A 285,614-nucleotide genomic window follows, 5' to 3' on the forward strand; every position below is an offset into this window, starting at 1 on the left:
AAAAAGCGCCGTCGTGTCAAATGATTTAAAACCTTTCAAATCTTATCAAAAACCACTGACGTTTTTATATAATGCACTCCCGCTCATTTCCCCCCCCCCCGCCATCGTCCACATTCATTTCCCTCCATTTGCACTGATGTGAAACCCGTGACTGCTGTGTGTCCACAGCGCTAGGGAGGACTGAGATAAAACGCCGTCGCCACCACCTATAGTCCCTCGCTATCCATCATGTGACAGATCTGATAAATGGAGAGCGAGGCTGCAGTGCTCCCCCTTCTTCTCCCAGTAGGTTTTATTTATTTATTTATTTCTGTGGCTGGGCGTCTCAAGCGGTGACATGTTGTGAAGCGGCGCCTATTAGAGCAAACATCAGTCACCGCAGCGGGGAGACGCCTTCAACATCAACAACATGACAACTGACTTCAATGCGGGGGGAAAAAAACTGCCACATCTTTGTGTGTGAGTGTGCGTGTGTGTATGTGAGAGAGAGAGAGGGAGAGAGTGAGAGAGAGCAAGAAAGACAGAGAGACAGGGGTGGTATGAATGTTTCCCTTCCGCTCCTCTTTTTTTTTTTTTTCTTAAAGGTTAAGTGTGTAATACTTGGAGAGTTTGAAGAAGAAACAGCGACATCAAGTGGTTATATTTTAGATTGCAGCGTTTCTCAGTGTTCCTTCCCCCCTCCAAAGCTTGACAGCAAGCTACCCTGGTCTGCGCACCCAAACCTATATATATATATATATATATGTATTAATGGGCAGTTTGTTCTGCTGTTACCAACACAAACCATACAACAGAACTTGGCTAATTGGTGGTTGGAAGTGGCAGTTTTAATGTGATAGCTTCTCTTTTCAGGCTGTGAACCACATCAGGTGAATTAAACATCATGGGCAATGCGTTGACTTAAATTCTCACTCGCGGTTCAGCGTTTGTTTTCGTCAGATATCTAACTGAATTTGCTGCTTTGGTCTAATAACCACGTCCAAGTTAAATCATAAGCTATTATCTTAACAATAGCCAGAGGCAGAGAGGCCGCGCTCTAACTACTCCCAGGCGTCTTGTTTACGCTGCTTCACAGAGAGCAATTACCTAGCAGGGCCTTTTTTTCTCCCACAACAGCCCGCTTGGCTTCCTTTGACTGATAAAAGTCATTGGAAGAAAACCACCAGGAAGCCAACGAAAAATGGGATTCATTTTTTTATTTTTTTTTAAGAAGGAGAGACTGAAATTTATTTTGTGATTGTTTTAATATAAACCAAAATGTGGTTTGGCCAGGCTGCAGCAGCGATAGGAACACACAGCTCCATTTGATCAGAGTTCAGTCCATATACGGACTTGTTTTTTTGTTCATGCTTTTCTGTTAATATAAGCAATGATGACTAAGGCGCGATGCGTGATGCGCGATGTGCTCACATCAAACTCGCATTTGAGGGGCACGTTTTCAGAGATGGCTTTTTGTGCGAGATACATGAAAATGGATCCTTGAGGGACTGTTTACAGCAGAGCCGTATTTCACCCATGGACGACTCACATCTTTGTGGTTTCCACCTCTGGTGACAATCTCTGATGCCACGTGGCTGTGGACAATAACAGCGGCCACAACAGGGGACAAGCATACAGCAGGGGTCACAGTGCCAACGCAGTGCCCACGGGCACCGTGTCACCTCGAGGGACCACAAGAGTCGCCGCGAGCCTGTTCTAAAAATACTAAAAATATAACTATTCTGCTGCTATTCTGTTGGAATCACACTTGCATTTATGTGCATTCGAAAAGGATATCTTAAAAAATAAAATGATATGTATTTTATTATGCATGAAGTCTTGAGAAGTTTAGGCGAACTCTGTGAACTCTGATTAATAGAAATAAAGTCTTGAATATTGATGTTATCTGTATCCAACCTTGTTAAGTCATTGTTGATAATCATGGTCAGAAATGAATGTCTTCACACAGACGAGTATCATTAATAATAAAATATAACTAAGGGCAAACTGAGAAAATGTGTTATTTCGGAAGAGTGCAGCACACTGCTTGCCCTTCATATGGATCGGTATCCATGAAGTAGCTCTCAGGTTCGAAAAGGTTGGTGACTCCTGTCATACGGTATTCTATTATCATGAACCGGTATCCAAAATTTCCGAAAGGTGTGATGGATATTCCAGCAGAGTTATCGACTGTAATGACTCGCTGTAGCAAAATCAGCATGACACGCTGTGACACAGCAGCCTATGTTTGCAATAGCTGTTTGTTCCAGTTATTTTTGACACTACAGTACAAAAAAAAAAGGATATGCAGGATGACTCAGCACAATTTGGCTAAAAACACACAAGATTAACACATCAGCCAAATTATTCGGACGTATTTTAACTTTTTTTTTTAAACCTTTTCTTTTATTGTAAAGTGTCTTTGAGGACTTCGAAAAGCGCTCTATAAATAAAATGTGTTATAATTCTTAGCATTATTATCGTGAATCCTACTGTGTCGAGCCAAACCAGACTGTTTTAGATGAAACCACACGAGGAGTATGGAAACGGTTGTGTGTTTTATTCAACTGCTTCTTTCTTCTTAGAAATAAGAAAAACTTCTGGTATGTGGCCACGTGACGCGTTGTTTCTATTGGATGGAATTCCTTCCATCCATTCAAGTTCAAAATGGTTGTGTGGAGGAGAAACTGTCAACAAAACCTGCGTCCACAAAGAGCTAAAAGCGTACGAAGAGTCATGGTGTAACTTTGCTCTAAACATCCAATATAATAGAGCCTTACTTGGACTCATCTATGGACAATTAAGGAGCAGAAGAATACAATGGAGCCGCGCTGAAAAAACCTCAGCTGCAGTCCCAGTAATACGATGAAGATATAGTCATCAAATGCTTCGCTGTTTTAAGAAATATGGGTTTGATGGGAGGCGTGTAATTGCATCTTCCACTTTCAACAACACACTAAGGCTTTATTGAAAAAAAAGAGGCAAATTTGAAGCCGCAAGCAAGTGCTGCATAAAATCAATTTTGCATCACCAATCTCCATTAAATCCTCCATCAAATCAATCTCACTCCGAGTCGCTCGCTGACTAAAGAACAGAGCAGGACCCTCCTAAGACCCAGATTTAATTACAATGCCCTCCAGTCTCACCAGTGCTGTTGGCTCCTCTCCTCCCCAGCAAGCTCCATCCCGGAGGCAGCGGAAGATGGTGGAGGGCCAGCGCCAGACTATCGTCCAGGCGCTCGCACTCCTGCAAGGGAATCTGACACTCGTCCAACAGCAGCGCCCTGTCCAGGCCGTCGGACCGGCCTGCCGTGCTCACCTGCGCAGAGGGTGATTACAGAGACGAGTCAAGTTTCTATGGAGGAGGAGGAGGAGGAGGAGGAGGAGGATGAGTAGGAGGAGGTGGAGGAGGAGGAGGAGGACTCGGGGCTTAGTTTACTGGAAGCATTCGCTTTAAGACGCTCAGCATAAGAGCATTACCCCAAATGCCTGAAATGTAAAATGTGGGAAGTACACTTCCACAAGCACTTATCACAACAGAGCACAATTTGGGATTCTACCATGTTGACAAAAACAAAGCATACTTGGGCTTAAAGAGAAGGAAGAAAAAAAAAAAAGCGTGAGCGCTATTACGTTCTCTCTGTCAAAAACCAATTCTACCCTGAGTTCCTGTCACATGGTTTTCCTGGGGATAAAAAAAAAAAAAAAAAAAAAGGCTGTGACACATCACACCTAGTTAACATGTCAACAGCCACCATCCTTTATCTAAATCGCTGCAACGGCCGTGACCATTTTATTTTTCTTCTCCATCACGGCCGGTTAAAAACCTCCTCCGGCGTCGTCTCGCTCACCAGGAACTGGGCCATGTCGAAAGCCAAATCCTGGACAAAGCTGAATCGATGTTCTGCCAACGAAGCCACGCGACCCAAGCTGGACTTTTGGTCTTCGGGGTCCCCGGGGACATCTCTGCTGACCGCACACAAGGTGACCGACACAACCTCACAGCAGTCGTGGGCTGCAAGATGACAAAGCACAGAGAAAGAGAGTCAAGCAACTGAAAGCAGAGGGGAGAGGATGAGTATAATCCTCTGCCTTTTTAACCGTGTCAAACAGAAGACTGACATCCAGCCTCTGTCAAACCCTGCCATGTGATAACGGCGAGGATGTTTCCTAGGTTGTTCTTTTTTTTTTTACTTTATAATTTACATAATTGTGCACCGACAGCTTCCGCTTGACTCGGGGACAGTGTTGTTGGGATTACTCCATAAAAGTAATCCAACTACTGATTAATGATTACTCTTTTAAAAATGTCATCTAATTACTTCTTTAACTACTTTGTTTCATAAGTAATCAATTACTAATTAGTTTAAAAAAAAAAAAAAAGATAAAGTAACAGTTGTGAACATCTTGTTTCCTGCACATAACGTACAGTGAACCACAATTTTCTTAGATTTAGACGAGATGAACTCAAAATAATGTTTGTATTTCCAGCAAACACAATCGCTATTTTTTTTTTTTTTCCTTTTGCCGCCGCCGTGCTTGTTTTGGTGCGTCGTGACACATCGATGACGTTTGCATGCACGGCTGCATCATCAGTCTGCGACGTCATTGTTTTCGGTTGCTTTTCTACATTTCAGACATTTTGTGGATAATAAGATATTCTAAGCTTGCAAAATATTTCGGAAAAGTAATGGAATCGTTACTTGATAAAGTACCAGTTTTACCACAGTAATCCTGTTACATTTCATGATCACGAAAAAAGTAGTTTAATTACAGTAGTGGATTACTTAGTAATAGATTACTCTGCAACACGGCTTGAGGATAACTGCAGTCTCACAACAAAACTGACTGACTTAGACGCTCAGTCAGCACTTTTCTTCCTCACACTGACTGAAAAAGGCGGCTGCTAAGGTTAGCGAGTTGCGATGCAAATGGTTGTTCATTTCAATGGATCTGAAAAGATGGACCACGCTTGATGAGATACAGTAAGTTGAGTACAAGTCAGTAACTCTTAATTCAGTGAGACTAACTCAGTAACATTTGACAACACAGAGCATTTAGCAACACTTTCAGGATAATATTATGTATTAAAGGGGGGGGGGGGTTGAAAACTGCTGAAGACACTCAAGACAGTAAAGGCTGATATACAGATATACACATCCAATGTTTTCTTTTTAATGTGCAGCTTGTGAAAGCTGCTCACACTCACAGAGATCGTTGCGTGTCAACAAGAGCAAATTGTGTCTGCGTCCATAATATTAAATCGCTACAATACTGGGAGGACAGGCACAGTTGATTTCATCACAATTAGTAAATTAAGGCCTAGAAATAATGTCTTTATGATGAAACGCATCACAGTTTGTTTCACTAATAAGTATTCAGGAGCAAGAAGAGGAAAAAAAAAAAATGACCCACCAGGAAATTAATTAGAAAATGATGCAGAGGAATTTTAAGCTGTCACAACAAAACAAGAGGACGGCGGTCCGCACACGGCTGATGTCACAACACAGCTAAAGGGGGAATAAAAGGCTCTTGCATGGCTGCCTTGTAAATGCATACAGTGCTGACATCCCAGCCTCTAATTTGCACCACATTACACGGCCTTCTGCATCAATTTAATTTCCCGCCAAAGTGCCAAGTCATTCGCAAAGGGGATGCAGGACGCCTTGTCATTCCACTTGGTGAAAACAAATCAAGTGGATGTGACCCTCGATAGCACCCGCTGCTGCCGGGGAACAACACACCGTATCTGATGTTATTCATGCAATTTTTTATTTTTTTTTCACTTGCTCTGTTTGTATTTTTTAGGGCTGCAAATAAAAAATAAGCCAGCTGGTACTGTGAGAATTAAAGTTTTACAGCAAAATCCACAATGTTTGCTACTATTTGGACAAACACAAGAATGAGGCAGTAAAATGTTTCCGAATAAGAAATTGCTATTCAGAGAGCGCAGGCTGGCAGAAATGAAAGAATGTTCCAGCGACGAGCATACGGTGCAATCATGTTCTTTTTTTGGCTCAGGAACGACCCTCATTAAAGAGATTGTCAATCTGCACATGTCAGAGGGCATTGTGGTAATGGTAGCCATCACAATGTGCTAACTGTACCCGAGACCTCTCCTCAATTAGGCGAAAAATATATAGGTGCATATTTATGCAGTCAGCCAAAATCAGTTGGAAAAATATGAAAATTCATCACAATGCTGTCCTTCAGAAGGCTCCCTCACTGAAAGGAAAAGGTCACCCGACATTGAAATTTTACTAATTGACCATGCAACAATGTCAATGGAGGCTTAGCTCAAATAACCCTTTGGGAGTCCCACAGAGTGAAACAATTGAATTCTGCAATGGGACAATGGACTGCAATGTAAAACGGCAGCAGAAGAGGGAAGGCAACCTGCCGCAGAGCTTGTGAGGTGTCATGCAAGCATCCGGACAACTCGGTGGTCCAAAAATTGCTCTGTAACTGCGAGGTTAGGAACCACGTCTCCCGCCTAAAGATCCACCGTAGCCTCCAAGCAAGGAGGTCCATGATGAAATAGAATAAAATGTGTGGGTTTTTTTTTTAATTATTATTATTTTTATTTATTTATTTTTTAAATACTCCTGGGACACTTGACATCAAGTTAAACTCGACCGCTACCGAGGTTCACATGCCCCCTGAAGTGGCTGTTGTATGGGCCATTGACATAGACGGAGAGAGCTGGCTATGCAAAATTTAAATTCACACTGATCTTTTGTTCATGTGTGAATGTGGCTACTGACTAGGACTTAACAGTGGGTGAAAATCACAGTTTCCAGTTAAATTGGACAGCAAACTTCTCTAAAAAAAAAACTGCTGCATGACGCATACAGGAAGGTGGTTTTGCGCTTCGCTGTTGCACTGAAGAAGACATTCAATTAAAACCAGTCTGTTGTGTGGCGCCTTACTGTATCAGTGAGGATCAAAACCCACTTCAGAAGGACGCGAGTGTTGCTGGCTTTTTGTTTCGTTAGTTACTTTGTAGCCGTGCAAGCTGTTTTTTGAAAATATTTGCAGTGTTTTTTTTCCGTTGCTTTCTCGTCGTCACCGTGGCCGTTCATCTGTGAAACCCCAGAAGGGTTATGTGGATTAGAAAGACGGCGGAGAACATCCAGCGGCATGGCGCTGAGTGAACTACCCCTTTAAAATCAGACAACAGACTCGTCCGCGAGCATTTTCCCAGGCTGCCAGAGAATTCCATCCGACGACCTTCTGCCTGGTCACAGGACTCACAGGTCCTCCTGAGCTCTGCTCGCACTTACTGGAGGGCTCACTGAGGCGGAGCTAATCAGGTCGTAGAAGAAAACGCCTCTTCTGATCCCCCACCATGGCCTGGTGGACCTCTGCGGAGGGATGGCTTTAACTGGGCCCAGCTCTTAACAACACAGCTGAAACTGTTACATTTTCTTTTTTTCCTTGCGAGGAATGCAGACTTTTAAGGAAATCAGCAAGGTAAACATCCCATAAATCTCTCCGGCTAACGTTTTCCTCAAGACTTCCCCCAAATATTATTCTACCACTGCAGTTTTTCTTGGGCTTTAGCGGCCTTTTATCACTTCACAGTGACCTTTCACCCCTTATTTCCACGCCGCCTGTTGTTCCACATCCAGATCGCAGCGAGTATCGCTCCGACCGTGGCGCTCGGAAATACGTTGGGATGTTCTCTGGGGGAAGTGATGAATGTGCTGGGCTCTTGGGTGGGGGAGTAGGAGGGGGGCATAGGGCGATTCCTCTTTTTCACAAATCACAACATTAGTTTCAAAACCAGGAACGTTGGCAGCAGAGGATAAATTGTTTATTGCCCTCTTCAACAGCTGTGGCCCGTGCGAGCGCAGAATAACACCGGCGTCTTATCAGAGTAATGAGACAGTCGAACATGCCAGCACGCTTTAGCACCCCGTTGAGTTAATGTGGGAGGCTGTAGGGGATTAATCAATATTTCGGAGGGCCTGCTGGGGTGCATTCTCTCTTTCTGTGCTTATTTCCACGCCCGGCCTATTTAGTTTTTCATAACCAAACCCTTTTGATGCCATTTTAAAGGTGCCAAATGATGGAAAAGCCACATTGGCAGTGTCTTGTGTCAGTAATATGTGTCTGTACTGTCAGTAGGCAGTCTTTGTTTGCTCCACTTGAAAAAGAAATACATGCACACTTCAAGAAAATCCACCCTTTGTGACGTCACAGAGGTTGTTGATGATGCTCCCAGGTTACTAACAGCACATCCAGCCAGGTGTTTATTCCACCCCTCAAGACCAGTCCATGTGAGAGATCTGGCCAAGTACCTGTTTGGACATGGGAGCATAAGCTGAGTACTTCTGCTGGAGGCTGTAAACAGAGGGCTAAATAAGCTGTTTTCAGGAGATCGACCTCCTTTTTGGAGTATTTAATTGTGCACCATTGGAAAAATCATGTTGCTGGGTCTTTGAGTGGACGTGAACTGAAGTTTCAGTTGAAGCAGTTTTCCCACATCTCTCTCCAGGCGACGCTCGTTAGAGCCGCAGGGATTTGTGAATTGATTTGGCTCACCGGGACAGAGTGCATGCAAGGTGTCATGGTCGGTCCTTAGTGTGCTGGTCAGGTGCCTCTGTGTGCTGCCAGCAAACAGCAGGAAGTAGTCCACGCCCTCGTCGTCTGGCGCTTCATCGGTGAGCTGCACTGTGATAACACACCACCCCTGTAAACACAGAGCGAGGAGAGAGAGAGAGAGAGAGCGAGAGAGAGGGAGAGAGAGAGAGGGAGGGAGAGACACAGAGGGAGAGAGACAGAGAGAGAGAGAGAGAGAGAGAGAGAGAGAGGGAGAGAGACAGAGGGAGAGAGACAGAGAGAGAGACAGAGAGAGAGAGGGAGAGAGAGAGAGAGAGACAGAGGGAGAGAGACAGAGGGAGAGAGACAGAGGGAGAGAGAGAGAGAGAGAGGGAGAGAGAGAGACAGAGGGAGAGAGACAGAGAGAGAGACAGAGAGAGAGAGACAGAGAGAGAGAGGGAGAGAGAGAGACAGAGAGAGACAGAGGGAGAGGGACAGAGGGAAAGAGACAGAGGGAGAGATTGTGAAGGTAAATTCATTTTTTAAAAGTTAACATGACTTCCCCTGATGGAAAGTGGACGGCATAATGAGGTGCAGCAACTCTAATTGCATTACCTATGATTTGCTAATGCAAAACCTCACATGATTTCCTTCCTCTGACTGGCAAGACCACCAGATTACTACAGAAGTTGGAGTGAGACAGAGAAAATTTTCTCAGCTAATTTTTTTTTTTTGTGCACCATTACATGCAGGAGTTTATTTTGTTTGCTTGTTTGTTTAAAAAAAAAAAAAAACGTCTCTTAAAGCCGAAAGGCAGAATTTAATAAAGCTGGCGCGCTTCAAGTGGCTGCGTTACAATGCAAGATTTCTCGTCAAACTGCTGCAGCGATCCTCTCGACTACATTTCGTGTGGTTTAATTTCGTTGCTCCTGCTCTGAAACACTGAGGCTGTGAAGTCATGTGCAGGAGAGGGAAGGAGGGGGGGGTTCCCTCCGCCCCACCCCGCTCTCGTTCTCTCTCTCTCTCCGCTGAATCCTTTATTCGAACCAGCGGCGCGCTGCTGCCAGTGATTTCTGTCTCAGAGAACATTTGAAATGCCGCCTGTCTCCCGTCTCCGGCGGTTTAAAGTCTGGCATGCAAATGACATTTATTCTCAGCGCCTCCGCGCCGGAGACGGAAATCAGCTGCTTGTCATGCCAGCCGACTGTCTCAACACCTGAGCGGACCCGAGCCCCGCTCCGCCTGCGCCTACACTTGCCCGTATCAGCAGAAAAGAAGTTAAATGTTGTATTTCTGAGCGCAGCTACACGATTTAAAATCTTGTTTCAAGTCTTTGGTTGTGGAAATATATTTCCCCGCTGCTTTTTGGGAGGGAGGGGGCGAGGGAGATTGAACATTGTACACTGAGAAACAGCTTTTATGTGACAACTGACATGACTTGCAAATCTTTTAGTCTGAGTCAAATGTTGACGCATGAGTTGCGCTCGAGTTAAATTCTGCTCTGACGGCAAAATACAAGGAGGAAAGAAAGAGAGAGAGAGTGCTTCTCATGTTTATTTTTTCCTACATTATGTTCAAAAAAAATGTTTTTAAAAACTTTTAAAAGAAAATGTATATCGTGAGAGCAATTGGGGGGGGGGGGGATCAAGATTTTAAATGCGAGCATCAGACGGGAGTGCATGCTAACAACAAGAGCTAAAGAGCCCCCACCCCTCTCCACTCTCGCATGTGTGACGGACTTCCCCCCCGACTTTTCCGCAAACTGCTCGAGACAGGAGGAGTTGGAGTGGTGGGCGGCCGAGTTCCTGAAAACTGAACGCAGTGGAGGAGGGGGGGGGGGAGAGAAACATGGCAGTGTGACGCCAGTCTGGTGGTTACGTCACAAAACCTCTGCGGTGCGGTTACTGCCGCGGCCCCGCGGCTCAACAAAACTTTAGCCATGACAACGTTTAACGCAGAAAGGATTTAGGGAATTGAATGCAATTTCTCCTGTGGGTGAAAATGTTTCACTGATTTCTTAAGAACAACATTTGGAAAAAAAAAAAAAAAAAAAAAGGTTGACACCAGTCGTAAACTGCAGTTCTTCAGTTCCTTTTCATCGGACGCGCTAGCGGAGAGCAGCGAGCAGCGCCGACCGAACCTCGTCAGAGTCTGTAGAAACAAACCCGAACAATTACGCTAATGCGTCAAGAGTTTATACCGGTCATAAAAAAAAGGAATGTGGGAATGTTGCACCTAAATAAATCAAGCGGTATCATTAACACACAAAGAGTGAGGCGGCAGCCCGAAGCTGGAGCACAGGGGCGAGCCACCAACGCTTTTTGCCAAGTCAGCGAACGCGGCCGCCAGGTTTTAGACCGCAAGAAGGAAGGCGGTGGAGGAGGAGGAGGAGGAGGAGGAGGAGCAAAGAAAACAAACGTAGTAAAGGAGGAGGAAACATGATTAACAGCGAGGCTCCGGTGCCGGCAGCTTGGACTCGTCTTGCGTCTCCACTCGGTGTCAAGGTTGCTCCTTATGGACGGGGTGGAGACGATGATTGCAAGCCATCGCTATGTCAATGCCTTCAACCTGGAGGCCAATACATTGTGCGAATCAAAGGCCACTCGCGTTGATTGATATTGTGTAGAGCAGCGGTGCTCAACTGGTGGAGCCTCAGGACACACACGAAGTTGCAACTCAAATGTATTTATTTCTATCATGTCGAGTAAATAAATTATTGAAATTGTTGAATTGAATTGCGTGTGTTGCAAAATAAATGCCCAACATTTTCTCTAAAAAATGTATATACATATTAAAATCTCACTCAAACTGCCCACTCAAGCCCAATCAAAACAGCTCCGTGACCCACTTTCGGGTCACGGCCCGCCAGTTGGAAAACCCTGCTGGAGAGGCTCTCAAGCAACAGAAGTCTTTTCCCAGTCATGGCTAATACTCAAACTGGCACAGATCGTATTTCGGCAGCACATAACCAACCAACTGCAGAAATACTGCAGAGGACATTAATCTTTAACGGCAGCCTTGCAGCGCCACGGAAACGGAAGAAGAAGGCGTCACATTCGGTGGCAATAAAGCAAGTTGTTTTTAGCACTGGAGAGCGCAGCTGAGCACAGCACGTAAACCAAAACAAAGAGGCTTTGCGCTCTTGACTGGCCCTCTGGCAGGTCCGTCCCTGATAGTGGTCCCCTTGGAAACATGGCATGGTGATAAGGGCTGGGAACAGAAGGTAAGCCTCCAGATTTAGAGTCATAGCCAGCGTAGTTTTAGCTAAAGCAGTCATTCATTTGAAGTTCTTGCTGTTTGCGCGCATTTTCTGAAGTTGCGGCACGTTTGTCCACAGTAGGGGCGGTTGCGTCTCGCTGTTTGAGATGGTGGTAGGGAAACTTTTCCAGTGGGTTAGAGGGGGAGGGGATAAGGTAAACCTTGTGGGCGTGGCCCCATATGATGGGACGCTCCACTCCAGAAGATAAGACCACGAGAACCTCACATATCATTTTTTTTATTGCCTTTAAGGAGGTTCGGAAAAAAGAAACAGTGACATCAAGTGGTGACATTTTAGATTGCAGCGTCTTTCATTCTCTCTCCCCCTCCCAAGCTTGCCCGTGAGCTAGGATGGCCTACCCACACAAACCTGGATATGCCATTCTAAGGTCAAGAAAAAACCAAATAACTCTTATGTACTGCGAGTACAGACTTTAGTTAAAGTATTTAAGGGCAGCATATTAAGCTTTTACCGATAGAAAAATCACAAATAAAGCCATATATTACAAACTTTAACAAAGGAAATAAGCCAATATGCGAACACGTTTACAAAAATGAAATATATTATACAAAAGGACATCCAAGGAATAATAGTAGATAAAGCCTTCATTACTCACTGGTGCACTTTCTCAGGTACACCTTCTTCCTACTGGCTACCTAATACAGTGACCGGTGGGTGTAATGACCGTGTGCGCGCGTGCGTGCGTGGAGCTGTCGTGCACTTTATCCGCAGACTGTAGTTGTACTCGGTGGTTATTTGAGTTAATGTTGCCTTCTATGGTCGCCAACCAGTCTGCCCATTCGAACCTCTGACCTCTCACGTCAACATGGCATTTTCGTCATCATCATGGCACAAAACTGCTAATCGCTGGATATTTACTCTTATGAAAATCTCAGCAGAGCAGCACTGTGGAAACTCAACAATGTTGCTGTTCAAAATCAGTTAAATCCATTTTCTTCCCAATTCTGATGCTCACACACAATGTTTTCTACCCCACGAGTTACTCCCACGTGATTGGCTAATTACACATTTGTACATTGTACCTAATGAAGTAGCTGGTGAAAGGCTGTAGGCTTTTCTGCATTTCAGACCTTTTCTTACTCAAAAAAAAGCAGCAGAAAAAACTAAGCAGAAGAACTCATTGAAGCAATGTACCAAGAAGGTACACTGCCACAGATTATTTTCCTCTTTGCCAATATGCCAATACTCCCGTGACAATAAAAAGCTGTTCACGGCTCATTGTGCAGCCTTGTCTGCAGAGACAAGCGCTGCGCTGTGGCTGGAGCGTTGGAGGGCAACAACGCCGCGTCGTTCGAGGACAGACTGAGGAGGAGGAGGGCGGGGAAGGAGGGGCGGGGGGGGGGGGGGGGAATAAAATGGCCATATTGTTCAAAGTGAGCTGCTTTCCGCTGGGGGACCGCAGCTTGTTGACACCGAGATGGAGGAATAATGGGATGCTTCATTCCGTCCAACCTCACCGCCTCACCTCCCGCTCTCCGGCGATCCAGTCTGCTTGGGGCGTGGCCGCCAAAGAGGGGGGCGGTGGGGCACCGGGGGAGCGCTCGACAGTCAGGGTTAAAGGTGCCGCCTCCCAGGCCTGTAAAGCAGTGGCCTCGGGGCATTGGATCATACAAGGGAGGCGGCGGCGGCTAAGCTAGTTGACAGCAGCGAGGCTAACCGACAGCCTTGGGGACTGACGAGCCTGTGTTTGGCTCAGCGCTTGCTGAGCGATGCGGAGTGGGGTGTGTGTGTGTGTGGGGGGGGGGTGTTCAAAGACAGCCACACAGGCCAGAGGCCACAGGAAGAGAAACAGCCTGCAGTCACCATCCGAAAGCTGAGGGTTGCAGGGGGTTTGCAGGGGGTTTGCCTTAACAAGCAACGCAGAGGCAGCGAGGGGCCCGAATGAGTTGTGCATGTGAGGAAGCCAGCAGGCACCATATACTCTCTCCATTAAAAAAAAACATCTTTCATCCCGCCGCTCGGATTGGAAATGAGGCCTTGGGGTGGGGGGGGGGGGGGGGGGGGGTTGCTACCTCGGTGGATGTGCGGGGCCGCGCTCGGCAAGAGAATGAAAATGTGCCGGTGCGGAATGAGTTTGACGCCGTTGCCACCGACAGAGGAGAGGTGAAAAGGGAGCGAGGCCCCGGCTTCCTCCGTCGCACCACTTGCAGTCACAATATCAACCCGCTACCTTTTCCACGCCACGGCCTCCCCAAGCAGCATTAGCTTCTGGCCGGGGACCCCCTTCCAAAACCAACAGACGATGATGCAAAATATATAAAGAAACACTAACTTTCTAGAAATGTCTTTTTAACATTCTTTGCTATTATATCATTGTTACATTTTTTTAGAGTAAGAATACTATCAAGTAACACGTTGATAATCATTGACACTTTTCTGTATGGCTTACTTAATGTGTGCTGCCCCGCATTTTCTCACTTAAGTTGGCCACTTTTTTGCAGCAGTGTCGCAGTGTTGATAAATGGCAGAACCCAGCACGTCACACACACACAACGCTGTGGAAGATGTGCTTGACTGGCAGGCAATTATATTTCATAATAAAATGATTAAACAATAATTAGATTGTATGTAATAATAATAATAATAATTGAAAGATAATCTCAAAGATTATTTATTTGCTTTTTTATTTATTATTTATCTTCTCTCCAATTTTCTGCACCAACACTCTGATGCCAAAAAATGACATTGCATCATAAAAGCATCAAATGAAAAAAATCCAGCGACCCAAAATCGCGTGAACGCTCCCTGTGCTATTTTAAGGCAGCGCGCCAAATGACTTTTTCCGCGAGCCACATTTTCTTCTTCTTTTGTAGCGTCCAATTGCAAACAGATGGCAAAAAACAATAAAGGTGACGATTTATCACACATAAAACCAATACACAATTTTCACCCTCGCTCAGAACATATGAGCTGATTCGAGAGTGGGCTGGGGGGGGGTACCAATGTAAGCTAACCAGTACGCTAACGCCGCCGTGCCAACTCCGCTGCGTCAGCGCCACTGTGTCGCTCGCTGGGGGCGTGAAGTGTCTGTTTTGAATGCACAAATAGCACGCCGCGTTCTCCAACGCCCGGGCGCTCAAAACATTAAATATTTAGCACATAAGTAGGCGTTTTGGGACAAACCTTGCCTTCTTTTTTTTCTTTTTGCTAAATTTGGTGGATTTTTTTTGGTTTTCACCTCTGCGAAGCAACAAAAGAGGGCAAATCTGGAGAGCGGAAGCGACCGGCCACCGAGTCAGACCACTTGCAGCTCTTTAAGAGGCAAATGCGCCGGCAGGGGGTGGGTGGAGGTGGAGAAAGAAAGATGTGAAACATCTGCGGGGGACGGAGGAAGGGGAAAGGCAGCTGCACGGCACACACGGCCTCCGCTGCAGAGGCACGCACTGCAAGGGAGGAAGAGCGCAGCCCGAGAGCAGCGTCTCATTAGGACGACTTCAATGCAAAGCAGAGCGACAACTGGCACCAACCTGCATCGCTGCAACTAGGAAGCGCACATCGAAACTTGGTGACAGCTCATACACACATATATATATGCACGCACGCACGCACGCACGCACGCACTCACACGCACGCGCACGCACGCACGCACGTCAGCCACATCATCTGATTGTGCTCCCTGCTGCTAATGAGTGCTCAGCGGTGCGACCTGCTGGGGTATTGACCTGCTAATCATGGAGCTTCAACAGGCAACAGGCAATGTCAAAAGAACAGCTGGAGGCTAAGAGCCATACCTCCCTTAGAGACACACACACACACACACACACACACACACACACACACACACACACACACACACACACACACACACACACACTTTGATTCTGCCGGCCCATGTGTGAGTAAAAGCCACATGTTGCAGCAGCACACTGGGGCTGTTCCATTCAGGTTAAGTGCTCCCTGATTTCTAGCTTTCTTTTTCCTTTAGGTGGAAGGTTTAAACCTCCTTTATTTTTAACCTCAGATGCAGTTTCGGCAAGAGCTGATTTCAAAACACGGACTCCCGACCGAAGGCGGCTCGAGTTAAATATTGAAATCCTCGCGTCCGAGATTCTGTAGTTGTTCGTTTTTTTTTTTCTCCCTCGCCCATTAAATGAAGCAGGTTTCATAACCCACACTCAGTCTGGTTGCATGGAAACTGAAATATCAACAGCACACAAACAGAGCGTGGACAACACTCAGATTTTATGTTCCATGTATAGACGCTGTGATAAAAGCTAAAGGTTTATTCATGCTCCTTCCTGGCAGTGTGACTCACCCTAGCCGAGATCTACGCATACTTTTTATTCATACAGAGGTTTTTTTTCCTACCACTCAAAATACATCCATGCATTTCTGAAACTGTGCAACAATCTCATAAGGATCTTTTAATCGGATGTATGGGCACTTCAAGTAAAAACACAATTTGAAAATCAATGGGAAGAATTTGAATTCTTTGTGTCAGTTTGACATTACCGGCCTGTTTGACACCTACATACGATGGGAAAGAGAGTAAATACATGAGTATAGGTGAGTGAGTGACTGGCTGCTGAGTGAAAAACAAATTCATAGGAAACAAGTAGTGCTGAGTACCATTAAAAAAAATTTAAAAAAAATAGACGATTCCGGTACCTTGGTTTGGAGACTGGTTCCAAAACGCTACTTTTTTTATACCAGCTGTCAAAAATATGCTGCCATTACAGCACAAAATCAATATTCTCCATTTTACTGGCAATTCATATGAGGACTTCCTCCACATCCAGTTTGTTGTATTCCCGTGTTTTTTTGTTTTGTTTTGGGGTTTTTTTTAATTTGCCTTTCATGAAGTGGAGCAACGCTTCGGACTTCAGCAAAGACGCTAATTTTCACTCTATCGTATACAAAAGCTCTCCAGCATCTTTCCTTCAAGCCTTCATCATGTGAAAGCCGAACGCCAGCGACTTTAGATCTTGACTCACATATGCCAAATGATTAATGGCTCGCAGACGCCAAGGTTAATTTTCCTGGATGTCAGAATTTGGCACCGAAGAATGACACATTTTTCAATATAAGAGAAAATCAAAGCATTTCCGTCAGTGTCACAAATGTGTTGAAGTTCTGCATCCGGCCTCAGACAAAAAAAATGAAAAGAAAATATTTTGCAACCTGTATAAATAGAAATATTTGAATTGACTTTTTGTAAGTACACAACTCTTGCACATCTGCAACATCTGGAAGCTATTCCTCCTCATTTCGTTGCACGTTTCTGCATTCCCTGGGCTGCAATAGTAAAGCTTTGCAGCGGAGGGACCTGCGCGAGTCTCAACACAGCGAACTTCACCAGCTGGTTATGAATGGCTGAATCACGATCACTCGTTACCGACGTTGCACTTTACCGCAGGTTCTATGCAGGCGTACTGAATAAATCTCATCTAAGACTTTTGTAAGAAGAAGTCTGCATTGTGTTTACTCGCATGATTCCGGTGCAACAGCATGAAAGGCCTGTCGCGCACAGCGAAAAAAACAATGGTATTGAAATGTATATAGGAAATCCAGTCAACCAGAAGGAGGTAAAAAAAAAAAAAAAAAAAAGCACCAGAAAATAAATGTTACCACAAATCAACTCATAGTGAGAACTCAGCTTATGACCTGATGTGAAAGATGAAATATGACCGAAATGTGTCCGTCGGTCCCTTGCTATTGGCTGTTTTACAGCTCCGGGAGAACAGAAAAATGCACCAAGCACGGTGGCCTAACAAAGTCCACACATTCTTCAACAGACAAAAGGGCCGCCGCCATTCCCCGCATCCGCGCTTTCCCTGCAACTTGGGATGGTCGCATTGCGGAGAGGGCGCGGATTCCATCGCCGCAGCTGCCTGCGCGTCCACAGTCGCGTGTCCGCCGGCGCTACAACAACAAACCCCTACCTGCTCGCTTAATTGCGCCGCGGCCTGGAAGACATTGTGTCTCCCAAAAGGCCAAGAATGTAAACAGCGTGTTGACTCGCAGTCGACGCGGCCGACTCGCTCATCGGGTTCAGGGAAGACGACACGTTTTTCCACAATCTATCCCTCTGTCAAACAAATGATGTCACAACTTTCTCCAACTCGGCTCTCTGAAAGTGAAAAATAAATAAATAAATAAAAAAGCCTGGCCACACATGCTTGTTTCCTCATCTGAAGGAGCGCTTGGCTCCGAGAAGTACTGCGCGGCCTTGACTTTTACCTGAATACTTTTATGGCGGTCCAATATTTACAAACAGCAATCTAGACTAGCTAACTAGCAGAGTGCACCTGAATGTTCATTTAATAAAATGTGAGTCAGTCACTTCCATGAGATGTGGAACTGCTCTTTTAAGAGTCCAAATTCTGATTTGTACCAAGGCCTGCATTCCTGGAGGCCTGGTTCCTCTGAAGCATGACGCTAACCAATCATCAGAAATAAGGTTGTCTGGCTAGTTTGTGTGTGTATGTGGGTGTGCTTTAAAAACACACACACACACATTCATCTGATTCCCTGTGTCTGCCTCACCTGGTTGTCAGTGCTGACCGGTACTTCCTCACATTACCAAAATAAAATGCCCAAAGAATTGCCATGTTGGGGAAACTCTTTGACCCGAGCATGTGCTTGTGGTGTGCTCCCACTGCGATGTACCTAAATGTGACATTTTTGCACACTGCCCGACATTTTAACCACGCAATGATGCAGCCGTCTAATTTGAAGCATGTCTTTACTTCCTGTTTCGATTGTTCCTCTCTTTTTTAAAAGAAAGTAGACGACAAAGAAGAGGCCCAATTGCGAAAAACTTTGTCCCTCCCCGGAAGCGCAAGAAACACGCCAAGCTCACAGAATTCCAGTCGTCCTCGGAAGGTGCAGGTCGGTCGTCTTCCGAGCCGTGTGCAACAAACCGTTGCCCTCGCAGCCGTGAACCAATGGAACAAACTGGAGTTTGCGCTCGGCCGCCGCGTCCCAAAAACCAACGGCGAGACTGCCCCTGCGGTTTGCTTTTTAGGGGGGGTGGGGGGGTACCGTTCGCATGAGAGCGGGCCGCGATGACGACAGGCAATATGAGCCGGCGGGGGGGGGGGGGGGGGCTCTGGGTTTACAGGTCCCGCCCTGACCCGCATTAACAAGATTTAGAAGCCGGCGAGATAACCTCGGCGGGGCGGCCGCCACAGTCTGCCCGACACGGTGGGTAATTCAGTAATCTGAGAGTGGCTCGGCATCTCACTGCACCTCCTCCACCTGAATCACCTCTCCTGGGCTGCGCCGGTGGAGCGGACCACCCAGGTGACTAGCGCCAAAAGAATTCCTGCAGCCAAGGAGACTCGGAGGAGACCCCCGAAATGCGTTGAAATTAATCTCGGGGGGGGGGGATAAATAGAATTCTACTGCGTCGGAGCAAAATATTTGTGGAGATCCCCCCACAACAAAAGGGGGGGGGGGCAGTTGAGGTCGGAGTTTGCTCGGAGAGAACTGCAGCGCCGTGTCGGGACGCCGTGACACAACGAGCAAGAGCGGACGTGCGAGACACGCCTGCCTGCCATCCAGTAATGTCCCCCCGCTGAAAATGTGCGGCCCATTATGAAAGAAAATGCGAAAACATCGCTGTGGGCTGTTGTGCAACCCAAGTGGCATCAAATAAGAATGGGAAAGAGACGTGCCCCCCCCACCCCGGTTGGAGGGTTATTAAACAGTCTGGAATTAAGAGCGGAGACGTATTTTCCCACAGCAACGGTTCAAATTCCCCATCGACGCATCAGGCTGAATTTCAGCTGAAGAGCAGCCGAGATGTTTCCAGGGGGATCTGCGTCCTCATGACTTGATTTGATTCGACTTTTATGCAGCATCCAGAGTGGCTTTGATAACATGCTAACTGCACAAACACCAGTGTTGGGCTTTGTTACAGCCTCCTCCATTAGCTCAGGGCATGCGGACCAGTGACTCTGACACTTGTATCCTACGCTCAGTGCAGGCTTGCCAAAAACTTTCACTGAAGCTGAACGTAAAGACTTGACTGTTCTTGGGCGCAATGTGCACAATTTACTAGAGGTGGCAGACTGGAGTCACTGTGACTTGGCTAGAGTTAGTTAGACTCAAGTCGCACATTTGAGGACTTGACGCTTGGCTAACACTGATAAAACATTCGACTTGACTTTGACTTGGCCTTCATGACTTGAGACTTCCCTTAGGCTTGAGACAACAGAGGACTCGAGAGGACTTGACTTCTTTAAAACTAAATATTTGCAATTTTTTGCGACTTTTTTTAGATTCCGTTAGAAAATGTGTTTTATTTTGAAACATGATTGGGTGATTTTACAGTGACGCTGTGAAGAAGAGAACAGCGGTAATGAAGGTCAAATTTTTGCAGCTCAAAAATCAGTCACACAACAACCACAACTTCCAACTTCATCCGTCACTACAAAACCCACGAAGAAAGGTTAAGCTACGTGAATGCACCTTCTTAGCTAACTGGTACGGCTGTTAGAAAGCTAACGTTTGCTAATACTAACATAGCTTAAGGTTAATGTGGCTAGAAAGCTAGGGAAGGTATGTCTGCTCAATAAAATGCGCAAACCAATCGCTAACTTACTGGCTGGTCAAATTGGTCAAACATTAGCCAGAAAGCTAACGTTTGCTGATATAGATGCGAATATTAAGCAATGTTAAGTTTAAGATATGCATCAACATAACATCATATAAAGCAATTTACGCTTAATGTGGAAACTGGGGTAGATGATCAGATTTTTGTATGACTTGACTTGTGACTTGCTTGACCCGAGCAATGACTTGACTTGACTTGCTTGTTTCTCACCACAGTGACTTGGGACTTGCTTGAGACTTGCACATGTGTGATTTGCTCCCACCTCTGCCATTTACAATGGACTCATCTCATATCGTCCATCCATCAGTCCATTTTCCTTTGGAAGGTTGGCTCTGTGATCAGCTGGTGGCACATCTACACTCTGCGCTTTAATTACCAGCTCCAGTACTGGCTTGGACAAGAAAAAATAGCAGCCGAGCAGGAACCACAACCTGACTGAGCACCGGTACTTTGTATCAGATGCTCCAGACCGGTGTTGGGCCAGAATTTGGCACCAAGTCAGCACCAATTAGGCCAATTTCGCCATGTTTAAAACAACTGCGGAGCGATATTATATACCCAACAGACGCGTGGTACAAACAAACAGTGGACCGATGTGGAGAACCAGACCAGCGATGTTGATCCGGGTCAGTTTTCTTTTCTCAAATACGATGTGCCATCAGTGTTGCGCCAGGTAATGCAGCACAGACATGGGACCAGCGGTCAGGGGAGGGTTAACTAAAAACAAACGACAACAAAATGACACTTCCTCTTCTTGTTCTTCCTCTATTTAGAGTTGTCGCCCTCGGACGATAAGGAACAATTGCGACAACGCTTCTACGGATCTGCTTCAGTAACTGGGGAGGTCGGACGAAGGCCAAACTAAAAATTGCTTCTTTTAAACAACTTACGCAGATCTAGTTTATTCCCATCTTTGCCGATGTGTTTTGTTCCATAGTATTAGTTTGGTTAACATATATGCACTGAAAGACATATGCGTCGTCTGCAATCTACAGGTGCTTACTTCTATGAAGATTTTTTTAGATTTAAACATTCTGGTGAAAAAGGGGCCGCGCTCCGTCAAAACACATCGTTAGATGTTTTCGGATTGAACTGCAGGGGACGGCAAGAGCGTGGGTGGGCCGGTTTGAACAGGTGAAGCAAGAGATTGAAACCGTCGGGGTTGGCTGTTTGAACCGACGCCACCAAACCAAAGGGAGAGTTGAACATTTTACGAGTCTCTCTTTTCTTTTCCAACTACTTTCCCTGAGACTCGTTGTTCACGTTTGGTATGTGTTAGCGCGTCTTACAGTAAATAAAGAGGGCCGAAACACTGGCCAATTTGCACTTGCGCGCGCGCACACACACACACACACACACACACACACACACACACACACACACACACACACACACACACACACACACACACACACACACACACACACACACACACACACACTCAGTTATTCCAGTTAATTGGACCAGCGCTCGGAATGAACTCAAGTGACTTCAAACAGACCACCTTAGATCACATGAGATAATCTGCTTCCATTTACATCATGTCACTCACAGCTGAAAGAACTACACACAGGCAGGGCCTGCTTCTGTTTAATAGGTCCGACCGGCCACCCTCCTGGAATACGCGCAGGCCCTGCGATGAGGTCTGATAAAAATGGAGTGAGTGACGAAGAGGTGAAGAACAGAGACGCAGAAGCCCAATTACTTCTCTCTGCTTTGTCCCCAACACTTGGCCCTTGGACGTGAGATAAGCGCGGCAATGGTTGAGGTCTACTCGCATGAAATGGGGTGGTTTCTACAAGAATGCAGACAGCGTACAAGGAGACACATTTTTGGGGCCATTAAAATAATGAAATGTGATGCAAATTGTATAATGAGTTCGCAAAATATTAGGCTAGCGCAGCTTGTTGGGAATATTTCCGTAATAACTTGACATAACCTGAGTCCCTGTTAAAGCACAGAATGAAAGAAACTTGTATCTTGTGATGGCATAATTGCTTTGGGGGCGACACGGTGGCGCAGTGGTTAGCGCTGCCGCCTCGCAGCAAGAAAGTCATGGGTTCGATTCCGGCGCCCGGGCCTGGGACCTTTCTGTGTGGAGTTTGCATGTTCTCCCTGTGTCTGCGTGGGTTCTCTCCGGGTTCTCCGGCTTCCTCCCACACTCCAAAAACATGCATGTGAGGTCAATTGAACACTCTAAATTGTCCGTAGGTGTGCATGCGAGTGTGAATGGTTGTTTGTCTCTATGTGGCCCTGCGACGAACTGGCGACTTGTCCAGGGTGTCACCCTGCCTCCGCCCTAAGAAAGCTGGGAGAGGCTCCAGCAGACCCCCGTGACCCTGAATAGGAATAAGCAGGTATAGAAGATGGATGGATGGATGGATAATTGTTTTGGGGCAGGATGGATCTCGACAGTCCACTCCAGCCCTCTAATGCAAGCGTGAATACACAAAACAGAAGGTTGCAGCTCTGCAGTAGGAATAAGGAGCGAGACTGTGCACACAGGAGAGAAGGCCTTGCGTGAATAAAGATACTTACATATAGTGGAGCTTGCTGTGGATTGAGTTTCATATCCCTGGACACTGAGAAAGGGAAAAGACAAAGGGGAAATGTTAGAGTTTTGCAATATGCTCAAATGCTCAGATGATGTGCGGAATCAGATTCTTTTTTTTTTTTTTGTTAATTCCACTGAGTGAAATTAGATGTAAACAACAAAGTAACATATTAGAACATAGTTAATATTTTAGTTATGTAGAGCAATCTGGGTAACAATTGAAACTCGGGCACTCGACACTTTGGCGAGCTTTTAGCCCCGTTTTATTCCCGACCAGCTCCTGTGTGAAATATCCCCAGAGCTTCCAGCTGAGGGCTTCAAAACTGTTGGCTGCTGTAATTACAAGATCACGCGTGATCAGCATGCCAAGAATCTCTCTAATCATGAGCGCGACTTGGAAAGCGCAACAGTGAAAGTGCAAACGTGAGAGTCTAAAAGAAAAGGATGCAAAGGGAACCGCTTGTGCTTGAGCGAGGTTGCTGGCCCGACGGCGGCGGGCTGATGAACGCTGCGCCCTCAGCGTCTCCTCCTCGTTTCTCCTCTCCGGGGAAATCGAGCGCTCGCCCCTGACGCTCCAGCAGCCCGCGATGTCTGCATGAGTATCATCTGATGCTACCGGTGAAATAGTTAACGGACAGAGGGGCCTCGGCGCATGAACTGTGGCTTGCAGTGGCACTTGGGGAGAAATGCAGTTTGGTGTTAATTTTGACAGCAAAATTTGATTTAGTTATACAACTAATAACTAAATATATTTGACTTTTGACTAAATTGTTATTTAGTTTTAGTCATCATTTAATCATCTCAATCGTTTTAGTTTTAGTCTAGTTTTAGTTGACTGAATATCATAATCATTTTAGTCGAGATAGATTTGGTCAATTCCTGATATCTTGGTGCCGCAGTGTTTGATTTTCTTCCATATCAAATGTAAAGTGCGTCTGTGTGTACGCACTACGTAACTTCCTGACAATGTTGCTCCGACTGGTTTTCTTCCCAAACTCCTCCTGCAACTTTCCGAATCGTCAGGTACTTCGAAGAGAAAAAAAAAGGTAGTTGACGATCACAACGGCAAGTTTCCCGTCAAACAAAATTAGCACTGTTTGAATAGAGCCGCGTGGTTAGCGTGCCGTGCCGGAGCCTTTTCCATTGAAAACTCACCCCCGTGAGCCCCAAGATGTGATGTCTTCTGTTGGATTCAGACCACAGTTGAACACCTTCCAAATTCAACCAAACTTCTTTTTATGCTCAGACAACGCGTGCAAAAATAGCAACAAGTCGGCCATGAGGGACTACGACAAGAAGCGGGCGTTATTCTCACAGATGTCAAAAAAAATTAGGTTGAACCTCTCTGGGCAAGCGGTGGTTCCAAATAAAAGTCTTTAGGATTATTATTTAACGGTGATGACTACAGTTGCAGTTACTAGTACAAGTAGACAAGTGGCCGGGGGAAGCACGTAGCATCAGGTCGGTGTTTCTTTAAAGAATCTCGGGAGTGAAACGATCTTCCCTAAACAACACACTGGCTGGCGCTGGCCAACGGGTGTCGCGGCACCGCCGGCTTCAGAGCACGGTTGCTGACAAGGTGACAGTTAAGCTGGACCCTGGCAGGCGTCCCGACCCTCTGTGTGAAGTTAATAGTGCATGAGTAGGCCAACAGAACACACACACACACACACACACACACACACACACACACACACACACACACACACACACACACACACACACACACACACACACACACACACACACTTTTCACCAAACCACGGTCTGCATGGTCTGCATTTGTGCTTGCATACTTATCAACAGCAACAATGATATTAAAAAAAAAAAAAATCCTGACTCTGTGCGGCTTTATCCATTCCAGCGGGAGGAGGAGACAAGGTTTTCAGCACCACAGCACACCATTTTTCTTCTCCCCTTACTGGGGTTTATCCTGGGAAGATCAGTGGCAGGATTTACCGGCTCATGTTCACGTTTGATTCCCCACTCCAAGTCTGAGAGGCAACGGCCCTAAAGCTGATTTCTGGGCACAAGGTCAAAAGCGCAAGGTGTGTAATTACATTCAAACAAACACCTCACGGCTACGGACTTTAGGCCCAATGGGTCGGAAACCTTAATGTTCGGCTACCGGGGAGAGACACTGGCGTAGATACGCACCAACCAGAGCGGAGAACTGTTTGGGTTTTTTGTTTTTTTTCGAGAGCCGGTGCTGTGCTCAGTTATTTGGAGAGACAATTTTCTTTTGTCTGCTGTTCCCTGGCACTAAAACAAGTCTTTGCTGCCGGCCCCGGCGGTCAGCGGTGCATTAATCACATGAACCCCCACAGCAGGGGAGGCAGCGACAAAAGGCCGGGACCTAATGAGTTCAGCAGAAAACACCCCAGAGAGTCAGCGGTGGAGCGGATGGAGCGCTGATGCACACCGAGGCAGATTCACCCTCCGCAGCCCCAGTTCAAACATTTCTTTCCCCTTTTCTGCTAAATAAATAGTTTCCAGCTAGAATTAGGCGGATCAGGTTGGGGGATAATCAGTGGCTCTAATAATACACTGGAGTCTAATCCTCTTGCCTTCAGTGCACTGGGCCAGGAACCAGCCTTGTTCACCACAAGCACAACTTTGACTGATAAGACTAGCACATAATGTACCCAACAGGTTTTGCTGCCTCTTTTTACGTTTGTGCAATTGCCATTCGCAGATGCTGTCGCTACTCCTTGGTGCAAGAACAGGGCGTTGTGAGTGATAAAAAAAAAAAAAAAGGGGATCTACAGTGTTGACTGTTCCTGCTTCTGCGGCTTTTCTATCACACGGCATCTTTTTGACAATCACTCGGCGTTAAACATTGCGCAAGTGCTATGCGTCGCGCCGTGTGTCGTTACGTTCCCCGTTTTTGCTGCAGAGGAACAAGATGGCGACATTGACCCGTGCCGTGGCTTCCGTGCCCTCCCTCAGGATTTCTATGCCCTCGTGTCTGTCTCGAATACTGCAGGTCAGACAGTGAAAACAAGTGTGTGTACATCAACAGATGTCTTGACTCAAGCAGAGTTTTTCTTAAAGATGAAAGCACCTCGTCAAAGAGCGAGTTACTTCAAATAAGCCTCATACATTTGTGACTGAAAACCAATGTGCAGGTAAAGCCGCACACTGGTAAAAGCTTGTATAGGTAATTCATTAATAACAAGTTTTTATTGTTCAGTGTATCTTGAGCTTATTCTTGGAGCCACTGAGAATAGAGATTCAGTTTAAAAGTTTCTATCTTGAAAAAAACAACAACACATATTTGTGTTATTGGAGTACAACTTCATTTTTGGTAACTTCCTGGGAGAAAAGAGCAGCTAGCCCGAGGTGTCTTTGTGCAATTTTTGTTTGTGTAACAACATTATTTCTGGTACAGCCTCAGCATGAATCAATGTTACCTTTTGTCCTAAGTTTAGCGGTAGTAGTTTTGTTTACATCATTGGAATAAGTTGAGAATAGGTTGAATTAAGAATCATTAGAACAGGGAATCAGTTTTGAATCGAATCGTGACTTCGAGAGTCGAAATGGAATCGCAATACAATATCCCACTACATTTTGGTCTAATTAAAAAATATCTCGTTTCAATTATTGACACACGTGTAGTTCCACGTGAAAAAAACAAAACAAAGACATTCACAATGTTTAACAAATACAAAGCAGTCTTTAAAGGCGTGAGCTCGAGTGCGTGTCATATCGTTGGGTCGTAATCAGCGGTGATAATCAAGGTCCCTGTTTGGCTCTCATGTTTACTTCATGGCAAATAAGAACTGAAACTGATAAATGCCCGTGTCTCCATCAAAGTCATTTGAGCCACCGATGGATGTGAATTACAGCCTTTCCCACTGGGGACTGAAGCCAGATGGTGGTGGGTGTCACATTTTTGTCGAGTGTAAAAGGCTTATTACAGGTTTTCAGACCTCATTGACTGTTGCCGAGTGCCAACTGTTGTAAAGCACGTCAGTTTGGTTAAACGTCGAGATGAAAAGGTTACGAGCCATGCGAAGCCACAGATTTGAGAATTAAGGGCCTGCACTCATCAACAGACACAATTCTGTCATAACTCAAAAAGATTAAGTTAGAAAAGCTTGTATTGAGCCAATTGCCTCCACGGTTGTCCAGTGTGAATGTATGTGGAAGACCATACGGAGCAAAGCGTTTTCCAATAGTGACTATCTGCAGCTTCTTTCAAACAGTACAACACTGGTTGCACAAAACTGTGGCTGCAAAAGGATATAGTCGTTCCGAAAGCGATACCTGAACGCAGCGTGACAGACAGTGCATATGTCAGGTGACCATTGTGACGGTACTGCTGAGGAGAAACCAGAAACCAAATACTGAACGACCTGCATAAGACGGAAACATACAAAAAATCCCACACTGGCCTCGCGCTGAACAAAGGCAGAGGGTAAATAAACGATTCTAATGCCGATATTGAATTTCACTTCAGAGGGACTTCCCCGCATGCGTGTGAGGTCAGGCAGCCCAGGTTGAAAGGTTTCCGCGTTCATTATTCATTTAAAGGTGTGTCTTCATCAAATGACACGTCTTAAAGAAAGTGACATTACCAATAAAGAACTGTCAAAAAAGGGTACTTTTTTTGATGCATTCATTCTGACGCTCAGAGTTTGTCATCATACAGCATATAAACAACCAGCCCTTAAGTACGTGGCATGATTCCATAGTGGAAACAATATTATTTTATAAAATATCCTGGGAGGATAGCAGGCCCCTGTGTGGTCCAAGGTGCCAGACAGAACGCTCAGCCTGGGAGGGGCTCGCATGAAGGAATTACCATGTGATGATGAAATTCATTATCAAGATTATCATCTTTTGATTTCTAGTGGGAGGGAGGGAGGGATGCATCGACCTTTAATGCAGCAAATTGAATCTTAGGAATTTTCCATGTTTTTTGGCTAAAAATCCAACAGTGAACCATGTTTCCCCGTTGGAAGCAGAAAAAAAAAAAAAAACTTGTGTGTGAAACAACATCTCCGAAACTCACCCTACGGCCACCCGACACCTGCTTTGAGAGATTACACAACCCATTAACTCCGGCTAAAACAGTGGGTGCACTCAGCCATTAGTCCAACTCCTTCAAGTCTCCATTATGGTACAAACTGCCTTTGAACTGAAAGAGAGAGAGAAATTTCTTCCGCCGTGGCAGCGAGGCCACAGAGAGCCAAAGCTTAAGCCACATTCAAGAGCACGGTCCTCACAAATGGACCAATAAATCAAAGGACGAAAAGCCCCTCAGTGCTGGGATAGGAGTGGAGATACGCCAAGTCAATGTTGTGAATGGACCTGTTATGACTTCACAGGTCCCCTGGCTATCAGTATAAGCCATAATGGCCATGTGACTGCAGCGTGAATGGGAGACTGAAGGGGATTAGCTTCACAACTCATTAATCAGACCGTCTCCTCCATCCTTCCCAGTCATCGGCTGAGGATTCTCCAAGACGGCCACATGCGCTGAGAAGACGGGATTACGGCGCGTTAGCCGATTCAAAAACAAGGCACTGCCTGTTGGACCGTTGTCGCCTTTGTCTGCGATAGCACAGCAACCCGTGGCCCCCCAACACTCACGCGCAGTCGGAAGAATTGGCAATTTTCGCACCGATTCAGCGAAAAACAAAACACCCATAAACAGAGTAAGACGAGAGAAGGTGAGGACTTGAATAGGTGGGAGGCAAGAGCGTGCGACGGGGGAAACTACAAGGCACCAAACAAAATAATCTCTCTGTATTTAATTGCCATACATCGTTTTAAATACTTCAAAGGGAACGCTTTGCGTGGAAAAGCACAGAGTATCACACAAGGAACTAATCATTTGGTTCCAAGGTGGTGGACAGCTGGTGGTTAAGAGGTTTTAATCTGAATTGTTTAAGTGAGCAGCACTCCATGAGAGCCTTCCTGGGGTGAGGGGGGCACCTCAGACTTTAAACTGCTAAGGCTGGATTCATAGCAAATCCTGCACTCGACAAAGCCATGACCCACTATGTCGGGGCTGCTGCGGTCAAGAAGCAGAGCTGCGCTCCATCTATTAGTGGCAGAAATGGGTTTTTATGTAAGAGTTTGCAAACATTTAAAAATGAGGCGTCCTTGATCAGCCTTTGTCAGAAAAGCGAGCGATTATTGTCCATCCTCAAAATCAGAGGCAGTGGCCCAGAGCACTGAGGAGCACCACGTCAGTATAAAAAAAAAAAAAAAAAAAAACTCCACTTGGGACACAGCAACTAAAATGAATGATGAAAAGCCCAATGCAAAAAATAACAAACACTAGGGCATGAGTATTCCGATCGGAGGAAGAGACTTACGTCTCATTCAAGAACCTTATTTGGACGCATGTCTCCGCTCAGATGCTCACTGGGCCAAACGCGTCGTTTGAATTGTGTATACAATGTCGCAATGTACAATTTACCCAGAGCACCGCATTACTCTTCTTTATTCCCCCCCTTTTGTTTTTTGTTTTTGTATTTATATGTCTGGGTAGTGCATTTCTCCTGGGTGAGGCACAAGCCCACTGTTAATTATCTTTCAAAGAACGTTGATGAAACTGCAAGTTATGGGGACAACAACAGCAGCCTCAGGCATCTTCGTCGCAAACCTTTCGGTGCTTGCAGATGCAGATGCAGATGCAGTCAAGGACATGGACATGACTTGAAGACAGAGACAGAGACGCAACTCGATGATAGCAGTCAAGGCTGAGCCAAAGCCCGAGAGAGGATGGAAGGACCTCGGCTGTGCCCTCACCAGTGCAAACTGAACGAGGATGCTTGCTGCTATCTGCCTGATTTGATATGCACCGTATTAACCTCCGCGCAATGGCAACGTACACACTGTCCAATGGGAGGCTTCCGCACAACACAGGCCAGCATGTTAGTACGCGTCACAATAGTAGGTTGAGGTGTTCAGTTCCCGTTTCTCCTCGTGATAACCGTGCCTGACTCTCAAACTGTACATTGTGGCCCCCGCATCTTGTTTTATTATTTAACCGGCTTTGTTTGAAACGGCTGTCGAGACAAAGATTAAATAAAAAACAGACGTCTTGGGAACAAGGGGCGAGATTGCCCAATCTGTCCAAATACTTCCATGAAAATGTCTGACTCACGCTGCCGGCAGCTACGGGCGCTCGATGGCCATATTAGTCAATTCTACGAGGACTTTGTCACCGGGTTTCCTTGAGAGAATGCAACGACGCGGCGCCGCGGCCATCAGAGGTGACGCATCTGGTGACTGAGAACGGGCCGAAGCGCCGCACGGGTTTGATGTTTAACTCGGACGTTTGCTTAACCTCCCGAGCCTTCGTCGCTGGTTAGCCGCTAGTCACTGGGCCATGACGGCGACGGGTCAAACGCTGAACGCTCCGCCCCCCCCACGGCGCAAAAAACCCTCCGGCGAGAGCAAAGTGCGACTGCTGAGTGCCGCTGGAAGCCCCGTCTGCGTCTTCTCTCATCTCTCCTGGGCTTGCGGCTAATTCGGTCCGAGCGACGTCACCTCCTCGACTCGGACACGGCGTGTTGACTGCCATTGGAGATAGTCGCAGCCGTTTGATTTAATCAAACCTGGCGATTGTCTCCGCGGACAGATACGAGGCCCGCGGCGGTGACGCGACCTCACCCCCGCCGCACAAAAGGCGCCTCTGTGCGCAGGCTTGCACACAAAACGGGCGGCCGACAACGGGGGCCGGGGGGGGATGAAAGGTCTCCTCAGTGTTTGGTGACAGTTATTACCCTCTCCACTGAAACCAAATACCTGAGGGCCCAGATAGCATTATCTTATTGTGAGGCGCACTGGGGGGGGTGGGGGGGGGGGCTGGCCTGTAATCAGGCTCTGGGCCTTGATCGGCGCTCCTCCCCCCGGCTTGATACCGACCTCCTCGCCCCCCGCCCCCCCCGTGGTGTTGCGTCGCTCCGCCGGTGACATCGCGGGAATAAAGGTTTTGGAATCCGTGATTACTCCGGTACGTTAGAATGCTGGTACAGTGCACATTGGGACATAGAGTGCATGTAATTGCTCAGCAGGAAAACCCAAAAGAGGGTAAAGAATTTGTTGTTGTGGCTACATTTACATGCAAAAATATGCAAGCGGTGGCGGGACAGAATCTCCTCCTACACGGGAGGAAAATGTCTGAAAAATAACAGGCAGCGATAATGGAGCCCCACCCCCCACCTGAAAAGAGACAGTATTTAACTCTTTGACTTTGGCATCAGGAAAGGCCTCAGCAAATGGAACAGAGCTGAAACTCCGTCATATTAAACTCTGTATAAATATTGTTGCATTCTCGCTAAAAATACTGCACTGCCCCTCAACTAGAATGTATTAGTATGTGGCCATGGCAGCAGAGATCGTGTGCCTATGTTATCACAACCTCATTCTCATGCATCATCTCTTTACATGGATTAGGAGGCTCGCCAAAAGTCCAAATAAGATCACCTGATCTACCGTATCTTTGCTTCTTTGTGCCGATTATGTAACTGAAGAATTGATAACCAATTGAATGAAGGCATTTTGCACTTTCTGGTCTGTTTTTATGTAATTATTTGTCATCGGACTGTGTTATTGTTTATGACACTCCCTCTCTTCATTTAATACACAGCTGACCTAGCCAGCACTCGCTTGACTGCTTTTCAGCTTTTATGTTCCTTGGGTGTGTTGTGTCCACAGATTTGCTCAGAATACAGCACGTAAAACAGACAAAAACTACAAATTGAAAGTGCAGCAGGATGATATAACCACGTATTTTCAGTCATGACTGAGATTTATCCAGATCAGGAAGAAATTAGTCGCTGCGAACAGTATCTTTCCTACTTGGGTGAAGGTATATAAGTTACAACAATAATGTTGTCTAAGGATTTTTTTTTTTTTTTTTTTTAATCAAAACCCAGTACAAGGATGAGGTAAAAACAAAGAAAATGGCTTTGCCAGGGCCAACAACATTGTCATGGTTTCCTGATTCCGAAACCGTTTTTTTACACCGTGGATACGTTCAAAATATATTACAAAACACCAACAGGACAATTTCTTGCAATCCAGTTCAATTGCTTTTGGCAGTCCAATCTTTCAAAAAGTGTTTTCTTACATCACAACTAATGTGACTGATTGGAAAAAGCAGCAAGCGGTAAAAAAAATAATAATCTTGATCAATCTAGTATTTTAAAGTCAGCAATGCACATCTGCTCATTGAGCCACGGTGTGTTAAATAAAGTGGCGATGACAGAAGGCGACGAGGTGCTGAGTAGCATACACAAGGGGAGACATCAGAGTTTTAGAAAAGGAAAGTGGCTGTTAGGCGCATTTGGAAGGTAAGAGGTTTAGCAAGTAGAATCCTAAGCGACGCAAACCTCCGTCTCACAGCAGGCCTGCTCAGATTAGCATTAGCCACGTCTGGTGTAGCTGATGGATGTTGCTGGGTTATGTCTTAAATGAACAATGCTTTGGCGTACACCTGTAGATAGTGACAACATAGCGCAGAGTTCCCTTGTTTGTGAAGCTAACATGAGCAGGTTCCATTCAACAGAAAACTCTAAATTACCCAGGACTATATAAATGTTTTTTCTATATTTAGTGAGTGGTCTAAGGGTGACCTCTCTCATGACTCCTTCAGACCACTCTCCATGTCTAATGAACTGCTTGAATACAGCCAGTTCTGAAGATCTCCGTGACTAAAACAATTGCAGCATTTTCTTTTTTTGGGGTGGGGTGGGGGAGTGCAAAATCCCAACGATGTGCATGAGACGCTCACTTCTCCATCAGGTTTCACACTCACCGCTTGAGAAATACCCGCCCACAGAATGTCCTTTCGGTACACCTAAACGCAATCAATGAAATACATCACTCCACAGCAACGGCTGACAATCATGCTTTGGCTCAAGACCAGTACTTGTAATGGTCATAGGGGTCTCGGTTAACTTCAGACTTTTCCACAAGCCTTATATCACAAGCTGGAGGCGTGAAAACATGGACATTTAAGTGTTACTGAGACAATAACTGATCTGTGGCTTTGACAAATGCTCAGCAAAAAAGCACAAGTCATAAAAAATGGAAATTGGCTCTAGATTGATGGCAAAGTAATCAAGGTTTGGCTAACTCCGAAAAATAATGAATTACTAACCCTCACAGCAATTCTGAGGTACTTTCATTTTGTGCTACTTTTCAATTTTACTTCCCGCGCACTGCTTCTTCAATTCAGTTCGTTTGGGGTCATTCATTTTTGACCTGTAGTGTTTCAAGGCTATTAAGCAAAGTGTGGAACAAATCATCAGGTGCAAAAAAAGTAGGGTGAGCTAAATTCTCATATAAATGGGATACGAATGGTTTGAGGTTTTAAGAGTCGACGTGATGCAACTGAACGCTGCACGGTTGAACTATTCCACTTCTGCAACCTGCAAAGCAAACAATCAAACCACACAGGCCGCCATCGGAAGAAACCTTACCCACAGTGTATCACTAGCGGCTCAGGTGCACGTTGCAGTCAAGTTAGGTCCATCAGAGCATGTTTTTACCCCGGGGGACGGTCTCCTGGAGCAGGCAAGCACTCATCACGCTGATTACACTAAGCTAAATACAGCTTTGTGCTAACACAGACAGGAGGCAGATCAAAGCGCTGATGTCAGAACTGAGAGGCGGAGCCTACCGGCCACAGGTTATATGTCTGCTGGCTGGCACACCTATCCTGCCACAGCTTTGTGCACACACCCTGACTGGTTCATTTGGGCCACGCGCAGATCCCGGGGGCTCAGTCTGTTAATCTGACCCATGAACTGCGTCAACAGCTTATGAACATTAACTATTTAATTAATTACAAATGCCAGAAGCCATAGCATATATGACATAATATTATTACTATGTGACAGTGACAAGTGCATATGTATTGATTGCAACTGTCTGGTGGAGGAAGAACAATCACATAATTTGTTTTAGTGGAGTAGGATTGTAATTTGTAGATGAAAAGACTAAATATAGACTAAATAATAACAGTGTGGCACTGCAACACTGGATTTCTTAAGAAATAAATAACTTGGTGCCTTATATTTAACAATTTGCCCCCGTTACTTAGTAGTGGAGATGCAATTATTCCACTTTTAAAATGTTCTCGTTTTTAGTTATGAGCCCCGACATTTGGACTGGTTCAAGTGTGCTGCAACACATCCAAGCCTCCAGGATTTCCACGAAGATTCCAATTCGAGTCCTGCCCCATCTGACTTTGGCTCTGCACACTGGGGGACACTGGCATCTCTCACACTAACCATTTTCATTCTCTTCAGTCTCTTCATTTTGGTGGAGGGGAGGGGTGCACTGATGGGGCTTTGCAGCGTGTTTAAAACACTCTTCACCCTGGCAGAAAACATCAGCCGCCAACAGCAGCCAGGACACTGGAAATTGGAAGTTGTCAAATGCCCAGCTGCATTTGTCACATTTCTGCTTTAAATTTGTCTTCCAGGATTTCAGCAGACTGGGACTCAATGGCCGTCTCTTGATACCTGCCTTTTACATCTACCTCACCGCCACACTGCGTGTGGCTGGATTACAGATGTAGGCGGGGAACGACGTCCAACTAAGCAGGCTGAGATCTTATTTCAGAATGTATAGGGAAGAGGACTTTCTCCAAACATCACTAAGCCCATCAGTAAATACCTCAGCTGGTGTGTGTGTGCCCCATCCATCCTGACAATCCAGTTTCTATTTGCATTGCTTTATTTGAGCTCACCCCCAGTCTTCTATTTGTCTTGTCTTTGTTTGCGGGCATGCTGGCAGACAAAGGTTTATTTCTGTTTTATGCGTTTAAACGGCATCGTTCCTGCAGTGATGTGCGAGGCTAACCACTCGTGGAGAACACGTTCACACACAATGGATTATCACACGATCCCGCCAGAGCAGACTTTAAACAGAAATATTCCATAATGCAGGAGTCATATTCAAACGCCGGTGTTTTCCATTTTGAAATGAATCCATTCATCCAAATGACAATCATTTTGAAAAAAAAAATAAAAAATCAGAAGAAACCTGTATGATTTTGAGAAATGCTATGTTAGTTTTTAGTCATAGTCTAGCATCTGCATTATTGACTATTCATCTGGATTTTTAAATACATTTCTGTGAAATATTCTGATGGCTATTTTCTCAAACACAAAGTGGCTTTTCAAAAAAAAAAAGAAATTCAAAATCTATTTTCATTGTTCAAACGGACCAAAGCCGACAGACTTAATTATCAAAAATCACAATGAACAAAAAAGCTGCATATCGTTGAAATTTCCTGTTTTAGAGTTTTGAATCCAATGTGAAATTGTATTTTATATATCTGGTGATTTTGTTTCCCCTTAATAAGCATTTAGATGATGTGCATGTATTTGTGCGATAATTCAGGCGCTATTCTTGGAACATTATCAGACACTTTCCAAGACAGGCCACCCCGGCACTGGTTGCACTGATTGTCTGTAAATCCACTATCTTATCGTCTCCCCGCACAGTGTCTGAGGAGAGCGCTGGGAGCAGTCAGCACATGCGAAAGGCACTAAAGAACTCTCAGCAGGATAAAGTTTCTCTGCAGAAAGATGTGGTGGCACCACAGGCGCAGCAACAATTAACAACAAAGTCTGCTTGAGTGAGGAGAGACAGCACCCTGGGGCACAACATTTGTACACACTGCAGAGATGGCTGCGGTGGTGGAACAGTGAGTTTGGCTGATGTTTGGTGCGCCACGAGGATTGGGGTTGCATCTAGTCTTAACAAAGCGCTAAGTCAAGGCTTTACTGGGAATACCAGGAGGGAATTCGGCAGGCGAATCTCCCAGGTAAACAACGCCGTGCTGGAGGGACAACACGACGTCAGGAACTGGTACCTGGAAGGCTTCCCCTAATGCGTTCGTTTTATGCTAAATGCAGTGTAATTACAAGGCTGACACTGTGCATATCCTCCATCATCACTAAATTAGGGGGTTTGCAAGGTAGAGAAATTGGCGAGGTTCAGCTTGGAGCCAGCACAATCCTCAAGGTAATTTACAATACTTATGGGCTGGACCAACTACTCTTTTATTTGTCTTTGAGCACGGCCAAAGTGAAATGTATGGCTGGGAGTGCCAAGACAAGGTTTTTGGAAGAACGATGTGAAAAGTAGGATGGCCCCTCCCACTGCAACCCTGATGATTCACTACGTGGCCCAAGAAAACTAATGACAAGCATTTTGAACCCTTTCACACGTCTATGTAACATAACTACGTTCAACCATTTCACCATACAGCCCATTGTTAATGCTCCTTTATATGTTTCACTGTAAACTATTTATTGGTTATACAATTTAAACGCATTTTTGATTGTTTACACCACCTTGAATAAAATAAATAACACTATGCACATTGATCCTAGAGGTAGACACCCCGCACAAAGGAAAGGGAATAAACTAACCAATCAGTTATCTATAACCTGTGTGGCATAAACCAAACCACAAAAGGTAAATCACCTGAGTGCTGGCAACACACAAAGGTATTATTAGGCACTGCTGGCAGTGTTTTTCTGACAGCTTCTTGCATTTCTTTCCCCTATGTGAACAAAATGTTGGATACACAGTAGAAACTCTTCTTGCCTCCTGGTTGGAGAAGCAGAAGCAACCATGGGCACCACATTGCATCAACATGCTGAATTTCTGGAAGACTGCTCTTGCTAATCAAAAGCACTTCCTGCCTTACCACATGCATCTTGCACTGTAGCCTCGCAGGAAAGTCATGTCAAGGTGTCAGCCTGAGAAACCCAGGCATTGAAGAGTCACATATGCAATTTTACAGTCATGAAATGGCTAAACTACATTCACTTGCCAGGGTACTGGACTACCTCCCTACTGAACAACCAGAACACAAGCTGCCAGTCAAAACACAAGAAGACAAGCCCCCGGTGGAGGCACTCCCCCACAGACAGCAGTACTGCTGCCAGAACAGGAAACCATATCAAACGTCCTTTAGAAGTTTATAAAATCAAAGTTAAAACACAATAAACTGTTTCTGTGAGTCAGCATTTCAGAACAGGGACACTTCCCCCATTTACATATAAAGGAGTTACTTTATGAGCCCCTGTCCCCCCCACCCTGTTTCTCTTAAAGGGAGCACCATCTACGGATACAAGGTAGGTAGATGAGTTACAGGAACCTTAGCATGACACACAGAGTCAACACACTGACTGTAGAAATCCTGTTCAATGACACTGAACCAAATGGATGCTTGTCACTGCATGAGTCAAAACAGGTGATTACGAGAAGAGCAGGCGCTGCGTGAAGAGGAGTTTCAACAACTGTCCGGCCTTTGCGATCCACACACTGATCACATCGCACGTGAGACGTGCCTGCCATGGAATGAAACAGGCCTCACATCCACACACCCTCCCAACTGGAATTTGTCAGAACGATCTCACATCACTGGCTAAAACTTGCGAGACAACGATATGCAGTGGCCAGATTTGAGCCATATTCTGGATAGGCAAGGAAGCCTTGACAAAATTTCAACACAATGGATGGTTCGCACTAGAAATCTTTTCATCAGCTGCCTGTAGCATCCTCGTGTATGCCTCCTAAGTTATTTTAATAAAGGCTTGTAATGCTTGAAGAGTTTGAACTGCCTAGCAGAGAGTTCAATGCAATATATGTTAATTCAGGGTTGGTGCCACCAAATGAATTTCAACTCTATTTATTTTAAGTGACAGGTTAACTAAGTTTATGAAGCTAAGCAACTTTACAGCATGATTGAGGAAGACACTGTGACTGCGACATCCACTCTGACCCATTAAGAGTCAATCATACATTCTTTTATGGTCTTTCTTAGTCTGGTCAACAACAAGCAACAAACAAACAACACGACTGTTGTTGTTAAAATACACTTTGTTTTGAAACAACACACAGGCACAATCTAGTTTGCTTACTTTATCTCAATAGTCAATGTACCGAGAAGAAATAACTCACACCATGAGCAGACAACATAAACAAATTCTACTGGTCCAAAGTCCCATCCGGCAAATTCACTGGAGAGCTTTACACACAGCAGCCAGTTGCAAGTGGGAAACAGTCCAAGAAATGCCAGAAATGAAAAAGATGTGACTTTAGAGTAGACCTCTGAGTGTGTTATTACATGGGAAAGCAGAAGGCAGGCATGTTTATACGCCCAGCCCTTTGAACATGAAGTGGGTGAGGTCAACCCAGTGTAAATTAATTAGTAGGCCATTTCTTTTTTTCAACTTTGTGACCATATTCTCTCATCAGCAGAACTGAACCGAGGTAAAATAATGCATTAACATTGCAACCAGTGATTTTAACTTGCTATTTACTCAAAAGGACTGTTGCGCATCAATGGCCAATATTTAACATTTACAGTGATCTGTTGGTATAAAATAGATATTTTAATTAGATTATTTCTTGAAAAAAATATACAATGTTGTGTTTTTTAGTTTCCAATATTAACTTCTTTTTTGTGTGTGTGTGTGTGTGTGTGTGTGTGTGTGTGTGTGTGTGTGTGTGTGTGTGTGTGTTAGAAATTGTGGATCCACTTGCAGGGTGGCGGCCATATTGGCCCTCCACTTATGTACAGTAACCCAGACTGCGAATCGGTTTTAGTGATTTCACACTGACATCAAAGTTGTGGGACCAGGGAACATGGATAACATCATCACTCTCTTACACAGTAACATTGTCACATGTGAGACAATGGGCCCATAAAACCAAAGTAATTACACAAGTAACGTCGGACATAAAGCCACAATGCTGCAAGGTTTTTGTTTTTTGTTTGTTTGTGTGTTTGTTTGACAATTTTAACAATGACTGCCTCCAGAATGTGGTGGGTGGAACTGACTCATCATGCAGAGCTATTTTGTTCAGACTTAATTACAAGCCCCGTTTCCGGTTTGACTTTTGACATGACCACCGGGCATGCCCTAAAGTTAGATAGGCTACTGTCTTTTTTCAAACTAAAGGTCAGGCTCTATTAACATGACGCAGTCTTGCTCGTGTTATTTATAGGCACCACCATTCATTTTTAACACCTCATCGAGCTGAGGAACTTCTGGTTGAGTTCCTCTTGTGGTCTGAACGTTGCCCTTTACAAAGCTAACTATAGACTTTACGGGCTACTCCGCGGACTTTTTGTGTTTTGTGTGTGGCTAAGCTATCATTTTACATTTGTATAGGACAGCTGAGGTCCTGGCTAGCCGTGTCGCCGAGTTCACAGAAACGTGAGAAGTCCGCACACCGGCCCCTGTAGGCTGGGACAGAGGATGTCATGGCTACCGGTCAACAAGTTCCGACGTTGCGTTCAACGGCCATTAAGCAACTTTCTTCGCGAGCGGTGTTAAACATGTAGGGTGGGAAAGTGGCGTATTTTCTTCGAGTGAACAGAACATAGAGGCAACGTGATGCGTGACTCCTCTTACCTCAGGCAGAAGCAGCTCGGAGTGAAGAAGCGTCAGTTTGGGGAAGCATAATCCTGCTAATGGGGTTTAGAAAAGCTGAGAAAGTTAGTCCAGACAGCGGCGGCGGACTGTCGTTCTTAAAGTGTAGTAAAGTTTGGCGTTGACGAGTGGCTCCAACGGGCAGTGGTGAAGAACACGAGCGAACTAACTGCACTTTCTTCCAGTTGTTGCTGTATCCCAGGACAACTCGGTGGGCGGAGTCTGCGTGTGGCTCAACAGTCCCGTGTTTCCGGAGCTTCGCTTTAAAGTTAACTTTTATAACGAAACAATGGCTCTGCTTCTGTCACAGAGAGGGGCAGCCGAGTTGTTATAACGTTGTGTCATTTGTTCGGGTTTATTTGTTTGTCATGCGTTGGTCCAAAGCAGTTTCTGAGTTTTAAGTCGCTGCTTCGCAGCAGGACGAAGTTAACTCAATGTTCTATCGTGTTCCTGTATGACTTTCAGAATAAAAAACGGCGTCATTTTCGCGTGCGCAACAGGGATCACGAAATCGTACTACTCCTTAGAGTAAAATCTCTTGAGAATTAAAGTTACGCTAATTGGAAATCAGACACAGCCTGATCGTCAGTCACAGAGTCATTGTGTTTATGGCCATTTAAGCCAAGTCACGATTTTGCCACAATGTCACACGATTACTGTGAAACGACGCTAGATTAGCAACACCGTAGTCTGTTAGCTTTTTAGTTTAGGTTATTTTATTTTGAAGGTTACACAAATCTTTAAATCGATTCAACGTGTCGTTCAGATTTAGTCAAGACTCAGCAAAGTGGCATTGTGTCTGGCTAAACACCCATTTAATCCTCTCTTTGGCTTTACATTAGACCGGTGATGATTAGTGCTTCATTTGTTCATGTTGTCTTACGGTTCAAACGTGAATGTGGGTCTCATGTTGTGGGTCAAGAGGCTAAAACGGTTTATAAAATGTTCACAAAGTAACGTGCTCAACAACCTGGGCTTCGGGTGTTGCTAACACTAAATGCTTATTGTGATCCGCTTGTGGTTCTGTTTTTAATAAGTTGACATCTGTAAGTATTTTTGTCAAAGCCAAAAAAAAAAAAAAAAAACAGTCTCTTTTGGTTTAAACCGCCCTCTGCTGGTTTTGAAGGCCTCGTGCAATTAACCTTGTGAGTAGGGCGTTCTCTTGAGATCTCATTTCAATAGCAGGTCATATTTAATTCAACCTTCATTAAAAGAAATTCCTTCAATTTACATCCAATTCCAGTGCATCATATGCTGAGCTGGTGCATGTTGTGTCGGGTGCAAAAATGATTTGCTTACTTTTTCTGAAAAATCTCACTTGTATATTTGGGGGCTGAGAGAATCAAAATCATATTCACATGCTCCCATAAATATTGAAACTCCTTACTTTAGCAGGAAAAATGTTCCCTGTTGATGTTGTTCTCATACTTACAAGGATGGATGGAGTATTTGGATAGAACTTCCTCTCCTTTGTGTTTCTGTACACAAGGTTGTGCGTGTGCAAAGAAAGCAGGATCCCTGACAATGGAGTGCCATTTTTTGCTATTCATTATTTGCAGTACAGAATCAATATATTCCCATTTTTACATAAGGCATGTCACACACACAAGACAATGATGTATCATTCAGCAAACATCCTGTGAATGACTGAACACAGCTTTTACTTTGTTGCTGTGAGACATGGGGGGGGGTTCTCAGTGTTTCTTTTGGTTGAGCCTGGTGAGACAGTAAGCCGGCACATCCGGGGTGAAATGATAATGATGTCAGAACAGCTCCCGGGGCAAAGGAAGTGCAGGGCTTCAATGAAAGAGAGAGGATGCCTTGATTATAGCACATTCAGAGAGATTTCAACTGTCTTCTGATCATTTTAAGAGGCAGTCCGGAGGCCACGCTGCTAGTCACTTCTACAAAATTTACCAATGAAAATCTAAATGGGCATCTGTCGGTGCTCGTTGCCGGCATTTAGTCTGTTTCAGCCCAGTGTCAGCATTTTGAATCTGCTATTATGGATATTAAAGTGACTACAGCATTGTGAATGGGAATGAATAAAGTATTCTAAAACTGCAGGCTCAAAGCAGTTAGTTTCATTCTGTCTATTTTTTTTTACCTTTTACTTCAGAATGCTAAGATTATGCAATTATTAGTTGCATTGGTAATCAGGAAATGCCATCAGCGGTTCCCGTCCGTCTGTGTCAGCAGCAGATGGAGTTGCATTCTTAGTTTGGCATGGTGCTTCATATCAAATGCCTTTTCTCGTACAACGTTTGCATCAGTGTAGTGTAGTTTATTGTAGTGAGTATACTCTGGCGCCCCCAAACCTGTATACTGTGATTCCCCCCCCACATACACACACACACAGACATATCTGTCCGGCCACAGCTACTTCAAGACAACAACAACAACAACAACAACAACAGTTTCAGCAATCAAGTGCAAAAAGTGGTGCAAACACAAATAACTACTCTTAAGCGGCGCTGAAGCAACAGCCGATACTCTATAACAGATCAGAACGTGATACATCCTTTTAATCAAAATTTTAAACGGGAAATTGAAAGTTTGGTCAAATAATAACATACTGAAACGTACCTTTGCACATTTCCTAGTGGTTGTGCGGTCATTTGCAAACGCTTCTAGTGGTTATATGGCGTATGCCTGCGTATTACATAGACTACACCACTGCTTTGCAATTATCCAGGCTTTGGGACCTACGCAAGAAGTGACACTCAAGGAGCGCCCCCTTTAGGCAGCAGTTTTGGTCACAGCTAGGTCAAGGTCACAATTTTAAGCGCATGCTTTACTGATAAGCGTTATCCATGGTATGTATATGAATAGCCAATTTCAAAAAATTAGATCAAACCAACCAACCGTTTGTTCTCAAGCCAGTTAGCTGGCAAAACAATTAGGCCAATAGCGTCGCTATATTAATATCACATGTTATGTATGAGTCATCACCAGCCTCAAGACGCTCAGAAGCTTCCAGATTGTGGGTTAACAGGAGAACTAGCAGGGAAATGTTCTCCACCACTTTTCTGGTGAATTACTGCGCTAACAAGAAGTCTTAGCTCAAGCACGTCAAAAAAAACATAACGGATCGTAAAATTATAATTCAGCAGATCTACACAAAGTACAATTTACAGCTGAATCCTTCAAGTCTAGTCTAATCTTAAGTGTGTCCCTGATCAGTCAAAATATGAGAAATATCAGACAGATCCCAAACTCAGTAAATAATAACTATTAGTTCTACATTCTGGGCTAGAAATATGGAAGCATGATATGGCCACCTCCTTACACATGGGCCTGCTCTTCATAGAAATATAAATACTTATCAGTTGTGAGTGAAACGGTCATTTATATTTAGTGGCATTATCTTATCAAAACCATACACATGTGTTTGTTGTATTTTATTTACATAGATCCCGACTTGCTCATCTATTGAGCCTTTAATGGCTGAAGAAACATTGAAAGTACACAATAACATCTTTGAATTTAGTCAAACAAAATGTGGGGGGAAAAAGTTTATATAAACACACCATACCCTTCCACTACCATTAAAGTATCATATAGATGTGCAATAAAACAAACTACATTACTGTCCCTATTGTATCCGCAGTCTGTTAAAAAAAAAAAAAAACATAAAAGAGAGAGAAAAAGATAAAAGCCGCCATCAGGCACCTCATCAAACACTCACCCACGGTGTTACAAACACACCAGGTGTATATGTTTTCCATCCCCGGTCTGTGAAATTGAACCACTGAAAGGTTGTTTGGGGGCCCAGCGGGGAGCCCGGCCGCCCTCCCATCACAGGCGCGTGAGCTCTGAGCCCTGTGCCTCTGCTCCACCTGCACCTAGCCGAGGGTTAGATAAATGGCAGGTGGTATAGAAAAGAGTCTCCATTCAGCAGCACGCTGAGCCGCACTTAGACACATTATTGCAGTCTGGGGGAGGACTGGAGGGACGTGGTGAGAATGTGAGAGCAGGGCTGCTGTGGAGACTGCCAGAACATGAGCGGGACAAGGGACAACAAGCGTGACACAAAGACGAACATAGCGGCCTTTGTGCTGCGATAAAAAGGAGGTTTGTAAGTTGGAGGGCTTGGATGGTAGAGATAGAAATGGGGTGGGGGGGATTGAGCCAGAGTAAACACTTGGATGGAGAGACACGGGGGAAAAAAACACACACAAGTTGCAGGGGGGCGGGGGGGGGAGGAGGCATATCATTTGACTGAAGTGCCTTTTGAGTGTTGCATATAGTGTCTCACAGTTCGGCGGAAGCCTGCTAACACTCCACAGTGCCAGCCACATTCCTTCCCTCTTAGTCTGGCCATGAGGGGTTTGTTGTTGTTGTGTTTGTTCAGCTCAAACTGCAATGAAAAACTTTTACAACCCTCAAAGGGAACTTGTGGTCAAATGCTCAAAACAGAAACCAAAAATTTAATTTTCAACGCTGGTTTGTTTGTCACAGTCGTATTGTTTTTGGTTTTTCAGTATAATTTCATCAATCAATCAATCAATCAATCTATCTATCTATCTATCTATCTATCTATCTATCATTTAATGAAAAATGGAGCTCTGCTTGCTTATTTATCTAGAAAACAACGTATTTGGCCCTCCGTCAACATTCTCCTTGTAACGCTGATGCTTTGGACCTTCCACATGCTTGGATTGAGACAAAAACAAGGTGGTCTCAGGGGGCAGGAGGCAGGAGGAACACCTGCCTGTGGGTGTTGTCACTCATTTGGGGGAAGCCATCAGCGCTCTTTGTGGCATTAAAAAGAGATTATTTTTGGATCTGTTTTTTAGTGGCCACTTCAGGAAAAGTGCAGGCTGAATTGATGAAATTAAAGACTATTTTAATTCCTGGGAGAGTTCATTGACAGGGTAGATATATGTATGTATCTGTACAGTATAATATAGTCGGAGAAACTTGGAAGATTTACATATTTTTGAGGAATGAATTTATGAGTGAAATAGATACTTTTGGGACCAACTTTGACCATCAGTAATCATTGAAAAACCTAAGAGAAATCCTTTCAGTATTAAAAATGACTCATTCAAATCAGTTGTGGATCCCTTTGAATTTTCTATTATGATTACGGTCCAATATTATTTTTTCCCAGTTGGGGGTAACAAGTTTTGTTTTGTTTTTTTTAAATGTGTTTAAAAAAAAAAAGAAGAAAAAGTTCAGTTTATTAGCAATCAGACAGCTCCGGACACAGACAAATATCAGCATCCAATTTAGAGTTTTGTTTTTAATCGACTCTTTCTTCTGTTTGCTGGCCAGAGAGAGCTGGGGGAAATATCTTGCTCTTCAGCTTTGAAAACCCAACTATCATAACCAGGAAACTCTGGGGATAAAACAAAATAAAACAGAATTTGGAGATTATAAACCTAGAATGTATAGTGTACGCACACAAGTGGAAATCACATGACAGTTGTATGTGTAGTTACTGTACAATCTAAACTAGACATCACATGTATTGTACAGTTTAATTAAAGTTTATTAAATAAAGTAAGTTCACAAAGTAATAAAAAAAAAAAGTTTCAGTATTTCAAAATTCCCTGACTGTCTCACTTAAAACATTTGACTTGGCATCGAATCTCAGAGAACACGCAGATGTGTTCAGCGCTATAGAGCTGTTTGCCTGTCTGTATCATGGCACATGCCATCCACAGTTTATCTAAGCAGAGCTCTACATACAACCCCGCAGGTACGACAACTCTGCCAGCATCGCACACAAATGCCTGCTTTGGATGTGTACCTTTGAATCGTCTGCCTGCTGTTTGATGTAATTGCAGTCCTGCTGCATGCTGCCGTCGCTGTTACTGCTGCTGTCATTCAGGTGGTCGGATTAGGCTACAACCAACACTGCCTTTCTACATTCCACAGTGGGTGCGCTTCTATTCAAAGGTATATAAAGCTGTGGAATTAAATTTACATTTGAGTCTAGTGTCAAATACGGTAAAAAAAACAACAACAAAAACAAACAAACAAACAAACAAACAAACAGCAAAACTATTTAAAAAGCAATTAAAAGTATGCTCTGAGGAACATGAACAGTTTTCCCACTGGAAGGCAAGGGTGAATGAATCTGACCCTGGATGAAGACTAAAAAATAAAAAATAAAATCTAACAAACAAACTAGCTTTATGCTAATGATTGGGGTCACAGTTAAAGAAAGGAAAATAATGAGAGCAAATAAAATTAAGTAAGTTTTCTTTAACTGCAAAAGCAAGGACCAGTGCGTTCATGTCATGGTCATTGTAGAAAAGGTATTGAAGGCATAACACAAGTCTTTAATTGCAGCTAACCTGGGTTAAAAAAAAAAAAAAAAAAGTTTAACATATTCATAAATCATAATAAAAAAAAATGTATTTTTAAGAATCAACTTTTTTCGGCATTAATTTATTCATCACATTTTGAGCTTTATTTTTCTGAAGACAGCAGCCTGGCTGGTGAAAGATGACAATTACAGTCCGACCTTTTTTCTTTTATGAAAAAAAGAAAGAAAAGTTCAATAGTTCCTGTTTTGTCCACAAGATGTCAGTGTCCATATCCGGGGTCCAGTTGATCCCATCAGCGGGGATTTAAGAATCTAAACACACCACAATACCAATCACTGTTACACTCTGGGCAGGAGGTGAGTGAGTGTGTTCGTGTTCCTTTATGACAGTTGTTGAGCTTTCTTCAAACCCCAAAACATTTTTCTTGGAGTCATTTTGGTGCAAGTGCGTCTTTGTTCATTTCTTTGATTTATCTGCCATTTTAGGTCATACTTCATCCGTTTTTGTGTCTTTTCTGATTACTTGACTCTACTTGTAGGGCTCCACACATCCACACAGGCAAGGATGACCAGCAGAAACAAAGTCAGGGGTCCGACCAAACAAGGAGGATTTAGGGACGTCTGGTCCACACCGCCTCCCGCCTGCCTCCCGCCCGCCCCGCCTCCTCCGTCGTCTACTTCCATTCACTAAAGCCTGGCAGATTAACTCCCTCAGATCTGTCTTCTCTAATTAGGAGCAAACAGGAGGCAGAGCAATTTTACAAAGATGAATCAAAAGAGGCCTCACATATATCGATGATCATGTGCCTGTCTGCAATGTACGGTCAATAAGTTTGCACTATTGGAGTTTGCATTCACAGCGAACAGCTATGATGCTCCCAAACTGCTTACAAAAAGAAAATCCGCCAAAAATTCAATCTTGAAACAAAACAAAAACAGCTGGCAGAAGAAAAATAACACAAGTCTCTGTTGCGGTAATTGCACCAGCAGGGTTTCTCTTGCCATTTCTCCTCTGCCTTGTTATCTTTAACTTATTTCTGCCCACATAGAGCCACTGAGGCACTTAAAATAGAGGGAAAGAGAAGTGAAAATGGAGAAGGTGATACAGAATGCCCCAAGGGGCAAGGAACAATATTTCAGATAAATTGGACAGAAAGCAAACAACGCCGACACTTTGCAAGTGTTCAGCGCTTGGCAGGTGTTTTCATTCCTGCTGTCATGCTATGTCAAGCAAGGCAGAGAATAAAATGATGTTTTTTGTGACCTGGACCAGTCTAGAGTATGTTTTAGGGTCAGGTCAGATCTGCAGGAGGATCTTTGAGAGTTAAACCACCTTCAGTTGTGTCTAGTTGGATCATAGAGAGAATGCATGATTCTGCCCTTGCAAGATATTTGCTTGCCGGATGTTTGCATGGCACGCTTTTGCGGCGCCGCCCACTCGCCACTGCAGGGATTGTGTGTTGGCCCCTCCCTCTGCTCTGACGCAGGCCAACATCAACTGTAATCCCAAAGTGTTTGTCAGAGGACGAAGTTCCGCCGCTGAAGGGCAGAGGCATCGGGGCGAATCGTGCGTTTGCAGCCAAACATTAAATCTCCCACACAGTGAGACCCACATCGGCGTGACTGTTTGTCTCTGTGTCACTTTCTGTTCTTTATAGTTAATAGGATGCCGAATCTATTTGTTGGGCCCAGAGGCTGGATTATTCAGATAGAGAGGCGACGCCATGGCAGTTATAAACAGCAGCGTGCGATTGGTGGAGCGCACTTCTGGATGGACGGGTGGGGGAAGCCAAGGGCGGGGCTTGGAGGAGGGGTTAAATACAGACTGGTGAAGACGGAGACTACGGGGGCTAAATTTAGCCAATGGCTCTGCTGGGGTGGAGCTAATCCTCTTTGCACTCGAATTATCTGGCCTTCGGATTAGAGAGCTTTGCCTCTATGCAAGACATCTACTCTCTATAATGATGTCCCATAGCAGACCGCACCAAGTCCCCTGGCAGGGGTGGATGAGTCGGTAGACTAGCTGCCAGAGTACAAACTCCAGGACAGAACTTAATGGTCCAGAATCAATCATTTGATAATTTCGCCAAGTGGCCACCATATTAAGGTAATGCCACTGAGGAGTCATTAATCAAAGTTTGCTGTGTGAAGGGGATTAAAACCATCCAACTGCAACCAAAGCAGGATGTAATTCAGCCAAATGCAAAATAGAAAAAAAGAAAAGAAACCTTATTTATTTACGTGAACGCAGAGATTTGTAATCCGGCATTCAGATGGAACACCTGCTACACTATTTGCATTTATTTAATATATCCACTGAGAAATGCATGAGGAAACTTTATGGGTAAAGGAGTCACCATGTGTCAGCCCACCATGGTTTGCCACAGTGCTCCAACGACTAGGCAACTGTCATGCTGAAGCCACGCTGGAGTTTGTTTTACATACTTTAACTGTGAATACGCCGTCTGGTTCTGATAAAACCCCTGCCTTTGCATTATCTATGCTAATCTAATTAGTTGAAGCCTTTATTTACCGTTGGAAAGCATTTCTTAGCATCTTAGCAGTTGCTTCTTGCTTTTCACCTTTGTATCCAGAAAGGAAACTAGAAAGAAATAGGTTGTTGTAACTTACGCTCTCTAAGACTGGTTGTCAACAATGATGAAACATAAGCAGGCTGAGGTGCAAACTTGCACTCCAATGAGATGATCTGAAGCGGACTTGTGCATCTACTATGTCATTTTATTCTGATTCTGTTTCTTAAGAAAACATATTTTCTCATAAAATTACTGAAAAAGAACTTTGCGGAAAAACGCACAGACACTAGAAGGCCACCCCTGGCTCGAAGCCATCACATGATTGGTTTGTGTAGAAAAGTTATAAACACTCTCCATCATCCGAACAATATCTTTTTGCGTTGTTCGTACGTTCGCCACAGGAAGCAGCTGCGCTGGGACAGTGTTTATGATTATTCACCCACAGCAGACAGACAGACGGTCCCATCTGCACCGCCAGGCCTCCCTCCCTCCCCGCTTTGTGGAAAGAAAAATATTTTTTATTTGTTGCCGCCATTTTTCAAAATGAGCATATCTGGAGTGATTCTGAATGGTTGAGCAGCTGAGAGTTGATGCTTCACTCGGGGCGGCAGCAGCAATCACAGCCCTTTTGCTTGCAGCACGCAGGGGTTGATTTTCTGCTGGTGTAACTGCAGCCAGCCCTCGTCCAAATGTGCCACCGCAAGGTTTTCATGTTAAAAGCTAAAAAATAATAACAATAAAATAAAGATGCCCACTACAGGAGAACTCTTGACAGTGATCGCCGACCACCGAAGGTCCAGATGAACAGGTGCTGTGCTCAAGTGTTCTTCTTCCACATGAGAACGCGGCTCCTCTGATGTGGTGGGCTGCTCTTCTGGCAGCTGACACTGACGCCCTCCCTCCCTCCGCGACTTGCTGGGAAGATAAGTATGTCAAGTGATCAAGAGTATCACATGCACATTAAAATGAATAAATAAATAAATAAATAAACCCTTCAGCGTATCCAGAGTTTGCACTCTGGCCTGTTGCTTTTCACGCAGGCAGGAACAGGACCGTACCACCAGGTCGGGCGTGGCGGGGGAGCGGGGTTGTTTCCTGCAGGGATGAGGCCTGATGAGGGAGGGGTGGTTGGGGGGGATCGTGAGGTTGGATCTTAATCCCACTGCCTTGGTTGTGGCACGGCCTCGGGATAAACTGACATGTCGGCTTTGGATATATGAAAATGCTACCTGGACTGTTGTAAAAAAAAAAAAGATTCTTCCAATATTCACATGCACCATTTGTTTTGGGCCGGTCTTGACTGAGGGAATGCCAACTCTGGTAAGAAAACCTTTGATTTTGATGAGATTTTTGCTATTTAATCTGCTGTCAAATGACAAAGGAATTGGGAGCTGACCGGACTCTGGAAAAAAAATATATGTATTTTCCAGCACTGATTTTTTCATGGTTTCTCTTCTAACCATTGGCCTAACATCTAAATGGGGCAAGGTTTCTTCTCAGCTATTAGTTTTCTCATTTATCACATTGAATTTTAATATTTTTAATGAAGCTGTCAATTTACTGAAGGTGACTAAAGGCATGAGAAAGGTGACTGTCCTTTCACTTGGTATGAAAATGCACGCACCATTCTGTCAGCTGTGTGCAATGGCAGTGTTTAGCGTATGTGGCTGCAAGGTTATTGCTGCTGCATGATGTACACAAGGTGTGTGAAATACTGTAGCAGCTCTTGCTTTTTTTGGGGGGGGGGGGGGGGAACTAAGTATTGACTATTTCACCTCGAAAGCATGCTGCTTTGCAATAGGTTAGAAGGTGAACTGCCAGCACAAATGAAAGAGAGCTGTCATTGACCTCTCGAGCTTACACAGGAGCTGGAAATCAGAAGGATCGTACAGTTCTGGAAGGTCACAATTTCTACTGACATCCCTTGTGATTACAATGTAGCAATGCAGGTGCTATTGCTGCTTCAACAGTTAAATGTTATATCAGGGGTCTCTGTGCCATTCAATGTGTTGAAAGACAGCAGAAAAGTGCAGGCATTATCCAGGGAATCGGGCCAAAGTTTAAAACTCTGAGCAAGCCGCAGAGGCCAGTGCAGCAGAGACACAAATGGACATTTTAAACCGTAAGAAAGGTCACTTGTCAACGTCGGACAGCTGTTTTGTAAAAGCCGCCGCAGAGGCCTCTGACGCTCACATTGATTCGGGAAGGCGGCCCGTGACCTCCTCACATTCGGCACCGGCAACAAACGCTGATGCGAGTCACACTTGGCTAGTCTGTTTTCATTACGGGGGTAAGAAGGTTGAAGACGATGCACTGTAAAACATCCACGGTGATCGATAAGTGACCGACGGGGGAGAAGGAAGGGCGGCTGAGGGGAAAAGAGAGACGCGGGCTGAGTGTTATGTAAGTGCCAGCTGTGAGGGTGAGAGCGCTGCAGCGGGATGATGAAAGCAACGCTCCCTGTCAGACACACAGAGCACCCGTCCTCAGGTCTTATGACTTGATCCCATGTGCAATTTCCTCCGTCCCGACGACAAACACCAACAGGAAAGAAATGAAAGATGAAATCACATGAAACAAAGCATCACTTTTGTCTTTTTGAAAACCCACACTTCTCTCACTCCTTCCACAACCGCCACACTCCTTAATCCAGCGGCACCATTGGTCACCTCTGTGGTTTACGTGCCGAAACAATGACGTGAGGCACCAAATGGGGGCAAAATGGAAAAAAAAAAAAATGCATTCTTAATCTGGATTACGTTACTGTGTTCATCATCCTGGATTCAAACCAAAGCAAACCAAGCATCCATTTGAAAAGAGATTTTTGATTATAGGGAGGAAAATGTATGAGGCTGCTCTACTTCTGTTCCCTGCAGAGAACATACGTCCCAAAAAGAAGAGAGTTCAGAGGTCACATTCATTTGGCTTCCTTTCCATTAAAACTATCCAAGCCAAATGGAAATTTCTCTGAAGATGACAATCCACTAAAACGTTTTAAATATTGCAATTTTAGTGTTGAAACATAATTTCCCACAACACCTGTAGTGGATTCTGTACTGCAGAGGATTTTAGTCGATCAACATTTCATTTGCTTCCGAATTTGGCAGTGGGAAAAGGTCGGAGCTCTTGGGAGAAACATTTTGGCAACACGCAATGTTTCTTCTGGTAAAAAAAAAAAAAAATGACACTGTGTTATGGCTGATTAAAGAAGTGCAAATTACTCCTCCAACATTTGAACTCCTTGACTCACTCACCTTTTTGCGTTGACTTTCTTTTCTCTTGTGGGAGCTACGTTAAGTCCTGCCTGGTGGTTTCCTCAGTGATTTGAACTTCCTGCTCGAGGCGAACTTGCTCCTGTATGACCACTATCTCACAGGAGGATAATGTTAGCAAAGTTAGCATGATGTTATTCTACTTTTTTGACATTTGCTGCTATCTTTCTGTCATTTTGTACTGTTTGCTTTTCCTGCCATCCATTTTCTTTGTGAACAGCTTGTTGAAATTTAATGAAGGAACTACAAACTGATATTTTACAAGTGATGGACAGAATTTGAAAAATGTGCACATTTTACAGCTTGACAATGAGGAAGGAATAATTTGCAGAAGATGTGTTTTATATGGACTTTTCTGATTTAAAACACCAACATTTCTTATCGCTAAACTACAGATGGTACACGCAGCTTCACGCTAATGGCTCCTTGATTTTCTTAGAAAACGTGCTTGCCTTCCATCATGCCAATAACCCCTGAGACAGACGGTACAAAACGCTAGAGCATAATGCTGAGTGTATATTTCTGTTTTGCTGTCCCGGCCCCTGGTGACTTTAAAACCTTGTGTTGTGTGACTGTGTCACTGTTGCTTCAGCGGTGTGTGATGGATCAAAATGGCGTTGGAGCATGTGAGCGGCGAGACGATGAGATTATCTGGCTGTGTGGAAGGACACGCAGCCTACAGGGAGAGACTCCTCTTGCCTAATGGCACCAGACAAGAATGATATGCTACACTTGCGTCTGTGCGTCCTTTTCGGGGCAGAAATAAATAACACTGGATTCATTAGATTGACATTGAGGGAGCTAAAGACGCGACAGCGAGAAGATGGTGTGCAGGGGTGGATATCAGAAAGGAGATTGCGGTGGCTTGCTTTTCTTTACGTGATGTGTTCGAGGCATAGCATGGTTCGTCTCAAAGTTTTTGCCAACCTTTTCAGTTACAAAACAAATCTTGATGTTCCCTTAGAGTTTCTTTTTGTTCAGAAGTGCTTTAAGTTTGCAAGACATTCCCAGACCAACTGTCCTACAAGTGCATTCTTGTCATGCTGATCTAAGTTTTTGTGATGTTCTTCTGTCGTTCCCATTCAGGTCCGGCATGCAGAACCTTGCAAATCAGGGAAGACAGTAGTCCTCTCCTGCAACCATTGAGGCCTTAACTCACGCACAGAGGCTCAATAGAACACTGAGCTTCACCACCGAACCTGCAGCTGAGCTTTGACACCTGAAATCCCGGCACAACTCACGGCTCCTTCAGAGGATTATGCCATTATAGCCGACAAGTTGAGCTCCTTCAGAGTACGACGACTACAGAGCAAAGTCAGTCCTGCTCCCCCTTGCGCTCGGCAGCAACCATGAATGACCCCTACCAGAACAACGTGAACCAGCAGATGACAGAGGGTGGAGAGTACACCTACACCCAGGACGGAGGAGGTCAGGATGGCTACCCCTACCAGACAGACTACCCTCCGCAAGAGGAGGACGCCCGCAGCGACGACACAGAGGGCGCGGACGCAGACGATCAGATGTATGAGGGCGAGTACCAGGGCATCCCCCACCCCGATGAGATCAAGGAGGCGCGCCGCGCCGCCCGCCTAGAGGCCAAGAGGAAAGCGCGAATGGCCGCCCAGCAGGAGGATGAAGAGGAGAACCTGCCGGATCAGTATGAGGCCATCATGGAGGACTGCGGCCACGGACGCTTCCAGTGGATGCTGTTCCTGGTGCTGGGCCTGGCGCTGATGGCCGACGGCGTGGATAGCTTCGTGGTGGGATTTGTGATGCCGAGCGCAGAGAAAGACATGTGCATATCCAACGCCGACAAAGGCCTGATGGGTAAGTGAGGGGGAAGGGCCGGGGAACACGAGCCGAGGTTTCTGGTCAAGCTTTCTTTCGGGCCGCAGATAGGGTTGCCACCTCATAGACTTTCAAATCCGGGACATCTCGGGGGGGGGGATCTCTCAAGTCAGTCGACGGGGGGGCGGAGGCGTCCCCTAAATATTCGGGACAAAGTGAAGTGCATCCCGTATCAGTTCATTACGGGACAAGTTTTTTAGTTGCCAAATACGGGGTAATCGCGTATTTTACGGGAGGGTTGGCAACCCTGTCTAGACCACAGACAGAAATCAAATGAGGTTTTGTCATTTTCCCTAAAAAACGGGACAAATTGTGTCCCGAGAGAGATTTTATTTTTCCCGGGACAGGTGGTGAAAAAAGAGAACAATTCTGGGGAAAAACGGGACGGGTGGCAACCCTAGCCGCGAGGTGCGACTCCGCTGTGGAAAAGCAGAGTGTGACGATCCAGAAAATGAGCGTGAAAAAGCGGACACTTGCCGCTGCACACTTGTAGCCTTGCCAGGGTGGTGCGATGGGGTAACACAAGTGTTCACTGGCTGGCCGAAGTTGTCACAGCAGTGTTTCATGTCTTTTTGTAAGTTGCTAAATTAAAAAATAAATAAATAGAGGAAGGCAATTTGATTTGGAACAGCACCGTCAAGGTTGGAGTTGTAGCACACTTTAGAATAACTGTACTGTGCCGACAGAGCTGCAAAAAGTGGGACACACAACTTTAAATGCAAGATTTGATTTTCCCATCAAATATCTCTAAATATGAATTGCAGCCACAAGCAAAAGCTTTTAATTCTTAATTACTGAATTGTAACGGCGCAAATAAAGCAAGGCCAAATTCATTTCAACATTGCTAGCAGCGTTGCATGTATTGTACCGAGGCCAGAATGCTGCACACGAGAGAATTTCTAGCCAAACGCTAACCTTGCTAGCAGGCAAACTGAGGTTTACAATGAGCTTGGTGTTCTTTGGACACAATCTCAAGACAGAAATTTGAATGTATCCAAATGAGACCAACTGTCATGAAGCAATGCAGCCTGCTCAAAACTGCTAAAGTCTGATTTGGCAAATAGATCACAGCGTCTGAGAAGCCTACGAGAGCTTGCTTAATATGAACTAATCACCAGTGTTGTTCCACGAGTTCCCATCTCCCCTCACAGAGGAACAACTCATCACTGAAATGATCTTCTGTTGCGCTTGGTTGGTGTCCTAATGGGACACGGTTTCACACCAATGCACTGGACAGAAATCTCCCCCCGTCTCTGGGACAAATTATAGTAAAAAGCTCAGATCTGCCCGGGCAGATGCAAAACATAACTAACTTTGTCTGCAATAAGGGAATATGGGTTCGATGTGAGGCACCAGACTGAGTCAGTGAACTGTGAGCCTTGGCACGGCTACTGAAGGGTCTGGAAGATGACTTTCGGGACAGCACGCCACATGTTGTCTAATCGTTTAATAGTGTTAGATGCCCAAGAGAGACACAATGACTTGAAAGTCGCCCAAAAACAAAAAGCTGCTGTCGCTAAATTACCCGTAAAATCCACATCTTGCAAAATATTGAACCCCGGCCGTAAACAGAGCCAAAAACAAAATAGTGGCATTAGTATGCAACAGAGGGGCGAACTCACTGGAAAAAAAAACATACCTGGAAAAATCTTCGCTCCCCCACTTCTTGAGCAGCCTTCACCTTATTTCCCAGGTCTCGTGTGAAACCAGACGCCTTGGCAGATTGCACATCGCTCATTTCATCCTAACAACAGGCTCCTGGGATGAGGCTCTGCGAGAGATGGATGAGGGAACCTGTCTGCGATTGTATTCCGAGTGTGTTCCCGGGCTAATATGGAGCATGTTGCGGCAGTCAGAGAGCCCGGTGGCCTGCAGCGCACCGAGCAGAGCTGTCAGATACGCTTCAGGCCTCTGACAGCCTGGCGGTAGCAGGGAGGAAGGCCTGGCGAAAATGAACTCACAGCGACGGTGCGGAGTGGGAAGTGGGATCATTGGCTGAGAATGTGAAGTAGACCTGGAGAATGATTCTATCGGATTCGTGCTCATGCATCGCTTCTGCAGACTGCAGGGCAGCACAAATGTGTTTAATCCTAACCTCTTTGTCCGGGACACCAGGCAGACTCCCAAAACTGTTATTTGCAAGTGGAGGATGAATGTTGTGTTAACTCTGATGATGCCATTACTGTTTAATGTATAGAAAACAATAGGGAGGCGCTGGGAGACACAATGCTGAGGACAAAGAAGGGAAAGTTGTTTTGCTGTTTTCTGGTTTTACATATTTGGCTTAATTTGTTTCAACATCCTTAAGAAACTGAGCTATTTTTGTTTCTTCGCTGCAGCAGCTCTTTTATTGGCATCTTACCCTTTTTTTTATAGGATCTAAGACGCTTTCCCCCCTTTCCATTTCTCCTCAAGTAAAATAAAAGCAGTTGTACTGCTTATGCCAAGCACCCTTTTGACCAAAATGAAGGGTTGAGGAGCTTGTTATGGATGGATATTCTTACCCAATCTCATCCTGACAAGCACTGTCCTGTAATATCACCTCTTGGCTCTAGGGGCCACAATAAAAACAGCTGTATGTGTGTCTAAATAAAGAAGGTCATGTTTCTACCACGGCCAAAACAGGACAAACAGCAGAACATGCTACTAGAAAACAGGCTAGAATACATTTTCAACTCTCGCTTTTTCTCAATAAATGACACAATTCCCTGTAAAAATGTAACTTGGGCTAAATGATTGACTGGAAATGCACAGGCAACACAAGAAGATGCAGGGAAACTACATCATGAAAGTCTGTTTATAGCCAATTTTAGTTTATATCACTAAACTAGCTAGCAAGCTATGATGCCAAAATGCAATTTCTAAGCTAACGAGAAGGGACAGTTTTCACCATGAATGCTTGTCAGCTTAGACTCAAAGAGCTCCCCAATAAATTCAGCCATCATTCGACATTTTTGAATGCAGTTTGTGTAAATGCTGGTCTCTCCGATTCTGGTTAATCCAGACTGTACGTTGTGCTCGAAGAAGAGCGATGCACAGCTAACAGCTGAAGCATTCTGCATTCTCAACAGCACGCGTAAAATGGAACACACCACGAGTCTTTATATTTCCGTGAATATTTTAACAAGATGCGGCTTTAACACCAAATCAACCTAGCGTTATTAAATGAGTTCGTTATGTTTTGACTCTATTAGCTACGCTGCAGTCGCACAAGGGGAAAGACTAGATTAGCATTTGCTCACACGTGGCATATGTTCAGGGACTCTCATAGTCTCCATTATCTGGAAAAGTTTATTTATTAACACCCTTTGCACAGTTCAAATTGAAGAGAACTCTCCCCTTCCAGAGACGCCCAAGGACACTGAAGCAGGCAGGCAGGAGCTTGTTGCTGGAGGGCTTGATCCCAGGCCTACACCTGAAGGACGGCCTCTCTTAATCACAAGGCCACCGTGTCAAACCTGTCAATGTTTATTTCCCAGACATAAACACGTCCTTAAGAGGCAACGGGGGCGCGATGATGCCGGGTGACATGTTCCCTCGACTCCTCCCCGCCTCCTCCCGCTGCACGCCGGGCGCGCACTCTCTCGTGAATGGGTGCGGCCTGTGCGAGCTTGGCGTGTGGAGCGCGCCGACCATTTGGAGCGCCGCGTAATCCACAGGGACGGTGCACACTGCGGCTCCACATGCTGTTAAGCTGCTTACTCCCGCTGTAATTAGGGCTGTGTGTAGTAAAAACACAGGGCAGGCAGGAGGTATGCGCCCAGTGGTTTTGCACAACACGGACGAGGAGGTCGGGGCCGCGGGGTTGCAGGTTAGCATCCCGATGATGAAAGCGGGGCGGGTTATTACTTTTGCCCACTGACTCACGGAGAATGCACAGAGTAATCATCATAATGCAAAGGACTGGCGTGTCACACGCCAACGAAGGAAGAAGGAAAAAGTGACTGGGCCTTCTGCCTGGTGCAAGATGTCTGACTCCCACCATGAAAATGGCAAACAAGAAAGCCGTGATAGCAGAAAAAAAAAAAAAAGCGTGTGAGAGAGGGAGAGAGAGAGGGAGAGAGAGAATAAAAAAAAAAAAAGAAAAAGTCGACAGGAGCACTGCATGTGAGAAAAGCTGAAAACCAAAGTTAAAAATACAGAAAATTGAGGAAGCGATGGAGACTTGGCCGCCTTGAAAATCATCGTGACCTTTATTTCACAGTCTTTCCTGGGAAGAAATGGTATTACCAGTCGAGATGATGATCAGAGCATGCAGGGAGAGATACGTCTCACCTCGAAAACATCAGAAAATGCACTCAAAGCTCACCTAATACAAGGGTAAAGGCTGCCCCCTAGTGGCCATAAAGTGTTTCGTTCCCTTTCCAATTCCTGTTTTCTTAGTTCCTCCTCGCGTGCAGTGGCTCTGATGTGCCAATGTGCGTAGTTGCTGGTTAACGACAGCTGTTTGTGTGTGTGCCCGCAGGTCTGCTGGTGTATGTGGCCATGATGGTCGGTGCGCTGGTGTGGGGGGGCCTGTGCGACAAGATGGGCCGGAGGAAGTGTCTCATCTACGTCCTCACCATCGACCTGATCTTCTCCTTCCTGTCCTGCTTCGCTCAGGGATATGGCTTCTTCCTCTTCTTCCGGTTCTGCTCCGGTTTTGGGTGAGACGAACTTTGGCGCCCAAAGTCACGTTATTCATGAGATGTCAAAAGACTCCAGCGGGAATGAGGTTTGATGAGTGGCATAAATCTTTAGCAGCAGCCTGAAGACTAAGGAAAAAGCTTGAAAAGTCCTTTTTTTTTTTTTTTTTTAAATAAAAAAAATAAATACTCCAGGCTACTGGTGGACTATTGCCTTATCATCAGAGTTTTTTTTTTTTTTTTTTTGAACAGTTGCAATTAAACAAGCGAACAGTTTTCCGTGTCAGGTTTTAATTTGAGTTTTACTGCAGGCCCCCTGCTGTCGTGAGCACCTCAGCGCTGTGCTGCAGATTGATTTTGTATTTTCCAGAGACACATTTCCTTTGATAACGATTGCACTGTGACTGCAATATTGATATCAAGGCACTATTTTTTTCCCCTTTGTTTGTTTGTTTAGTTCATTTCTGCCGCCAAGAAAAAAATCCACATCACGCACAAAATTAACACTTTTAAAATTGTTTGTTTTGTTTTTTTTGGTTAAGAATCGTGGCTGTTCTCTTGGCTTCAAAACACAAAAACTAATATGAATCTATTGCTATTTTGTCATCTGATGTTTAGAGAGGGGGTTAGATCTAGCTAGCTAGCTAGCAAGCAAGCTATCTATCGATCGATCCATCTAGCTAGCTAGCTAGCTAGCTATCTGTAAGTATGTAAATGAAGAATATTACTAGGAACCTAAAGGTACCTTTTTGTTGATTACTTTCTTTGTTTGGCCATTGACTTGTTGTTTGCCAGTATTGGTGGGTCCATCCCCATCGTCTACACCTACTTCACCGAGTTCCTGCAGATGGATAAACGAGGAGAACATCTCAGTTGGCTCTGCATGTTTTGGATGTTGGGAGGCTTGTACGCTTCCTTCACCGCCTGGGGCATCATCCCTCACTATGGTAACACACACATGCACACGCACACGGACACACGCCCAAGCACACACACTGTTCTGCATAACCAGACAGAAGAAGAAAAAAACTTGCACTTTGATTTCATTAAACTTGTAAGAAACCAAAGAGTTTGTATTGAACTATGGGAAAATCTTGCCACTGTGACGGTAATGTAATTCTTTGTGAAGTGGAGTTTATTTGAACTACACAAATATGGAAATATGTTTGAATTCTTTAAAGATCCCATTTATGCCATATTATCCAAATTTTCAGATCTTTATTTTTCATCCTAGATGCCTGTGGAGCAGCTTTTCATATTAAAATTACCCATAAAAATTCCACAGATCTACAGGAAACTGCATATTTAGCCCTCATGTTCCCATTTGAACTTCCGCATGAATACCGATACCGTTCAAGATACTTTTTTTAACCAATAAAACATGTCAAATAATGAATATTTTAACAAATATTTTAGATTATATTCTGCTTTTTTCCTCTATGAAGTGCAGAACATGCATCGTTCTGATTTTGGCTCCCGTCTGCTCAGTCAAGTCACTGCATGACAAAAGAGCAAAGCAGGCGGAAGGGGAGGAGCAGATTGTGCAATGCAAGATTGGAGAGGACTCTTGTTTTCCCGGACGTATAGTAGCTATTCGCTGATTAAAACAAGAACTGATGCCATCCCGCCAGTATAGAGCTGATACCCTGACCAATGTTGAGATTGATGTTATCAAAATCTGGACTGATCCTTCCACCACTGGCAGAAGTGTTAGCTTTATAGGATAGGTACTTGTGAAGAGTGAATGTGCTTTGACATGTCAAAAGCGGGCTGGTGTCCAGACCTGTGTTCTAGGAGCTGTGCGCATTTTCAAATGTGAGGTGAGGAAAAGACATTGAGAATGGAAGAATGGTATTTTTGGTTCTTTCATTGGCAGACTAGAGACATAAGTCATTGCTAGAAAGCAGTTGTAAAGTATATTTTGAATTGTATCTTTGTATTACAAGTTATATGGTACACGTAATAACTGTACAAGACACATAAAAAAAAAAAAAAAAAAATCATAACTAAAGCTAAAGAAAAAGGCCTGACATAAAGTGACTTGAACTTTGCTGTATGCCGCTTAAATGGGTTAAGTCTTAACACTCTGCGTTCTATCTGACTTTTCAGGCTGGGGTTTTGCCATCGGCTCAGAGTTCCAGATGCACAGCTGGAGGTTGTTCATATTCGTATGCCTGTTTCCTGCTCTGGCCGCACTTGTCGGACTCGTCTTCATGCCCGAGAGTCCTCGGTTCCTGCTGGAGGTTAGATCCTTGATCAAGAACTCCCAGTGCTGAAACACGCACCATGATGCTGCTGGATCGTTTTCCAACCACCGCTGAGACACACTCAAAAATATGGCCTCGGTTTGAAGCGCAAAACAATCCCACTGTCTGATTGGTTAAAAAAGTTGAGTCGCCATCCACCGTAGTAACATCCTACTGCTGGGTAAACATAGCAAAGGGCTGCCAAGGCGCCACCAGGGCAGCACACATCCCCATTTCAATACATTGTTAAACCGACATGAGGAGTCACACGCCCCCACAATTCTTCCTCTCTGTCTGACACGGAGCAAGAAGACCTCAAGGTTACTGCATCTGGCTGCATGTGCAAACTATAAATCCCTGAGAGGCTTGTGTTCTTTTTTTTTTCTTTTTTTTTTTTCTATCAGAGTGCCCGACACGATGAGGCGTGGATGATCCTGCGGCAAGTTCACGACACCAACTGGAAGGCCAAGGGGGAGCCGGAAAGAGTCTTCACAGTAATTATTATTCTAATCTGCCCAACACATGCAACTATAGAGGCAATCACACCCGACGACCAAACACTGTAAAATATCAACGGACACAACCAGAGCCTGGTCCTGCAGGCAGGGGAGACCTGCGTACCAAAGTCCCTCTTTCTGAAATACATGGAAATAACTGATTGCAGTGCTATTGTTGCATAAACACACACTGCAGCAAAGAAGCATATAGAGTTTAACATAAGCTTTTTAGTAGGCCCCTGCATCTTAGCTCCAAAAATTCAAGGAAGCAGATTTCATTGCATTTTTGTTCACCTCTAATCATCCCTGTGTAGGATTATAAGGCACTTTACTGTACACTGGCATTACGGGTAGAATAGAAAGATTTGCTATGAATCACGTTTCAGGTCAGAGTCGTCCTTGTCTGCCATTTTAAAGGCGTTTAGTTTTGTGTTGCGGCCTATGTGGAAAATGCTTTTAGGGCCCATGGGATTTTTTTGCTTCAGTACCTCGTGTGGCCACTGGGAAAAATCGGCCCGCCACCATATTGCCAGACCGGTATCCAGTTCTTATAGCACGTCCGTCAATCAATCAAGGGCAGCAACAAAAAAAAGCGGGAACAGGAAGTAAAGCACAGAGAATATACGTAGAGACAGGAGAGTCAAAAATAATACAGGACACACTAAACAACAGAACATATGACAGAAAGCTCTGAAGATTAAACTAAACTTTGGATAATGTTTGAAACGAGGACTAACTTGGTGCTCCCGCCTCTGTTTGAAGGTGACCAACATTAAGACTCCGCAAACTCAGGAAGACGAGTTCATCGAGATTCAGAGCGACACTGGGACGGCCTTCCAGCGCTGGACGGTCAGACACATGACCATGCTGCAGCAGGTCAGCGCACAAGTTTTTTTTCTCAATGTAGCAAAGTAGAGCAATGTAGAATTGAAACGTACAACAGATTTGCTTTTGTTCTGTTTTTTGTTAAAGTTCTTGTAACCATTGGAAATGTTCTCGCTCTGTGTTTCTCTCAGGTGATGGCCAACGTGATGTCGCTGTCAGCCCCAGAGCTCCGACTGCAAGGCCTCCTACTGGTTATTGTCTGGTTCTGCTTGGCCTTCAGGTAACAGCAGTAATATTTAGACTGTTGAAATTCAAAGGAGGAGGGAATCAAGCAAATATATTGATGTACTTTCTGATAAACAACAGACAATGTTTAAAGAACTTCTGGAATTAAACACTTTTTACATTAAATTAAAACCAGTACCATAATTAGCAATATTCTTTCCGACCACTAGATGGTGGTAAGAAAGACCCAGGCCTCTGAAGTTTTGCTTTCTCATCAGTAACCAGGAAAAATAGAGGCAATAGCGGAAGGCCATCGTCGTTTCCATGTCATTTTAACCGGAGCCGATTTCTTTGTGCCTTCCTCAGTTACCACGGACTGGGCGTGTGGTTCCCAGACATGATCAAGTACATGCAGTACGAGGAGTACGAGTCCAAAGTACGAGTGTTCCACCGGGAACGAGTGGAGCGTTTCCACTTCAACTTCTCCCTGGTCAATCAGGTCCACCGCGAGGGGGAGTACATTCACGACAAGTACGTCTCATCGGCAGGTCGGTGTTCGGCGATCAGCGCCACGTGACGCCGGTGGGGCTGACGTGAATTTCTTTGCATTCAGGTTTGCCAACATCGAGATAAAATCCGTCAAGTTCGAGAACTCCCTGTTCGAGAACTGTTACTTTGAGGACATCAAGTCGACAAACACCTTCTTTGAGAACTGCACCATCAAAAACACCGTCTTTTACAACACAGGTGAGATGAAAGAGAAGTAATAACTTTCCCTTTTCTCGTAACATCCCTCCAGTTTCCACATCTGTAAAGAGAATATTAATGGTATAAAATATATATTAAAGCCTTGACGCTGCCCTAGAACAATCAGCGTTTACAATATTTATCCTCCAGCAGTTGGAGGAAGTAAATCATCTTTGCCAAGATTACAAAATATAAAAAACATGGAGCCAGCCTTCATTGCCTTCATGTTCTCTGCAGACCTCTGGCAGGAGAAATTCAAAAATTGCCAGATGGAGAACACCACCTTCCTCCACCCGAAGAAAGGCTGCCATCTGAACTTCCAGGAGGAGAACGACATTGTCATCTACATGGTGTCTTTCCTGGGGAGTTTAGCTGTGCTGCCTGGCAACATCATCTCAGCGCTGTTCATGGATAAAATAGGGAGAATCAGAATAATAGGTGGGATCCCAAGTACAAGTGTCGGAAGTGTCGGAATCTCTGCAGAACTAGATTCATTTCTCTTTGCCTTGTCATCGTCTTTGTTTTCCTAGGCGGTTCTATGTTGGCATCGTCCGCCTGCACTTTCCTGTTGCTGCTCAGTTTCAGCCAAGGCGCCGTAATATGTTGGCAGTGTCTCTTCTACGGCGCCAGTGTGGCGGCCTGGAATGGTCTGGAGGTCATTTCTGTGGAACTGTACCCCTCGTCCAAAAGGTACAGTGAACTAATTCAAGGTTCAAGTTTGCACTCGTCAGTCTGCATAAACACCCCAAAAAGATTCTAATAAATGCATACATATTTGAATTTTTTGTGTATATTATATCTTATTATTTTATATTTTATACACTATTTGTCTCTGTAATGGTAGGAACTACATAACATCACTTTGTCATACGAATAGATGGAACATTTTTGAAAAGAAATTATGCTGTGTCCTTCCAAATAGCACATTTATATGCTGAGAACTCTTTTAAACGTTTACATTAATATGTAGATATGCAGTGTCCACATTCACTGAATATAGAGTTTATTGAGCGTCCTCTCAATAGCCGACAAGGGAGCCAAGCCGGATCTCAAAATATTCCAACCGTTGCTCTGTCTTCTCTTATTATAGTTATTTTTACCCCTGTGTTTAAATGTGCTTCAAGAGATAGCGGCTTGCAAGCGCACCTTCTCTGTGGGAGCGTTCACGTCAGCAATCAGAAGTCAGGATGGATGTTAATGCCACAGCTGAACTCAGTCATGACAGCAGTCTTTTCCTGCCAGCACACTCTGGCCTCTTGCTGCTTTTTTGTGCAAATAAATTATTACCATTGCAAGTATTTTTGCTCTTTCTTGAAAAAGCGAGAGAGAGAAAAATGACAAGAAAGAAATGAGAGAGAGAGAGAAATGACAAGAAAAATGACTGAAAACTCATACTTTTCACAAAGTATGAGTTTCACAAAGCCTGTGTGCAAAACCTTGTGCTGAACTCTCTTCCTCCCTGCGGACCTTTGCAGAGGCACGGCGTTCGGCATCCTCAACGGCGTCAGCAAGCTTGCCGCCATCATCGCCAGCTTCATCTTCGCCGCCTTCATCGGCGTCACCAAGATCATCCCCATCTTCCTGGCCTTTGCCGCGCTGGTCTGCGGAGGCCTGGTGGCGCTCAAGCTGCCCGAAACGCGGGAGAAAATCCTCTCCTGAGAAGCCAAACTGCCTCCAGGCCACGGCCATGGTTATAGTGAGGACGTGGGTGCTTACTTGGGGGTAAGGGGGTGCGGGGGGGGGGGGGGGGGGGGGGGAGGAGGAAGGTGGGAGAAGGTGGGAGAAGGTGGGAGAAGAGACCATGACGTAATAGCTGGGATTTCATGTCTAACCATGGTTGTGTGATACAGTAAAAAAAAAAAAAAAAAAAAAAAAATCATTGAGAAAAACCCGTCTGGTGGCCTATGTGAACGTCTGTAAACTCCCCAGGCTGCCCAACATTTATGTCACATCCTAGAGTTAAATTAATGTCTGTTTATTTCCATCTTCCTAATTAATCCTCTTTTTTTCCAACACACACACACACACACACACACACACACACACACTGTTGCACCACAGCAGCAATTGTTTTGTCTGAGGTTTGTGTTTAAAGAAAGAGTACTAACGAGGTGAAAATGTGTCTGTGCTTGAGAGGTGATGTAGTTCCTGTGACCGTGTTGTTGTTGCTTTTAGTTTATTCCCTAACGGAGGAGAGAGGATTTAAAAAAAAAAAAAAATTAAAAAAGACTGTCGAAAAACTTGGATTGGATTCCACTCCTGTTGTGTTCACACGTGGAGGCGCTGCAGAGAAAGCCCCCGTTTCCAGTCTGTCTCTATTTACTCTGCACCGACCTGTGTGTTGTCGTCTCTAGCTCTCCCATCTCGCTGCACATCAATCCCAGACTGACTGTTTCATTAAATATCTCTTCATGTGATTAAATCTCCCACACTTTTTTTTTTCTTTCTCGTCTGGCCGATCCAACCCCGACAAAACTGAGCGACAGCTTCCCTTCCCGCGTTTGTTGAGACGTTATGTCCGTTCTTAGCGCCGTGTTGTGTGATGACATAGACTCAGTTCGTACCCGTCGCATCTTGCCATGACAGTGTGTGAGGATGTGATCCGTTTGTTTTGTTGACTTGTTTTAATTTTTTTTTTTTTTTTCTAAAAGAAAAAAGAGAGAAAGATTCAAAACTGTGAGTTTCGGTGTTTTGATATGACGCTCTTATTTCAACGTTCTGCTGAGGAACAGTTTTACAGAACCTGCTGCATTTCTCTGTGTCAAGAGGAGTGCGTTGCTTTTTTTTCCAGTTTGATTGACGTGTGTGTGTGTGCGTGCGTGCGTGTGTGTGCGCGTGTGCGCATGTGTGAATGTGTACCTGTGTGAGTCCATTATCTAAATGTCGAAGTTTAATGAAGTCTGACTAGAAACACTGTATTTGTGGTTGTACATACAGTAGGCCTGTGTATATTAGCTGTAACATTGACTTGAATAAATATGAGGGCTGATGATCCTGTTAACAAGAGATGCAAAGTGTGAAAAGGATATTAAATAATGAATTTTGGTCAAAACCCACAACCTTTTCGTTTTGTTTGTTTTTCCCCCCCCCCGGAGATTTGTTCAAATCATTTGGTGACCTACACAGAACTTTAATATTCAGGTTCAGAAAAATGAACCTGTTGTTGTGATGAACTTTGTCAGATGTTATTCTTCAAATGAAACAAGATTTCTTCTCTCAAGATGCCATCTGGCTGATAAAGTGCAGTCTGACAGAACTCGAAAATCAAAAAAAATAATATGCAACGAGATAACAAAACCAAACCAAAGACGAAGCTAAAAAGCAGATAGAACTACAAAGGGGGAAAACATCCCTGTTCACAACAACGGTGTGATAAAAAGTATCTCCTTCCACATGAGACAAGAAGGCCCTGAGTCATAGGTGTCAAACTCTGGCCACGAGGCAATACAAAATCACTACTGGAGCGGCGGGCCCACCAGTATTATACATGTACTGCTAATACTACAAATACCAGAATGCTCTGCTGGTATTTTGGCAGTGAGCGATCCTCTGTCCGTGTTAAGCCGCCGGTCTTCCATTTTTCCCAACCGTGGCTTCATTTCTCCAACTCAGCTTCGCATATGATGCGGCGTCGCGCACCGTCGCGCTCTCATTTGCGGCTAAACAGGCTGGTCGTGGCAAAGCGTCACTCAGTATTCAATCATTTGCGGTTGTGAAATAATCACCAACCCCGAGCATCTATAATAGTTGACACAGTCCGTGTTGCTCCATGACCCTCATGCTATGTAATACTGCCAGCTCTGTGACACCTTCTTCCCTGACAGCATCCTTCACACCATCCACACGCGCTGCCATGGCTACGAAAAACACGTTCGAGCGCAACGTCTGCAGCCACAAGTGCAAGAGCAGGTGCAATTTGGCTTGCCACGTGCCCCGCGGGCTTTGTTTTGCCCTTTCACTGCAATTTATTGGTCTCATACTCGGCCGAATAGCCTGGCCTCTGAAAGTCCAGCAAAAACACCAAATATTCGCGTGGCTCTGCTTCGTATTGTGAGTGTTTATGTGTATTGCAATAAGTTAAATCAGCGTTGTAAAGAAGTTCCCCTTGTACTCTTAATCCATCACAGACAGTACCTGCATAAAGAAATTAGTAGAGTATTATAACTGACTGCTAAAAAAAAAAATTGTCAAATTGTCAGAGGTCAGTGATTCTGACAATCTCATTCCCTTTAGAAGAGGCTTCAGAGAGCTTATCTTAAGCTTTCTACCTTTTGAAAGTTGCCACAAGCCGCGATGGGGAAAATGACATGATATCTGGTGACCGAGCCTCGGCAGTTTGGGTCGTCCAAACACAGGCTGTTGGCAGGGGAGCTGAGAGAGTCCAGGTAACTCCTCTCAATCACAATCACCTCATCCTGTCTGAATTGCAGTTCACTGAGGGCGAAGGCAGGGTGACACCCCCGGACAAGTCGCCAGTTCATCGCCGGGCCACATAAACAACACAAACAACCATTCACACACACATGCACACCTACGGACATTTTAGAGTGTTCAGTTGACCTCACATGCGTGTTTTTGGAGTGTGGGAGGAAGCCGGAGAACCCGGGGAGAACCCACGCAGACACGGGGAGAACATGCAAATTCCACACAGAAAGGTCCCAGGCCCGGAATCGAACCCACGACCTTCTTGCTGTGAGGCGGCAGCGCTAACCACTACATGTAGCCAGGAGCTGGAAATAGACGCGGTAACGCAAATGTCCCTCTACTAACCACTAGATGGTGCTGTAAAAGCGCTGTGGTTTTGCTCAGTGTGTTGTCTTGACAAGCGGTGAACCTTCAGAGGCGTAACATGCTGGCAGAAGATACTACGAAGACAGTTAGCAGCGAGCAATACTGTAGTTTGCCTTGAGGAATCCTGATGAAGGATGATGACACATTTATACCAGTTGCTGGTTCACTGGTTGAGCTCGAGCAGTAATCTTAAAGGTGAAAGAAGCAGAATCATGTTTACTTTTTGCATCTATTCAAAAGAAACAAGTTCCTGAGCAACCTCTGCATTCTTTGAACAATAGTAAATAAAATAAGTCTCATTCCAGTAATCTCTGGCTTCACGTCATGTGTGCTCACAGTAAAACAAGGGGAAACTTACTGGAATAATTAAAAAATATTAAGGTTACGTTTTTAGGCGATTATTTTGTAGCCGCTGCAGCCTCGCCGTCAAGGCCATTGATAAGGGAATATCCACCTCGTCGTGGCACAGGGTACCTACAGTGGTAGTCATCACAGCAGTAATAGGTGCACGAGCTGGAGCAACGTCGTAGCACTATTGTCGCAGCACGAGTAATAATAACCTGGGACATGTGGAAGGATTCAAGCGAAGCAGAGAGTTTACAAGTCTGATTAGTTTCAGATGGACAAGATGGCACGAGTGTCCTTGCACTAAACAGTGCTTCAAAGATGTTTTAGTTTTGCCCAGTGATTGTTTTGATTGAGCGCTGAGACGTAACGTGAAAACTTATGAAGGCATGCGTGACAGTGAGTTTGTTTGATAGTCATAAATAAGAGGGCTAATAGAATGAAATAGAAATAGAAGAGTCTGATCTTATGTGTTAAAATGAATTAATTTCTTATTTTCTGTAAGACCAGGTTAGAAAAAAAGGGACCTGTGACTGCAGTCTCCTACAGCAAAGCCTTTTTATTTATTTATATTTGTTATTAAACCTTTCAACTGCTGACCAGCCCTTTCTTTGGAACTGTATCTGTTCTGGTGAAAGCCAGAGTTCTGACTGCCTCAGGGCCCGTTTACACAAAGACGGCTTTCTCTGAAAACAGTTAAAAGAACACGGCGTTTTTGTTGGAGCCTTGATTGTTGACTGGATGCAGCTGCTGAGGCTCGACACAACTGTCAGCAATACAGCAACACACACACTCACGTATATTTTTCTGTGGACATTCATTCACTTTCCATTATTTTCTACACCCTGACCCAAAACCTTAGCTTAATTCTAACCGCAGTGAATCCAAACCCAACAGTAATCCAATTCATTTCATATCTTAACTCTAAACTGAAAAGTGTAGAATGAGGACGAGTCAGAATGTCTTTATTTATTTTTTTTTAACAAGAATGTCCACCCTCTGCTGTTGAGGATGTCTGTAACATGTTGTTTATGTGTTGTGATACTGAGACTATGCACGAACCACTGAGTCATCTATTAAAATTTGGACTGGACTCAAAGTCTACAAATCATGAGAAAATGGACCTTTTTGTTGCAATGTATGAATTTTTTTTTTATTATTTACAACTTCAAAATGTTTAATTTCAATTTCTAGAAAGTCTGTGGTGAGGAGATTAAACTGATGTTCCTCCCTTCCTTTTTCCTGGTGGAAGTAAAGCACATTGGAAACCAAGTGACAGACCGACAACGAAAACTTGTGAATAGAAAAGAATAGAAAAGAATAGAATGCCTTTATTAATCCCACACTGGGGAAATTTGCATAATTGCAGCAACGATATAGTGCAAAGAGAATGAAAATTATATTAAGAAAATAAATAAATAAATAAATAACAAAATACAATAAAATAATTATAAAGGAAAAAAGGAAGAAAAAAAAGTTATATCATTGTACTGTGAAAGATGTCGGGATTATTTTTGCTCCATTATACAAAACAAGTGATGACGATGACTACACGCACACTCACAGTGTGTTTGCTGCTGGGCTCGATGTGAAGGGGAGCTCTGAATATCGCTGTTCCTGTGTCAGTGGCAGCTGCGAGGGCGGGAGGAGGAGGGCCTTGTAAAAACACGGCAGCACACAAGTGTGAGCAGGAGCCTGCAGTAGGAGGATGAGTTTGTTTTTGCCGAGGTGTGAAAAGTCGTCCCCTGATCCGTCCACCAGGCAGATCTGCCTGTCAAACTGCAGGGCAGCGGACCGGAGAAAGCGTATCGCCTCCTGAAACTACGAGCCACGGCGAGCCACGGGGACACCAGTCACATTAACTTGTTCAACGCTTCCTTGTTCCAGAAGTACACTAAACTTGAATGGACTCGGTCCAGGTCGCACTCTGCCGGTGTCACTCACCACAATTAGGGGAAAATTCACTGTCCAACTCCGGCTGACCCCTCGACTCGCAGCTACGCTTCACACGTTGGGTGCAGAATTCGTCCCCCTCACCTGGCAGCCCTCTGCTGACAGCTCCACGCTCCCACACACCAAAATAAACACACATGCAAACACACGCCGAAGGTCTCAGCAGAACCAGGGTCACACATTCATCCCCGTGCTGCTCCGGGCAGATCATCATTTTAACCTCTACGACCTCTCCAGACTTTATCACATCTGTTTTTCGAGGCATGGACTTGAAAAAAAAAAAAAAGATTACCTTAAACATATGAAGGACCATCATAGGTTTTCAATCAAGTGAATGAGCCATGTGATGTTGTGCCTCCAGTGAACATGACTGGTTAATTAAACTGTTATATGTTGAAGATGAGACGTTTTTTGAGTGTTAGTGTTTAGCGTTTACATTACCCCTAGAATTGCGCAAAAACATAAATATCGCAATAAAAAAACTGGTCATGGAATCACCTAAACATCGACGTATCGATATAGAGGTATCACAACAGTGCAATGGAAAAACCTTTTTTCGCATTTACACGTCTCCGGACGTGAAGTCCGAGGTCACGTGACCAGTTCACTTCAAGTGAAAATGTCACGTTACGTTCAGACGGAGGAGGAGACGGAATGTTTTTTACAAGGAATCTAAGAGAAAAATATAACAACCATTCTTGACAGCAAACAACGTAAACAAGCAAAACGGAATTCTCGAATTACGACTTATGCGCTTTACACCATTCATTGGAAAGACCTGCAAATCGCAATTGTACTTGGACAAAATTTTTGAATTATCGCTTTTATTTTGCGAAAAAATTGAAATGGAAACACAGCCAGTGTCCTCATTTGTCGTCAAAAGCAGTTTCATCTCTCATTCAATGGCATCCTCACACCTTTAGAATCCAGTAAGATGATTGTGGAGTCTTTCAGGCACATTAAAAACACATTAAAAACTGTTTTGAGTGTCGGAAACTGTTTTACAGAATCACATTTAGCATAAACATCTTTCTTCAAGTGGTTTATTTTGAAGTTGCTTTTCATGTTCATCTCCAAAGCTGTTTTTTGCATTTAAAGCCCTTCACAGATGGTCCCCATGTTACCTAACTGACCTCTTGAATTTGCAACTCCAACATCAAAATATCTCCTATCATATCTCCTATTTCTGACTCCAGGGCTTGAAAGATTTTCTCTGTCATTGGTGCCAGAATGTGAAAACACATTGTCCTTATTATATATACTCTACATAACTGTCTAATGCGGCTTCCCGCGCCCATAGATACATCATCATCGTGTTCAAATAGTTTGTTTTTTTTAAAATTCCAACTCCAATTCCAAAAATTTTGGGTTGCACCTCTTGCTGAAACCGAGGCTTTGTGTGGGAAAAATCGGAACGTTTGGAAGGAAACAGAAACAAGGTCAGCTTGAATAGAATAGAATAGGATTATTTTCATTGTGACATGCATGATGAAACTTAAAAAAGTGATGAAACGACATCTGGCTGTGAGTTCTGTCAGTAACAGTAAAGAGGTATTGCAAGATACTGGATTGTGACATCACTAAAGTTGCGATTTCAAGAGCTGTTTTTTTTGTGTGTTTTTTTTTTTAGCCTGCACTTTCAGAAAATTGGAGACAACAAAATAATTAAAAGAGGGACTTTTCCCTTTGTAATCACTGACAGGCTGGAAGCTTTTTGAGTCATCATCCTTGTCAGGCAGTTTATGTCAGGCAGCAATAAACAGGAAAATTAGGTCGCTGGCTTATTTCAAAGGAAAATAGTAAACAAAAACACTTCTAAGGCTTTGAGCAGCACTCAATGGAGCCTTTCAAAGAGAGACACTGCTGGGAAACAAGAGTATGGTGACAATATTGGACTTTCCACCCAATCATACTGTGCCTCCCCCTCTCCTCATTCCTTCAGTAGTTTCAAATATTACCCCCATTTGAATCTAAATGTATAAGCAGAGTATTTACAGACTGTATGTATCTGTGCTTTGGTCATTGGGAGAAGTCTGTGACTCTGAAGGACTTGGTAAACATGGCTTCCTTCTCCAGGGAACTGAGAACTAGAGAAATACTGCCAGGACACCAAAGAGCACTTTCGGTCCATGAAGTGCCACTGCGAGGGTTGCCCAGAAGATTTTCAGCACACCAATGGGCCATTAATGATTTGACTTTAAATAAAACTTTAAAACCAGAGGGAGCCAAAATATCATCTCATCTTCTTGGGTTTTTTAATCCACTATCAGAAGATTTAAAGAAAGAGAAAAGCTGAACATTTTAGCTACCACAATCTTCCAGCCTTCTTCGCCTTCATTTCTAACAATATCTCTTCAAGCGTGTGCATCTCCTTTCATCTTTTCCCCACTTTTCTTTTTTGCTGACTCTATCAGACCACGGTGCCCTAACCCAAACCCCCCCCCCCCCAGTGGGGTGCCGTTGACTCTCTCTGACTTTATTTGCCTCCAAGCACAGGGTTCCAAGCGGAGGTCACGGCCAGATTGATGGACTTAAGAGGCCACAGACAGGTGGCAGGCGGCCCGGCCTCAGAGCAACCCACCCAGAGGTGCCAAAGTGCTGGCCAGACTCCCGCAGCCTCACCTTTGGTTGGACGCCGGGGCTGCACGCTGGGTTCAGGCCCAGTTCGCCCTGCCCTCCACCTGACACGGCTCAGCTCGCACCGTCACGCTGCTGAGGGTCTCACTTTATTCATCCCAAGCTGGTTCCAAAACTCAGATTTGAAGTGCAGCCACACAAACGTAGCTGCTTTTATGTCTCAGCTGGTTGTCCCAACAGCGATTGGATTTTCTTTTTTCTTTCAGTCATTTGCGTTGCTGCGAGCCAGTTTCTTGGTCTGGGAGGATAATAAACCTTGATGCTGAGCCAACGGAGCAGTTTTATCAAGACCAGCCTGAGCTGGTTGTTATTATTTCAGTTCCTGGTATTTCTGTTGGAGCCTTTCAGCAGAAGAATTTAAAAGATATGCCTAAAATCTTTCATTTTTGGACAAAGAGGCATGGAACAATGACAAAAGCAGATGATTTAAACAGTACGGATGTAAAAGAAGCTTGTCTTGGACAAAGTGCAGTTTTCAGCATCTGTTTTGCAGCTATAATGTACCGCTGTACTGTAGTTGTAGTTTCCCTTAGTTAAAAAAAAAAAAAAAAGTCTTTCAATTTGATAATTTCAACCTTTTTGAATTTGATCATTTCAACCTTTTCAAGGGAATTTGTCAGGGGAAATTGTTTTCCTAGAGGTTAAAGATTCCATGTAGACGAAAACAAGAGTTTGGGGCCTTGTGGCTCAGTTCAATTCTAATTTTTCTCAAAAAATAATCACCACTTAATATGTGACGTCATTCGAAAATCATTCCCTGTTCCCTCAACCAAACTTTTCCACGTGTTGACCTCAAGAGTCCGAGAAAGTGCGGAGTCCCCAGTGCTCCGGGGAGACAGGCCGAGTGAGGCTGGGACAGCGTTTCCCCGCATTCCCCCGGTTCTCACAGCCGAGGTGTGAAGTGACGCCTCCAGACTCATCAGCTCTCATCCGTGTGAAAGCGTCACACCTCCACTTTAATGGGATAATGCAGGTCATTACGCTTCATTAAAGAGAGGATTCAGCGTTTAGCAGATTTACATCTTGGCCTGGGCCGAGCGAGGCTGCCGGTCCGCGGTGACACGCAGCGGCGGAGGCAGTTAGAGAAGGCCGCGGTGGCGGCCGAGTCATGGGCCGTTGCCATCACGCCTCATTGGCTGCGACTGTAAAATGATTATGTTGGAGAAAAGAGGTGGGATATTAAGTGGTGGGGAGTGGGGGAGGTGCTCGCCGAATGATGGAAGCGGGTTCAAGGTTGGAGCAAGGGGAGAAAATAAGTTTCAAAAGAAATCATTGATAAAACACGAGTAATAACATAATAACCTAGTAATAACCTCATGAATAACAACAAGCAGAGAAAAAGTTTTTTTTCGTTTTTTTATTTCATAATTCACAATTTAATTTTGTATACTAATCGCAATTCTTTCAGGATGTTTCATAATGTCATGGTGTTTATCAGGTTGTTTTTTTTATCAAATAAATGCTGCTAATTGGATGGAGGGGAACTCTGACACCAACACACACTTGGTGATTCACAGATCACCCACTTCTGTACTGAGCTTTTCATCTTTCTAGTGCAAAAGTGTCTTCACGCTGACAAGTTTCTGGAAAATGCACTGTATTACGTACAGGCGCACACGCGCACACGCGCACACACACACACACACACACACACAAACACACACTTTGCACCCTGAACACTCAATATCCGCTAGCAAGCAAACAGGCTGTCCGCTGTGTCTACACATATCAAATCAGCCATTAAACGAAAGCAGTTGCCCTGTCATGTGGTTTCGTTTTAAACTTTGATGAATTGCTGAGTTTTACTGCACGTTGTTCATTTTCGGTCAAAAAGGTGGAAGAGGAGGAAGCGGTGTACTGTATACTATAATAATTGTACTCTGATATATTGTAATATATGGTATTAGTTGGTATAATACTATAATGTTAATATATAGTATTTGGAATATTATTTAGTGTATTAGTGTTTAGTGTCATTTATGGTGTCTATATATAGTATTAATGTAGTGCATGTGCATAATATCCGCAGTATATAATACGTAAAATCTGCTAATATAGTGGTGTAATATGAATATGATTGTCGTAATGTGGTTAATGATGGTGTTTTAATAGCTGCATATAATATCTTGTTTTAATACATTTTGATGAAGACTGCAATGAGATGCATGTGAAAGGTGATGTGAATAGGGGCAGGTTTGAATAACTTTTTTACTTCTTCCTGCTCCTTTTCGAGCACGTTTAAGTTTATGGATATTTGTTTTCCTTTGAGTGTTTTTTTCTTATTTTATTGACGGTATTTGTGTTTTCTTTTTATTTATGCTCCAATAAAGAATTCAATCAATCAATCAATCAAAGTGGTTGCAGTGAGCCATAGTGCATCACTCCATCAGTGTACAGTGTACGGGGTTGGGATCAGCGGTCACGATGAACGCTGAACTGACAGAGGCGAGGAGGCGGAAACAATATCAGGATTTAATCGTGATATTTAGAAAGATGATGGGAGTCTTAAGTCAATCAGGGCTCCACTCTGCAGGCATCGCACAGTCGGTGGTGTTATGCTTCTGCGGTTGCTCTTCTTGTGCCTTTGGCGAGAGAAAGTAGGCCCTTCAAAACAAAGCGTGCTCCCTACACACATGCAGAATGCATCACGACTTGTTTGTTGCACACAGGCACAAAAAGCCAAAAAAGCAAAATCTGTTTGTTTTTCTGAGCAGGAGTCAAAATTCACACGTCGACTCATGTAGCTGAACTTTTCCCAGACAAAGAAGAAGAGGTACAGAGACAGGGTCCCTGGGCGGGGACTCAGTGTGTTTGTGTGTGTGTGTGTGTGTGTGTGTGTGTGTGCTCCAGGCCCCTCAGTTTTAGACAGTGATGGTTTGTGAGAATCTGCAGAGGTGTCACTTCACACCTCTGCGGCCCGGCCTGGACTTATAAAAGCGGCGCAGCAGAGCCAGGCAGCAGTCACAGCCTTCGCAGCCTCAGTCTGAGCTCCTTCCCAAACACCATGGATACCTCCTCGGTCCCTTTGCTCAACTACAACCTGCAGTACCAGTGGTACTCCGACTCGGACCTGTCCAGCGTCTCCTCTCCGGAGACCCTCTCCCCGGTCCACTCCATGGACTCCAGCCTCTCTCCTTCCTACCAGCAGCTGCCGCCGTCCACCCCCAAGGCTCCCAAGATCGCTCGCTCCCAGGGCCTCAAGTCGCCGTCGCGGCGGTCTCGCAAGACGGGCCGGGCCAACCGGATCCGCAGCAAGCAGAGGGAGAGCGCCAGCGAGAAGGAGAAGCTGAGGATGAGGGACCTGACCAAGGCTCTGCACCACCTCAGGTCCTACCTGCCGCCCTCGGTGGCCCCCGCCGGACAGACGCTGACCAAGATCGAGACCCTGCGCCTCACCATCCGCTACATCTCCAACCTGTCGGCCCAGCTGGGCCTCAGCGAGGAGGCGCTCTTCCAGAGGCAGGGAGACACGTCGGCCAGCGACGCCTCCTCGCCGGATATCGGCCACTACCTGCAACGGGGGCCCCCTTCTGGCCAGGAGTCGGCGCTGCAGGGCCAGAGCTTGGAGCAGAGCCTCTACGTCAGCCAGTGCCACAGCCAGGACGCCGCGCTGCACTCTGGGAGCTGCGCCTTTGGAATGGAGCCGTGCATTCAGGACCCTCACGCAGACGTGAGCTTCGGAACGATCCTGCAGTCGCCTCCAGCAGCACAGTCGTCCTGCCAGGTAAAGCATACGTCACTTTCCGCCTTGCGAAGCAGCAAACATGCTCGCAAATTCTGTTCATACATTATTTTTTTTAATGTAATTCTAATTTCTTGTCTATTCTCTCTGACATAGATGTGTGGCCAGGACTTCTGTGTACCGCTGGTTTCCACAGACTACTGGGGCTAAACCAGTCACTGCTGCTGCTGCTGCTGCTGCTGCCGCTGCTGCCGCCGCTGCCGCTGCTGCTGCGTCGTCACCGTCCAACAACAACAGACACAAACTCTGTTCTTACTGCCTGAACGTGAAGCAAGTTATTTATTTGAAAGAAAAAGGTTGCCCGGCATTTTTTCTTTTATTTATTTCCTTTTGTGAAATGTTTCCTGTACATATTGATATGTCCGCCGATTATTTTTATATGTCTTTATACCATTATTTATAATAAAATATTGAGAAATGAATCACAAGGTGTCCTCATTCAAGGGGCCATTAGGCACAGAGCTCATTCCAGCATCACTCACGCGCTAGGGTTTGAAAACTGAGGCTCATTGTGTGATTCAGTGCCCCCTGCTGGTCTTTAAGTCAAAAAGCATCAATGTCACGTGAACTGATTCTGTCAGAGCTCTTATGGCTGTAAGAAGATGGAGATTCCAGGGCCACGAAAAAGGTGGCATGCGCATTATAGTTGGACTAAGGGCAAACAGAGACTTGCTCAACTACAAAGTGGGAAGATTATACTAGTTTGTGTTTGTTTGTTTGTTTGTTTGTTTGTTTGTCCACTCTGGCAATTATAATTTAGCAGTCATGGGATGACCTTAAAATGAGTGGCAGATTAATTCTACAAAGGTAGAGTTTAGAAGCAACGGGTACGAACCTGACAGGCCGGTTCAAGATCTACCTTTTCCACTGATTTATTTCTTTGTCAATAATGCAGAGTTTTTGGGGGTGTTGGAAGACCGGAGAGAAGGACAGGAATTGACCAAAGGAAAACAAGAAATAGGCCATGAATCACACACAAACAGGAACTACCTCTTGAGTGATTTTATCATATATTTATGAATGAGTGATGAGTGATATTCTGGCCATGACTGGACTGAGGGAGGGATAGGATAGTGAAAAAGAGAGTGGAAGAGGGATGGCAAGAGGGGGGAGAGAGGGATAGAGAGAGCAACTGGCAACAATATTCAAGTATTGTGATATTAATTGATATTAATTTGCGTAGTCACTTATCCAATAATGAACTAATTCAAGTGATAAACAGATTAACTCATCAATAAAAAGAATAAGATAATTAACTTTCGAGTCTTATTCATTTGATCATTTGCAGAATAGTGAGAAGACGAGATAAATTGATACACATGTATGATTATGGACACAACACTTTTATTGTCATTTACATACAGTACACACTGTATATATCAGTTTGCATTGTTTTTTTTGCCCAATTGCATTTCATTGCCTTGTACTTTGACCTACTAAGTGATGACAATCACATCAAATCTGACAACTATTATTATCGTTATAGGGGAATATGGATGGAATTTAGCGGCAAGCTAACTCAGGGTATATTTACATGTTCAGAGTACTCTGTATTGTGAACATGTCCACGAATGTAAACTCATTCATTCATTCATTCATCTTCTATACCCGCTTATTCCTATTTCAGGGTCACGGGCTCTGCTGGAGCCTCTCCCAGCTGTCTTAGGGCGGAGGCAGGGTGACACCCTGGACAAGTCGCCAGTTCATCGCAGGGCCGAATGTAAACTGTCCCGTCTAAATAAACAATAAACCGAAACTGAAACTCAAAAATTGAAGTCTGCTAAACTGTGTAAATGAATCAGGCCACCAATGTTTTTTTTTTTTTTTTATGTCCACAGCAAATTATTGCCAGTTGTGACAACAAACTAACATTTAAAGACGAAGAAGCATCTACAGAAAAATAATGCGTATTATAATATTGAAAGCATGATAACGCACCACGCTTTCACTTCCTGCTTCCCAACGCAGTTTATCTAAATGTGTGTTTATTTAGTGCTCCTCTGTCAATGTGGCTTTGCAAACACACGGAGCTCCTTTGGCACCGCTGAGTCTAGACTCAGATGTAAGAACCTTCCCTTCCCGTTTTCTCACCTACAGCCCTAATTACCTGTCGGAGGCTTTAATATTCATAGAGGAGTGTGGATCAGCATGGCGGCCAGGACGGCCGGGGCAGTGAGTGTTTGGTTTGCTGCATACACGCCGTTCATTTGAAATGCTAACAGAGAGCCTTAATAGAGCGTCTCGTGCCTTTCATCAGAGAACAGCTAATAAACTCTGCAGGCCCCAACGTGTTGGTGATGAAAGGGTTAGCGCTGCCGTGCCGATTATTCACTCATTACATTTGAGCAAACACTGTGGGAGCTAATGTGGATTAGAGAGCGTGTATCGTGTGTGTCATCAGACCCAGAGGTGGAGGAAGAGGGCAGGCAGCAGCAGGGAGCATGCAGGGGGGCAAAGTTCGAAATCAGTCAATACTTGATTCGCTCAAACCAAATCAGCATCTTTCACCAAGTTGAAATAATTCAAACAAACTTTGGTTAAGCCCAATTTATAATGTGCTGAATGCTTTCCAGCACCATGATTATATCATATATCAATAACATTTTTTTTTTAGGTCAAACATGTTATTGTTAACATTTGACCCTTTATTAAGTGTTAAGTCCTGAATGTGCTCAGGAATTGGGATCAATGATATATTTTTGTCTGGCCTCGTCGTTTTATTTGACAATGTTTCTGACTGTTCAACTTCCTGTTTAGTGTCTAGATTGACTCAGATTAATTTTATTTTCTTCTTCTTCTTCTTCTTCTTCTTCTTCTTCTTCTTCTTCTTCTTCTTCTTGTTTTTCTTCTTCTTCTTCTTCTTCACCAACTTCAGCGACTACTGTTTCAGCCCGACCAAGATTGGTAGCAAGTGCTGCGTGTGCTGCCTGTATGTATGTTTTTCTTATTCCCGCAGAATTCCCATCCTCACGTTCCATACATAGATTGTTTTTTCCAACACACTTCAGCTGGTGGAGGAATGCGTGAGGGCGGTTCACGCGCCACACTCATGCGCGTCACCTCAGGAGTCAGATGTGACGCGGTGGTTTGTGGGAACGTTGTCCAGCACTCGCATCCACGGGCAGCGTCCCACCACTGCAGTCTCTCTATCCTGCAAGAGCAGGTGCCAAATACTGTTACAATAAACAGGCAGCGTCGCGGAGCTTTTCCCTGACATATTGACAGTTCGATGCGCCGTTTCCCCCTGAACCAATATCCGGTGTTTCAACACAGTTATCGGCATATTGGGCTCAGTCTCCCACTGCGCATCAGGCTTCCCAGGCTGCCGAGGTCCACCGCTGACCAAACAGGACGAGGTGTAAACTCCTCACACCTCCCAGCTGGCCCGGCACACTTCTCCAGGGCTCAGTGGGATGGGGGGGGGGACAGGGGGGACAGGGGGGACAGGAAGAAACACACTCAGCTGCAAGACCAACTTTGATCATCATCGTTACTTATTTGTGATTATTTTTAAACCGGACTTCTTCCAGGAGAATGCGGTTCCGTAAAAACGAAAAAATAACAGCTGCCTTTGAAATGCATTTCACAGTAAGAGCTTCTTTTCTTCTGGAGGCTCCTTCGGGGAAATATGGTAGCACCTGGAACCCCTTGATCACCATCATGGACTCATTGGACATTGTGCCTGATGATGCAGATGTCTGACTCCTTATGACTTGCAGTGTAACGACTAGCCAATCATCCACTTTGGTTTTTGTGTTGTGTTATTTATGGTTTGTTATTTCCTGTTTTGTTAAGGGTTTCCTTCCTCTACGTTGCTATTCCACTTTTTTATTTCTTTGTTATCCAGCATTGTTTATCTCTTATGATTTTTATGTTGATATGTACTGTATACATACATACATACATATATATATATATATATATATATATATATACATATATATATATATATATATATATATATATATATATATATATATATATATATATATATATATATATATATATACATATATATATGGTTTGTTCATCTCTGACTTAAGACAGGTGGGCCCAGAGTACGCTGTCCTCATTGTGTTACTGTCGATGCTCAATAAAAGATATTTGAAAAAAAAAAAAGAGCTGCTTCGGTCTAATCTGCCAGGTTTCACTGGCCGTGACAGGGTCTTGTTCCCGGGCGACAGCAGCCGTGTGGCTCTCCGTCCACTTTATGGCGTCACACCTCGTGCAGGAGCGGCCCAGTTTCCCAGGAGACCCCCCGGCCTGGGTGTCAGCTCCTGCTCCTACCGCTTCTCAGGACCAGAGGCGGCCGCCGGAGGTGCAACCTCGCACCTCTGGCCACATATATGGAGCGGCCTCTCCAGTCCTCCTCACTGTCCTAGCGACCCGCCTCACCGCTACAAGTGAGCACATCCGACTCTCGCAGCCCCTCAGAATCCGACCGCAGCCATGGAGGTTCCCTGCTTTTCTCTTCCGCTCCAGGACGACTCCTTCCTGTTTGACTGCCAGCTCGCCGCCGACAAATCCTGCGAGCCTCTTGCCTTCGATCCGGCTCTGGACTCGGGCTACTTCAGCGCTTGCAGCAGCCTGTCCCCCACTTCCTCCGTGGACTCCTTCAGCTTCTCGCCCGCCTCCTTCAGCGCCGCCGGAGGGGGACACATCTCTTTGGATGATTTCGTCTTCTTGAATGCGGAAGCGGCCGCTCGGACCCAGGAGACGCAGACCGGGCCCTGCCCCAAGTTCAGCTCCATCAGGAAGAAGTCCAGGTCCAGGTACCCCGACAAGAAGCGGCAGACGGCCAGCGAGAGGGAGAAGCTGAGGATGAGGGACCTGACCAAAGCCATGCACCACCTCAGGTCCTACCTGCCGCCCTCGGTGGCTCCGGCCGGACAGACGCTGACCAAGATCGAGACCATGCGCCTCACCATCCGCTACATCTCCTACCTGTCGGCCCAGCTGGGACTCAGTGAGGAGGCGCTGGAACAGAGGAAGTCATCGGGTCCCGCCGCGCAGCCCCAAACCCTGGGACAGTTTGTGGGCCAGCCAGCAGCAGCAGGCTGCAGCAGTCAGGGACCCGACTGCAACGCCGTCGACGCTGCTCAGCTCTGCTCTCTGCAGCCTTCACATCAGGTAGGTCAACAAAAACACTGTCTGATTTTCCTCAGTCTTGCTTTTTATAGCATTTGTGGCGGTTCGTCAAGGTTTCTGACATAAATCTCTTTCTGTCATCAGGAGTTCACTGGAGCCTCCTTCAGCACCGAGATGTACTGGGTGCCGCCGCAGCAGCAGCAGCAGCAGCAGCAGCACTACGCTGCCTTTTCTGGTTGCTGTTGACAAATCAACCTACTCCACAGTTTTCTATTTTTTTCATTGCAACAATGATCTAGTGACAATTCCGATGGATAAAATGTCTTTTTTTTGTTATTTTAAACAAAATATATATTTAAGCTTTTGTTGCTTTTGTTTATAAAATATCTGTATTTATTGAGCGTCTGTTCTGCCCAGAATAAAACTATTTATCTAAGAAAAACAACAGCTTCAGTTGGGTCCATTAATCCAGAGCCGCCTGCGTGATGTTATTGTTTTATTTTTATACAATCTTGGTAAATGAAATCAGGAGCCTTGTTGCCCGGCTGCTACTTCCTTACACAAACACAGCAGGTGTGAACAGGACACAGAGGTGCTAAACAGGGAGCACATCCCCTCTAAACTAGTTGAGGAAGGACCCCTGCTGAGAGCAGCGGCAGCTGAACTGACGTCAGTTGACGGCTGCTACCTTCTCTCTGCTTCACAGCCGACCTTCACATCGCAAATAAAGAATGTCCAGATAAATAAGTCAGCACATTAAACTCTGACATTTAACCAAACCAGTTGTATATACCGTACTATATAGCATTTAAATCAAACTGTAAGCAACTGTAAACAGTGTTATGCGAGAACAGCTATGGGCAAACTACGGCCTGGGGGCCATATGCGGCCCGTTAAGCTTCATAATCCAGCCCAGCAAACTTGAGGAAACAATACTAATAGTCAGTAAGTCATAAAATAGCTGTATTTCATCCATTTTTTCAGTGTTTCATGAGTCATTTCAATAAAGAGCTAAATACCGCGGTGCTTCAAACACACATATATTGTTGTAACGCTTTAGTTCAATTTCAATTGACTTTAAAGCACATGTTTTCTCTATATCCCATGATATATTTTATTATCCTATGAGGTGGGTCACCAAAACACTCCATCCATCTGCACCTGGTCCCACCCCTCAGTCAAATTTTAGAACCCATTGTGGCCGACGAGTGAAAAAGTTTGGAAGTCGCTTGACTTGCAGTTGCTTAGAATGTGTGATTTTCTTACAGTCAATTGCAGCCATTTCTTACACCTATTATGAATGATGCATTTTCTTTTAAAAAAAAGTGTACACGAAAGAGTGCAAGGCAGCGTACAAATGTACATTTTTATTAAATGAGCAGTTTAAGATAAATAAACAAATGTATCCTTACAAGTATATATTAAACTTCGCAAATCTTTCTGAATCAATTAATTTCAAACTTTGTCAGTGCATTGAAAAAGAGAAATACATTTCACATGAAAATCTTGTTTCGATATTAAAAAAGATCCTTGTTTATATAAACATTAAATTAACATTTACATTCTCCTAGTCCGTAGATTAAAATATATATTAAAATATATATTAAAAACCTTTCAAATATAAAAATTTCCTAGACAATTTTAGGAAATAAAAACGTTTGCTTGAGTGAATTCAGGTCACTCTTAGGCTGTTGAGGACATTTCATTTTTCAACCACTCCAACACCTGCTTCTTGTTCAAAGCCACCCAGTTCATGTTGGCCTTAGTTCGCTCCAGTGCCTGCTGCAGAGAAGTGGAGGCCGAGTCCAGCTGCCCAGCGTTGTCTTCCTGGAAGCTCAGTAACTGTGCAAAAACAGTGGTGTTACTGGGGTTCAACACTCATGAACGTGTATATGATCAAATGAATAATGCTTTATATGTAGAGCTAAAGATAATTATGAGAAAGAAAATACAAACTTTTGATGTGATTTAAAATATACTAAACAAAAGTGTTTCAGTGCAATCAAGGGAAACTGCCTCTAAACACAGACAAGATAAAGGATTTGACGTGATACACTGAGACAAAACGTACCTGCTTGTACTCAAAGTCAGTGGAAAAGCGTTTGGTCACTCCATTGATTAGTCCTCCGAAGGAGAATCCAGCATAGCTGAAGAAAAAGGCAGGAAATGGGTCATTCAGCTGTCAGTTTGCTAGAGGAAAACTCAGAAATGTCCAATAAGTGACATTTCAATTCAAAGGTCTCACAATATGTCACACGCTAATACGTGTCTATTTGTGAGCGACGGACTTTGTGCATGTTCACTTCCAGAAATGAGAAAAGTAAATTCTTTTATTCCGTAAATCAGCACCTTTTTATGGTAAAATTGTACTTGCATTACTGATAAACTTACTCATTATACAAACTGCCCCAGTTTGCTTGGATAAAGTCCCACGCCAGAGATTGGCCAACGCTGTTACTGGCAATAGAGACAATGACGGAGGTGGCGTACATCCTCCGGATCTTTTCGGAGTCCAGGCAGTACGTCAGGTACCTGAAACACACATCATCATAGTTAGTGGGAGAGGAACACAGAATGAAAACCTGCAGGATATAAGGCAAAAATAATGCCAAGACAAGAGATGAAGATTCAGCCAAGCTTATTGTTTCTTACCTGTTGAGCAGCCACGGCTCTGTAGTGCAGGCCAGAGCGTGCATGAGTTTCTCCGCTTCGGTAGCAATGGTAGCGTTTTGGAACAGGGCCCAGGCAAAGTCCCACTCCTCCTCTCCTCCCTCTTTGATTGCATTGCAGTACACAACGGACTTCAGGTTGGGATTAATCCTGGAGCAATTGATGACATATGATGAAAGGGTTATTCAAGTCCAAAAGTACTGAAGGAGAACACAACACCCTGAGGACGCTGGGAAATTGCTTATTTCTGAACGGAGGAAGTGCCAGGATGGACAGAAGAGAGTTGAGGTAAAGGGAGGTGACAGGAAAACCAATGGACTCGGGCTGAATGTGGCGCTATGAACTCACGTGTTGTTTGTTGGGTTTTGCATCAACTCTCTGAACATGCCAGTCGTCAGCGTCTTACAGTCCTCCAACCCACTGCTGCAGGCTAGAGAGATGGCGTTAATCTGGTTGAACCTGCACAGAGACACAACAACAAAAAAAGGACATTTTCATCTTCATAACAAACAATAAGTCAAGCTACAATCAGTGTTGGCGAGTAATCTATTACTAAGTAATCCCACTACTATTTTTTTTTTTAAAACAATAGTAATGTAACAGGCAAAACTGGTAATTACATCTTAATTACTTTGGCAAGCTAAAAATGTCTTGTTATCCACAAACTGTCTGAAATTTAGAAAAGCAACCAAAAACAACGACGTCGCAGATTATTTTAACAGTATGGGCTGTGCCAAAGGTACCGGTGCTGTACGTGAGTTTGTTCTGTGAAATGTGCAGTTTGCGTTCAGACGGCAAACATTCATTGATGCAACTGTTACTTTATCTTTTTTTTTATCTAATGCGATTAGTAATATGTAATTGATTACTTATGAAACAAAGTAGTTAAATAAGTAATTTGATTACTTTTTGAAGGAGTAATCAGTAATCGGTAGTTGGATTACTTTTATGGAGTAATCCCAACAACACTGGCTACAATAGAAGATAAGATTTTTTTTGATTTTTTTTTTTTAAATATTTTTCAAGCAAAGTTGATCAAATGTAATAATAAAAATCAACTCAAGGCTGAAGGGATCAATGTTCCTAATTTGGTCAATGCAAATATAAAATGACATCCTTGACATCTGAATTACAGTTCCTCTCTCAATAAAGTCAGTCAAATATGCTAGATGAGATTTGCTATGTTTTAAACACGATGTATGGATGTTTGATCCGTACTGGTCAGTGTGTCCTTCTGGGATGTTTGTCCAGTTGCTGGTGGCGTCTTTGAAGTGGTTGAACAGTGGAGTCACCTGCTTCCTGAGGTAAGCCTGAAGAGTAAAATTTGACAGTTTTCCACGATCAAGTCATCCACAGCTAACTCACGAATACCACTTTACTAGCAGATCTTTCAAAGGATATTGCACTGAATTACAGAGGATGTCCAACAACTGTAGAACCTTCACCACTGACCTGCATGGGTCCGTTCACTTCACTGCGGTCAAACATGAGGTAGAAGTAGTTCAGGTTGCGTATGGCAGTCTCCCAGGGCATGTACTCCACCTCCTTGGCGAGGAACTTGGTGGTGCTCAGCGCCAGAGTTGTGCTCACCAGCTCAGCCCTGAGAAAAACAACGCTGTCAGGTACGTGCGTTTCCAATGGCCGACAACAATTGATCGCAGCAAAACGAACGTCTCACCTTGCCAAGTTAAAGGCATCGTCGATAATTTGGGCTCGGTTGATCACCGGAATCTCCTGAAGAAGTAAAAGAGTCGATGTGGGGGTTGCAAGAGGACAAGACGTTGACTTCACGCAGCGTCGTTCACCAGCTTTCCTACCTGATGATTGGCGTTCAGCGTGGCCAGCAGACGGTCCCAGTTACCAGAGTCATAATTGACCCGGTAGAATCCTGTCATGTTTATGTTGGCCACCAACCACTCATCAGCGCTCACCATGGATGTATTTGTGTCTGTTTGGATGAACAGAAAAGAAACACATTTTGCTCGCGCGGGCCTTTGATGTTGTTTCTTTGCGCGTACTCTTGAAGGAAAGAAAAGGTCTTACCCATTTCGCCAAGGAGCCAATAGTTCTGTTCATATCCACCGCCTTTCGTCCAGGTAATAGGGACAAACCACGTATAACTAGAGACGCCATTCAGTCACATACGTGGACACAGAAAACACAGAACCACTAAGCTTCAAGTCACAAAGTTATAAATGAAAAGATTTGGTGTTTCCCTACTTGTACGGCGAGGACGTGGTCACTTCAGCATTCTTATCCAGTAAGAAGTGTTTCTGGGTGACATGGCCATTGGTGGTGTTGATGGTGACCACAGGGAAACCCATCTGTAGGATCCAGCGGTTCATGATTTCCTCCAGTGTGGAGGGCAGAGTTATGTTGTTTCGCTCCACCGCCTGACAAAAGGGAGATTCACACCTTTTAGTTCGCAGTTCCTTGCTGGTAGTTTCCGATTTCATTTCTCAAAGTTTATTCGGCCAAATGGAATGTTTCCTGAACGCACTGGATTTATTTCACCTGTTAAAATAAGATAAAACTTGACTATCATGTGGACCAATTTTTCACCGACCACTTTTTTTTTTTTTTAACTGCCAATTAAGTCATGTTTTGTCTTCTTCTGGGCTTTCAAGGGAAGTTACCTCCTTGTTTTGGCACACAGCTAAACCTAACTGAATAGGAATTTTTAGCAGGATGGATGGGGGTTTACTAACTTTTTTATTAGATCTTAGAAATAGAGAGCAGGCAAATCCAGCACAGCCCAACAGGTATGTCAGAAAACTTATTTTTATTGTCTGAGGTGAAGTCAACACCATTATTAGTAACACCTTCAGCCTTTGGCTTGACATTATGTCATGTCTATTGAGACATCACCACCGCCACAGCTAGAGATACCACCTGCAATCACCCCAGAACAACTGCCTTTCCTTCTTTGATACCTGGACAACCAAGCAACAATATCTTAATGAGAGCAGGATATTGACCGTTGGAACCATTGGCAAGATTGAAGACCTTCCACTTTGACCTGGCCTAGGGATTATTGTTTCACTGTGGCAACTGGTGGCTTCAAACCCACTGTGCTTTTGATTCAGAATTCCTTCTGCCATTGCAGTAAACTGAAATTTCAAGTTCAGAGGGGAAAATTACATTCTTGGTGTGAGTGACTCAACTTCGCTGATGATATCTTACCATTTGCAGGTGCGTCCAAAGGTCTTGGTAGACAGTGTTATTGTATGCAAACTCCTTTAAGTATGTCTGTGGACAAAAAGCTTATGGTTAAATTCTAGTTTTGCCTTGAAAACAAAATGGATGCAGATAAAATGAAAACTTTAGATTAAGTAAATCTTTGGCATAACTCTACTAGTTTTCAAGCTCTAGTAGATTTATGCCATTACTTTAATGATCTGTACTCACACCAAGTCCTTCTGAGAAAACATCCTCACTGATGAAGTTTGAAAGCATCCTGAGCACTGCAGCTCCCTGTGAGTAAAGACAGTATGATTAACAGGGACTGTGAGTGGCCATATTGCCATGCATATAGTGTAAAAAAAAAAAAAAAAAGGCACTGCTGTGCTGTAGATTCCTATATTCATTTTAAATGGCATTCTCAACTTTACAATCAGTGTACTACTGTGTGTCAGAGCTGGGAGACAGTGTCAATGAAAGTTTGTTTAAATATTCTGTGGCATTTAATTGGCATGCAGAGTGGTCATTTTTGTTGGTTATCTTGTTTGATCTTCGTATCTGTCGTAAAGTGTTGTGTGATCATTTATGGTAAATGAATGGAAAGCGTGGTCTATAAGTCCATATGGGCAAAATCATAAGCTCACAACTCTGCAACACAAAGTTTCTTAACCGGCTTGAGAGGAAAGAACACTGGGATCAAGTCAGGCACACTGCACCTTGCTGTAAGTGATGGAATCAAACAACTGGCTGATGTCAGCAGGCGTCATGACGTCCTCCTCTTTGGATGAGAGTGGATGGGAGGAAGCCAAGGCGTCCACACCCATGACACCGGTGATCTCATTCAGAATGATCAAATCTTTCTGGAATGAACACACGACACATCTTTGAAACAGGTTATTTGCTCCTCCACATGATGTGGACTCATTCCAAAGTGTGTCATAGACCACTGGGTCTTGCTTGTTTGGCTTGGCCCCTCCCCCTAAAAAACCCACCTACTGCCAAAATATGAATAACAATTTTTTTTACACGCTTTGGCATACTCCATGTTTCCAACAGAATCATGCCCAATATGCTAGAGTGTAATTCAGCAACAGACCACAGGGCTCACCATTCCCCAATCCTTCTCCGCGAAGTCAGCTCCAAGATAAGAGACATAGGTTGCGAAGCCTTCGTTGAGCCACAGGTCATTCCACCACTTTGTGGTCACCAAGTTTCCAAACCACTGCGAGGACAGAGCATCTTTCAATTCACAAGGCTAATAGCATTCACATCATAAGTACACAGTATTAGTGCACTGGAGTACAGCATGAAAAACAACATGTGCAAGGTGAATCTCCACATCACACGTGTCTTCAAGTCCCATAACCCATAAATAGAAATGAGAGGTCCTGGTGGTTCTCTCAGTCGCATCCCAAATGGTCGATCAGATTTATTGAAATGCCAATTTTACACAGCACAATGCTTTCTCTATATCTCCATCTCCTCTGAAGCTGTTAATTAGACCAGTCGTATCACTACAGGGAGGAGGTCGGTTAGCCAGGGCTCTCTCAAAAAACAATGCCAAAACGCTGGTCGTCACACGAGTCGTAGCATTAAATATGAGAATGATAAATGAAAGTACCATGTGAGCGAGCTCGTGCGCGATGACAGTTGCCACCCACTCCTTGTCTCCATTTGATGACGCCAGAGGATTATATAAAAGGGCGGTCTCTCTGTAGGTGATAAGGCCCCAGTTCTCCATGGCGCCAGCGCTAAAGTCAGGGAGGGCGATCTGGTCTGAACATTGTGAGAGAGAGAGGCAAGTCTGTGACTGCTTGCTGCACGTTAACAGCGGTGCCAAAGAGTGGATGGTAGAAGTTGCTTTGAGTGTCTGCTACCTGACTTCTTTAGCGGGTATGAAGAGTTGTAGTAGTTCTCAAAAAAATCAAGTATGGGTCCAGTTTTTTCCAGGGCATAGTCTCCTTGGCCCTCAGCAATAGCCTTCTTACGAGCCCAGATTCTGATCTAACAGAGAGGAAACAGAAAAGAGGAGCAGACCACAGGCCCAATTAGAACAGTCCAGCAGAGGGCAGCAAAGAGACTTTCAAACGGCAGAACAAATCTGTCCCGAAGTGAGATTATTTTATCTCCTGCTGAAATTAACTGATAATCAAATACAAAACTGAAAAGTGGAGGCATTGATTTGTAATTCAGTTCAAATTGTGAGTCAGAGTAAAGTTATGGCACTTTATATATTAAACAGGTCGAGGCCACATTCTTACTGTATAGCCAATTGTTTGCACCAAGTGGAAGCGCTTGAGGCGATATTGGGAAGAAAATGGCTTTTAAAATAATTACTCTCAAATCAAGAGCGATGGTCGAGTCACATTTCAGTCACATCTGACTGACTTGATTTTGTGCAAAAGGAAAAAGAAGACTACATTTTAAGTCCTTGCTGCAAAAACAAAAGGACGTAAACCAAAATGTAAAGTGTATACTGTAATAATTACCAGTACTCCATCCTCCGTTTCATTTCCAATGAAATCAAAATCACAGACAACAAAGGCCAACAAGTAGGTTGACATAATCTCAGTTGCTTCAAAGGTGGTCTGCTGAACATCTTTTCCATCTACAGTGACGTTGACGGACCCTGTGAAAAGAAGAGGAAGAGAAAGAAGAAAAACTTTCCGTTAAATGAAAAATCAGTCGAGTATGATACAGCAGGGAACTTTATGTGCAGAGCTCCTAAGTTTGAAGCCTTTTCATTGTCCAGAACTTGCCGAGGGCCATGCCATTGGACAGAGCCACATAGCCGTGGGGATGTAGGAGGGTGATGTTGAAGACAGCCTTCATGGCAGGCTCATCGAAACAAGGAAATGCTTTTCGGGCATCAGTGGGCTGCATCTGAGTTGTTGCCACAATTCTGATCAAAAAGAACAACAAAAAGACACCCTTGTTTTCGTACTTTAAAAAGAAGGAGATTGTGGAGTGTTAATAACATGCACAGGATCTTCAATGTCTTACTTTTTGTCCCCATCCTCATAGTATTCACTCCTGTAGAATCCTCCCAAGTCGTTGGCCAGCTCTCCGACAAACTGCGTGCGCAGCTCGTACCTGCTGCCGACGGCCAGCGCGCTCTGGAGCTGGATCACCAGGTACTGAGTGGGAACTTCCAGCCAGGTCCTGTCCATGGTGGGCGCAGTAGCTCCATCTAGACCCGTCAGTGTGGCGTGGTGCTCCCCGAAGGTGGTGAGGTTGAGTTTGTTGGAGTGGATGATGATCAGGTCGGTCTCCTTAACGCATGTGAAGATCACCGTTGAGTTCCCGAGGAACACATACATGCCATTTTCATTGGGCTTCAGATGGGGCCACAGAAGGACGTCGTAGGAGACCGGAGCGAGGGAGTCTGGAAGTCTGTATTTCTGCCAGGGCTCCTTTGGCGTGGAAGGCGTCGTGGCTGGAGACGGTGTGGTGGAATTGATTTCCGGGGTAGGATTTGTGGGGGCATCATTCTTCGATTTCTCCTGAACGTAAACAACGGACAGCGCTATGATGGTGGCCACGGCGGCCACGGCTGCCAACGAGCAGACAGCTACCACAGCTTTGCTGATGAAGAAGCCTCCCATGTTTCACTCTGTGGAGAAGAAGGCAAAAAAGGGTGTTGTGATTGCTATTTATGCCCGGCCTTGTTAGAGCCAGCCCAAAGTTAATGATTCATCTTCAGGGCGGGGAAAACTGCTGAAAGCACAAAACAGCAGGTTATTAAAGTCCTTGAGTCTGGAGAGAATCCACTGAAATCTCTGAACTTTACACCTGCCGAGCTGCTCTGAATGCTGACACTGGGCCCGTGTGGTCCCTACGTATACGTTCCTATTGTGGATGTATTGATAAAAAAGACAGTTGCACCACATGTTTGTTATATTCAAATGTTTCTTGCACACTATTCTAGCTGTAAGAAAAATAGGCAAAACATATGATAATATTTAGTTTATCAAGCTAAATATGTGCCTGGATTGAATGCCGGACAAATCCAGAAGTTGCCACAGCTGATCAAATCGTCTATCACTGGGTCACAGGTTGTGCCACAGCCCAAGTTGCTGGTTTATTGGAGGGTTACACAGGGAAAGAACATTCCAAACTCACACTCTCAACTATGGAACATTCAGTTTTCTGAGTTAGCAAAATGTGAATGTCCTTGATCTGTGGGAGGATGCGGGAGTACCTGGAGAAATACCAAACAGACACACAAAGAACATCCACAGAACTCCACACAGAGGATCCTCCCAGACCAAAGAAACTATGACATTCTTGCTGTTGGCACTGTTGCCTGACAATCCAAATTTCTGCTGTCTTCTGCGGGACGATCTTAAACTTATTTTCATCACCCCACCAAGCTAGACACGACACTTCTTTTGAGTATACAGATACATTATTGACCTTGAGACCAATAAATGCATTTGAAATTTCTTTTATAAACTTCTCGGTGAGGTGCTGCAGTGTGACAGAAGATACACTTGCACTTCTGGTTTTGCTCATGTTCTATGAGAACTGCAATACTTCCATGAGCACTGTAGCACTTTATGACACTGTGCGTCTTTGGTTCCGTGTTTGTGTTTCTCAGTCCATCTTAGCACAACCCTAACAAGAAACCCTGCTCTGGTCTTTGCATTGCTGCACCACAAATCTCAATTATCCATCCCTAACAGTTCCATCTTGCCCAATTTTAGATGTATTAACTGCACCGTACCGTACATAATGTTTTTTGTTGTGTATTACTGTCTCCCTGTTGTATTTGTTTCGGTAGTACTGTATAGACTGTCTCCTATTTAGTGTTATTGTTTGCTTGTTTCTGTCGCCTACATGAATGTGTTTTTACTGTAATTTTATGTCTCCCGTGTGCCTGTTTTTATATACTACTGACCCTTGTGTCCTTTTTGTGCGTTTTTAATGGTTTTTAACATCAGGCTGGAGGACTCAGGTTGAAAATTAGCCTCTGGCTAACACCGGCACATTGATAGGAATGTAAATTAATGTGTATTGTCCTCTTCAAATAATACATTTAAAGAAATAAAAAAAATTAAAAAAAAAAAAGGCTTGATGTTTTGCCATGAGCAGCATGGTTGTGAAGTGCTGTTTATCATTAGATGCCTCCAGGCAAAAATGAAGCAGGTTCTATTTCTTTCTGTTTCATATTCTTCCTGTGTTGGTGTGGGTTCCCACAAGTTCCGCTGGTTTCCACAGTTAGTCGAAGTTGTAACTGCAATGAACTGACAACTCCTACAGAGTTTTCTCTGTCTTTGCACCTAGTAACATGGACTGGGTCCTGGCCTGTCCTAACCCAGTTCTGACCTAAAAGTCAATTCAGTTGGATTACTTGGAGATCTCAAAATGTGATTGGCTCAACACACTGTTGAAATGAAAGTATCTATTTGGAGGACATACAGTATATATATTGGTAATATAATGTTGGTCTTGAAAGATCATTTGAGAGTATACAACGCCAGACAGAGCCAAAATTCTGACAAACTCACACAATGAACTCAACTTTATCGTAATAATTTTTTGATATTTGACTTCCTCTTTTCTCTGTATGAATATGGACACTGGGTAGATGTCAATCGCCAGGAAATTGTTCTGTGATTTGTTAACAAAAAATGTTTTGAGTAAGTTTGGCCTCAAAGCTTTTTTTAAAAAAAAAAAAAATCCACTACCACACTACACTGGCCCATCAATGCTGTACTAGTACAATGACAGCAATCCATTTCCTTCAGTATTTTTTTTTTTCCTCCCTTATGCAATGAAGCAGCCTGGTTTGAAACAGGTTCTGTGCAACATCTTTGAGGACAGTCACTGCTCGTCACTCGCATGACACACATTTCTAAAAAACAAGTCCAGGGGCTTTTAGTTTGTGAAATCGCGCTCAGATGTAGAATCTGACACCATCGCAGGCCAGCCCACATGATGGAACGCACAATTACAAAGTCAGTCGCAAAACCTACGACTCACAATCACAATTGACAGCAGGGTTTGATAACGATAAACTTTATTTGTACAGCACCTTTCATACACAAAATCGAGCTCAAAGTGCTTTCCAATAAAAGTTATACAACAGGTAAATCTAATTGAATTTGTATGCTAAAAATAAGCATTGGTATGGAAATAAAAAATAAAAGCATTTTAACCAACAATAACACTAAAAGGCTAAAATGAAAAGTAAATGGAACAGAAACAGAACTTTTGGAAAATGTAGCACATCTTGAACTTGACTTAAGTGTGAGTCATTTTCCAGTAAAAAGCATTTGGAACACAGGAAGTTTCCACATTCACAAATAGTTTGAGTAATGACAATGTGCTGCAAACACAGGTCTGCATTATTTGGTGCAGAAAATCCTGAAAAACATTCTTTAGATTTTTAATCTAACAAAGCATAAATATTTCAAAGATTTCTTTTTCATGGTTAATTTCAACAGACAGATACAATAAAAGCAAAAGGATGTATCTTCTCCAGAAAATACGGCACACATGCAGAGTGCAGTAACAAACCCCAAGACAGTTTGCAAAAAAACCCTAAAACCCAGTCTTTCTTTGGAATGTCTTTTTATAAGTCTTCGATTTAAAGTCAAAGACACAGGTATGTAACGTGGCTAAAAGCTGAATCCAGCATGTGCCTGTTCACTGGAAATACACTGAGGCTTGGTGTATTGTCAGCACGTTTTTATACATATTATGACCTATTTTTCTTTGCCCTATCTACGTCATGAAACTTAAAAAAAAATAATAATAATCTGTTGTTAAAATCAGAGAATAAGACCAATACTACAAAGTAGGTCCTGTGAAAGAGGAAAATTAGAAGAAAATGTGCTTGTTGTTCCTTGCGGGCTGCAGGGAATGTTGGTTTGGCCTTCCTCACTCGCCGACTTGGCGGGGAAAAAAAACGATGCAAGTAGAGTCAAGTAAACTTGAAATCAGCCAGAAAACATAAAACATCAAGCAACAGTTTCAACAAGCCTAAACGTGCTCTCTCGTATACTCTCTGTCATGTGAAAAATCAATCTCTATTCATCTTTGCTTGTTTGTTTTATACCAGTCATAAAACGTCAGTCAAAGTTCTTATTAGTTGGTGTGGTTTCTCGGAACTACTGAGGGTTGTTGTTGGTTTTTTTTTGCAGAAGTTTGCCTCATGCAGTGCAACTACTTAACATCAGTCTAAAATATCACTGAAGACAGTAATAAAATTAGACAAACTTAATTATAAAGATTAGACAAATTTTTCTCTTACCACTGATGGCCAAATATAATGCCATGGTGACTTGCTTAAAAAGGAGTATTAAGTTGTTCTGAGCTCATTTCTTAAGTCGTACAAGTCTCAGCACATTCAGTAAGAAACGACAAACAAGGCGAGGTTGGATGAAATGGGTAAATGAATAAAATAAGTAAACCTAATATTGCAATACCTTCAGTACCATCATGGAGGGCTATAGTCCCCACTCTGATCTTCACTGCCATTAAAGGCTTTAAATAGTCACACGTTCCACTCTTCACATCACATATCTGTCCAGTGATCAAGTTTGTCGCCTTTCACAACAGTTCTAAAGAGAGCCGATTGGTCAGTTGGCGTTCACGTCTCTCATGCAGTCTCCTCAGTGAGCCACCTCAGCACTTGTTCTTTGTTTTCAGCCGTCCATTTGATGTTGGCCATGGTCTTCTCTATAGCCTGTTCCAGGGCCAAGGTGCCAGAGCCAAAACCAACATGGAGGTTGTCTTCTTTGAACTGCTGAAGCTGGAAAGTAACAGGAAGTGAGGAAAAATTGAAGTGAAATCTAATTGTATGTGTTGTTGTTTGTTTGGTTTTTTTTGTTTTTGGTGCCAAAGTCTTTAAATTCCCACTAGGGCATTTACTGGCATTGTGGTATGTTGTGGCTTGTGAGGACAACATACCTCCTGGAGCTCAAACTCTGTAGAGAACCTCTTGGTGATTCCACTGACAAGATTGGCAAAGGAAAATGATCCCTTTCCGTACCTAAAAAATAATGGAGTAGCATTCATCAGCTGATGCAATACTAGGATCGGCCCAGGGGCTTTGTGCATATCCTGTTGACCAAGATTGAAGATATTACTGGAAGTACTACGCGTCCTTAGCGGAAAAGCCTTTGGTTAGCTGCGGTAAAACAAAAAAGGTGTTATTTTGCTTGGTGTTGGGAACCTTGTGTGTGTGACTGTTATGAAACTTGAATCAGCACAGACAGTTAGTAAGCAAAGAAAAAAACCCTTGTGTGTGTGTCACACTTCAATGCAGAAACTTGCAACTCCACTCCTCAATGAGACGGTTGTGCGTTCATGAAGTTCATGAACTGCCTCTCTGCCAAAAAGAATATCTGATAACGGCAAGGTCTTACTGCTGGAAAATGTAGCTCCATCTCGCTCTGACAAAGTTCCAGGCCAGCGGCATCCCCACGACGTTATGGGCAATGGACTGGATGGTGGAGATGGCATCCTGCTTGCGGATCTTGTTCGGGTCAAGAGTGTAGTCCAGGTATCTGGCTCAGGCAAAAAAAAGGCAAAACATTGTCACTGTCTGATTACACAGGCGAAACACAGCTCACCACGTCTTTGTGATAATGTCAGATTAACGTGAATTCTCTGTTGTGGATGTGGCTGATCATGGGCCGCTGCGTTAAGATGAAGGGATCTGAGGCATCCAAAATTTCCACTAGATTTTATACATTCTGTACTTCTCACAAACCTGAGAAGAATTAGAATTAGGGCCACAAGAAGAGAAAAAAAATATTAAGAAATGACTTTTTTCCTTTCGAGTTGTTGCCATTTTGGCAATAATTAATGTTACCGTTATTGCTACAGCCATGAGTCTTATCACTGTAATCACCATTTTTACGACATTATTTTGACTGCTATCAATAACTTTGTTAATTATCATCGTTATCACGACCATTTAAACACGCTCTTCCAACACACGCACACATTCACTTGTCCGCAGAATTTCAGTCACACTCTGTATGTTGTCTGATGTATGTTTGTAACTTTGTCTACTATATATTGCAAACGATAAAAAAAAAAAAGAAAGTTGTCATTTCCTTCTGCGAGTTGTGACAAATGCTGGCTGATATTGGGACACTCACTCTCTGGCTGCTGACACAAGTCATGTTCACCTGACTCGTGTTCTTCCATTAACTCTGATCTCATGGTGGCTCAACAATAAAACCATAAATGGGGAAACACACCTGTTCAAAAGCCAGGGCACTTTGGTACAGGCCATGGCATGCCGAAGCCGGGAAGCTTCGGATGCCAAAGTGGCCGACTTGAACATTCTCCAGGCAAAGTCCCACTCCTCCACACCACCGGAGGCTATGGCATTGCAGTAAACTGTACTCTTCAAGTTGGGGTGGATGCTGCACCGGGAAAGATGTGCGTTACGCCGCATGAGATAGAAGAAAAAAAAAAGAAGGCAAACCCGCGCTGCACCATCATCACGGTCACTGCATACAGGTCGCACCAGACTTTAATCTCAACTCACGGGTTGCTATTTGGATTTTTCATCCACTTCTTGTACCAGCCCTTGATCAGCTCCTTGCAGCTCTCCATACCCATCGCGCAAGCAGTGTTGATGGCGTTTATGTGAGAGTACCTGGAAAATGACATTTTCTTGAGAAAATCCGGAAGCTTTGCATCGTGGTATAATATCACCAAGCAGGAACAAATACAAGTACTGTCGCGAGTGGCCCCGACAGTCTTTGAAAATGGATGATGTCTAATTATAATTACTGGTCAGTGTGCCCTGTCGGTATCCTGGTCCAGTTTGCTGTAATTGTCCTGAAGTAGTCAAAAAATGGTTGGATTTGTTTCCTGAGGTACGCCTAAGGAGAAATAAGATGTCCGTTAAACATACATACATGCATACATATACAGTATGTGAGTGCGTTTATACCCTTGTCCTGTTAGCGTCACAGCAGTTGGTGTAAGTATTACTGACCTCAAAAGCTCCGTAGACCTCAGTGCGGTCAAACATGAGGATGAAGTACTGAAGGTTTCCCAGGGCCGACTCCCAGGGGATGTAATCTCTTTCCTTTGACAGATATTTGGTGCTTCTCAGGGCCAGTGTTGTATTGATTATCTTAGCCCTACAAAACAAAAACGTCTTATTCCTCCCAAAGATTGAAAGTGGGACACACTTAAAGAGCACTTTGCAGGCTAGAGAGCCCAGTCACTTAGTACTTAGAAAACAATGTGGACTGGAATTTCATAATAATAGGCTTATACACTGGCAACCCCGGGGATGTTTTTCATGCTTACGCTTTATTTCTGAAATATTGTAGTCCAAATTGCGTCATTCAATCAGGGAGTCGCGCACATTTGAAAATAACAATGACCGAGCGACAAAACCACAAGCTGGCAAGTTTCTGCACTATTTGAAGTCATTTGTGGCTCTTGTAAGCCACCGTTCCCCTCGCTGTCAGGTGACATTGCTGTGATTCAAGCACGGGTTCTTACGTGAGGAGGGCAACGCTTGTGTTGAGCAGATGGAGGCTTTATAATTTATAACTTTATCAACCTTATCATGCACAATTTGAACAACGGTAAACAGAAAAGAAGCCGCAGCGTCCTGGCCACTGAGATAGAGCTAATCACTTAGACCAACTACATACTGATTTACACACCAGATGACAGACTGCCGACTGAAACCTCACATAGAGCACTGCAGAACAAGAGCAGCTATCTCTTTGCCACTAATGAAGAGTCATCAAAATGGTAGTCTCTCGCAAAAACAAGTTTACCTTCAGTTTTCAAGATTTTTTTTTAAACAAAAATAACTTCATTATATGAGGCTATGTCTTTATGAGGCACTCTGTGAAACAGTTAGGAATAAAAAGCTTAGGTTCTAGACTCACAAAAGTGGCTATAGGAAGATCATTTTTAATGAGTAACTTTTAAACATCAGAGTCAAAGAAGTTTCCCGCCAGACTTCCTCGCCCATTTAGGGTGTTTTGTTTTATTGAGTTATGTATTTTTATTGCCTTTTGGACATTAAGTCACTTGTAAAAAAGAAGCTTCTCACTCGTCACACAGTGCACGACAGTGTAAAACGAATTACAGCAAGTCAAGCATGGAAAAAAAACAAAGATGATTTAAACCACCTCAGTCCATAATATATTTATCATCATGTTATTGTGTGTAATAGCATGCCTCTGGAAGTGACCAGATAAATAAATCCCATAAACATCTACATCATATTTCTAATCTGCCTTGCATACCTCGCTAAGTTAAAGGTGTCATCGATGATCTGGGCTCTGTTGATGACGGGTAAAACCTGCAAGGTATGACGAATAAAAACCCACGCGGCTGTAAAAAGTTGTTACGAAAGACTATATCAACATAGACAATAAAAAAAAAGCATCATCAGTCTCGTTCACGCTGGAAACGCTTATGGCTCACCCTGTGGTTGTTGTCGAGCAGAGTGATGAGCCGATTCCAGTTGTCAAGGTCGTAGTTCACCCTGTAGTACCCTGAAATGTTGGTGTTTGCCAGCACCCATTCTCTCCCGGACGCTCGCATTTGATTGTTCGTACCTAATGAAACACATTGGGGTAAAACGCACAAAGTACGACTAAATTCCAACGACAATATTGGGACCAGAGACGTAAAGCTACTACTGGAAACAGCAAAATGTTTGCCGCGCTCATACCTGTCTTTTGCAGAAGCCAGTACGGCTGCTGCTCCACACCAGTCTTTATCCATTTCATGGGAACAAACCAAGTGTAACTGGACAAAAACAAAAAGATTTGCATTGAAGGTCTTGCCTCGTAATGCACTGTGGCTCCATCGTCTGCCAGGGCCACACTGTTTGTCTGACACTGAATGAGTGAGTGTCGTGACGCTTGGTCGCTACATATGGTCTCCAGAGGGTGACCAAAAGGCCCAGAGGGAACTCTCATTATCCCACACAAGGTTCGCACTAATGAAAACCGGGAGCAGATTGCTTTCAAATGCGTCAGGCAATTAGAGGTCGCCGTCACGAGAAAATTACTAGAAAGAAGTGGCTGCTTTTCATTTAGCCAAACCGTCAAACCGTAAAAACACGGAAAAACACAATAAGCTTCAGCTCTGTTTTAAAGCGATAAGTAGCAAATGTGGTTAAAAGGAAGAGGCTGGACAAGAAATCATCCATCCGGAATTGCGCGTGTGTGTGTGTTTGTGTTTTATGTGAACAGTCCAAGAAAAAACATAATAACATTTTTTTTGTGTTCTTCATCCACCAGTTGTTATCCAAATTACTGTTTGCATTGGGTTTGTGAATCAGCCAAATTGTTGTCTCCAGTGTGAAAAAGATCCCTACTCAAACTCAGAGGGCCTGTCCACCGTGGACTCTGGATCCAACAGGAAGTGTGTCTGGGTGACCCTCCCCGTACGGGTGTCAATGGTAACCACTGGGAAGCCCATCTGAAGAGTCCAGCGGTTCATGATGTCATGGACTGTGTGAGGGACTTGAAGACCTGGTGTGGTTGCAACTGCCTAAAAGCAGAGTGGGCATAGCAGGATTATGAGAGAGGCAAACACAAACCAACACGCAGTACAGTGACAACATAAACCGTGCACACATGTGACAGTAACAGTTCTCACTTTCCTATTTTTTTAAATCTTTACTCACTTGCTGGAGGTGATCCCACAAGTCTGTGTATACTGTGGTGGTAAATGCAAAAGCGTTCAGGTACGACTGTGAAAAGAGAGCAGTCAGGGACATTAGGTTAAGCATTAGCAGCTGCTGCACAGTGCTTTAATCGGCATGCTAACGTTTCAGAAAGGTACACGTATGAGTAAGTTAGCATGCATCAGTTTTTAACTGCACACTGTCGCTCTTTAATTTCTCAACAAGTACCACAAAATCAGGTGCATAACTTTATAGACAAAATATTTATGACTTACTTGCACCGACCAGCCAAACTTTGTTTACACCAATGACAACAAAGTGCACGGTGGCGGTGGCAATTAAGTGGTGACGCCGACTTGCAGGGAGTGATACTTACGCTGAGACCTTTGGCAAACACAGGCTCGGTGAGAAAGTCTGAGAGCATCCTGAGCACTGCTGCTCCCTGTGGAATACAGAGACACCACCTGAGCTTGCTTGGATGGTAACAACAGACTGAGGGCAGGGCCTCGTGCTCAGCCGAAAGGAAGTGAGGTAAAGTAATATCTACAGTCAAGAATCTTCGGGCGAAGCACTTGAGAAAAACATGTCTGCACACTGTTCAAGTTGTGTGATCCAAGTGTCAGCCTCAAAATAGCTAGGTTACCTCCTTCATACATAAAATATCTTCCTTTAGCTTACAGGCTACCATAAACCAGCCATACCTGCAAAAGTCAAATGCACCCATTTGCAGGCTAGGACCTTTAGCTTTTCCTAACCTGGTGAGTGAGTGGGTGTAGTCTCTCTTCTGACGTCATGGGCAAGAGTGTCAGAGGCGCACCTACCTTGTTGTAAGAGATGGTGTTGAACATCTCGCTGATCTCCGCTGGCTCGCTGACTTCGTCCTCTCGACGCGACAGTGGGTGCGAGGACGCCAAGGCATCCACGGCAAACACTTTGTGCAAATCGTAGAGGACGAATCTGTCTTTCTGCAGCAGGAACGTCACAGAAGATAGATCTTTTTTTCTTATTTCTTCCTTTATATACATACAAATATAAATATACATATATGTGTGTGATTCCTAAGACTCTTAAGGTACACTCACAATGTTCCAGGAGGGCTCAGCATAGTCGGCTCCAAGATACTCCACGTATGACGCAAACCCTTCGTTCAGCCACAGGTCGTTCCACCACTTTATTGTCACCAGGTTGCCAAACCACTGCAGATGTGAAAAGATGAAGTTTTTCCATGGTAAATTAGCATGTTTGGCCAATGTTGCTCACTGGGCCCTGAGATGAAAAGTTCAGCTCCACAGACACTAACATCATTTATTAAAATGTCAGGATTTAAAATAAATATGCACGCTAAGCAGGGTTAATTTGTCCCCTGGGCGATTTATCTGTCATCTGATTTGCAAGGGGGATGGCTGGCTACACAGGCAAAACATTTTATTGACTGCATTAATAGCACCTCCCTCTAAAGAGTGTATGTGATTGAGTATGCATCACATGGACATGCCAACAGACCCCTTCATACTGCGAGCGTCTGCTAAATAAACTGTTGATGAAGACGGCCATTTGGCGGCGAGCTTATGCGTACCATGTGTGCAAGTTCATGGGCGATTACAGTTGTAACTCTCTCCTTGTTTCCAGCAGAGGATCTGAGAGGGTCGTAGAGCAGCGCCGTCTCCCTGTATGTGATCAGACCCCAGTTCTCCATCGCACCGGCATGGAAGTCAGGCAGAGCAATTTGATCTGGAGAAAAGTGAGGAGAAGTGAATGTCTGTGAGAAAGAGTGCAAAGGGGAACTTGGGGACTCGAGTTTTGTTCAGAATGACTCCACATCGGACTTGGTTGTTTCATTTGTGGTGGGTTTTTAGGAGAAAAAAAAACCTGTTAAACTGGAGATTGTTGAAATGCCTTCAGCTTTCATTGCCGAACACACTGTGAAAAACACTCCATTACAGACCTAATCCTAAGTCTTTAGCATGGTCCTTTATATTGGCGCAATATCTTTCTAAACTCTTGTTCTTGCAAACAATGTCCAACCAGCAACATTGGACTGTGGGAAAAAAAAAAACAAGGAACGCTGGCCAAAAGTTTGTTGATGTTTGTGGGGAGAGAGGTTTTGTTTTTTCAACAAAGAACAAATGTAGCCTTTTATCAAAGATATGACTCAGAACTAAAGAGGCTTCGAGAGGAAATAACTAGAGTTTCAGGACCAGGATGCACAATGGTGTATCAGGGAGCTGCCACAAACTTTTACAATGTAAGGGACATAGCACTAGCTAGCCTAGCAACAGTCATGCCGAAACTTTGTGCGATGATGAGATGAAACGCCTCACCAACATTTGACGAGTGAATCTGATCAAATTATCAAACGGATGAATGAATGAAAAGGGCTATGATTGCCCTGGAAAACAGTGTCACGTGAGAACATGAAACACATAAAGGTGGTAATGGCAATGGAATGTCTTTAATCAAACCAGGTGTGAAAGTTACTCATACATAATATTTTATGTCATGTTGACTTAGAGCACTTGACTAATAGATTTATTTGTTAGTGCCACAATTTTCATGCATTTTCACCATCTTATCTTTACCTGCGAAGGCAGAAGTCACCTACCTGACTTGGACAGCGGGTATCTTGAATTGTAGTACTGCTCATAGAACTGAAGGATCTGTTCCGTAACGTTGAGGGCATATTCACCGTCCCCGTCGTTCACAGCTTTTTTTCGAGCCCAGATTCGAATCTGCAGAGGATTTTGAGATCTATGATCTGGTCTTGTTCAAAAATCGACTAGCATTGCATTTTGTTTGCCCGTCAGCCCCTGAAAGTCCAGCCGTTGGCCCTTGGGACTATTAGTATTTTTAACAACATGGAAAGTCCTATAATAATGTAACCTATGACCCCTTTATATCATTAACCAGGGTTACATGTATTGCTTTTGACATATTGGGATAGAAGTAGAAGCATGCACATATACACGGCTAACTTACCAGTACATTGCTGTTTTTGGTTGACTGGATATAAGAGAAATCACTGACAATGAATGCCAGCAGGTATGTTGACATTCTCCTCGTAGGTTCAAATGTGGTCACTCTGACAGGAAGACCATCCACCAAAGACTCCTCCGTGTCTGTTCACAGAGGCAGACAAGTTAACCCATGCTATTTTGCTAATATTATCAAAATCTGGTGAATGATTTTCTTTAAAGCTATTAATAGTTCCAGAGTGAGCACACAAAACTGTCATTATCTTTAACACAGGTTGACCGATTGAACAGCACCATTCCATCACTGCAAGTTTGTTTGTTACTTACTTTTTGTGTATGTACCTTCCAAAATACCTTATATGTGCATGTCTATGTTCTTTTGTGCCAACACATCCCTGTAAATCTTGCATGCTGCACCTTTAGTGTGACACATTTTCAGTGTTTTATGAACCAACCAATTTCTCTGCCATTGGAAAGCGCCACAGTGCCTCTGTCATGGATGATGGTGACGTTGAAGACTGCTTTCATGGCTGGCTCGTCAAAGCAAGGGAAAGCTTTCCTGGCATATGTCGCCTGCATTTGCGAAGTAGCAATAACTCTGTAGAAGTGATCAGAATCAGGAGTCAACGAAACGAGATGACGACATAAGCCATTAGAAGTACGGACAGTCTTGTGCTTATTCCATCGCTTACTTCTTCACACCATCCTCAAAGTATTCACTCCTGTAGAAGCCTTGCAGGTCGTCTGCAAGTTCCCCCTGGAACTGAGTTGAAAGGGCATATGTATATCCAACAGTTAGTGGCTCGCGAAGCTGTAGAACCAGGTACTCCGTCTTCGGAACGAGCCAGCTTTTGTGGATGGCGGGCGCAGAGGCTTGTCCCAGGCCAGTCAGCTTCGCGTGGTGGCCGTAATAGAAGGTGAAATTGAGCTTGCCTGAGTGGATGATGATGAGGTCCGTTTCCTTCACGCAGGTGAAGACCACTGACGAGTGTCCCGTGAAGACGTACATTTCGTCTGAATTGGGTTTCAGCCGGGGCCACAGGGTCACGTTGTAGGAGAGAGGCACCAGGGTGCCTGGGAGCCTGTAGTATTCCCAGGGCTCTTTTGGGACACAGGCGGTGGTAAACGACGGCGGCATGCCGGTGCCGGTTCTTGTGTTGGAAATGGTGCTGGCACTGGTGCTGATGAATGTGCTGCCGCTGGTGCTCTTGCCTGCGCTGTTTCGGATTCTGTAGCTGGGCATGTTGCCCTCCGTGCCTCTGTATTCCTGCCAGCCTCGATTCTTGGACTTCTCATTGTTGTAGGCTACTGACAGACCGATGATTGCAGCCAGAGCAGCGGCTGCCAACACAAGCAAGCCCAGGCCAACATTTCGGCTTACATTGTAGACTTTTCCCATGTCTGGTTTGGGAGGTCAGTGAGGGATCTGTGAGGTGTTGCAATCTGTTGATGTAACAGACAAGAGGCATCTTTAATAATCAGTTAATCATTGACCAATTAACACATCTAAAATTGTGGTCATGGAAGTACCTAAAAGAGACGCAAAAATAAGAAGGCATCTGTCACTTGCTCCCTGCCTGATGGCAAAACAATTCAACGTGCACAGTGTTAATAAATAACTGTATGTCCGTTAATCATCAGTGCATGGCATCCTCAGCCGTAAATGTGCCTCTGAAAAGACACGTTCACAGCTTGTCAGGTGACAGTTACACCTTCCACCTATGCTGGTAAAAGAGTTGCACCACTGTGAGTAAATCAAAAGCTATTTTGTTTAATGACACAAAAACATGTACAGCTGTTTGAACAGGATAGGAAGTGGTGCTAGGAAATGGGTAAATGGATGTACTCTTATCTCATGGTGCAATGTTTTGTCACCAATGTTACAGGACATTGTTTGGGCAATCCTCAAGCATCTCCCCTAATTAGCAAACAAACTTTAGAGGTAAATAATGAGGTTCAAGGAGAAGTGGGTATACCCTTAATTCATGCCCTTTTTTTTAAGCAACCCGTTTAGCAAAGGATAAACACCCTGTTCTCATCAGTGTGGATTTAGAAGCGGGTATACCTCATGCAGACTTAAAAATGAGAGGGTGTACATCGTTTGCTCATGTATAACCTGCATACACCACTGATTATTGGGTAACGGAGTAAACTCTAATACTCTAATAGACAAAAGAAGTGCAACAGAGTTCTTTGAAGTGGTCGTCGTCAGACCAGAAAGACAAATAAAGCTGCAAGATCCTAATTATATAGGTCTGTAAGACATATTTCTTTATTTTATCCTGACCACGTTGAATCCTACACTACCAGCCAGATTTCTCGATGCCACAACATGATGCAGTATTCTAATGAATGGGGGAAATATTATTAAAATGGTAAGTTGTCCATGAGGTTGTGACAAACAAGAATGGGAACATTAGACAAAGTTGCTGCAACTCTGCAAGTCAACAATGGAAAACATTCGAGAAACCAGTGTGTTACTTTTCAGGGAGGGGGGTCGTAGGAGGGGGGTTGGACCAGAGAAAGACGCGGATGGTTTTCCCATAAGCAGAGGGAGTAAATCATTGAGGGGAAAAAAAACACCCTTTGGCTTCACCTTTGTGGGTCCTTGTCTTGGTAATTGATTTTTCTACATTCAGCTGAAGGTGTGTGTTCCATCATGGGGTCAGACTGTCAATAAAAGAGTAATCAGGATGCACATTTCATCACAGGAGGGAGAGGCCAACATCAAAGCAAGCAGCACGATTTTTTTATTGTTATTATTTCTTACAAACAGTAAAATAGATCGTAATGGATACAAGAACAAGGCTAATAAATTCTCTCCACATTTATGGCAGTATGTTGTGTTGGTATCCTTAAATGGCACCAGTAGTCTGAAAAGAAAGGTTATGATTGTTTCCAAATTCAAAAGCTAGCAAGATCTGTTTTTGTTTTTTGCAGGGTAAAAAGGATTGAGTTCTTTTTGTAGAATTCGGGGTGTTGTACTTGAATCGCTCTTTTACGCCCCATAATAGCAGCGTGTGAAAAAAAAAAAAAACAGTTGACGCTCTGTTGTTATTCTAGCTGAATGAAATTGTTAATTGCTAGTTTTGCCGTTTCACCCCTGGAAAATGTTACAAAAAGGTTTAGCCCACACATGAACTCTGTGGTTTATGGTTATATGGAGTGTGAGCCAACAGTGGACTGAGTGGGGAGGAAGGCAAAATCTGGCAGTGGCCAATCATGACGTTCCCCAAGATAGGAGAGCGGGAGGAAGTGAGAGGGCGTAGCTGTCAGCTGCAGTCAGTCAGCTGCAGTCAGTCAGCAGCAGCCTGCTGAAATAGCTCACAAGCTCAAGCTAATATTGGGTGTTGATGAAAAGTGTGTTGTATTAATTAATCGGTATCATAGATTAGCCAGTATCAAAGTTCAACTTTTAAATGTCAAGGACCTCGCAAGGAATCAGTGGACGCCTTTTAATCTTCTGAAGATAAATACAGCAGACTTCAATAACTGTGACATTAATATTTTAGGCTCCACCGTCACTCTCATAGGGGGTATGCTGGTTACATGTCATGATTTAAATTTTTGCCAAAAACCAAAGTGCCCCACTTGGCCAATGTGCACATGACTCATTCCCTAATTGTGAAGCATTTTAGCTTCCAGAATTTGGAGAAAATTCTGATTTGACTTTGCATTTATTAGTCTTATAGCTGCGGGTGAATATGTGCGAGAGCTATCAATAATATTGTATTGTAATTCACAATACTATTTTTACATCTTTGTCCTTTATCTCATGACCATCAAAGTGATCTGTAGACGTCAAAGGGTGCGAAACCTCGTAGCTTTCAGCCAGTGAGCTCTATTCTTGCCGTCAGCTTAAAGTCAGACCTGAAAAGTCTTGCTTCTATTTCCTCTGTGCTGCTCCCCGATACAAACAGGACACTGTTTTTAAATCCGCCGGTGTGGTTTTTTTCCATCCCAAGTAAAAACAAATGTTATGACAATCGTATAAACACTCTCTTTTTTCCACCATCGTGAACTGTTCCCATCTTTGGCCACAACGTTCTACGCAGAAATAGAGTGACATGGCATTTCTTAAACTCTTATCAATGACAGGGAAAAAGCCAGTATCATTCACAGAAGCAATCTTCTGTGACATTGCACAACTGCCTTTTATGGGGGTGTTTTACTCCCCCATATCAACACTATCCCACAACATCAGCGGTATCTGCTGCTATAAAGCAAAACATCCCATGCGGCGAAAGATAGCGGCCGCTGCAAGCACGCGTTGCCTCTTGGACCTTGCAGGGGGGGCATTCTCCGAGAATAGAGGATGTCCACATGTTTCTTGTGACGTATCACCACCCTTTGACCTGACTGTACTTTTAGAACCAACAACTTGTGCCACACTCGCAGCTCAGTCAGCGTACCATGTTTGCCGAGTTAGTTTATTGAAGAAATCGATCACTTGCTGTATTCTTTAAGTGTTGTCATCTTTATTGTGTCGCTCTGGCAGTTCTAACAGATTCTTCCCGTTATTTTTAAGACGGAGGAGCGACGCACGCGTTTTCTTGTCTTCTCTCTCGTCTCACTGGGTAAACATTATCACTGAAGTTTGCCCATCTAGATCAAAAGGCTGTAGGAAAAGATCATAACCGTGATAAGGGCTGATAAAGATTCACAACTCAAGTCACTATATAACATTTACAACCGCGAGCCCGACATGGGAGAACAGCAGCCCTCGGTAGTTGCTTCTTTATTTTTCTTTATATGCTACCATCACACGCACTGAGCAAAGCAATTAAAACTGAGTTTATGGCTCTCTTGGCCTCTTGAAACTTCAAAAGATCTCAAATATAAAACTAAAAAAGCAGTTAAACTGAGTATGGTTTATCCATTCCACTTAGATGGGCACATGCTGTACGAATGTTATGACAGCCTTCAGCTGGAGATCCGAGACACCTTGTCAAGCGATGATCTGAGATTTCTTTTGTTGTGTGAAGTCACAGAAAATAAGAGATTGTTGCTGCTTCAGTCATCCATTCTTTCGAACGTAACCAAATAAAAAGAAAATTCTCTGTATTCAGAGATGCATACCCTTTAAAAAGGGGGTCGGGAAACTGGGGGTCTGACTGTAGGAACCTGAACTGTCCAAAAGTGGGTCACAATTTTTTTTATTTCAACCCAACTGATTGTGTAAATGTGAAATTCAGACAATGCCAAAAAATAATCTACAAAATCTAAAATTTCAATTGGCTGCCATGTTAGTCAACGTAATTGACAGAAGGACAGTGGGGGGGTGCACGGGTTATCCACCACCACCCAACCATCACGTCGACAGTCATCCCCCACTTTTCCCGAAGGCTGTACATCTTCCTCATTCTAAACCTAGTAAATTGGAGAATTTGAAAATTAAATTAAAAATAATTAATGTCATTTTATTTCCCCAGAGTGATGATTTAAAATAACAGCGGCAGAAATTAAAAGCGGAGGACTGTCCTTTTTAAGGTGGCTGCTCTGCACAGGGAGGAAGAGCAGCATTCCTCCTCTCGTATGTGTCTGGGAGGATCAGTAATGGAGAGCGGCTGCTGACTCCTCTGAGTCCCTCTGGTGAGGCACACCTGTCCAACCTGCACACCTGCTCCTGGAAGGTGTGCAGGAAAACGAGACGAAATTTCACATCAACGGGACGACAATTTGAGAATGAATCTACAAATGCGGTGCTCCGTGTTTGTTGCCATTTTCACATTCTTCATCAAGCTTTTTAAGGGTCTTGCGCAACTCTCTCATTTTATGCACAATTCCTACTCCCCATCCCACTGTGATAAACCGTTTAGCTCTCTGACAAACTGTTATCAGCGCAACAGTGCAGCTGTAGGAATTTGTCTCTCCTAGGACGTTAAGTCCTAGGATGGACCGGTACGTACAAAAACTGAAATGGGAATACCGTGTTGGATCTAAAAGGGAGATATCAACCCTTAGGTGAATTGTTGATGTAGCAGTTTGAGTCACTTGATCCAGTCGGGAAAAAAAATACCAACAATTTAATATGCCTCAAAAGGTTATCTTCCTTCCATGTCTCCTCAGCTGCAAAGTCCAATGGCAGAGAGCGCAGGAAGCCAATCTGCAAGTTTGCTAAGCCACAAGTGGAGTTACACATCTGCGTTGCATAATTGTTTTCATATGGACGATGACGGATGTCGGACTGAGTTTGTCTTGACTGTAAACCCACGGGGACATTTGATTTTCAGGAGAAAATTTTAGGACGTGTAAAAAAGGTCGCGTCGAGTTCATCTGTAAGGGTTGACGGTGCTTTTAAGGAACATTCCGATATTTCACCTAAATGCCAAATACCACTAACTTTTACTGAGTAGTGCTACATGGAAGATTTAAAAATGAATGGAATGAGGCTTTTATCTATTTCACACTCGTCTGGGTACAGACTGAGCCTTGAGTTTAAAAATGAAAAATCAGAGTAAACCCCAACTATGCACCAGTGTCATAGATATTAGGCAACATACTAAGACAAATTGTCCCAAATGCTGCTCGTGTCTCTTTAGACTTTGGAAATAAGAGAAATGAGCCAAAGTGGAAAACTCTGCTCCCCTCTGCCAAACCACGAAAAATGCTAGAACTCCTCATCTTGGGCCACAAATCTCAAGAGTCAATCAACTGAAAAGACAACAAAGGAGCCATGTGGCCATTTCTGCGTCACAGAAAGATATACACTGGTTCTTTTGTTTCCTATATATTTATATAGTAATATATATATATATATTGTCCAACTATATATTTTGTTTCCTGTATGGGAATTTTTCAGTCTAATTTCAAACTTGTGGGGTAACAATCACTGCAGGCGGCCGTTTTGCACAGAAGAGCGACATCTGTCTTCTCGCTCAATTCTCCGCTTAGTGGGAAAATACATCATCATCATCCCTACACTGTTTTGGGAAATACTACCATCAGGTGGGCGGGACTAAACCTTCAACGCTGCACATTTTGTCAACACTGCTGCACCTGAACGACTCCTGCGCTCCTCTTCGGCTCACAGCCCTGTGTGGTCTCAGCTACACACTGAACGCATTAGTTTCAGCTAAGTGTGTGTGTGTGTGTGTGAGGTGTGTGGGGGGGGGCAAAGTTTACATCCAGTTCGGCCCAAACGGGACGGTGACAGTCGATAAATCCACAGCGGGAGCCTCGTGTGACGTCTCCGGGTTTTAAAAGAAGAACAATAAGCGCTGTTTGCTCGCCGCATCAGAAGACCAACCCCTCTCGCTCTCTCTGCACGGTTGCATTTTCCATCTGTCCGGCGGCTACTCGACCCCATGGCTTTAATGGCTTTAAGGGTGGTGGAAGGGATGCACCGTAAGGCCAACTTGGACTTGCGAGTCGCTGGATTAAACATGTCAAGACTTTGCGGACGGTCAAAAGTCACGGGGGAGAAAAGGAGGGTACATACCAAAAGTTCTGCGTTGCTGGACGTCCAGTGTCAGGTCCGCTTGGAGTCTTGCAGCATGAGAGGCGGAGAGGTTGGGCTGCGCTGACCTCACGGCTGATGTGAAACTCAGTCTGCGGCTGCAGGACTGACAGTGGGAGGTGGAGGGAGCTCGCACAGGTTTTTACTGGGGATGGAGGGAGGGAGGAAACGCTGTAGGAACACCCCTAGCAACCCCAACCACAGAACCCACCCCCATCACCCCCCCGCCCCCCTCAAATTAGGTGGGGTGGCGGGCTTGAAAGAATGCGGCCGTTTCAACACGACTGCTAAGTCTTCGTGGTTGTGCAGGCATTAAAAAAAAAAAAAATAGCATTAATCCTTCCTGGCCCAGTGTGACGCAGGGTTCACGTGATGCTGATGGATGCAAGAAAAGGAAAGACTGAGCTGCACGCATTTGGATTTCCTTAGCGCTTTTATTTGCATTGGCGAGGAATGTCTGACACACTGGACTCTCCTCGACGACACCGACCTGACAGACAGACAGTTGGACACGCGTACGCACGGATGGAAAAAAAAAAGGAAAAAAAGAAAAAATGAAATAAATGATTACCACTGCGAGCAGATGTTGGCAAGACGCGACCGCAGCACATTAGCAGTTGGCCACGGATGGAAACAGAGCTTTCACATCTGCCATTCTGCACGCACGCACGCACGCGGGAGAACAATTAACAGTGGTAGTACTTGCTAATAACGCAACATTAAAGACGGGGCACATTACAGAGGTTGGAAAAACAAAAGTGCGGCCAGTGCTGGACAGAGGACTCCCATCACAGGCTGTGCGAACACAGCGGGAGAGGAAAATAAAGACGTTGTTTGAGTCACGACAGCCTGGACGCAGGAGCCAAAGGACCTTATTACGGCGACCTGCGTCAAGTCTGGAGCTGTAATCTCCAGCCGCTGCCGCTGCTGCCGCCACTGCCGCCACTGCCGCTGCTGCTGGATGTCTGAGATTAACTGGGGGTTCACAGGAAAGTATGTGCAGGGCCAGCGCAACAGCAGAGGAGGTGAAAAATCAACGGCAGGAATGAAAACGTGCACCGGGAGTCGACCTCCAAACCTTCTGCCGCACAGCCTGCAAACCATCCGTCCCATGGAAAAAAACATTTGTTTTAGTAGAGGCCGAGCTGCAGTGGTCGCTGGGAATGTACAAATATATACACATTACACTATACACATCAGGCGCACTCCTCCGCCATCCACCCTCCCCCCACCTCCTCCTCCCAGCAGGGCCGGGGTGGAGGAGCGGCGCGTCAGTAGCGCGCACGTCTCCCGCCGCCAGGTGAGCTCGGCGGGACGCCGCCTCAGAACGGGGAGAGGCTCGGCACTTTGATATTGATGTCTCCGATGTTGATGTTGCGAGGGATCTCGGGCAGGTTCATGTTCTTCACGGCGGAGACGGCGCGGGCCGGCGCCGCTGAGAGGCCTCCCTGTCGAGACACAGCAGCAGGGAAACGCGCCGTTTGATTGGTTCTTGGTGTGTGGGTTAAAATTCATCAGCATTCAGGTTTCTTCACACTTTCTTTTAAAATGTCCCACACTGCACTGACTGGTGGATCTTCACTTTCCATCTGAGACTTCAGCGGAGAAACACCCTTGCTAGGAAGTCCTGACAAAAGCCAATGCTACGTGACGTGGGACCTTTGGACGAACTTCTCCACCGAGGTTACTGAGTGACTCATCAGCTGTGTTGCCACAGCACTTGACGCAATGCCACTAAATAGCACGTACGGGAACCTGGTGTCAGTGACAGGCTGCATGTTTCACTCAACAGGGTAATAAAGACAAAAGGGAGGGGAGATAAAGAAGGGAAGACATCCTGACCTCCACATGGGGAGAGTGTTGACTTGAATTGAGCCGTGAATTGCATCATGAGAGGTGTCTCTTTAAATTTTGATCTCTTAAAAGCAGCTGATTTTTCCTCCCGTGTCAAATCTTTGCTAGAAAACTGTCTGCGGTGAGACTGGCAGTGGGGTTATTTACGGGAACTGTGCAAAAACTGGGTCTGTTTGATACTGCTGAGCAAATCCAAGAACTGAATCTGGGCAGATTTTGCTCGTACAAATGTTGTCAACATCACTGTGAAGACTAAGCGGCCTGGAATTACATAAGAAACATCCCATTCACACGAGGTGCGACACGTGGACCAACTGATGGAGGATCAGCGTCGGGGTCCAAGGACTCACCTCTGACTTCTCCATGCGGTTCTGCAATTCCACCTGGGCCACGATTTCATTCATATTGGTCTCCAGCACCATCCCTCCCATCACAACCTCCTGTAAGATGTAGTGAACCTGCACACAAAAGCAGCAGCAGCAGCAGCACTCGTCGTTAAATTCAACACTGTGAGTGCACTACCGGGTCGATGACTGCAAACATTTCAAAAACCAACTTACGAGAAGTTCGTGCCTTATGTCTTTTCACTATAGAGTGGATTCCGTTCATGCGCATACATCGAACTTAAGTGAATGTATCATTTTCTAAATAAATGAGTTTCTGTGGCCGGAAAACATGGGAACCAAGGAAGTCATGAAATCTTCTAAGCACTTTGAGGTTACTGGTAAGACTGAATCTGGAACAAATCCCATGAGGTATATTATTCCATAAAGCTACATGACCAACTTTTTTTTTTTTTTTTTAAACATTTAAAAAATAAATGCCATGCTAATACTTTTGTGTAGTGCCATGGCAGGAAGGGAGAAGGAAATTAAAAAACGTCAAAGAGCTTAAATTACATTTATTAATTGGCTCACGTCCACCCAAGCCTAGTAACAATACATCCATTTTAAAACTCGGCACAAATGAGTAATTCACGAGCTTGTCCAGGTCACTCAAGTCCAGCTGGGGGGATCTTTCCGTGAGCAAAGGGCTCTCCCTCTAGTAGAAACGCTTCCAAGCTCCGTCTCGGAACATTCCTCAGGCCAAGCCCCACTGCACCACATGATACCAATTTCCTGCTGGGAAAATTCAATCAAGATGGCCCCTTGAAGTGTCTGATTAGCGTTCAGCGACGATTCGAGCACCACGGAGACAAAGAGAGGCCTAAATGTAGCCTCGGATTTATACAAATTCATCAACAGTGAAAGAAGAGAGTTTTAAATGAGAAAAAAGAAATGATTACGTAAACTTCAGAACGGATTGTTGTTGGGTTTTTTTTTCTTGCAAGACAGAGACCCATCATGCTGCCGAGTTTTATGATTTGTGGTCGGATACGCAGCAAGACAAAAAAAAGAAAAGAAAAAAAAGTTGGGTCCGCTAATCAAAACAAAAAAATCAATCATTTGAAGGAATGCAGCAGCACCAGCAGCTCCTGAAAAGCATCTGTGCAACACATTACAGCGTCCCTCAGCAGTTCATTCAAAAACACAAAACCTCCCCTCTGGAGCCTTCCTGCTGATTATGAAAATAAGCTAACAATAATAAGCTCCAGTTTTGGATTTTGGCAGCCACGGGGTTTTAAACGACTCAACCACCAGATGGTTGCTTCATACATCTCCTCTGCATCTCCAGGTCTGCGGACATCTTCACATGCTGTGGAGGGGCCGGCCCACTGAGGTGGGTAGGTGAGTCGGGGGGGATGACAGCCTCGCATACGCATGTGAGGAGGGGAGGGGGGGGGGGGGAATAATAGGCTTTTGGTTTGTGCGTAATTTCATTCCCAAATACTTTGTTTCGAAATGATATTACTGCAGACGGAAAATGCTGATTTTGCTCTTTTAACCTGATTTGCTTGTCCTGAGTCAACGCCTCTCGCAGCTGTGTCACAGTTCAGGGCAGATCGCCCACGCAATGCAGTTATGCCGAGGTCTGCGTGGATGGGAAAACAGCGGGACACGCCACGAGGCGTGATCGGCAGGGGTTGTTCCACAGGCAGAAAAGGGGTTGTGAAGGCTGATCATGACGTGCAGGTGATTGCTGTCCAATTGTGTTTATGTCTCAGAGTTGGACGGCAAAATGCAGAGCAAATACAACAACTGGACAAAACTTTGCCAAAGCCGCATGGTGCAAGTAGCTGCGTTCCCACAGCGTTTTTTTTCGCAAAATAAAAGCGATGTTTCTAAGGCTGCGTTCAGACTGCAGGCGAATCTGATTCAAATCAGATTCCTTCTCAAATCTGGCTCTGTTCAGACTGGGCCACATTATAAACCCATCTGACAGGTTGCTGCAGCAACGACATCAGAGCGGAGGCGTCGTCCAGCATAGTGTGTAGTGTGTGACGTCATCCAATGGCGACGGCGGCACTTGTTGCGATCCATGCCCTGGAGCTTGGCTTGAGTGGAGCTCCTGTATCTCCCCACAGACTGATGAGCCAATGAGTTTCCTCCTCTGTCCAGGGACTGCTGCTGTTTTCTACTTCTTCTGTCTGTCTGCTCCATCACATTGCAGCTACGCACCAGGAATGGCGCTCTCTGCTGGCGCATTGGCTCTGGCGTCGTGTAGAGTGACGTCACAGACAGTCAGAACCAATCGGTGTGTTCGGAGCTGTTCACACTGACACGCTTCTGTCCAGATGCCATTTGAAACGACCTCCCGAAAGTGGTTTCAATACGGATTTCAGGTGAGTTTTTGACTGTTCAGACTACAAAAGAGCCATCCGATTTCAATCTGGACGGGCTCGAAATCGGATTTTGGTCTGAGCGCAGTCTGAACGCGGCTTAAAATTTCGACAAAGTACAACTGCGTTTTTGCGGGCGTTTCCATTGAATGGTGCGACGCGCACAAGCCATAATTCTCGTCAAATCTCGTCCCGCAAGACCCCTCTTTGAGGAGGAGGGAGGTACAAAACACTTTGCGATAAATCTGCGTTCCGATGTCCGCTGTTTGCTGTCAAGGATGGTAGTTATACTTTTCTCTTTGATTAGTTGAGAAAAATACGCACCACTTTCACTTGAAGTGAACTGGTCACGTGACCCCCGTGCGTCACGTCCGCTGACACGGAAAAGCGACATACCTCTATATTGATAGGTCTGAAAAACCACCTCATGAGAGCATAAAAACCTTTTAGCCATGTCTGAGACGTTTTTCGAAGTTTAGGTGTTTCCATTAGCAGTTTTTCTATGGCCATATTTAGGTTTTGCTCAATTCTAGGGGTAACGGGAATGCAGCTAGTGACATGCATACCACAGCAATGCATTCCGATTAGGGGGCGGGATTAGAGTACCATGAGTGACAGTTTAGGCCTGTATCAATTTAGCCTGAGTGGGTGGAAACCTGTGGACCTGTGCATAGGAATTACTTGTTTTTTTTTTCAAGGTATGGGGGGGGGTCTAACTCACCTTGTCCATGTGAAAGATGAGGTCCAGCTCACAGACGTTCTCGAAGCACTTATCCAACGTCTCCACGAACACCTAAAATAAAGGAGAAAACGTCTCGGTTCTCATACAGGGCAGGAGAAACATCTTGGTTACGATACGCTGTCACAATCAGCCATTGAACAAGTGCTGGGTCTCCTTGTGGGACATGAGGTTTGTGTAGGCACGGAGCAGCAGGTTTGATTGTACTAAATGCATGGAGCAAGACTGGCTCCCCTAATGAGCTTTTGCATTGGTGACTACAAAGGCTCAGAAAGACACTTTCCGCTTCCTGTGCAGTAGCACTACCACAACAGACTTGTTCTGGTCTCCCTCCCAAGAGACTGTCCATGACACAGGCCATCCCGTGGCTCGCCAGAGCGGACGCGTCTCACGCTCTCCTGCGCACTCACGTACGTAGACAGCGCAATTTCCATACAGAGGTTTCGGTTTAAGGGCTCAAAAGCGTAAGCCGAGGAGTTTCAAAGATCCTGCCATCGCGGCGCTTCCACAAACTCACTGAGTAAAAGCAGACCAGGGATCTCCTAATTAGATGGGCAAGGCCGCACAGCCTGCAGCGGGGCAATGTGAAGAGGGCACAGTATCGCGGACGTAAATGAAAAACGTGGTTTTGATACCACTTGATTGAAAGAATCAATTTCTACAGCATTAATGCCTTTTTATTATTATGACGCTCGTACGACGTGTATAATTTATTTCAAATTCCCGTTCAGGATAGACGATAATCCCCGACAGTTGGTATAATAATCGAGGACTAGTGGCAACTTCATATGTCATGATAACGAGGGATTACACACACGCAGACACGTGAAGTCTGGCTTCGGCGCAAGCGTTGCGGTTTAATGCAGATCAGCGCGGGATCAAAACAGGAGGTTGTCACGTTTTCTGGATCCTGCCATCATGAAACATCTTGAGATGGCTGATTGAAAGCAGGCCTGAGATCTCATAATTGGAGGGGTCACTCGTGGCCACTTGGCTGGCAGTGAGGCAGGTTGGTAGAGAGCAAAAAAAAAAGACTGAAGACCCAACTATGCGCTGTAGTGCAGTATTTAGTATGGTCAAGGTTAACTATAGATAGGATGGGTCAAATGCAGAGAAACCACTTTCCCATGGGGATCAATGAGGTCAAATATTATTTTATCTTTATTATTTTAATATGTATGAATTAAATTATTCATTATTATTAAATACAAGGTAATATTTCACCCACCTGTACGACCTGTATTTGTTATGTTAAAGTTTTCCCAAACATATATTTTTGGCACATTACTGTAACACAACATTATTACTGTATTCTTGTGCTCGTTGATTGAAAAGAGTAAAAAGCATGATTTCACCAATCTACAGAATTAGTGGAGAAATGAGATTTAGCATGCTGAGTGATTTAATGGAGAATTTGCCATATGGGTTGCACAATTTGTTTGAGCCACCAGAGGGCGATGTCATTTTAAACTCAACCCATCTATCCATGCATCCATCCATCTGCCTGGAAACATTTAGATAAGGGCAAGGCTGACCTGGATCAGGTCCAGAATGCCAAGTTCACTCTCAGATGAATCCACACAGAAGACAAAGTAGAGCGTTGCATAGTGCCGGTAAATCAGCTTGTAGTCAGAGCCTCCAATGAGGCTGTAAGAATAAAAAGAGAGACAGAGAGAAGGGGAGCGAGAGGGAGAGACAGAGAGACAGAGAGACAGAGAGAGAGAGTTATGTTATTTGTTATGTGTAATAATATGTGTCATTTTGAAATCATGAATTTGAAACATGACATTGTTTCAAAAAGTAAGAAGTGATTGAGACCCGGTCTAGATTTGACACTCTGTCACCACCTACTGGTAGAGGCGAGTTACAGCATCTGTTGTCAGGCGGCTGGGCAGGAACCCAGTTCTGACATTCACTTGAACCGACAATAAATCATAGATGGAAACTTAGCAACGTGGGCCAGATTAATAATCATGTTGTTTACCTTGCTGCCAGTCGTTCCAGGGCAAACACTGCAGAGTATAAACCAACCCAATAAATCATGTGCAAATGAGAAATTGCAACTAATACTTGCCTCCCACCCTCCAAGAAGTTGCAGACGTTGTCATCTCTTTTAGACACCAAATGGAACGTCTCTCGAATGATCTGCTGTTGCATGTCTTCAGCCTGCATGGAACCAAACAAAATGAAAATGGTTTTCACACAAACACTGTCAAATACCACGAGAATTGGTATGAGTGGTTAAGTTCACTGATCAAGCACCGCAGGACTATTTGAACCTTTTCATTTATTTATTTATTTATTTATTTTTAAACAGATATCAGTTGCCTCTAGAATTACTTATCATTGGAAATGCTAATAAGGTGTTTAATGAAGACCTAGATAACATGTCTGCCTTTGTTTAACTGGATGCATTGATTTTTATTTTTTAGGAATAGACTCTGTGTGAATGTACTACTACAACGGACAAGTTAGACTTGTTGTTGTTGTTGTTGTATGTTTATAACACCTTATAAGCTTGGGACGAAATAAATATGTTGGGGGTGTGCTGTTAACCCTGCCTGGACCAACCGCACATATGTGCTGCATTGCACAAAGTCTCACTCCAAAGTTTGCTCGTAAATTGGCAGCCCTGCCAAACATTATCTCGCTGAACATTAGACATATGTATTGGTCACCTCTGTTTTAATAGCTTCTACAACGTAAAACGATTAACAAAAAAATCGAATAGCTTTAGGGGCGGAAGAGAGTTAATGGGGTTCAATTGCATGTAATAAAAATTGCATTAAAAACGATAAAATCAAATACATGGGACAACCCGATATAGAAGAAAAATGTTGGAATAACAAAGGTCTGTTGTAAATTAACTCGTGTTTGCTAGCCGTGTCAGTCATATTTTGCAACGCAGGGAGACGTTCGTTTTAGGAAGTAAAACTAAAAGCATTCAAATCCGACATTTGCTGTGGGGGAATGCTAATGTTTACGTAGCAAATTCGAGAGAAAAATATACTTACAAAATACTGGTAGAATCTAATCAGCCTCGGTTTCCCGTGGTTATTAAAAATTAAAATGGCCTTAATCATGTCTGGGTTTTTTTAGGAGTGATATTCAAACGATAACTTTATGTTATAAATATCAAGATTTTGTCCGTCGAATTAAAGCCGATCGGCCTCTCAGTTGCCGGAAGAGATAGTTAACCACATCCGGTTGTGTCACGACATTGAGCCGCCGGCTCAAAAACTAAAGTTCCTTTTGTGCTCATTGTAATATTTCTCTTCTAAAGTTTTATATCCCTGGTATGATATGTGTTGTATTTTGTATGTTTGTATTATGCTTGGAAAATGTGTGTATTAAATTATTACTTTAAATTAATTTAAGTATCAATGAATGAGTGAATTTACGAACAAGTAAATGTATAAAATAATCATATTAATTCAATCACTGAATTGAATCCTGATTTAAAGAGCCTATAAGAGTATCCAGGCTTGACTAGATTCTCATGTATACGTTTTTGTTTTTTTGTTCTTATTTCACCATAATTCTTTTTTGGATAAGAACCTCAACATGTATTGCTATTAAATGAAATACATGTTCTGAACAAAATGCTCATAAGTGTCTGTACATTGCCATCATCATTGCAGTGTGTTTGTGATGTTTCATGGTGTTGAAGTGGTTTTTAGGCTGATTCAGGGCTTTGACATTTGTTCCTGCTAAATTACATAACGTTGTCCTTGTTGTGACTAATGCATGATCAGCCACGGTGCATGGTAAACAATTACTGAAGCCTTTGTGCCTTTGCAAAATGTTTCGAAACTTCACAAGCAAATGCTAAACAAAGGCAGGTGAAAAGAGTGCTGATTTTGCACCCTGTGAAGGGAAACAATGTCACGTTGGGTTTTATCAATCAATTAACAGCTATAAAAACTTATGACAGTCACAGATGTGAATTATAAAAATGAAAGCCTTAATTTAATAAAACTGCGTACTCTGACAGTGTACATGAATCATGATCACCATAGCATTTAAATCGGTGAAGAATGTAAAAAGTTGAAGTCTGGTCAGGGGATAGTGTTTCATTCCTTCAAGATGTTTAGACTGCACCGGCTGGAATTGTTTCCTCAATGTTTGTAACAACACTGGTCAGCCTTGAGACTCCTGACTCCTCTTATGTCTTTTATGTGCTATTCCAACAACAGGGTTGTTATTTGCCCAAATTAAAAAAAAACAAAAAAAAAAACGCTTAGATAACTGAAGTTCTCTAAATAGTTTCCAGCAAGAGGAAAGAAAGGGGTTTTCTACACAGGCGGTTCTCTAGAGAAAAAAGACACCAGAGATGTGAAGAGTGAAGCAGTCAAGTGTAAAATGAACTGCAAGAACAACTTGGGAATGCTGTTCATGAGTGGGAACGTATAAAGCCAATGGCTTACCCTACAGATGAGTCCACTCAACTTGTGAGCCTCAATAGAGAGGATGGTATTCATTGTCAACTTTTAACTTTTAACTTTAGTTTGTCTCAGTTTGAAAGAAAATAGCTTGCAGTAGTTTAGTTATTTTTTCTAGATTTACAGTAATTGAGTAAATACCTCAATGGAGAAAAACAAAGACGGCTGGCCACAGTGCTGTCTATGGGCACACTTTGACATATTTGCTCACCAGATCAGTTGAGATTGCTCTTGCCTTTTTCAAATGTGTGCTGAACAGTGCTACATTTTTTATTTGAAAGATTCAACCAATTGAAAAATGCAAGCAAACATACAAACACCTTGATGAAATAAAAATAGAGGCAGTCATAAAAAATGGACGGGTGGGTGGGTGGATGGATGGATGCATGGATGCATGGAAGTCAGTCACCCTGGTTTTAAACATCTCTCCCTTAGGGTTGCGTTCTGCCACGAGCAGTTATCCTGTCAAATTACTGCAGTGTCTACTCATAATGGGTTACAGTTGCACAACAGTGGTGCCCTACCTGTCCCGACTGCCAAGGTTTTTCTTGAACATAATGTGTTGTAAACCAAGAAACATTTTATTCCTTTTAGAGAACAATTTAAAATTAAGTTTGAGCTGTTGCTGTTGTTGATGTTGTGAAAAAATTCTGAAAACCTGATGCTCAACTAAAATTGGGTGTCGACACCCTATAATTCAGCAAAGTATTTACTGACTGAAGAAGTGTCAATGTAATAAAATGCTTTGTATTTCTTTTAACCAAGCGGCTACTAATTACACTTGTTCTTTCCTTTTTCTATGAGTTTGATGTTTTGTCCACAGAATTGTATAAGGTTTTCTCCAACCTGACCAAGTGTTTGAGGGTCCAACAAAGAGACTAGTGTTCATTGGGGGGGGGGCAGCGGCCTGAATGCCCCCAGGCCGCTGCTTTATGGTGCCTCTCAGGGATACAAATTGTTACTGTAAATCTGTCACTCCTTCTAAACGTTGATATTAGGTGGCTAATACTCCTAGAAACGACATTGTAAACAATGCAATGTTAATCCCTGATTTCTGATTTCTGTGCTTGATATCACATTCCCAGTATACCAGCAGGCAGTGAATTTTTTTTTTTTAAAAAAAAGGTAAACTCACCCAAACCCTGAATAGATCACATACATTATAATTATTTATTTCAATTACTATAACAAAATGTTAGGAAGCATGTTTTTTAATCAAAATTCATTTCAGTAGATCCAATTAAATGTTTCACTTTGGCTACAAGTTGTTTCTGCAGAAGGATCAATTTTCCATCAATGGTCTTGACAGTATTTTCAAAGACGAATGGCTCGCAGGCAGCTACTCCTCTCCCATGTGATTGCACTGCCATGATATGTGGATGCAAATTTTAATCAAATAACCTCATCTTGAATAGTTGCTGTACAAATTTTTCCAATGGCATCGGCAGATATAAGGCCTGGAGGAGGGTTTGTGTCAGTGGTATTAGGGTTAGTGTCCGTTCATTGTCCCCTGGTCGAACATCAGTCCATCTGCAAATTTTTTGAGCCACAACACAATCACTAAACCAGGCCAGTCGACATTCTGTATTGTGATCAGACCACGCAACATCAAAATGTCAGGCCACATTTCCTGCTCTGATTTCATATCCATTAATTCTGTGCTCTACATTTTTCATCATTAGCGCTGCCGAGCCACCCGGGTCGTTGTCTGCATATCATCTATTATTTCCCCTCTAAATAAATTCCCTTACTCCTGCATGAGCACAGTGGAAAACAAACAGACGCTCATTAGCATGTGTGACCCGTTGGTGGTAAACAGGCTTATTTCCACATGAGTGCAGTGCAAGAATGGATTCCGCCGGGACAGTCGAGGTAGGTGGGCCCGCCGGCTGCCTTCATGGGGACTTTGGTAGGGACTTAACAAATGCAAGTGGACAGGCACAGCATTCTCTGGCACAAGGAGGGTCATGTTGGTACAGTGAACACTTGTTATGGGGTGACTCACTGTATTTGGACTCTTGGGTGGCCACAGATATTCACTTCATTTTTAATGTGATTTTTTTTCCCCCTCCTGCCTTCTCAGTGATAATTGTTGGATTGTGACGGATGCCCAGTACTGTCTGCCAGGGTTGAGGTAATGTTCAGAGTTCGAATAATGCCTCTGTGCTGTGCTCTGTGAAGTGATGAAAGCGGCCGGTAATTACAGGGATAATCAAACCTGTCAGGGGCTCCTCTATGGATGGTTTTGTTTACTGTCTGCTTCTCTGACAGCATCACAAGCTCCTGGGCCTCCACTTCCTCAGTCCGGGCCTCAGACTTCAAAAGATTATTGCAACTATATCTGTCTGTGCTTACCTAACAGCTCAGGGGTCAGGACACAGGCTGAAATCCTGCCAATGGGATGTCCCCTAACTGTTCTGGAAGTATGCTCAAGGCTCATTATGGGTGGATTTTTTTTTTCTTTATTTTGTTTCAATCATAGCTGAGTGGCAGGGAGAATGGTACAGAAATACTGCTTTAACTCTGTAGGTTGGGGAAGAATTACTACATGATTTGAGGATTGATTTGTATGTATTCACTTGGGACCACATTTTTAGATTAAAACATACATTTTTGGCAGTTAGGTCATAGCCTTGTCCCAACCACTAGACGTAGATTATCTGCATCTGCATTTGGTCCAACTTCCTCAAGGTGGCAGCATTTCAGATTAGTTTCACCAGGTAAACGCCTTGCGTGGGTTCGCTCGGGTGCTCTTGTAAATAGATGACTTCTTGATGAGGCCTTTCCGCATAAAAAGGATTTTGTTTTTAACCGTTTAGAGCTGAACACTTGAAGTTTAATTAACGGGTATGTGTGATTTTCAATACAACATGCAAAGTTAACAGCGTTTGTATAAAATGTTCCTGAATTCTATGACAGAGGGTTGAATTTAAGAAGCTTTGATAGGCTTATGCTCTTGCAAAGTGAATGAAACACTGCCAAGATGTGACGACGACAACAACAACAACAACAACAACAACAACAACAGCAACAACAACAACAACAACAACAACAACAACAACTGATCAAAAAATTCACGATAATGAATGTTAAATGTTAATATGACTAAAAAAACAACAACATATTAGATCACGACTTACGAATATTTAGAATTACTCGTATGGTGTGCCTTTCCATTTCCTTTTTCTTTCTCTCTTTTTTTTTTTTACTCGTTTACTAAATACAGCAGAACAAAATCTTTTGTGTGCTTCCCCCCAAAAAAGGTGCCTCTCTGGAATTGATGACGTCAAGCTCAAATGCGTGGACGGACCTGCGTAGGCTGCGACGGTGACTACAAGTGTTGCAGACGGACACGATTTTTGGTGTTTGCGACTCGGCGTGTGCGTGCGCCCATGCGCGCGCGCGTGCGTGTAGACGGCCCTGCCAGCGTTGGGTGTTCGTGAGAAGGAAAACAACCCCGATCCTGGATCAGCATCCAGGCCTTCCTTCACACCCCGCCATAAATGGAGTCACTACGGCGGTGCGCATAGACCAGCAGGATGCACCGATGTCTCACTCTCACTCAACTTTTCTATTCAATGGCAGTAGCGCAAACTTTTTTTTTTCTCTTTCTCTTTATGAAGCTGCTGCAACGCACACTCACGCAAGTACGCGCGCGCGCACACACACACGCGCGCGCGCGCGGACACACAAACACACGAGCCCTCCCATGCCACTTACCGCCCAACTGCAGAAAAAAATACGAGTGATTCATCCTCGCAAATAGAAAGGATCTGTGCACACGGCGCCGTGTTTATAGTGAACGCGGCAGACTGCAGACTGATCGGAGGAGACTGTATGTACCTGCACATTAATCTGCCTAACTACACAACCAGACGGGCTATCCATCTATCGGCGGAGGGCATTTACAAAACTTGAGTTGGCCGAGCAAGAGCACTGAAGTGAAATATCACATCACCGTCTCTCGGTTGGTATTTAGGGGAACTCACAGCGACAACGACAGCGCTGTTTGTGCGCACGATGAGCCGCTGAGGAGGAGGAGAAGGAGGAGGAGGAGGCGGAGGAGAAGGAGGCTTCTGCGGTCTGAAACCAGATTTTTTATCCCCTGGATGTTTCGAAACCAATGCTGTATTTCCCCCATAAAGAGGACTGTGTATCGATTCAGTATGCCAATGTATGGCCGGGGAAAGCCACGTTTCATCTCAGTTTTGATGGGGCTCTGAGGCGTTTTTCTCTCGCCTCATGAGGTTCTCCCTCAGCAGCGGCAGCGGCAGCACCAGCGGGACGGTAGACGTTTTTTCCTCCAGATATGGAGTGTAAGGATGCGGATTACACAGTAATCCCCACCGCTTGTTCGCCCGCGTTCATTTCAGCGCGTACTTCAGCGACGTGTTCATTTCGGCTAGAATAAAACGTTGAGTGTGAACGTCTGTTTTCCAACCTGGGGGATATATTGGTGATTTTTCTATATATATATATTTTTTTTTTGGACAACGGTTGGACTCCCATTAGGAGACGTGAATGCGGCTACCCTGCTAGCCTGTATGTCGTAGCTACTAGCTCCATTTAGCCGGCTAACAGCTAAAAGGTTGCTGGCTGGAGATTAATAGGCTTCTCAATTGGCCTGAGCGGGTTTCGCTCACGTCTCCTCCCCGCAGAATATTTATTTACAGGACTGGGTGGATTTTTTACACATCCAGGAATGAGGTCTGGAATGAAACGGACCCGCTTGACCTTGTTTTGGGGTCTGATGCTGGGTCTTTCGTCCTGCCTCCGGCCCGCCACCGCAGAGAGTAAGTAATGCATTTCCACACAACAGCACACCGGGAACATTGTATTTTTCTTGTCTATACAACACTGCAGCATCGTTTTCGTTAGGTGAAGAACACATGCTCCATGCCATGCAGCAACAATGCTGCTATTTCTTTGGACATTTTTTAAAAAACCCTCAAAATGAAGCATTTTATTGCGTAAACCAACCCCAAAAAGAAATATATTCTGCTTTTTAAAGGTAAGATGGAGTATATCAAGGTTTTGGTCATTTACCTTAATTAAAGGTATGAAGTTAATGCAATATTTATTTCTGATTTGTAGTTTGTTTGGACAATACGTTGTTATCATTGTGCAGAGGGTACAAGTAAAGTTGTTTTTTTCAGAAGTACAACCACTTGCATTTTCCTCATTATTTGATGAAAAAAAAAAAAAAAAAAAGATTATTTTTTTCATGCCATTTTATCCCAAGGCGTGGCGCTATAATTTTGCACTTAAACGCAGCCACAGAAATGAGTCAGAATAAGTTTGCTGGGATATACATTGCCATGGCTGGAGAGTCATTGCAGTTATATATACTCAGACGTCAACTCTGAGTCACAATGTGGTCAATTTAGAATCAACGAACATGGAAGGCATCTGTTAATCTCAATGCAAAACCTCATACAGAAAGAAAAATAAACTTGGAGATAAGTTTGTTTTTTGAGAGTTGATTTTATTAAAGGAAAAAAAATATATACAATTAACTAACTAATAAATTAATGAACTATTTGTATGTAGACTTTTGATAGATATGTCTTTTAAAAAGAAAATAAATTATTTTTATTGATTTAAATTGTTATTATAATTATAAGGCATGTGAAGTTTTGATCAGTGATGATGCATCCAGGTTATTCACCAACAGACTTTGTACAAAATAAACCGCAAATTATGTGACACAAATATAATATGCTTTGCTTGTTTTGACAGCATTGTACAATTAGCTTTTTAATGTATTGACTTGTGCCATAACTGAGATTAAAACACAATATAATCCTATTTTAAGCAGTCTATAGACTTTGATAACAATCTGTAAAGACCTACTGAGGTCACATCACAGAAGACGTCTTATTTCACAGGTTTTAACAGCCTTTCTTTGCAAACCACAGCAATTTAGTCATGTGCTCAACAGGCATGGCAATACTTTTTGAACACTAGGCTGTTCATCAACGCTGCAACATCTTCCCCTTAGCAAATAGAAAACCACAAAATGTATATGGTATAGATTACAATCAGTGTTGTAAATAAAATTCATCTGCAACTTTGACAAATGTGTTTTGATTGTCGGAAGATGTCTGTTAGCTCATAAAGCCTTGATTTAAAGGTCTGCGGTATAGATTCTAATCAATGTTGTCAATAAAATTCATCTGCAACTTTGACAAAAGTTTTGATTGTTGGAAGACGCCTGTTAGCTCGTAATGGCCTTAATTTGACTGATTGCAGAGCTTCGGTATAAATTGAAACATCTTCTTTTCAAAGAGTTGCCATGTAAAAATTTTCCGTTTTTACTGTAAACTAGGCTTTCTGATTCATACCATTCATTATAACTTGCTGGGGAGGGGTGGGTTTGGGGCTTGAACCAGGGTCTGCGTTTTAAAATAGAACAAGCCTAAGTACATTCGCAAGCAAAACAGACTAAGTTCTGTGGATTGGAAAGAGTGAGGAGCTTGTGAACTGTGTGTCATGGGGTTTACTGTTAGCCCCAGCGGTTGCAGGACAAACCTGGAGCAGCCGAGAGGTTCTCCCATCGAAATCCTGCATTTATTCTCACTCCGGTGTGGAGCTGTGTGAAGGTGCCTTGTGTGGTTAAACGCCGAGCATTCCGTCTGGGACTGAAGGGTGCCTGCTAGGTTTGGGTTAACCAGGTTCAGCTCGGTTGCTTGCAGACACCGCTGCAGGTGAACCAAACAAGTTTTATCTGTCAAAAATAATCTTTAGCAACGGGTTCCCAGCGCATTTCTTCTCACCTCGCCTCTCATGTGGAAAAGTATTTATGGGTACGTTTTCCCCCTTCGGCGGTCTGTCACTTACAGGCCGAAAATGAGGAGTAAACAGACTCGCTGCAGTCTGGTAGCAGTGTGTGAAGCGCCAGCTTAGGGGGCGTATTGCTTCCTATTTCTCGTCTTATGGGGATTCTTGTGGATTTCCTGCGACTGTCTGTGGATCATCTGGGTGCTGCAGCCAGCCGGGAAAAGGTTATCAAGAGTAAATATGTCATCTGGCGGCTCATCAAAGCAGCGGAGACGGCTTTGTGTACTCGGCATACCGAGCGTGAGGGAGGTTGGGGCCAGGTATTGAGTTGCTCCGTCTGTTATTGGTGTATTTCACCCCACTTGCATACATTTCGGTCAGAGCGTTCACACGGTAGCGTTTGAAAACAGTTGCCATGAAAACACGGCCGTGCCCGAGTTTCAGTCGAGGCGGCTCGGCTCGTGATGTCACAAGGTGCTGTGCCTTTCCACAGGCCTGCGTGTTGGGGTTGTAGCTTCAGATATGCAGCCAGCCGAGAGCCGCTCATGGAGTGCACTGACAAGTAGATTACAGAGGAAGACATAACTGTCATACCAGCACACTCCCAGCCCTAAATAACACCAAAAGCATGTTATGATGGCTCACGAAAACGCTCTCATGTCCTCTCGAAAGGCAACTCTCAGCACATTTGGTGGAAAGGCCTGCTTTTCTTCTCTCTGCATTTTACGGGAGAATTTCAATGCAAGCATTTAAAATAATAGATCCAGGGAGCGGCAGCTAAACCTCATGCCTTGGTGCTTCTCATTCCAGAGGCTTGCGGAACGTAAACTGGGGTTGAAAGAGTTCAACAATATTACCTGTAGAGTTTGCTGTGACTGTGATGACTCGGGCCGAGTGCGATGCAACAAATATTGGCCTTTTAAAACCACTGTAAACCTTGACATAGGTATGAGCTAGCACTTTAAACTCGTAGTTCAGTTTGTGTTGGCAGCTTCGGGCAGAATTTCCAGCTGAAAGTCTCAGTGAGGTCTTTTGGAAATTCAACGTTCCATGTAGACAACATTTTAGAATGGATCGCATGCTTTTGAGAAACTACAGATTTTGGGATCAGCAGTATTGTCATCACTGGCTCCTACTACACAGCCAAACTCTCTGGGTTTCAACACTTGCATTTAAAATTGCCACGATATCCACCAAATAGTTGTTGATCTTTAAACAAAACAAACATGTCATTAAAAGTAGATGTTAACGTTGCAACAAAAATCTTCAATTATACAGTGATTTGCACAGAGTAGCTTAGCAATAGCATGCTGCTCTAGTAGCTCCACTGCTTTCCAGTGTGAAACGCCTTGAAACAATCTGTGCTGCCATCTGTTTATGATGGATTCTGAAACGGTCTTGGGAAACAATTTGCTTTATCAAAGTGCTGCAGTGGTGCACTGTCCTCTCCAAACTTCTCTGCACGGTGTTGGTGTGTAGTAAACATTTTTTTTTTATATAGGCCAGCACTGAAGTAGTAGTGTGCAACCTGTTAGCTGGTTGGTGAGACTTTCCATGAGTCACTGCCCTCTAGCTTTTGAAGTCTAAATCCTCCTCACAGTGATGTGCGATAATGGCCTCCATGTTTCTGTGGGTGCTTTCGGGGCTTTGGGCCAAGTATTGTTCGCCACACGGCGCCCAGGTGGGAGCGTTAGGAAGGCAAACACAACGACCCGTTATTACCGTCGTGCTTTACCAATCTTTTCAATGATGGTTTCAAATTATTAGGGTGGCCACACGCAACTCGGAGGAGAGCCCCGTTTCGTGTCTCTTCTTTGTAGTTGTTTTGACTCAGCCAGACCATCAGAGGCTATTTAAACAAGAAAGCCACTCCAGAGGATCAAAAAAAAAAAATCAAAATGTGAACAAATAAGTTTTATAGTGAAGCAAAGAAAATCACTTTCTCTTAGCGTTTGTTCATATCAAAGGGCAGGACGCAGCCTTATGTTGACAGTGCTTTTAATGAGAGGCTGATAAAAGATTGGGTCAAAGGAATTCTTCTGTTTACTAGGTGTATTTACTTACGGTAAAGGGCGGGACTCTGCCAGAGGAGCAAATTCTCTGCATGAACCATTTACTTTACGATGCTCTTTATTTTGTGTTTAAAATCATCATTGGATCTTTCTTTTTTGATAACGCTGTGTTGCAGTGGTTAATGCTGTCGCCTCACAGCAAGAAGGTGGCGGGTTTGATTCCGGGCCTGGGGCCTCTCTGTGTGGAGTAGGGGACGCAAATTATTGATTCATTCATTAATCGTTCGTTGATTGACCTTATTGTTAAATTCACGATTAGTTAATCAGCGGCGATTTTTCCTGAGAACCTAAATTTCCCACTGTAAAATGTATAAGGAACACTTTATTTCACCCTTAAATAATGTTGAGGGTCTAGAAAAAACACCCTAAACATTTATCCCCTGACTTTAAGTTGACTTATAATGGGTCACATTTAAAAAAAAAAAAAAAGTTGTTTAAAAGTAACTTGTTCTAGGTATATTGTGACGATCACAGTATCTACAGGTGAATTGCTCTTTCCTGCCACTACAATGTTCCAATAATATGAACAATGATTAAAAAAATGTTAACTGTAATGTAAAAAATGTTCAATTAATTGCGACTAATTTAATCGATAATCAATTAATTGTTAACATCCCTAGTGTGGAGTGCATGTGTCTGTCGGGTTCTCCAGCTTCCTCCCGCAGTCCAAAAACATGCATGAGCTGGCGACTTGTCCAGCATGTAACCTGCCCTCACCCCATGACAGCTGGGAGAGGCTCCAGCAGACCTCCGTGACCTTGAGTGCAGGAGGAAGCGGGAATAGAAGATGAATGGATGGATGATCTTTCTTTTCCTTGCTTGCATTTATAAGTTTATTTAGACGGGACAGTGCATATTAATGAACATTGAGCACATGAGTACTCACTGTAAATACGCCGGACTTAGCTGCTAAATTTCATCCATAGTCCCCAAAACAATACAACAATCGACATAAAAAAAAATCCATAAACATTCACAAGTCCATAAACATTTACACACAACTATACCTGCATTCTTGCACACGTATTGGCCATAAACATTCGCACATAATAATTGCATAGCTACACTATGGCACACGCACCAGACATACAACTGCACACACAAGAAAGACCCAGATTACAACAATAGATTTATTACATTCATACAGCATGGAACTCATTATTCACATTAGGCGTGAAAAAAAAATGATATTTCAGCCGCTGATTCTCCTACTGGGAACTGAAAGTTTCCAACGCCATGAGGACGTGCATTCTCACCATGGCCTGAGTTCCAGGTAAAGCATGGAAGTGAAAGTGATGTAATTGGACTCAGTCAGCTACCCAGAGAAGGGCACATCCAGTACCTCAAGAGCAGAGAAAGTCCTTGTATTTTATTTATTTTGTCAGGAACTAACTTTAAAACCCTGGTCCCTGCGATGGCAGCGCACCTGTTTTTTGGACTTTCACCTCTCCTGCAAAAGTTTTTAAGCGTCATAACATTCACAACAACGGAGTCCTGTGACAATAACAATAATTACGGTGCTAGAAAAATCTCATTAAACTATCTTTGCACCACAGTTTCCACCTGGAATGCTTTGGTGTGGCCAATGGCCCCATGGCATGTACAGGATCACTTGAGGAAATACTTGCGCGTTGCGACACAAATAAACCGTCTGAATGCTTTTCACTTCGCAGCCGCCGAGAGTTTATTCACTGCTTGTTCACACCTGCTGCGGGCTCCCCTTTCTCCCGTCCGGTCTGTGTTGCATCGTTGGTCGAGTTGCCGTCTTGTCAGCTGTCGGCTTTGCAGGGCATAAACACTCAACCGTTTAAATGGTTGTCTTGTTCAGTAGCGAGAGTTAAATTGCACGGAACACTCAGTGTATCCAGGCTAATTTATTTATTTGTTTGTTTTTGCAACAACTTAATAACTTGTAAACACCCTTTGATCTTCATCACCCACGCCTCAGCCATCATCATCATCATCCTCCGTCAGGAATTCCCATGCATGAAACTACACACAGTGAGCGGCTATAAAAGCAAGCAGGCTGCAAGGATTTGGCTTATTGGCCCTTTTGGTTTTGCAGCGGCAGAAAAAAGTTCTTAGGGTTTGTGTTGAAAAATCTGGCACCACCCTTTACCTTCTGCTCCTCACAAATGTATGGCTCTCCTCAGGACAGATCACTATGTCCACAGGAAATACTGCTGTTCCATATGTGGAATATGTGATTTTTTTTTTTTTTCTGTTAACTCCTGCATTTATAGACTTACCTTCAAAGTGCCCTCACCTAGTTTTAAGTCACTGAGTCGCAGGTTGCAAAGATCCCAGTTGGGTCAAGCCCTGCTTTATAGAGCCTGGCAATCGTTGTAAAAACTTGTAGTTCCTTTGAAAAGTTTCTTTGTACCTGCACCTCATTTGATCAAATGGCAGCTTGCTCATTTGATGAGTGATGCCTTGTACAGTTGAGTACTTTCGAAAGCTTTGATGTCTTTGTATGTTGAAGGTGCGATAACGGCCAATGGAGAAAGCAAAGTGCTGGGGTCATTTTGTCTCGCCATGCAAAAGTAACAAAAGCCCCAAAGGCAAGGTTCATTGACTTTACTGGACCATGAGCCCAAGTCTGAATAGAACTTCAAGTATTTAAACCCGTCACACTATTCTAGTCTGCTTCACAAATGACAACTGAAAGGCAAACATGCCAATTCATCAACAGCTAAGCTCAACTTGACTGTCAATAGGGCTGGAGAAAAAAAATCTCTATTCCTCTGCAATTATGAATCAATTAATCAACAATTTTTATTATTATTATGTTGAGCAGAAGATTCCTCAAGAATCGGACTCTAGCTATGAGACACCCAAAGATTCAGATCCCCTTCACAGCTGTCAATGTGAAATGTCAACTAAACAAGTTCTCTTGTGATGTCACTATGACCACAAGTAAAGGCGTCATTTTGCCTGCTCAACATTATTAATTCCTCATTAGGCCGTTACTTCACAACTGGGCAAGAAAGAAAGAAGAAACAAATGGTTGAATGGGTTTCGATCAGGGGTCACCAAAGTGGTGCCCGCAGGCACCAGGTGGCACCACCCCAAGGACCAGAGAAGAATTCAGTTTTATCCAACCTTGTTTAGTCATTGTCGATAATTATTGAGAACTCATTAATTTGACAAGTGTCTTCACATAGACGGGTATCATTAATAATAATATATAACTCAAAGTTTGTTGTTTCAGGAGAGTGTAGCAAAGTGGTTGCCCTTCATGTGACTCGCCCATTAGGTAGCTATCAGTGCTAAAAAGATTGCTGGCTTCTGGCTTAGATTGTTGTCATAATGTAAATTCTCCATTTTTTGCTGGACATTTTCTGGCATTTCTAAAGCCAGCATTTTTATAGAATGTTTTTTTGTTGTCACTTGGTGGTCTGTGCGTTTCGCTAATTGACGCCGCTCAAAATTCTCACGTTCTCTTTGAAATCCGCCATATATATATATATATATATATATATATATATATACATATATACACACACATATTTTTAATTCAAAAAGCACACAGTTGTAGATGTTACCAACCTTAAATTAAATTTGACTCAACAGTCTGTGATGAGTAGAACCTTTTCTTTTTTTTATGATCTGTAATCATCTTTCCTGTTGCCCCCCCCCTGCAGTCTGTGGACCCAGCATCGACATCGGCAACGACATCAGCGAGTTCAGGCGCCTGGAGAACTGCACGGTGGTGGAGGGCTACCTGCAGATCCTGCTCATTGGCGACAAAAACAACAACGCCGTCAACCAGGAGATCTTCCGCTCCCTCAGCTTCCCCAAGCTGACCATGATCACAGACTACCTGCTGCTCTTCAGAGTGTCCGGCCTGGACAGCCTCAGCACACTCTTCCCCAACCTGACGGTCATCCGCGGCCGAACCCTCTTCTACAACTACGCCCTGGTCATCTTCGAGATGACCAGCCTGAAGGACATCGGCCTGTACAACCTGAGGAACATCACGCGAGGCGCCATGCGCATTGAGAAGAACCCCGAGCTGTGCTACCTGGACTCCATCGACTGGTCGCTCATCATGGACGCCGAGTTCAACAACTACATCGCCGGGAACAAGCAGTCCAAGGAGTGCAGCGACGTGTGTCCCGGCATCATGGAGAAGAGCCCTCAGTGCAGGAAGACCATATTCAACAACAACTACAACTACCGCTGCTGGAACTCCAACCACTGCCAGAAAGGTAAGCCAAAACTGTGACACGCAAAAGAAAGAAAGAAAGAAAGAAAGAAAGAAAGAGAAAGAAAGAATCATAGGGTTAAAAAGGAAAAACACAAGACATTTGCGTTATGCGGAATGCAAAAACAATTTGTTTTGCAATGTAAAGTCGTGGCAGGTTTGGGAGTGCGCCGCTGCCGGCTCTTTATCAGACTTTGTCGCCGCACGGAAGCAGGAAAATTTGTATGCATGGGTGACTTATCTGCAGATCCTTACTCTGCAATATGCTGCAGGTGATTATCTCCCGAATGGAAACGGGAAGAAAGCGCTAAACAGCGGCGTTAAATTGGAGTGAGTCATTGTGCCGTTGAACAAAAGGCCGTCTGAGATGCGAGAAACCGTCGCCTCCGACCGCCGCTCCTGCGTGCAAAACTTCACCGTGGCAGGATGAAATGGAACAGTGGCTCACTTCTTTGTTTGTCGGAATGTTAAAATGTTATAGCAGGAGCGGGAGTGGGATGAATAAATGGCAGGAGCTGTCTGCGGAGCTGCCCTTAAAAATGCTGCCGTGCCGGCTGCTGTGTTTACAATGTGTGTTTTGACTGACAATCAAGTGTGCGTGTGCGTTTGTGTGTGCGTGCGTGCGTGTCTGTCTGCCTGTCTGCGCTGTTTCCCTGATGCCTGGCGCCTCGCTGCAAACTCAGCATGTTGATGTTTTCGGTCTTGTGACATGGAAGTGTCGCAGGAGGCTCCTGAACCGCGTACGTGCATGCGTCCGTGTGTGTAGGTTACATGCAAACATCAGTCTATCCCACGGATGTAGCCAGTAGTGCACGAGACCAGCACATCGACGGTTGGCAGGTAGAGGACCAGCAGCAGTTGATCGTGACTCTCATCATCTTCGGTTTGCAAATTTTTCAAATTTAGGTCCTGCAAGTATTTCTGGTGTATGAAGACATTTTTCACTAGTGGGCTTGCGGATAGTGTGATTTAGGGCGATTTATCGATTTTAAATCTAAATCGGATTTATGAGTCAAGACGATGTTAAAAAAAAAAAAAAAAAGAAAAGAGAGAAAAGAAAAATCTTAAAATCGATTTTCCTCTCGCATGCTTCCGGGCTGTGCGCCTCTCAAAATGTGAAAGTTTTGCACTTTATTCATTTGTCGTTGTTCAGGATGATGGAAAACCTCTTTTATTTTGAAAGTGGCATTTAGTGAAAGACAGTTACAGTCGTCACTTTATCCACAGGGGGATTCATTTGTGTTTGGTTCTGAAGTTTTCACTTTATTCCCAAATAAGGGAACCTCATCTCTGTTTATGAAGAACCTGCTCATTTTCAAGTCAGGTTTGGTGAAAGTGAGGTTCTCGCCTGATTAATCCCAAGGGATTCACCTTGGTTTGATCGAGAAGACTATGAATGTTGTCACTTTACTAAACCCGAGGTGGATTTACAGTACCTTTTAGTTGCACTTCATTCCCAGTAGGGACATTTGTTTGCTATTTTTCTTTAAAAAAAAACAAAAAACAACAACTTTGAAATAATTTATTCCATTTGTCTTTTGTAGTTTTACCAAAAAAAATCTAAATTGAAAATCGAGTTTTCAGAGAGAGAAAAAAATTGCGAATTTAGAGAGATTTGTACTTTGGAAGAACTCGTAGCCATTTTCAGATCTTCATTTCTTTTCTTTTTTTTAGTGGAACTCCTGTAAAGCAGCTTTGCTTTATTATTACAAATTCTCTGGCAAACAACGTGTTCGGCCAGTTTGAGCTTGCTGTGTTGATGCGCCTCTCACTTGCTTGTTTGGGACATGAAACAAGGCCGGAGGCTCCTGTTTTTCTGAGATCTTCAGTCCGATTGGTATCGAAACGTTTTGGTAAAGTGAGTTTTTACATGGTGTGGATCCCTCATGTTAATGCGATTGATTTGAGCTCGGCTTCGTGTGATTTCCACCCGTCCGTCAGCGAGGCTGAAATGAGCTCCCGTGATCCCCCCGCCCCCAAAACAAGGGAAAGAATCAGCAAAGCAGAAAGTCATCGGGCTGTGGTTTTCTCCAACACGTGAGTGACAGAATTCCGTTTGACAAGCAGCCAGTGAACTGTAGGTCAGGTGTGACGGTGTTGACAAAAGGCCGTCTCTCTGCCTTTGCTGTGTTTTGACTGGACCGAAACATGTTTGTCACAGTAATCCGCCTGTGAAGGACGGGAGGAAATACGGCCCGCGATGATCCTAGATGACTTTGCCAACCAGCCTCTTCTTGCACGTGTCAATATGTATTGTTGTGACAGCTGATCAGGGTTTTGATCAGTCATGTCCTACATGGCAACTCACCACCGGTGGCCTAATAGATGCTCACTCGCAAGAAATATTTCACAAGTGCATCAAATGGCTGATATGTTTCATTTCCACTCGTGACTATCCTATGGATTCTGGGTTGCACCGTAATGATTCAGATCAGGAATCAGAATATGCGAGTCGTCGTGAATGTATTTTCTTTTAAGCCCTCTAGCCTTCTAAGCATCATCGTTTTTATGGCACGTTTCCTCTGTGTGCCTCCCAACTTGCTTCCAAACAGGGATTCAAAAGTCCGTTAATGAACTCGGCTGGAAAGTTGAGTAACATTCCTGCGAAACTCCGGTAGCTTTGAAACGCTCCACACACAGGCTGCATTGGTGTTATTAATTAGCCCATGTTCCTTTATTGGAAGTGTCTGGCACCATTAAAGTCAGGAAGGCTACGTTTGGTAGCTGGGAAGGCTGACCAAACACTGCTGGTTCCCACCAGTTGCTGCCCGGAGGCCTCCGACTAGGAGCTTGTTAATAAGTTCCACTGCCGCTTGTTGCAGGAGTGTGGCCGTAAAAAAAAAATAATAATAAAAAAAAACCCGAAGCAGCTTCAGGAGCAGGAAACGCTCCCGTTGGATGTATATGTATATATATATATGTTGAGCTTCTGTAATCTGCTTCCTGGATCCGCCGTTGAAAGTTTTGCATTGCTCTCCCAGGCCTGCTGCTGCTGCTGCTGCTGCTGCTGCTGCTGCTGCTGCTGCTGCTGGCATGAATGGCAACGTTGTACTCCAACTCGGTCATTCATCGGATCAATAAATGACAGAAGGGGAGCTCGCCAGCGCTGTCTTCATTGAGTTAATATAAGGGACACGCTTCGAAGGCTGGACTCATTCATAAAAGCGTTCCAGAGAGAAAGAAGAGTTCCCACGCAGTGTCCCAGTCTCTGGGCAAGTGGAGGTTCGGTGATGGCTGCACGCGTTCTCCTATTTTAATTCCCCCCATTTTTTTTTTCTTTTCCGGAAACATGGTTTCGCCGTGTCGACTCCTTCGTAAGTCACGCGCTCGCCTTCAAAAGACGTCCCGTGTCGGGGCATGCTGGGAAGCGAAAACTCCGACACACACAAAATCCACATGCGTGCTCGCACGTCGAAGCAGCGTGGGGGGATGTTTTTCCGCCGCTTTGTATGGTCTGAGGAGATGAAAGCACAAAGTACAAAGTAGGTCTTCAAGGATTTACTGGAAGGACTTTTTTTTTTTTTTTCTGTCTTTTGTTAACCTCTGCCTGAAGGGATTACACATTAAACTAGTGGGACTGTCTCCTGTATTGTTGCTCAGTCTGCTGCCAGCCTCTTGGCTCTATTGGCCGTGCTCTAGTGTTTGTTCGCGCTCGACTCGGCGAGCTAAGACATGCTGTGGCAGTAGATCCACCAGGAGAAGATTTGGTTCGCTGGGAGCTTTCAGAGGAAGAAGGAAAGAAAAGACGACAAGGAAGAGTTCATGTCTATGTAAATGTTCATTGTGGGCAGGAAGTGACTGATGAGTGTAATACAGGGCTGTTTAGTGCTCACCCTCACATCACTGGAGGTCTGGGGCAAAAATATTAACATCCAAAAGTATTGTACTGTCTGAGGTACGGAAGAGGAGTAGGGCCACAAGAAGAGAAAAAAATTAAGGTAGATTATTTTTTTCAAGTTTCCATTCGAGAATAAAGTTGACATTTCAAGATTAAAGTTGACGTTAAAAAAATAAAAACAAAAAATAAAATTGAAATTTTGCAATTAATGTCAATGTGAAGTCAGTCAAAATGTCGAGAATAAAGTCGAAAGTAAAGTACTTTTGTTTTCGCAAGCGTCCTGTTTACAGTGGGTGAACCTTTGAGGGATACACCTGGGTCCGGCAGTTTATTTTTTAACTGTGGGCAACTGGGTAAATCCGCCATCCATCCAGTCCACTCACCAATTTTCACTTTATTTCCGTTGACTTTATTCATGAAATTTCGTCTTTTTTTTAACGTCGACTTTATTCACGAAATTTCAACTTAAACCCTGAAATGATAAAAAAAAAAAGAATAAAAATCTCCTTCCTGTCATATTTTTTTCTCTTCTTGTGGCCCAAATCCACTTTCGTACTGAGGTCAGTGATCGCATCACCAGTGAAGCATTTCAATGGCCCTGCCTGGTGTTGTGTTTAAAGTTGCACAAAGCTGCCAGCATGGCTCATATGATAGTTTACTTGAACTTTACGTTTGTTGTGTTTTTATATCAAATATTTGAGACCAGACCGCGCACACGGTACGAGAAACTGCGCTCGCAGTCAAAAATCCCTCTTCAAAAAACAAAACGAGCGGTGCTCCCTCGTCTGAAGAGGACAAATCTGCGATTAAATGGCGGTCCATCTAACGACTAAGACAACGACTAGCTATTGCGTGATGTATTTTTGGCTGTTGGCAGCAGCTCCTGCGGTCGCTTTGGGTCAACTTTGCAAAGATGTTCCAGGAAGCTGGCCGTGTCGTGCTGCGCGACGCGGCGCTCCCTCAACCCCTGGATGCGCCGACTCGCACGCACAGCAAGTCACTGAACGTAAAATAATCCCCAGTGCACTCCAAGGAGACGCCAACCTGCCCCGCTGCTACGTTACTGTTGTGCTATGAGCTCACTCATGCACACTGTCTCAGGTTACCGCGCGGTGCATTCATGGTCTCGCACAAACCATGGAACGGAATGCGATCTGTCCATTATTACATCAATACTGGACGTCATAGCCATTTTGTATCAGACTGCTCCCATGACTGAGGGTTAGGTAACAGTTGGATAAGTACATTAGTTGCTTTATCACAAACCTGTTTGCATTGCAAATTGCTGTTTGTATGTAACAGCTTCCCAGAGCTGAATTTGCAGTCTTCCTTTGCACACTGCATAGCTGTGTGTATGAAAGCTTGTCATCATTTCTGCCACACGGTGTTCTGTGAATGTTGTCATTCCTGCTTTTGGTTGTCTTGCCTTTTTAACCAATAAATGGTGTCAAATGCAGTCATAAGGCCAGGTGTGTCATATAATGAATTATTGGGAATTACCAGCTAGCTCTTTACCAAATAAATATATGTTTTTAAACATATATGAATACATGAAAGTCGTGCGCTCATGCTGTTAAATGTTGCCATATTGGCTTTATTGTTCAAAGCCCAATCTGTTCAAACCTAATGACCAGGTTTGCTCTCAGTCAGATAACGTATGGAGGGTCATACCCACAGTACTAAACGATACCCAATGTCAATCTTGGCACTACTCAGAAACACAACATAACAACTGAACTCAAGTCCTGCAACGTCTCTGTCACACCGGCGACACACAGTCAGCTGTCTAACTAGACAAGTGTGTGTGTGTGTGTGTGTGTGTGTGTGTGTGTGTGTGTGTGTGTGTGTGTGTGTGTGTGTGTGTGTGTGTGTGTGTGTGTGTGTGTGTGTGTGTGTGTGTGTGTGTGTGTCAGAGAGAGAGCAAAGGGAAGTGCATGTACCCTATTTTTTCACTCACACCCACGGCGAGTCCCTGAGTTGTGGCATCGGTCCCAGCCACCCTCCCTCTCTTGTTTTCTGGTTAGCTTTTGGATGTGGTGGATCCAGTGTTTATTTACCCAGTCCTTCTCTAGTGCTAAATCCGAGGCCGTTTTTAAACATATTTTTTGCGAGCTGGCCTTTTCTTTCCCCCCTTTAAACCTCCCTGATGTGGCTTTTTCAGCTGTATTTGACCTCAGTCGTTTGTGCTCCTGTGTTTGACATGGTAATGCTCAGACGGACAGGCCTCTTGTTGCGCTGTGGAAATGGATCATTGTGCGGGTTCGTGACACTCTGGACAGTTTCATACGTGCGGCGATGCAGATACAGTTTGTCTGTTTTTTTTTGCAACGCAAGAGTGACTCATCTGTTTTGCATAGTCAGGGTACAGTGACCACAGCATAAGAACAGAGAAGTATAAATCATGGCTGTGTTCCCACAAATCAATTTGGTCTCCGTCGTTTGCAGCTGCGAGCGTGTCCACTTTAAACAGCGCAGCGGAGGCTTCGGGTCGGGCTTCAGAAAAGGTGTTTGGTGACTCAAAGTCGGTCCCTTCTGAAAGTGGCAGCCATTTTAGCTCGCAGTCCCTCCACGTTTTCGTTTGAGACATTATATAATGCATTGAATGGCGTTAAATTGTCGGGATGGAATGGAATGAGCTCCAAATGAACTTTTCTTGGAGGTTTTTCCTTTGTTTATTTTATATAGGATTTGCTTGAAACAGTGGACCGCCTCCACTGCTTCCCTCTTCTCTGGTCCGACAAGGCAGTCAGAGCTGAGCACAAATCCAAAAAAAGCTACCCTGGGTCTTGCCTCAATGAAGAAAATCAGTTTTGTCCGTGCCCTCAAGAAAAACGACAGGAACCATAAATCCAAATTAAGACGAGATCCCCTCCCTCTGTCTTCAGCCAAGAAAAGCCCCGGTTAACTAATGATGAAGAGTGTTCCGATGGAAACGCTCCTCGCGACCCCTTTAGCTTCTAATAGACAATTGTAGCCATAATCTGAACAATGTAGCGTTACCTCCTGTAGCCTGGCTCGTGCTGTGCCGCCAGTTCCAGCGGTTGGCTCGCCCAGAAGCAGGTGGGTCCGCGGGTGGGAGCTGTGATTTACAGCCAGAGCTCGCCAGAGTTTGTCAAGCTAAATGATGGAGACTGAGGGGTAGATCCTCAAAGCGATTGCGCGGCTTTTGCGCCCTGAAAATCCGTGTAAATAGCGCCAAAAACGGTGACTCCGATCCACAGAGGGGACGCAAACGTGAAAATCGGCGCACAATGCGCCGAGGCGCAGGGAGCGGCAGGGCTGCGCCAGACTCATTTGAATGTATTTAAATGAGTCATTACGCGCAAAATGACACCCCCTTCTATGCAAATATGTCTCATTCAAACAGCGGCAGATCCAGAAAGAGTTTGCGCTCGTGTCCGCGCGCAGTTTGACAGACGCAAACACCGCCGGCCAAAACCAGGCGCAGCTTCTGTCTGTCAGAGTGTTTCTGGCTTCTGAGTGAAACTTTCCTCTCTGAAAAGCCTGAAATATATATATGGCTCCCGAAATCTTACATATAGATCGGCATAGACTACAGTATATACGCCAGTATTTTAGATGGGCTATGGAAAATACAAATGGTACTCAGGTGTTGGTGACTAACGCGTCTTGCGTCTTGACTTTCTTTCCATTATGGCAGCAGTCTTGGTGAGACGGAGGAGGCATCGACATGCCAGGCACAGGAGCGCGTTTATCCGAGCAGAGTTTCACTGTCAAACTCACGCACTCATGAACAACCTTTGGCGCAAACTGCTCTCGGGTTGCCAGACCGCAACATTCGCACCTGTTTCAGGTGCCGCATTCGTGGGCGTGTTTGCGCCTGCATGTCATCAGCGCAAAAACCTTTGTGGATCCCCGCATCTGTGGCGCATATTGCGGGCGCAATCCCGCCGCAAAATGCGCGCCCTTTTTTTGAGGATCTGCCCCTGAGCCTCTTCCAGTGATGACTGAGGGGCTGTAACATTAAGTTTAATGTCTGAAATCTCTGTGAGGTATGGCAATGTAGCAGATTGTATCAGCGCTGTGAATTCTTGCATTTATCACACAACACTTTGACGGTCACATATTAGTCAAATTTTCTTGGTCCATATTTTTGATCCTGAATTGAAATTAAATGCAACCCCCCAAAAAAAACAACTCTATTGATCAATTTTTTGACTACAGAATGGCATAGAATTAACCCTCTCAGTTGTGGTCGTGAATTTCTGACACCACAAAGGGCTTTACGTCAGTGTCGTGATTCTTACAAGTTCTCTGAAGTCCATTGACGGGATGGAGACACGCGTTACGGTTCAAAAGCACATTTCGATAAAACTGCTCTGCTGCTGTATACCTGCTGCATGTACACAAGATTAACACCGCGTGAGGTTGTCTGCGGTTGCGACTTTGCGCTAACAATTAAAAGCACGTCAGCGGACAGTCAGGGCTGTATACGTAGTAATGCTAAAGAATATGTGAGTCAGCAGCGAAGATCCCGAGACTCAAATCAAAGTTGGATGACACAAATGGAGATTTGCCACATGAAAGAACAGCGTGTTACATAAGTGGTGTTTGCATTATGCAACTCAACGCGCATATAAATACACTCAAGTAAATTGATTTTTGGCCTTTGAGAATTATAGCATAAACACGCTGTTTTACCCTCCACAGACACCCAAAAAGGTCTATTGATCAGCAAGGTTACAATTACAAACAGCTCCCCCTGCCTCCTACATACACACCTCCCCCGCCTACAATATGGTGACTGTCAGAGCTGGTAATTACAGGGCCTACTTTGTAAACCGGGCACATCCATGACTACTTTTAGTGAACAGTCACACCCATCTTTGGAATTCCTGGAAAAGAACATTACTGGTTTGGCTGTGCTGAAGTGCCTACTGTAATTATGTGGCCTTTAATTGTGCTCCGTTAACACCGTCACATTGGGATGCGCTGCGACCGGGGACTCAGCCCCTTTTGTTTTTCGCAGATTGGAGCCTGGCTGCTCACTTCAGTTTAGTTCGGCTCCGAAAGCCTAATTAATTCCAAACAGGACAATAATACACTTTCATCTCCAACTGGAGAATACCACAGACTATAAATAAATAGTCACTGGCACGCTGACCCTCTTGTGTGGCCCGCGGAAGGAACAAACATTTAAAAAAAAAAAAAAAAAAAAAAACATTTTAAAAACAGAAGAACAAAAACAGAGCTATATAGAAATGGATGCATCGTGGATATAAGAATGTATACATATATATAGACACTGCATCCAAACATACATTGCAGATTGCATTTTTTAAGTCGACCATCATAGTATGGATGAGTAGGCCTCCAACAAGAATAATCTGTATGATCTGTTGACATACATGGTATAAATAAAGCTCAACAAGAAATACAAAAAGTATAAGTTTTCATTCCAAGAGACTAAATGATCATAGTTCAGCAGAAGGTCAGGACAGTAGACTGTGTCTTAGTACTGCTGCTTTCACAAAAGGCTGGCAGAGCTTCAAATTGGGTATTTATGGCAGTGTGTACTGGGGATATTAACAAATAATCGATTATCGATTAATTGTTGATTAAGAATTTAATTGATTAAATTAAGTTAGTCGCAATTAATTGAGCATTTTTTACACGGGTAGTTAATATTATTATACCAGTGTAGTGGCAGGAAAGAGCAATGCACCTGGAGATACTGTGATGGTCATACTATACCTAGAACAAGTTTAAGAACTTTAAAACAACTTTGAAAAAAAAATTGAAATGTGACCCATTAGAAGTCAACTTAAAGTCAGAGGATCCATGTTTAGAATGTTTTTACTGTTCTCTAATGTAAAAATGGGTCACATTGGACCATCAGCATTACTTGAGCGTTAAATAATGTGTTCCTTACACATTTTTCATTATGACATTTAGATTCTCATGAAAAAAATCACAGCTTATTAATTAATTGTTAATCGCTCGATAAGGTCAATCAACTATCGGTTAATGAATTGATTTATAATTTACAACCCTAGTGTGTACTGTGTAGCGTTCACTGTGATGATAGAAATAATCATCAGAACCTCCAAGTGAGGGTCAAGGTGGGTCGTGGTAGAGCAAAGTTACGTGAATGACGCGGCACTGGTGAGGTCAACATTGCCAAAGTACAAAGAAGGGACTTCTGGAAAGAGTACAGAAGAACCTCAAGTGGGCCGGCATGAAGTTCGAGTCGCAGAAAGTCTAAAGTGTCGTGCAAGTGCAGTTTGTCACAAAGCCAGTGTAGGTTGCATCATGATCAGGTTTGACCAATAGCTCACTGAGTGGCTCTCAAAGTAGACAAAGACAGGCAAACTCTGACGGTTCTCTGCTTTGAAACCACTGTTACAAGTGCCCTCTCATTTTATCCCGTTTATCTTACCGTTGGTGCCATTAATGTTGTATTTCATCAACAGACTCCACAACAAGCAGACGCAGAACACAACAAATCAAACTTTTCTGTCCTAAGTACACAGTTGCAAGTCAATGTGCTTGTTCCTAACATTAACCCTCCAGAGTATTCTTCTTTTTGTTTTTGAGGTTCTTGTTTTTTCAGTATTGGATCTTTTGCAACAGACACCCTTTAATTAGATAGTAGGTATTGTAGAAAAATCAAATGGCATCTCGCAAGTTTGCGTCCACGCTGTCCCGCCTTTGGCTTTCCTCTGAAGTCTCTGGGGACCAATGTATTGGATTCGCCTCTTCTTTTCCAGGTCACTTGGCTGGGTGGATTCCCGGAATTCCTTTTGTCTGTAGTTATTCCATGTTGTCAGCTGATCTGACAGATGTTTGTCTCCAGTAGCTCCACAAGGTTAGCGTCTGGCTCTGTTTAGGCTAGCTTCAAGCAGACGTTTTTTGATAGAGGGTTGCTTCATGGGCCCTGACTTGATGGATTAAAGGCTTTCTCTTCACATTTAACTGTGGACGAAATGGTGAAGTGTTCTAACAAGTGTGGCATCCAAACGTCTGAGAAATGTTGCTGCATCCATCCATCCATAGTGACCCCCCGAGCCCCGTCTTGATTTATGGCTGAATAGTTCGGACGATACATGGTGCCCAGCATTTAATGCTGAAATAAAAAACTAAGTATTTTGCCTTGTTGCAATATATATTGTGCAGGGATTTGTATTTCAAATGGAAAACCTGACGCACTTCGGGTGAATTCCAATTCCTCCCTTAACCCTCAATCTCAACCCTCAATCTCAAAAATGCGCGCTCCCGCGAGGTGCAAGTGCTGTCCCGATTCTAAGAACGTCAAGTTGAGGGACGGGTTTAAGGGCTGTACCGCCCTCAATATTGAGATTCTCCGGCACCACCCTTGGCAGTAAGGCTACCCAGAAGGCATTGCGTATTTTCGCCAAGACATCTTCGAAAAAGATGGCGATGTAAAAGCGAGCTACAAATGGAAGTATTTTCTTAGTTAAAGATATAAATATTACGAAACCATTGTATTGTCTTAGTTTAAGACTTTTTTATGGATTATTGACATCGCGTAACATTTTGTTTTTTACTTTATGAGGTTTGTCAGCCGGACTGGCGGTCCCGGCTTCACGTTACTTGTATACCTCGTTGTGTAGCGAAGGAGGACTTCTTCCTTTTTCGCCGTCTTTTTCTTTTTCTCCTTCTTCTTCGTCGTTGTCGTCTTCTTGACCGACTGGACGTAGCTTTGGCGTAAGGCCGCCCCCCACAGTCTGAAGACGTAACTGCACTTAAGGGGTGTCCCATTTCTAAGCCCTTACACTTATTTTTGAGGGCCAAGATTGAGGGCCAAAGATTGAGGGTTAAGGGCGAGGGTTGAGATTGAGGAGTTAAGGGAGGAATTGGAATTGGCCCCTCATGTCAAGAACAATGACCTTAGTATTAAGTTTACTAAATCATTGTCAATATCCCTTTTATCTTTCAGATTTGTACAAAACTCTTTTGTATATTAATATCGTCCCTTAATGTACTCAGTTTATCGTGACCACATGACCTAACTCAATCCATTATGGCTGAAATAATAAGAAACCCCCTTTTTACCACAAAATTCCTGGACCCTGAGTGGTGAAATGGTGAATAAACGAAGCCCTTCATTAACACAACTGTTTACTTCCACTGTCCATTTGCTCAAAGTAACCCAAGGGTTTTACTGTTTCCTTCGAAGGAAATTACACATTCTTAGCACAGGCTTGTATTTATTCTGTCACATGACTCAGCCATGGGTCTCTCCAGGTGTAATTGCGATAAATCAACCCCTGTGAATGCTTCCTTATTGGAAGATGGAGCCAGAATGAGCTTTTTCATCCCAAACAGGAACTCTTCACCTCTGTCGGTGTGTTTCCTTTTAAGGATACAGCAATTGTCAACAGGAATCTTCCGACCATCAGGGTGTCTCCTTGCATGGGGAGCGACAGGGACAGAGCTGGAATTCTCGCCTTATTTTTCATATCCACTGCACTATCCAGATCTTCAACTTCAGTGCTGCTTCACAGTCGCAGGAACTGTACTTAGCCTGGGTTTGGCAAATTCTAAATCCAACCCGGATATCTGTATTGGTTTTTGAAAACAATAGAACACAATTTTTATTTTTATTTTATTTTCAGCAAAATTTCAGTTCTACAGTATGACACCTATAGAAAGCGAAACTCTCTGTCCTACCTAATTTATTTGTCGTTTTAGTACAAATGGTCAACAGGTTGTTCAAAGATCTGAAATCTTGTTGGAAGCATTTCATTCTTATAAAGAACTAACCAGGATTGAGTCGGGCAAGTAAGTTCCATTCAGTCTTTTAGGGGAAAGCAGTAACTCTGCAGCTTGCAGAACCAAGTGGCCGGTATCTGCTGGGCAGCTCATTAGAGGGAAAGAGACGCGACCACACAAAACTATGAATGGAGGCCCTTCTTTCGTGGACGGGGGAATCAATGGATAGACAATAAGCGCTCACTCCAACTCTGTCACCCACACTCTGCTGACTGACTGGCCATGTTAGTGAACTTGAGTTTGTCCGACTCAACCCCTCACTCTGACGGCTGGACTGGCTGCTGCGGAAGAGTCTCAGTCTGAGATTTGAAACTTGGCAATATCCCTGCCTTTTTCTATCCATCGTCAACCTCTTGTTTAGACTGAGGATTGGACTGGCAAAGGTTTGACTTGAGTGAAGGGTTTTTAGAAACAGCCATCCATTAGCTGTGTTCTCTCACTGTTCGGATGTCAGCCTGTGATGATACGTGGACACCACCTGGAGCAGGTCGATGCTCAGCCACATGGCTAACGTGTCGAAGGAAGCCCCCACCCATCACCCACCACAGTGAGTGTGTCGGTAATCTGAAGATTAAGATACAGAGTTTGTTAATATAAGGAAAGACAATACAGGACAGAAGTGTCCGATCCCACCCACCTGTCGGTAAGCCATCAGCAGGTGGCTACTAAACTTTAGCCACGTACAAAATAGACGATAGAAAAAAATAAAATAAAAATTGCCCAAAAGTCCAAATTGTAAAGATATGAATTAGTTCTAGGGATGTTAACAATTAATCGATTATCTATTAATTATCGATTAATTGTAGTTATTATCATTTTAACAGTGTAGTGGCTGGAAAGTGCAATTCAACTGTAGATACTGAACTGTGATGGTCATAATTAACTTACAAAAAGTTACTTTTGAAAAAAAAAAAAAGATTTGAAATGTGACCCATTAAAAGTCAACTTAAAGTCAGAGGATACATGTTTAGGGTGTGTTTACTGTTCTCAAATGTAAAAATGGGTCACATTGGGTCCTCAACATTATTTAAAGGTTAAATAATGTGTTCCTTACACATTTTTCATTGTGAAATTTAGGTTCTCAGGAAAAATCGCAGCTGATCAATTAATCGTTAACCGATCGATAAGGTCAATCAACTAACGATTACTTAGTTAATCAATAATATGCATCCCTAATTAGTTCCATTCCATAATTGTGATTTTGGTATTTCTGCAACCAGCTTCTGTGACCCCTGCTGGCCAAACAACACAATGCAGGTTTTTGGTACTTTCATACTACATTGGCCTCCTTTTCGAAACCTGAAGCCCCAACCATCTTTTTATGCAGTCAGTGCTGTCTGTGCACACGCCGCGTGATAAATGGATGAGCATAATGTCAAGCCATCAGTTCTGCCTTCTGTATTCCAAATTCTGACTTTTGCATTTGTTTGCACAAAATAAACACATTCAAAGCATCAACATAATTCGCAGCTAGACTCGAGCTCCACGGCACTCGGCGAGCGTTCCTGTTTTGCCTAGTCTCGCATTACCGTCGCTTCTCATGTTTGAAGTACTGCCCCTCAGAAATGAACCCCAAGTGAAAACGCAGCATTCCAGGAAATTTGCCAGCATGGAGCGCATGTGAAACAGCTGCCCCACTGAAAATTCCAGCATTTCTTTTTTTCAAGGTGGCATTGTGGTGAAAACATGGCTATAGATACAGGACAGTATGTGTGGACTAATCCAGTTGGACCCGTTTGTGTTTGTGCCATGAATCAAAGCCATAGTAAGTACACGCTGTGCAAGACTGACTATTGATGAATGAAATGACGATCAATACTTTCGTCTGCTGCACAGGAATAGCAGCCATGTCGTGCTGTGAAAATGTATTTATAGATATTCGAGTTAAAATAGACAAAGATTGATTTTCACCAATAATATTTTGTTCTTTTAATTGATCAGGTGTAGATCTCGTGATTTTTTTTTTGCAAGTCAAATCAGGAAGAGGATGAAATTGATATCTGCTGCACAAGGTTTTTTTTTCTTTTGTTTATCTTGCTTTTTAAAGCCACTTTTCTCATTCACATGCATATAATGAGTTGATGTACACTTCCTCAGAAATGGTTCACAGCATTTTCCCTTGATGTATCCCTTTATCCTTCCTGATATAACACTGCTCTGATTTACTGGCACTGTCCTGACATAAGGGGATTGATAATTAGAAAAAAGAAACTAAACAGGAAGTTGAGGCAGCCTCTGGCAGTGATTTTCACAGCGTATTACCGGCAGTGGAAAAACCATCAACATCCCAATAGACTGACCCATATTTTTATGTTGCGTTTAAATCATGTTTGTTTGTTTTTGTATTGAAAATAAGTTTTGTATGATTTATTTGTGATCTTTCACAAATTCCCCTCTTATATTGATTGTGTTCATTACTCACTATTCTTACCAAGTACAAGTGAAGTTAGAAGCCATAACAACTGTCATCTTAGGAAGGGTTTGTGGTTCATTGAAGATTAAATCTCATGTCAAGTAACTACATGCTGTAAAAACCCAGAGTGCCTTTGCAGGAAATGCTCATCTTTCCGAACACCCTGTTAACATCCTGACAGGACGAATGGATGGTTTATGGTAAGAAAGGCTGGTAGTTTTCACTCAGTCAGATGATCAGTCTGGGCCGGGGGTGGGGGGGTGGGGGGGCGGTCAGCCCACTAGCTGACCACTTACGTTATTTAAGCAGCCGAGCAAGCTGTTTGAAATCGCATGATTCTCATTGAATAAGCCCCGTTTAATTGTGTTGAAGCACTGCGATTACTTCCAGTTGCCAGGCAGGTGACTGGTGTGACTTACCCAGCATTCCTTCCTGCTGAGCTGGTATTTCTGTTCCCCAGGAAGCCCTGTATCGGCTTGTTGACCCATAGCAGTGATCTTTATCCCGTAGCCAGTGTGCTGTAGTGACAGAATGGAAAAGGTGAGATGTGGGTACATTCACTTCATTCAGTTACGGCACATCAATCGGCTTTTCTCAGGCGGTAGCCTTCTCAGTCTTATCAGTCGTCTTGGTTTTTATATCCGTGTGCATGCTGTCACATATTTGTCTGTTCTATTTTACAAGAAAAATGTTGGCTCAATTGATAAAGATTGCCGTCTTCAGAATTCAGAACAGTATGATAATTTATAAACCGAGTTAAAATTGGGGATTCAATTTAAAATAAGTGTTAAATTAGTGTTAAAAACGACTCAACAAACCTTTCTGATGCTCTTTTTTTTTTGTGTTTGTTTTTTTGTTACTTAATGCTGCAGATTCGGAACAGCAGCCGACCACCCCCTCACCAAATCCCCCTGCATTCCGTAGTCCAAACACACCGACTGCCCACAGTCAAATTAGACTTCAGGAAAAGATTATCTCCATCCCGTTCCTTATTTTGCCCCCTTTTCTTTATGAGCAGGAGGCCCCGTGTTATCAAATTCCAAAATTGCACAATCACCCTGTTGCAGAGGTCAGAGGGCAGGACAAAGTCAGAGCAGAGAGAGAACATTCTGTGCCAGCTTGAGTTTCCTCCTGCCGAGCAGAAACAGCCTGCTGATGGGTTGGTGGGACCACACAGTCCGACCAGCCTGAGCTTTGCGTGTCGATTTGCGAGGTGGTGGGCAGCAGGAGGGATTGTTTCACAAATCATGGAAAATTGTGTTTGGTCATTAGTATTGTATGTCTGCCCTGCAAAGACAGATATGTTGCTGAACTACATGCTGTAAAAACTACATATATTTACATTTTCCTAAATTTCACGAACTGCCTGTATAATAGTTGTAAAGACAACAAAGTAGTTCAAAGAATCAATAGCATCAAATTGGACAGGAAATATTGGCTATGCTGGCTATGCTGACATGAGTACACTCTAAAACCACTTGCATTACTGCAAAGCATAAAGTGTGGTAGTTTTCTTTAACAGCAAACAAATGTTATGCAAGTTAATTCTTATGTAATAAGGTTAGTAATGAAATCAAATGTCTTGAAAGAAACTGTATTGTTATTTCCATTATAGTTGTCAAAATAATTTCCAACGCAATCAATGTATTTTGTTATTCCACATCCTCGGATATATAAAAAAAGAAAAGAGCTTGTCTATTAACTGTTTTTTGCGAAATCATACGGGAACCTTCAGTTGTGTCTGAGTTCTTGTGTGTTGTGTGGCATCAAAAACCGTTGCGGGTGCCACTGTTTGCGTTACACAGTGTTTTCCTGGTCAAATTTTGCAATGTGTTTTGCCGTCAGCCTTCACCCTTCAGCGTCAAAACCAAATCGAAAACACAAGAACGTTGTAAAAATCCATCGCTGGTGCATTGGCGATGGATAAAACCAGTAGCAGCAGGACACGAGTGAACGGCGTCCCTTTGACAGCTGGCAGAGGCAACAGGCCTGAACATGTTCCAGAGTTCTATCACTCAGCATCGTATAAACAACGCATGATTTCTCATAACTTGGTTTTGTTTGGTTTCTGTTTAAACACCGCTCCGGGCAAGCTTCAGCTGCCGATTCATTCCAAATCTTCCCACAAGGTTTTTAACGGTGGTAGTGGTGGCGAGGAAGCTTCGCACCATCTTGAGGAGCCCAGTGGTCTGCAAATAATAACTCTGTAACTTTTAATCAAACTCATGGGCTGGGCTGAAGGGTGACACTGAGAGATGTGTGCTTGTGGACTTTGACTTTGGACTATCCTACCTCCCCTTAGCCCAGGGGTGGGGCAAACCTTGTGACTGGTGGGCCACATTGGGTTCTAAAATGTAACCGAGGGACCAGAGCAGGAGCAGATGGATGGAGTGTTTTGGGGACCCACCTCATAGGAGTAAAAAATAGGTCATGAGATATGCAGAAAACATGTGCTTTAATGTCAATTGAAAATGAACCAATGCAAAGTTACAACCAAATCTGTGTCTTTGAAGCCCCATAGTATTAAGCTCTTTATTGAAAAGTGTTCATTTTGACAGTAACATTTGATTTAGTTTTAGTCATAGTGTTTTGACTATGTCTTTTAGTCATAATTTAGTCATCGAAATAGTTTTATTTTTAGTCTAATTTTAGTTGACTAAATATCATAATCATTTTAGTTGACTAAAATTACAGTAGATTTAGTCGATTCCTGATATCTTCTTCCTCCCCGGCGTTTACATTTGGTGTCCAACTAGTCTGTACCAGGTAATCTGTGTGTACGTACTATGTAACTTCCTGACCACGTCGCTCTGATTAGTTTTCTTCCGAACTCCTCCCGCCGCTTTCTAAATCGTCATTTCCTTCCACAAACGAAATGAGCTGTGATAGAATCTCGTCTGTGGCAGATATTCTCGTCACGTTTTTATTCATTGACGAAAATGTCAGTGCACCTTCTCATTGTCTTAGTCTTTGTGAATGAGTATTAGTTATTGTCTCGTTTTAGTCGGGGAAAAAAAAAATTGTAGACGATAACTACGACGAAAAATGTTTCGTCAACAAAATTAACATATTAGCACTAAATAAATGGATGAAAACCATCTATTTTATGAATTCCTCATTATTAATATTATTTCTTGAAGTTCGGCGGGCCGATTTATAAAGCTTAACGGGCCGCATATGGCCCCCAGGCCATAGTTTGCCCATGCCTGCCTTCGCCTGTTTACAGTGTTTACATTACTTTGACGGCCCTTTTTCCGTTCACTCAATAGTCTCGTAATAGTCCGTCCATCTTGTTCTTTTGAAACCGCAAAGGCATCTCCGGTGTTTACAAGACGCGCACGGACCGACGTGACAAAGAGACGAGCGCTCGCTGCGAGCTCGCAGCTCAGGAACGTTGGCTAACTCGCATCCAGCCGGTGAACCACATCATTTATTGACTTCACGTGTTTACGTGTTGGCTGCTTTCAGGATACGGCCTCGGCGTCCCTCCCACCTCCCTTCTCCTCTCCTAACCAGAGCGATGGCTCCACTTCATCTACTTACCAACGTTGTAAACAGTGACATCAGCTTTAATGGTTGAGGAGGGACGCGTTCCGCCGTCTAGGACCAAGTCTGTCTGCGTGAGGTCACACGGCAGAGAGCGGCGGAGGGCTGGGCGGCGGGCGACGCTTTGCCCAAACAAACGGCGGCGAGGTCTTTGCGTGACACTCCAGTGGCCTGCCAAGTCCTTGAACGCACTTTTATGAATGTTATGTTATGAATTACGCAACTACTCAGGGAGGGATCTTATTTTCAGTCGTCGGCTTTAAAAATTTAACTCGAGGCTGCTTGAGGCGCGCACCAGCGAATGGAAAATGCAATAAATGCATATAGCTCATCCAGAAATGTGTGTTTCAGATGAAAATGTTGCCGTTGACTTGGAATCTTGGAATCGGTTCATACGAGATGCTTGGTTTGTTTTCCTGCCTGCAATGTATGAACTGTGCGTGGAGTTGGTTGAAGTTGACCTTATCGATCGATTAATGATAAATTGAGAAGCGGCGGTTTTTCCTGACAACCTGAATTTTACGATAAAAAATGTGTAAGGAACACATTATTTAACGCTTAAATTATGTTGAGGGTCCAATGTGACCCATTTTTACATTAGAGAACAGAAAATACACCCTAAACCTTTATCCTCTGACTTTAAGTTGACTGACTACACATTTGAAATGGGCCACATTTCAACTTGTTCCAGGTTTCCAGGTATACACCACGCCATTTAACAAACAAGAAAAACAGTGTGAAAAATGCTCAATTAATTGTGACTAATTTAATTTAATCGATTAAAGTCTTAATCAAAATTTTGTTGTAGTTTTTTGATTTTTGTTTTGTTTTGTGTGTTGCTCAATATGATTCTTCAGCAGCCAGCAGATGCATTTGGTTCTGTTTGAACCCTGGTGAAAATTTAAATTTAGTTGCTTTTCAGCTTCAAAAAAACCCTTCTATTTTGTTCATTTTTTTATTTTAAAAAAAATCTTTTTGATGGGGTTGTTTACTTCTGGAGAGTTCTTCAGTTTCCTCTGCGATGAACAATAAAGATAAAATAATGGGCATAATGTGCAACTTTTCGGGGTGCAATCCTCCTAATATGCAGTATGTGTTAAAGCAAATGAAATTCTGCACCTTTTACCTGATGATGTTCTCCCTGTGTCCACCAGAGTGCCCGGAGAAGTGCTCGCGGCGAGCGTGCACTGCCGACGGCGAGTGCTGCCACCCCCAGTGCCTGGGCAGCTGCGCCGCCCCCGACAGCGACACGGCGTGCACGGCCTGCGTGCACTACTTCCACGAGGGGCGCTGCGTCGCTGACTGCCCGCCCAGCACCTACAAGTTCGAGGGCTGGCGCTGCATCAGCGCCGAGCTCTGCTCCAAGGTCCACCTGGTGGACCAGGACAGCTTCATCATCCACGGTGGCGAGTGCATGCCCGAGTGTCCGTCAGGCTACACGCGCACTGCGCCCAACAGGTAGGCGAGACCCAGGTGACAGCCACTGGGTGGCGCTGAGTCCTGTTCCACCCATGCGGACTAGAGCGGTTGTTCTCAGCTGGTGGAGTCTCAAGAGCCACATTGTTTTCCTCATCATGAAGTCCAGACCCAGATTTATGATATGATATTAAAACATATAAAGACATACGTAAGCTGCCCATGAAGCCACGACCGAATCAAAACAGCTCTGCGACCCACTTTTGGGTCACGACCCTCGAGTTGAGAAACGCTGGGCTAGAGCATTAATGCCACACCCTGCATCATTTTCCACCGTCTTGAAATGTTACCAGGGAGCAAGAAAATATATAATGTAGCAACCAGAGATTTGATAATCAATTATTTTCTTTGATTGGATGCAATGATTGATTGAATAGGCGAAAAGAAACAACAACAACCACCACAACAAATATAAAAGTAAAGGGATGTGTAAAAAGTATCTATCTTTGTATTGGGCACATCTCATTAAACTTCCGTATGAGAGACGCGACAGCGAAGCTAATGTTTAGCGGCAGCAAAATTTTAGGGCAAAATTAAAAAGCATCGATTCAGGAACACTGTCATCAAAAAAAAAGTTCTAAGTCAATTTATTGTCTCAGCTCTACAGACAACTGCAACAACAAGGCAGTTTGAGCGAGAGGCAACCTTCTACTATGAGCCAATGTTTTATTGTTAAGTTTTATTATCTATGATATTATAAAGTCATATAATAGATAATAAGTTCCTTGTTCAGTAGAGGAGCTGTCAGGCAAAATCCTGACAACCTTGGGAGAGAGAACGGGGGTTAAAGGTCGCGGCGGTTGGAATGAAAGTGCGTCAGGAGGAGTCCTGACTCCGTGCCTTCACTTTATCTCCGTCTGCCTCCAGCATGTTCTGCACGGCCTGCGATGGCCTGTGCGATAAGGTCTGCGAGGAGAAGGTCATCGACTCGGTGGATGCCGCACAGTCTCTCAAGGGCTGCACCGTAATCAAAGGCAACCTGCACATCAACATCCGCCGAGGCCGTGAGTACAGCTGCTCCCCTCGCCGACATTGTTGTGAAAATCTATCGCATGAGTGACGACAGTAAGAGAAGCATGGGGGATTTCTGTCTCAAAGAGGTTCTTGTACAATACAGCCTCCACTATTTCCTCCTTCTTCTTTCTAAATTTACAACCACCGTCCTAAAGTTTAAGTCTAGCTTTGAATTTAATCTGTATTTGATACTTTTATTTTTATTTTGGTTAAACCTTTTTCTAAATAGCGTGAGATAATACTTCTGAATTTCCCCCTTGTGATGTCGCAAAGGGCGAATATTGGCAGGAATGGCAGGAACAATAAAGCGGGAAGCTAAAAACCAAACACTCTTGTCAGAGGCTGTAAACAGAAAGCTAAACATACAATTTTTTTTTTTAGGAGAGCTACAAAGCCTGTTGTGTAAAAAAAAAAAAAAAAATGTGCAAGGCAACAAATCTCAATATGGGACCTTTGAACTTTTGGCAACACTGACACGTTTGGCTAATTTCTCCTGCACTAAACAAGTTTCAGGAAGTAATGTAGCTCAGTCGGGGGGGGAAAGTATCGGTGACTAATTGAGCTGAAAGCATGTTTTGTCGGTAGGTTCGTCGATGACCTCAGACGCTGTTGGTGCTCCTGTGCAACTTTCAGACAACATGGTGGCCGAGCTGGAGAGTTTCATGGGCCTGATCCAGAGGGTGACGGGCTACGTGCGGATCAGGCACTCGCAAACGCTGACCTCGCTGGCCTTCCTCCGCAGCCTCAGATACATCGACGGTGAAAAGCTCCTGGAAGAGTGCGTACACACACGTAAAGAGCACGTTTAACGACCCGTCGCTGCAACTCGCACCCTTCTCACCCCTCTCAGAACTTTTATTTACCCCAAAGGAACGTCCACATTTGTAATTGGTTGTGTGGGAAGTGGACTTTTTTTTTTTTGTTGAGGGAGCTTGTCTCTCCCTCTTTGTGTCCTCGAGTTGCCTTTTTTCCATCAAGGTCACATATTGTTGAAAAGAAGAGGATGTTTTGACTGAAAAGTGACATCAGGAGACTAATTAACGCCGGGCCTACTTCGGTGTTTTGGCCTGCGAGGGGAAACATTATCGCCCGCGCTGGGCAGCAGATGTGCTCGTTTCCATGAGACCTTGAATGCATCACTTCCAGCAGTCCAAGGAGAGGTTCTTGTCGGGATCAGGGAGAGGTCTCGGGTCCCTCCCCTCGCTGTTTCTCCCGGCATTCCTGAGAATTACTGTCCCAAGGTCCACATAGCAGCCATTCCTGAGTGTCTGGGTGTTTACGCAGTGACTCATGCAATCTGCACCTCCGCACCGCTCCTCTCCTCTCCTCTGGATTCTCACCTCGCTTGTCGGGAAAATCCGCCGCCCTCCTCGGCCACTCAAGTGCAATGCATCAGCCCGAACCCCAGTATATTGCATGAGCACCGTCTCCCATCCTCATCATCTCCTCTCTCTCCCCCCCCAGCATGTACGCCTTTGCGGCGCTCGACAACCAGCAGCTCCAGTATCTGTGGGACTGGAAGCAGCACAACCTCACCATCGGCGCGGGGAAGCTGTACTTCCGAGCCAACCCCAAGCTGTGCATGTCGGAGATCCGCAAGATGTGGGAGAAGACGGGCGTCAAGGGCAACTTCGTCGAGGGCGAATTCCGAAGCAACGGCGACCGAGCCAGCTGTGAGTTGACCCTCCGCGCGCCCCACTGGTGCCTTTTCTTATATGAATGCTTGACTTTCTCTCTGGCCCGCAGGCGGAGGCACCGTACTGAAGTTTAAGTCCAACAGCACGAGCAGCACCAGGATCAAACTCACCTGGCAGCGCTATCGGCCTCGCGACTACAGAGACCTCATCAGCTTCATCGTCTACTACAAGGAAGCGTACGTTTTTCTTTCTTCCTTTTTCCCCTGCAGTAGCCTTCAAGCAGATCTGTTGCTTCTTTTTCAATCAAAGCTCCAGTGTGTAAAATTTGGCCTGATTTACAGCTTTTATACTGATAAAAGCTTAATATACTGCCCGTAAATACAATAATAAAAGTCTATACTCGCAGTACAAAAAGAGTAATTTGGTTTTCCTACCCTTAGAACAGTTCTCACATATATGAGAGAATATACATAGAGCAATAAGAGTCTTGTTCCTAGTTATCTGCCATTTGCACCACCTGACAGTGCTCTAAATGCTAACAATTTTACACACTATACCTTCAAAGGATTTCTTTTATGTGATCATGTTTAGAACTTTAGGCTGCTGCAAGGCGGGCTGACAATAACCCGTGTTTACTACTTAAATAGCAGCGCTGTCATCGGAGTTCAGAGCAAATCCACATCCCACCTGGCAATAACAGCTGGGGACCTGTGGTTTTAAAGTATAACTGCAATATTTGGAGATTTCTTAAGAAGAAACGGCGACATCAAGTGGTTACATTTTACATCGCACCGCTCTTTCGCTTTAGCCCCCTTAGAGGCTTCGTACCCTCCCTCTCCCGAGCTCGCCTGCGAACTACGGTGGCCTGCAAGCACAAACCCAGATACCTCGTCCACCCTCTTCTTCGTTGGTTTATTTGAGGATGGAAGAGTTCACCCTAAATACAAAACGCGCTGTTAAATGGGCTGGATTGTCCACACCAGGCTTCCTTAGAAACATGCCGGTTCAAGATGGCAGCTAACTGGGAGCAAGACCCTTTTTGCTCTATGTATATTCTTATAAACATATAAGAACCATTCTAAGGGTAGGACAACCAAATTGCATTTATTGTCTGTGTGATTACACACTTTTATATATGTATTTATGGGCTGTACGTTAAGCTTTTACCAAAATAAAAATCATGAATTAAACCAAATTTTACACAATGGACCTTGAAGGGAATGCCAGTGAAATCAGGAGCACTACTTGGAGGGATGCTAAAAAGAGGTAGAGGCCAAACTCGCAGCGACCAGCTCCAAGTCACTGGTATTGACAAGGCAATGATGACAATCTGGGGAGCTGAAAGAAGTGGCACCAGGCATCGGTGAACAAAGAAAGGGACTCTTAGAAGTTGACACTGTTCAATCCCTTATGCTCAGCTCGCTGTGCGCATTTGCACACGAGCTAGGCCAGTCTGGCCGACTGTGCCAGGGTGAGTAATGTCAAAGGAAATAAACTGAGGAAGACGACGCGCAAAGCAGCTCCTGACTGAAGTCAAAACCCTGTTCGGGGGTTTGTGGTTTCTGCAGTCGGTTAAACTGCACCCAGGTGCAAAACAAACGGAAAGGCAAGCGGCATTTGTCGACACACCAGTGCAACATCTGTATCCATTCAGAAGATGTGTTTGGAAAAAAAATACACAACAGACAGGTGATTGGAATGAAAGACCCGTTATGAGCCTGTTTCTTTTTTTCTTTTTTTCCCTGTCCCAGGCCCTTCCAGAACATCACAGAGTACGAGGGTCAGGACGGCTGCGGCTCCAACAGCTGGAACATGGTGGACGTGGAGCTGCGGCCCGACAAAGACATCGACCCCGGGGTGCTGCTGTCCGGCCTGAAGCCCTGGACGCAGTACGCCGTGTTCGTCAAGGCCATCACACTCATGCTGGAGGACAAGCACTTGCCCAGCGCCAAGAGCAAGGTGGTCTACATCCGCACCAGCCCCTCAGGTGAACTCTCTCTCTCTCTCTCGCTCAAATGGGTCGTTGTCTGTCGCCCGTTTTTTTTTTTTTTTTTTTTTTTTTTTTGTCTCCCAGTTTTGCGAGGAAGCGTGTGAGCGCTCGGCTGGCTGTCAGCCAAACGCTGATGACTGTTTTGGTAAACACAGCTGCATTAGAGGGAGACGGAGGGAAGCGGGGAACGGGAAAGGGGGTGAAAGAAAAATGCGATATACACAAACTGCAATGCAGACAGATGAAATAGATGAGTGTGTTAAATGAGTCCGGGCTGACACGTCCGCTCTGGCTGGCAGGACGCACGTTTGCAGCCAGAGGAAGAAAGATCTCTTCTTTTGTTTTGAGTGCACAGAGACGACATGTTTTGTCTCTCTCCCTCTCTCCAGCGCCCTCTATGCCTCAGGATGTGCGAGCGTACTCCAACTCCTCCGTGCAGCTGGTGGTGCGTTGGTCCCCTCCGGTCTCACCAAACGGGAACCAGACCTACTATTTGGTGAGATGGCAGCAACAGGCCGAGGACAAGGAGCTGTACCAGCACAACTACTGCTTCAAAGGTGAGCGGCAAGGGTTCTTCTTCTTCTTCTTCTTCTTCTTCTTCTCTCCTACCTCTTTCTCTCCTCCTCCTCCTCCACCCTACTCTCCTTCTACCTGTTTCACTTAAACTTCCTCTCTTCCTTCTTCTTCTTCCTCCTCCTTCTTTCTTCTTCTTCTTCTCCTCCTTTGATGGCCGACCTTGAGTGCTTCTCAGCAATCTGGTGCCACAAAAATTCATTGTGCTATTTTAAACAATGACTTATTTTATTCTGATGCATTGAAAGATGGAATGTTTCTTTTTGGCTTGTTTGATTTTTTTTTTCCTCCATTATTTATTTATTAATCTTTTTTTTTGTTGAGAATTTGATGTCTGCGAAAAGGTGCATCATTTTAAGTTTTTGTTTTTTGTAAATAAAGTGTGGTTGTAAAAAAAAAAAAAAAAAAAAAATCTCTTGCTCTTCCTCTTCCTCTCGTCCTCCTCATTCTCCTCCAGACATGAAGATCCCCATCAGGATCGCCGCCACGGGCGTGGGCGACCAGGAGGAGGAGACCAAGCCGACCAAGCCCAACCCCGACGAGGCGGACAAGGGCCCCTGCTGCCCCTGCCCCAAGTCAGTGGAGGACCTGGAGGCCGAGGCCGCCGATGCCTCCTACAGGAAGGTCTTCGAGAACTTCCTGCACAATTCCATCTTCACGCCACGGTGAGCGGCGCCGCCGCACCTCACTGCTTTGTTGCAAATGGTGTTTTGTTTTGTTTTTTTGTTTTAGTGTACCTCTTATTGCACAACCAGATTTAGTCTGAAGTAGTGGCCCAGTTTGATCTGGAGAGCCTCTTGCCTTCGGTTACACACACACACACACACACACACACACACACACACACACCTCCACATGCGTAGATGGAGACAAAAATGAAAAGGAGACGCACACCTAACATGCGGCGTTGTGACTCACTCGTAAGAGATGTCGTTGCCCTTGGTGACATCACAAAGTGAGAATTTTTTTGGACAGACCAGACACATTTTGTGGTTGTAACATTCATTTACTTTTTTTTTTTGCATGTTAAGGGACCTTTAAATGATAAACATAATGAAAGGAAGAAGGAGCGCTGCTTGGGTCCTTTAAATGAAATTAGTCAGAAAACAGGTGCTCTTTGGGCAGCGTACGAGTGAAGTGCAGGATGAGGAGCTGAAAAGTCCAAGGCAACTCTGTTGTATGTAGAAAATTAAAAAGCCTTTATTATGTCATGGCTACACAGATTAAAAATGACTGGACCTACGCGTTTCAGCTTTGGGCCTTCATCATGGTACTGATAAAAGGATAAATGGTGAACGTACTTCATTTGCACTGTCATTTATTTCAGTAGACACTCAGCAAATGAGACATGATGTTGGACTTGGGTTTTCTTTGGTTTCAACAGCCTGGATGACCTCAGCGCTCCTCACACTGAGCTTTTTGTACCGGGGGCCATTGCTCTTCTGACTCACTGTGAAATGGCCGCTTTAGTCCAAACAAACTTTTCAAGCTGTCCACTGGCTGAGGGTTGCGGCTCGACGAAAGCCGCTCCATCACTTTGATTTATCTTACACAAGCGATTAAAAGCCACTTAGCACATGATAGCTTTCTGGGTGGCTGAGGCCGTGGAGGCAGAACGGATGGTCCGCTAGTAAGAAGGTCGGTCTCCCGGTTCCTGCAGTCGATGTTATGTCGATGGGGAATATACTTAACCCCAGTCGCTCCTGATGCCCATTTATCTGTCTGTGTGAATGTGGCCAGATTCCCTCGGCTCCTTGTTGGCAACGCCCGCTATCAGTGTATGAACGGAATGTGAAAGGAGTGACTGCAGTGTGTAGAGCTCAGCACTTTGAACTTGCACTTGTTATTAAGGATATGTAACCGCTAGCGTATTGGAGTCATTCTTTTTCTGTGCAGTCATCTAAAGCAGAGTTGCTCAACTGGTGGGTCGCGACCCAAATGTGGGCGAGTGAGAGTGGGGGATTTTAAAATATGTATATTTATAGAGAGAATGTTGGGTATTTATTTTGCAAGACACCGTTGAATTCAATAATTTCAATAATTTATTTACACAATATGATAAAAATAATAATAATTGTGGATTCAATTTGAACGCTGTGGAATAAGTTTGGGTGGCGACTTCATGATCAGGAGTCCTCAGACTCCACCAGTTGAGAATCACTGACCTAAAGGGACTGTAAGCGTAGAACATATTGGCTGATTCCGTTTGACTCCTTCAGAACACACACACAGCAGTGTTGCATAATTCTGCTTCTAAAGGAATTCTGACAGTGACATCAAAAGTGGATTTCTCAAATGAGGAAGGTTTCCAAGAGCACCGGCATGAAGCCAACTGTTCTCCTGACAATTGTTCCTGATCCTCTAGTGTGCACAGAATTCTCGATTTGATCCTGTGCACACATCTGCGCTTCATCTAATTGTTGTATGCAGGTCAGGCGCTTCACTTTACCTCTGCCAGGTTCTCGCAGACGTTCTTTGTAGGCAAAGAAAAGAAGGACGGGCCCAGAGCTGCTGCTAGTAGCACTTCTTTCTTTCTTTCTTTCTTTCTTTCTTTCTTTCTCTCGCATAAAATTTAGCTACTTCTCTAATTCCTTTCTCATCCACTTTCAGGCCACCGGATCGCCGGCGCAGAGACCTCTTCGACATCGCCAACGCCACTCACACGCGCCGCAACCGGCTCTACACCAACAGCAGCAGCAGCAGCACCGTGCCTCCTCTCCAGGCCGCCGGCAACGGCAGCAGCACAGACACGGAGCCCCCGGAGAGGGAGTTTGAGTTCATGGAGCAGTCGGTGACGGAGCGGGAGCTGCAGATCTCCGGCCTTCAGCCCTTCACCGTTTACCGCATTGACATCCACGCCTGCAATCGACAGGTGCAGCGCTGCAGCGCGGCCGAGTTCGTCTTCTCCAGGACCAAACCTGCAGGTTAGAGGGGCAGCGGCCACTCACTGCCATTCTGAGATATTTGTTTTCTTTTTTTTTTTTGCTCTTAAAGAATAAAATAAAATACACTTTTATTGTCATTCTAGCATGCACAACAACATTTAAAAAAAAAAAAACATTGCCTGACCGTCAGTTCATCACCATTGCACTGAAAGGAACGTTCAAGGTCCGGTGTGTAATATTTGGAGATTTTGAAGAAGAAACAGCGACATCAAGTGGTCACATTGTAGATTGCAGCGTCTTTCACTCTCCCTCCCCCTCCTGACCTTGCCAGTGAGCTACACAGATACCTCGTCCACCTTCTTCTGCGTTGGTTCATTTGAAGATGCAAGCGTTCACCCTAATTATGAGTTGCTATGTCAGACAGCTGGATTGTCCACACCAGGTTTCCTTAGAAATATGGCGGTGCAAGATGGCAGCTAACTGGCAGCGAGACCCTTTTTGCTCTATGTACATTCTTATATATATATGAATAAGAACCATTCTAAGAGTAGGAAAATCAAATTAGATTTGTTATACTGCAATTACAGAGCTTTTAACAATTTAAAAATCATGAATCAAGCTAAATATTACGCAGTGGATCTACAACATAAATACAAGTCACAGCACTGACACTAGCTGTTGGAAGTTGAGGCCTGGCTGTGGTACCCACAACCTCTATGTCTGTCATAACCCCCCCCCCTCTCCCTGCGCCTCTCCAGAAAAGGCTGACGACATCCCGGGACCAGTGACTTGGGAGGGCCACAAGGACTGGGTGTTCCTGCGCTGGCCTCAGCCAAGTCACCCCAACGGTCTCATCCTCATGTATGAGATCCAGTTTAAATTGGGTTCTGAGGTAAGACTGCCAAGTCTCTCACCCTTCAAGGAAACTAGTTTTTAGTATCTGGCAAATGCCAAGAAGGCCTTTTCTGCTTTTTATGGTTGTTGTGATTAAAAGTCGTTTTGTTTTTTGTTTTTTTCTGTTCTAAGATTATGTGAATAAACCAGAATTTTGAAACTTTTTCCGCTGTTCTTAAAGTCTTAGTTTATAAGAAATACAAGAAAAAAACAAAAAAAAAACAAGCCAGTGACATTTATAGCAATGAAGTCACAGTTATTTCAAATTTAACAACTTGCAGCTGTTGTGGAGTTAACTTTAATTGTACAAATCAAGCTCGTAAATTCAGATCTCGAGGGATTCTAGAAGGGACCAACATCGCTTTTTTTTTAATGTAACGGTAGATCCTTGGTGTGTGTGTGTGTGTGTGTGTGTGTGTGTGTGTGTGTGTGTGTGTGTGTGTGTGTGTGTGTGTGTGTGTGTGTGTGTGTGTGTGTGTGTGTGTGTGTGTGTGTGTGTGTGTGTGTGTGTGTGTGTGCGCGCGCATCAGACGGAGAAACACGAGTGCGTGTCAGGTCAGATGTATCAGGCCCAGCGCGGCGTCCGTCTGACCAACCTCAGCCCAGGAAACTACTCGGTCAGGGTTCGAGCCACGTCACTGGCCGGCAACGGCTCGTGGACCGAGTCCGTGGACTTCTACGTGGCCGAACGTAAGACTTTGCAGCGCCGCGAGCGACCTCATCGCTCAAGAGATAATGCACCAAACTAACTCAAGCGTTTTGACCCAACAGGTTACCCAAACTCCGTCTACGCCATGATCTTTGTGCCGATCGCTGTGGTCCTCTTCTTCTGCCTGCTCATCACCATGTTGGTCCTCGTCAAAAAGAAAAGGTTTGTACCGCGCAAATGAGTTGTAGGTGTGGTGAAGGCGCATCGGTCGCCTCAGTTGGGACAAAAGTCCCAGATTAGTTGTCGGAAAAAAGCAAAACGGCACGTTACACCACAAGGGATGTAACATCTCACAGTTTCTATTTACATACATTGGGAATTAATACTGTATAATTCTATAAATAAATCCAACTACACAACATTCATTTACTTTAGTTTTATTTTTGGGTTTTTTAATTGTGTACTGGGAAAATCTTGCACTCCACATACTGTATATGAGATAACTGCGTAACTTTGAATGTTACACAAAGTGATAAAAAATTGCTGTACATTTGTCCGTGTTCGTTGTTTTCATCAGGAGCAGCGACCGGCTGGGAAATGGTGTCCTGTACGCCTCGGTCAACCCAGAGTACTTCAGCGCTGCAGAAAGTGAGCAAAGTGCACGTGAGAATGGGAGCGTTTTGCTCTGCGTGCCCTTCCTGCCCGACGTCTTATCCTCCCTCTCGTCCCCCAACCTTTGCAGTGTACGTGCCAGACGAGTGGGAGGTGGCGCGGGAGAAGATCGCCCTGAGCCGCGAGCTGGGCCAGGGCTCGTTCGGCATGGTGTACGAGGGCCTGGCCAAGGGCGTGGTCAAGGACGAGCCGGAGACGCGCGTCGCCATCAAGACGGTGAACGAGTCGGCCAGCATGAGGGAGAGGATCGAGTTCCTGAACGAAGCCTCCGTCATGAAGGAGTTCAACTGCCACCACGTGGTACGATCGGCCACCCGCACAGCGAGCACACTGAACATGACGCGTAGATGCTGGACGATTGATCGACTCAAATTGAAAAAAGAAAATGCATTTTTAAAAATGTATTAGCTGCAGCTCTAATTTATTTATATTTATTTGAACGCTCATTCGAAAGGGACAAAGCATATTCATGAACATCAGTATAAATACAGATGTAAATACGCTGGAGTTGGCAGAACTGCTAATTTACATCTGTAGTCCCATGGCAGGCTATAAGCAATCAGAAAAGACACTAAAATATGCTAAAATGGTCATTAAAACAAACATTGTCAGCAATATGCACACAGACGATTAACTGTCATCCATAAAGTGCAGCGATAGCAATGCTATAAAATGCCGTTTCATTAGGTGTACGCTAATACTAAATGCTTGCCTTTTTTTGTTGTGCTTGGCACAGGTCCGTCTCCTGGGAGTGGTCTCCCAGGGTCAGCCCACCCTGGTCATCATGGAGCTGATGACTCGAGGAGACCTGAAGAGTTACCTCCGCTCCCTTCGACCCAAGGAGGTACCATCAGACCTGAGCCCGAACTGCCTGCGTCTTTAGATCACTTGCAGTAGCAAGTCAAGTCCTTTTTAAAGTCCACTTGTCAACAACATGTCAAAGTTCCAACTTTTGTGCATTCACGCACCTTAACATAACCATTGCAATTACCATTACCATGACAACCGGGAAAATGTTGAGTCACTCTCAGGATTCATTATGGAGCCCTGAATTGCAGAGCTATTAAACAAACATCACATTTATCCCTCTGATTATAACCTCCTGGAAGTTCATCCAGGCAGGAGACAGATTTGATGAACAGTATTTAAACTTCTTTTTCTTTTTCTTTTCTTTTCTTTTTTTTTTACCAAATGTCCAACTATGGTGCTCAGCTTCTCAGGAACTTACTTGAGAAACCCAAATTGAGCAGATATGAAACAGGACGTCCTGCGGGCTCACTCTGTCCTCCGTCTGTCTGCAGCAGCAGTGGTCCAGTCTGTCCCTCCCGCCCCTGAAGAAGATGCTTCAGATGGCTGGACAGATCGCAGACGGCATGGCCTACCTCAACGCCAACAAGTTTGTCCACAGAGACCTGGCAGCCCGGAACTGCATGGTGGCCGAGGATTTCGCTGTCAAAATAGGAGGTAAAGGAACGCTGGCAGGTCGGAGGGCGCGGCCAGGCAGGCGAGGGGAAAGACGGGCTGCTTAGTGTTTGTGTTGAGCGCAAAGTGTCATGTTGGTGTTACTCTCTCATTTAGGTCAGTGGTTCTCAGCTGGGCTGGTGGAGTCTCAGGACCCACATTGTTTTTCCTTATTGTGAAGTCCAGAACCAAATTTACTCCTTGGGATGTGTGTGTGTGTGTGTGTGTGTGTGTGTGTGTGTGTGTGTGTGTGTGTGTGTGTGTGTGTGTGTGTGTGTGTGTGTGTGTGTGTGTGTGTGTGTGTGTGTGTGTGTGTGTGTGTGTCGTTTCTTGTTTTTCCCCCTCTAATCTGCTGTGCTCTTTGTTTAGACTTTGGCATGACCAGAGACATATACGAGACCGATTACTACCGGAAAGGAGGCAAAGGTCTCCTCCCCGTCCGCTGGATGTCACCAGAGTCTCTGAAGGACGGCGTCTTCACCATCTGCTCCGATGTTTGGTGAGTCGGCGGCACGTCGCATCGCTCAGATTTGCTCTGGAAAAAACAGCGAAGAAGAACAAAAAACTGCTGCTGGCTCTGAATTAATGGCTGCAGCTCGATGCTGCTTTAGCGGGTCTTTAATCAGAGCCGATGCCATTTTCAGGTTAAAAGAGCAACATACATACATAGGGCGTAATTATATAATCTAGAATTTAATGAGGCACTGTGTTGTGTAGCGGCTACCAGTGAGCTAGTGATAGTTGGACAGTAATTCAATGAAGCCCTCAGGATCCGAGAAAGTTTTTCACTTCCACATTATGCGGCCCCATCGAGCATGTAGCACTTCACACCATGCTACGCAACTCCCATTTTACATCAGGATGCATCAGCCAATCAGAATGAGGCGAGACACAACCGTACGTACGACGCCATGATGTCACACTGGGAATATAAAATGATTTTCTGGTGATTTTCTGGCCTTCATCATTTAAGACTAAAATACCATGACAGTAAAATCTGCAGTGTACAGATTTGCTGTGAACTGCGTTTCAGCTCACAGTCGTGCTGTTAGCCGTTTCACAGGCGTTCGTTTTTGTATTGCCGTCAATGTGGAAAAATCCTTTTTGGGCCCAATGAGATTTTTTACTGCAATACCTCAAGTGGCCACTGGAAAAAAGAATTGCCACGCCACCATATTGCCAGTCCAGGTTCCAATTTTTATAATACCTCCATGAATTCACCTTCCAAAGTTTACTTGATGGAAACGTGAGAGAAATCCAAAGAGTTTAGGAAACCTCACATTTATTGCACCGCTGCCAGAACAGGGCTTGAATGCGTCGCCTCCTTTGCTCCCCCGTGCGTGCAGGTCGTTTGGCGTTGTGCTGTGGGAGATCGCCACGCTGGCGGAGCAGCCCTACCAGGGTCTGTCCAACGAGCAGGTGCTGCGCTTCGTCATGGAAGGAGGCCTGCTGGAGAAGCCGCAGAACTGCCCCGACATGCTGTAAGTCACCCTGCACACACTTTTGTTTGTCGAGGTGCCTTCTTGTTTTTCTCCCTCTCACCACCACGGGGGGGGGGGGGGGGGGGGGCAGTGTAGCTGCGGCCATGAGGGTTGCTGCTCTCCATTGGCCAAAACATTCAGTCTGTGTGTTCTGGGGAAAATTCCTCCCACGCCATTTTTGCACCCACCACAGACGCTGGGATGCTTGCGCTTGATGGTTGGGCTGCAGCGCACACTGCTGGCGAGCGGCTGTGGCTGCTTATTTGTTTGATAAAAACTTTTTTAAACTTTTCCAGAACTTTAGATTTTCTAATTTTCAAGCAGGTTTTGGGATGCGCGAAATGGTGTAAATGAAACACATTACATGATGATGATGATGGTGATGACAATGAATGATGGTAATAATGTGAATAATAATAATAATTATCATCATTATCGTTATTATTTTACATTATTAGAATAATAATAATAATTATTATTATCATTATTATCATTATTATTATTATTATTATTATCATTATTATTATTATTATTGTTATTGTTATTATTATTATTATTCACTTTTACAAATCAAGAATTCTTTGTCATAGTTCTTAGTGAATTCCACACCACAATGTTGGAAAAGAACATCCACAATGGCTGGATGTTTGTTTGTTTTTAGGGATGTCCAATAATATCAGCAGGCCGATAGCATCGGCCCGATATTAACAATTTTTTGTAACATCTGTACATATCCTTATTGGTTTTCCCTCCGATAATGAAAACCCGATAACGCCAAACGTGCATGAATAAATCATGGCTGCTTGTGGCGGTGGAGGTTCAGTTTTTGCTCATGTTTAGCAATGGGCCGAGGACTGAGTCCGTCTATATCTGAGCACTTTTGTTTCCTTGTGTGCACTTCAACTCGTTCTCATCCCATGAGACAAAATGTTAAAAATTAATAATTCACTTTTCCATATCTTCAGTCGAAGTGGTGTTCTTATTTTTGTTATGTTAGCCGTCACAGTAACAGTAGCTAATGTGTTAATTCCACGACAAGAGATTTGAGATGCGACCTTAAATTAGTTTTGGGGAAAAACGCCTACAATTATCGGCTTATCAGATATCGGCAAAAAGTCAGTATCGGACTTCCCTATTTGTTTTGCTGACATGTTTTCCTGGGTGTTGCAGGTTCGAGCTGATGAGGATGTGCTGGCAGTACAACCCCAAGATGCGTCCCGCCTTCGTGGAGATCATCAGCAGCTTGAAGGACGAGCTGGAGCCGTCCTTCCGGGAGAACAGTTTTTTCTACAGCGCCGACAACAAGCCGCCTGCCGCCGCCGCCGCCGCCGCGGCGCCGCCGCAGCAGCACCACGGCGAGAAGCCAGAGGGCGCCGACGAGCTCCTCCCCCCGCCGGAGCCCTCGTCGTCCTGCTCCTCCTCCTCCTCGTCCCAGCCGCCGCCCGCCCCCTCCTCTGCCTCCCAACAGACCCCGCCCTCTCCGCGTTCGGAGGCTCCGCCCTCCCCCTCCTCGCCCCCCCACACCTCCACGGACAAGCAGCAGCAGCAGCAGGCGGCCAACGGGCTGTCGGCGGGGGCGGCGCTGGCCGGCCTGGACGACCTGCCGCCGTACGCACACATGAACGGGGGCCGCAAGAACGAGCGGGCCATGCCGCTGCCACAGTCGTCTGCCTGCTGACCGGACGGACGGACAGACGGACGGACGGACTGAAAAAAACACAAACCCCCCCTAAAACCCCCCCCGATTGGGGAGGATCTTGCGTGTGAAGACGTGAAGCCTGGAGGTGGGAAAAGTCTGCGCTCCGGGTCTTTATTTTTTTTTTCTTTCTCCCAGAATGCTCCAGTAGGGGGCGGTGTGGGGGCGGCGGGGTTGCTCTTGACGGCCGAACTTGTTTTCTAAAGTGTCGTTTGTTACCTTTTTTTTATATATATATATATATATATATATATATATATACATATATATATATATATATATATATATATATATACATATATATATATATATATATATATATATATATATATATATATATATATATATATATATATACATACTTCCGCACAGGGAAACGGAAGAAGTGCGTGGGCCTTCCTTTATAAACGACTGGCATTCTCTCTGCGGGGGGCGGGGGGAGTTATTGTGTTGATAAGCATATCTTATGATGGAGGTCATCGGGGGGGGGTTGTCGGTTCAACGGCAGGCGAAACAAACCCAACGACCAGAGGGATGAAATCTGCCAAATGTGTTGCCAAAATGAAAAAGGTCCTCTGCAAGTTGACCCCCCCCCCACCCCGTCGTCTTTTTTTTTTTTTTTTTTTTTCTGAAAAGAGCGAGAAAAACAAACAAACATAAGCACTTTTGACCTGCTTGATGAAAGGTGATGAAAAGGGATGCGAACTCATCCTTCCTCTTCCTCTCCAGTCCCCCACAGTCTCCGTCTGACGGCCACAGAACACTGCTCTCCTCGGAGGACCCAGTCAGTCATGGACCTTTGTTTTGTTTTTTTTTTCTTTTGTTTTTTTTTGCTACGTCAGTTTGTCTCCGACTGAGCCACATTCTTCTCACAAAGTGCTGTTCTGTTCTGGTTTAGATGCCAAAATCCAGTTGACAAAGAAGCAAAAAAAACAAACAAACAAGCAAACGCAAAACTAAACAAAACACACAAAAAAAGTGTACGCGACTCCTGACAGAGCGAAGGACTGCGCAGAGGGAATCTCAAGACTTCATAACATCTCAATCTGGAGTGTCCTTGTCACACACACACACACACACACATAGGTATTTTTCTAGCCTAGTCGTCGTACGTCTCCAACACTTTGGACATCTCCTCGTGGGCAGAGCATTTCCGTGCGCACCGGTTGTTTGTGTCACTTTTCTAAAACTTTTCTATGGTTGGAGAGACATCCATCATGTATGTACAGAAAAAGCTGCTATTCTTTATTTCTCTTGTGGTTGTAATATAGATAATATCAATGTATAAAAAAAGAGAAAAAAAAACATCCTTCAGGTCGGACCTACGAGCGGTTCCACTACAGTCTTTTTTTTTTTGTTTTTTTTTTAACAAACCAACAAACAAAAGATGCTTGTGTAAAGTGTTCCTGAGCTTTTTGTTCCCCTCCCACCGTGTTTTGCGCGAAAGAGGTTCGACAATTTGCCTTGTGTTTCTTTTTGAAGCGCCATTAAACTTACAGCCCCCGCTCTCACCCCCCCACGCCCCAACTCCCCCAACTCCCACCGTTGAGGACGGTGATGGTACAAGTGGACAGCGTGTCCTCCCCTCGGACTCACAGGTCAGAGGTCAAAGGTCAGGCATCACTGCTGAGTCCCAACTCAATCTCAGGTTAAAGAAGAAACGTTTAATCCTTTTTTTTTTTTAAACAATATTTCCTTTCTTTTCTTGGTTGCCATACCTTCAGATATCCTGCGTGTGTGTGCGATTCTATGTCCCTCTATGACAACAGTTTTTTTTAGATTTCATTCCATCATTTCACTGAGTGTTGAGAACAGATTCAAAGGAGTTTCCAGTTAAAATGGTTCTTTGCACTTATCATCATATAGAGGCCCAGAAATTATAGAAGTTTTATCTTTTTGGGCAAAATGAATGGCATGTCCATTTTGTATGTTTGGGTTTTTTTTTGTTTTTTTTTTTTTTTTTTGATTTCTTTTCCACAATCAGCACATTAAAGGTCAAGGGGTTAATCTATTAAAATGTCGATTTCTACCACCGTTTCATTTTCCTACTCTTTCCCTTCCTCACTCACCCTCCAAGCTGTCCCAGTTCCTGTGTACTGCCCCATATTGTTCCAACTGGTGTGCATGGTGATGATTGGAAAGGAAAGAAAGGAAGGAAGATGTGGTGATTGGAGCTTAATTTGTGCCAAAATGAGAGGAAGAGTTCTTCAGTGTAGAATGAATTTAGCTAATGAAAGGTGATCTTTATTTCAGTTTGAGTTGGGTGGATACGTTTTTTTTTTCTTTTCTTTTTTTTGTAATTGAGTTTGACTTGCCTGTCCTTTTGTTCCAGCTTCCGTATAACTGCAATGGACTGAGTTTCAGTGCAACCTAAATGCAAAACACAACAAAAAACTAAAACGTGTCTTTTTTTTTTTCTCCTGAAGGTCAAAAGGCTTCATTTGGAATAGTTTCACGTCTGTTAATCTTTAGAATCAGCTGTTCAATTTTGTTTTGGTTTGGGTTTATTATTTCTTTTTGCATGCTGTTGGAGCAATACACATTATTTCTGGTGACCAGGCGTTTTTTTTAGTTTTTTTTCAGCACATTTGAAAAGGATTGGTGCAGTTAGAAGTGGGTTAAATATAAAGCCGTGTTCTCTGAACACTCAGACTTTTTTTTTTTAAACTTTTTTTTTTTTTTAACTTTTTTTTTTGCACTTTAGGAAAGGTTGGATCACATAATGGATTGTGTCACTGGCTGTGGTGATGACGGAACATTAGCTCCTAGAGGTCACTTCAGTTCTTCCAAGCGTCTTTCATTCATCCTTCATGTTGCAGATGTCACAGTCTGATCCGAGTGCTGAAGAGCTGAGCGTGGAACAACAACAACAACAACAACAACTGATCAACAAACTCATCTCACCCAAATCCACAAAGAATATTAAAGGCTTAGAAAATGATTCCCTGCGAAGATGTTTACACTACGTTTTTAAAGATTTGTTTTTTTTTCCTTTAGAGTAAATCACTGTACCGAGTCCCCGTGTGTCTGTTCCCCTTCTGTCGTTTTTGACATTCTTTTGCTCTTTTTGAGGAAGGTGTTCTGAACCCTTCCACCATCCATCTACCTCACTTTTTTCTTTTTGGTTTTCTCCATGTACAGAGAGTTACTGAGTGCTGTTAATAAGGTCAAAATCAAACCACAAACCGCAGCGTGCTGCCGGAGAGACGAGGATGATGGGGATTGACTTAATGCTGGCCTATCTGTCTTCGTTTTTGCTTTGTTTTTTTCCTTTGATGAATATTTAAGACTTGTCAAACCTGCAGCTCGAGGTCCAGCTCCAATGTTGTGCCTTTTCAAATCGCTTAAACTTTTTTTTTTCCCCAAGAAATAATCATTGTTTTTCCCATAAAGAGGATTTTCAATTCATAAATCTGAGGGAATTTTCCATCCTAAACTTTAAAGACATGTTGCCTAGATTTGAACAAAAAAAGACTATTTTTCATCCTGCTTTCAAAATAGTCTTTGGGAGAAAATGCCTTAAGCAGCACAGCATGAAGTGTTGTCCAATTTCCCTCCGCATCATTATTATTATTATTATCATCATTATTATTATTTTTCAGACACTCAATTCTGTGAGTGTCCAGTGGAGTGGCACAAAGTGGAGCGGTCTCCGAATGGAACAGGTTTGGTGGCCTGCGGGAGGGTCTTCATGGGGGCATTTTCACAGTTGTGCATGTAGCATCGAGACGGCGTGGTTGTCTCTCCACTTACCCACCGTTTTCAACAAGTCAGTTCCCGCTGTACTGACCATTTGTTTTGCAACGTGATTCTTTACTGGTCGTTATGAATGGAAGCGGAAGGGTTGGTGAGTAAAACTGGAAGTCTGACCTCCCCGCAGTGATCGATCAAATACTGTTTAAGTTTATTTTTGTCACTGCATTTCCTTGTGCCTCATCAGTTGCGATCCAACTTCTCCTTACCCAATTTTTTTTTTTTTTTTGTCACACCCTCCAACTCCCCCTCTGGCCAGGCCAGTTAAGAGGCTGGAAGGGCTGGTGAACAGGATTAGCATGGTCTCCCAGTGTTTGTGGTCTGCTTTTACCTCACTTTTACCACTGGAACACCTCACAGAGTGGACATGAAATCAAACCTTTTTTTTTTCTTTTTTTTTTTAAAGGAAAAACTTTTTTTGTCAAATCGCTGACAAGTTTTTTTTAAAAAAATGTGTAAATTATTCATAGCCTTCCAACGTTTGCGTTTCTGTTGAAATTATGTTAGACTGAGGTTTCATTTTTTTTTTTTTTCTTTTGTACGTACTGTTGTAAGAATTTTTCCTGTTATCTATATATTCTGAGTACTGGGAAAAATGATTGGCTAAAAGAAAGGAGAATGTCCGTTTCTCTGATTCTTTTTTTTTCTACACAAGATTTAAAATGAATAAAAAAAAATGTATGCAAACGGTTGTGCTGCTTTTCTTTTATTGGTAGAATGTGCACGCCTCGTTTACTCTTGCCATGATGGCAATATCATCTTGCAAAGCAGATCATGATGTTCATATTGGACTTTGATTTTAAACAAATGTCGTCACAAGTTCACCAATATTAATGTATGTTTTGATTTTTAATGAAGAGACACCGGAACTATTTTAGACGAGTAACGCCAAATTTACTTTCATTGTAATTAAAATTTACAGCGCGTTTACCCCAAAGTCCAGCATAGCGATGGATTTGGCATTTTAACAGCAGGTGGCGGTGTTGGTTTTGTACTGGGGGAGGGGGGTTGCAACACTTTCCTATTCTTAATAATATGACTGCAAAAATACTTGGAAATCATATGAAGAACTCGAATGTTACCAAACTAGATGTTTCTGATGAACGGATGGAAAAAAACAGACCAAATCCCCAAAGTCTTTGAGTTGCTTAACACTTTTTCAAAAGAATTAGGCTTAACACTTAATGGCAACAAATGGCCATTCTTAACTGCCACCTAACAAATGCTTAAAAACTCCCATTAGATCCCCGGTGAAATCCTCTGGCTCATATAACCAAGGATAAAAAACAAAACAAAACCCTAAAAACATTAAATTTACAAGAAATCACTGACTGTACATCCAAATTGAGAACGAAATGCATTACTTAGCCAGTAAGCCCCAAAACAAAATACATTCAATTCAAAAGAATAACGAACAATCTAATACAATAATCCAATCTATCCATGCACCAAAACACCAAAGAATGAAGTCTGGTGTTGATCATGTGAATCATACATTTGTACTTTGGTATTTATTTGAAAGACACCTAGTGTGAATTTTCTTTTCTTTTTTTTTTTTTCTTTTTTTAAAACAACCTGATTATCCTTGCAAAATTCTTCATTCACAAATCCAAATGGAGGAAGATCTTTACAAAAAAAAGAAAAGAAAAAAGACTGCCTTCAAAATAATAAACCGAAAACATGCACAACATCTCATTGAAGTTATTAGAACATGATGTATTGACCTGTTTTTGTTTGTTTGTTTTAAATTATTATTCCTGTAACTTATTTTTCCTTTGTCTATTTATTTCGACAATATTAGTTTAACCCTCGTTCCCTGTCGAGAGATGCTCATTATCGTTGTTAACGTTCGTTGCAGTCTGTAAATGATTCATTTTAATAAAGAAAAGGGTAAACTAACAACAAAAAACACTTTGAGGTTTAAGGTTAACTCCGCCTACTTTCTGGATAAATCATTTCCACCTACCTACGGGGGCCGAGTTTGGACAAATGTCAGTACACGTAAAACCCTCCCTCTATTGACGTTTATTACTCTGTGAGAGTCGCTAACTTGTATTACTGAAGTGGTTATATAGTTGTGTAACGATATATTTTTATTTTTCACTTTGTCGCGCAAATTGTCCTGAAAACTTAGGACCCCCCCCAAAAATGCAAAGTAGTCCAGAATATATTGAATTTTAAATTTACGTACCCATGTATTGTTAATAATTTTTATTTGTTGTCAATGTTGCTGATTTGAAGTTTGTGACCAATAATATCCAGTGTATGCAAATATCAACCTGATCCAACCAACCAAAACAAAGGTCATAAGTCCTGGGCCAATCAAGAGCACACGAGGGCGGGACAAAGACGTTGCCGTTTGCTGGGGGAAAATAACAGTCGGTAAATGTTCGTCAACAGAGGCGTAACAGATGTGTGCCAAACATACATTTTACAATTTTAATAGCAATGGCCAGAAGCCGGACACGAAGTTAAATCAAACAGCCCTGCAGAAATAATGTAAACTACTTTCCATCCCATTGTCGGCTGTTAATGAAGTGAGGCTGGGTGAGTGCGAGTCGTAGCATTTTCGCTAGCATGCTAATAATGTTGTTGGTGTCGCTGTGTGAAGTCAGGTAAACGTTAAATACCATTAAATAGCAACCTCATACAAGATACACAATAATGGCTGGAGAGAGAAATACTGTCATGGACATGGTGTGAACTGCCGCCCAGTGTGTCAATGTGTCGATGTTTATGATACGGTAGCAATGTTAACATGGCTGTGTGTTGACACCTCCTACTCTAACATTTGTCAGAACGTCTGCTTTTGCTGTGTGTTCACAGCTGACACGAAAAGTATTTCAATATCCCGTCCCGGTGGCTTTAGGGTTTTCTTTGCACATCAGTGACCGGCTTTGTCGAGATTTTAGGCTTTTATTCTCGTGTGTTTGTACTGTCTGAAATCTCCATCCCTTGCTCTGTCTTTCCCAGAAAGCAGCGATGTTTGGCGAGAAGTAGACGCAGCCAGGTCTTCTCCGTTTAGGAGGAGAGACACTTTCTCAGACATGGCCACCGAACTCCACGAGGCCATTTTCATTGCCAAGCAGGAGCGCCACAAGAACCTGTTTCTCAACTACAGGAACCTCAACAATTTCCCCATTGAGCTCCTGAAGGATGAAGGCCTGCAGTTCCTCGAGAGACTCTACATGAAGAGAAACGCACTCACCACACTGGTACGAAAGCTGCTGCTGCTGCTGCTGCTTTCCCTGTGATAGACTTCACTATTGTGTTTTTCCCTTTAGTTATTGTGATTCTGGATCTTCATTTACATCTTAGAAAGTCTTCTTGTCCCCAATGGGAGACCACTGAGAAAAATAGTGTTGTAAAACATTCATTTTCTCTCAGATTTCATTAAAAAAAAATCTCCTCTTTACTTCCTCAGCCTGATAATCTTGCTCAGAAGCTCCCAAATCTAATTGAATTGTAAGTATTCAGCAGTCTACTTTCTGTATGAAGGAGGCTTTAGAACATTTGTAGTCAGCCATGTGTTTAAACTTGATTTGGATTTTGATGTTAGAAAAAAAATTATTGTTTGATTCTTTTTCAATTGCAACATATCTCTGCGTTTCAGGTATTTGCACTCAAACAACATAGTTATTATTCCCCAAGGTAAGCACAAACATTTTATTCAACTCAATACAAGTGATTTTTGAGTGCAGCTTAAGTTATTTTTTCCATTTTTTTGCTCTAAAGCAATTGGAAACCTGGCGCGACTGCAGTCGTTGGACCTCAGCAACAATGCCCTCCAGTTTCTCTGTCCCGAGATTGGCCGGCTGAGGTCTTTACGACACCTGAGACTGTCCAACAATCAGCTGAAGTACCTCCCAGCAGGTCAGAGTAACTCACACTCGGATCATTTTCATTTTACCGGGGAGAAAAAGTTGTGGCTTAGTTGAATTACTGTCTGCGAGGTGACTCGCACAGAGAAACACAAGGGTGGGATTTTCTCCTAAAAACTGAATATTGCAAACTCAGGACTCTAACGACTATATTATTATCATCGCTTTAATGGTTATAATATATCCACCTTAAGTGAGCATTCTTTTACTTATACGTATACTTACCAGCAGAGGGCAATAAGGTTACTCAAGGAAGCAGTGAACAATTTATACACAGTTGAAATGGCCATCTGTGCTTTTAAAAAGCATCATTTATATATACGGTTTGACTTTGTTTGCAGCAATAGTAATTTAAGTTTACATAAAGCAGTTACTATGACATGACTTCATTTCAAGTGTTCCAGTCAATAAAGTTAGTTTAACTTCCTGATAAACCTAATGGAAGCCTCTTTGTTCAAGCAGCTGTTGTCTTTGCGTTTTTTTTGTCAGCTGAAATCCTCTCAGATGCAGAGACACTCGTGTCAGACTGTCTGCTGTGTGTCTGTGTTGAACTCCCAGAGGTCGGTGACCTGCAGGATCTGGAGACCCTGGACGTGTCCATGAACCAGCTCATGTCCCTCCCGGACCGCTTGCACAGCTGTGTGTCCCTGCAGAATCTGACCGCGGACCACAACCAGCTGAGCCACGTTCCCCGCCAGCTGTGCTGCCTCCACCGACTCAACCAGCTCTCCATGGCCGCCAACCGCCTCAGCTTCCTGCCAGTCGGTCGGTCGGTCGGTCGGTCGGCCACTGGGCAGCATTTTTGCTGCCGCTGTGACGGCGGCCAGCGCAGAGGTTTTAATATTTCTCTGTGTGTGTGTTTTAGATCTGGGTAAATCCCGGGAGCTGCAGTTTGTGTTTGTGGACAACAACGTAGACCTGAAAGGCCTTCCCTCCTACTTGTACAACAAGGTCATCGGCTGCAGCGGGTAACACAGCACTTCAAACAGACCGTCCTTTATAACCAGGCCTCAGGATTGTGTTAGTCTTTGGCTGTTTGTACAGATCACAACCAATTCCATTTAGAAGAAGAAGAAGAAGGCACCTTTATTAGTCCTGCCTGGGGGAATTGCACAGTAATACACCGGACAAAAATATAAACGCAACACTTCTGTTTTTGCTCCCATTTTTCAGGAGCTGAACTCATAGATCTAAAACTTTTTCTAAATACTCAAAATAACCATTCATTCATTCATCTTCTATAGCCTCTTATTCCTATTTAGGGTCGCGGGGGTCTGCTGGAGCCTGAGACCCTGGTTCATCGCAGGGCCCTCAAAATCACCATTTTTCTCAAATATTGTTCACAAATCTGAGATTTAAATCTGAGATTGATGATTATTGCACAGGTGTGCCTTAGGCTGGCTACAATAGAAGGCCACTCTGAAATGTGCAGTTTTGCTTTATTGCGGTGGTCTGGGGGGGGTCAGAAAACCAGTCCGTATCTGGGCTGACCACTGGGAGTCAGATTTAGTAGTTCCACGTTGGGGAAAGTAGCATAATTACAGCATCATTATAGTGCAAAAGAGGAACAATTATATATATTAAAAATAAATAAATACATGAAATTAAAATGATGGAGTAAAAAAGGAAAAAGCAGCATATTTACATCATATGGACAGTTCAATTATTTTACAAGTATTTTTTTTATTATCATTATTTGAAGAGGACATTCCTGTCAGTGTGCTGGTGTTAGCCAGAGGCAGATTTTCAACCGCAGTCCTGCGGCCTGATCTTAAAAACCATTAAAAAACACACAGTAAGGACACAAGGGTCATAGTTTATATTTTTTTAAAAAAAACACAGGAGACATAAAATTTGAGTAAAAATACAACAAAAGCATGTGGGCAACAGAAACCAGCAGACATCAATAATACATAATATTGGAATATAAATCAGTCTTTTGCTGCATCTGTCTGAAAGTACTGACTCTTTCAACTCTGGATCCTTCACATCCTGAAGGGAAGGTGGCTGCAATGATGCCTCAACTCAGTGACTCTGTGTGTGTGTGTGTGTGTGTGTGTGTGTGTGTGTGTGTGTGTGTGTGTGTGTGTGTGTGTGTGTGTGTGTGTGTGTGTGTGTGTGTGTGTGTGTGAAGGTGCGGCGTGTCAGACCAGGTGCTGGAGGGCGAGCTGGGCGAGGCGCTGAGAGAGGCTCTGAGTGAGGCCTTGGTGGGGCTTCCCGCTGAAGTCAAAGTGGTCGGCTCCGAGTCCGATAACGTGGTTCCGCTGGAGGAGCTGGCCATGAGAAGCCTCCACAGCTTATACCACCACCGTCCAACAGGTGGGGACATAAGCACACGCACGCGCATACAGTTCAGACAAATGGGGAAGGCCTCTATTCTGTGCTTTATTTAGAAAATACGGAAGTACGGACGGATGTGTGTGTCTTGGCCTGTAATGCTCAGATGTTCATGCAGAATTCACCTGTCAGTGACTAACTTCCCAGAAATGGGAAAACTCCATCCTGAGCTCCGCCCTTTGCTTGCTCCACTTTGCAGAAAATGCTCAGTTGTGGGATCAACTGCCAGCACATTAGAAAGCAGCAGCCTTGGCAGGAAGCTTCACTGTGTGTTGTGTTGGAACAAGTCGTCATCAGCTGCATCTAACATTTTGGTTCACAGACACAGCAGCCAAAGAAAAAACTGTGATCAATGATGCATTTGAACAGGCAGTGAAACTGACCTGCTGGGGGGGGGGTCTGCAATCTCTTTCAGACCTCAACCTGCTGCCCCCCATCAGCCTCCCCAAGAGCCTGCTGGACCTGCTGCGTTTCCCGCTGGGTCACTGCCACCGCTGCCTTCAAGCCATGTTCACCATCATCTACCCCAAGCTCTTCCCTCTCCGCGCCACGGCGCTGGCGGGGGTGCACCGCAGGTCAGGACGGCCACGCCGCAATGGCCACTCCGTCAACGCTGCCGTCGTTTCAGCACGCTGCACTTTGTTTTTTCTTTGAATATTCCCACATGAATTGTTCCGAGCTAAACTGGTTCCTCTCCTCCCCCGCCGCCGGCTGCAGGACGACTGTCAGCTTCGTGGCCTACTGCTGCTCCAGTCACTGCCTTCGGACCTTTGACCTGCAGGGGTGACGCAGCCACTCGGAGGACGGTCAGCAGTTTCTGCTCGGCCAGGGCGAGGACTTGGGGAAAAGGTCCAGCAGTGGGAGCAGCGGACGGGGAGACGCACGTTTGCTCCTTCACGCAGCTTCGTCTGAAATCTAACAGTATTAGACCCGAAGTTATTGCTCACCAATAAGCACTTTTTAAAAGCAGGCACTGGGTTCAATCAGTGCTTCCTCACATGAAGGTTTAATCGGATCGACTCTTTGGAACGATTGTTGTTCACAGTCTGTTTTACTGAATCGTGAAAATGTGGTGTTTTGTAAATTGAAAGAAAGCCACTTTTATAACTATAACAGGAACAAAAACAGCAGCGGCAAAGACATTTAGATTTGGTGTTCATTTATGTATCAATGGAAATCCATCGCACCAACAAACCCTGTCGAGGTCGAGCGCTGCAGACTCGCACACCTCGAAGCCAAAGGTTTTCAGATGGTACGGAGGAGAGGAAGGTTTGTACATTATGAAGTTCGCTGTGACGCCCCGGGTGTGTTTTCATGGACGCTCGTCGTCTCTTTTGCGATTCTAATTTATGATTTATTTTTGATTGTGTTTAATGGACAGGATTAAATGTCTGCTGAAGTTTGACTCTGTATCACTGCTTGATTCACACTACAACAGCCAACCTTCTGCCATTGCCTGGTCATACACTCATATGGTCTGCAAAACTAATGCACTCATTAAGTGGACTGGATTCCCCACTGTTTCAAATGCCTAAATTATCAGTATGGAAAATACAGTTTGGACCATTGTCCCATGTCAGATTCAGTATTTTCTCCCACCAACACCTAGTAATGCTTCACAGGCGATGAATTGACAAGCGCTGCATTTTCTTCTTTCCTTGTAAAGGTGTCAAAACTGCCCATTAATCACAGGAGACACACAGTAGATGAGCCGACGCTGACCGCCAGTGAGAGATGCTTCATGCACAGGAGAGAAACATCAGCTAATTAACAGGGAAACAGGTGGGAATTCTGGATTAGACACAGTAGGGTTATTATGACTGGTCATAAATAACAAGCACCAGTCAGTCAGGGTTAATCAGAACAAAGGGAAATATTGAAAGATAAAATATTGTGAACTTATAGAGCCGAAGCATCAGTGCAATGGCAGAGAAGCTCGGCCTACCTGACACCGTGTGCCCTTACGGAGGGAACAGCGGTCGGCTGTGGAGCAGAACGCACAGCAGCTCCATTATGAGGATGGATGATGTGTTGGGATGAGGGTGAGACTGTGATCCTCTCTGCCCTCCCTCTGGCACACAGCACACATTTGTACGGCACTTGCCATAGTGTACGGCTATTTGTGAAAACCTGAATGAACTACAATTTGGCGACAAAACTGCTGTCATCCAGAACTTAATCGCGAATAAACCCGTGATTGCAGCGCATAAATACGTGTCAACTAACAATGAACACAACACGAGCGCTTCATGACAGTTTGTAGGCGGAAACAAAGAATTCCAGATGTGTATTTGGGAGCGATTTCGTGCACAATTTCAGCTCCTCCCTATTCTCAGATGCGCCGCCTCAAGTGTGTGTCATTTGTCTTGCTTTTTTATCCAGCCCCATTCTTTCAAGTTAAAATTAGATCGACCCTCCGAGGAATTAAGTGTCTGACTGACTGAAATTCACGACATCGGCAAAAAAAAAAAAAAAAAAAAAGAGCAATCTAGACTTTTGAAGATCAGACTTAGTAATGTTTTCCAAAGGGGGCAAAAAAATCCAGCCAATAATATGTGACGCTGCAGTGAATAAATCCTTTATCATATGAGAGCTTTTATCATTTGGGCGCAGTTAATTTCCTGTGTTGACTCGGTCAGGCCAACGTGAGAAAGGTTGTGCGTGTGCGTGTGTGTGTGTGTGTGTGTGTGTGTGTGTGTGTGTGTGTGTGTGTGCGTGCGTGCGCGCGCGCGTGTGTTTCGGCTGTACAAAGGAGTTGTTTATCCTTCAGATAACACAAGCTGGACTCCACTACTGTCCACCGCTGATAGCGAAACGTTGTTTTCCGAGCTCCACCGCTGACTGCTATCTGCCGCGTGGAGCCACCGGCTGCCGTCCTCTCTCGCGCCTCGCGACTCTGTTCTCTCAGACACGCCGCCATTTGTGGACTGCGCGGCCGGTGATAAAACATGCAGCGTAGGGATTCGGAACGCGCTTGAGTAATTTGACGGAGCTATGAGCTAAAAACAGAAATGAAGACTGCGCCGGGGAGGCTCTTCCGACACTGAGTCCTCCGCAAATGTAGAGTTTTGAACCACTTTTTGTGGAAGCACGACGCGAGTCGAGGAATCCGCCCGTCTCACAAAGACGCCGAGTGATTCATCACGCGCAGCGCAGACTATCCGCTGTTGGATCATTAGTTTGTCAAGGGAGGTCCTTAATAGCGATATCAATCTTGTTGGTAACGATCTGCTCTTTATTGGGGGAAAGAAGGCTGATTACTCTGCTGCAGAAATCTGAGCCACAAGTGATCTGACACACGACTCTTGCGACGTCAAACCAAATGCTTCACTCCCTGCTGGTACATTGAAGACCACACGTTGTACCTACTGTCAAACACCTACCCGCCTACCTACATCAAAAACACTTTCGATGGCCAGCAAAGAGTGTATTTAGCCCCCTGTTTACAGCCTGCTGCACGGATGTCCTTCCGGATGTTTTGTTGGACTGTCCACTCGTTTGAATGGCACGAGGCCTCGGCAGCGCTGTGGGGAGGGTACCAGTGAGGTAGGGACTGACTTCTTTTTCAGAACACACTTTCTGAAATTTGGAGCAAGCAAAAGAAGCAAACGGATGGAATTGACCCCATCTTTCCAACAGGAGAAACACACACACACACACACACACACACACACACACACACACACACAATTTTGCATAATGTGAGACTTTTGAAGGTGCCATTTTGCTGACGAAACAATGAAAAAGGGGGCAGAGCTGCTGCCAGCAGCGGCGTCGAGCATTCGGCAGCCTTGTGAGTGACAAACGTCTGCAGAGTGAGGCAACAGCAACCAGAGCAGAGGAGAAGAATGATGATAATCTCAGCGATGGATGGATGGATTTCCCAGCTTGCCTCTCGCTCTCGCTTCCCCTCCGTCTCACATGACCTTCTGATGTGATATTTCCACCGTCACAGCAGCAGCACCGTGAGCCTCTGACCTTTGGCCTCTTTAATGCAGGCTGTTTTATGCAGGGATCGCAGAAGAGAAGAGAAGAGAAGAGAAGAGCAGCCAGGGTGACGAGCGACTTCCCTGCAGCAATTTATCTTTTAGTATTTACATAACACACCTTGAGGCACTACTACAATGAATTTTTGGGGGGGTGGCTATTTTTAAATCGCTGTCTCCAGGGACACGTTGTGATTGAAGTATACACACGCTCACTGATAGAAGCGATGTTGCACAACTGGCAACATACAAAAATTGAAAGAAATTGAAAGACCGTTGTGAAAGAGGTTACGTGTGTGCGCGCCGCCGAGAGCTGAGCGCAGCCGAGAGCTGAGCGCCGCCGACGTAACTGCAGGACTTTGCAGATAATCAATTCCAGGATATTTCTGCGTTTTTCATTGTTCCACTGCTTTCTGTCCTGTTTTAGTCGGTTGCTGTTATTCCACTGGTTGTTTTTTTTTTGTTGCAGACTCTTCTCATGAAATATTTATTGGGGTAGTTGATGAGACAGATGGCAGCCTGTGATCAGAGCACACGTTCCCTGATATTCCTCAAGTGCTTGGGTGTGAGGACAAAGAAAGTGTACGTGCACGTAACTCTGCTGTTGTGTTGTCTTATGTTGTCTGTGGTCATAACTGCAGGCAAAACTGTTCTTAAAAATAGATTATTTTCATTTTAAATAATCTTCTTCTTTAATACAAATGACAAAAGTTCTAAATTTCTTTAGATATCACATCTTAATTCACTTGACTGTTCTTGGTTACTTAATTCAAATGGTGAATGGTAACTGGACTGCACTTATAGAGTGCTTTTTCCAGCAACTTTACGAAACCCGAAAGCACTTTACAAAAACATTTTTAATCTGTTCATGTTGTATTGTTTAATAAGCCCGCTGATGTTTGCTCATGTGTGAGATTACTTCAGTTGCCTATTTTTTTTTTTTAAATCACAGTAGTAAACAAACAACAATCTTTATACCTCTGACGTCAGAGGGCGCGGCCATTTTACGAGCTGTATCAATCTCGTCAAAATAACGACGGAAGTTGTATACTGTCCTTTTCAAATTAAAATAGCTCAAACATGAAACTAATAGAAATAGATGTCCTCAGTACTTTGAAGAGTTATTATTATTATTATTATTATTATTATTATTATTATTATTATTATTATTAATACTACTACTACTACTACTACTACTAATGATAATAATAATAATTCTATACCCACATCCTCCTGCAGCGCACTCAGGGTCTGCTTGAGCCTTGAACCTGCTCGAGGATGAAAGACAAAAAGACATACAACCACTCGCACTCACACCTGTGGACAATTTTGAGTTCCCAATTTGTCTCACATGCTTGTTTTTGGACTGTGGGAGGAAGCCGGATTACCTGTAAAGAGACACAGGGAGAACATGCAAACATTATTATTATTATAATTATTATTGTTGTTGTTGTTACCGGTTTCTCTTTAAAAGAATATTGATTTTACTAAACAAAACTGAAACTCTCCCCAAATCGATTTGAGGAAGCCTTTCGTTGAAGGACCACATTGTGCTTTTGGAAATTCCTAAATATGGCGGTGAAGTTAACTAACTGACCATTGTTCCTCATGAAACTTGCTCAACATTGCTTTATTGACAATTAAATGTTTGCCATCGACCAAGTTAGCCAGGTATTGCTAATGTTAAAAGCTAGCAATGTAGTTGTTTAAAAAACAAAAAACAAAAAAAACATCCTTGTCCTACAATTGGTAACGTTTGGTTGTTTTAAATGACACCGAGTTGAATTCTGGTAGTTTTATTTTGTAAAGTCCTAAGAGGAAGTGGAATGCTCGTCGCCGTCACTTTGCGGCAGGAGCGGCGGACGGCGGTGTGTTTCCACCGGGGACAGTCCCGTAGAGAGGAGCGGTCGCTGCACGGACGGACATTTCCATCCCGAGCCCAAAACAAACAGCGAAACACAGAAAGGAAGGCAAACAGATCCTACCGAGGTGAGAACAACTTCGCATTTCATTCATTCTTTCAGTGACACCATGTCTGCTTCAGCGATTTAACAAGAATACGTTTATGTAGTCAAAGTTTGCCGTTGTATTGTGACTTCAAAATGCGACCGTCGGCGCGTATTCGCGCTGCTGAACAGTTTAACACACGCGGCGCTTTGAGTATTATTCGAGAATATTATTGCGATGTATTTTTTACTAAAAAATAAATAAATAAATAGATAATAAGAAGAAGAAGAAGAAGAAAGAACTGGACGTGGTGGCTGTCCTCGCGGTCAAACGAGCGCGTTGAAGAGAGCTTCAGTCTTAAACACATTACAAGATTAAAGTAGTTGTTTGTTGTGAGGATTACACCTCGGCATGAAGCGACCTCTGTGAGGTGATTTCTCCAGTTTCTGGAGGCAGGACGGATGGATAGATGGATGGACGGATGAGTGGATGGATGGACGGGTGGATGATGTTTTGAAGGACGGATTGGTGTTCAGCACCACGGAGAGCTCCTCAGAGGCACCCGGGCGAGTTGGAGCTTCTCAGAGGCACAGCAAAGTAACGTCTCCTTGGTTCTGCAAGAATATGTAAAGTTAGGTGAAGTTACGCAGGTTATCTAAACTTTGTTGCTCACCTGTCTGTGTAATCTGAGATGAGTTTATGCCTCAGTGTTTGGCCCCCGGCAGCAGTCTAATCACGCACTGACTCAAGGAGGAGTCTTTGGAGCCAGGCATATTTTTAATCCCATACTTCCGAGCAGCCGTGCACGATTAATCATTTAAATATAATAAATATATAAATAAAAAATAAACCAAACTCAAAATAACTTAGCTAATAAGACAGCTATTTTTAGCCCTATGTTTACGGCCTCCGACGTGAATCCATTTCCGTTTCCCGCTGAAGCGTGTGCTTTGGTGAACCCTCACCTGGGAGATGCGTCATTGCCCTTCACAAGGGTCAGAATTCTGCAGACCTTTTACTTTCAGGAAGTGGTCAAGTGAATTTTGTCACAGTGTGGAAGGTCAGCACGCTGTGCAGGGATATGTTATGGTGGTAAATTGACAGTGATAAACTCTCTTTTTGCAAAAACAAAATTGCATAGTCAGTCGGTTTTCTAGGAACTGTCTCGATAAAACTTAAACCCTGCAGGCTTCCCATCTTGACTGCTTCCTCTAAGCAGATCAACGCGTGTTGTTCTTTTGGCAGCCTGTACAATGGTTGTAATCAGCCGTACACACTCTTTGTATCGGAGCAGGAAAGAACTGCAAACCAAGTGATTTGCATCCAGCCTTATTTAGCTTTAAATTATTGTTTTAGTCAAGTTTGCCGGTTCACTATAGCAAAAGTACACTTGGGTCTTAAAAGTTGCTCTTGTGAACTCATCTGTCAAGTGAGAAGTTGAATCTTTCCTCAATGTCTTTTTGTTCAGTTTGCATTTCACACCATTGATTTTGACAGCCTAAAAGATGCCCATGTTTTGGCAAAATCCACTTAACACTGTTTTCCAACAGCTTTTTTACATCACCTTCACTTTTCAGGAAATGTTTGTGCTTAAACACATTCTGTAAAATAGATGGCACTGATGTATCATTAATACATCTCCCATGATATCAACCAACCAACTGTCAGGTCTTTGTTCATCCCTCTGAGACAAAAAGGAGGAGGCCCATCAAAGCCAAGTAGGAATGGAACTAAAGCACTAAAAATAAAAACAAACCTGTGTTTTTCATGGGAGCCTGGAAACCCATGGCTGAGTATTTTATCTTTTATAGGTCAGTAGTAGTTTTTTTTTTTTTTTTTTCTTCTTTTTAAGCTGGTTACACAAGGCTGCTCTATAGACCAGGCAGGGTAAATAAAATACAATGAAGCTGAAATGGGCATTAAAAAAAAAAGGACCTGTAAGAAAACTGACTTCAATTATCTTGACTTTTGACTTGTGTTGGCTAACTGGCTGTCAAATTATCAGTTTCCCAAATAAGTTTCCCCGCAGACAAACCCACACATGCACGGCGGAACAAACTGCATCCCAGGTGCAGCTTGTTGGTTCCCATCGACATTTGCACTGTCACTCAGCTGTTCTTATCGCAAATCTCTTCTTGTTAAATGTTAATGCTGCAACATGCCAGATGGCGGAAAAACTGCAGCATCAACAGCGGACTCACTGCGATCACTCCTTTTCACTTTTTCTCCCCCATTAGCCCTTAGCATTACAACGGCTAGCCGCAGCAGCTTTTTGCCCTTTGGGGTTTTAGTGGACTGAATTGTTTTGGACGCAAACTCTGAGAAAACCGGCTAATGTTTGGGCAGCACTTCCTTTCTCTAAAGACTCTGTAATGTGGCACTTTGTCAGCTTGAGTTAATTCCATCTCTTCTGAGTGGATGTTTTTAGAAACCCTGCAGGATGTTTTCGGCTCGCCCACACATTGTCTATTTAAAGTTGAATCATTTGTGCTACTTACGGAGGCGTGAACCGATGTCACAACAACTTCTCTGAAAATGACAGACCTACAATGGAGTTTAATACCAGTGAATTAGCAGTGAGGGCTGCTGTGTTTGGACTTAAATGCAGTGCAAATGATTATATGCAACATAAAGTGTCAGTTATTTTGCCGGCAGTGGCAATGACACGTGGAAATGTGCTCTGCTACATAGGTAATAATCTACATTCTGTGGATTAGAGTTTTCTCCACACTATATTAAGCCAATCTATTTTCAAGTCATTTGTTCATAATAAGGATGTGTAAATGGCAGAGTTCATTCACATCTCACCACGGAAATTATACAAAAACTGACCTTTTGTCTTTGTCTCATGAATATATTTTCACAACTTATTGAAAAACAAATCATTGAGGTTTCCTGCTGATATATTTCCATTACGCTGATTGGTTGCTTGCTACTGTCACCTGACTCCCGTGCTGCTGCCACTTCACTGCGCTCTTGCAAGCCGAATTAATCCGTGTGTGAAGGTGTGTGTCTGCCCTCAAACCCTTATCAGTATTTCTCCGTGAGCCGCGTCTTATCCTGATGGCTCTTTCGAGAAAATCTTCTCCTTCTCCGCGTCATATATAGCTCTGTCCCATATATGTCCTGGCGCTATATACTCCTGTCACCTTTATTTATGTGTGGGTTTACTAAGGAACAGTGGGCGCAGAGCAGCAGGCTGACAGGTGTCCGGTTGAATGTGCGCGAGCAGAAGGAGACGGCAGGAGAAATGGCGGTGGGGGAGTTGGGGAAGAGGTGTGTGTGTGTGTGTGTATGTGTGCGTGTTTGCGCGTGACTGTGCATGCTGTTGGTTTTGTTTGTGTGAGCACGAGCTGAACTGAGAGAGAGAGAGAGAGAGAGAGAGAGAGAGAGAGAGAGAGAGAGAGAGAGAGAGAGGCTGGGCGAGTCAAAGTGAAAGGAAATGGAGAGCAAAGTACAGTTGGGAGAAAGTGAAGGAGACCCTGAGTGTGTTATGTAAGTGTTGTGAGGCATCTGCGTGTGTGTGTGTGTGTGTGTGTGTGTGTGTGTGTGTGTGTGTGTGTGTGTTTTCTGTAGGCCTACAGATTAATCCAGTGGGTTTTATCCTCGCTGAATGGGACAGTGGGGCTTTGCAGTGATTATCCCTGCAGGCCACAGATGATTGCTTTGAATTTCCTCTACGTCCCGCAGCACCGTGTTCTCCCGCCTGCACATCCACCGCTCGTGGCTGCTTTTTTTCCCCCCCTCACATCTCAACTCTGGCAGAGGCGCCGGAGTTGACGGATGACACGTATTCCCTCGTCGACCGCAGGTGCCGTGGGCACCATCTCATGAAAGATCGGTATCTCTAGCAAATGTAAAGTAAGCCCATCCCACGGTTCTACTAATATGTCTACTAATGTTTGTGATGTCATTAAGGGCAGTAATACCTCCCCCCACGCTAGTGCCAATGCCCCAGCCAGGTGTTTGCTGCCACCAGTTGGACCCTGTTGCTTCTTTGCGTTGCAGATCTAACAAAGCATCAGTAGCTGGGTTTCAATTCTCCCCAGAATTGCGCGAAACCTAAACATTGCAATAAACAACTGGTCATGGAAACACCTTCATTTCAAAAAAAAAAACTCTCAAATATGGCTTAAAGGTTCTTACGCTCTCACGAGGTAGTTTTTCAGACGCATGGATATAGAGGCATATCGCAAAAGAGTCGTGGAAACACTTTGTTCGCATTTACACGATACCGGATGCGACGTCCGCTGGTCACGTGTCCAGTTCACTTCAAGTGAAAATGGCGCGTTATGTTTCGACGGAGGAGGAGACGGAATCCTTGTTACAAGCAAACGATCGCAACCGTAATTCTCATAAATGTCGCTGGACGAGATTTTCGGAGAATTATATGTACGAACGTACATATGATTCTATATAGTGTATAGATGCACTTCAGGCCATTCAATGGAAACACCCGCAAATCGCAAGTGTATTTTGTCGAAATCTTAGAAATATCGCTTTTATTTCGCGAAAAACTGTAACGGAAACACAGCTAATGTTGACAGGAATGTAAAAGTGAGCCACTTTGCAGCAGGCTACAAACAGGGGGCTAAATATGCTGTTTTCTAAAGATTTACACATTTTTGGGATTAGCAATGGTTCGAGGCAGCTCCACTGGATGGAAAACAAAGACCTGAAAATGGTGGTAATATGAGACCTTAAGTGCGTTACGAGTCCAACTTCCCAGCCGTCCATTTCCGCTGTTAATCTCCTCCTCCCAATCCTAGTCCGCCTGCTACCGGAAAGCTCTCCGTCCATCCCGCCTCCCCCTGAATTATGCAATCGGCAAATGTCAGAGGTGGAGTCAGCGCCGTCATCCCTGCTCGCCGGAGTCACAGCAACAAACTGTTTTGTGCCATTTGGACTTCAAACATTCGTCGGAGCCTGGGTTTTCCGCAGATGGGGCCATTTTACGCCGTACATTTCCCCACCACATGCTACCTGCTGGCCGCGCTCATTCCGAGCTGGAGCCGTGTGCAGTCACTCTGTTTTATGGGGAGATTTAGTGCAACAGTCACCCTCTGGGGTTGTAATGAACGAATGAAGAGCAAAGGTGTGGCAGATAATATTTTAACGCCCAAGATCCATCTTAGGGGGCGGAACGGCAGAAACCTCCTCGGTGATTTTCCACAGCAGATTTGTCTCTGTGTGTCCTTCCTGTCTCTCCATAGGGAATGCTTTATTTGGTCAGGGCCATATTGCCCTGGCAGACGCCACTGCTGTGGGCGGACAAAACAACGCTGTTTGAGCTTTCAAATTCCACCACAGTGCAACCTGGAGGGGGGAGGAGGTGGCTTGGTTAAAAAGCAGCCCCGCAAGAGATGCGGAGCTGCAGTCAATATCCAGCTTGTTAGGAGAAGTGTGTCGTTTTGTGACTGCACGCAGCACTGAGGAGGTGCAGGGGGGACTGTTTGTTTCGGTGTGTGCGCAGCAGTGAAATGATGTGGCGTCCGAGCCCCTTTAAAGTTTAAACGCCCCTGCTGGGACAGACTCCCGCACCCCCTATGGCCCGGTGGGCAGGAGAAGCTCTATTAGGAAAGGATATGAAATCACTCAACATCGAGACTGCCTTAAGAAAAAAAAAAAAAAGTTCTAATTCACTCAATTCATCTTTATGTCAAGGGGGCGGGGGGGACTTGTGTAATGAAGAATCAGCACTGGTCATAATGAAAAGCCTACTGGTCGACTGTGGGAAAGAAAGAAAGTTGCTTGACTTGCTACCTGCCTTTGTGCAACACGTTTTTCTGTTTCTGTTAAATTTCACTCCAACGTTTCATTTGCTGTCATACTGCAGTAAAAGCACCAAGCTCAAACGCCTGTGTGTTTATGTATGTGAACAGCTTGTAAGTGTATTTTGGTGTGTGTGTGTGTGTGTGTGTGTGTGTGTGTGTGTGTGTGTGTGTGTGTGTGTGTGTGTATCTGTGTGTGTTTTGGCAAATTAGCACTCGAGCATGAAGAGGTGGGTCAGTCTGAATAGTTTAGCCCTTGGGCTACCATCGTGCTCTTTGGCCTGGTGACATCTTGGCACGTGTTTTACGCCACTTATGGGTCATTGAGGAGAGACGGACTCACTTATAATCACTCCTTGTTTCAAGGTAGTGTAAAAAACAAACAAAAAAAAAACGACCTTTATCTCTGACCGTTACTTTCTCTAGACAATAATTAAGTCTTTTATTTGTTAAAATGTACAAATGATTTATTTATTGATTTTTTTTACCATATTTGATTCCATCTTTTGGATTTGGCTAACAACAAATAAACTTGTCATCCGACACTCACTGCTGATTATCTGTGTGTGACCAGATGAAACGTTAAAAATCCATCGATGGAACATAAGAGCAGAATGAGTCCCGAAGTACAGACAGGAGGGAAGAATGGATGATTAATGTTATATGTGAGGTGTCAGCAGGTACTTCACCCTCCAGACTCCTGACAGCTGGGATTAAAAGCATTGGTCTGTTTGGTCATGTGCAGGCAGCTTCAAATTGAATGGCAATACAGCAGCGGATACAGGCTGGCTGGTGCATGCAGTGTGTGTGTGTGTGTGTGTGTGTGTGTGTGTGTGTGTGTGTGTGTGTGTGTGTGTCAACCTGCCTGTCTGGCGCCATGCTAGGTCTCCTCTCTGCTATGAGCAAGATCAGTGTTACCTCACTGGCTGCCGAGTGCCATCTATCAAATCGTGCAGATGATGCAACCTGAGGCCCTCCGACACAAGTGGGCAACTGCAAGCTGAAGATAAAGGGTGGCTGAGCAATCAACCGCAAACTTCCTCTCTCCAATGCGTTGTTTATCGCTGATTTGCATTCCCATTATGGATTCATTGTGCAGCGGCTCTGCATTAAACTAAGAGCTCAAGTTTGAGTGTCAGGTGTCAATCTGAATCTCAGTCTGAGGTTACATTTGTGAGACCCGTTGGTCAGATGGAGATGAATTGGAAAGCGAAACCTGTTTTTCGTTTTTATTTTTTTTTAAGGGACAGCGCATATTGATGAACATGTAAATGTAAATTTGCCACAATTAGCCAAAGGCTACTTTCCATCTGCAGTCCCCGGCAGGTCAGAAGGAATAACAATACGATGACAGATACAAATAAAAATTCCAAAAAATGAACAATACGATGGAAGAATTGGACAACTGACACTAGCAAAGCAACAAAGAACACTAAGAGGATAGATACAAACTTCAATTTAAAATGAGTGCTGACAGATCTGGTTTCTTTTCAGCCACCTTTTTTTTTTTAGATTGACTTTAAAAGTATTAAAAGTTTTAGAGTCTCTTATTGGAGCTGGAATCTCCTTCCAGACCTCAGTGCCTTTGACTGATAAACACCTGATTACTGAAGGTCGTGTGTCTATGTTGAACTGCACAGTCACCTCTAGTGGAGGCCCTGGATGTTCTCCCGCTGGTGCTGGATCTTCACACAACGAACTCCACCCAAAGGGGGTGGAGCAAGACCATGCAGGATCTGATCATGTCTTAAAACGATCGAAACTTAAAATATGGTCTTCTCGCACGCGCGCGCTTTAATAGTCGCAAGTGTTTACTATCTTCCCGGTGTTATGCTTGACATGATGTGGTGATATGATGTTAGTGTTAATCGGCCTTAAGGTTGGAGTCATGTCAGATTTCGGATTATCGCGTGAAATTCTTCGTCTTCTATGACAAACGTGGGCTTGGCTTTCAGAGAGTTTCCCTGCGTAGTGTGGCACACTAACACACACTAGCAGATGGTCTTCTTATTGTTGTAGTATTATTACATGCACCAGGTGACAAAAAAAAAAAAAGTCTCATTGATGTTGACAGACCAGGACCCACACACACACACGCATACATACACACGAACGCAACACGCACACACACAAGAATGTACGTGAGGCTAAATTACCTGCTGTAATGAGGCTGACACACGTAGCCCGTCTCCATTCAACAACACACACACATAGAGAGGAATGGACACACATGCACAGCTGACAGCTGTTGCATTAATAACATTGACCTGGTTCTATCTTGTGAATAATGAAGTACAGTTCTGCTTTAATGTGTTGAAATGTCAGATGCCCCTCAACTCCCCTCCAAACTGCCCACACACACACACACACACACACACACACAGACGACTCCTCGGCCTTCATGCGACGCTGCTGCTCATCTTCTTGTCCTTGAAGCCTTGAAGCCAGCTCACCCTGTGCCAGGCTTTCATTTGTCAAGGTCCCGAGATGAGTTGACATTTATGGGCCGCACGTGCACGCGCACGCGCACCCAAACACACGAGCAGCTGTTACGTTATTGGTCCCATATGCAAAACTCCTGCTGCTGATGTTTCCTGCGTGTCTGTAGCCTGTCAATCAACTGGCCACGCCGCATCTTGGCTTGTTTTCCCGACCGGCCTGTTCCATTCTCTCAGACCGCCTTGATTGAAGTCACCTTGCTTTTGTCTCCTTCAAAACATGGAGGAGTTCAAACACTGTAAGTCGGAGTTCTGGCAGGAGACTGCAAACAGCAGGCTAAATGAGCTGTCTCCAGAGATCCTTCGAGTTTTCTGGGATTGCTGTTGGTTTGAGGCTCATTAACTGGAGTGTGGGACGACAAGTAAGGAAGTGGAATAAATGAATAAGTCAAAATAGGTAAATATGAGCACAATATGAGACCTTCACAATGCGCCAAACTGGATCTGCGCTGTCCAGCTGCTCTTTTTGACCGCGGAGGCGCTGTGGCTGTTCTGAAATGCCAGAGATCATTAGGAAGATTGCAGAATGGAATGATGGAATGAAAGTACGTCTAAATCTGCTGTCCATTACTAATCTTTCCTCTGCGTCCGCCCCCGGTGTGGTATTGAACCATTCGCATCCCCGTCCAGGCTCCACCTGTGTGTCATTTTGACTCCACAGCAAACAACTTTTGCCTAAAAAAATGGCATGAGGAAAACAGCGCCGCTAATTTTTCGGCCGCTCGGCGCTCACCATCCCATATTATTCCCATCGTCTCTCTGACTAATCCTCCGCGAAACCTAATGCACGAAAGGGAGCAAAAAAAAAAAAAAAAAAAAAACCTTGGCAGCGCTCCTAAAAAATCCACCAGATTTGGGTTAGTGCTCCTCTAAACCCGTGAGAAACATAAAGCTCGACAACCGACGGGCTGACCTGATTTCCCTGACGGTGGGCTTCAAGCGCCGATGTCCCATTTCCTCCGCCGGCAGCGTTCGACTCTGCTGAGTTCGCTGCCTGATTGACGGCAGCCTCTCTGCCTCGGCACTGAGGCACTTAGTCACAACAGCATGACGGCTCAGCGCGCCGGTTGGTTGTTTAGCGCTCTCTTTCTATTTAGTGACAACTCTGTCTTATATCTCAACAGTGGAACAAGATGGCGCTTCTTTGCATTAGTAAGGGGAGGTTGGTGGTGGTGGGGGGGGCTCATATTAATGTTTTTACTTAAATGTGTGTATGTGGAAAAGGAGCAACCGGTAAAGATATTTGATTTTTTTTCTTCAAATTCTTTCTTCAAATTGAACAAAAGTTGTCCGAAAATGTCTAGAAAGAGAAGAGAAATAAGTCTCTACGTGAGTTTGGGACTAGAGAGCTGGGACAGGAGAGCAAACACCAGATTGTTCCCCCCTATAGGAACCTTGACGTGAGGTTTCACTCGATTATATCTGCTCCCATTTCGTGCAAACAATCACTGCACGCTGCGTTCCCAAAAGCGGAAAAACAAAAACCTTCTCAGACGTCCTCACTCGCAGCTCTGACACCGTCTTGTGCTCACACTCACGGCATTCTGGGATATCCCCCCCCCCCCCCTTCCACCCCCTTTTCACAGTGGAATTTTCCATTTATATGCCGCGGCAGGATTTTTCTTTGTTGCCCGAAATAGCTTGTCGCTGGATTCTTCTGCTATCAGGCCTGTGTGGCTTTGTGTTAATCATGTCAGCCTATGACAGTGCTAATCCAGTCCCCTTCTGGAGCTCTGGGCCAAGCACTGTACACACTGCTGTGTTCTACTGTTCTGTACGCGTGCACCATTTCATTCCAAGCAACTCACCTGGCTCGTCAAACAAATGTCCGCCGACTGACAGAAGCCGCCGTCTTGTGTGATGATGAGGCACCCGCGGGATGAAGAGGGGCGTGACGGTGACAGGCAGGTGGGAGTAAAACAGAGAGTCGGAGAAGTGCTGAAAAAGTGACTGATGTGGCCGCCCTGCTCCTGTTTTCACGGCTCAGACAGATTTAACAAGACAGTTAAATGTCAAAATGAATCGCAAAACACAGCAGCACAACAAGTGTGTCTTGTTCTTGTCTCCTGGATGTTTGGTGGAGGGGAGTCCAGCAACCAAACAGCTCTGATTCATTCATTGTGGTCCGCATCACACGTCAAGCTGCAGCCATGAATTATTTTTCTAATTGATTAATCTATGAATAAATTTCCTCAGTTGGGCTATGCGATTATTTGAATGGGCAAAATAGTTTTAAAAGTGTGGAAAAGACATCTGAAAATGACAAACCTGACAAACGAACCTCTTTTTTATTCCACAAAGAGTATAAAAATAAACTGACATATTAAAAAACATCTAATCCTGTTTAGCGCGTGCCGCAATAAGCAGACGAGCTGCGTTCATACCAAGCAGCGTGCAAAAACGCAGCGCACTACTTATGCAATTTAGAACAGTTCCAAATGCAAGTGTGGAACACTGAGACGCTTCACACTCGGAGGGCCACATTGTAGACGGAGCATAGCATACTTCCTCACAATAGTGTCTAACACATGGGCTAGCTAAAGTGCTTCTAGCTAACAGCAACCAACCCTAACCCTGACAGCAGCCATATCAAAATGAGCACACACAATTAGCATGCTGCCTTTAAGAGTGCTAACGGAAGTTTAAGATTTGGGGGTCAAAGTTATTGTCTCCCCTCCAATGGCTTTTTAGGATTAATGCTATTAATAATGTGCTTAATAATTAAATGGTGCCCTTCTGATGTCTCCGCTTTAGTGCTACCTCAACCTGCTTAAATCAGTGGCTCAGAGGGGAGACGGGCCCTTATCACTGCGGTTCTGGTGCTTTCGCGCACAGTGTAACACAAGAGCAGTTTATTTTTGAACTCATTCCCGGTAAGATTATAGTTGTATTGATTAAAGGGAAAGTGTTCAGCGCTAAATGCTCAGACTCCTCCTCCTTGCAGCCCAGATGATCCGACCAGGAAAACATTCCTCAAACTATAGCAGCGGTGGTCTTTTATATCAGACAGCTGCGAATCAGGCTTTCATTTCTGAGTTAGATGGTCACTGATGCCCGATTCAAGCATAATGTAACTCACATCAGTTTTAGGGGGGGCGTGGAAGGCGGATGAAGTGAAACAAAGAAAGCCAGAAGGAGATGAGCGCGCGTGTGTGTGTGTGTGTGTGAGAGAGAGAGAGAGAGAGAGAGAGAGAGAGGAGGGAAAATGGCAGAAAGTAAATCCTCTTTCCCCGCTGGCTTTAATCTCCCTGAGGACTGAGCCCAGCGCTTCAGGCCCTGCAGCAGCCATCAGCTGAGCTGAGTGACAGCAGGGCAGAGCCACAGGTGGGGGGAGGAGGGACGGGAGGGTTCGCTTGGGTCATGCAAGAGAGTGGTAACAAACCTACGGAGTATGGTGGCCTCTGAGATGCAAGTTCATTCCTCTTCTTCAGGTTAGAGCCGCAGACTTGCAGTGACTGTCATTTTCCTTGAACAGTCGCATCGGGAGCAAGCGTGCAGGCCGAGCAAGAGACCATCCGTCCACTTCGTCGTCGCCTGGATTGACATTAGAATTGCACAAAGGGAGGATAAATCCGCAGTAAGCTTCAATAAGCAGTCCTTTGACTTCTCGGTTATAGTTTCAGCTAGATTTATGGTCGCACCCCCCAACGACTCAAATGTCTTGACAAACTGGATTAACTTGGATTAGAACTTTTCAAGCAAAGTGTTTCCCTCGGGGTGAGCTCCGACAACTCCAGTCCTTCCGAACTTTTCTCTTCATGCAACGGTTGTAACTAGTCCAAAACGTTGCTCTGCTTGATCCAACATTGGCCACGAGGGTCACGAGGGAGCTGGAGTCTGTCCCAACTGTTTTTTTTCTGAGTGAAAGTGGGCTTGATCTCCGGGTTTACTATTGTTGTACAGTGCTAGCGTGCAAGCATTTGCATGTAAAAGCCCAGTGAGCAACCAACCTGCGACGGAGAATTTTAAATCGGATAGTTTTCCCGATTTAGGCCTCAGTCACATCGTCACCACGTCACGCTAGCAGGGCCCGGGTCGTCATTCCCCCGGTGCAGCTGGTCCACGAGCTGGGGCTCGTGTTCCAACTCATTTCAGGTTGCTCTGAAATAGAGAAGCCGAGAGAAATAGCCCAAATGTCAGGATAAATATTTTAAGGTGCAGCCAGGCGTTTTGCAGACATTGCAGATAAAAGCCAGAGGAGGGAGAGGGAGGCAGTGATGGAATGGCACAGAAATTAAGGATCTCCTATACACAGAGGGCTTGGTGCTGTTGTTATCCAGACCGTGTTGACAGGAGCCTCTAGAGGCCCCCCCCTCCCCTTGTATCAGTCTCTCTGTAGTGTAAGAGAAATTCTGGAGAATCATAGTTGTCTTCAAAATTCAGGTTATTAAGCTGTTTGTTTGCACTTGTATTATAGATTTGTCCCATCCATTGTTACATAAGCTCATGAACACCGCAAATGTGAATACCGATGATGCAAAACACATAGGTTTTTTGAATTTGTGCACCAGATAAAGCATTTCCCAAAATCTTTAATTTTATCTGATTTTCCAGTTGGGGAAAATATGCCAACGTTGGCAAAAGTTGTTCAGGAATAATAATAATAATGTCATTATAATAATGTAATAACAATGTAATAACAATGTTATTCATGAAGGGAAGCCTATTGCATCGCTTTGATGTTTTGTTGTTTCATTCCAGCTGTTTGCATCACGTTAGTTTCTCCTTCCTTGTCTTCTTCTGTGTTTTGTTCCACAATTGCTTTCGCCTCTCATTACGTAAAAGACTGCTTATGGAATTTTTGAGTCAGCTGAAAGTGTCTCGGAAGAGCGAGACCGAAGAGTCGCAGACTGAGCGGCCCGCCTGCCTTGCAAAACTGAGCACACACAGTGCAAGCGACCTTGCGACGGGGTCGCATCAACGACGATGATCACGTTTTACAATCAGACTGTTGTGACTGCAGACTGCCAAGGTGCCTTCGCTGCGTTACGTAAACAGGTCGAGCTCCTCCGAAAGTTAAAGGGCGACTGCATGGAAGAGAAGACACGCCCTCCGCCCGCCCGCCCGCCCCTCCCTCCCTCCCCACCGCACCCCCGCCACTTCCGTCTCTATTCCCGGCACATGTTCAATTATTAACTGCCCTGACAGCTCCTTCGAGATGGAGGCAGCGTCTCAGACACACGGAAGGTGGCTCAGAATGAACGAGAGAAATACTTTTGCAAACATCAAACCAGGCCTCCCTCATGTCTGCTCACCTCTCCCAGACGGAGACGCTTAAAGCTACGCTTGTCTTCGTGATGGCAAATTCGAAAGAAAGAAAGAAAAAAAAAAAAAATCCAACCTCAAAAATATTTCAGCTGCGAAAACACGCCCGCCTTTAAACGCCACCCAAAATCAAACAAGGCAGTTATTTTGTCTCTCAACTCGTGCGGCCTCCAGCGCTTGATCCGGCCAAATGTTAGCGCTCTCCCGGTCCCATTACAACACTGCACACAGCGGCAGATTAGATTACATGAAGCTTTAATGATCCCCGAGCCGAAAGTTGCGAGGTGATTAAATTTGCATCAGCTACAAGCTCCATTAGAGCAAAAAATAAATAAATAAATAAATAAATAAAAAAGGAACGCTCGGCGCAATTCTAAACAACAACACATCACGAGCACAAACGAGATCCAGCGGGGAGAAGATTGGATTATTTCTTCTCATTTAGGCCTGGGATGTGCTCGGTCGTTGCCTCGGCAGCCGCGGTGGCAGCCAGCAGCTGCGTCAGCCTGCCCAGTTACAGACACATGTATTTTTCATGGGCAAAATCCTCTATATAAAACGTGTCTGGCAGCGAGTCACCGGAACAGAAATAGCTCCCTCTCACAGTCCTGATGCTTTTTTTTCTCCCTCGCTCCGCCCCCTCCCCAACTTCACTCAAACAGAGTGATGGAGCTCCACCCTCAGCAATCAGCATTCACCGTTAGGAAATCGAGGGTCCGTCACCGCCGCCGGGCCCGCGGGGTCCTGATCGGTGCGTGACTGAGCCTGCGAGGCGGCGAGATGCTGTTCACCAAACAGCGACTGAACTCATGAATTTATGCATCACTTTGTGCCGATTGAGGTGAGTCGAGTCAGCGGCTCGGCTGGCCCGGCCCATGCGTGTCTGAAAAAAACACTGTGTCGTGCCTGGAGCCGGACTTGGAACTTTTGTTTTCCAGCAAACTCCAGTACGGAGCCGTGATTCCTCCTCCAATCATTGTGTAACAGGATTCGTCGAGGTCAAGTCTAATGCAAGTGGCTCTTCGCAGCGTTGCTCAAGGGCACTTTGGCAGTAGACACTAATAGGAGTGATTGAACCCTCTCTCTCTCTCTCTCGGAGGGGTTAACATCTGTGACTTTTCCATTCCCCCGCAGTGTGTCCTGTGTGAGGTCCAGAGGTGAACGTTCATCATGGCAGACGATTCAGACATGCGCAACGAGCTGGCCGACCTGCAGACGCGTGCCGACCAGATCGCTGATGAGGTACAGTAGAGCACACGCACACGCTCACCGACATCCTTCATGTGCACGTCTTCTATACCGGCAGCCTGCTGGAGCCTCTCCCAGCTGTTGTGGGGTAAAGGCAGGGTGACGCCTTGGACAAGTCGCCAGTCCATCGCAGGGCCACATAGAAAGACAAACAACCATTTACACGCTCACACACACCTAAACGGACAATTCAGAGTTTCCAATTCATTAGCCTCCTTACTATAAAATCACTATGTCACTGTATAGGAAAAGGGAGGTATCGTTCAGGTACCTATATGCATATATGTCTGGAGAGAGAGCAGTGAATTTAGTCCATAAAACCTTTTAGAACAAATTTTAAAATGGAGAAAATATCATTGTTCTAAAAAGCCTCCTCGAATTCCTCTCGTTTAAAAACTCTCGAGGCTGGTTTGAGTCTCTCTCGAATGTCACAACTCAGCTCTTAAAGAAGCCATGACCAGAGGAGACACGCGGATCAGGATGTCAAAACAATAGTCATTTAATAGAGCAAACAAAAGCAAACAATCATGAAAATAGCCCAATGAGGTGTGTGAAGCGTAAGGATCAGTATAGCAGCAGCACCTGGGAGACCCAAGTGAGCTAATCCATTGAGGAGCAGGACCGGAGGCGACGAAGAGAGGAAAAACTCTCATCTCCACAGCAGAAGATGAACAGTATCTTTGCTTGGCGCCCTGAGTGTAGAGTGTTTACGGTGGGGGACAGAATATTAGCACTGTTGTTTCCTCTCCTTTCCAGGTTAACATTTCGGGAGCGTATGTAAAGATAGTACAAGATGTATCTGAGCTGGATTACTATTTCAAATTTCTGTTCCGGAGCGCAGCAAAGAAAATTCTACTCTGTCAGCTTAACCTGTTGAAACCTTATTTTGACGGTGCGGTGGTTGAGTCTGAACTGTACTCCTCAGTTTGTGGCAGCTGAGGTGGAGAAGTTCTTCTCCAAAGACTTTGGTTCATATCAGTTCATCTACTCTACAACTGAGCAGGAAGCTTTAGCCCTAGTGTGGGCTTTGAAACATTCTGATGTCTAGGTTGACTCCAGTGTTGTACCTGTGGTGGTCTACACCAACCACAGTCCTCTGACCTTCCTTCATTCTCTGCACTGTCCAAACCAGACACTAATTGGGTGGTCTTTGTTGCTGCAGTCTTATTTGCTTGACATTCTGCACGTTAAGGGCACCGACGACATTCAGTGGTTGATTTATAAGTCATGCTTCGTGCCTCTTAATTTGCTTCCTTGCTCCCGAGTTGCTGAATGAGCAGAATGTTTTACGGAAACGGGTTTACTGAAGTAACTCGGATGTAGTAAGCGTTCATCTCGTTGTTTTTGTTCTCCAGTCACGAGCGTGGAAACATGAATTTTATATATGTATATGTATATATATGGGACATACATATACGTATATTTATTTCAAGACCTTTCTATTTGCCGAGTTTTCTCAGCCACAAAAGCTGGGCAGTCACTTTGTGGATCTCCCCCTATTGTCTCTCTCATCAAGGGCACCGTCTTTTGGAAACGCTGAGAGAGGGGAGGGGCCTGTGAGGAAGAACTTTGGCCTTTTTCTTCTAATGAGTTAAGAGGACTTCAGTAAGAATAGATAATTTTGTGCTGCCGAATAATGGAGCCACTCAAATGGCCTCGTGAAAAATTCATGAGCACGTAATGCGAAGGCCAAGAGGTTGTGTGGAAGTGAGCGGAATGGCGGGATGAAGGAAGGCGGCGTGGTGAGGGTGGAATGGGGCGGACGGGCAGACAGACGGACGGACGGGCGGACGGGCGGGCGGAGCAACGGGGGGCCGAGGAGGAAAGGATGACAAAGAGCGAGACAGGGATTAGGAATGAAAAGGTGTTTGACGGAGGATTGGAAAGGATCTGAGAAAGTGCGGAGAGCTGGCAAACAGACGGCTGGAATCAGATCATTAATCCTGTGATTGGGAGTGGAATGAATAACGAAGCTTATTTTAGCGCTCCAGTTCCAAGCATATGCTGTGGCGTATCAGTAGTCCTCCGGGTCACCTTTCCTTTTCTCGGCCGTAGTACTGCGACCAGGTCCTGCAGCCACAGAAGCCACAGTCTGCTTTTTGCTCTAGATTATCCACTTAACTGACTCTTCCCTCTCTCTCTCTCTCTCTCTCTCCCTCTCTCTCTCCCCCTCTCTCCTCCGCAGTCTCTGGAGAGCACTCGACGTATGCTGGCTCTGGTCGAGGAGGTGAGTTCACACATCACACGCCCACACCCGTCTCCTGCTGACTAATAATGACGGGGGTGAAGAGTTGGTTCCCTTCGGTGGTTTTGCGGTGGTAAAAATCCACGATGAGCCACGTGATCCCGAAGTGGCTTCGCCAAACTTTTCCAACAGCGTGCAGAAACATTAGCATACAACGATCTGTAGTTTCGCCGAGAAATTAGAAAAGTCTCTGCTCCGCTTCTTAAATGTAAAAAGCAACATGTGGCCGTGCATAAGTTCGCTGTGGTTTTGTCCTGACTTAAATTTCAAAGTGGGGAGGGACTGACAGTAAATGGACTCATACAGCAACAGTCATAGTACAAGCAGGGTCAATGATGCCCTTGTGTCATTTTTTTATGTAGCCCTCCAGTCTACAGACAAGTCCAATAAAGCACATATTCTAAAGAAAAAAAAAAAAAAAAAGGCTTCCTAAACACACATGTCCTGTATCAGGACTGTCACAGAGGTCCTCCAACCATGCTTTTCATTTGTATTACACACTGCGGCAGCGTGAACATCTGTTTTTGATGTTGCCTTTTCCTGCAGCGTTCACTCTTCCTGGTCAGCTCTATGACCTTCCTGTCTCCCCAGTTTCCATCATTTCACTACCAGTTACCTGCAGCTTGAACATTAGCCGCTATCTATACATCAAAATCCCCCACAGCAGCAGCAGGTCCAAAGCACAACGTCAGCCACACCCCCAGCACCCCCCCTGCGCTGACGTTCCCTTTCACACAGGAGCAAGTCGAGTCCCGCTCTACCTCCACAGGCTGGGAATTAGTAGGAACTGCTCACATCACCCAGAGCCGTCTGTGGCGGAAAACACACTCGGAAGCATGAGTTGGGAATCAAAATAGCAATATCTATAGCAATATATCTATAGCAATATCAATAGCATATATGCTGTGAGCCTCTGGCGAGATACACACAGAGTATTTAAACATAAACTCTCATATTGGCGGAATGGGCATGAAATGCAAAACAAATAAAAACAAAAAAACTTTATTCAGTATTATTATTCATTCAGCACAGACAGAAAAACACAACCCTCTGCTGCCAACCAGACCTCATTCTCCTGTTCTTGAGGCATAGAGTGTAACCGTAAGACCACAGAACGGATAATAGTCCACCTGTTCAAGATAGGTTTATCACGAGGCAGCTGCAGTCCAGGGGCTCCAGGAGGAGCGGCAGCTTGGGGAAGGGGAGACGATGAAAACTCGCTGACACTAGACATCCTTTGGCAGGGTGACTGTCCCGCCAAACTCAAACGCCTCCAGCAGTCCAGGACCAGGACAAGTGAGGGTCAGGGCAGTCAGCGGTGAAACACCAGTAGGTTTGCCAGGGAGGAGACGAGGTGCAAAGGCCAGGAGGCAGCAAGGAGAATCCAGAGATGAGGGCGAATCTGCTTGAAATTTCATGGAAAGTCAACTTCCTTTTAATTATAAAAACAAGGTTTTAAAAAAAAAGGGGGCCGTGAAGGTTTCTGAACTATTTAAAAATTGCGCGCACATGCTAATACTCCCGTGACCTCTGTCTCGGAAAGGCTTATAATGGGCTTACTCTAATGGACTAAGTGTGAGTGGGTGAGTGAGAGCAGCGGCAGCACTCGTCGCTGATCTCGATCAGATCTGTGCATTGATACCTGCCAGTTCCACCATGGCAGGATCCATTAGAGAGTCGAAGCCACGGCAGATAACACCATCACAGAATACTTGACTCAAATTCACTAACAAACAAAAAGAAACCCAAGCAGAGAAACATCTGAAACAGCAGACAGGCGAGCAAAACGCATTTTCAAGATGAGTAGCGAAGGCCCAGTTGCACCACTCACCACACGTCAGTGTGATAGCAGCAGCGTGCTCAGTTTGAGCTGTCTGTTCCCCTCTGTTTGAAGCTTGAAGTTGGGCCTGATTAATCCCCACACCGACCGCTCAATTATTATTCACGCGTGACTGAAAGGCCTGGAGGTAATTAAACTCAGAGGGGAGATTGCAGATGGTTCAATGGACCCAAAAGGAAAGTAGAAGATTGATCCACATCACGTATGCCACTGGAGAGGATCTGTCATGTGAAAAGCAGAAGTTTTTCTTTGAAGGATTATTGTGCCACAATATATGATAGTACATAAAGCAATGTGAGTGGCTGAGGTTTTCCAGGCTGCAAACCCTCCATCAGAATAGTGTTTGCTGCACAACGCCTGCACAATTGATTTTTCGTGCATATAAACTTGACGGATTAGCAGCAGAGACGCTGAATATTTGCCTCGGTGAAGGGAAGGGAAGAGACTGTGGGACGTCAGCAAAACCTGTTAAATTCACACTGTCACGCGTTTGAAGGGGACAGAATTTGTGAAACAGCTCGTGGACCGAGAGGCAAAGAGAAGGAGCGTCTCTGGTACGACGAGCGTGAACAGTCACAGAGGCAACAAGAACAAACGGGCTGAAATGAGTTGCTTACTCTGATATATGAGCCAACACCATCGCTGTTCTCTATGCATGGCCGGGTTCGATTTCAGCCAGTGAATTTATCAACCGCTTAGTCTGTGGAGTCTGAAAACCAAATATTCCTTGAAAGAAAAATGAATTTGCACAAGTCACTCTGAACTGCTCAGAAGACAAACTTTAAAAAAAAAAAAAAAAAAAAACTGCATTCTCTTATCCTGCCGCAGTCTTTGGTGTCCGAGCATCCAGGTTTAATTTCATTTCTATGGATTCTAGAAAACAGAAAATAGATCGGAGATCACCTGGGGTCGCGGCGGACCAGTTTCAGGGCGGCAGGTGGACATCGTGGAATCACAGTGACTTAATTAGAATAGATTCCAGGAGACATCTGGGTGCCCGACTCAGTCAAAGACCAACAGCAGGCATTTGTTGCATCTTCACGCCAGATGCCTCCTCTTGTGCCCGTCCTTGTTCTTCCCCAGTCCTTCACACCATCCATCCCTCACTTCTGCAGCAATCTAACTTTTCTGATTTTACCACTGATTTGCCAAATAAATGGACATTTCTGTAAGAAATCAAAGTCACGCCGGTGCTGTTTCCGAGTACAGAATCTGGTATTAGCTCAAATTATTCATCTCTGCTAAACCTTTGAAACCTTCAGGCGGAGAATCGCTCAAGATTAAACGACTAAAGAAAGAGGGACAGATAAAAAAAAAGTCATCTGGCCAATCAGGGTTGTGATTCACTGTGATGACACAAACGCGGTGTGTACGTGTGACGCGTGTGTGTCATGACACCAAACAAGGCCATACAGGAGGACATGATATCATCACACTGGGACGTGCCAGTTGGCATGTCTCCGGTGTCGGATGGACCTCCCAGGTCTTTGTTTTTCCTTGTGCATGAACAAACACATTTCCCGGCCACGTTTCAAACCCCATAAAGCAGAATCACCGGCGCACGCAAACACAATCCAAGCACTTCTCCCCACTCGCCCTCGGTGATTAGTTTCGCGACGACAGCGGTGTACTGCACACGGGTGACGCGTCCACCTTGGCCGACGGCGTTGCTCCACGTCTATCGCTGCTCGGAGAAGGTCAGCGCACGTCGATGGCTGCACTAAATGGCCTTTGGTCTCTGATATCAGTGACACAAAGTCGTAAGACGACACAGCGCTGTTGTTTGCACACTGTCTTTTTTTTTTGATGTGCGCATTGTGTGCCCAGTGAGCTGTGGAAGTAAGTGAACAGGCCCCGTGCAGAAATAACTGACTGTGTGTGTGTGTGTGTGTGTGTGTGTGTGTGTGCGCGCGCGCGTGTGTGCTTCAAAGTCAGTTCCAGCTCTGCAAGCCAAATCTGAATGTAACATTGTTGGAGATTTGTCAACAAATCTGTGCTAGCAGCCCAGTGAACAGGACAAATATAGCTCGTGGCATTTTGAAGACGAATTTAGACTTGGACTCCGCGCAGGATCATGTGTCAATATATTTTCATGAATTTCTTTTTACAAATGGGTCTATATCTTTCTTTTATATGGACGAACTTTAGGTGATTTCTTTGACGTGTCCGTTTCCTTCTTTTTCGCCGTAACTTTTCCGTAATAGATCAGTTGTGTTCATTATGCCTATGGTTTTTAATGGTTTTATATCTTTTCTTTTATACAGACATAAATCCTTTAAAAACCAAAGACATAATGGACACAATTGATCACTTTTTTTTTTTTTTTTACCAATGTTTCAAAATGGACTGGTAGTGAAGAGGTTCTATGAATCCGGTTCCTTTGACAGATTGTGTATGCAACACTCGATCAAACAGTGGCATGGCTGTTTTCCAGAACTGTGTGTCTCCAAGTCCAAAATACATAGCAGGATGAAGGAAATTCACTGACATAATACCTGCTTACCAGCCCATGAAACTAGAACGGGCTAGCTAGAAGCTAAGCTAGCCCTAGCCTCCAGTGAACCGAGGAAATGGCCAGTCTGAGCCCGTCTTCCAAAGAAAATGCCATGTCTCTTAATTCACTCTATTCTCAGCGCTGTCCTAACTTTGCTCTTTTGAACTTCACCTAACACTTATTCCTCTTTTTCCTGGCTTTTCTTTCCCCTCCCTTTTCCTCCCTGTCTGTCAGAGCAAAGATGCTGGCATCAGGACTCTGGTCATGTTGGATGAGCAAGGAGGTAAGTTGATAGGGAAAGGAATCTTTTCGCTATCTCTTCAGCATCTGACCTCGTTTTCAATCTGCTTTCCCACCATGTTTTCTGCATGATGATAAAAGTATTACTAGCATAGCACTGTTAAAAGAAACAAGTGAAATTGCTAATATGGTTTTAGAATTTACCTTGCATTTAATGTTTGAGCGTAGGCAAACCTCATCTGCAGCTGGAGCTAAATTGATTTTCGCACCAAACTCCTGCCAACCATTTGTTTTTCTCTTGCAAATTTGCACATTCATTATTACATATTGATTTCACAATATAAATAACTTTAAAGCAGTCGGAAAACAAAAAAAGCGTGCTCTCTTAAACCCAGATTCTGCTTTCATATCGTTTCAAGTAAAACTGAAATAAAAGATGATGCATTGAACTGTTTAATGAACAACTGAGAGACTTGAGTCCTCTGTGACTGCAGTCGTTGCGAAACAAGTCGAGGCAGCAGGGAAAAACTCAGAGGGCAACCAGCGTTGCCGTATCTGGCAGCCATGGCAGACAGTTTGATGTTGAAGTCATTTATTTTGATAAACCAGGTCAGATGAGGCCTGTGGTTGGCAGGTTAAATCCACATTACTTTCAAAGAAAATAACCAGCACAGTGACAGTTGGTGTCGTTAGGGCGAAGGGAATGTTTCGCTGTTGTCGCTGTATTTAATTATAAAGTAAAGTCTCGCTCGGCTACCAGGAGGTACATGTAGAAGCGTGTGTGTGTGTGTGTGTGTGTGTGTGTGTGTGCATGCGTGCGTGTGTGTGTGTGTTTCCAAAGGCTTCATGCATGAAAGAGCAGCCTAATTGGCTTGTCAAAAGAACATATAGCCCGTTTCCCCTCTCGCTCTCTTTCCTTTCACCCTCACCCCCCCAGCGTAACTGCCCGGCTCACTGCTGTTAGCACAGGATGGCAATCAATTCACAGATTCAAATTACCTCTGCCTCTCAGCAAGTGCCCTCTTTACCTCACCCTCCATTCGTCTTCTCTTCCTGTCCTCCTCCCCCCTCCTCTTTTCTCGACGCCACTTCTCTGTCTCCCATTTCTTCGGTGACCCCATCTTCTTCTTCTTGTCCTTAGATAATGAGGCTTTTCTTGGATCCTCTTTTAAATGCTGAGCCTTATATCTAAAAAAAGGAATGCATTTTTAATTATCAAATAGATTAAAAGCTGTAATTACTGCCAGGCTATCCACAGAAAGCGCTCCAAGGACATCTCCAAGTAGTGTTTTAAGAATCATTCCAGCTCAAGAGGACAGTGGATTCTAAAACTCAGTTTTAACAACAAGGTCAGTGGCTGATGATATCAACAACGCCACTTTTGCAGCGATCTAATGGATGATGGAAACGCTGATAGACAATTAAAACCTCTATAAATTCAAACGTGAAGTTCAGTGTGTGACTAATGCCACGCCCGTATCCTACAGGGCAGAAAGCATGGAGCGAAGAGTCATGATTGCCGCTCGGAAATCAATTTTGACGTGGCACCGACCTCCACAGCGGTTTTGCATTTGCAAGGGTGACAATTCTAAAAAAAACAAAACTGCTTTTCGCTAATTTCCTCACGGTGAACTAAAAAGAAGACAGTTGCGTGAGTGTGTCACCACAGCCAGGACGGCGTTTTGCTAGCTAGCGATTACGCAGACTACCTAGCTAGCTAGCTTGCTAGCTGACGAACACCAACAGGGCTCTTCCTCTACATCACCACCATGGAGTTCGCTGAAGGAGTTTACACAGGTCCGTCGCTCCTCACGCGCTGCATTCACACACATTCTCGGTGTGAGCGCACTTTGAATATGAAGTATTTAGTAAAGAGAATCCCTCCTATATTCAGGCGCTATCAATAATATACAGAACTGAGAAGTCGACCGTTTTTTTTCCCCTCAGTCGTCATTGCGCGTTGCCTCCGTCTACACAACATCGTTCTTAAGTGCGGAGGCTCCCAACACAGTCGGTGGCGTCACTGTCCCGGGCTGGAACTATTCCCTCTCTGCCCTTTGCAAGCACACACACGTGCACAGGTCATACATCAAAGATTCAAGTCGTTTCCTGCGGAGCGCTGACCAGAGGTAATGGCTTGGCTGTTACATGCAGTACACACTGGCCGGTGTCACACCTCATTAGGTTCTGACGGAATCAGTGACCTCTCCCCCCCCCCCACAAACACACACACACACACACACACACACACACACACACACACACACACACACACACACACAGTTGGACCAGTCAGCAGCAGAAATATTCCTGCTGCTTGGACACGTGCACTGACTCTAGCCGATGTTTTGTGCGAGTGGAAAGTTTATTGGTTTGAGCTGACCGCATTTTATTGCCACTTCATCCCTGGACAGCTTGTCAATACGACGCCGCTCATTTTTGCGACCTTTGACCACGGCGGTGTTGACCGTTTGACACCAAAACAAATTGGTCTTTTTAGTTAGCATCCTGATGCTTCATCACATTGCGAGTCAAGATCAATTCATGTGTCAGGTTATGGTGAAGAACTCCACTGGGCTCAAACCCTACAGCACTTGGATACTCAGATGGTCATCATTGCGTCATGTTTCAAAGGCAGCGGGTTCTTCTTTTATGCTCTTTTAATGTGTAAAACTGAAAATGCTGCGAGGGGCTTCCTTTACAGTAGACGCCTCGCCACAGTCTGAGAAGGTGTCTTGGATATGACAGGAAGTGCCGGCGTGGAGGATCAAACAAAGAAACATCATGTCCTATCAAAAGAGTTCTTTCTTATATCGGCAAAAAGAGCTGCGGTGTCCAAAAAAAAAAAGCTCCAACGTATTCCTCCAGAATTCATTCCAGCTTCTTCGCTCTCTATCTTGTTCAATCTGTGAGCAGCTGAAGGCAAGGAAGACATTATGCTCTAATCCCCAGGCGGTGCGGGGGGGGGGGGCTGGTTAAGTCGGGACCGGCTCACGGTGGGTGAGGAGATGAACAATTCTTCTCGCTCTCACGTTCCTCCCCTGCCATCCCTCAGTCTGCTGGGATTAATGCAGGAGGCCACTGAAGGTGTCGTGTGTGGCGCTTTTATGGTGCATTTATAGACCTGGAGTTTTGCCTTTTGAATGGCCCAGCGTGAGAGTGTGAAGACAAAATCCTCATGCTGTGTTCAACAAGTCCAAACAGTCAAGATATACGACAGAATGTCCCTTTTTCAGAAACGCTGTATGTTGGCGCAGATTACAGCCCAGGGTAGCATGAATTTCTTCCCCAACTGAATTCAACGAGCTTTTTTGTTTTAGTCAGCATTAGTTCCGCATTGTCTACACAGTATAGGCATTGTGTTTTCAAATATAATTGTTTCTTGACGTCAAAAATGAGGACAATGTTCCTGAAACGTCAATGACAGAAGTCTTCTTTTAGCCTTATCTTAGCATATAGCCTTTTAGCCTTTTTATCACACAGAGTCAGCCAAAGATAATGTGTACACACATCAGGATAAGAAAGCTTGCATAAATATATAATCTATATAAGTACTTCTGTACATGTGGATGCCTGTTTGGAAGTTTGATCAAATGGCGATAGCACTGTGTACAGTTGTACAACAGGTGGCGCTGCCCTTATGAATGTAGCATCGACAAGTGTTGCAGTAACAAGTGTTACCCAAGCAGTAGTTGGCCTCACACATAAATGTCTGGAAGCCAACGGCCTCCACTTTGAGCACCTCTTGTAATTGTCGCGGCCAAAGGTCACTTGACGTTATTAAGTATTAATCTCGTGACAGCTGAATCCATTTGGTATTGAAATATTTATGCAAGTTTGTCTTTTCCTGATGTGTGTATAGTATACATAACAATGGCTGACTCCGTCTATAATATATGCAGCGTTTGGGGTGGAGAAACTTATTTCCCCATCGAATAATGTCCACCACCGCGATGTCGGTGGAGGTTTCCAGACCATAGCCGCGGTCAAAGAATCGCCTCGGCTTAACTTTGCTGAAAACAACCCAGTTAGCTTTTAGTTCTCACAGGACCAGCAACCTGTGTCTGTAAGGATTTTGAGTCAGTGTCACATGATCAACCACGTGACCACTTGCATGTGGGTCTACGGAATAAGAAAAACTCTTGCTCGAGTTGTCCGTACGGCGGACGGAGGTAGGAAACATGCACAAAAAAACCAAAAACTCGAATGTCTCCTTGCTTGCTTTGCCTCGTGCGCTTTCGCCAAGGAGCTTTTCGCCCCTTTCGCACTGTAGCGTAGCGCGCCTGCGCCCGATGCCGCAACAGAATTTCAAGTAAAGAAAGCTCCGGCAGGGAGCGAGCCAGTCACCTTTTTATTTCACGACTCTCATGCCTTTGCTCTCACCAGAACAACTTGATCGTGTGGAGGAGGGCATGAACAAGGTGAACGCAGACCTGAAGGAGGCCGAGAAAGATTTAAAAGATATAGGACAATGCTGTGGTCTCATTTGCCCATGTATTAAAAAGTAGGTACCGGCTGGGAGCCCCTGAGCTCTTGCCTGTCCAGTGCTGGTGGTGGTGGTGGTGGTGCTGGTGGTGGTGGTGATGTCTGATGTCTCTCTTGTCACAGTCAATGTCTTTTTTTTTTTGTCTCTTCTCCTTTGTCTCCCCTCTCCACCCCCCCCACTCCTCCCTCGTCCCACCGACTCCCCTCCCCCCTCTTCTCTTTTCACGTGCTTTCGTTCTTTCGCTCGGGGGAAAAAAAAAAAAAATGACAATGTGTTGGTAATCAGAGCAACTGGAGCGCATCGAGGAGGGGATGGACCAGATCAATAAGGACATGAAGGATGCGGAAAAGAATTTGAACAATCTAGGACAGTTCTGTGGTCTGTGTTCATGTCCCTGTAACAAGTAGGTGCCGCCGCCTGTGTCGCCCGACTGCATGTGTCTCAGTGCACCGCCGCCGCTGCCTGCCCAACCTGCCCGCCCGCCCGCCCGTCCGTCTGCCTGCTCCTGGTGCTTAGAACACGGTGACCCGGCGGCTGCGGTCGGGCCCAGCAACCGGCCTTAACTCACACGCACCTGGAACAGGCACCAGCGGCGCATGCATGTTTGTGTGTGTGCGTGTGTGCATGTGTGCGTGTGTGTGTGTGTGTGTGTGAGAGAGAGAGAGAGAGAGAGAGAGAGAGAGAGAGCGAGACTGCCGAGACAAAGCGGAGTGAAGGCTGTGCACGTGCATGAGCAGCAAACACACGCACACCTTGGGTCACGGCCGGGCCCAACGCTGTCCTCACCAGCCCTTCATTCCACAACGGATGAGCGATCCTCTTCCCGCAGGAAGCAGCATCAGCAGGAACCCACCATCCCTCCTACTATGAGAAAAAAAATATACATATGCAAGAAGAAGATGAAACCCTCCACCTGAGTCCCGACCCCTCCCTCCCTGCAGCATGATGCATCATGCTGTTTACAAATTTCCCAAACACAAAAAAGAATTCTGCTGTGAAACTGTTTCTAAACGTAATGTTTGATCGTTTAAACTGAAACTGAACTGAAACTGGTGTCAGTTCATTCAGATTGGTCAGAGAATGTTGCCATCTATCGAAACGCTCACAAATGAGAAGACTGACGTGCTAAACTTTCTGCTAAGTGGAGGCAAAGATTTTCATAAATCAGTTTTAAACTTTAGGAATTTACATTCTAGAACGTTCTAAGGTGATTTAATGGTCCTGTATTTATTTGTTTTATTTATTTAATTTTTTGCAAAATTCATTTCTATCAATTCTATCATCACTTTCAAGCCCCAACAGACGCCTCTAGTCTGATATGACTATTTGACTGAGTATTTTTCATTCTCCGAGGCCTGAGATTTAAAAGTCTAAAATAACCTGACTGCGGCTATAATATGGGCCCATTAAGTTTCAAGGCTCAAAGTGAAAAAGACAAAAAAAAGTTGAAGTTTCAAGTCAGGCTAAGTCTAAGTCTGAGTCTAAGACAGGAACTTCCACCAAGGCGTAAACACGAACACAGACCAGCAACCATCTGGGACCTGCATAAGAGTCGTGTCACTCTTCTTATGTAACTGTCTCTGTAAAAAGCTACTATGTGGTTTGTGCATGCCACCCCTTCCTGTACAACAAATACTGTTTTTTTCTTTTGTTTTGAAAAGCTATAGCTATCCATTATTCGCTAGCCATTGTCACGGTGCTGTAAGATCGTGTTTCTACAGGAAAGTTACAGTAACACAGTAACATGAGGTCCGACAAAAAGCGTTTAAAAACCAGTAATGGCAAATAGATCTGATCTCAGTCCGGCTGGAAGCGGCAACAGTAACACTGACCCTTGTATTGTGGTTTGTAACGATAAGATGCATCAGTCAGGCCCCACATCTCCTCCCCCGGAATGGTTCTACATGATGAAACATCACACATGAGTGAGGCAAACTTTTTTTTTTTTTTTTCCTCAAATGCTCTCACTAACTGCAGCTGTTCTTTTCATACTAAATCCTGTATTTGCACTTTAAGGTCTTTTTTTTTTTTTGTTCTTGCCAGTTTTGCCGAACTCTTGTGCGACCTGTTTTCTGTATCTGAAAAGCCAAACTATGGCCACTGAGTCATGTCTGAGCAAACGATACTCTGGGACCAACACTGTCTTTGTCAGAGCTATAGAAAACACAAGTGGCCGACAGACAGAGGAACTAAACGCTTCCTTGTTAGATTCTTTTTTTTTTTTTTACATTTATTTTGAAGCCCTAAGATTCCAAATAATGATCAGAAATAAACAAAGGGCAAGAATTCATTTACTTTTCTCACCTTTTTTGCACCAAATTTTAACATTTTATACCAGACGTCATTTCGAAGTCAATATTTCATACCCGTACCTTGGGTGAAATACACCACGGCTCTGTCTCAAAGACAGTGTTGAGCAGGATGTTGAAAGCAGCCGACGCAACTCATCTGCTTTATTTGTGTCACTGTGATGTCGTGGCAGCAAATCTTTAATCTTTAATGTGCTCTCTTTTTAATATAGAGCCAAATCATTTTATTTCCTGCTGGGCTCAGATCTTGTTTATTCTATAGCTCTCTGGTCCCCCCCTCTCATCAACCACTCGTCATGTAATCCCGTGGTCATGTCATGTGTCTCATCTGAACTAGACTCTTATCCACAGCAGGGAAACGGTCAAATGGCACCAGTTGAATAATTCTTGCTTGTTGCAAACTGTCCGGAGCATCAGGTGCGTCGCTCGCTACCCCCACCTGACGTCAACCAGGAAGTGGGGTAAAGGGGGCCGATTGGAAGCACAATCGCAGAATTAATTGCGATGAGCCAAATACAGAATTTCACTTTAATGCCATTGGCATGATACTGTTGACTTCAGAGGTGGCGCGGTGGCTGCATCAGGTGCTCCAGGCTCCATCCAAATGCTAAGAATTAACTTTGCCTATTTGACTGCATGCAGTGCGTCACCCCGCAGATCATTCTTCTTGTTATTGTCGACCCATCCGGATGAAATGAAGGGCTGATCACATCAGCCGTGCGAGTCATGCATGCCAAATGATGGCAGATCACTTTGTTCTGGGTTTGACTTGAAGTGTTGGGCTCTCTCTCCGTAGACACAGCGTGTGCCCGACCCTGTCTGTCTCCTCTCTCTGTGCCACCTCCTCCCCGTGTCCAACATCTAGCACGCGTCCTCAGTCTGCATGTCTTTGTGTCTTTGTGTCTTTGTTGTTGTTGTTGTTTTTTTTTTGTTCTTTGTGCCCGTCACCATGTTCTTCCGTGGTTCGAGCTCTTCTCTATGTGCTTGTGGGAGCTTTTCTATTTTCTCAATTGGTTTGACGCTCCGCCACAAGCCACATACGACGCGAGCTCGTTGTGTCCAGACTGAATTGATCTGCACGTTAAGATCAATTATTCACTAACAGACAGACCACGTGTATTGCAACACCTGGCTGCCATGTTGCCGGCGCCATGTAGTGGAATGCATTACCAATGCATTTCCCATGACAGCAGCGTGTTGTTTTTTTATTAACAGAAGATCATGATAAACTAACACAACACAACAGTCCCGCACGCGCACATCGCTGCATGGTCACCTGTGTTTACAGCCGCGCGTCACTTAGCCAGAGTCACGTGTGTTACAACTGCATGCATGTTAGTCAGTGTTGCGAAATACCCGCCAACCCCAACCTCCTGCTTGTTACTCAATGCCAATCTTAATTTCCTTCAAACACAGGAGGCCTATAACAACCTTAGAATATTTCATGGATGCAAGCCATGACAGTCTAGTACATAACAACACATAGACACACACTTGCTAGCTCCGCCTGGCCAAAACAAAATGTGAATAATATATATATATTTTTTTTTTAATTAATACTTGACAGATTGATCTTAAATACCTTTTAGTGAACATTAGTGACAATAGTTTTTATTTATTAATTTATTAGCTTTTTGAAAAAATATGAGAACCCCTTAAATTTTGCTCTGAGGCTTTCAGGGGGACTCATGGGTTAATCGGGAGGGGCAGTATTTCGCACACTGACATTAATTAAATTAGTTATAAACACATATTAAATATATGTTCATCTACACACACAAACGTACACATAGGCAGAAAGAGGAAGAGGCAGTGCGGCGCTGCTGCGGCACTGACTGGAGTGTGTGTGTGGCAGGATTAAGGGCGGCGGCCAGGCCTGGGGAGCCAACCAGGATGGAGTGGTGAACAGCCAGCCGGGGGCCCGAGTGGTGGATGAGCGTGAACAGATGGCCATCAGTGGGGGCTTCATCCGCAGGTAAGCGCGCAAACCAGCGTGTCCTGCTTGGAGTCGGTGCGCTCGCTTTGTGTGGTTTTTGTGTGTGTGTGTGTGTGTGTGTGTGTGTGTGTGTGTGTGTGTGTGTGTGTGTGTGTGTGTGTGTGTGTGTACGCGTGATCATCGCTCACGTGTGGTTGCACACTTGCCTGTGTTTATGTCCACTGTTCTCCATTTAAAGGTTGGGTTTTATGCCCTTTTCTAAGATGATGAGATGGCACTGGCAGAGGACATTTGGCATTTTTTTCATGGGCGCGACCCACAGACTCAGCTCTGCTTTGCCATCGCACCAATGCATGGTCCTTACAAACAGGGCTCCATTCAAAGGGACGTAAACAGGCTTTGCGTATTTGGTTTAGTGGTGTGAGAAGCTTTGTTAAAAAGAAAAGAAATGTTTAAAGGAATAATCTACCAACAAACAGTCTGTCAGTCTGTCTGTTTAGCCCTCTGTTTACAGCCACTTGCACAGGGTTTTAGCTTTGTAAGGCATCTGCCACTAACTTATAAGATAGCATTGAGGCATGAATCGCTTTGTGACATCACAAAAGGCTAATCTTTGAAGCACTTAGCAATTAAAACAACTAGAATATCGACCTCTCATTTGGAGTCGACCGTCAAAACTTATTTGCGTATTGACTTTTGCATAATATAGCACTTCCTTCTCCTCCGTCGCGTTCCAGGGTAACAGACGATGCCAGGGAGAACGAGATGGATGAGAACCTGGAGCAGGTGGGCGGGATCATTGGCAACTTGCGTCACATGGCCCTGGACATGGGACAGGAGATCGACACCCAGAACCGCCAGATCGACAGGATCATGGAGAAGGTGCTGTATCACCAACACTGCCACTGTTATTGGGCGAAAACTAACTGGACGTGGCGCATTATAGTCTATGGATGAATGAATTTGCACTCACCGAGGAAATGAACTCAGCCCTGGTGTCAAATGTCAAATGTCAAATGTTGAAAAATGTTTAGCGATGCACAGAATTAGGTTTCTTTATTTGTCAATGTGCCTTGGCATACGAAGGAATTTCTCACTATCCCATGGTGAAGATGAACACAAGACAACTGTGACACAAGTGAAAAACAGTGGAGTGCACAGGCATGAATAAAAAAGACAGACAGTCCTTACAAATGCACAGTAAATAAATGAGACAGTTACTGATGCTTGAATTAAAACAACAGCAGTGTTATTAGTGTAATGTTGCTAATGCAGAGGACTGAAAAGCGAGGGCATTGACTTCTTGTGCTATTAGAAATGACGTAATTAAAGGTGCCATTTTCACTTACAAATGACTCACAACGATAAAACTATACCAGGTGAGAATTAAAACAACATCTGTCGTCATCTAAAATCATCAAATCACAGCTGGGTCACTGTAATCGTGCTGTACAGTTCATTTGAGCTGATTTGGTTTTACGCAGCAGTTTGACGGCCCTGTGTTTGTTTCCTCCTCCAGGCCGACTCCAACAAGACCAGGATTGACGAAGCTAACCAGCGCGCTACAAAGATGTTGGGCAGCGGCTAAACTGCAGTGGGGGCGGGGGGAAAGGGCTTTCACCCCTATTTTAAACCCCACCAACCACCTAAACAAAGTAAAAAAAAATAATGAAATAACAACACAGACAAAAAAAAAAGAGAACAAACTAAAAACCCAGAAGCCCTGAACACCAACGCCCGGCGCCCACTTCCTGCGCTTCGCAGCAGGCGCTGCAACATCATGCTTTTTGTTGTGATACTTGTAGAGGTTTGCACACATGCACATATCATACATCCCTGCGCTCGTACCCCCCTCTTCACCCCACCCCTCTCCTTGTTGTCTCCCCGTGTTGTTCTGTCTCTCTTTTGGTTTTGTTAAAAGATAAATAGGTCCTATCACGCAAACGTCCCTTTCCCATGCTGTAAATAGTGCTTCTTAAATGGCTCCATTAATGTAGTTGATACATTTGTCCTGTTTACATGATCACATTTTTTTTTTTTTTTTTTTAAGTCTGCGTGTAACATAAGCTGCTGCCCGTCCATGACCGGAACGCGATGCCTCTCCCTGTATTGTCAATATGGTGGCGTCGTCCATGTAAGATACACTGCAGCTGTTTTCCAGGTTGTGATGCTACATGAGAAGGCCCCAGTCGATTTCTTTAGGATCAAGTCAACATACAGATCTAGCAGCTTGTAACTGAGGCCACGGTTTTTAATACAAAAATCTTTAAAACTAAATGCTTTTTGACCTAAAAAAAAACCACAACAACAACAACAACAACAACAACAACAACAACAACAACCACAACAACAAAACAATAATACTTGGACGTTCAGTACAGATATTCATAAATTACGGTTTGATCCTGCTCCGTGTTTGACGTCTGCTCTAGTGACGCAGCAGTATTATTGTAATTTGATGCTGATCATCATGAGGTACGCATCTTGATTTCCTCAGGGAGCTGATTCTGATCATTCAAAAGCAACAGATGAATAATAAACTGGTTCATTATAACACATTTTACAATACTTAACCACTAACCTTGACAACATAGTTTGGTTGTGGTCTGAACAGTTTTGTTTGACCCTTAGAAGTACACTGACTGCAAAATATATTATTTTGCCGTCAACACATAGTTATGTATTGACTGAAGTCTAAATCTATAAAGTGTGACCAGGAACACAAGAAGATGGGAATTTGTGAATGATCAATGCTTGCCTTTCCTTACCAGGCCGCGCACTGCTTTTACCCATATTTTTACTCTTACAGTACAAACTTGTGCCGTATCGAGTGTGTTATGCATGTCTGGCACCTGCTAGAAATCACTAAATGATTTATTTATCCAGGAAAAAAAAAGATATTCCAACATGGCAACCGCATGCGACATATGTAGGCCACATAGAGGGAAGGCCCATATCTATCTGCAAATAGTGCCACTCTTTTTGTGTTCTGTGTCTCTTTACCTTTCCAGACTGTGACCGTCACTGTAAATGATTACCTTGGAAAATGCCAATAAAATCATCATAACTGTAGAACCAAATATGGACTCCGGATCTGAATTCATTGTTTTATTTCCTGGGGTTGAATATATCTTGCAACTGCACCGGGAGGGTGAACACACTTGGACATGAAAAAGAATCCTTGTAAAGTAAAGATTTTATTTATTTATTTATTTTCCATTTACACAAAAAAGGGTAAAAATAAAAAAAAAACAAAAATGATATTTCCTTGAAATCTTGAGTCATGTTTTTCAGTCGTTTCTGTTTTTTGATTATTAAAAAAAAAATGAATATGTAGAACCAATCTGACTTCATTGTTTTAATTATATATATCTTACCACTGCACATGATAGGGTGAACATACTTGGACATGAAAAAGAATGCCGATGAAGAAAATGATTTTTTTTTTAATGTAATTTTCTTGAACTCTTGAGTGATGTTTTTCAGTGTTTTTTTTTTTATATATATATATATATAGGTTAGGCTACATGGAGCGCTGGATGAAAATAACGATTAGAATTAAAATATATAATCAAAAAAGGGTATTTAGATAACAGCAATAACAGTAATCACGTTTTTTACGGTATTCCCAGCCGTGAGCCCTCATATGGTTCACGTGACGCATGTCATCCAGGTGTTCTTAGAAGGAAAAAAGACATTAAGAGAGATAAAGATAAAAAATAAAAAAATAAAAAAAAATACACAAGGACCTGTAGGTGCTATTGAAATAATTACACAACCAGAATAGAAAAAAGTGATTTCATCATAACATAACTGAAGGGTGTTGAGGGCTGACCTGTGACGCACAGCACACAGCGATGTGGGAGCTCATCTGATCCTAAATCACTCAACTGTCAAAGCCAGGAGTGGAGCCAAATGGGTAGAATAGGCGATGAACAATACAAACATTATAAATATTAGTGAGTTCAGAGTAAAATGCACAGTGGGAAATAAAAGAGAGTCATGATAGGAAGATAAAGGTGTGTAGTGGACACAGAGGAGGGGAGATCTGCAGCAGCACATTACACTAATGGACATCTAACAGTGTTGTCCTGGGTTTAGGAAGGATTAGAGTAAACCATGTCACTGAGAACGCGCAAGCGCGCGTGCACATGCGCACATACACACGAACTTGTAAATGCAAGAAACCCGCACAACTGAGTAATCCGCGTACCTTGGTCACGTCCACTTTCTGGCTTTGTCGCGCGCACTTTTAAGTTCTAGCGAAGCCGAAAATGAAACTATGTTGCCATTCAGATTTATAGATCGACATGAATTGTATAATTCGTTCATAACAATTCACTGGGTGGAATCAGTTCTCGTGTGCGTTTACCACGGATGAGATTTGCTGCGCGTTCGATAAAGAAATTATGGGTTTTATTTAGGCAACACTGCCCTCTGCTGGTGTAAAAACGTCTGTGCACAGATTAACGACTCGTTTTCCTCAAACAATGTTGGAAACGGTCCATCTAAAGACATCTGCTGGTGGTCAGCTACTGTAGCTTTGATTAAAAAAAAAAAAAAAAAAAAAAAAAACAATTTTGTATTAAAATATAATATGAAAAAGAGTCTTTACAAATACATAGAAATAGGAAGGATTACAAATGTTATACACAGTTTATTGGTTTCCAGTACACAGTAGGGTTGTAAGCATTGCATCTTTAAAAACTAAATGGCTAAGTATATTTCTTCTCACGGTAACCTCCGCTTCAGACTCAAGTAAAAAATTATAAAATACTTCTTGCTTTTAAATAATCACAGTCACAGTCAGATAACTGGTTCGTGTCGCTCTGGTGTATACGTGACCGCGAGTCCAACCCGCCAAGCTTCGGCAATTTCCGTCAACCACGTGACCACCTTCGTCCTTCCACCTCCTCGTCTCCCTCTCAAGGAAAGAGGACAGTTAGCACCGGTACCGGTACCATGTTCCGAGCCGTGTTCCGTCTCTCTACCACTGGAGCCCGGAGTTTGGCCCAGCCACGGCTATGCAACTCAGGTAGAGCCTTCATATTAAAGATCTACATGTCGAGGCGACCCTGTTTTTACGTGACTTCAAAACGCTTCCTCGTATAACGTCAGCTAGCTTAGCTTCGCTGCTTCACTACGTGTGTACGTGAAAGCTAGCATGGGGTGACATTGACTTGTTTCCTGCCGTTGGCTTTTAGCGTGGCACTCAATGAAACTCGTAATTATTTTTGTTCCACTATTAACATATCGTATTTAAATTTTTGAATCTTAAAATTTGTTTTACTTTGGAGTCGCGACCTTGCTGTGACCCCATTTAGCCCGAGAGTGTCAGTGACCGCAGCTTTAGACGCAGCCTGTAACGGCTGAGCTGACGCGGAACTAGGTTACTTCTGTGACAGAATAACCTCACTATTATTGCAGCAATAATGTATCGCCATCACATGTTGGTTCAAAGGATCGCTCCCAACTTACCCCATGCCCTTTTCTTATAACGTTATATCAAGGTCTGTTAGAGTTACTCAGGCGCCATGTGTTGCATTAATATCCGCTTGAATACACTTATCGTTATAGTAAACCAGAATAAAAAATAGTGTGAAGTTACATGTGACACTTTATGATACAAGATGCACTCAAAACTGTATATATATTCATTAGTGATGCTGTGTTCTTCACATGTCCCTTTCAGTTAGTCAGTGTTTTTTTGGTTTCCTTTCAGAAGTTTGACCACCTGGCAACTGCTGTACTCACTGCCGTTCAGAGTTCCATTTGATTTGTTTGAACGGGTCCAGTGTATATCACTGTTGCTATATGATATGCACCTGTGTTTGTTGTGAACAAATATAATATTCATTCAATTTTGATACCTGCTTCTCGGGGTTGTTGGAGTCTATCCCAGTTGTTTTCGGTCAGCATTTGTAAAAGTATTACTGAAGGATTCAGAGGTTGAACTTGTCATTTATGCAATGAATAATATTGAAATAATATTGCGAAATCAAGAAAAGGCTCCCGCACGCTGTTCAGCTCTCTTCCGATTTAATCGAGCAACATTTCCTGATTACGAAGGCAGAGCGCTGCACAGTGTGCGGGAGCGTTTTCTTGATTTGGTCCGACTCCTGGGTGGCGCCTTTCTCCGACGCTCCTGTTGTTTTTGGGAGTGCTGAGATTCCTTTATTATTTCTGTTATGTTGTATAAGTGCAATCACGCTGTTTAAACATATCAGACATAATCCGCCTTGTGTTTTACAGCACCCGTGGCCTCCAGATGTTATTCTCATGCGAAGGCGGAGACGGATGAGGAGTTTGATGCTCGCTGGGTCACTTATTTCAACAAACCAGACATTGACGCCTGGGAGCTGAGGAAAGGTGACATTGATACTTGATATTGGACTCGTTATGAACCCTATTTCTTTCGAGTTCATCGTCTCATTCTTTGCTCTAGCTTGCATTTGATCTTCTTAGCATTGTTTACTCATGGAGTGGTATTTATCAATATTTAACTCTAAAGGTATGAACACATTGATTGGCTACGACCTGGTTCCTGAGGCCAAGATCCTCGATTCTGCTTTAAGAGCTTGCCGAAGACTCGACGACCTGGCGAGTGCCATCCGCATCCTGGAGGCCGTCAAGGTGAGCAGCCGCACCCTAGTTGGGTTCACTTTAACTGCCATCGAAAACTGAACGTAGCAGGAGCTTGTATTTATCATTTACAGGTTGTAAAGTTTCAGTTTTATATATTTTGCAGGACAAGGCTGGCAACCACAAAGATATCTACCCCTACCTAATCCAAGAGCTGACACCCACCTTGTCAGAACTTGGCATTTCAACACCTGAAGAGCTTGGCATTGACAAGTTATAGACCATTGAGGTAAGCCTTGTCATCTGGAAGGTTTGTGTGACTTAGAAAGATAACTTGTCGAAGGCAACACTGACTAGATTGATTGACACAGTGCCCTCGGCAAGATGGTACAGATCTGTTCAATGTGGCCTTTCTGGCACACTGTTGAGAGCAGAGCTGGGAGCTCCCTGCTAATTTCTCTATTTTCTTCTATTCCAAACACACTGTGGCTGCAAAGCCAGCGTCTTGTAGCCAAATAATAGGTGTGTGACGTGTTGCCATAAAGCAGGCATGAGCAAACTACGTTACAGCTACATTAAGGTTTTTAATCCGGCCTGCCTAACTTTGAAGAAATGATACTAATAGTCAGTCAGTCATAAAATAGCTGCATTTCATCCATTTTTCACTGTTTTAAGAGTCATTTCATTAAAGAGTTCAATACCGTGGGGCTTCAAAGACACAGATTTTTTTGTAACTTTGCGTTTGTTCATCTTCAATTGACATTAAAGCAACATGTTTTCTGCATATCCCATCATATATTTTTCCTCCTATGAGTTGGGTCACCAAAACACCCCATCCAGCCCCTCTGTCACATTTTAGAACCCAGTGTGGTCCCACCAGTCAAAAGGTTTGCCCACCTGTGGCTCCCAAAAGGGTGCTGGCCAAGCAATTAGATTTATGTAGCCCTTCACTTAAAGGTGGCAGTGCCTATACCACACAGTGGCAGGGGCGCCACTATCACTGCTACTAAATCACAAAAAAAATATTTTTAAAACTGTCATGTATGGCAGAAAAGGAGCACAGGGGGTTTAAACTCTGCGTGCATTCCCTCTGGACTGGTTCCCTTTTGATAATTCTCTTTAATTAATGTTCTAAATGATCAAAGAACATGGTTATTGTATAGTCTTAAAATTATTTCAAAGTTTATTGTAGAGTATAAATTACTAACTGCCGCATGAAACCCACTGGCAGCAGGCCATCGACTTTCATAGTAATTGTCTTTCTTCCCAGTTTTCTCTGTGCATAAAAAATAGCTCAGAAGGAAGATAGAAGTTGGAGTTGTTTAAACACATACCAGTGTGAAGAATCCATGAATTGGATATAGAGCTTGTAGATTGTATATACGTACATGCTCAGTGTCCTGACTGGAGTGCACCCCAAGTGCACTTGGGGTCAGCTGGTGCCAGCTTTCACCAGTCTTTCAACTCCTAGCCAGGACATATTTGAGTAGGGGTGGGGGTGGTGTTGGTGGTGGTGGTGGTGGCTACATTTGGGATGCCTGATCAGTCTGAAACTGATTTGGGGGAAAACGTGTTTACTTTACACTACTGTGTAAATAAATGAGGTCGATCTTGAATTGATAGTTTTGATTTGCTTGCACCTGAAACTCTTTTTTTCTTCTCATCCCTCAGGTTGTTTGGTACATGAAGAGAGCACCTCTTCTGCTTCTCTCCTGTCAAATATGTCTATATTGTTGATTAAATCCATGCTGTCCTGTTATGTACAAAATGGTGGACCTAATAAAGAAAACTATTAATTGAAAACAGTTTGTTGGTATTTTTCTTGATCCCAGCGATTGGATGTGTTTATACTCCTACATCATTTCTCATCTCATGTTTTACTATTATCCTCTAAGAAGCATTAGGAGCAAGTGTTGGGTGTAAATTATAGATATCTTAATGTACAAGAGGACGAGGCGTTTTCCAATGTTGACCTTTGACCTTGCTGAAGGACATACTGTGACAATGTTGGTTACATCAAGGCCTAGCATACATTTTTCAGCTATATATTTTCATTTTAGACATACAACTCATTTGGTACTAGTTCACCACTTTATCGCAACCACTAGATGGCGACAATATTGAAAAGGGTCCTGTTGGATGTCACTTCCTCAATGAAGGAAATAAAATAGCTTGTAGTTTTATGTTAAAAGCAGGAAGTGAAGAATTTCGTTGTTTTTTTTTCCTTTGATGTGTCATAAGTAGCAAACGTTTCTTAAATTCACAGGACAAACCTTTATTGTTTGAAATTATTGTTTTCGAAAGATAATACATTGTTTTTGCATATGTTTCATCACTTTTGTCCTTTTTTTTTTACTGCTATAAACAAAATATAAAATTATATCACGTGCTCGTGATATCACGTGAACGATTAAAAAAGTTTTATTTTGACGTCTGTTTTTACCGGAAGTTGTGCGAAGCCGTCACTGCTAAGCGCAGACAGTGGCTAGCCAACAGAAGTGCCTATGTTGCCTTCCTCTGTAGGGAGTCGAGACAGTCCCGTGACAGCAGTGGGACTCCTGCCATCATGGCTGTGCTGTGGTTTGAACTGTGATGAGTGACGCCAAGATGATGAACGACATCATAGAAGAACCGGAGAGAGACAGCCTGCTGGACGCGCAGCCGGAGCGGCCAGTTGTGTCGGTAATGGCAGCTAATGCTAATGCTAATCCTGCCCTGACGATAGCTGGCTAACAGGGAGTGGGAGGCTCGCGGGCTTAGCTTCGCTTTTCATTTTGACACTTTTATCAGGCGGGTTGTGTTAGACACGGTTATGAAAGGAGGCAATGTCGGCACCATATAAATATAGTGTCATGTGATTAATGGGTGTGTGAATACCCAGAATGTGAACAGTGTCATCTGTTTGTATGTCAGTTTTTCAAAAATGTCCCCAAATGAGTTAAATCCCCACTGAAGACGACCTTTTGATTATCGAGTCCTGAACGGAAACGTAAATATGACATAGCCGGAAGAACAATGACAATCTCCATAACACTTATTACAGTGTTTTTTTTTAACTTTTTATTTTATTTTATTTTTTTTTACCTTTATATCACCACAGGCACCCAGTAGTGGCACCAGAAATAAAACTGATGGAGGAATCAGGCCAGTGGAGAAAAGAGGACCTTACATCATGTCCAGAGCTCCAGCCATCCACCTCAAACTACGTAAGCAATTTCCTTAGTCAACAACATTGAACTTAGGATTGTACCTGTACGTTGGCCAGAAGCCTTCTCGTAATTGTTGTTTTGCTGAGTGTGGCAGTGGTTTATATTGCTGCCCACTGCGAAAATGGGAACGTTAAAGAGCCCTGAAAGTGCAGCTTGGAGAATGGAATTGAAGTGCGAGCCACGTGACATCAGTGAGCTGCGGTTGTCCACCGTCTCACCAGGATTAAGTCACTGATGAGTCCTGAGTGAGTGGTGGTTTTCTGACAACAGTCAGCGTCTGCAAAGTGGACTTTGTTTAAAGCTGCATATGTGTTCCTGCATTAAACAATCAATGTCAAGTAGTTGGTTGAGCTGAACGTGGAAGGGAAGATGTTTGTCAATGGCCTGTCGTCCAGGGTACGATGACAGTTGCTGGAATTGTGGGATATGAGACAGTGGATCGGCAGTACTGTAAATATGAGTCTTTTTCTTGTTTTGCAGCACTGCAAACAGATGCCCACATGTAAAACTAATTTTGCTATATGCAGTACTGTGCACAAGTGACATTGTGACTTCTACAGCACAAATAAACTACACAGAATACATTATCATGTTAGTGCAATTGAATCTCCTCTTCGTCTTCTTTGCCAATACTGTGTCAGTAAACAACAAATGGCAGTGACGACTGTCTGCTACTAATGATAACGTCACCGGTAGCCAGTAAGCATGTAGCCCAAACTCTTAGGGTTAAGGAAAGCAAAACCATTTTCTCTCCCTGCTTTGTCTGCTCACAACCATTCACACTCGCACTTAAACCTACAGAGAGTTTAGTCTTGCCATTTAACCCAACATGCATGTCTTTGTATTGTGGAAGGAAGCCAGAGAACCTGGAGAAAACCCATGCAGACACCAGCAGCACATGCAAATCAAGTAGAAATGTAGAATATGTCCAAATATTTTATTTTCAAACCTCGAAATGTTGCCACACAATTGCATCGGTCATATTAATTGAAATCACCTTACAAGCAACTATTGTGAATGTAATGGACGAATGCATAGAGGACTGACTGTGAAAGTGCTGTGGATGCTTCACACTGGTTTAGCTTGTACAGACCATCATGCTCTCACACACCCACAGGTGTGGGGAAAAGTGCAAGATTTGTTTTGCGGTAACAACATTCGAATGAGAAATTGCCAATGTTCGTCATCTCAGGTCTGCAGTTTCCTGAAAGAGACCGTTTTCCTTCCTGTTGAATTTTAAACATCAAAATCAAACATTGGCCGCTTTAAAGAATTTGATCTTTTCCAAATGTACCTGGAGAGAAGTTGTGTTTAAAGTTCAAATCGCTGTTATTGCAACACTGCGGCCATGCTCCCCCCTGGTTTCAGTGTCCATCCTGAGTCAAGTGGACCACCTGGCATTAACACACTTCTTCAGTAAGACACAACGTGATCAGATTTGTTCGAGACTAAACGCCCTGGGTTTTTTTTTTTAAACCTGCAGGAGGCAGCACTGCACTAATGCTCTAAATCACTGTGGCCCAGGGGGGGGATCACCAGTGTGGTCACACACAGCACAGGCCGGCTCAGACTGTGGTCAGAGTGATCTCATCTCAGATGTGTCAGAAGTGTGTTTTTGCTGTTCCGAGTCGTGCTTCAGGCTTCCCATTTGTGATTGGAGCTCTCAGAATGAACTTTAAAAACTGGCGCGCAACTGAAACGCAATCGCACAACAGCTTTTAGCGTACAGAAGTTGGGTGCAGGTTCAGACTCCGATAATGAGCCTGTTTGTTGTAGGGCGTGCAGAGCTCAGGCTGAGATCAGATTCTTGTTGGAGTCATTGGCATAATAAACGATCCCTCTGTTGTTGTTGTTGTTGTTGTTGTTGACAGAGAAGCACAGGGAGATGGCGAGGAAAGCCCTGAAGAAGAAAGCCCTTTCACCTGGCCCTCCAGTCGTGCATCAGCCAAGACCCAAGAGGTACCGGAACAGAGAGCAGGTTTCTGCAGCATCAGCAAGATGACAGGAGGAGACTTTCTGGCCTTTTAGCTGACGACCGTTTGTGATTTTCCTCCCAGGACAGTGAAGTACAACAAGGGCTACACGGCTCTGAGTCAACACGCTGAGGAAAGTTTGATTGCTCTGGACTCGGACAGGTAAGGTTACATCACCATCTCCATCACCATCACCAAAACTAAAACTATTGCTTTGTCTGTTTACTCAGTTAACTAAAAGAAATAGTTTGGGCTTCTCTTTTGTTTGTTTGTGGTGACAGGAGATTGTATGTAAAGATTTTATATTTGCGTTTTTTCCAGTGATGTAAATGTGCACCGAGACAGTACATTCCCATTACATTACAAACACTACGACCTGGAGTAGACTGGAAGCCTCGTTTAAAAATGCCCGTCCTCTATTAAACACAACATCTGGAGCGTGTTGGCTGGAAGTGACTCTCTGGTATGAGAGCAGCAGTGCCTCTGACTTGAAGTCACACTGCCTCCTATTGAGGAACTGGCCAGACGATTGCTGTGTCTCAATTCAGGGTCTGCATCCTTGAAGTACGCATTTTGAAAGGAAGTTGCGTCATAGCACTGCGCGAAGGCTTGTCCCAATTCCCGAGGGTGCTTAGGACGCTCAAAATGCGTACTCGGAAATACGCACTCGTTTTAGCCGATTCCAAGGATGCACCGCTACTATCCTTCGCGTACTTGTGTGTCTCATGATGCTTTGCGTGCTGCTGCAAAGCATCCTGGGAACCTGGGAAGTCATCTGAAATTAGCGCCATCTACTGGCAAAGACACAACATATAAATTTAAGCATTGAAGTTTCACATAAAGTATCCAGTTTTTAACGTAGGATTTTACTTATTTGATCATCCAACGGCATCGTTAGATTGCTAACCAATGGTTAGCTTGATGATATAAAAACGTCACTTCCGGGGTTGGCCAGCAGGAGGGAACGGCGGTGACGAAACAAGGAAATACGCCGAAGGCTGGACCATCCAGAGTGGTTACCGGGGAGGCGGTGTTTGGTCCGTCCTTCTAGGCTGGGTACTCGAAGAACGCTTCCTTCAGATGGAGGACACTCGGTCTGAAGGGTGCAGACCCTGAATTGAGACACAGCAAGTGTTGCTTTGCCAAGCGTATAGAAACAGTCGCCAGGGACCGAACTCACCCCGGCCTCCGTCTGTTTCCTCCCCTGCACTGCAGTCTGACTGTGAGGTTGACTCAGGGCTTCTTTCCAACTACTAGCAGACGCTTCTGCAGACAGGGCATCCTTATGTGGAACATCACCAGTGCAATTTACTTTTTGCGCTATTTATTCCTAGTTATCAGATAGACTGCAAAGCTCATTTTAAACACTAAGTTCGTATTCACTGGCCATTATGTTCTGTTGTTTTTTCATTTTGAGACTTGCTTGTTGTTATTTTTTTTGGAACTCTGAAATTGGTGTTTCTGAGTGACAGTCCTACTTAAATTGCCTATTTGTGCTATAATTGTAACTTAGCTAAAGTGAGTTTAAAGAAATACTGATGGTTGCTTTTTTTTTCTGTCATCCCAGTGATGAAGAGATTGATTTTGAGCAGTACTCGTCAGGATACTCTTCCGCTGAGGTGAGTCGAAGGTTTTTGTTTCATATTTCTGGAGAACTTTGGAGTATTACTGTTATATCTCGTTGCACGCGCAAGAGAATTGATCATAGTTGTTTTGAGTGAAACTGGTTCGGACACATTCTCACTGTAGGGACATCATTGTTGTTCGCACCTGTTAAGTGAGAAGAAGAAGCAGCAGCAGTAGTGATATCCTTTTGACATAAATCTTGTTTCTCCATCACTCATAAAATGAGTCTTGGGCGGAAACTGTCTGCATATCTCAACTATGTGGGCAAACATTGTTGAACCAGCTTTTGAAAATTTCATGAACCAAGTCTAACTTGTTTTGTTCCATTGCTGACACTTAATAACACAACACTCCAGTTCATAGTCAATATAGTTTTTCAGCTATTAATTCTTTTTTGTACTGTATTTTAGACCATTATTACAAAAAGTCCTGTAGGTCTCCAAAATAAAAGCCCTTTGTTTCCAACCTCCTGCACAAACTGACGCCCTATAGACCGCGTTCAGACCGCCAGCCAAAATCCGATTTTCAGCCCATCCAGATTGAAACCGGATGGCTCTTTTGTAGTCTGAACAGTCACAAATCACATGAAATCCGATATTTGCTAAACGGATTGAAAGCACCTTCGGGAGGTCGTTTTAAACGGCATTCAGACAGATGCGTCTCAGTGTGAACGGCTCCAAACACACCCATCAGTTTTGACTGTCCGTGACGTCACTCTATGCGACGCAAGACCCAAAAATCGGATTTGAAAAGGAATTCAGACTGCAGGCGAATCTGATTCGAATCAGATTCGCCTGCAGTCTGAACGCAGCCTTAGATCACTTTGCACCCTCGGCACATCGGGGAAGGGATTGAAATCAAGGCAGCTGCCAGGTGGGCACAGAGGGAAAACGAGCACTTGACTGAGGCTCCCGTCACTAACCCTTTGCCCTTTGTGACATCACAGTCACTTCTTCAACCGTGTGCTTCAGTTTTCACTACCACAAAAGTTGAGCGAGCATTCAAAGTACAGATACGCAGGCCAGTAATGCACATGTCATGCTTTTCCTTAATACCTCCCCGCCCAGTCTGTAAAGACAGTCCACCCATCCCGCCGCTCCATTAACATGTGCCTGAATCAATAACTTGCACCCACCAAGCCAGACCAGCAGAGAAAAACACGCGGTGCCATTTTAGCGCTTTCCACACAAGTGAGGCCGAGGTGCAGACTGAGAGCAGCAGATGAGGTAATGAGGTTTGTGCTGAACAGTTAGGATTTCATGACAGTAAATCTCCTTGTGTGTAAAGAACAAATAAAAGTGAAAGTTCAACTATTGCCCACAGTATGTGGTTTGTTTTTTGCACTTTGCTATACTGATCTCTGATCAGCGCTTTGACAGTCGTTTTCTTTTTGTTATTCGTGAATTCATTCATTTATTTTTGACCTGAATCTGTGCGCAAACCTGGGTCCGGGGCCAACCTGTGTGTCAATACTAGTAGGGATTAGTTTAGTATTGTCTGAAAACATTGATAAGATGACTTTGAATGCATAATGTGGGACTTCTTCATTTTTCTGCCGCAGAGGAACAGCTGCAGCTCCACAACTCAGTCCTTTAATGGCGTTCTTACTTCTGAGCTGAGGCGGCGAGAGACTGCTGACATGGAAGCATGTGGAAAAACATGTTCTTTATTGGGCCACATGAGTCACCTCGGGACAAAGGGCTTGTCAGCGCCGCCGATGTTCAGCGTTCTTTTTTGAAAACATTTATCCATTTTCTTCCTCGTCTTCTCCTGCCGGCAAGGTCAATTTAGATTGGCTAATTCACCTCATGTGCATGTTCTTGGACTGTCGGGAGGAAGCTGGAGAGAACCCACGCAGACCCGGGGGGGGGGGGCATCCAACCTTAGATGTGAGGCGACAGTCTGACAACCGCTGCACCACTGCGTTGCTCCCAATATGAAAGAATTACAGATGCAGATCAGAAAAGTTGCATTTATGGTCCATCTGACACTGAAAGTCTGTTGTTGTTGTTTTCCTTTCCCTTTTTTTTTTTTTTTTTTTTTACATCTATCAGACCAGTGGTTCTCAACTGGTGGAGTCTCAGGACCCACATTTTTTCACGACCCAAATTTATTCCACAGCGCCCACTTTCTTTCATGCCAAGTCAATAAATTATTGAAATGATTGAATCAAAATCGAAGAAAAGCTCCCGCACGCTGCTCGACTCTCTCCCTTTTTTGTTTTATTGCCGCAACGTTTCGGTCAGAAGACCTTCATCAGGCATCACATATGGTATCCTAGCATACATAACCATATATATATATATATACATAGGTGTGTGGTATATGCAGGTAGCCAATCAGAGGGCTTGAAGGCTCAACATGGTTGATGGGTCTCACCTGTTAGGAGGTGAGACCCAGGAAAACGGTGAAAGGAACAATCATTCCTGCAGCTGCAGCAGCACCAACATCACCAAGATACAATGGCAGCAGTTCACCTGTTAGGTGTTCTTGAATCGAATTGCACATCCTGCAAAATAAAATCTAAAATCCCTTTAGAAAAAAAAAACTGCCCACTGTGGGAAACTGCCCAGTAAAAACACTCCCCGACCCACTTTTGGGTCTCAAACCACCAGTTGAGAAATGCTGTACTAAACTATTTACGTTTTTTCCAAAGCTTTTCCAATTCTCAGCTCTCTTTTTTTGTCCTTTCAACTCATCATCTCTACTTTTTCTGAGCACTGTAATTGAAACCCAAGGCAGAGCTCACACTGTCCTCTGGCCCGCTTGTAGTCTAGTTTGGTTTAGCCGGAGCAAAAGGACTGTTCCTATGGCGTAAATATTGTGCTTGTTATAGCACTATCTTAAAACAAGGAAATGATACCACAATAAAAAAAAAACACCAGCAACACCCACCCACCCCTCCACTCCTCGGTTTTCTCAGTAAAGTAGTCTTCTCAGCTTCTCACACACTTACACTTCTTTCACTATCAGGGTGCCGTAAAACATGTACGTGAATATTATGTACTTAATTTGTCAATAATCCAACTGTCAATTTAATGTGAATATCTTGTTTTTGATCACCGTTTGTTCCCTGAATTATATTTATTTTTATTTATTTATTTTATTTTATTTCCTTATTTCTTTTAATCAGTATAATCTCCATTCTTTCCTATCGTATTGTTGCTGTAACCATGCAAATTTCCCCAATGTGGGATGAATAAAGGCTTCTCCTTCTTTTTCTTCTCCTTCTCCTCCTTCTTCTTCTTCTTCTTCTTTTTCTTCTTCTCCTCCTTCTCCTTCTTCTTCTTCCTCTTCCTCTTCCTCCTCCAGGTGCATCCTGATTTGAGCAAGCAGCTGCTTCAGGACGGCTACCGTCTGGACGAGATCCCTGATGACGAGGACCTGGACCTAATTCCGCCCAAAGCCATGGGCTCGTCCATGTGCTGCTGCTCGGAGACTCCGTCCTGCTCGGTGCAGTGATCGCGGCGCTGGCTGTGAAACGGGACCCTTTGGCTCCAGCGTCTCTGCTGTGTCTCTCCGGTGCCTGAAGCCCGAGCTTCGTTTCCGAGCCGGGAGCAGCGCTGCAGTGCGGGAGAGGCTGCCGATCAGTGCGGGACAGCACTGTGCGGCACAAGGACACTGGAAACACACGACATGAGAACAAGCCTTATCCACTGTGACCCTCCCCTGACCCTGACCCTGACCCTCTCTCACCCGCCTCCCAAAGCTTGACTTATTTTTCTTTTCTTTTTCTAGAACTGCTTGAAAATGTACTGGCGCTGCTCCAGCTGGGCAACAAACATTTGTTTTCCTGGGACGAGGTGTTACTGTCTTCTCGTGCGCTCTCGACACGTACAGCTCCGCAGCCTGCGGTTAACGCATGATCACATGACATTCCCCAGACGTATCGTTTCACCCCAGAGTGACGTGGCACCCGCCTCACCGCAGTCAAAACGCGAGCCTATTCGGTCAGTGGGCACTGAAACGGCACCTGCTGGCAATGACAGTAAGTCAGGACGGTTTGGATTTGTTTTGGCTCGGCTTTATTTGCATTTGGTGATGGAGTAGGTGGCAGTGGTGAGTGAGTGCGTGAGCGTAGTAGTACTTTTTACACAGGTGTCGTCAAGTCAGGTTTCTTTTCTTGTACTGACTGTAAGGGAGGTGCGGCAAGTTGTGCTCCACACAGATACTGAAGATGTTTTTCCAAGAAAAACCTGTACAACTATTGGAGAAATGTTCACATCGTACTTGCTCTTTACTCTCTTGGCCTTAACTAGGAAATTCTTCCATTTTTACATTTGTTCATTGTACAATGCAGCCCAGAAAAAGTCCTAAATTATCATTGCTCATTGATAAATCTTTAAATAACTCCAAACTTTTCCATTTTTTTAGTTTATGACTGTTTTGAGGAAGATAAAAAACCCTTCTAAGAAAAATGAGAGAACCAGGCGACTCTCTTAAAAACAAAAAAAAACAACAAGATTACAAATTTCTTAAACCCTTTTTCATCCAAATAGGGAGAATATAATGGCCAAGACTTTTTTCCTGTAAGTTGGTCAAAATCTGTACAGTGATTTTTGTCAAATCATTTTCAGAGAATAAACGGCCACAAGCATCTTTGAGAGGAAAGGAAAAAGTTAAGAGTATTTTTATTTTAGGTTAAGCTACTCATAATAGCTAGTATTACTAGCGCAACCCCCCCCCCCCCACCCCCACCCACATTTTTACCAGCATGTTTTTTTTTGTACCTAAGAAAAGACGCATTTGTTACAGTTTACAAGTTTCCAGCCAGCAAACTGCTGCATACCATTCACTCTATGTACTCACGACAGACACAAAGAGAAGTTGTCCCGGTGCTCACTAAGTCATTTGTTACAAACTCTGCAGCAACTTACATGCTGATTGGTTACTTGATTGGACACCAGGCACACCCTTAGAAAAAAAAAAAAAAAAGCTGTTACGGAAAAATTTCAGACAGGAAGGCCAGTGTGTGTGTGTGTGTGCGTGCGTACGTTTGTTAGTGTGCGTGTCTAGAAATACACACATCAGATTTAAATTCTTAATTTTCCGAGAATTTGTGAGAGAGGCGGAATGATTCCAAAAGCGAGCAGTAAACCTTGAACTCATCATCAATGTGAGTCTGTGTGGATTTTAAATTTGTTTAATTTATTTTTATTTTTGTTTGTTATTTATCAAAAAGAATATCTGTTAGAGACACTAAAAAGCGGTGAGGCTGAGCGAGAGACTCTGGGTGTTTGTAAGTCGCATTCATTCACTTCCATTTAAAAGTGTGTTTTGAAGTATTTTCTGCTTGTCATGACGTGACTGTGTCAGTGTCCCCACCACACACACACACACACACACACACACACACACACACACCTCTCTCTCTCACTCTCTGCAAAGGATGTATTTGCTTACTCATGTTTCAGTCAGGGATGCATTGCTTTCAAATGTTGCTGTTTGTTCTAAACCTGCAAAACAAGGAACCCCGGTCATTTACTTGGGAAGGTTTTTGTGTGTGCGCAACTACAAGTCATTTGCCTTTGCCGTGCGTTTGTAAAAAAGAAGAAAAGAAATGAAATGTCATAGTGCGTTAACCTCTGGCGTATGGAAAATATGTACATCTGCTGTCTCTCTCACCTGCAGACCTCACTGCTTGTTCCAATGCTCTGACCACGCCGTCATAGAAATAAATGATCAAGCAGACCACTCGACCACTGTAAAGACAATGAAGACTGGGCGGAGGATGACGTTTTGCCCGGGGAGCCGAGGTCAATAGACAAATTCAAATTCCAAACGATGATTTTGTGTGAAAAATTTGCAATGAAAATGCCAGCCGTTGGGGGAAAAAGTGACGTGACTGATGTCCACTTCCTCTCAGCCCTTCATGCTTGAGATGTGGCTTTTGTGTTTTGAAACGGCCCCGACTCTGTGAGTCACGTGATTAAACTTCCAGGCTAAAGAAAAAAAAAGGAAATCTTAAAACCATTCCAGCTCCGTTTGAAGTGTATTGGCCCCGACTCCCGGTCTGTGCTGTGTTTTTGACGTACAAGTATTGTTGCACTTAACACAAGTGGTCAGTAGCAAGTACACTCGACTCACCTGTACTATGCAACTATTGGCGACAATCTGCTTGTTCTAAGGCATTGTGGGAAATATTGTACTGTTTGTTTTGTTTAACTGAGTGCTTAAACGCAGTAACTCAAGCAGTTGTTTTATAACAGCAAGCATTAGTCTTTTTATGTTACTGTTTATTGTTTACATTGACAAATAAATCTATTATCTACCAGTTTCATTCATTATTTCTAACACGTGAAAAGCTTGCCATGTAAACTGTAGTTGCGTCTAATGTTGGGAGAGCATGTTGCTGGTAGTCATGTTATTCACCGTTTTCTACTGTGCCCTGTATCTGCTCTTATAGGAGCGAATCCGCAATCTGGGTGAGTTTAGATACGTGTTGCCATAGTGTGGCCCTTCTTTTCAAGTGGTTCTAGACCAGGGGTGGGCAAACTTTTTTGACTCGTGGGCAACAACGGGTTCTAAGATGTGACAGAGGAGCAGGAGCAGATGGATTTTTGGAGTGTTTTGGTGACCCACCTCATTGGAGGAGAAAATATATCATGGGATGTGTAGAAAACGTGATTTAATGTCAGTTGAAAATGAACTAAAGTGTTACAACAAAATCTGTGTCTTTGAAGCCCCACAGTATTTAGCTCTTTATTGAAATGACTCTTAAAACACTGAAAACAGTTGGATGAAATCCAGCTATTCTATTGCTTACTATTAATGTCATTTTGTCAAGTTGGGCGGGCCGGGTTAAAATGCTTAATGGGCCGCATATGGCCTTCGGGCCGTATTTTGCCCATGCCTGCTCTAAATGAAAAAAAAAAAAAGCAAATATATATATATAATTTATTTTTTTGAATAGTGACCTTTTACCAAATGACCAAACTACACATTGACGGCAACTAATATTCAGGCAATGGCGCGTGGTCTCCAGAAGAGGGCAGCGTGGTCCGAGCGCATAACTTCCTTCACAATTAAAGGGAGAAAAAATATATTTTTAAAAAATTAATGCAAATCAAAAAATTACATCGCGATAAACAAATGCAACAAATCTGTTGTAGCTTAATAGTAGGTAAGAAATGTATGTTGGCCCGTTTATATTTAGATGTTTCCATACGTTTATTTATTCCTTTTTTTTTTTTGCTTGTTTGTTATTATCATAACACAAAATAGATCGGAATGGTCGCGCGCGCGCGCGCACACACACACACACAAAACAAACATACATGTGAACATACGTTAAAAGAGTGACATTAAAACGAGAGATAGAAGAGCCGTGAGACTTGTTGCTGACGCTGGGCGGGTCTACGCTGCTGTTGTGCGCCATGTGGGGGGCGGGAGTGGTGGGGTGGAGGGGAGTGGGTGTCAATTGAAGGGGAGGGAGAAAAAAAAACGGCTGAAGGGAGTTACCTCGACGAGATATGAGATCTGGCTCGTCTCCAGCCGTCGCCCTCATCCATTAAAGAAGAAGAAGGAGAGGGGAAAAAGAAAGAAATCGCGCAAATTTGGCGCGGATACAGAAGAAGAAGAAGAAGCAGAAGAAGAAGAAGAAGAAAAAAAGAAAAGTCGACCGCGTTCGGTGCCGAGGTCATCCCCCCCCTCCCCACACGCAGCGAGACAGCAGAACCGAACCGGACGAGTCAGTCAGTCAGTCAGTCGCGCGACGCTTGCAGTTCTCGTGCTCGCGCGCGCGCGCGTCTGTGACTGCTTCACAAGTTGTTTGAACGAGTGCCACGAGCGAGCGAACGGAGCGAGGGAAGGAAGGGAAGGACAGGGAGAGAGAGAGAGAGAGAGAGAGCGAGAGAGCGAGAGAGGAGGATCAAGCTGAGGAAGGAGGGATGGTGGACAATTCAGGCAGCAGTAAGGCACAAATGGTGAGTCCCCTCTGCTTGTTGTTGTTTTCCTCTCTCTGTCTTTCTCTCTCCCGTGCAACTAGCTAACGAAGCTGAGATATAAATTGAAAATAAAATGTTTCGGGGGGAAAATAATAATATATCTCTATATTTAAAAATGCAACGTCGCCCCCAAGAGCGAGGGGTCCCGAGCGCGATGCGTTCACGGCCGGCCGAGAGGGAGAGCGCTAGCGTAATGTTAACGTGTTTTGAAATAGGGGAAAGGAAATATATATTTAAAAAAAAAAAAAAAAAAACTTCAAGAAGGAGTTGATCATGTTGATTGTGTTATTTTGTTGTGTCGCTTAATGGACAATATATGATTCTCATGACATAACTTTTCACCCCCAGGAAAACTCTTAAGGTTGTTTGGTCAAATTGTTTGTTTTTGCGGTATGTTGTAATTTAACGTAACAGCACGTATTTTTGAGGATGCGGCAGCTAGTTTAACGCCGAAACGTTTCCCCCCTCTTTTGCAATGGTTTATTTTTCTCAAACTTGAATTTCCTGTCACAATAGGCTGTTATGGTGTATTAATTATTTTTTTTTTTTTTTTTTTTTTTTTTTGCTACGTTAATTTACTGTGCAGTTTTCTCTACCTCGCGCGTAAACTAATGAGGAACCGCTACCGAAGATGATTTCCGTGAAATACTTTTCTCCCTTTTCCCGTCTGAAGATTTATTAAACACGTTTCATGTTTATTTCTGACAAGCTATCGAGTCACTACTTTGAAAGAACTAACGTAAAGACTTTAAAGTACGCACATGCTCTTAGTGTAAAGGCTGTAATTTCCTTCGGTTTCCGCAGTCATGTGCTGCTATAATGTTTAATTGCGACCCCTTTGTCTGCCTTTTTTTCATTAAAATGTTAGCTTTACTTTGACCTTTTCTTCCCTAAAGGTCTTCCCTTCCTGCTTTGTTAAAGGCCCGTTTTTACACACTGCTGGTACATTGTTTTGTCAAGTGTTAATTTTCCTGCTTCCTTTGTCTCTGCTTCTACACACGGTTGGTCATAAAAGTTTAAGAAATAAGATGCAAATGCGAAGTGCCCAAGGGATAAGTCACGTTTTCCATCGTCATCTTGGTAAACATAGCCCAGATTTCCACCTGAGATGATGAGGATTTTCTAACTTTGTAAAACACCTAGCTTTCACCTGGTTCAAACATTGACTAAAGCAACATGGAACACTTAGTTCTATGTTGCTTTATAGTTACAAGTTAACAGGGTTGTCATCAAAATAATGCATGTTTATTTTTGTACCTGTTTCTTTGTGGGTTTTTTTGTTGTTTTTTTAAGTTTATTATTATCTTCTATTATTTCATGCTGGGACATGTGCCTTACACATGTCTAATTTCATCCCTGTATAATATGATTAAGAAGTAATTAGATTCCGTGTATGGTAGTTTATCTTTGGCTCCCTTCTTGCTTCCTCCCACAGCCCAGCATGTCTCAGGAGCCTGGTGTGGCCTTTCCTCAGAGTACCTCCACAGGGGGAATGAAGCTGGAAGCAGTAATGGAGCAGCTCCAGCGCCAGCAGCAGGCCCGACTCGAAATGGAGCGCAAGGAGAGGAAACTGCGAGAGGCCCATATCATGTACGCCCAGCAGGTTGCAGCCCAGCAGGCCATCCTGGCTGCTGCCAGGGCTTCTGGGGCCAGCTTTGTCGGCAAAGGCCTGCCTGGGGGGATCCCAGGCATTGGGCTGCCTCCCAGGATGTCCAATCAGAGCAGCGTGGACTCGGAACGAGAGGACGACGAGGACAGAGGCCGAGATTCTGGGGACGACGACGACGACAATGAGATGATGGAAGGGGATGAGGGCAGCGACGACGACGAGGGCAGCGCGAGTGGCCTGGAGTTCCTCCGCAAGCAGACCCTCGCTTTGCAGCAGAGTGCCTCCCGCATCCCAGCCCGTCCATTTGTCGGTTACTCCGCGTCTGCTCCCCAACGGGCCGCGTCTCCTCCTATCAGAGTGAAACAGGAACCAGATGAGGGCATGTCTCCTGCGGGCCCCCACTCTGCTACCTCTCCCAACGGACAAGCTGACTGGGGCTTCGACGATCACTTCAGACAGGTTAGAACTTTTTTGCTCTTAAAATGACACATTTCTGAATTTGAACTCTAAGCATTCTGTCTCGTGTGTACAAGTAAGCTTTGTACAATACTTTTAGTGCATCCATCTCACAACTCTAAGTTTACTTGTCTTTTAAATTGAGTTAGACATCGCTAAGCCACGTCATTAAAATGTTTGATTCGTCTTAAGCCTAAAGCTTTCCGTTGTTCCCCACTCCACCGTAGAGTGTTCAATTTGATGTGTCATTGCACCCCCTGTTGTGAGAGCCCCCTTAATCGTGACTGTGGGACAAACCTTTTCCAGCAGTGTCTTTTGTGAGACACTTGAAATCTCTTTGGACGGCTGACAACCGATTGGCTTTTGTGGCTAAAATCCTTCTAAGTGACTCCTGGCAGAGTGCCAGCTTGGAGCGCAACATGTTCACACTCACTTGCGCTTGCAGTCTGTGTGTGTGCGTGTGCGTGTTCTCTGTCCCTCTTGGCACTTCACTCAGCCTTGGGTTTGGCTCCGATCCAGATAGCAGAGTCAGGACTGCTGCTGTAAAGCTGTGGGTGGTTGGCCGGGTCAGCGTGAGGATTTTGGGTGGGTGGTAAGGTTTGATGTAGTACACAGTAGCAGCCCCTCACACCCCCTTCCAAGAGTTTCGGCTGTGTGCCAAGCGTACTTTCCCTTGAAGGTAAATATTGCCTCAGCACAGTGTTACACAGCACTGGAATGCCAAATGGGAGCCAAGCCGAACTACATGTGGTTTAGCATCATCACTTGAAACGTAGCATGCTGAGGAGAGCTCAGATGCCCGTAGGTGATATAAAAAGCCGCGGTTGCACAAGAGTGAGCAGTGTCAGAAGACCTATCGGTGCTCGATTGGTGGGCTGAGGGTGTTTGACTCTCATGTGTCTGGATTTTATTACACTCTATTTCAAGGCAAATATCTTTGGATGGTGCTCAGCTGGACCGCATTTCCAAATCTAGAGAAGGGAGTATGTGGGAGGTGCTAGTAGTAGTAGTAGTTGTAGTAGTTGTAGCAGTTGTGGTTTATCAGCAGGAGCTGCCACATTCACCAGGATCTGACAGTTCTGAATACGGATACGTGTTTTGACTCTTTTGCAGTTTTTGTTTTTTCAGTGTCCAAAAGGGTGCTCTTAGCGCTCGCTCGGGAATGTTTCCAGGCTTTGCGGTTAAAACACAAGATCACAGCAGCAAAGTTGTAGCTGACCATTGCTCTATCTGTGTCCTGGTGTCTTTTATTAGGAGGGGGTGGGCCAGGCCTGGGGGTTGGGGGAGGTATTATGGGACGAGAATTGGTCTGGCCCTTTTTTTGTTTCCTCCCTTTTATCTTTCCTGTCATTATGTCAGCTCTGCAGTATTTAATGACGGCTCATCTCTTCAGGCAGTTTCAGGTTGCATCGCTGTTGGGGGAGGGGATGCGGTGGCAGCAGAAGGACTGTTTTTTTCTTTCTTTTTATGTCTCATTGTCGTCAAGAGGCAAAAAAAAGCAAAAAAACAAGTCGGGCAGATGCCTTAAATACTGAGCTCTTTAATAATGTGAGGAGCACAGTCATTAGACTCCCAATGCGGTGACGGTCAGAAGGTGGAGCATCCTGTCGTGAGACAGAAGTGTACAGAAGACCATTTACATGAGGCTTCACATTTCATGGGGCTAGTCGCATTCGGTGGAGGCCCTTCGGAATGGCCACAGCGGAACGTAGCCAAAGCTGAGAGTTTCCACACAAACACACAGGATGTCCCTCTGCCTTTACTAAGCAGCAGTACTACCCCCCCCCCCCCCCCCCCAAAAAAAAAGAAGCATTAAATCATCTCCCCTCGTAGCCCTGTCTGGGTGCTTTCAGTGGACACGACTAGGGAGGACCTTCAGCCAGTGTTTCCGTGTCAGTGACGTATGTGTCGCGACCTCGGCTCTATCCTAAAAAGCAGAGTAAATAATTGTCTAAAGAGAGGCTGGACAAAGGCGTCGCGTGGAGGGACAGAGAAAGAGGGCCGATGCAGGTGGCCGGCCTCAGCACGTTGGCCCCCAGAGCAGCGGGACAGAGGCTGCGTGATCCTTCTAATCCCCTCCGCCCCCCACCCCCTTACATACACACACGCCTTAGGACCCTCCACTCCTCTATGATAAGCCCTTTGCGATTAATGAAGTATTAATCATGTCAGCAAAATGTAAACCGTGTTTGCAACTGTGTTTGTGGCGAGATTGGCCGAATGTGGCCGAGGGTAATTATTTGCTCTGCGCCCGTGGACGGCGGAAGAGCACTGGCTTTTGTTTTACGGGCTTAAGTTGTACGCGGTGTTTGTTCCTGTGCTACTCCGCCTTCAGACGGCCGAGACAAAGTGGAGGCGGTGAGCAGACATTTGCATGGCTCTAATCACAGACCCGCAGAGATGACAGAGTGACAGGATCCAGTGGTATTGCCCCAACAAGACTTCACAATTACTGCGACTTACTGGCACTTTGAAATTTGAATTTAAAAAAAACAAACAAACAAACAGAAAAACATGGCAATATAACACAGAAGCTAAAGATATGTAGAGTGTAGCAACACATGTTTTACCTGAGACTGCAGAATTGGAACAAAAATCTGCTGTTGTTGCTCGTAGGTGGCATATTCAAATGCTTCTGTCATTTGGATTGCTGGGTTTTGTTTCCTTCCTCTGTGCTGCCAAGTGCTGTCAGTGTATTGGAAGGTGTCTTCAAAGTTAGTTGCAGCTCCTGTGTCAGGCCAAATGTTGAAAGTTAATCACCTAGGACACGATTAGATTCAAAATAAAACATTTCTGATTGTGTTTTCTAAACATTAAAGTCCTTTTTGCAAACCATCTTTCCATTTTGCAGCTTTTTACCCGCAGTTCGTGAACGGTGCAGCTTCAGGCTGCGTAAGTGGAACGAATGTTCGAAGCACCGAGTCAGAACCTCTCCGAGATGTTCTTTCATCTTCAGCCTAAATGGTTGCGTAGGAGTAGTGGCTTTGTTTGCAATGTTGCACCAAGTTGACAGATTGCTGGGTACATTTTAATTATTTCTAATTGGTGCTGTTGTTGTATTCTGTACATTTGCTAGGTAATGCATTTAGTGGACAGAATTACAAGAGGCTCAATAATTAACCTCATTCTGCCTGATTGGATTAGGCATCTGCCATTGGTTCAGAGCGGATATATTTTAATTTAAAGAAAATAAAATGCAGTAAAGAATTAGTCTTATGACTGGAGCGATATGGTTGGCAAAGACGGGCCAGACTATGCTAACTGGGCATATGTTAGCGCTGAGCCCTGCCATTACTTGCCACCCTTAAGCCCGTCTTTGGCAGCTCAGGAATTGAGGCTTATCTGTTGAGCCAGTGCTGTTGCATAATTTAGCTGTCGCCCCAGAAACACATCAGCCAGGAAGTGGGCAACAGCACGGCTGCAGCGCAGAGATCAATAACGATTGTGTGTGAGCTCTTAGCGGGAGAAGGCTTGGTTGTGTTTATGGTTCATTTATGATAAATGAGGAGGACATTGTTTTTAGCAAATGGACCCCTGGTTTTTATTTTGGCAGTAAAATAAAACTGTGCTGTCACATTAGACAGATCAATTGTTGTGTTTGTAAGATGGCTAATTGAAAAAAAAAAAACGCATTGTATATAGGAAGAAGGTGGTTGCAAAATAGTTAGCACAGCTAGTGGCTAGTTAGCAGTGTCCCCTGACGTTTATTGTTACAAAATAATGTTGATCAAATCACACAATCTAATTATAACAATAACAGGAACAATACATTTTAAAATGAGTCGAGAATGTAGTTGTGTCAGCCCTGGTAATTGCTCTAGAAAATGTAATGTATTTTCAGCATCTTATGTGCTCACATGCCATAACTGTCATTCAGTTTTAAATGGTCTACTCTACTTAGTCTTATTCCGTTTACTGGACTTCCTGTTTTGCTGATGCAATAAGGCTGAAATTACCATCTGACCCCCGTTTGCACAAACTGCCTGCAAATGGAGGTCATTTGAATAATGAAGAAATAATGAAGAAGGCTGGGCTCCATCTAAACATCTAGTTCCTAATTCTCCTGATGGTTCTTAGTGATGATGGCTCATTTGCTCAACAAGGCAACATTGGTGCTGTACGTTAAAGGGTTTATTCGTTTGAGGAACTCGGGGAAAAAACAAATTACATTGGGACAAATGTATCCCTATATCACCAGCCACACTTTCTACAAATATAAATTACCTTCTGTCACTGAACTCGAAGCTGTTAGAAAAAGCCATCAAAGATGTTAAGTAAATTTCAAAACTATGGTCAATTTTGATGAGAAATTACAAACACAGGGAGACTAAGTGAAAAACACAAAGATCTCTTAGATTGGAATGGCCTGTCTTTAAAATGAGATTACCATTGGCAGCGCTGATGAATGGCCTGGAAACAAAAACTGTAAAATTCTTTGCCACTTCGGAATTGCATTGACACAAAGCCGGCGTTGCCACCTAAAAACCCTAAAGACTGAAAAAAACCGCGATCCAGGATGGTAACATTTGAAAACGGCGCCTTGTTTGGCGGTGACCCCCGCGTCACAACCTCAGCCGTTTGGGAGACGGTAGACGACCGCGGATAGCAACAACTACGGTGGAAATGGATTTCTGTTACGTCCTAACAAAAGTTGACCGGCCTGAAATCTTCTTATTCTCCTCCACCACAACAAGCAGCTAACAAAAGTGGACACCTATTTATTTATTCATTTCTGGAAACGCTCACTGGGATATTAAGCCAGAGAACCATAACCAAATGGTCAGTGCAGTTTGACAGTCACAACTCCCGCTCAACCTTGTGGAGCTTTGAGGCTTTGTATCCTGAACTCGGAAGTAGAAGTTCAGCTTTGTCGTTTGTCCTCGCCGCCTTTGTTGTGCTACATCAGCGAGCTACTGCACTACTTCCGTAAATACATTGCGCTCCAAGCCGTCGTCGTCGTCGTCGTCGTCTTCCGCCTTCAGGAAGTATGCTCACAGCGCCACACAAGGCCTTGCTTAAGTACTGCAGTGTTTACAATGGTTTTCAGCGGCTTTGGCTAAACACAGTTTTGTATAAGTGGTTCTGGAAACTGTCGGGTCTTTGTTGTTTTGTTTTTTGAAACGACTACGTGTAAACGGGGCCTAAATGGTTACCCTCGTTTCCAGTTTTTGCCCCTTTGCCACAACACTGAGACATACCCGGATTTGGTAAGTTTGGCAACATACTGTTTAATGCATACAGTCTTATTCACTTGTTTAGTTATTTATTTATTTATTTACACCTTTATTGACATCAAAACAGTTTAGTTCAAAAAAGGAAATCAGTATTTTCCCATTAGTACGTTTACCGAAAAAAAACTAGCAGTGCCTATTCCTGTCGCCAGTCTTATAATCCGTTTCAACCTAACACTGCTGGTGGACGTGATTTGACTTTCATATCAACGTGAACATCAACACAACTGTTACTTATTATCCGCCTATCGGGACTTTTCAGTGTGAGTGGAATATCATTCACATCGCGTCACGAAAGTGTGAAAGATTTATTATTGCGGTGTGCGTGGCATAATTGCTCTGCCGCGGACCAAGTTTCATTTTGTGCTGACCAGCTTTTAACAGCCAAGTGCGGACGATCACCCCCTGCCCAGAAATAGAGGTATTGAATTTAGTAGGGAGAGGAAGGTGGGAGAGCGAGAGAGAGCGAGAGAGAGCGAGAGAAGGGGGGCGGGAAAAGAAGGGTTAGTGGTCTGGCTCAAAACACTACACTGCCCCACCCAGAGGAAACATTCCAGACGGAATTAAAGAGTTAACTCTTCAAACAGTGAGCATTCCCACCAGGGGCTCCCAACAAGAGACGGGGTTTTGATGGGGGTGGGTGGGTGCATGTCCGTGTCGTACCCGGGCCTCTGATTGGTGATCTTTCAATTCATTTCACTCAGTGTCACAGGGGCTGTAAAAAGGAAAAGCCAAAGGGCCTGAATGGGAGGAGCTGAATAGGTGGGCCCGCCGGTGCAAGTAGAAACACTTTTTTTTTGTTTGTTTGTTTGTTTGCGTCCCAAAGGGCACATCTGCTGCTCGCAGACGGGGAGGAAGGTTCTCGCGGCAGGTCGGGTCCTGTCACCTCGGCCACTGTGCTGCCTGGTCAAACGCGGTGCTAATTGGAAGTGTCAAGTCCGTCACGATGAGTTTGAAGTCCACTCACAGTTCAGTGGAGTGATGAGGTGCCTTCTTTTCATACAATGTCTGTCATCCCATGGCTTAGAGTATTGTTACAGTACCTGGAATATTATACTATTGTGTATTATTTAAAACACGCGTCAATTGTTGGTTGGTAGTCATCCACACAATTGTGTTTTTACCCAATTTGTCTTGCCAGCCTTCAACAGACCAAAAAGCAAACCAGACTTCTCATTTGGCCATAAAATTTCAGTGGATTCATGAACCTGTTCCCCCAATCCGGCCTGTCGGGTTACTCTTGCCTGTGTTCTTTTTGTGCACCATTGCAGTACGCCCCACACCACATGCTTTAGTTTATCACAACCGGTAAGTGTAATTCCCTTTCAGGCCACATGTGTGCAAGTTTCCCCCTGTCAGGATTTCTTTTTGCCTCAGTTTCACGATGTTTGTGTTCTTGTTGACTTTGTGAACCTTTTCAATTGGAGCTTTTGTCCCTCGTGTGCTTCAACTCGCAATCCCACTTCGCATGCACTAATGGGGGGGGTGGGGGGGGTGAGCGCAAGGAGTCTGTTGTACTTCTCCTGGCGGACCTTCTGCAGTTTTACGTGGCAAGTAGAACCTCAGGAGCACAAGGCTTCCGCGCCTTTTGTGTTTCAGGTGGCTCCCTTTTCAGCTGAAGTAATCACTCAGCGGCCTCATGCAAATCACTCCGCGGCCGTCGTCCCCCTTTTATGCGCATCGATGCTGACGGAGATGCCACTCGTCTCCATTTAATTGAATTGAAAGGCAAAAAAAAAAAAAAAAAATCTCGCATTTGAATGCAAATGGTGCATGTCCATTAGAGTTGTCACACTTTTTTTTTTTCCCCCAAATTGACCCTGGAGGATTGACTTCCTTGCCTCTAATGGAAACTGAGCTACTGACGCTTGCTGTAATTTGATCAGTTGGCGGTGAAACCACAAGCCCCTCTCCCCACACCGTAGCCGCTTCCATTCGTTCTTTGGCAGCCCCTCCCACTCTGCGTATCTCAACACCTGCTCTTTAATGAAGGCAAACAGAGAGAGAGAGAGAGAGGGAGAGAGAGAGAGAGGAATAGTCAAATGAAACAAAGACATCCACGGAACCCTTTGGCAGCTGCAGGAAATAGACCCAAGGTCATATGACACTGTTGAGCAAAGTCTCCTTGAGTTTTATATAGGCTGGCTGCATACAGTATAGTAATATATAGACAACGCATGTGTATAGACTACTGTTGACGCTGTGCATTGCAGTGACCCCTGCAAAGCATGCGAGGTCCTGCTGTCCTTGTGCCATTCATTCCCTCTTCCATGCTCGGCCCTGCAGCGCAGATATTCCCATGGTCGCACTTTTAAGCTTCTTCTGTGCCAGATGAAAATATGATGTCTTTAAGAACAATTTAAAAAAAACTAAAATGGGAAAAATGTTTCATGGTTTGAATTCTGTATTGCATTTCTGAACTGTCATTTACATGCGTGCTGAGCAAGAGCCAGCAGTTACTGCTTGGTGAGGTAGTTGTTCAGTTGTTGAACTGTAAAGCTGTCTTCCAGCAGACTTGAATCGTGGCGCCAGCGCTTGTGTTCTTTTTCTTTTTTCCATTTCTAAGCAACCTTTCAAAAGTTCTCTTTTGATTTGGTTAACCTTTAAAAAAAAAAAAAAAAAAAAAAATGCACACACTGCTGCAACCACGCATCCTCCCTTTGCAGATGCTTTTTGATTTGCCGTGAAAGTTTCAAAACTGACAGGCTCATTTTCACTCTCTGGCCGCAGTATCCTTCCTCCGCATCCCAATCAGACTCAGATTGGTTGATTCCTGACCTCCACTCGGCCACTTGGGTTTGAGGTCCTGGCGCCAAAGCTGGATGGCAGAGGTAGCCTCATAGGCCCTGTTTGCACTTGGTCATTTCATGCGTTTTTTGCTGATCAGATTACGATAAACGCATGAAATGACCAAGTGCAAACAGTCCAAATCCGTTTTGACATCCGATCACCAAAACCACCTCGGGAGGTGGTTTTGGTGATCGCAACGCATAAAAACGCATTTGTCACGGACGTGCGAACAGAATGCGACTTCAGTCCACATTAAGGACCGCCTACTCCACTCACCTCTCCCGTGTACGTACTTGGTCGGCGCCCCAACTTCCGCCGTCGTCATTATAACGTTACAAACAAGAAGCAAAAACAACAAATTTTTGTTAGACTCGTTTATTAGCATGCTAATAAATTTCATTCCGGATTAGCGTATTTTGTCAGCGGAGCAGCGGTCGCAGTTTCCCCACATATGAGATTAAATGTGCGACGTTGCATCCGAAAATTTGCCAGCCACTGTTGATCCGAAAAAGAAGTCGTCACCACTCTGTCCCACCAGTCGTTACTCCTCGTTCGGATCCATACGAGCTGCAGCAGAATTAAAACGAGTGACTTGATATAGTCCGCAAACAGGAAGTTGATTCTTATTCGCTGTCATGTAAAACTCGCCGTGGTTTTGCGCTTTACTGCCCCCAGTCGTTAAAAACGGAAATGACGCATGTTGCATTTGCATAGGTTTGGCAGGGGGGGTGTGTGATGCGATCACAAATGGCACGCTCGAGACGCATGTTAATGGCTAAGTGCGAACAGATGCTGCGAGATCCGTTCTCGTGATCCAATCACCCAAAACAGTTACAAGTGACCAAGTGAAAACAGGGCCATAGTCCTCAGTTGAAACGGGTTGCTACAGTCATCTGATCTATGATCGCTCCATTTTGACTCACCCCTGCTGGTCCTTTCCCACTTTTCTTCAAAAGTTCAGCTTGGACTTTGTCTTCAGGGTTTGTCTGAGAGGGCTTGCTGACCTCTTCACGGGCTTTGCAGCCTCGATGTAACGCCACAACGCTGATCAGCTCATTTCATTCTGACATTGAGCCATTGAAGAAGGTGTGACATGCCTCTGTGGCTTATAGGCTGATCAAATTAACCGGATCAGGTCATGTGCTTTTGACCAGTGGCAGTTTACGAATTTCCCAATCATTTTTTGGGATCCCAGTGGATGGACTGTGGATTAGCCAATTTTGATCATTTTAGCAGTTTTAGCCTGCCAATCGATCGTGAGATCTGCCCCCGAAATTAATCTTCATGAAAACCCTCTTTGTTTTCAACCAATGTTCACATAAAACCATTTGAAGCAACATGTTAAGCAAAGGTGCAATGCTACAGTCCTTGCTGGAAGCATAGCTCCAGCCCTGTTGCATTAGTTGCTATTCACTCACTTCATCTTTATTTATTTCTTTACCAGCGCAGCTGCCCGAGTTCAAATGCTCTCTTTCTCAAGCATTAGGCTGGAAACTCTCAACCTCAGCAGTGTGTCATTTCTTTTAACTGCAGAAGAATGCGTGCTGGAACCACAACTGCGAATGTGACAGTTGGGAAGACAACAGGTGCGGCGGTTTATAAGAAACCCTCCATTTTCTGTGTCATTGTTGTGCCGTTGGCAGGTGATAAATCATATTAATGTTAAAATGGTAACATGAGTCCACATGCGCTTTACCATGACTCACGTAACAGCATTGGTTTTTTTTAAACCAGGACATTTAATGGTTTTCTTGTTCCAGAAAAAGATGATAGATCCCTTTACATATCAGGTTCACGCTAGGGATGTTAACAATTAATCCATTGTCCATTAATGTTGATTAGGAATCGATTGAATTAGTTGCAATTAATTGAAAACATTTTTATTTTATTTTTTACAGTTTTTTGTTAAATTGCATTGTATATACCTGTATACCTAGAACAAGGTACTTTTAAACAACTTTAAAAGTAGGAAAAGAAAAAAGAAGGAAAAAAAGAGTTGAAATGTGACCCATTACAAGTCAACTTAAAGTCGGAGGAGAAATATTTAGGGTGTTTTTTCTGTTCTCTATTGTAAAAATTGGCCACATTGGACCCTCAACATTATTTTAGGGTTAAATAATGTGTTCCTTACGCATTTTTCATTGTGAAATTTAGGTTGTCAGGAAAAATCGCGGCTTGTCAATTAATCGTTAGTCGATCGATGGGGTCAATCAACTAACGATTAATGAATGAATCGATAATTTGCAACCCCAGCTCAGACTGAAATAGAAAATTCACTTAATTATGCGGCGCCGTCTGGCGTGCATTCCGCAAAGTGTTAGCAGCTAATTGTCGGCTGTGATATATCATGGCCCTGCTCCTGGTAGAAGGCGGCCGGCAGTAAGGAGGTGCGGAGGCGCGGAGTGAGAGTTGTCTATTGTTAGTGACTTTCTTGGCTGTCTTCTTACGCTGCTTTGGCTGAGCTCCAGGCTGTTGTCAGGGGCCTGCGGGCGCTAACTGGGCCACTGTGTCAAGGCCCTTGGGTAAACACAGCAGCTGACAGGAAGCTTCTGCGGAGCCTCGCTGCCAGCAGAAGGAGGTTCGGGAGGCTTTCCTCTTTCGCTGCGTGTCCGCTCCCACCAGTCTGCCCCGTCACCGCGCCGTCTGCCAAATCTTCCGTCGTTCGTAGTAGCGCGTGGCTGCTGTGCGTGCGTGTGTGTGTGTGTGTGTGTGTGTGCCAAGTTTTCAAATATAAGCCAAGTGTAATGGCACGCTTGTAAGGGGGAGCAACAGAGGAAGGAAGGAAAATAAAGCTCTTGGCTGCCAACCAGGAAATGACACATTACGCTAAGAGCTATGTGTTCACAGCTCAGCTTCCAGCATTTACATTCTCCACTCGGAGAGTTGAGCATTCCCTAATCACAGCCCTCTTCCAAGAATCCCACAGTGAGCAGCGTGCCCGGCAAGCCCACCAGCTACAAACCTTGTTGTACTAGAGCACACACAGCTCCATACATGGCAGCCAACCTCATTTCAATTGCTATGACCAAAGTCGTGTTTGTGACATAGTGATTGATTTACGCAGTATAATAGGAAGCGCAGACACACCAAAGATGTTTATTTTTTATTTATTAATTTATTTTGCCCGGGGTTTTGACTCGTGTCTGCTGCACAGTGTCTGGTTTGGGAATTGTTAAACATTTCTTATATATCTAATGTGTTGGAATTTCCAACTGCTCCCAAAGACAATAAGATTCTAAAGGTTTTATTTATGTAAAATATGAAGTTTTGTGCAACCAACATTACAGCTCTTGTCATAACAGACCGTTTCTGCTTTTCTAATCATCTTTTGTTTTAATATGCACAACACACACTTTCTAAATATGTAAAAAATAAATAAATAAATAAACTGTTTGATTTTTGCAAGATTATTTTTATTTACCTTTCCTAATGTTTTGCATTCACGTGCTGAACTGAACTGTAAAGTCTGGAGTCACATGTGAACAAAAATCAAACGAGAAAATAACATGTGTCTCTGAACTCAAGCTGATCTGGTTAATAGTCAAACATATAGCGAATGGTACTATGGACCATGTCTGCTATGGTCAATAATTTCAAAAGCCATGTGAGTAAATCATTAAAGAGCAGCACAGAAAATTGAATTATTAACAAGGTGGACTACAGTGGATGTGGGCAAGCGAGCCAGCAATATGCTTTAGCTCAAACACGCTTGAATCTTTTCTTCATTGCTTTGTACCCATGAAACCTGAATTGCCTGATGTTCATTTTAAGCTTGTATTTTTTTTTATACTTAATACGATGTTACTGCCTACCCTTTGTCGAACGGGAGCGAGGCTGTCTCTCTACATCTTCAAGCTTTATTTGTATTTCAGTTGTCTTCTCTCTGGCAAATAAACTAAATTGGACCGAGGCTCAATAATGTTTGTGGCCGATTTGGGATGTCCCAACCCCCAGTGGAGCCAGCCTTGATTAGCCAGCCATCTGGTCAAACAAAGACATCTCAGGTTTTCCTGCCCTAAATAAATGTGATTAGAAAACCTGAAGTTTGCCTGGCTGAGAGGAAATGAAATCAAATTGTTTGTTCAAAAAAAAAAAAAAAAAAACGTTGGGGCAACTACATATCAAATGTTCCTTCCTAGGTTGGAGACATTTTGAAAACACCGCAGAATGGTTGAATTTAAAGTTGGTGCATTGCACACATTTGCTCCGTCTGTTTCTGTGTTATCTATTCAATGGTTGGTATCCCAATGCACCGGCAACCCAGTTTTTATACACAGGATATCTTATCTTATTACACACTTTGACATCTGTTTATGGGCTCAGCAGCAGCGCCATAGGCAAGTATGAGGAAACATACAAGTGGCCTCTGTACATTAAATTCAGAAAGTCTGTCCGGACGAATCGCGCTGTAATTATTGACCTGCCAATTGTTTTTCAATCTAACGTGAGTTTACATTGAACTTAATAATTTATAGACTTTAACCTGATCTGTTTGCGAGCCTGGTTACTAAGGTCAAATAAAAGCTCCACATGGTATTCCATATAAAAAGGAATGATTAACCAATGTGTGCAACATCGACTGTCAGGAATGCTTCCAATCAAAAATCTCATTCAGAAACGCTAACTGCCGATGTGTCTCGCTGTTGCCAAAGAATTTACTGCCGAGAGAGAGAGGCAGCGCAACGCGGCGTGCCGCAAGCAGGCCTCCATCAAACAAGGATTGCACAATAAAAGGTAAACAAGTTATACAATGTGCAGTTAGATATGAAAGGTTGCCCCTCTCTTGAGAATATGCAATGCCTCAGAGTTTGTGCAATCGTTCTGCAATTTTAAACGCCGCTCAGTGGCTCGGCTAATTATGCACTATTATCTGCTGCTGTAGTGGTGGTGGTGGTGCAAGCATCCACCTTTCATTGCTATTGCCAAGGCAGGGAAATATAAACACTCGGCACTGTGCTCAAACGGTGGCACATCAATCGCGAAATCAGTTATCGCGAAAAACGCCTTTCAAACTGTTTCACATAATCGGTGAAGTTTTCAACCAGGGGCGTTGGGAGACGTTCTCTTTGTAATGGTTGCATAATGGTTTCATAACTGGCGCGAGCACTTCTCAACACAGGGCTCAACGTTTACCACATCAGCCAAGATCCTTGCGAGTGTTTGCTCCCGCTTGTGTCTCGTCAGTGTCTGGCAGAGATGTATTTTTTTTTTAATTTGATCTTTTTTTATTTTTTTTTTTCGTCCTCTGGAGAAGAGCTCCAGATGTGTGACGGGCTGCATTATCCCAGTGTGGGTTCCCAGGGGGCTACTGGCCTGTCAAAGGTGGAATGCCCCTGCACACTTAACGCAAGCTGAGAGGAAACAGATACCTCTGGCTCTGGACGAAGAAATCGCTCCCTATCGATCGGGCTATACAAAAAGCCGTGAATTGCGCTTATGGTTTGAACATTTGATACTGCAGTTTGAGAGAGATTGTCATAACACCAGACTCTCGTGTTGAGGGAACTGTAACTAGAAGGATTTCCTGCCTTTCGCTCTCTGCCTGAGACGCCGTCCTCCAAACAAAGAGCCCGTTTCAGCCGTTTTTGCTGATTGTGTCCCTTCATTTCTTCTGTAACTAGACGTGATGTGTCCCCGTCGTAGCGAAAGGCTTTTGTTGATTGTGTGTATGTATCAGTTTTCCGGCGGTGTCGGCATAATGAGAACGTCTATGAAGGCCTATCAGGTCTGTGCGATGTCTCTCCAGCTGCCATTAACATGGAGGTGAAGTGGATGCTTGCTCTTTGAAAGACGTGAGATATGCAAGGTATTTTTAGCTAAAGCTTTTAACGCAGCAGAATCAGCTAATAGCTGCTTTGACCTGAATGCGGCCGTATAGCTTCTGCGCTCAGGCAATAGAATAGGACAGAATAGAACGTCCTCTGTTGTCATTATACAGTGAAACAGTCTGATTTTTTTTTTTTTTTCAGTTAGCTGTCTTTCTAGTATTTGTTTTGTAATATAAATACCAAGCTTGTTTGAGAACACTTCTATATGCACACTAAATACTCCGTAGAGCAAAACTAATACATTTTAAATGGTGTTAGTGATGTTAATCATTCTCTTCGTACATACAGCGTTTTCCCCCGAAAAAACAAAAAACCAACAGAATTGCAATTTCCTGTGGGGCCCAAGCATTCTGGGAAAGGGTTAACTCATGAAGTACTGTATGCAGTGGCACAGATGTGATTCACTTAAGTGTTTGCTCTGCCTGTGAAAGGGTCTTTGAACCAATGAGTGTGAACTTCTGGCCACACCAGCCTATAAACGTTGCATTGTGTGAGGCAGCGAAAGGGGCCAGCTAGTGTAATGGGGGATGGGGCCCCTGCCTGTGGAATGTGGTGTCTTGGTGAAAGGGCTGGAGCTGAACAAATGCAGTCAGTTTATTTGGCAAACCAGACTTGCTGGTCACCAACAGACAAGTTTACCCAGGAACTGAGAAGGAGGGGGAAAAAAAAGAAAGAAATGCAAATCCACCCCCTTTTCTCTCAGACGCAGCTCTTTGTCTTTGGCTGAAGTGAGTTTCTGGTGGAAAACAAAAAAACCGCGTCGATCCGTCTGCTCATTTTTTTCTTCTCTCTGTCTGTGTTTTCCTCCTGTCTTTCTACCTGTGCCCCCTCCCCCCCCTTCTCTTTTTCCTCTGTTTGTCTTTTTCATCTTTGTAATTGGGGTGATTAATGGTGGGAGGGGGTGGTCTCGCCTGCAGGCCTGTTTTTCCGCTGGCCTTTTTTTTTTTTTTTTTAGCGCCGCTAAGGACGGTGCAGGTAGCAACAAGTCCTCCCCCCTGGACGTTTATCTCTCCCCCCTCACCCCCTCCTGCCACTTTGTCTAGTCCCTCAAAAGCACGAAATCTCTCCCAGCTACAAACATGACCGGACATCGGAGCAGGCAGGCAGGCAGGCAGGCAGGCGGGCGCCCCGCGGCCATGTTCCCCGCTGCCGTCTAACTCCTCTGCGGGCTTTTATTTGCCTCCTTAACGAGAGCAGAGAATCTGATAAAGCGAGGAGGCACCGCACCATATGTTTCCTCGCGGTGAGATTTACTTCCCTTTGCCGTACTTGGAATGACGATTAGCCAGAGCCTTTGTTGACGGTAGCGTATGGCTGGCTCACCATGAGATCCTTTACAGTAGTTAGCAGATAAAGAACGCCATCCGCTCAGCCCACTTTGCAACACCCTCGGCCCCTCCCTGCGGCCAGGGACTTTAAATGATTCCCGGTGTCCTGCTGTGGGATCGAGGCCTCAATTATTTGATTTGGATTAGGCGTCGCCGCCCCCCCACAATGCTCGTTTTTACAGGCATGCTGAGAGGAAACAGATTCCCTTTCTGCATTTCGAGCATGAATGCGACTTCACAGATGGACTTAATCCAGGAATGAGAGCTTACGTTCCCCAGTAGTATTTATTGGCTTTAATCACAGACCTTCTGGCTTCTTTATGCTTTAAAAAAAAACAAAAAAACAAACACAACAACTGCAGTACAAGTAGGTCTGGATTTGGGAGGAAAAATACCAGCTTGCTTGCAGCCCCAGTCAAGAGATCTTTGTGTATTTTTAACCTAAACAGTAAAACTAAGAAAGCTAAACTAAGAAGCATGCGTTTCTGACCGCTCGCCATTTATCACTATTGTTGGCCACAGTCCAGATTTCTGCTGCGAGTGGGACTTGATTGTGATTAAATTGCTGCCGCTGTGTCTGTTTAAAAGATTTTCCGCGCTGAACTGTTTTGACAGGCAGCAATTTGGCCGAAAAAGATTAGTGCGGGAATGAGATGTTAAAAGTACCTGTGGGATGAGAAGGAGGCGCCCTTGTTATTGTGAGGTCCTGTTACTGGTTTACAGGAATGTAGGTGAATTTCACAAGCGCCGCCCCCTCTCCGCCACCATTTTGCCCGATCTCGCACTGAGATCACAGGGAGATTTTGTTACTGTTGATTTAGTGCCTGGGTTGCCATAGCAATTTTCTCTGTATGTCCACACATTTTGTTATAAATGAGGGGGCCGGGGGAGTGTCAGTTGACACAGTTTTTAAGAGTGTGTTTAACAGATAACTTCTTTCTGATGGCGATTCACCATAGAAACCTCCCCTCGATTTGGTCAGAGTTAGGGTGCCTGCCTGGTGGTACGGAGTTAGGTCACCCTGGAAACTGTGATCCACTTCCAATCTCAGCTTCCCTGGGCATGGCGCTGGATGACTGAGGATGATGAGTATTGACGCGAGCTGCGAGATTGCGTCCGGAGGGGGCGGGGGACTTCCCTATGTTTGCACATCCAGGGCTATTGATTTGCACCTCCTGTTCAATGACTATGGCCCAGGGGACTCGGTCTGCGGCGTGGGTCTGTGTTGGGTGGGGATGCAGGGACACAGAAAGTCACGACAGTATCTCAGCGAAGGAAGACAGGGGTTAAGGGCATGGCTCAGGGCCAGCAGAGCTTTAATATGGCAGATACGTCTGCCCGTCTTCATTAGGCATCGTTGAGGAGCCGGGATCTCGCTGTCGGCCTGCCGTCGACCGTGCTCATCTATCTTCATTCGCCATTTTTCTGCCGCCTTGCTTAATCTGGTATGGAAATGAGTTGCGCGACAAAAGCGGGCTCGGGGTTGGCTGACGGTTCCTCCAGGTGGCTGCTAGCATTTTTTAAGAGACTCTGAGTCCGAGTGACACAAAATGTAGATTTCCCCGCGGAACTGCGTCAGGGGCCGGCGAGCTAAAATTCCTCCCCGAGAAGTTGGAGCAAATGACATAATGCTTTTTTATTAAGAACCATGCTCTTCATCTAATGAGGGCTCCACACTCAAATTGGTGAAGTGCTGTCAACATTCTGCGCAATCAATGCCATCCATCCCCCACTCTCCAAGCAGCAGCCATTAACCCTTCTAGTTCCAGCATGCCTGGCCTCACTAAAATGGTGGCTCTATGTCAGACTTCTTCCATAGATTTACCTCACAGCTTTGGACTCGCCTTGCACAGTCTTTGACAGAGAAATGGGCCAGGAATGGCAACTAGTGGCACACACTAGGCTTGTCCGCGCTCATTGACGGCCATTTCATGTGTGCTCTCGTCAAATGGATTTACTCGCTTTTCTTTTTTTTTCTTCTTTTTTTTTTTGATTTTAGGTTTTCAAAAACACACAGCAGATTTCTTAAAAGTTAAGCTTATCTTATGCTTTATTGTAGGTTTTGACCATTGAGTATGAATATATAATGACGGTTGTTCTGTATGAGGAAAGAAAAATCTTCTTTTGTGAAACATTTTTTTTTTCAAATGTGGAAATTGGGAGCTATATTTCGTGTCCAAAGGCTGTGGTTTTTGTTGCACCTGTTTAATTTGCTTTGGGGATGTACGTACAAAGCCCCTTTTGAAAGCAAATCCAGCTGGCGAAAGGTACGCGAGTATAGCTTATAGATTCTTCACACGGAAAGGAAGAATAGTCTTGTGTTTGGCTAAAGTTTCTTTTGACGCACGCCCATACTCCATGACTGATCACACATGCATGCGAACAAGCTCTGGCATGCGTCTATAGTCCATATGGATCTATTTGTAAGAACGTTCCACCCCCTTGTCATCTCATCCAATCAGAAAATGGCAGCGATCAATACAAACACAAATGTCCAATCAACTAAGAGATATATTGAAGGTTTTTTTGTTTTTGTTTTGTTTTTTTTACCCAGAGAAATGATGGAACTTAGCTTATGGCAATGTCTGCTTTGCATATTTTAGCCAGATTCCACTGTTGTCAGGATGAACAGTGAGATCTGTGTTTTGCTTCAGGGCCAAATTAGTTTTTACCTCCTGGTAAACCCTGTTCACAAGCCAAGATGAGAATCTTGTGCGTCTCACAATTGAATTTGATCCTATTCAGATTCTTGATAGGAACACAGTGTGATTCATAGTCGATTCACAATTCAAAAATCGACACAGTGCACAGTGTGTTAATAATTAGTCAAATTATATCATCATAACAAAACACGGTTTGTATAACGTTGGTTGAAAGCCATCGCAACTGATTCCAATGATGCAAACAAAACCATTACTGCTAAGACAAAAAGGTAACGTTTATTCATGCTTAGGCTCTACAAAAAATAATGTTCTTACATTAGTAAAGGGCGCGCGGAGAGACGGAAATGTTGATATATATTGATTCTTGAAGTTTATGAATTGATATAGAATAGCAGAGGATAAGAATCGCGATTCTTTCATGGATCAATTTTTCACCTCTCACCCCTGTTCTGAAGTCCCTCCTACCTCCTTTACCACATTACACTACTGTCTTTATCCAGGTCATGTTATAGAAACATAGTCTAAACTAATCTAATACCAATATTTTTAGTCCCTGTCATTCACAGCCACCGATCTTAGTGGCTTTGCATCACACAGCTCTGCTGCGTTTGGCCTTTTGCAGCTTGTGAAATGTGGGACTTGTCGCTGTAGAAAATCTCACAGCAGGTCAAGGGGGATTAAAGTTGCATCTAATCTTTGCTTGCGCGCTATTCTGGCAAATACATTTTCCAGGTAATAGATACTTACTTGTACTTAAGGGAATTATTTCTAACGTGGAGCATGTGTCTACCAAATATAAAGAAAAAAAAATGCCCCAGAACTTTTCTTAGACACAAGATCATCTCCCACCTGACTGGCTAAAGGTCCCGATTGTGCACTGCAGTCATCAACCTTATTCTTGTCCGTGATTTGGCATTACGCCAGTCTGCCATGTATGGCCATAATGTGATTAGGCCACCCACTGCCTGGCCGGTAAACCCGCTAACAGCATGACAGAGACGTGCCGAGGCAACATGGGCTGCTTAAATGTTTAAGGGTTTCGGTTTATTTCACACACACACGCCAACATTTGCAGTCAACTCACAAAATACATTGATTTCATTTCAATGAACTGGTTCTGAGTGGCTCTACATTTACAACACGTGCTATGAATGTTTAGTTTGGAATCTTTATTTCAAAAAGAAAAAAAACAAAAAAAAAACAAGGCAGGCGAGCCTTGCGTAGCCCTGTTATAAATGTCAGCAAGGCCTGGGAATTTGGACGTGTCTGGGTGGAGCTCTGGGTGTGATTAAGGGGCTGAGGTGACTGATCATAAGGAGTGGTCCTAAAACCATCCGTATCCACTCCAACTTGACAAAAAAAACACCATAGTGTTAACATTCCTCAGCTGACCAAGGTCCCAATTCATGAGCCAACATGTCTATTCATGGTTAACTGCCTTCACGTTCAATTACTGTGCTAAAACCAGGTAGAGCAGTCGACGTGCTCTCAATAGGCACTGCTGAACGCTTTTAATTTATGTTTTGACAAGTGACGGGAGATCACAAAGCACAAAGCACCGTATTAAAACAACAGCAAACTAGGAACAGGTCTCACTAAGAAAATACCTTCCCACTTCATACTTACGTGAAGAGAATTTATTTTTCTATTTACTCAACCAAGTGAAGCACGCGCATGAAAGAAATTAAAATTGCTTGGCAATGTTTTTGTGTTTTCAAAAACAAGAAACTGTTTTAGGCATTATTAATGTCCTCTGCCGAGACTGCTTTGTGTCTAAATGATTCAAGCCCTGAATATCTTTACCATCGATGAAGTTGATATCACAGGTGCCGTGGCGTAAAACGGGTGTGAAAAGTTATGTATTCCAACGTAAATGTCCGTCTGCCTCTGATGTCCGTTACTGCAGAGAAATTTCCTTCCTCTGAAAAATTCAATTTCTTTGGCCCCCCATGTCACTGGAAGTGACTGCACCGAGAAGAAAAGCAGATTTGCCTCGGATCTGTGCAACGTCACTGGTAATTTTATTTGAAGATGAAATGGGCCACTTCTGCTCTTGTGTCACAAGCAGTTTAAAAATAAATTGGAGGCGGAGGAGAGGATGGAGCAGAAAGCCAAAGGCTGACAGTAGTGTTCTGTCACTTCAGACCTTTGTTCTGGGTTGATGTCAGGAACACCTTGACCCCATTGCTCACATAATGCAGTATCCCTTGGGGAGGTGCGCAAGCATGCCTGCCTTCTTTGTAAGCATATTTCACTTAAGCTTACCAAACTAAGGACGGTTCATCAGCAGCTCTTGTCGCCGTAGTGTTCCCATTGCGCTTTATTAGCAATTTTAATAAGGACATTACATTAAACGAAATCTGTGTTGTAAACATCAGTTGATAATTAAACTCAATCAAGTGATTCAACAAATGCTAAAGGGAACATCTCAAGGTTAAGGGAGATAAGAGATGGACCTCTTCAATTATTTCTTCTGATTTTGCCAAACAGCCAAACGCTAGTGGTCTGTGTGTGTGAGTATAGTTGCTGGTTTGGCTACAAACGCTGAGGTATTTGTTTTGCCTCAGGCGCGCGGAGTGTGTAATAATTGAAAGCATCCAGCCAACAAAAAGTTCAGAACACAAAGTTTTATGTGCGCAATAAGAGCATGTGAGAGGACGGTTGCACTCTAAATTATCTGCTGTTATAATCATTTATAATGGTTAAAGGTTAACAGAGGTGATCAAATTGTGTGCAAAGGTCTTGCAGTTTTTCCAATGTACTCAAGTTTATATTCCCCATAATCGTGATGTCGTAATCGCTTGGATTCGGCACAGATAATGTAAACTAACAGCAAGTCGAATGGTGCACGCTGTGCGTTAAAGTGACATTTGACAAATTGACATTCAATATTTGCAGATATTTTTTTGATAATTAAGTTTTGACTTACTTTACTATTCAAGTGTAGCTCTTACAGGCAACAAGTTGACTCTTTGTTTTTGTCGGTTTCCCTTCAGCTTAAATTATTTGCACTATTATAGGAGCTGCTGTAAAGCTTTAACCTTTTCTCCGATACGGTTGGCTTCCATCACGGTCGACCCAATCTTAGCCAGCTTGTTTAGCTCCCACCTCAGTATTATTCACAAATCTTTTGGGTCAGAAAACCTTTATTTTCTTGCATCATTATAAGCAGACGAAACCCTTTTTTCAGACGTCCGACAGTTATCCTAAAGACGGTCCGGGCATTTGGAGCGTAAACATTCAACTTTACACCCAAAACTCGTGGGTTTGCAAGTTGTTGGCTGACGAGTATTTGTTTAGGGAGCATGAATGTTGACAAGTGTAACACGTACAGAGAGTTAGAGGGTGAAAATTACTTGCTCTCAGGGGCCTTGACAACCTTTGCCCTGCCAGCTCTCATTTCAGGCCTTGTAATTGCCACTGACCAATGGGCTCCCGTTTGAAACTAGACCCTGGGCTGCAGCTATTAACGTCCCCCCTCCAAACGGATCTTGTTTTGATTCCTGATGCTTTTATAGGTTTTGTCTTTAAGAGACATTCCTGCTCGGCACATACCGTGCACCCCTTTCTGCCCCTATTTTCCTTCCTTCCCGTCTTGTGGGGCCATTTCCCCCCTCCTCCTCCTTGCATTCACAAACACACGCACACACACACACACACACACACACACACACACACACACAACCATGACCACCTTAAGCACATGTGTGTATGTGTGTGTTTTAGTGGCTACTGACCAGCCTCCCCTCCCTTGGCCCCTCCTGACAGTCAGCTACACTCCATGAACTTGGCCACCCGTCACAGCTGCGTTAAGATTGAAGGATGGGGGGCCCTTGTATCCAGCTGGGTCGGAAGACATGGGTGGGGGCAGGGAAGGCCCAGATGCAGATGGTTTAGGTCAAATGGAGATGTTTGAGGATGAAGGGGGAAGGGGACACAGCAGCTCAGAGGCACAATAATTCCAGAGGTTACTCCTCCCGCCCCTGGAAAAATGCGCTCTTGGAGTTTGAGTATCGGTTAGTTTTCCTGTGTTTGTGTGTGGAGGTTTTTTTTTTCCAGTTGTGGGAATTGACTGAAAGACTGCGTTCATGTCTTTCCACCTTTGTCCAGTATCGTTTCCACGTGACTTTCCTTCTCTTTACCCCCACGTTCTCTGTCTCTGTTCGCATAAGAACAGAAAAGTATCATCATCATTTCCACGTTACTTTTGAAACACTCACTAGCTGCCTTTCCATTACCCCTAGAATTGCGCAAAACCTAAACACCACAATAAAAAGCTGGTCATGGAAACACCTAAACTTCAAAAAACCTCTCATATGGCTACAAGGTGTTGACGCTCTCATGAGGTGGTTTTTCTGACGTATCCATATGGAGGTATATCGCAATAGTGTCATGGAAACACTTTTTTCGCGTTTACGCGTCACCGGACGTGACGCACGGGGGCGGGGGGGGTTAGTTCACTTCAAGTGTAATGGCGCGTTATGTTTGGACGGAGGGGGAGACGGAATATTTTTTACAAGTCCTCAAAGAGAAAATTATAACAACCGTTCTTGACGACAAGCAAACGTAAACAAACAAACGCAAATGCAAATGTAATTCTCGTGAATCTCGCGGGACGAGATTTTGCAAGAATTACGGGTTATGCGCTTCACACCATTCAATGGAAACACCTGCAAATCGCAATTGTACTCTGTTGAAATTTTAGAAATATCGCGTTCATTTTGCGAAAAACTGTTAACAGAAACGCAGCTAGTGGTAGTAAAATGTAAACATGACATCTGACGTCACCATTTTTATGTTTCCTGACCTTGTGTGTGCCACTTTTCTCCTCTCTTGTAGAATGGTAGCGCCAGCTGGGCTGATGAGGCCGACAGTAGCAGAGGAAGAGGAGAAGCCTCCCGAGACTTTGCTAAGGTGAGCTTTTGGAGACAACATCAACTGCACTGTGATGCGAGTGAAATGATGGGAAAATGGTCCGACGGTTAAGAGAAATGGAATAGTCAACTTACTCTACCTTCCCTTCTTCAAGCTCTGCATTCAAAAATGTAGAGAACTTACACAGAAGCACTCCTTTATTGACTACTGTGATTGTTCCTCAGTGGGTAGCAAACTGGGAAATATTGTCTTTGATCAAACATGTTTTTCTTCACAGCTGTATGAACTGGATAATGACCCAAAAAGGAAGGAGTTTTTGGACGACCTCTTTACCTTCATGCAGAAAAGAGGTTTGAGAATTTTTCTGGCTACACATTTTTATCCACCCACACTGAACCTCATGACACATAACCTTTTTTTATTTATTTATTTTTTTGAAACATTCCATAAGGGATACTATTGCGTTATATTGTAAATATCAGATCCACCATGTTTGATTTTTATTTTGAAATTCCATTTTCACTGTTGGCAAGAGATTCGCTGGGAATTCCTTATGAATGATTCCTCGCTTTTATGTCTAAAACACACAAAAAAGTGGAGATTTATGCAACTGTCCAAGCTTTCCAAAACCAATTAGGCTGAATCCGTTTTGCGCTTCTTCCAGCGCGGTTGTCAAGTATGTCATGTCGCTAATCAACTCGAAAAACATGGTGTAACTCTCACTGGCTAAGAAATCCTTTCCTCTTAATTCCACTCTGGGAGTAAAGGCCTTAAGAGGTCAGCAGGTGAGGTCGGCCTCTGTTGATCCTATAGTTCTGTTGTATGAGAGCCAAGAGGATCTGCCAAGTGGCCTCTGCTTGGCCAGCAGCCAGAAAGCTATGCTGCCTTGACACCTCCTGTAAGACCTCTCTGACCAGGGCAGCTAATGCACTTAGGCTTTTATCAGACAAATCTGTTGCCAAACTAGTTACATGGCTTGAGCAATACCACCCAAGGTGAATCGCAATGTTATTACAGCGGCACATACTTTCACTGTATGTTTTGGCAGGCAATGATGAGCGACGTCGGCCCTTGTGTGTACGTGGGCTTCATTCTTCATTATGTTCTGTCACTGGCAGCGATGCCTGATATAATATGTGCGTAATTGCGTAAATCGCACGCCGCTTGTTTTGTCACACCGTGATTGATGACAACAGCGGAAGGATTTGCGTTGATGGGTCGCTGCGCACCAGCACGAACGTGCGCGTCTGCGTGAGAATATGTCAGCGGACACCAGGGCAGCCGTTTGTGAGTGTCTGAACTGGTTTGAGCATTGGAGGCCTTGTTTGGAGAGTGATGAATTAAGGCGCGTCAGAGGGAGGGAGGGAGGAACAGGACCTGTCAAGGCTCTGTTAGCATCTATGTCCAGTGGCAGACACTGGGAGTGGTCGGCTGACCCTTTCTTCACACTGGTCAGACAGAGGAATCCATCAAACTGACTAAAATGCCACCTGATAGCAGATAACAAGCTAATTACGAAGCAAAAGGCCAGTTTTGAAACTAAAGAGTCATACTTACAGACAAACCAAACAAATCTGTTGAGTTTTAATGTATTTTAACAAGCAAACCTTTATTGTGGAGCCGTGTAGGTCAGTATTGTGAAGCAAAGACAATAGTTTACTTCTGTGATTAAAAAAAAAAAAAAAAAAAGTATATTTATATTTTATATATAATAAAATAATGTGGTAATTCCGTTATATTTGTGAGGTTCTTCTCTTGAAATAAAGTGAGACCAGCAGAAATGTGCTGGCTTAAATTAGATTCCCTTATCAAATCAGTTTAAGCCACAATAGCTCTATTCTCCAGAGCACTTGTAATTAAATACAAGGCAAAATAAGAATATGTGGTGAAAGGATGACTTTAGACTGTGGTTAAATATGGGATATGAATGTTCATGGAAGCGATGCAGCCATTGCACAAGAAGATAATTCCTGCCGCCCACTCCGCTGCTAAACCTGGAGGCACTTGACTGACCTCTGCTGTCCCTGCAACCAGTCTTAATCACAGAAAACAATGTGCTCGACTGAATCCCCCTTGTTGCTGGCGCATGACTCTGTGAGATTAAGAAATAGCAGCGTCGAGCCCTGTCACCCATGAATTGTTATGCGCCTACTCTTCCTTCCGCATACCTTCACAAAAGAAATGTCAAAATGACACTTAATCGTTCAAAAGATTCATTTCAGACCTTCATTGTATTGGAAATGGCTCAAAACGGCTCCTTCGATGGACTGACTATACTGACCATACACGCAGGCGGGGTTATGTGAAATCCATTCTTGATGGGAGAGACAAATGGCGTGGTGCTTTTCCCACCTTGTCTTGGGGGGCCTCCAGTCCATGAGAGGAAAGCAACAGCGGAAGGAAAACTTACGAGGGATTCCCATTTCCTGCCTCTGTGCGTAAAAACAGGCTGTGTGTGTGCGCGTGCGTGTGTGTGTGTGTGTGTGTGTGTGTGCGTGTGTGTGTTAATGGCTGTGGAATTTTAGCAGCTGTCCTAAAATCCTGTCTGCGCTAAAAGGGGCCCATTGATAGGCCCTGCATCGAAGGGATGGCAGAAGACACGCATGCAAAGCCCTTGTCTAACTTTACCTCCTTGGTTCGTATTTCTTGCGGCCCACTCCATCGACTGTCGGGGCCATTTTTGCCCCTCTTCAATTACCCGCCGAAGAAGCACCGCGGCTTAATTCCGCAGGACGGACCCGGATTGTTGATCGCAGAGAGAAACATCAGCTAATGGCCTGACATGTAAATCTAATGTAAATGCACTACCGCCAAATGCTCATGTTGGAAAAACGTGGGTGGAGGTTAATGGCCGTCATAAGTTAAGCCGACATCATTGGTTATTGTGTCCATTACACTCTTTCCCTGTTCCACCCCCACGGGGAGCGCTGGGAAACGCTTTGACGCTCAGAGGTTTTGATAAAGCAGATGGGCCCTGTTTGTTTTGGTTTTGACACCTGGTCACTTTCTCATTTGGGACGGGGGCTAGAAGTTGGGTGGGCGGCAGAGGCGGCGGGGGGTTGCGAGGAGGTGAAAGAGGGAATTGGGGCCAGCGAGTTTGGCTTCAGGAACTGGATGGTGCAATTTGAAGAAGAAGAAAAAAAGCAGTAGAAGAAAATAAAAGAGTGATGCAGCCAACTGCCTGTCAGCGCTGCCCACTTGAGATGATTAATGGCCACAGACTGTGATGGACAGAGCCAGAGAGAGAGAGAGAGAGAGAGAGTCTCCTGTTCAGTGAAATCACCAGCAGACAGACAGACAGACAGGGAGGTGGTGCTGGCGGGGGCTGAAACAAGTGTTATGGCCCTTTCTGCTCCTACCAGGAAAAAAAAAACAAAAAAAAAAACCCACACGTTGAGCCCAGCAAAGGTGGAATCCATACCAGTGCGTCTCTCCTAATAGTGAAGCTTGGATTCAGTTTAAGGAGGACCACATGGTGTGCTATCCCTGCTTTTGGGATTATTTGAGTCGGGAATACTTGCACTGTGGATTTAGAGCCGTCAAAGGTGCTGTTTAAAAAGTGCACCAGTCTGGTCTTGGCAATTTACGATGCAGTGCGTTTGATTAGGTCAGCGAGAGACGCATAGATTAAGAGCGTGGAGTAGGAATTTCGACAAAGGTGACGGTGGCGATCACGACGATGGTGGCTTCATCAGAGGCAGCTACACTGTTGGACCGAGCGGCAGAGGATCTGCTCCCGTAAGACTCTGAAGATCGATTCACTATTTGTCTTAATGAATCCCTTGCAATTTATTCCCCTCGTATTACATTAGAGTGCAGTAGCTTTTTCATGTACAGGAGACAATATGAAACCTGAAGCTCCCTGTTGATCTAGATTAACATCTAGTTTTACTCACTCCCACTTCCCAAAAGACGGCGTGAATAAAATTTGAATGGAGTCGCTGTTATTAGGTTGCTTATTTTTATTCATTTTTTCATTCACACCACATAGAGGTGTTTTTTTCCCCCTCTTATGTTTGTGTTGTGGTTGAGAGCGGCCTCCCAACAGAAACAGAGCAAGTTTTCTAACTGTAACCCTGAGACCAAGAGCTCTGTCCACACCAATTACACCATGAATGGGCTCTGGGGGATCCATGTATGCATTATATTACTCCCCTGGTCAGCCTCACACTGGCCCTGGTAACAGGCGGGCCCTCTGTACAAACACCACACTACAATAGGAACATTCTCTCACTCTTTGATATGGCCTCATTTTCCTTTAGTTAACACCCTACTTCTAGAAAGGGGCAGCACCTGGTTGCTCCACAACAACAAACACTGGGCATTGTGGTTGGGGGGGGGGGGGGGCATTTTTTCCTTTACATTTAATGTTGCAGAGGTGCTTTAATGGCTTTCAATTCAGGCTCACCTCTTGAGCCGCACTATTACGCAACTATCGTCCCGCTTGCCCGTCCGCCGCTGGTCTTGTCGGCTTGATCCGACTCACAATGCAACAATAAAGTAGTGAGGAAATTGCACATGGGCTTCTCTTGCAATTCCTTTTGTCTCCGGCTCCCTTCCTCCCTCGGAGCTCCCCTTCAATACGCGCACACACTGCATTCTCCTTCCCCCCACTGTTTATTGTGCTACAGTTACAACCGCTGAAACTTGATAACACTATGGGGGATAAGGGTGGAGGGCAGTGCGCTGCAGCCTGCCTGGTGAGGCCGGGCGGGGGTTGGGTGGTTGGCTGGGGCTGGTTGGTTGGATTAAGGGGCCTCCTGTTCTACACGGGATGATTAATGATCTCCAAATAAGTGGGGAGTCCAACCCCCTTTTTGATAGGGCCATGCTGACGGACAGTCGGACAAGGGAGTGACCGCCGCGTGTCTGCATGTGCGAAAAGAGAGGATGAGGGATGACGAGCGCGCAGACACGGAAACCGCAGCGGTAGTCGGGTGCGCAGGGTGACGGAGGGGAGGTTAAGGGAGACATCGGTCAGCTCGTGTAGAAACAAGGTCACGCTCTTTCATGTCCTTCTGAAAACACTTAGTCAGTGGACTGAAACCGGCCGGCTTCCCCAAGCAGACGCAGAGATACGGTCTGGCAAAGTGGCGGCGTCAGGGCCCCAACTCTCAGGAAAAGGCGGGGACCGAAATGACACACAGATTCCAACCGCTGCTTTTTAATCATTACCTCCAGACTGGCTCCAGACAACAGACCAAAACTATTCTTATTTTACACTCCCCTCCACCCCCCGTCGCATTTCTGATCAAAGATCCTGCGGCCCCCGCCGTTGATGTATTTGAGTGCAGGGATTATCTTTGCCTTTGGTAAACTCCACCCGGTGGTTGGGAAATTACAGCTCAGCCTTTGGGGTGGAAGCGCGTCGACGGTGATGCACTTCTGCTCTGTCCAGGCAAAAGGAAATAGTAGTTTTCCTGCTGTTTGTGACCAACTGTGGAGCGGGGGGGGGGGGGGGAGCGGTTGAGATTGAAATCTCCAAGCCTTTTTTTATTTTTTTGTTTTTGTTTGTTTTTACCAGCCAAGGCTCTTTGTGCCCCTTCCTCTCGCTGGCCTCCCCAACCACCCCCGCCCCTCCAGTCGCCACCCAAGCCTCCCTGTTATTTCCTCTTGTCATGCTGCTGGTCAGTCCCACTGCCCGAGATTGCCACTGTGCTGTCCATCTTTAATTATGACCATACTGACAGGGATTTGAGTCTCTAAGCTGCAAAGCTGGAAGATTCTTAATCACCAAGCTCATCAGTAAATGAGCAGAGAAGATGACGGGTGCGGGCTCAAGCAGATTCATGCTTCAGAGCGAGGTCATTGGTCAGAGTAAAAATAACAGTGGCTGCTCAATTCACCCAGGTCCTGCTCTGCCATTGGCGGAATGCATTCTTAAATGGTCTTGAGAAATAATGCGGGGTCCTACTCATGTTGTCACAAGACCATTGCAATAAAACTGTTTTTGAACAGATTGTAGAACTGCTAATGACACCGGAAAATTAAGCATCTTAAACTAAAGCTGCAAGAAATCCTCACAACGCCCTGCAAACCTTTTTCATGTTCAGTGTTAATGAGGCAGACACATTTATCAGCATTGCTGCAATGTTTTGTTAAGCAGCCATTGACTAAAACTAGGACTTGCTTTAAAATATCCTGAAAAGATTTAAGAGGGACATAAAATTCCCTCCTACACTGTGCTTTGTGTGACCTGGATGCCTTTTATTTTGAAGTCTTTGCTGCTGTTTTTTGTCCTCGTTCTGTGCGGTGAAGATACTTAAACGTTTTGTAGAGCAAGAATCCCGCCATGGAGCTGTGCCCCCCACCCCACCCCACCCCCACAACCACCACCACCACTGCATTTTTGTGCAGACCTTTCCTCCAAGCTGTTTCCATATAAAGCCCTCCTGTGATTAACAAATTTCCCAAAGCCCAGCCATCTCTCGATGTCTGCGTATTTTGCTTTGCCATCTGTGTCCTGTCTGTGCTCTTAAAGTGAGGTTTCCTGGCCTCCACGCCCCTCTGATGGATGGTATGAAATACATTACAGCCCCCAGAGGAGCCCTACACCAGTACAATAGCCCTGAGCTCACTTCCAGCGTAGCTCAGCAGCAGCGTTGCGTAAGCCACACAGTAACAGGCAAAGCCAGTGTGGAGAAAGCCCTAATGGAGATCATGATGCTTTTCAAGGAAGAAGTGGACATAGAATACAACATTTACATAATGTGATTGCCTCTCAGTGTGGCACCGTAGCCCGATTTAGTTGTCGCTTGGCATGCAACGGACAAATCTTTGGTGACTTAATCGTCCACCTATCATTTCTTGATCTACAGTTTAGTATCTTCTTTTTCCTCCTGGCGCTGGCCTCAATCAGAAGCTCATTATTTGTAAGAAAACTTGTGGATATTTGACCTAATTGTAAGCCACTGCACAATAAGCAATCCCTCAAAGCCAAAAAGTGCAAATCCTTGTTGGATTCCAAAAGTAATTAGCATTGATGTGAACTTAATTTTTCAAGATGAGTGTAACCCCCCCGCGGTTTTCTCTGCCTTGTTCTAACACATCCCCTTTTTGCCTCGGCTTATAACAGCTGATGTCTCCCGTATTGATCGGCACGGTGCTGGGGCCCCAAATGGTGCTCGTCAGCTGATGGCTTTATCTGTCAATCCCGATGTCCATTGATTGAAGCAGTTAGCTGTGTTATAAAGCTTGCTCAATGGGAACCAGAAAATCCTCAATATTGCACCTGCCAGTTCAGACTTCACCGCTCGCGATTCAATCTTAAAAAGCCGCAATATCCAGTCTGACAGCTACAGTCTCGCAAGAGCTGATAAGAAACAAACTCATCCTCGCTGATGAGATGTGGCACTTTGTCACTTCCATAACCTCTCCAAACCATCCTGTGTTTCATTGTGTGTGTGCTCAGGGGGAAAACAGAGCCTGTGTTGTTGAACTGAACCTGGATTGTGGACTGATCAAGTCGACAGAATTGCCTCCTTGTGCTCTGCAGCCCTATTAAAGGCACCTACATTTGTTGGCAAAGCCCCTCTCTCTCTGTGTTATGCATGCAACATACCTTTGTCATGTTGCTGTGACACATACATTGTTGACATTTCTGCCCCGATCAGAGATGGCTGTTTACAAGGTTCTCTCTCTCTCTTGATCTTCCAGTCAGATGTAAATATAGAGCAGAGGTCACCCGCCATATTTGTCCAAGCCCAGTTTTTAAACGGCAAGGCAAAACGATGTCGGTAACGAGTGCAAACGTGTTATTGTGCTTTTAATGTTCTACAAACACACTGTAGATGCTGCAGTAGCTTCAAAAACGTTGAAGAAAGTTGCTAGACATTAGCATAGTAGGTTTTTTTTATTATTACTGGTGGTAGAATCATTATTTAATTAGTTTAACTTGTGTGTGAAAGCCATCCTGTCATGACCTTTTCCAGAGCTGATTGTTAACCCACAATACAGACCTGTGTCACCAGTGTTTACTACCACTGCAAATGTCAACAGATATACCTCCCCAACTTCAAACAACCACAACCACGCAGTGTAAAATTTCCATGCCTGTTCGCTGTTCTTTGCCTTGTTTTTTTTTTGTTTTTTTTTTTTAACTGCATCTGACTTTGCCACTCAGTGCTCCATCTTGGTCTAAAGAGACACTTTCAAGCAACCAGGGAGATAAATTGAAGATGGAGTGATGAAATAACAAAGGATCTAGTTGTAGCCTGTGACTCACCCAACCATGCCTGCATACAGAAAACAAAACTTTCAACAAAACAAGCTGTACCAGAATTCTATGAGGAGGGTGGAAAAATATTCACTCACTTAATGCATGTCCTAAGCATGAGCAACAGGTTTTTAGTGGTTGTTGTATTTCAAGTTGGGACTACTATACACACACAGGCTTTCCAGAGCACAAATTAACCCCTTAGTAGTATCTCAAGTCCTTCAAATACTTAGAAATCATTGATTGTGCATTACTTGCAGATGACTTTGGAGGGTATAATTCTTATTTCTGCTTGTTTACTAAATATTACACATTTCTTTCTTGATTATTGAGCAGTTTTATGTAGCAGCACCCTATAGATAGTGGTAACTTATATATGTCTTTTCAAGCTAAGCCCAAGTCATGTTTGAAGAAGCTGTGCCAAACAACAGAGAGCAGCCTTAAAATTGTGAACATCACAGGTTGTGTGAACACCAACCCTGTGTTTTGAGTGAGACAAATGCTGTGTTGCTGTAACAAGCTCAAAGTAATGGCCTCTGGCTACCCTGCAAATTCATCAACCACCTGCTTAATGTTCCTCCCCCAACTAAATGCTAATGGAAGAAAGGCATTCCCAGATAGCCATTTATTAGCATCAAACATTGCTCCCAAGTAGAGAACAGGATGTGTGGCGCTAGACAAAAGGACAGATATGTTTTAACATATGTACATAACCACCATCGCCAGTCTTCTCAACATAGAGTGGTGTAAACATTTGCTCTTTGTGAAATATTTAGTGTACATGAATGTCTATAGATTTAGAAGATTGTAGCATGTATGTCCTGGAAGAATATTAGATATTAGGTTAATAGTATGTACTGGGTAACCAGTTTCTTGACGGAGAGACCATTAAAAATATTCCCCATGTAGCGCACACATCGGACGTCCACTCTTCCTGGGGGTCGTTCACAAACTGCCAGACCGGTGACCCCGAAAAACCATGTGGCTAAAGAGACGTCAACTGTCCTTTTCCCTCTATTCATCCATCCATCCATCCATCCATCCATCCATCCATCCATCCATCTCTCTGTCAGCTCCATATCAGTCAGTGTTGATTGGGGTCCAGTCAGTTGATCTGCGGTGTCTCTGGGGATTGAGGAGACTTGGGTTACAGTTGGAGAGGCCATCTCACTTTTCGCGCCATCCAACCTTTTCAATCCCCCTCCCCCTCTATTTCACCAGGTGACCCATCTTCATGACCCACAGAGGAGGGAATCATGTTTCTTTCTCTCTTTCTCTCGCATTCGTCTTACTATTTTGGTGTGGCCGTGCATTTCCGACATACCTGTCCAAAGATTAAGGCCCTGCAAATCGCGGGCGGTATTTCAAGCGCCACGTGATACTGTATTTGCAATAGGGAAGGGGGTCTCTGTCCACAGTTTAATGTATCACAAATCAAGTTGCTCTGGACTATTATTTTAGCAGCCATCCCGAAATACACATTGTGTTTTAACCAGCTGTTGAGGGGTTTTTTCTTCTCCGTTGTGTTAAAACCATGTGGGCGTTCAGCTGATATAGGATGAGTATAATCTTCGTCACATGGTTTGCTCGATACCATCATGTGTAAATACAGTTTTCTGATTGTTTGTCTCTGTTCTCATGTGCCTCTCTCCCTTTGTTTGTCTTTCTCCCTCTGTCAGGTCACATTAATTGCATTTTATTGACACGACCAGAATCAAAACCTGTGCGGCCAGCGCCATGTAGGATATTGATCTCACTACGTATGATAGACCTTATTAGAAGATTGTCCTCCGCATTCTATAACTATCTACGCCTCATACCAGCTGTGGCTTTGGCTTCATGCTCAGAATAGCTCTGTATCTGTAGGCTAACGTTACATTTAACTTCCCTTATGAGGAGGGTACATATCTTAACACTTGATATGAATTGGTTCGCCGTGCAAGTGGTGGCTCTGCCTGGACTAAAGATAGCAAATTCCATCCACTCAAGGCTTTTTTACCTTTTATGTCCCTGTCCATGCATTAAAAATAAAACAAACATGCCCCAGCATACGGCAGGACACTAACAATATGCTGCTCGGCATAGGAACATATAAACTAAGCAGTGAGGGGCAGCCCAGCATAAAGTAAACTCAAAGCATGTGGAGTCCAGACACATGTCTCTCCTGTCAGTTCCTCTTGCCTCTTTGGAAATAAAGGCTTTGGGCTGTTCCGCGGAGGAATAATTTGCGTCTTTTGAACATGTTACATGTAATCAAATCACGTAACATACAATTAAGTCTGTCTTTTTTTAACTCTACATATGAAAAACAAGAATGGGCATGTTTATAGCACCAGAATTGAATCCGATCCTAAATAGTGTTAAAGAAATCACCAACTTATTGTGTTATTTTTGGTACTTGTGTTTTTTTTGGGGGGGGGGCGTGGGGGGGTTTCTTCGCTGCTCCTCTTTGAACTGCGCCCGAGTGAAAATAAATGCATTTAATCTCGAGTGGCCAAATGGTGTGAAGTGCAGGGAGTGAGCGGTAGATCGGCATGCACGTAATCTTGCGTGTAGATACGGCTGTTGGTTGCGAGGTGTGTGCGCTGGAGTGGCTGGGGTGTGGGTGCTCTGAAAGGAGTCAGACAGTGCTGTGAGCCCAGGGGCTGTTTGTGTTGGCTGACACCTTCCTTGCAGCAGTAATCCAGTCTTTCTTCAGCTGCATAGCTACTGCTCCTCCCCCTCCTTTTTTCATTCTTTCCATCCATCCATCCCTCCTTAGGCTTCCCTTAGGGTAGCAAACTGTCTCCTGCATCTGATTTAGTCTTTCTCACACTTGTTTTGTTATTTGTTTTTCCTTATCTCTCTGCCTCTCTCTTTTTTTATCTCTCCATTTGCCCCTTTTTGTGTGTTTTTGTCTTTATGGAATGCTATTTATGCCCCTGGCCTGACTCGAAAAGTATTAGTATAATTATGTTATTATTAGTTTATACCATTATTAGTATAAGGATTAACCCAACAGAATAGTTATTGATCACCCTAATAAGATTGTGGATGTTTGTGAGATGTGTTTGCGTTCCTTCCGCCTCGCTCCTCGTCCTCCCTCCTTCTTTCACCATAGATGGCTGTGAAACCTCACACCGGCGTATGCTCATTCAGTAAAAAAAATTCATTTCACGTGTTGTTCGCTGGAGGCCTGTCACCCTGTCACTCAATTATTTAAAAAATGCCCATCATGTGAAGTCAGCGATATGTAATTTACCACTACTGGCGTCAGGGGCGCGCAATTGATTTATTATGGAGGTCCTTTAATGCGAACAGCTGTTTCCTACTAAAAATAGGTCAGGGGTCAGATAAAATGACCTTGTTCCTTTTTCCCCGTGCTTACATTGAGATAGAGGGCTGGAAGTGATGTGGGAAATGTTCATGTTTGGTTCATATGGACTGGCTCACTTTGTCAAAGTCTGCCTCAGTTCAATGGACCGGGATAATGTTGCTGGTTGTTGTTGAATTGCATATAAAAAAAAGACAAAAGAATTGCGTCCAACCAGCGAAGAGCCCATTTTACATATTGCACAATACATACCCCATACTTACCGTCATGTGGTGTGTCATTATATCTGCACCAACGTGTTTTATTTTTTAGGGTTATTTCTAGATTGTGCAGATACCTCCACTGTTCCTTTGCGCCTGGCATTCATTCCATGTATCAATAAAGATTATTCTCTCCAAACTCTGGCCACACTCCCTCTACTTCTCCGTCGGGCCCATTCCCCCTGTATCTCTTATCATTTCAAGTCTGCCTGTTTGAAGACTAGCCGTCCGTGCGGCTCTCGGGTTCATTGTGGAAGTCGGAGGAAGGAGTGGTTCAGGGGCCCTCAGCCACGGCACTTCCCACCAGAGCAACCTCTGACCCGCAGTGCCATTAATCACTAGGCTCCTGATGGCCCTGTCCCTGGGGGAAAATCAGTCCGTGGCAAAGGATGATGGGAGGTGAAGCCTGCAGCCAATTACAGAATGGCTACGAGCAGCCGAGGGGACAAATCAGGGCTTTACTCAGAAATTAAAGACCACGTATTTGCACGAGGTCTACGCAGCAACATATGGCTCGCTTCAAAGTCTCGCCAAACAAACAGTATATACATTGTTTTTCAAAACCAGCGAGAGAGAGAAAGAGAGTGAGTGAGAGAGTGAGAGCACGTGTGTATCCGAGCAGAGAGGGTTTCATATGATGGGTTCTGTGTGACTGCAGTCATCAAAAGTTGCTTTGGACTCGTCTAATGAAGCCCTTTAGTGCTAAATGTCTCCAGGGTTGAAAGCGCAGCAGCTGTTGGACACCAAAGGCAGGAGGCCAAATAATAGGATCCTCCAGCGGCGTGACCAAGTGTTGCTAATTTGATTTCATTTTCTTCTTGAGCAGAATCAAACATGCCTTATCATTGTATCCATATGATGGGAAGTTAAATAGATGCTGTTAGGGTTTTTTTTTAATCACTTCTGCTTCACTCTTCCTGCCTCAGCTTTTATTTCTTGCTATTTGCGCCTTGCTGCTTTTCAGAAAAAGGCGATTTCCAGTTTAAATAATTAGATCCGATCTGACAGCTGACTGTGATAAAGGCCTGATTTAAAGCCCGACTAACTGCTGGCCTGTCACCGTGGGGCCAGCGCTGTTGTGTCTCATTTGTTGTGCTCTCATTGTTCATGTCCGGGGCCAGTATGAAAACATGGCTTACTGCTGACCTGCAGTTTAATTCACACATCGATAACCCCTGGCTGATCTCTGACCTCTCCAGTTGTACTAATTGTTTGATGCGGGACTGATGTCCAGCACTGAATTAAATAACTGACGAGGCGCTGGCGGCCGAGCGCTCCTGTTGCTTTAGTCCACTGTGCATTCTGGAAAGGGTGCTGCTGCACGGAGGGAGATGCTGTAGAAGTTCTCTCATACAGTAGTGCAGGTTTCTAAAGAACCGGACCTCTCATTGATTTAAAAAAAACAAAAAAAAAAACAAAGAACAGCACATTCCACCAACACTATTCTGAAACAGTGAGTGTTCACTGCTTATAGTGGGAAATGAAAAAACACAACAAATTATTTTCAAGAATGGTCTAGAACCTAAGTAAAGAAAAAAAATAGATTTAATTCCAGTGTAAGTGTAATTTAACTCTTCTTTCACTATAAACAAGTCATGGAGGTGATCCGGAATGGCCACTGGCAACTTGGCAGAGGCCTCCTGGTTTTACTAACTGTTAATTGGCTGTAGAGATAAGGTGGCTCTTTTCTCAGAACAAACTATCAAAGCTTCAACCAGTTGAACGTCAGCTTGTCAGATTGTGCGTTTCATTTTCTGAGCGAAAATGAGTGTGCCTTTTTTTTTCTTATGTAATGTTTTGTCTTATATTTCTTTTGCAATAGTATCACTATCACAGCAGCCTACTTACTACAATCAAATTGAATTGTGCCACATATGTACGGCAATTCACTTTTTAAAAAAAAAGAGACCAAACATCATTTTCCTACCAGCTTGCCTGTACATATGTTTATCAATACAAACCACAAGAAGCTTCCAGAAACCTGTATTTTCCGCCAGTTCTACAATACCAGACCCCAAGTATAAAAAAACCCAAAAACTATTGCTTACAAAAAATGTATTTTGTGTGTATAAACAGGATCTTCTATTCCAGATTCCTATTTTCTCTCTCTCTCTCTCTCTCTCTCTCTCTCTCTCTCTCTCTCTCTCTCTCTCTCAAAATCTAACGATTTATTCCTCGCTGACTGCGTTCTTTTACCTCCACCATTATCAACAGTGCTCACCGAACACGTAGCAGGCCACGCCTTGGCTGATCCCAAGTCTGACTTGTGTCCATCCATGTGATCAGCCACAAGCCCCTTGCCGCACCTGTTGCTAACTTACATGTTGCTAACTTAAGAAAATGAACCGGGGCTAATCTTCATGGCCTGATCGCGCTGCTATTTTACAGGGTCATTAATGAGTCTGATTCCAGGTTAAGAGCAGCCTGCCGAGGGGTTGAGGGATTCCCTGGCATTAGCTGCCAGGGCAAATCTGTATGACTCCCCTGCACCGGGCCTGACGGTCCTTACAGCAGAGGGGTGTGGAATTACTTAGTGCAATCCTCTAAATAAGCTTCATTATACTGCCTATCCAGGACCACCCCTTCCTCCCCCCCGCCCACCTCTGCCCGTGGATTAGCAGGTCGTCACAATCCCCGGCCCCTCCCCCCTCCTCCTGCTCGCGCTTACGCCGTTGCACTTTTTGATTCTGCCGGATGCCGCGCGCCGGCCCCTCCGCCCTCCTCCCCCCTGCGAGCTTCGCTGCAGATAAGCTTTTGACGAGATTAATGCATCTGTATCAAAAGTCTAGAGCTGCTTTGCTTTGTGTTGTTTGCGAATCCCCTTTTCCAGGTCAAGCCAGATTGCTTAACTGGGCTAATATGTTTTGAAGCCAAATTTAACAGACACGTAGGCAACGGCGCCTGTCGCCCTCGCATTAACGAGACCACGGCGGCGCTTAGAGCAGGCGAGCACCTGCGCGCTACTAAATGCCGCCGGCGTCGATTGGTGAAAACATTGTGCAGAATCCTCCCTGTTATTTTCACCGTAGGGAATGTTGAGGAGATGTAGAGATGTTTTTATTTAATATTGATCTTGGACACAGAATTGCATAGGCTTGTATGGGTATTCCTCCTGTCAGAACACCTGGCCACGTGATGACCCAGCGCACTCTGAATAAATTCACGCAGTACAAGACGTCCATTGTGCGTGGGGAAAAGCTAATCTCGTCAGATGTAAACTGTGACATTTTTTCTGATCCCCTCCTTTCCTGCTCTGCTCTCGTCTCCTCTGCAGGAACCCCGGTCAATCGTATCCCCATCATGGCCAAGCAGGTCCTGGATCTGTACATGCTGTACAAGTTGGTGACAGAAAAGGGAGGTCTGGTGGAGGTCATCAACAAGAAGATCTGGAGGGAAATCACAAAGGGACTGAACCTGCCCACCTCCATCACCAGCGCAGCGTTCACCCTGCGCACACAGTGAGTCTTTGTGTTGGTGTTGCCACACAATCGGTAAAATTCATCGCCCCCGACTTGAAATAGCATCATATTGACCCTGTACGGCCAGAAACGCAGTCTGTTTAAAGTTACCCCCGCGTAAAACGTTGATTCAGTTCGGCGGAAACTAAATAAAGATTCTTCAGTTTGCAGCGTCCCAGCTGGAAACAAGAACCTGCCTCATGCTATAAATACATGTGTGCCGGTATGTGTGTTACAGAGAACGGATGTCAATATTAAACTGCGCCCTCTGTGTTTATACAAATGCAAGTTTGTTTTCCCCACTCGGCCACCTTCTTCGCATTCAATCCCCTCCGTCCATTATATCACACATAGAGCCCATTGATTGCCATAGATTTATTGACGTGATTTGGGTCAGAGTTCACGATGACTGAGGTGGGGTCAGACTGACAGCTTACACACGGAGCCTCGGCTAAAACTCTCCCACTCTGTTGATGGAAATCCTGTTGTACATGCAACACCTCTCCATCCTGTCCACTCGCCGGGTGCCATAATGAACCTTTATGTATTTTTTATGCTGTGCTGTATTGCTCCACTAGCTCTATCTAATGGAAGCCGCTCTTAGCGCGCTATTGATCGTCGCTGCCTTTGTTTCACAAAGCGTGCGGGCCACGCGCGCGCAGCATATAGGACGGGGAAAAATACCAGAGCTGCGACCGTTCGCCAATGGAGAGCCACAGTGATGTCACTCAGTCGGACTCCACATGGCAGTCTATCAGATTATGATCAGGCCTTCAGCTAGTAAACATGATTTTGCTCTGGTTTGTTTCTGTGCACAAAGTATTTTATAAGGGGATAGGATCGCTGTCAAGAAACTCAAGTAAATATAACCAAACACTGAAGAACATAGGCAGTATAAAATTATCATGATAATTGTAGGCATTTATCGCCATGACGACAAAAGTGACGATAAATAAAATAATCTACAATTTTAACATCTCGTTTTCAAGGAGGTCCCACATACAACACAAATAACACAAAGACCTAAATTACAGAGATACGCAAAACACACTACTCCCCAACTTCCACAGCCCCCAAAGCCCAACCACCACATCACTGACTCAAAATAATAGGTTCACAGTACATAGATGCAGAAATGCCAACATATACACACACACGCGGCAATACAAAAAGCGTCATAAAACATCAGGAGCAACAGAACGCAACTCCGGTTTCAAGAAAATAATAAATGAAAATGATTGAAGCAAGAAATTATCTGAAAAACAAGAACAGCTTGTTCTTAAATGGGAAAACAATTGTGCTGTAAAGGTTAAAAAAAAAAAAAAAAAAGAGGTGATGGACTTTAAAATGGACGGTAAATTGTTCCAATCGGATGATGCCTTGAACGCGTTGTTTTCTTCTTCTTTTTTTTATTCATTTTATGGACACCTGTCGCGCACGTCAAGGTTTATTGATCGCGCAAGGCTCCGTCTCACAGCGATGGTGGCACTCATAGCGTTCGTAATATCCGGCTCGAGCTTTGCGCATAAAACGTAAAGTGCCGAAGCGCAGCGGTGCAAGGGCCAGTGAGGTACACCGCAGAGTGCTGTCAACAAGGCCGTGCTTGTTATTGTTTTACTAGCCGAGTGTGTTGCGCACAAAAAATATGTCGTCAAACGGGAATTTATCTCGAAGTTCTCACTATTTTTTTTTTTTCTTGGATGATGATACATTACAAACAACAACACACCACACAGGGGAAAGAATGGAATTGAAAAATGAAATCAGATTGTTTTTGTGTGAACCTGCAAATATGTAAATTTATATGAATAATGTCATAAATTTGTTCATAAGTGGATACGGATCTACTGGTGGCAATAGCAAATATTGTTGCTAAGGATGTTTGTGTTTAGATTTTGGTTAATTAGTTAGATTTTGGTTCGGTTGCATTTTTAACTTATTATTTGGGGTTAGTGTTAGAATATTTTCACCCACTTTGAGTTGTAATTATTGTAATTTCTTGTCTTCACGTTGTGAAAACTAACGGGGATCCTAAATAAATAAACGATAAACCCATCCCCACTTAGGGCTTTTTCCTTAACCACATTGCTCAAAGCTAACACATGCAGTGTCATCGAATTCAGCATTAAATCAAGCTCTCGCCCTCCCCTTCCACCACCCACACAGGTACATGAAGTACCTGTACCCTTACGAGTGCGAGCGGAAGGGCCTGAGCTCCCCTGGCGAGCTTCAGGCTGCCATCGACAGCAATCGCCGCGAAGGACGCCGTCCCAGCTACAGCAGCAGCCTCTTCCGCTTCTCCCCCTCCCCCAGCACGGCTCCCCACATCCTCTCCCCTCCCAAGATGCACCTCTCAGCTCTCGGAGTCGGGACTTCAGGAGCCCTCAACGGTCTGCATGCCTCGCCGGTGTCCTCTCTGAAGAAAGGTAGGAGGCTCGCGAGTAGGTCCAATAAGAAAAAAACAAAAAACGATATAGTCGTCGCAACACGTAATGAGCTTGAATTGTTTTATTTATTTTATTTTCCAAGTGCGGCTCAGATTTGAAAGGTGCCGTAAGCGTAACCATAATAGCTAACTGTCATCTTGGGCTGCAATTATCTTTAGTTGTTGCTATAGCGACTGCTTGCTTAATTAGTGGTGGAGATGAGGGCCCTGCTGCTCACTGCAGTCTGCCTAGAATCATGTCCTCGTAGTTGAGCTGCATCAAAGCCTCTCACAGATTACATGATGAATGAGTCCCTATGTGATGCAGTACAAAGGTGGGGACCATCAAAAAATAAGCATTGTTGTTGCTTTAGCATAGCAGCGGGCATTTTATGAATGTTTTACATAGAATTAAGATTTTTTTTTTTTTTTTTTTTAAACAAACCCTAAATTAGCTTGGAAGAATGTATACATTGACATTAGGGAATGTACTGTTTTATTTGGATAAGTTTTTTTTCCTCTTCATTTTGTTTACCTCATTTTTGTTTTACTTATTTTGTTTGCTCTCCAAATATTAGTGAAGTGGTACAAAAACTAAGTTTGGCCGGGTTTGCTTGTTAGTTTAGCTCCCTCTGTATGTGTTAGTGCAATAACATTGAGAAGACGAACATTATGCTAACAGCATTGTTCATTTAGCTATGTCACATGTGGCGCCAAAACCACACATTTATGTTAAAAGAAAAAGAAAAAAAAATCTTAAACGCGCTTTTTACCTTATAGCATTACTCTCATGCCCCTGTGTGTAATTCTAACCTTTTGTACTGCAAATAGAAAGGTTAGCTTGGTGGAGGGGGGGGTTAGTTTTCCACTCAGGGAGGTCACCTTCTAAAACTGCCGATGATTAAACTTGCAGCTCTGACGTTCACTGCGCATGTACGATCGTGGGAAGGTGTCGTAGGTGAGAGTCGACGCCTCGCAAGCGTCTCTCTCCCTGCAGGCGGCAGGCGCACCGGGGTGTCCGTCACTGGAAATATTGTTTTCAGTCAGGGATGTGCTGAGACTTGCGGCTCAGGAGTGGCTCTATTTAAAGTCGTATGGCGCCCTCTGTGGTCGCGAAGATAAACTGCATCTATTTTGAGACGCTTGTCAGCGGAGCGATTCAGATAAATAAAAAAAAAACACCCCTTGTAAGGTTTGAATGTAGTTCCTTGTCGGTGGTTCAGGTAATGCAGGAAGACTCACCGTTCATATAAATCAGTGTTTTTCAACCTTTTTGAGCCACAGCACTTTTTTTATTATTATTTTTTTTTTTTACATCATTTAGAAACCCAAGGCCCACAATTAGCCACATATATTATAGAATGATACTTTTTAGCCTAATAATGACAATTTAGTCACCTAATTTATTTAAACTCACTCCTTGTGAAACCTGGGCCTGTTTAGATGCATACAAAGCTGATATTGGGAGGAAAACAGGCTGGCATTCCTTTTAAAGCACAGTCGCTCCACAATGGAATGTTATTGGTGTTTTTTTTGTTTTTTTAGACCAATTTAGTGACATTAGATCATTTTTCATGGCACTCTTGACGTTATCTCACGGTACACAAGTGTGCTCCCACCGCTACTCCACGTCCAGCCTCCCACAGTGCCTACATTCCAGGTGTGTGTGTGTGTGTGTGTGTGTGTGTGTGTGTGTGTGTGTGTGTGTGTGTGTGTGTGTGTGTGTGTGTGTGTGTGTGTGTGTGTGTGTGTGTGTGTCATCCATCCAGGTGTTAAAAAGTCGTGCGTGAGCCCCTCAGGCCGCAGCCTCCCGAGGGTCCTGGGCTTTACTACTGATTAATAACAGGGTTCCCGCGCTGGTGGGACGAGGCCGGGGGGGGGGGCTTTATGAACTTTGAAGTGCTCGTTCCACATCGGTAGGATGTACCTGATGGCATGTCATTACCTGGATGTCACTGAAGCTCGGCTGGAATGTGATTTTAGGCGCGGACCCCCCGACTGCCTTGTGCGCCAAAGCAACAATTGAACGTGAACTCTACGTGGTCGTACGTGCGACGGCCGATGGTCCGACCAGCTGCCGTCAGTTGTGCGTCTGCTTTGCATGCTCCTCAAGCAGCTCTGCTTTGCTTACACTCAAATCAGTGACGGTCCTGGCCGGAGGTGTCCGTTGGACAGCCTTCTCTCCAATTCGCTCATTTTAATGAGAAATGCTCTTCTTCCTTGGGCTTAGTTTGTAAATCTACTGCATGTGTCGCTAGTCTGCTTTGTTTATTGACAGCAAGTCAGTGAAGTCAAGTGAATCACCTTTTTGAAATTTGCCATTACATGTTAATTGAATATGTGTTTTTTATGTTGTGTTTCCTCTTGATTCTACGCAAACAGTGCTTTTTAACTTCTACCTATCCACTTTCTGTAGTCAACCAGTTCTCCTGGTTTTCCTTCTTAAAACGTACGAGGAAAGCAACGAAACGACAACAACAACAAAAGTGGCCTCACTGTTGGTCACTCATTAAAAGGGAAAAAGTAAAGACATTTATTTTTACAGTTGCACTATAAGGAAACTGGGTTCCATTTATTTCAGTTCCTTGTATACGATAAATCATTTGTCACGTAAGGTTTTTGTATTCATACATATTCCAACTCACTATTGTTTGGCTGGGTTCATTCCACTTAATTCACTCCACCAAGCCTCCGATGTGTTTGCTTTCCTCACACTACCAGACTGCACCTCGTTCAAATGCAAGGCACTCGGAATTCTTAGGCCGCTTTGTTCTCCTTCCAGATGACCTGACCCCTTCCATAATGGCAGCTAGACCCTCCATGGCGCTGGCCCTGGGTCAGCAGCAGGTCGCCGGTCTGGCCCGGGCCGCCACGCTGGAGCAGCTGAGAGAGAAGCTGGAGACGGGCGTCGGGGAAGGGCCCGAGAGGAAGATGGCCCGTCTGGCAGAGGAGCAGCAGCGCCTGATGCAGCAGGCCTTCCAACACAACCTCTTGGCCATGGCGTCTCAAATGCCCATGAACCTGCGTCTGGGAGCACCGACCATCACCACCAGAGGTCAGTGCAGCCACAGCCAACTGCATGGCGCAGTGCAGTGTCTTCTGTAAAGGTCCAGTGTGTAATAGTTGGAGATTTTTCAGGAGAAACAGCGACATCAAGTGGTCACATTTTAGATTTCCGTACTCTCCCTCATACCCCCCCCCACTCCCGAGCTTAACGGTGAACTGCGGTGGCCTGCGCACACAACGCTAGATGCCTCGTCCACCTTCTTCTTCTGTGGTTTATTTGAGGATGCAAGCAGTCGCCCTAAATGCGAAACAAATTAAATTGTCCACACCAGGCTTCCTTAGAAATACGGCGGTGAAAGCTGGCAGCTAACTGGGGCCAAGAGCCTTGATCTATGTGTATTCATATATACAGATAAGAACCATTGTAAGGGAAGGAAAACCAAATGACTTTTCTTGTACTGCGATGATACACTTTTATTAATGTATTTATGAGCAGTATATTATGTTTTTACCTATATATATATACATATAAAATCAGCCCAAATATTGCACACTGCACCTTTAAATGGACACCTAAACTATTGATAGATAAATGTATATCTATTTATTACTCAAGTGTTGGTAATTAAGCACTCTAGTTAGAAGCCTAATGCTGTCCCTGTGTGTCTACAGATGAGAAGCAACAGGACATGTCTCTGAGCATCTCAACCAATGGCAATGCCAGCATCACAGTCTCCATGGAGGTCAACGGCACAATCTACTCAGGTCAGTGTGGGGAAACATCACTGTTCACACTTATTACACAACACTCGCTGGCTCGATCATTCCTGAATGTGTCCACCGGGTGAGCGGTCCTTGATGAGGTTTTGCCAAAGGAAGGAATGTTGAGCGGTGAGGTTCGAAGACTGCATGAGAATATAATGTTGGAGCTTTGCAAGATTGATGAGAGTCTGTCTCAGATTTCTTAGCGGATTCGCCGCCTCTTAAGTTTGGCTGCCGGCGAACACAATACACAAGCACAACATGGAGTTAGCGGTGGTGGCTAATTGACACGATTCAGCGGTTGCACTTTGCAAATAGCCTGACAAGTCCTCAAATATTGCCGTGCCCGACTATTCTCCCGTCGTCCACCAGGGGGCCGGCATCTATCGCATCCGGCTGTTCTAGTCCTTAAATGCTTTGATAGTTGCCTGGTAGTTTTTCAATTTCTGCTGACACTGTTTTGTTACACTGCAGCCGCCAGCTGCAAAACCAGGAAGACTTCTTCGTCGCGTGTCGCTCTGTGCAGCTCCCTGTGAACTTTGTCTTCGTCCACTGAGAACTAAAACGTCAGCAGTTTCATAAGCATTTCAGTTTGCAATACGTGAAATAGAAAGAAATCCACATGAGGGGCATCTTACCCAATCAGTGAGAACCCCAAGGAAGCAGGGACCAAAATGGTAGCGCTCGTGGAAACATCGGCCTTAGCGACGCAACAAAGCCACCATCAATCGCTCGGCACGAACCTTCATCCCAGAAAGGTTTGTTGTAACACTAACGTCTCCTGTTTCCTCAGGAACCTTGTTTGCCCAAAAGTCTGGAGTGGCCCCAGGGGGCGCCGTGTCAGCGGCTGCTGCTGCTGCTGCTGCTGCTGCTGCTGCCTCCCCGGCTGGAACCAGCAGCAGCTTCGGCTTCTCGGCGCCCATGCCTCCGAACCTCAGCCCCACATCCTCCTCCTCCTCCTCCAAGGGTCCCGGCTCGGCTGAGCCCACCCCCAGCGGCTCGCCCTAAACCAGGCCGGCCGCTTGTACTCGTTCCCCAGGCTGCTCTCCTCCGGGGCCCTGCAGATCCTACAATACGACGGAAAGAAACCGAATAACAAAAAAAAAAAAAACGAACTGTTGCACAACAAATACCTCATGAACCCTGTCAACCTCTTGGCTGCCCAATCATGAACACAGAGCCCAATGATATTATAGATCGTGTGCCCAAATGCACAGCTATGCATCTTATTCTACATACAAACACTATGGCACACACACACACATACACACACACACAAAATACACATACAACACACACACACACTACACATACAAGACACAATCGACACGTTTACACACAACGATTCAATCCTAACCTACATGCTAAACACAATCAGCTCAGCCAAAACCCACTGACAGGTGTAGTCACAACTGAACTTGAAAAGTTTTTATTTAGGACATTTTTTGTTTGTTTGTTGCCATTTTGTTGTCTTCTTTTTTTTTTTTTTTTTTTTTTTTTTTTGATTTTGTGTTTTAGAATGATTTTATTTTCAGTTTTTTGTTGTTGTTTTTTTTCCTCTCTTTTTACATACCTCATAATTAAGTAACCTGCAGTGGTGTCTTTACCTCAGGAGCTGTAGTATATTTAATCAACTTTATTTTTGTATTCTTTTTCTTTTTTTTTTTTTTGACCTCGTTGCAATCAGGGGAAGTCGGGTAAATTCTTCGCACCGGTTGGGAACCTCGCGTGCGCCGAGTGCGGCCCACGTGGCAGACGGGCCCCTCCGACGTCGAGACACTCGTGGTGGGGGGGGGGGGGGGGGTTCTCTAAACGGAACACGCTGTGTGTAGACGCTCACTAAAACTCCAACCAACCCAGATGGCAAGATGCTGTAGACCAGCACACTAACTCCTCAGCTCCATCGTCTCCCAGTCGGGGCGCTGCAGCGGCTCCGTAGAAACCGCTTTGGTTTTTTTTTTTTTTTTTTGAAACCGTCGACCTTTTACCTCATGGCAGACCTGCACACGCTGCCCTCTTCTGGCGGAGAGGCGGCAACTCCTCCGTGCACAAGCTGGTGTGTTTGTGCGCCGCGACTCCTCGGACATGTCGGGGAGTTTAGTAGAGTTTTGGGGGGGGGGAGACAAAAGAGGGGGGGAGTCGAGTCCCCCCTCTCCCTTCTCATTCCCCATCGTGCTCTGCAGGGGGCGCCCCCCCCTCCCCATCTCAGGAATAAAAAAAGCTAGGAGGAATCGCTGACGGAGGAGGAGAGGAGGGAGGAGCAGCGAGGGGTCGTAGCTCAAGAACTGCACAAACCTACTTGGTTGTTGACGGATACCTCATGGCTCTCTCCCTCTATCTCTCTCTCTCCCTCCCCCCCCCTCTCTCCCTCTCTCTCTCTCTATCTGTGAGAGCCACGTTACATACCTCAAACGGCTGCCAGACTCGGCAACCCTCCCCTTTATCCTCCCCCTCCCCCGATGTGAGACTGGCAGGACACACTGCTGAGGGGGTGGGTGAGGGTGGGGTTGGGGGAGGGTGGGTGAGGGTGGGGTTGGGTGGAGGAAGGGAGGAAACGGCGGAGATGAGTCCGACTTGGAACGGCTCTACCATCTTATAGGCTCCCATATTTTAGTTGTCCAACTCGTCTTTTGCCTGCTGCTTCTTCTCCTCCTCCTCCACCTTCTCCCCTACTTCCTCCTTCTTTCCCTTCTTCCTCGCGCAGCAGGAAGTCCCTCAAAGTCGTTCCGAGCAGAGCGATGTATCCGTAAGAATAGGAACCTCGGGCTCCTCTTGCTGACGTGCCGTTGTCGAGGTCACCGGCGACTGCATGGACCTTAAGTTTGACCACATGCCCCCCCCAGACCCCCCACGTCGCAGTGAAATTAAAAGAAAAAAGGAAAAAAAAAAGAGCGTCTTCTCTCACGACGGAGGCGAAACGATAATGCATGTGTACAATCATGTGACCAGTGTTGGAACAACCTTGATCTTGTTTTGCGTTAGCCTCTGGTTATTGCACAGCTAGGTACCAAAGACTAACCAGGTCGCTTCAATCGATCCCCACGTTATTTAAAAAAAAAAAAAAGGAAAAAAAAAGAAAGAAAAAAAAAAAGCTTCCTGCCCAGTGCCTGCTGCGACGCTCAGCGAGGACGTTCACCTTTTTTCCTCTTCAGGTGAGACTGTCGTTTCGATGAGCAGAGACGCTGCTTTTCCGCGGTTTCCACTGAAGTTTTTAGCATGACTCAATTTGGAATGGTTGGATACGGAAACGGACTTGAAGTTAAAAGAAAATCTGATTTGAATAAGATTACCTGACACATTGAGAAACCATCAAACATCAACGTCCCGTGTGGACGTATTGTATTGGCCACCCCCCACCGCCCCCCCCCCTTTTTTTTTTTGGTTTTAGCCCCCACTGAATGATAATCTAAAGAAAAAAGAAAGGCTGGATGGATGCTCCAATCACGAGGTCTTTCTCCCCTTTAAAGAGATTGAAAGCATTTTAAAAAAAACTATTAGAAAAAAAAGAAGAACTTTGTGGCTTTGCTTGTGTTGGAATGTGGGGCGTTGTAGCTGTCGGGAGACGTCTGGAAGCCCAGTGTGACCTCGCACTGTCTGCGTGTGTGGGGTTCTCGCTGGTGTTTTTTTTTTTTTTTTTTAGTGTGGGGCCCCAGTTGGAGCTCTGAGTCCAGGCAGCGAGCCCCTCATCACCCCCCCCCACCCCCGCTTGACACAGAAACTGTATTTTCTAGAGGTGGGAACTGTAGATTCTGCCTTAAGTTGCTGGTGAGATCCAGCCAGTGCTGTTTTTTTTGTTTGTTTTTTTTCCGCATCCTCGACTCGCCTGGCAGGGAAGTTTTCACCTCTTCAAGTCTAATCCATTGGAGAGCTGTGGCTTCACTCCTTTTGCTGTCGACGCAATTCAATCAAGACGCCAGTTGTCACTCGTGCTGTTGCGTTAACTGAGTTTTTTTCTCCTTTTTTTTCTATTTATTTGTGTGTGTTGGGGTGGGGAGTCTCCCTGGTGGACCAGTTTTTTTTTTTTTGTTTGTTTGTTTGTTTGTTTTTTTTCTCAGTAACAGTTCAGCAGAATCCTGTCGCTTCTGTTACCGAATCTTCTTTTC

General features: G+C 44.3%; 12 protein-coding genes and 2 long non-coding RNA genes across 22 annotated transcripts in view; 9 read left to right on the plus strand and 5 right to left on the minus strand.

Moving 5' to 3' along the window:
- Positions 1–39,651, minus strand: part of akap13 (A-kinase anchoring protein 13) — a 111,179-nt gene extending 71,528 nt beyond the window's left edge. For 2 of the 6 annotated variants that reach the window (XM_076031230.1, XM_076031159.1), the window contains exons 1-5: positions 39,332–39,619; positions 22,901–22,944; positions 8,526–8,673; positions 3,830–3,993; positions 3,126–3,297 (exon numbers count right to left, since the gene is read on the minus strand). In XM_076031230.1, the coding sequence (XP_075887345.1) occupies positions 3,126–3,297; positions 3,830–3,993; positions 8,526–8,673; positions 22,901–22,933 (517 nt within the window). In that variant the 5' untranslated portion in view covers positions 22,934–22,944; positions 39,332–39,619. Of the gene's footprint in view, positions 1–3,125; positions 3,298–3,829; positions 3,994–8,525; positions 8,674–22,900; positions 22,945–33,364; positions 33,453–39,331 lie in introns of those variants that run through there. The other 4 variants (XM_076031066.1, XM_076030896.1, XM_076030984.1 and 1 more) reach the window with 4 other exon arrangements.
- Positions 39,652–49,346: 9,695 nt separating this feature from the next.
- Positions 49,347–64,148, plus strand: sv2ba (synaptic vesicle glycoprotein 2Ba). The gene is made up of 13 exons (XM_076025442.1): positions 49,347–49,483; positions 52,522–53,262; positions 57,749–57,929; positions 58,704–58,855; positions 60,018–60,151; positions 60,559–60,648; positions 61,414–61,527; positions 61,668–61,756; positions 62,068–62,232; positions 62,315–62,448; positions 62,686–62,886; positions 62,979–63,138; positions 63,924–64,148. The coding sequence occupies exons 2-13, from the start codon at positions 52,785–52,787 to the stop codon at positions 64,105–64,107; spliced, it is 2,082 nt and encodes a 693-aa protein (XP_075881557.1). The 5' UTR covers positions 49,347–49,483; positions 52,522–52,784; the 3' UTR covers positions 64,108–64,148.
- Positions 64,149–75,156: 11,008 nt separating this feature from the next.
- LOC142887480 (uncharacterized) lies at positions 75,157–81,436 on the plus strand. The gene is made up of 5 exons (XM_076025163.1): positions 75,157–75,898; positions 78,982–79,042; positions 80,148–80,234; positions 80,325–81,046; positions 81,149–81,436. The coding sequence occupies exons 1-5, from the start codon at positions 75,179–75,181 to the stop codon at positions 81,248–81,250; spliced, it is 1,692 nt and encodes a 563-aa protein (XP_075881278.1). The 5' UTR covers positions 75,157–75,178; the 3' UTR covers positions 81,251–81,436.
- A 445-nt stretch (positions 81,437–81,881) lies between these two features.
- LOC142893100 (uncharacterized) lies at positions 81,882–222,295 on the plus strand. Its single transcript, XR_012927647.1, has 2 exons — positions 81,882–82,220; positions 221,426–222,295. It is a non-coding gene; the product is annotated as an uncharacterized LOC142893100 (long non-coding RNA).
- LOC142891681 (aminopeptidase Ey-like) lies at positions 82,631–90,486 on the minus strand. Its single transcript, XM_076031433.1, has 20 exons — positions 89,858–90,486; positions 89,614–89,756; positions 89,344–89,483; positions 88,732–88,858; positions 88,476–88,630; positions 87,963–88,076; positions 87,571–87,714; positions 87,083–87,148; positions 86,858–86,923; positions 85,895–86,067; positions 85,718–85,794; positions 85,492–85,622; positions 85,353–85,408; positions 85,127–85,274; positions 84,893–84,984; positions 84,023–84,133; positions 83,657–83,824; positions 83,396–83,536; positions 83,076–83,151; positions 82,631–82,846 (listed from the first exon to the last, which is right to left on the minus strand). Exons 1-20 carry the CDS (start codon positions 90,457–90,459, stop codon positions 82,688–82,690), a joined length of 2,889 nt encoding a protein of 962 aa, XP_075887548.1. The 5' UTR covers positions 90,460–90,486; the 3' UTR covers positions 82,631–82,687.
- On the minus strand, positions 92,860–110,104 carry LOC142891894 (aminopeptidase N-like). Its single transcript, XM_076031860.1, has 21 exons — positions 109,908–110,104; positions 103,159–103,909; positions 102,922–103,064; positions 102,471–102,610; positions 102,097–102,223; positions 101,071–101,225; positions 100,577–100,690; positions 100,316–100,459; positions 99,871–99,936; positions 99,495–99,560; positions 99,183–99,358; positions 98,532–98,608; positions 98,282–98,415; positions 98,101–98,156; positions 96,822–96,969; positions 96,614–96,705; positions 96,366–96,476; positions 96,073–96,240; positions 95,230–95,370; positions 94,772–94,853; positions 92,860–94,613 (listed from the first exon to the last, which is right to left on the minus strand). Exons 2-21 carry the CDS (start codon positions 103,863–103,865, stop codon positions 94,461–94,463), a joined length of 3,000 nt encoding a protein of 999 aa, XP_075887975.1. The 5' UTR covers positions 103,866–103,909; positions 109,908–110,104; the 3' UTR covers positions 92,860–94,460.
- ap3s2 (adaptor related protein complex 3 subunit sigma 2) lies at positions 110,479–118,440 on the minus strand. The gene is made up of 6 exons (XM_076032939.1): positions 118,252–118,440; positions 117,312–117,403; positions 116,773–116,884; positions 115,220–115,291; positions 112,130–112,237; positions 110,479–111,373 (listed from the first exon to the last, which is right to left on the minus strand). Exons 1-6 carry the CDS (start codon positions 118,318–118,320, stop codon positions 111,248–111,250), a joined length of 579 nt encoding a protein of 192 aa, XP_075889054.1. The 5' UTR covers positions 118,321–118,440; the 3' UTR covers positions 110,479–111,247.
- On the plus strand, positions 123,431–167,959 carry igf1rb (insulin-like growth factor 1b receptor). Of its 3 annotated transcripts, none has more exons than XM_076031739.1 (21): positions 123,431–124,472; positions 132,176–132,742; positions 152,447–152,750; positions 153,636–153,772; positions 154,416–154,560; positions 155,247–155,455; positions 155,529–155,655; positions 157,171–157,406; positions 157,799–157,966; positions 158,440–158,647; positions 160,593–160,906; positions 161,626–161,759; positions 162,292–162,451; positions 162,533–162,632; positions 162,988–163,058; positions 163,153–163,382; positions 163,819–163,926; positions 164,387–164,546; positions 164,913–165,042; positions 165,890–166,024; positions 167,195–167,959. In XM_076031739.1, exons 1-21 carry the CDS (start codon positions 124,382–124,384, stop codon positions 167,700–167,702), a joined length of 4,242 nt encoding a protein of 1,413 aa, XP_075887854.1. In that variant the 5' UTR covers positions 123,431–124,381; the 3' UTR covers positions 167,703–167,959. The 3 variants fall into 3 exon arrangements, with proteins under 3 accessions (XP_075887854.1, XP_075887674.1, XP_075887762.1); XM_076031559.1 differs by having other exon boundaries at positions 123,435–124,472; positions 154,368–154,560; positions 164,384–164,546; XM_076031647.1 differs by having other exon boundaries at positions 123,436–124,472; positions 164,384–164,546.
- lrrc28 (leucine rich repeat containing 28) lies at positions 173,820–179,096 on the plus strand. The gene is made up of 10 exons (XM_076032736.1): positions 173,820–174,020; positions 174,447–174,688; positions 174,898–174,938; positions 175,087–175,124; positions 175,209–175,346; positions 175,913–176,119; positions 176,220–176,322; positions 177,489–177,673; positions 178,107–178,266; positions 178,409–179,096. The coding sequence occupies exons 2-10, from the start codon at positions 174,521–174,523 to the stop codon at positions 178,476–178,478; spliced, it is 1,110 nt and encodes a 369-aa protein (XP_075888851.1). The 5' UTR covers positions 173,820–174,020; positions 174,447–174,520; the 3' UTR covers positions 178,479–179,096.
- LOC142892588 (synaptosomal-associated protein 25-A-like) lies at positions 183,514–216,261 on the plus strand. Its single transcript, XM_076032816.1, has 8 exons — positions 183,514–183,666; positions 198,293–198,400; positions 200,592–200,633; positions 205,220–205,268; positions 209,997–210,114; positions 213,876–213,995; positions 214,694–214,838; positions 215,476–216,261. The coding sequence occupies exons 2-8, from the start codon at positions 198,329–198,331 to the stop codon at positions 215,542–215,544; spliced, it is 615 nt and encodes a 204-aa protein (XP_075888931.1). The 5' UTR covers positions 183,514–183,666; positions 198,293–198,328; the 3' UTR covers positions 215,545–216,261.
- LOC142892952 (cytochrome c oxidase subunit 5A, mitochondrial-like) lies at positions 218,832–222,341 on the plus strand. The gene is made up of 5 exons (XM_076033159.1): positions 218,832–218,991; positions 220,209–220,325; positions 220,468–220,589; positions 220,705–220,827; positions 222,210–222,341. The coding sequence occupies exons 1-4, from the start codon at positions 218,919–218,921 to the stop codon at positions 220,816–220,818; spliced, it is 426 nt and encodes a 141-aa protein (XP_075889274.1). The 5' UTR covers positions 218,832–218,918; the 3' UTR covers positions 220,819–220,827; positions 222,210–222,341.
- A 649-nt stretch (positions 222,342–222,990) lies between these two features.
- fam219b (family with sequence similarity 219 member B) lies at positions 222,991–231,698 on the plus strand. Of its 2 annotated transcripts, none has more exons than XM_076033068.1 (6): positions 222,991–223,220; positions 223,639–223,744; positions 225,619–225,706; positions 225,805–225,882; positions 227,288–227,339; positions 227,470–229,857. In XM_076033068.1, the coding sequence occupies exons 1-6, from the start codon at positions 223,131–223,133 to the stop codon at positions 227,521–227,523; spliced, it is 468 nt and encodes a 155-aa protein (XP_075889183.1). In that variant the 5' UTR covers positions 222,991–223,130; the 3' UTR covers positions 227,524–229,857. The 2 variants fall into 2 exon arrangements, with proteins under 2 accessions (XP_075889183.1, XP_075889172.1); XM_076033057.1 differs by lacking the exon at positions 227,470–229,857 and adding an exon at positions 230,659–231,698 and having other exon boundaries at positions 222,994–223,220.
- Positions 231,699–234,797: 3,099 nt separating this feature from the next.
- Positions 234,798–283,627, plus strand: LOC142892418 (AT-rich interactive domain-containing protein 3B-like). Its single transcript, XM_076032626.1, has 9 exons — positions 234,798–235,271; positions 236,728–237,360; positions 260,037–260,111; positions 260,350–260,422; positions 275,135–275,318; positions 277,485–277,744; positions 280,526–280,798; positions 281,422–281,514; positions 282,305–283,627. The coding sequence occupies exons 1-9, from the start codon at positions 235,236–235,238 to the stop codon at positions 282,517–282,519; spliced, it is 1,842 nt and encodes a 613-aa protein (XP_075888741.1). The 5' UTR covers positions 234,798–235,235; the 3' UTR covers positions 282,520–283,627.
- On the minus strand, positions 238,573–242,620 carry LOC142893239 (uncharacterized). The gene is made up of 2 exons (XR_012927680.1): positions 242,173–242,620; positions 238,573–241,988 (listed from the first exon to the last, which is right to left on the minus strand). It is a non-coding gene; the product is annotated as an uncharacterized LOC142893239 (long non-coding RNA).
- Positions 283,628–285,614: the final 1,987 nt, after the last annotated feature.

Source organism: Nelusetta ayraudi, unplaced genomic scaffold (assembly GCF_046127955.1).
Source record: "Nelusetta ayraudi isolate G7.1 ecotype Tasmania unplaced genomic scaffold, CSIRO-AGI_Nayr_v1 ptg000002l, whole genome shotgun sequence".
NCBI classification, from domain to species: Eukaryota; Metazoa; Chordata; class Actinopteri; order Tetraodontiformes; family Monacanthidae; genus Nelusetta; species Nelusetta ayraudi.

Excerpts from the sequence above, each read along its gene's own strand:
- sv2ba (XM_076025442.1), top strand. The coding sequence starts at position 52,785 with ATGAATGACCCCTACCAGAACAACGTGAACCAGCAGATGACAGAGGGT. Across the intron at positions 57,930-58,703 it reads CGGTTCTGCTCCGGTTTTGG|TATTGGTGGGTCCATCCCCA; the intron begins GTGAGACGAACT and ends GTTGTTTGCCAG. Across the intron at positions 61,757-62,067 it reads TGGTTCTGCTTGGCCTTCAG|TTACCACGGACTGGGCGTGT; the intron begins GTAACAGCAGTA and ends TGCCTTCCTCAG.
- LOC142887480 (XM_076025163.1), top strand. The coding sequence starts at position 75,179 with ATGGATACCTCCTCGGTCCCTTTGCTCAACTACAACCTGCAGTACCAG. Across the intron at positions 79,043-80,147 it reads CACTCGCATCCACGGGCAGC|GAGCGGCCCAGTTTCCCAGG; the intron begins GTCCCACCACTG and ends CACCTCGTGCAG. Across the intron at positions 81,047-81,148 it reads CTCTGCAGCCTTCACATCAG|GAGTTCACTGGAGCCTCCTT; the intron begins GTAGGTCAACAA and ends TTCTGTCATCAG.
- LOC142891681 (XM_076031433.1), bottom strand. The coding sequence starts at position 90,459 with ATGGGAGGCTTCTTCATCAGCAAAGCTGTGGTAGCTGTCTGCTCGTTG. Across the intron at positions 86,924-87,082 it reads TTTTCTCAGAAGGACTTGGT|ACATACTTAAAGGAGTTTGC; the intron begins GTGAGTACAGAT and ends TTTTGTCCACAG. Across the intron at positions 83,152-83,395 it reads TGGGGCAGTTTGTATAATGA|CTATGCTGGATTCTCCTTCG; the intron begins GTAAGTTTATCA and ends CTTTTTCTTCAG.
- LOC142891894 (XM_076031860.1), bottom strand. The coding sequence starts at position 103,865 with ATGGGAAAAGTCTACAATGTAAGCCGAAATGTTGGCCTGGGCTTGCTT. Across the intron at positions 99,359-99,494 it reads TGTGGGATCACCTCCAGCAA|GCAGTTGCAACCACACCAGG; the intron begins GTGAGTAAAGAT and ends CTCTGCTTTTAG. Across the intron at positions 94,854-95,229 it reads TGGAGCTACATTTTCCAGCA|GTACGGAAAGGGATCATTTT; the intron begins GTAAGACCTTGC and ends ATTATTTTTTAG.
- ap3s2 (XM_076032939.1), bottom strand. The coding sequence starts at position 118,320 with ATGATTAAGGCCATTTTAATTTTTAATAACCACGGGAAACCGAGGCTG. Across the intron at positions 115,292-116,772 it reads GCATTCTGGACCTGATCCAG|GTGTTCGTGGAGACGTTGGA; the intron begins GTCAGCCTTGCC and ends CCTTTATTTTAG. Across the intron at positions 111,374-112,129 it reads ACCGCATGGAGAAGTCAGAG|GGAGGCCTCTCAGCGGCGCC; the intron begins GTGAGTCCTTGG and ends GTGTCTCGACAG.
- igf1rb (XM_076031559.1), top strand. The coding sequence starts at position 124,382 with ATGAGGTCTGGAATGAAACGGACCCGCTTGACCTTGTTTTGGGGTCTG. Across the intron at positions 132,743-152,446 it reads CTCCAACCACTGCCAGAAAG|AGTGCCCGGAGAAGTGCTCG; the intron begins GTAAGCCAAAAC and ends TGTGTCCACCAG. Across the intron at positions 162,452-162,532 it reads GGACTTCTACGTGGCCGAAC|GTTACCCAAACTCCGTCTAC; the intron begins GTAAGACTTTGC and ends TTGACCCAACAG.
- lrrc28 (XM_076032736.1), top strand. The coding sequence starts at position 174,521 with ATGGCCACCGAACTCCACGAGGCCATTTTCATTGCCAAGCAGGAGCGC. Across the intron at positions 174,939-175,086 it reads CTCCCAAATCTAATTGAATT|GTATTTGCACTCAAACAACA; the intron begins GTAAGTATTCAG and ends TCTGCGTTTCAG. Across the intron at positions 175,125-175,208 it reads CATAGTTATTATTCCCCAAG|CAATTGGAAACCTGGCGCGA; the intron begins GTAAGCACAAAC and ends TTTGCTCTAAAG.
- LOC142892588 (XM_076032816.1), top strand. The coding sequence starts at position 198,329 with ATGGCAGACGATTCAGACATGCGCAACGAGCTGGCCGACCTGCAGACG. Across the intron at positions 205,269-209,996 it reads CATGTTGGATGAGCAAGGAG|AGCAACTGGAGCGCATCGAG; the intron begins GTAAGTTGATAG and ends GTTGGTAATCAG. Across the intron at positions 213,996-214,693 it reads AGTGGGGGCTTCATCCGCAG|GGTAACAGACGATGCCAGGG; the intron begins GTAAGCGCGCAA and ends GTCGCGTTCCAG.
- LOC142892952 (XM_076033159.1), top strand. The coding sequence starts at position 218,919 with ATGTTCCGAGCCGTGTTCCGTCTCTCTACCACTGGAGCCCGGAGTTTG. Across the intron at positions 220,326-220,467 it reads CGCCTGGGAGCTGAGGAAAG|GTATGAACACATTGATTGGC; the intron begins GTGACATTGATA and ends TTAACTCTAAAG. Across the intron at positions 220,590-220,704 it reads GCATCCTGGAGGCCGTCAAG|GACAAGGCTGGCAACCACAA; the intron begins GTGAGCAGCCGC and ends TATATTTTGCAG.
- fam219b (XM_076033057.1), top strand. The coding sequence starts at position 223,131 with ATGAGTGACGCCAAGATGATGAACGACATCATAGAAGAACCGGAGAGA. Across the intron at positions 225,707-225,804 it reads CATCAGCCAAGACCCAAGAG|GACAGTGAAGTACAACAAGG; the intron begins GTACCGGAACAG and ends TTTTCCTCCCAG. Across the intron at positions 225,883-227,287 it reads ATTGCTCTGGACTCGGACAG|TGATGAAGAGATTGATTTTG; the intron begins GTAAGGTTACAT and ends CTGTCATCCCAG.
- LOC142892418 (XM_076032626.1), top strand. The coding sequence starts at position 235,236 with ATGGTGGACAATTCAGGCAGCAGTAAGGCACAAATG. Across the intron at positions 260,112-260,349 it reads CCTCCCGAGACTTTGCTAAG|CTGTATGAACTGGATAATGA; the intron begins GTGAGCTTTTGG and ends TTTTCTTCACAG. Across the intron at positions 281,515-282,304 it reads CAACGGCACAATCTACTCAG|GAACCTTGTTTGCCCAAAAG; the intron begins GTCAGTGTGGGG and ends CTGTTTCCTCAG.